The sequence below is a fragment of the Haemaphysalis longicornis genome, unplaced genomic scaffold (assembly GCF_048455015.1).
Source record: "Haemaphysalis longicornis isolate Haplotype H1 unplaced genomic scaffold, Haemaphysalis longicornis Haplotype H1 scaffold_7, whole genome shotgun sequence".
In the NCBI taxonomy this organism is placed as follows: domain Eukaryota; kingdom Metazoa; phylum Arthropoda; class Arachnida; order Ixodida; family Ixodidae; genus Haemaphysalis; species Haemaphysalis longicornis.
Genome location: NW_027526422.1, coordinates 78,425,249 through 78,713,606, shown reverse-complemented (window position 1 = coordinate 78,713,606; position 288,358 = coordinate 78,425,249). Strand labels below are relative to the sequence as shown.

At 44.4% G+C, this 288,358-nt stretch overlaps 1 non-coding gene across 1 annotated transcript; it reads right to left on the bottom strand.

The window, feature by feature from the left end:
• Nucleotides 1–216,640: 216,640 nt before the first annotated feature.
• LOC144147453 (U5 spliceosomal RNA) lies at nt 216,641–216,771 on the bottom strand. Its single transcript, XR_013317942.1, has one exon. It is a non-coding gene; the product is annotated as a U5 spliceosomal RNA (small nuclear RNA).
• Between the last annotated feature and the right edge of the window lie 71,587 nt (nt 216,772–288,358).

Below are 288,358 nucleotides of genomic sequence, written 5' to 3'. Positions count from 1 at the left end.
GATTGGCGGAGGCCGGCAAAAGCAAACGCATGTTAGGCAGGGCTTACAGTTTGCATAGTGAGCTATATGCCCGTGAAACATACTGCACATTCTTTTTATGACAAAGAACGGTGGAGTGAACGGTTGAAGTACCGAACGAACACGCAAGCGTGTGCGCCAATGCGTCCGAAACTACCGCCGGCCGATCTCGACATTTCGCCGTCGCGCAGACGAATTTTCGGGTTCGAGGCTCTTCGGGGCCAACGAACCGTCCCAGCACGCACAGCCATGACCTTGCTTGGTATCGTAATCCCTTCACAGAAGGTTGGCCCTCATATCGCCAACCAGCAAAGGTAAAAATAGAAACGAGGGGAGTAAGGAACAGCAAGCAGCGACGAGATAGCGACAGTCGTCGCAGTAGTTTTGGAATGGTGTTGGCTTGCTGCTGTTGTTAGGAGCTCGTTTCCAGTTTACAACCACTGAAAACTTCAGTTTGTTCGAGTACTTTACAATGAAATTTCTTTGCTGCGTTTTGAAATGCCCTTGTAGTACGGGCAAATCGTCGAGGGAGGGCGACATCCCCGCCGGTGAAGAGATCTCCTTTCATGTGCTGCCCAAAGACGAACCTCGGCGAAGCAAGTGGCTACGTTTTGTGAACTTTGCAAACGGAAGACAAAGGGAGCTAAAGGAAGTACGAGTGTGCTCGCTTCATTTCCGACGAAGTGATTACGGCAGGGACACTTACGTTAGCTCACTCCGGGGACATGCTGGCGCTCGTCGCCGACTTCGTCAAATCGCCGTCAAAGCGCTCTGACCTTGGGGGAAAAGATGCCGCACACACCGCGCATTGACGCTCGTATCTTTCTGGTCGGAGCAGAGAGCTCGCGCGAACGGCTTTCCATACACGACACCGGCCAACTGGCATAAGCGATACTGCTACTGAAATTGAACTATTATTAACCGTAATAAAAATACGGCGCATACGTACCAGTCTGTCTTCATCCGTCGTGACGGGGCTGACGAGGCAGCAGTGCCGACGCCTGGGCGTTTGTATGTAGTGGCTATCGCGGAATGGTCGCTTTCCGTTCCATCCGCGTATCCCACAACTCCTGCCGCTCGTGCACTTAGAAGCATTGAGCGTTCGAGTGGTGTGAGGTTTTTAAATGCAAGCCCGAGCTTCTCAGCGAGAGTTTTATTTTTTTATTTATTTTTTTATTTATTTACAGAATACTGCAGGCCCATTTAAGGGCCCCAGCAGGAGGGGCAAGAATATAACACTGCACACAACTGTAAATCAGCAAGAACAATAAAAAGATACAAAAAGATACATCATGGGTCATGGTTCGATACGATCAAGTGCTTCTACAGAGCCGGTTAATGACTGAGGTAGGCAGTTCCAGTCGTTTATGGTTCGAGGAAAGTACGAGTATTTGAAAATGTTTGTTCTGGCGAAATACGGTGTTAATGAATGAGTCTGCCGATGCCGGGTTTGTCTTGTCGTAAGCGGTTTTAGGTACAAATCACGGTTTACTGACAGCTTGTTGTTATTCAAAGGGAAAAGAAATTTGAGCCTGTGAATTTTCTGACAGTTTTGTTGTCCCGATCAGGCGATTCCATGACTAGGGCTGCGGGTGCACTAGGTTTTACTAGTATTTTTAAAATGGCCGCCGTCTCGGTTTCGGCACGATTTCCGGTTCCTGTCTGACTCCCGCGTGTGGGTGCTATATGGAGTCGACATACTAAGTATCTGTTTCATGGACCGGCTCGTATGACGCCGTTGTTCACGTCACGAAATCTGCAATTTTAGCGGGAGATTTAAAATTTTGGCCTAAATTGCCTTATTTCTCAGTGAATAAAGCATCATTTGCTTCCGGGAAAGCGCTTGCGGTACTATGAAACACCTAATCTTTCGAATAAAACAAACTTTTGTTTTCTCTTCATGGCTCCTTTAAGTAATCGCCTTTTGTTATTTTTTGTGCTAGTAACGTGAGTAGTAAACTTGCGCTAAGCGGAACACCTTATTGCACTGCTGTTGAATGTTGAGCTTGTTGCACGTTTCTTATTAGATTTCATTATTTCTATCTGTTAAATTGAAACAGACATGGCTTCAGTAAAATTCCGGTTAATCAAATACAGAATGCTGATTCTAAAGGGAGGTCAAGGAAATAGTGGAATAGTGCCAAAAAAACAAAGCCCTGCAATAAGGAGAATTGTGTAGTTTTGTTGATGTGGAGGAAATACAAGATGGGCAGACCAATGCTTTTTATGCAGCAGAAATGCAGCAGAAGAGAAAACTTTTGTTTTCTCTTCATGGCTTCTTTAAGCAATTTAGTGTTGTTGGATAGTTCTAAAAAGATCAGAGAGGTTTCGGGCTTGAAACCTTAAACTAATGGCAGTTTTCACGTTCACAATACTGTTTCTTGATTAACGTATTAAGCAAGCAACCGTCGTGCAGTAAGCGATGTGACTGCACAGTGCACGCAAAAAAAAGAACAGAGGCGGGAAGACAGAATAGACTGATTACCATAACGTTTTTGAAGTTAGATTAGATGGATTAAAACTACATGCGGCCAACGTGGGCTTTAGTCTGTTGGGTCTCCTTGGGCTAAATATTATTGGTACGATGAACCACTGCACACGACCTGAATATGTAAAATAAATGCCAACATATTTCATTCAGGCATCTCTCTTGTTTTCAGTGGACATTTGAAAACGCACCACTGTGCCACCACCCTGAGAACACTGTTGTGGCTTTTATTTGCCTGCCGTGAAAAGGCCCTGTTTATTGGTGTTCCGTGCGATTAGACTCCCTCGATGCTGCTAGAAATAGGGGTCCAAATTTGTGTAGTGCTCGCACTTTGCAATGGTAGTGCCCGTGATTTGATTACATATGACATTAAAGTACTACAGTACACAAAAGGAAATCCCAAGGTCCTGAAGACTGCATACAGCTTTAGATGTCCAGACACCGTTCCTAGAAGGACAGGACATGTTTTTTTTATTTGTTCTTTGTGCGTTACACATAAATATATTAGAACCGCTTGTGTCGGTAATGCTCATTCATTACGCATCCGTGTATAATTGTAACTGAATAGATCAGTGTCGTTTTTAATGTGCTTGTCAGCCCTGTTGGTTGAACATCAAGTATATTTCAGTGGTTTCCGTGCCGAAATTTTTTTTTCTAGGGTCATACTTGCGTCATAAATTTTGATCTCGCCAGGATGGTTCGAGTAGGCGCTGTCCTTTCGGGAGATGTCGTTTCAGGCAAGTTGCACCGATGGGTAATATGGAAGTTCTGAATTAATCATAAAACAGTATTACTTTGGAGGTGTCGGACTTCGCGCGCATACCGTAATAACGCTTTTTCCCTGAACCATGGAACTGCCGAGCGTAGCAAATCAACATGCGGTCGGTGGGAATATGAGAGTGATTGTGCAACAGGTATTACGAAAACCGCTGACCGCGCATGATTTGGCATTACAGGAAGTCAGTAGCAAGACCATCTACACCGAGATAGGTGGATGCCGAAATAATATCTTCCCAGGGCGACGCTGACGCACTCGTTTTAGGATGTTTGCGTCAGAAATTTCTTACACATTTCTAACTTGGCACGTGCGGTGCCTCTTCCGTGATTGTACCCACTTGTTCTTGGCATGCACTTGGTCGAAACTCTGGAGCTCGTTGTTGGTATTCAGCTCGCCGAAGATTTCTGCGTAGGTGAACGAAACGCTTTGCGGGAGGATTACATTCATGGTAGTACCGAAAGACGATTACCTCTAGTTATTAAAACGGTAAAACTATGGCGAATACAAATTCGCAATAAGCTTTTCAGATTTCCTATAGATATAGTCAAGGTGGGGCACCCAACCGCGCTACAAAATGCTATTTCTACTTTCAGTTCAGTACCAGCTGTTGTGATAGACCACCAAATGCAGCACTAAAGCCCAGATGACCAAGCGTTACCAAAACATTCTGGCAAGAAAGCAAGCCAAATACCGGAGAGGACAAAAACAGGAACGGAAAAAAATTCCCCGCATTTCCCCGAGGGGAAGAATGTGAAAGTGCGAATGCACGAGTTGAATTTGCGCGGTTCGGTAATGTTCGCGAAAGAGAGATCACACACACACACACAACTACAAAGAAAGAAAGATGCATTTATTCACAGACACCTATTTGTGTTGTCGTTGTACTTGATTGCTAGAGCGGATCTCAGCTTTGAAATTTCGTGTCAGTACTCCTTTAAGCAGGTGCATTAGCCCTTCTCACGCCCGATTCTTGGTCAATCCCCTACGTGGGTATGTGCCATGCACAGACACCTATTTGTGTTGTCGTTGTACTTGATTGCTAGAGCGGATCTCAGCTTTGAAATTTCGTGTCAGTACTCCTTTAAGCGGGTGCATTAGCCCTTCTCATGCCCGATTCCTGGCCAATCCCCCACGTGGGTATGTGCCATGTCAGCGGCCAGGCTGCGCGCGCCCATCTCCACGTGCGCGGACATCGCCGGTGGACGCAGGTTCAGGGTCGCTTAAGAAGTGCATTGCACTTAAAAAAATGAAGGCGAAACCGCAGCGACACCAACCACTCAAGCTATTAAGTACAACCAAAACGTCTTCCACACGCCTTTCTTTCAATCTCACAAAAAAGGACTGCGGGAACACATAAAGCCCGGACGTTTCAACTTACCATCATATACACAAGCACAGAAATCCGCCCATGACGTGGAAACTACCGGTCGGTGTTCCACCAAAGAGCGTGTATAAGTGGGAACTGGAGCAACACGGACTAAATAAAAGGAGCTGCCTCACACCGGCTTCGAGGAAGCCTGCTGGTCGTAATCGGGAGAACGGAACCTGTACACCCTGGTAGTTCATCCAAATCAAAAGCGCCAATATCTGTAAATGTCTCTGTATTTCGACGGACTATCCGAAGATACTATATATGCATACACGACGCTACGCCCGTCATCTCTTGTGTTGGGTAACCTTCAAGCATGCTCGGAACCGGCCCCTAGGGGCTTAGTTGCAATGCTTTTTGCCATCTGTTAGGGTTATTAGTTTTTACATAGCCCAGACTTCCTGTAGGGTTTCGCTTATAGCAGTGCTAATGAGGTTTGGACTCCCATTTTTCTCTCGTTTGTTTTGTCCTTTTAAAGGAGCAACCGAGAACTTTAGAGCTTTTTTGCGTTCTGTATAAAAAACAAGAGACACTGTTCATGCTCTATGACCTTGCAGGGACGCAAAGTTATTTTGTTGTTATTTCTAGGCCCCGAAACACTACCTTTGCCGCTTCTGGCGAAATAAGATTCCAGTAAAAATCCGCTCTTCTCGCGGATACACCCAAAAAGTGTAACACTTGGTATAAAAAGTTTTATTGCGGGAGCACTAGATGGGGCGTGTCGGCATAAAGATGCGCCGTCTATTTGTGTGCGGATAGCGACAGTAATCCAGAAAGTGACAAAACACACATGTCGAGGGAGGCGTCAAGTCGATCCCCGAGACGGTGAAGGCAATGGCAACAGTAGTGCCGTTGGTGACCAATGCCTCAGTCCGACGCGTACGACATGCGGCTTACTCGCGCGGGCCGACAGTGTTTTCAAGCTCTTTAGAAGGAAGCGTGATTTAAATGTTGGTCCAAATAGCTGCAAAACAAGATAGAATGAGAATCACGACGACAAAGTGCCTACATTTGTGAGCAAAAAATGTGCTAAAGGCAACTAATGCCACTGCTGAAACGTGCAGACATGACCACTAAGACTGTAAGAATGCGAAGCATTGTTCGCATTGTGCGCGAGCGGAGCACAACAAATGCCGTGTTTTAGGAAACATGTACGTACCCACCCGCGCCTTATGTGCATCGGGAAAAAGAATGGTGCTCACTTATTTATAAAGATCGACCAATGCACCTTTCAATATTTTTTCACGTCCCATCCCCTTCCTCTTTTTCTAGGGCTGCTCTAAGCTTGCGATAATGGTGTTCATGCGTCTTCTGTCAGACTCTCGGAATGAGGTTCAATTTACTGACATAATAAGTTATTTTAGCTGTGCCTCACTTAGTCATTTTGTGAACCAGATCAAATCGTTGTGCCGACGTTGTACAGTAACACTTAATAAAAGAGCCTCATTCTCAGAACACAAATTTGTGCAGGTATTACCAGAAGTATTTAAAATATTACGACCTTATTTTTAGATGTAAAGCATCTCTTGCTCTCGGCTCTGTCGTCCGTCGTCCGTCCGTCGTCCGCCCGCACCTCTCCGCACCAGCTGTGCGATAGCGTGTGCACTTCTCCTCCTCTCCCTCTCTCCACGCCAGCTGTGCGATAGTGCGCGCGCTGCTCCCTCTCTCCCCCTCTCTACGCTAGCTGTGGGATAGTGCGCGCGCTACTCATCACCGAAGCTGCGCGAGAAGCGCGCATGCGCGTCTCCTCTCTCATCTCCTCCTCTCCACTCCATCTGCTCTTTATAATAAACCCGGTCTGCGCGCCGCTCCCTCAGTTGCTGCTTCGGTTAAGACACGCTGCGAGGTCCGGAGTTCCCCCAGCTTCCGTTATTTGGATACCTAATCTCGTGAACGTTTCGGAACCTCCGAGATGCTTTGCATCAACTCAGGGTTCCCTCGCGGCAAGGTGGTGTCATTTTTCTCAAGGGCTCATATTCATTATTGTAGAAAACACACCCGGAATCGGTTTCGAAATGAACGTATTGAAGACCTTCATTTAACAATTTGCTGCGGCACTTTTTATCTCTTTCTGTAGTGAACAATTATAAAACATGAATTTATAATTGGGGAACCCAGACACCTGGTAGGGCAACGATAACTGGAGGATATTGAGGGTGGCCAGAGGCTGCCGTCTTCATCTAGCGAAAGTAGATAAATTTCAATAATTCAACTTTTTGGCGTTTTTGTGTTGAAATGATAGCTTGGTTACGCGGTGTGGTTACGTACTGTGCAATTAGTACTTCGCGTAAACAAACCGGGGAGCCACGTTTTGTCTGGGATTTAGGTATGCTTACTGGTGGTACTTTACTACCCTAGCATATTTTGGAATTGGCCGCAGGGGGTTAAATAAGCTGGTACTTTTATTTTCGCTTGTAGGGGGGTTGTTTAATGTGTCGCTACTTGGTTCTTCGAGGAAATGAACGTTTCAATTGCGGAATATTTACGTGATAAATCTTCTGCTAACTACGCAGTTTATGGGTAAGATTTGGTTTAAGGCTAAAAACACGAGTCCTCCACTCACGTGAAAGATTCTACTTGAAAAACATTCTTGGGAAGTAGCCTTTTTTGTATGACGGTCATGTTAGCTCTGAGAAAACAATTCTGCTGAAATTCAGAGAGTCGCTTACTAATACATGAAATCATATTTCGCTTACATAAAGTGTGAGTTTCTTGCTGCCAAACATGGCTATGAGTAGAAAATACGTTGGTTAATTTTGTTTCTTTAAGTTTTCCTATATTTCTTCTTGCCAATGACGTAAATTTATACGATTTTTTATGGTTTCGTTTTTCAACATTCTATTCGACCACGCATCCGTATTTCCCCTATTATAACATCTACAGTTGTTACTTCCGCCAAGTCTGCATTTTTGTGGTAATGCAGGGCGTTACACGTTCCGCCGTTTCTGCCATTTTTATTCCCATCCTGAACGTTCTTTTGCGGGATTTTTTGTTTATTTTTCGGTGTTATGGGTGGATGCATGAGACGTATATTTTCAGGAATGACAGCTGAAGTCTCAGAAACCATCAGGCAGACGGGGGTTTAAGAGCTGCGAACGAGTGGCTGCGGCCGAACGAATGTCAAACGCCTAGAACACGCGTCAGCGTTCTCTTTCTATTTTCTTCTTCCTGGTGATGATTGCAGTGTCATAACCCCCCCCCCCCCCCTTATAAGGGTACATTAGGTAAATGCCGCAGATAACAGAAGTGTTTTGCCTATGTACGGTAGTTTGTGGAGTAACGTTCATGGCATGCATGAGGCGGACGATGTAACCACTTATTGAACTCGGCTTATTGACCTCAAGGTAAATAACCATGAAGCGTTGCCGCACCCAACTCCCTTTTTAGAAAGGATAAATAGCTCGCTTCGCTCACAGTACATCTGAGCCTGCATTACTGACCTTACACAATTTTCTGCAACCAAAGCAATTGTGGTTTTCATGATATCGGCTACGGAGACTCTCGTCTATGCGCATAGTAATGAAATGACTACTAATGAGCTCTGAGTGAAGTCGTTTTCAGTGAGTACGTGTTTCGTCAAAAATATCAGAGCATTTCTGAGTAAACCCGCACAAAAATAGATGAGGCCGGAGTAAATTATAAGTACAGCAACTTACGGACATGAATCCGTAAACTCAAAGGGCAACCGACACCTTGCCTACCCCAGGTCGGCACAACAGTGGACACTATTGGAGACCAGGCTAACGTACTCGCACATTACTTCCGGCACGTGTCCAGTTCTGGACACTACCCAAAGACTTCTATGCAACACAAAAATTGTCAGAAAACAAGCGCCCACATAAAAAATAGCTAAAACTGTGCTTACAATAATGAATTTTTACTTCATGAGTTGAGGCTACTCGGAGCACATGCAAGGCTTAAGCTCCGGGAAAAGACACCATGAACTATGATACAACACATACACACGGAGTGACTGGAAACGCTTTTACAACGAAATTATCTTTTCGGGGTGCCTTCCTATTTTTGTAAGGAAGTAATAGTAGTAGCCTTTCTTAAAAGGGTAAAGGACCGAACATTACCCTCAAGTTATCGTCCCATCGCACTGACAAGCTACCCGTGCTAGCTCCTCGAGAAGATGATGCAGAGGTAACTCCTGAACTTTTTGTAGTACAGCGGTCTTTGTTAGAGCGGCCAGAGATGCTTCAGGGTGGGGCGTTCCCGCAATGATCAACTGATTGCTTTAGAATCGTACATTAAAGTGCTTATATACACCAGCAATATTGCGTGGCGGTATTTTTTATATTGAAAAGGCATATAATACTGCAGGGTGCTAGGGCACTTTTAGAGACCTTAAATCTTTTCGTATATCACGTAACATCCTGAACACTCTTTATAGTTACCTGTCTAAAGGAACATTTCGTCAAAGGAACAAACGTCCCCATGCAGGAGAATGACGTGCCTCAAGATAGCGATTTTTGCTGCACCTTTCTTACAGCCAAGATGAACCTCCTCTGAAAGCCATAGCTGCCAACTATTTCCTGCATTGTGTATGTAGATGACGTTCAAATATTTTTTAAATCTTGTAACGTGTCTGTATGTGAACTTCAAGTCATGCTTGGGATAAGCAAACTTACTTGATGGGCAGACGAAAATTGTTGAAACTTAATCATGCTAAAAGTGCGTGCGTCTTATTTAAAAGAGGCGCAGTATACAAGCGGACCCGGTAATTTAACGCAATGTCGACTGGATGCTTGTAAAAAAAGAACAGAAGTTTTTAAATGTAGTCAGACGAAAAACTCACATTCATTCCTCACATGAAACAGCTCAAGCATGACTGCTTCAAAACAAAAAAATATTCTAAAGGTCCTTTCACACTACTCCTATGGTGCGAATAAACAACTCCTCTTACGTGTGTTTACGAGCTTGGTGGGGTCTCGTTGTGACTATAAATTTGTGATTTATGGTTCGACAACGAAAACTGCGCGGAAAATGTTTGACTCGGTGCTATACGTGGGGCTTCACCTTGAGGCGGGTGCTTTTTGCAATAGCCCCGTACAAACCTGTGCATCGGTAGGTATAAATGGTACCAAGCTAAATCACCAGCGAGCATAGAATGACCTGCTTTATGCTTTTGAAATCTCATGCAGCTTCGCCATCCTTTTAGGCCAGCTTTTTACGATATATCCATATAATAACGCCTGCTAAATTGTCCAACCCTTTCTGCACACTTCTCTTACATGTGTTAGAGAGAAACCGTCGGAGCTTACTGTTTCCTATTTACATACCATCAAAACTTCTGTAACAGATTTTATAGCAACATGGCATATCCGCCCCGTAACATATGACGTATCTTCCACACATATAGACAAAAACTGAGCGCGCAGATATGCAATACCACAGAACTTCTTGCCTCTGCAGCAGAAATACCAGCGTGAAGAACTTTATTCTGACGCATCAAAAACTTTCCCCACTGTGTCCTGTGCTGAGCACGGACCCAGCTTTATGTCAGTAAAACTAGGAATGGGAATACTACTATCTTTACGGCAGAGGGTTATGGCATGCTTCGTGTTGTTAATCATATCCTTTAAAGTCAAATGCCACAATTCATTATCTGTACAGATTCACTGAGTGTTGTGTGAGCATTGCCGTCTTGAAAACCTTTAAAAACCATGCTCTCAATCTTCTCACCAACCTCATTATGTCGGTATATGCCCACAAACCTGAACTGGTCATGTGCTGACTCCCAGGCTACTCTGGGATGGCCGGTAATGAGGCTCCAGATCAATAGGCTGGTACTTCTGTACTTACAAATTGAATGACCATAACAACGTTAACCCTACCCCGACATCAAACCACACGTCAGAGAACACCTTCGTGAAACAAGGCAAGCACACTGGAATGAAGAGACAGCCAACAAACTACAAGTAATAAAGCCAGTCTTTGGAGCATAACCACTGACACACGACAGAGACACTGAGGTTACCTTAGCTAGGTTACGGATAGGCCATACCCATGTAACACTCCCACCTGCTCACGGGTACTTCAAGGCGCCTGTGTAGCAGATGTTAAGAGGACCCATCCGTGATCCACATACCATTTTAATGCGAAGCTCTCGACACAACCCGAAACAGACACTTTACGCAGCTCTACAGACAACACATCTCATGGCTCCCAGTGCTTTTTCTGCATGGTAATCCCGTGTTTTTTTGTTAACCGCGTTTCTAACCACATAACATGATCGACATTTTTATACCTAATTTCATACCCCACCTAATTACACCCGGGCCTTCTACACCAGCCATTCTGAATTTCTTTGATTGATTTTAAATTCGCTCTTGCTAACTAATTTTACTGTTAACGTCTCCATCTCTCTCATATATAACCACTCTTTTGGCGCTTTTGCCCCAGGCAAGGCCCCAGTTGGCCTTGCGCCAAAAACACAACTATCATCATCGTCATAACACAAATTTGCGATATTTGAATTCAGATAAAATGGCATGTGGCCATAGTGTAAAGCTGATAAGTACCCCAAGTTGCATAGCCGCGAAGTAGCTAAGCCTAAATTGTAGATTTAATTTGTGTCAAAAAGTAGAGATTTTTTGCACGCAACATTAAGAAATTACTGTTGCTGCAGAAGGCGCCATAAACAGGATTGAAGCTGTACGACTTGTATTCTGAGATTGCACAAAAAATTTACACGTATCACTCAGGCCAGGTACTGAATGCAAACATCACCGAGGAAAATTGTGCTTTCTAACAATTAAACTTGTGTTTTTAATGTTTTCTGATAAAAGGAAGCCACGTTTCTTAAACACAGGTACCGGTAGGAGAAGGCAAAAGTAACTAAAAACTCTAACAAGCCCAACAGCTTTCCGAAGCCTATGGAGACTCTCGGATGACCTTTTATGCGTTCCGGTGATCCTGATGCGGGCCTGAACTAGGTCTCGTAGAACGATAGCTCTAACATGCGGACGTAGAATTCTCGAAGCGGAGCTTAATTTCTACAATCCAAGAACACATGAGCGGCGGTAATTCAAACTACCCAGCGGCTCTAGGGATACTTGATTGGTTCAGTAAGCAGCAAACCTGGGTTGACGAATCATAAACGTCACGGAAGAACATTATTAGTTGGCGAAACAAAACCCTTCCTGCAGAAAAGCAAAACAGAAATCAGCACGAGTATCACGAAAAACATCGAAAAAAGTTCCGAAAGCTGGCTCCACGAAAAGGAAAAGGTTCGAGACCGAATGAAAGATGTACGGGTCGCATCTCTAATGGCGAAAATTTTCAGTATGCTGCCGGCTATCGGACTGGTATAAACGTCGCCTTTCCAGATTGGCAGCCGATATTTCTTGTTTTTTAAGCCCGATGGGTGGCCCGGGATATTACCGCGGCTATACGCCCATCCTGCACTACGTTCTTCCTCTTGAGAAATCAAATCGCTGCTCCAGAACCCACAGCCTTATTGCTGTCATAAATAAGTACAAAAAATAACAAATAAAAGAAATAACAGCCAATCACGCCTGTGGATTTTGTAACTCTTGAAAGTGACTTCGTGTCAGAGGACCCTGAAAAGGCTCTCATCCAGGCTGAGGGTTCTCAGCACGTACACCTGTGGGAGCATCTATGCTAAGAAGTTTGCTGGAACCTGTGCGATGAAACCTTTCCGTTTGATGTTGCTACACGGTGTGTACGGTTGCGCGTTGTAGAGCATCCTTCTTCGACGGAGTATACACGAGCACCACCTTTGAGAGACCGCCTGTTGTTGACATTTATTGTCCTTTTAGTGTGTTCATATATTTTTGACGCCACAAGCAGAACGCTGATTTGCAAGTTTCTAAAAAAACTTTTTTTCCCCGCTGAAACATTTACTGGTCGATTGAAAACCTTCTCCTTGCCGGCATTTTTCCTATTTGGGAGGTGATACTGAGAGAAAGAAATGAATAATGTAACGAAAAAATTTAAAAAAGAACCTAAAAATACGCCTACAAATTTTGATGTTCTACAAAGCTTTTGCCAAAGTCTGCATAGCCCAGGATATTTTTATGCTACGGAATTTAATGTAGTGCCATCTGCAGTGGTGTAATCTAGAAAGTATCTGTAGGTCATAGGCCAAAGACAATTGGTAAATCTTCCGTCAGCTTCCGGTGGCAGAAGCCGTCGTGACTGGTCTATCTACACAGACTGCATAGGCTAATGAGCCTGTATTTACACTTTCAATAGGTAAGACAATGATGGGGTTTGACGTGCAGTATATACACATGGGTAGTGAGCTGCACGATAAAAGAGGGCTCTTTATATTTTGACCACGTCGGGTGTTTTGGGCTAGATAACATTACAGTTAAACAGAATAACGTTCAAAGCTACACCAAATTCAGCTTACGTCCAGATGCAGCTACCTGTTGTCAGTGTTCGAACTCGAAACATAACTTTGGCCGAAAGCCGAACCTCGGGCCGTCACGTGCATGGCGGTGAGGTCACGCAGCATGAGTACCGCGTTCGCAGCCACAGTACACATGGCTACCAATGGTGGTTCCCGCGTTGAGAGCCAATGTGATAACAAGTCATGTTGAGGTCCCAGCCAACGGATTTTTGGTACCGACGGATTTCCGGTACTTCAGCGCCGCAGACAGCGCCGACGCCGAAATTACGCACAGCAAACCTTACAAGGCCTTACAAACTGTCGAAACGCACTTGTGCGATTTTTAGAGTGATTAATGGATAAACTAACGGGCAGAACTAAGATTAACCCACGCTATATTCATAATACATCCAGCCTTGGCTATCAAACGAAGCCAACGCCGCTCTCCGCGTGGTCTGGACATAGATGTTTACGTAGGCTTCCCACGTCACGTGTAATCTCTCATATCACGTTTCTCTCAATGAGCAGCGTACTCAAAGGGTGACGAAATGACAATTAATCATTTTGGGAAGTTTTCGTTTCTTTTGTAAAAGCAATCAATATTCAGATTTGGAACAAGTTCGGAACAATAAATATTATACTGGTTGGTTCAATAAGTTTGTGGTGAAGCCAAAAAGAGCTATACAAAGGGCCTACAAATGAAATCACCCGAATGTCCGTAAATGCATTTGACAGGCAGAAAACGTGCATGCGTGCTCCCTCCGGCAAAAAAGAAGCTCGTTTCGCTGAGATGTCTTTACGTTACGTAACGGAGGAAGAGAAAATTTTGCGTGCGTTGCAAACTTTTTACGGGCCTTTACTAGTCGTGGTAGTCATGCGCGTCAAATGGGGGTTGCTAGTCGTGTGCGCACCCACGTGATTCTTTCGCGCAGAACATGAATTCTCTTGCCCAACGCTTTTACAATAGCGTGGGCTTTGGAATATAAAGTTTATTACAAACCGTTTCCACGCGACGCCAGCTGCTGCTAACTACCAAGTTCTGAAGCAAGCGAAAGATGCCCACGCGAAAAAAAGTCTAGAGTCATTTTTTTTTCAAACGAAGCACTCTACCCTGCACATCTACAAGGACGGGAATGTTTACGGCATTCATGGTTTTCCCTTTTTGTGAAAAGAAACTTAGGCTAGCGCGTACGTGCCGCCCCAAGAAAGATTTGAGAAATAGTTATGTGCCTAAGCACGGTATACTAAAACTACTTCGGAATATTTGTTTGTTTTTATAACTCTTCTCTTACGAATTTCAGGCTTATCCTCATTAGCGGGTTATTCAAGCTGGACTCCAAAATTTGATATCCATTCCGCTCAGCGGGAATTTAGTGTTTCGCGAAAAGTGATGCAAAGGCGTAACCGGGCTCAACATTAGAATTCAAAGGGATGCGTGATGAAACAACTTGAGCATAGAATGGGTAAACGATATAACTATGCTTCCCAAGTATCCCAATGGGCTCGGTTACAGTGGAATGTTTCTCGACGAAATGGAACTTTTAATTTGGTGGTTGGAATATTAGTTAACGCGGTTATAGATAGCGATGTTATGATTACGCTGGAAATACAGGTGCGCCCAAGTTTAAAATCTGCGTGTCCTCAGCATTGAATAGTATTGAATTCCAGGAAAGGCTCACTTTATCTTCCCTGCGCACCACTGAGGATAAAAAATCTGCGTAAGGATTTTTTTGCTTCACGACAATTCTTAAGTGCAACCACTGCGACAAATATGTTTGTTAGGTATTACTGAGATTCTAGTTGGCAAAAGCAATTATATTTGATACTTTGGATATGGCGCCATTGTTACAACTAGATGATAAAAGTGGTGCTTATACCACGGGGAATATTAGACAAAAACTATCTGCAATGTCCATCCGCGTCGATAGCTTTGCGGGGCGCAAAATTGAGTGTTTGAACCCGCGCCGAAACATGGTGGCTTATGATAATATCAAGACATGGAGTGTGGTGAATGCCCTCCTCTGAGTATGCATTCCTGGAAACTACGTTCTTGAACATCTCGCTGCCAGGTCGACTGTCTGTGACAGTGCGTCGACCTTCGAACAAGCATAAAGAAAACTGACGCCCTGCCGCCACGCGTTAGATTCCCACGGGGAGCTTTTGCTATTGCGAGCCGTCAAAGGAGCACTTGGCACGGACAGTAAACTTGCGCACGTTGCCTTTTTGCGGGAGTAAGAGTGGCAGAGGAAATAACAAGCCGAAAAACCGAACTGCGATAATCTTGGCACATGGTATTTCTAGGTACACCAACACTGAGTATTGGGCTTCATATTTGCGTGACAGAAGGTCGGCACACGCACAAGAAAGCAGAGAAGGAAGAACTGTGAGGAGCATTTCTGTCAGCAAAAAAAAGAACGGAAGAAATTCATTAGATGATTATCCAGAGAGATACAGAGCAGATATACCTTCTGAATCTCGGGAATGTGCCTCGAGTGACTGTTATTCTGGACGATGCTATTTCCATGAGTCTCAACATTCGTGCACGCATGCGCGCATTAAACAAATCAAGACGCACTTGCAAGTTTTGTTCGTCATATAACTGTCCATCGGGTAAACCAAAACGACTTATGGAGAGCCTTGGCTTTGGTGATGTTACACATCAGTATTTTCGCGCGTACTCAGTTATGGGGACGTCTGGTTATACGTCATGTTCTCTTTATTATTATTCACATAGTTACCGTGAAGCTGACGCCGCGGCTAGGTCCCACACCCTCATGATATCGGCAAAGACCTTTATATATCTGGTTTAACCTTTCCAGGGCCCTGGTGGAAAAAAATTACGGGCTCATTCTTGGCGTTGCGGTGGGCGCACGTTTCTGCATTTTGGGCTTAGGAAGGAGTCACGGGAATTGGACGGGGGGCATATTGACTCCCTTGCCACACTCTTAGATAAAAAAACTAAATCAAACACGTGTCGCTGAGGAACCACGCCAGAGATTATACGCCGTAACATGACTCTTTAAAGTGGATGGCGCCCCAAGCAATTTCCTACCTACTATATGACATCAAAGCACTATTTGACACACTGTCATTGGAATAGAGACTGGAGCACAAGGTGGTAACAAAGTACGAGTGGTTTCAGGCTCGGCCCTTAGGTATTTGCCACTGGCGCCGTTTTCACGGTTGCGGCGGCCCTGGCATCTGCCGGCCGCGTAGTACCGAGCATGAGCAGTCTGGCGTGGCTGTAACGGTGAAACTCTTTGAGATGTCAGTTTCTATTAGAGCTGCGAATTAAACAATGGCAATTAAAGAGAACAAAGAAACCATAAGCGAAAAGGATAAACCGACAAGGAGAATACGATCGCTAGTTGTTCTAGGAAGAATTGCTGGAAAGAACCCACACGCTGACAATAAAACAGCAAGCGCTGAAAGCGCTTGATGGGTAAGTCGTTACTGCGTCCAATTGTTCCGGCGGGTATTTGCTATATCTAGTGCCTACGGCTGGTGTTTCTCACAGCACGGATGTCTTGTCCTACGCCACAGGACCGAGTGTTGGACCTAAAAGAAATTTTGAGGCATGTAACATTCTTCAAACTGGTCGGACCTAAGTAAAACATGGTTAGAAAGACCTGCATCCAAGGCTGCGAGTTGCAAGCCAAATGTAGGAATGCAAATATCCAAAAAATGAAGGGTCGCGTTTTCAAACGGCTTGTCCAGTGACGATTTGTTGCTGTGGAGTCCCCGTGTTTTGTATAAAATACTTCCCCACAGCTAGTATTTACGGGGTCATGTGCTTTATCTACAGGTTCACGGTTTGCGGGAAAGCTATATCGGACTGCACTTTCATTTATGGCATAAGTTGCATCTTCATGGAGACTCATAATTGGCGACCCACGTTTTAAAAAATTTTAGGTGTTCTATAAACTACTTATGCTGTGTTTATATCCGACCGGTCCCTGCTTTCTTTGCGAAGCAAACCGTTTCTGCAGTGGTATCGGACTGTTCCCAAAGTGCTTGCCTTTAAGGCTAAACTGCTAGGAGATCAACGAGAGTTTAGTAGCCGTAAGTACTGAGCTTCAAAATAAGGTCATAGCGTACATGAACGATCCACGTTTCCCAAGATCCGGTTGTCATGTCTTATCTTAAAACCCGGAGCTTTCCGAACAGGACAAAGAACAGTGGGTGGGGCCTTGATAGCATCGAGTTATATATTTCCGCCTTATGAAGGACCCGTTGCAAATGAGTCAAAATCCTCCCGCCTCTTGCAACGCAGTGTAATTCCAGCATGGAGTATTTCGCCAACGTCGCAGCCAACAGGAGGCGAGTTATAATTGCGTTCAAACACGCATAATTTTACTGTGCCCCTACTTATTCCCGTCAGACAATTCCTGATAGAACAAAAAAAAGCGATGCTGTGGAGCTGTATCGTGCATTGTGCTCGCTCAATAAATTACTGCGCTTTCCATCGAAGCCACGTAAGGGCAATGCACTAGATAAAGACACGGGCCCCATTAGCGCATTAAAAGAATAGAAAATTTATTTGTGAACCAGCTGTCATAAATTGAAGCAGCTGCACATGTATTTACATATTGGAAGGCTACCCCGTATAGCTTGTGAAAGAACCCCTTAAAACCAATTTTGCGGTGATGTCCGGGCTTGTATGGCGAATACAAATGCTGTAATCATCAAATGTATAGTTTTTGTCCGCATATATTTCCTCAGCCAGAAAAACAGTCTCTCGGCTTAAGACATTTAACAACGCTCGTTCAGTTTGGTGCACGTTTGTTTTCTGAAGACTGGAACAGCCAGTGCGTAAGCTGATTGCAGCAACTTCCGCCGAGGCAGTCGGCCGAAATGATTGAGTGTTCTTATATCGTCAAGAAGTTGAGAGCTGACCGAACAGAATCAAAGCGAGCAAGTTCAACAAAAATGTTTAAATACCGCGGAATTCAGTACGGGATAAGTTGGCCTGCTCGGCTGCTTTGATGTAAATGGCCTAAAGGATACATATTGATCAGTGTTTAGTGCGGTGAAAAAAGCTTCAGTCCGAATTAGGCCTGCTCTTCTTATTTTTCACAGAGGTTTTGAAAGATAAAGAAAATGACAAACCTGTAGCACGCAACAGGTCAGAAGGAAACTGCTTCAAAAATGTCCTTCATATGGAGCATGTGTCACACGTAGTTCCCGAACCAAGACGTATGGCCTATGTCTTCAAGAAAGTGCCATTGACTGCATAGCATTATAACAAAATGAACCTATATTAGATGTAATTTGCGAATACTGTAGCCAACTGCACGAAAGGTGGCCACTGTATTATTACACAGTGATTTGGCAGGAGCAGCCGGAACACATACGCCAAAATTTCAGCTATGTGATGCTGCGATCGTTTTGAAAGTTTTATTGCACAACGCCGACGTCCTTTATATCGCTATTTCAGATGTTTCGCTGAAGATGGCGCAATATCCTTTTGCGGCGAAAACTGGTTCAGTAATTTTCAGACGGTTCCAGTCGCAGACGTATGAATTATCCCACTAATTCAGATAAATGCTTTCATGCATGTTAATGCAGAAATCTATACCTTTACTGCTAGTATTATAGCGGACACAATAGGCTGATAGAAATAATTGAACTAAATAATTTTATTTTGTTTGTTTGTGTCCAAAGAATACATTTACCTGGTAGCATTGCAGCGAATACATTACGCGCATAAAATGAATACAATAAATGCATTACTTGGCAAAGGAAACAACTTTTGTATACTGGAAGTCTGTGGCGAAAATTCATAGGTTTCATTTGTACTGCTGTGGTTTATTGTTGCTACAATTTCATAGCAGAACCTTAATACCGATTTTTTCCTGTCCCAAAATTAGCCCACTGATAACTATGCCAGCTGTCGATACCTGCATAAAGGTTATTATCACTCAACACTGAACACTCCTAACGTTTGTAAGCCACAAAGAAGTTCATGCAGTCTTGTTAATGCTGCCGGAAACCACACTGTTCTCCTAGTTTTATTTTTCATATTGTATCCGTGCTGCGGCGAGGGTTAGCATATAAAATACCAGTAAATAAATGCTATTAACTGTTCACAAAACGTTTTGCGCAGTATATCAGAACGTGGCGGTAAGGTCAATGGCATCACATCGAACGTAACAATGGAGCAAATCTCTTTGTGGTATCTCGGCGTCAATGTGGTTGTGGTTGGACAACTATTGGGTGCTTGTACGGAATTTATATTTCCGTGTTCTTCCTCCTACACAAGACAAGCCGAGCATAAATGACTGCAGATACATCTGCGGTGAAGTATTAGATACATTACTAGCTGTAACCGTCGAAAAATGTTTATGCATCGTTTACAACAACACCTAACGTAAAATTTAAAACTGTTGTAGTGTTTGCTGGGGATATTATGGTTGTTTCTTCTGTTGGGAAATCATTACGACACCAAATCACTCCGCACTTATGTACTGAAAGGTGCTAGGCTTTGTTCAAAAGCTGTAATTGTGGTAATGTTTATCGTTTATCAAAGATCAAATAAAAACGACAAGTTACCTTCTTTGTCTTCATGTTTGCATGCAGCCGCCTTTCTGACATTGCAAACAGCCAGCACACTAACCGCAAGGGAACAGTTATCTCGACAGGGTGCTATTCGAATCGTGTCTTGCTTTTACAAGCGTTAATCAACGCTGGCGAAACAAGGAGGAATTTAAAGTGGCAGTCTAGAGGCGTGGATAATTGTGGCGCGAGCACAGAGGAGATGCAAGTACGAAGTCTCCAACTATTTTTTGCTTAGTCCCGGAAGAGGAGTGCCGTATGAGTCCCCAGTTAGCCTAAGCAGCGTCTAATTACTTGGGAAGAGGTGGCATGCAGCATTTCTGATGTGCTGGCTCGTGCGTGGCCGGCAGTCTATGTGTTCATTCAGCGAGCGCCATACGACATCCCGGAGTAATTTAGAACTCATCCCAGCTTCCTCAGTCTCGGGCCTCTCCCAAACCGTTAATTTAGCGGTTAACCCAAGACCCGATCAATTCTTTCGCGGCAGATTCTCCTTTACAAGCGGCCGGGTCAAGCAGCACTTAATTCCTAGACATTTCATGCCTCCTCTGTGAGGCTCTTTTTCTGCGGTGAAGGGTAGGAACATTTCTAATCCTTGAAAACGGAATGCAAAATACGACTGCTTGTCGAGCGTCAATATCAGATCATTATCGGTCCGCTGTATTATCGCCGACGTATACCGAAGTGCTGCGTGATTCAGAGCTTGGTTAGAAGACAGGAGCGGAAAAAGTATTCCGGCCCGTGCGTGCTTCGTAGAATATTGGCAGATCTTAAATTGGGTAATATGAGTTCAGTTCGCTTCTAACGTTTGTATTTCCTCTGTTGCTGGGTAAAAATGGTTATTATTTTTCAATTTTACAGCAGGACTCTTTGCCTCTGTGTGGAGTGGAAATCGCCTAAGTATCCCTCCCGGTAAACGTTGCCGCAAACCGTTTCAGCATTGTTTCTTAGTGATATTTTTAATTATTTTATTGTTTTGCAATGAGTCATGCCATTGCCTGGTAGGGAAAACGTTCTTTATTACAACTCGTCACTTGGGAATGTAAAAGAATACGCATTGACCGCCCCTAACCCCATCGCATATCTTTAAGGGTTTCTGTATTACGAACCCTTTACGTTTTGAGAAAATTTGTTTTTCTAATAGTTATTCTAGTTTGGCGTCAACGTGTCTTTCGAAATAGTTCATCCACCTCACCGCCATTTCCATTTTCATGCTTAAAACACATCCGTTGGCATCGCATGCTCAGAAAAGTAATGCTCCAGAAAAAAAAAAAACGAAAACACCTGGCGGAACTTCTCAGAGACAGAATACTTAGTTTGCTCCTGAATCACAGTGCATGCCAACAATAAATTTCCACCGCTTGAACGTCCCGAGGCGATGTTGCATACGGGCGCACCATTAGGCCTTGTCTTAGAACGCATACTGAGGGCCCGGCCTAACGCCTGCTGTGGTAAGGCACAGTATGATTAGGAGCTTGAGTGGTACCCGTGAGCATCTTCTGGAAAATCTTGACCGATGTAAACAATTCAGATGAGAAAATACTGGCCGGGTAATTTGCATTACTGGTAATGTAAGCGTTCTATTACCGCACGCTATTGCCTGAAGCCACTTGCAATCGCAAACACTCCACCAAACTACACGTGAGTACGGGACAAAGAATTCTGTAATGAGCTTCTCTGGATATGATCAGAAGAAAGTGAGAGGAAGCGGTTTGGCAGATTGCGTAGAAATCAAGACAGAGTGCTCCCATCCAGGACGCCAATCCTCGCTGTTGTCGTTCCGCAACTACAAGTTATCAGTCTGCCTCAATTTTACCCAACCGGCCAAACCTCTTCCACTCACTCACTAGCCAGAGTTACCATCAATACTTAACAGTGACTCTGGCTAGTCAATGAGCAGAAGCGGTTGGGCCGGTTGGGTAAAATCAACTATGACTGCACCCATGGCCGCCATGATGCAACAATAATTAGACAGCTGCCGCCCGACTGGACCTGCGTTTAACCACGATGCAAACAGACAATAGTACTTTCCGGCGTTCTCATTTCGCAAACTGACATTTGTTTTCTTATAAGTGCTTTGTTTTGCTAGGCCCTTAGTGATCAGCATCTAGAACGGCCCTGAAAGGCGCCATCAAACTATTTCTGTAAGTAAAATATTTTATTAAAATACGGGGCGCGTTACTGCGCCCTTTCATAATACCTTGAATATGAAAGTTCCTTTCTATTTTATTCGGTGTTTTGTTATTGACGGCACTGCGAGAAAGATTTCTGTGGCTTTTCTTCTTGTAAACGCATGATAGCGTTAAGGAACCCCGAAAATGTTGAAAATTCAAGCGAGAGTTTACAGAACGCTGGCTACAAAGGAAGCATTTGCGTTACTAGAAAACGTCGCTTCGGATAGAAAACGTCGCTTCGGAAGATCTTGTGCGACGCTAACCCTGTAGTTCGGTGTAGATTGCTCACAATTGAAAAGCAAGGGCCCTATACTCGACTGCACAAATTGCCGGCAATTCGCCCATGTTTTTTTGCGTAAGCACGACGTAAGCAATCAGTGACGTGCTGCACCTATAGCTATGACGACATGCAGTGTAATTTGACGAGTCACTCATAAAGATCGCTACCAAGGTATCAAATATTGTGCAAGAAAGATATAAAAACACTTGGCATGTACTATAAAAATTAAGACGGTAACTGAAGCTGACAAGAAAAACACTTTTCTGGAGGTCAAATTTGGCGTAAACACCACAAGGCGATCGAGTAACGTTGATCCAAAAGCGAGCGAAAGGCGGATGTCGAGCTAAAGAACATCCCACACTTTTTTTACCGTATCTATTTATTTATTTCTATCGCTTTAATAACATAGTTCTCTGCTTCAATGCAAGCTTTGTCGCGTTATCACCTTCCCTGCCGCTACCGCCGCCATGCCATCGTCTGCTGCTATGTCACAAGTTTATGGCGTGATCACAGAAAAAGACGGCCGCGATTATCGCTTCTATGAGACATAAGACCAGCGAAGCGCTACGCCTGATAACTGCGGAGCGCACCGATGTCGCCGATTCACTCATTCGTCAAGCTCGACTTCAATCACCGCTGTAATGAACCAAATAGTCACTTTTATTTGTTATTTTTCTCTTTAGTTCGATCATGTGACCCAACAGCTTACTAGGACGAGTATGGACAAATGCCATGGATTGGGTTCTCTTTGTCATGGAGAGGCTTGTACTGCCCTCTTATGTTGCGGTTACGCCAAACAAGTAATTTTTATTTTATTGCCAAACATAAAATAAAATACTGCACGTTATTTGTATGCTCCATGATCTCTGACTTGGAAGCAGTTGAAACTATAATTTGTTTCCGTAGGAAACATGCTTTAAACAGCGCGCATGCGAAACTGCGCCTGCTGCACATTGGCGGACATTTCGCCGTGCCGAAAGCCGGGGCAATTTTTTGCCCTATTTTGCTTGTATTTTGCGACAAAAAACAGCCGCCATTTTGAAGCTGTTACGTTGCATTGCGTCACTTTTATGCAGGCTGAAGTTGTCAATGCATGGCGTAATCGTTCCCGCCAACTGTTTAAATTACGTCATGCCTTCTCAGCCAATCACAGAGAGGGCGTGTATTACAAGCATTATTGTTGAATAGCAAAGACAGGCCTACGTTGTCATGTCTAGTGCTTTATGTCTGGTTTTTCATTGCCGGCCAAGAATTATGCGCTTTCAGTAAAGAGAAATAAGGCAAACTTTAGAACTGGTGCCCGTAAACGTCATAAAACGTCAGAATGACGACAGCACACACATCTGCTTTGTCAACCGGAAGCACGTGACCAAAAGTGAAAGCCAATCAGAAAATATTTCCGGCAATTGTTGGCAACAATGGCGAATTGCCGGCAATTTGTGCAGTCGAGAATAGGGCCCCAAGACAAATTATACGGCAGCTCATTTAGACTGCGGAAAAGACCATCTGCTCGTCAGGGTACTGATCATCATGGGCAGAGAATGAACGTGGAAACATAACGGGAAAACAAACGTGCAGGCAGCAGTGATATGGTAGCTCGTCAGCCATGCATAAGAAAATGATAAGTGTGAAACTTTAACCAGTCTACAGTTGCTGCTCGCTGCACCAAAGATGAACGCGTTTACTAAGGCATGCTTTATGGGAGTGAGCAAATCAGCAGAAACAACCTGGGATTTTCTCGAGGGCGCTGAAGGATTGTGTGGGAGTTCTAAAGACGATGGTTTTTCCTGGGCTACTTCAACGGGAAAATTATGGTCTGTCTTTGTGTCTGTCTCCCTCTATCTTAAAACAGCCGCCGAACAAGAAGGAAAAATTCCTTATCCAGGCGTTTATATAGGACTCACATATAGAAACAAGGAAATCTGGTGGCAATGTTCACACTGGTCAACACTGCTGAGGAAAAAACCGTAGCCGTATTGCAGGTACCATGAATATATAAGTGATATTTGCAGTGTTCTGTTAGTTAAAAATACATGGCTGTTTTAATTTCGGGATAGCGAGTAAGAAATAGTCCTGCAAAAATGTTTCTACCCAAAAATACAAACACAACTCGCGGCCCTTTCTCGGGGCAGTATTCTAAGCCCAACAGTAACGAAAGGCACCAGAAGCTGACGCGCGAGCACTGGAACGCAGAAAAATGGAATTGACTTGAGCAAACCTCTACTGTGCTTATCCTGTAAGGAGTGGTATCGTAGGGAAGAGGGTGACGTGTGGGCAGGAAAGAGAAAGCAGGCATTTATTTCGTAGGGGCGGCATTAGACTATCGTCATTCTACCGCATTTGCAGGAAAGTAAGCGGATACGTAGCCAGTTGTTGTTCCTAGCGTTTACCAGAAAACATCTTCGCAGAATGCCATTTCAACCCCTGGCACTGTAATGCTAAGTAGACCAAATTATGCCTTAGACTGGGAGCAATGATGGCTAAGTGTAGCGGAAAAGGAAAGGTGGAATTTTTGAAGAAATCATTGCAATGAAGGGGAAGCCTACCTGCCAAGTTACACCTGGTGTCTGGGTCCGTTTTTAGCAAGAGCTATTTATAATTTCTCTTATAAATGCACCCCTTCAAGGGACACGTACTCTGAGAAATAACTCATTAAGAGGACAATGCCTTTACAAGATTAACAGAATATACAGCTGCCCGAAAACTAACTTCTGTGAGGCTAAATAAGGAGAAGACAATAAACTGGTGCCGCTATTCCTTCTTCATTCTTCATTTTGCCAGATACCTCCGCTCTTAATATCGTGTTTCTTCTGCGTGTTACCACTAGTTTTTTGGTTTTGTTACTTCGTTAGCTACATATAGCTGACGGATCACGGCTTGTTTGCAGGGCGATGACAACGTATTGCGGGCGCATCATTTGCTACATAGGAAACAAACCGTTTACGTCCCTTAATATCACAGAGGAAGGGTCGGCTGACACGAAATTGTTCTTATGTCACTTAACCTAGATCACATGAAGTAGAACCGTGTCTCTTCTAGTATCCTCTTCACACGCGAGGTTGGCATGACTGTGCCGGTATGGGTCTACCAAGCGGAACATTTTCATTACGCTTTACCGTGCTAACGATGTTTAGAAGCGCAGTATTGTTTTAGCTGAAGTTACTGATCTTTTACATGCTGCGCCGTCCCTGGTAGACTCTTTCAAAGACTGGAGGCGCGAAGTTTCCAAAGGGCCCGTCTCCCCGCGAGGGGGACTCGAGTAAATGCGTCGCATAGGGGGTGGGTGTATTGCGTTAACGTTTAGTGTTTGGGGAGTTGGTGGTAGTTAATGCGTTGTATCAGCAGCTTCTTGACGTAGTTTGAATGAGTCAAGGATATAAGGCGCTTTCGTAGCCTTTCATTCTGTGTCGGTTTTGTGGCGCAGCGGGAAGAGCACCATGTACCTCGCGTTCCGCCCACACGTAGTGAATGCGTTGTATCAGCAGCTTCTTGACGTAGTTTGAATGAGTCAAGGATATAAGGCGTGTTCGTAGCCTTCCATTCTGTGTCGGCTTTGTGGCGCAGTGGGTAGAGCACCATGCACCATGTACCTTGCGAAACCAGGCGGCGGTAAGTATTATTTTTTTATATAGTGTAGGGGGAGGGGTGCGGATCTGTTGCTGGGAGCGAGGAGGGTAGCGTGATGCGGAGGAGGAGGAGTGGGGGAGAGGCGCACCTGGAACGGCTGTTGCGGACGCAGAGGCACGCCGACAACGCCGGGTGACATCGTGAGTTAAAGAAATGCTCTGCATTAGAAGGCCGTATAGCTTCTTTGCCCTACCCTTAAGATAGCATGTGACACCTCATCGGCAACGTGTGCAGACACAATTCAGCGCATTCCAAAGCCATCAGTGACGTGTACATTCTTGCCTGTTATCTGAGCGTCTCGACGCAGCGCTGTTTTCGTCCACCAGGGTGAAGGCAGGCTCAAACTCTTGCAGTCCATTTTTCCTTTACATAACGATGTGCTGCTTGTGTTGGCTTAACACGTCGCGGAGCCGTATCGCCTTGAAGGCCCATATAAGCGTGTCATTCTTCTTTGGCGCCCTCCGGCATGTTATACCCCCCAACACAATGAAATAACCTTGCTGGATCGTACTAGACCCTTATTTTATTCATATGAGCCAGCATGCGCTGAACGAACATAAATGAAAAACTGTGTTTTCGCGCTCTCCGTCATCCTTAAGAGATGAGAGATTTTTATTAGCTATTCCAAGCTTTCGCACGAAAATAATACTTCACGCAACAATACCATACGTAAGGACAAGTTTTTTTATCCTTAATATCGCAGCTTCACCAGACGTTCTGCAAAAATCAAACCCTAGGCTCCAAAAACGTTTTTCTGCTAGCCTTTAATGGAAGGTAGCAGGAAAAAAAATGTCAGTGTTTCTCACCTGCTTGAGATCAGCTGGGCCACTAATTCTTTCAAAAGCCCAGAGTTAGTTTAAACATCCCGCTTGCCTTCAACCTGCCGAAAAATCTGGACGGTTGCAGTTTTTTTGCTTTTCTTCTAGTTTTTTCTGCAAGTGCGTTTTGGTTTTCGAGCATAACTTATAACTACAAGTCACAAGTGAGGGCGCCCTTTAAGGAGGGTAACATTAAGAAAAGCGAGTTACTAGACCCCGCGACAGCAAGATAGAACGCCCGTTTCCGGATACGTACGGTAAGAAAAAGCGAAGTGGAGTTTGAACGCTTTGCATGCGAGCCTTCCCTGATGTTACACGCATTCACCCTGATGCTGAATTGGGTTCCCTGAGCTGCATGGTTGGCAGGAAATGGTGAGCTGAAAGTACAAATTTCTTTGTCGCTGTTTAGTCGGTAATTATGTTGTTAGAGAGATTGGTATGGCTTGGGAAGTATAGCGGCTTTACGATTCGGACCGAATGCCAAGAGCATAACCGATGTGCTGCCCGGAGCCACGGCGAGTCCCAGCAGTGAGTATCGGTTGGCAAATAGAACCACGAGAGGCCCGAGGCAACCACCCTCCTCCGGCACCGCCAAAACACGCTTTTTCAATTTTGAAGACCGGCAGTGGATGCTGCAACCTGTCGCCTATTTTTATGCAAACCATTTTCTGGTGCTTCTTGTCAGCCAACGCGACAAGATTGTAAGTGCGCTACGGAGCTTGACAAATTTATTTGCCTGGTTCTCTCCGCCTGTCGAATAAGACCGAGGTTACACAGGATGCGTCAAATGTAAAAGTCTGTTGGTAGGGGATGCTTCTTATAATCGAAAAAAAACATTGAAAGCATGTTTTCTTTACTCATCACTATTGTAATGAAGCCATCAGCACGCTAGGGTGTTGGGCTTGGAGACGGTTATAGAGAGAGCTCTGGGCTCCACAATACTCTCAAAAAGTCAGACATCATTAAAGCTACCCCCAAACGACGTGCACCGTTTTAGAAGCTCTTCGATAACCTGTTTTTTCTTAAATTCATGTCTGTCGCTTTCCCGCGTGCCCAAGAAATTTTATCACCCGCGGCAATTCCCTTGCGCCATTAGTCCATGTTCTTTTCTAAGGTATTCATAATATATATAACACTGCCGTAAAATGTATTTACAGAAGGAACATAGTCGAAATAAAAAGTGTTTTTGTTCAGTTAAAATAAATAGTGTTGGAGTACCTGGGCCTGTAGCTCTCATTTGTTTTGAGAAATTTTGAGCCAGTTTTTAATGTATATATCCAAATACCTCCCGTTGCGTCCAAACGGCGTGGACGTAAATTTATTGCGAACTTTGTATTACGGAACCTCATCAGAGAGAAGGTGTACCTTGCTAGGATCCAGCTTATCTCCGACAGCAGAGCGATGCAAAGAATAATAGCAGACGAGCGTAGCTCCGCGTTGCGGTGTCCACTCAAGTGCCCGAAATTGTAAAACTGCACCAGACTTCGATCATATCGAAAAAATCTGAAAACAAAAAAGCACCCATCGGCATTTACATTGTTACTCGGTGGCAGGACAAAGGACATGAACCATGAGATGGGCGAACGATGTATTTTCACTATTTACAAGATGTCGGCCATGAGGCAGATCCGGCGCTGGCTTCGCGCCTGCCCAGCTTCTTCTTCCTCGTTGATCGCATCCTCGTCGTCGTCTTGTAACATAACCCCGCCGTCGAGGGAGACCGTCTCGGTCGAGGCCTTTGTAGGTGAGGGAGTGCAGTGAGTACGAACGATGAATAATACACAGTGAAGACGTCGTTGCCACCACGAATGTTGATGAAGAGCTGGGTGAACACTGGCCCCGGAACAGCCATGCCCGCCGGCGTCATGAAGCAACGTCCAAAGCCCTTGAGAAGACCCGCCGGCGAACGGGGCAGGGGGTCGGCATCGTCGTCTTGTCTGGTTGCAGCTTCTCACGTCTCGCCTGACTGCAGCTCGTCATAGGCTGGGGGCATGGGCTTGGAACAGATGTCGTGATGGCTCACCGGGGCTGGGGCATGCCGACGCGGTCCAAGAGCCTGTAGAAGATTGCTTCAGGAGCCAAGACGGCGCGATTCTGGTGGCCAGGATGGAGATGATCGTTCCGCACACTCCACCAAATGTTACGTGGTGGCAGGACAAAGGACATGAATCATGACACGGGCGAACGATGTATTTTCACTATTTACAAGATGTCGGCCATGAGGCAGAACCGGCGCGGGCTGCGCGCCTGCCAAGTTTCTTCTTCCTCGTTGATCGCATCCTCGTCGTCGTCTTGTAACAATATTTTAATGTAAGATATCATGTTGCCCGTGGAAAAAAATTCGCCCAGTAACGCGTTTGTGGTTAGAGGTGAAGCCGACTTTGAAGGGAGTGGGCCGAGCGTGGTATTTGTAAGTTGACTTCTCGAAGTTGTGTGTTGCACAGTAAAGCATGACAATCCACGAAGGGAGTATAGATTGCAAAAAAGGCTGTCACTATTGCGTTGTTGAATTTACCACAAAAGAATTGATATGACAACTAAACAATAGGACGGCTCTACCATTATGCTGAGTTTCACTTGTCAAGAATAGTTAGTTCATGGTAAATTTGCACACATTACAGAGTTACTGTCCGCTGCCAATACATGTCCATCAACATCTATGGTGTAAGTTTGGTTTTTTTGCCACAACTATCCAGAAACAAATAAAAGACCATTAGCCGCTCAGACGAATAACTTTGCGGACCACAGCTTCCGTGGTCATCCTTCTTCACAATGGGGAAGGGCACTATATGGTTGGAGTATCTCTGCTCAGCCCTGTTTCTAAGCGGCACTATCAGATTTAAAGAACGAATGGATGCCAATAGCATAGGAACATAGGAACACATAGGTACGGCTCCTTACATGCCAATAGACGGAGCGAGCATTGGTTGTATCTAGACAGTTAGTTTTAGGACTGTAATAGAGGCTACTTTATTTGTGAGCTTTAAAACAGAAGGAATTTTTAACACAACATGCGTAACATTTCTATAGTATTTAGGCAAAGGGGGCTATGGGTAAGGCTTTCCTGGCCATGACGTGCCATGTTTATGTTCGATTTGTAGCTATAGATACTGTGTAAATCATAAAATGGCCCGTTATTTAATCCCAGTGAAACCATCGAAGGCAACTGTCATTGCAAAAGGGCGGCTGCAATCATGGTCTATAGTGCGCATTTTTGTGAGTCTATAAACGAAAACTGAAGCGATCCCGGCTTCTACTAGGCAGTTTTTTACGTGAGTCCGGGAGTTTCAGAAATTATAAGCAAAAATATGCACTTACGTCATAAGGCCGGCCACCGTTCTGCTTTAATTCAGGATCTACTACTATTCACGGGGAAACTCAGCATGTAGAATTTTCACAAGGAACTTACAGGAAGTGTTAACTCTGTTTTCAAAGTGCGGCAGGTAAAATTTACCTATAGGTGATAATGGGTTACAGGTATTAAGAAAATGCTAAGCAGCAAAAAATGTCCTACCAGGCGTCGGTATCCACTGAAACGAGAAGTTCGTACAGAAGATGTGCGGGTGAAATATGGTAGAGAGTTATACGAAGCGTATATGCGAAAGTCAATGCCACTGTCTATAATATGTTCTTATTACAGCACTGTAAAACATTTCACGGACGCTCGGGCATGGTGGTAAACAGAGATTTATTGTACAGCGCAGACCCCAAGCTCATACATAACTCGTTGTTTGCTACACTGACGCGCAGCAAAAAACTAAAACGCCTCACAACCCGCAGGTAACATTTGAAATCTTTTCGTGCTGTTGGCGTTTGTAATCTCCTAGTGTTGTTGCGGGAATGGCAGTCACACCTTCTCTGTGAACAGGAGCACTGCTGCGCTTTCCAAAAATATAGTGGTAGTGTGTCTAACACTTTATTTACTTCTGAGTATATTTCTTCAAGTCCTAAACTCTGCACTGTTTCGCGTAATGCACCTGCTGTTTCGAATTGGGACGGAGAAGGAAGGCGGATGATTGCCTGCAGCTTCTCATAAACGTTGCTGGTGATTCTCTATTCTCCTCGCGTCGGATATTGACACATTGCACTCGCACAAATTGGCACCTACAGGGGCAAGTGCAAGAATGAAGTCGGTTATTAATTGCCGCAGTGATACTGTATTATAATAACACATAGACCACTTCTCGGGTACGCGACAACCGTTTGGGCTAGCAATAGTACACAGATTACTCTATATCGTTATTTCACAGAGTAAAGTACAAATAAATTTGATTCACCTCCCTGCAAGGTCAAGTGGTTCATAAATAATGTAACGAAAACATAAGATTTTGATATTTATTATTTGTGTTGGGTATGAAGATGTGATGATAAAAGATGAATATCGAAGAATTTCTAGCCAGAAACGTTTAGCATAAATGGCTCCATTTTATTGCAACGGCTGTCTTCTAGCTACTTAAGAGGCACAGTTTTCTGTGTAAATTTTGATCACATCTTTTTTTTGGGGTTTCTCTACATTATATTCTTCCGAAGTTTGCAATATATTCAAATATAACTACGTGCATAATGATGCACCATGACAGTACTTTTGTAACCTAATAATTGGCACTTTGCGTACTCTATGTTTTCCGTTCTTGGTAAGTCAACTTCTATGCACTCATTGGTGCTTGAACCTGTATTTAAAGAATATTAATACTTGATGAGTGCTAGAACTGGGGACTCTAAAATAGCTGAACGAGCCTTATACTAACTGAAGGAATGATATTGTGTATTATCGTGATCCTATTACTGATTTTGATTTACAATATGAAATTTATAATATATTATTTTGTGATATTTATTAGATAATTTTTAGTTTATAGAGTTTAATTTATAATTTCTAGTGTTGTCATTAGCCCCACCTGCCACACCATATGTAAAAATGTTATGCTGGTCTCAAGACGTAGTTTCATAACCCTATAACTGCTGTCGCTATCTTTATCGTTCCAAATACAATAGCGCCAGGTGAACTCTTCTCGGCTAATTAACAATGCACCAACAACAAGACCTGTTCGCCCTGTCTCTGACGTAAAAAAACATTACATTTATAAAAATCGACTGCCGCTAGCACTACCGTGGTTATACTAACACAAAGTTGAAATGTGCGATTATATTTATAACAAATGCGTTTTTGTGGAATAATGCCATTGGTTGGTAGACGTGAGTCGAGGCTAACATGTTTATTCTACCAAAGTGCTGCTCCTTTCAGGTCCATGCGTATAGTAATGCATAGGTGAAGAATAAAGTTTTCAAGTAAATTGCAGCAGCTTCTTCAAAACAGAATATTGTGTGTCGACCGAATCCAACCGTGTATTTTTAGGAAAAGCTGCCAAAAAAAGATCAATTTATTTTCAAGTGGATCAGGAGCCTTATATATGCAAAATCCTGATATGTGCATTTAAGCTATTGTCGGACTTGGCCGTTCTTGTAATGGTGCAGGTTTAAACAAATGTTTCCTATCTAACGATAGGGCATTCCCGTGGCAATGATTTTTTTTTCGTCTCAAATATATTGGCGACAAGTACTGCATGAAGCATGCAGCTTCTGCTCACGCCCTAAGAGCCAACTAAAAAGCGAACATGTCGACACATTACGGCTTCCCGCCAATCCGAAGAAGAAAGTTTGGGACTCATGGCCTCATTATCGGGTTCTAAGAATTTACATATAGGAATCGTTCTCCAGGTTACAAGCGATACATACACGTGCATGAAACAGGGAGAACTGTTATTGTTATTGCCTGCCACAAATTCATTGCTTGTTGGTTTCCTGAAAAGCCGTCTGCAACTATCAGGTCTACCCTTGGTTAAGCTACTCCCTAAGAGTCACCGTATTGACATTCCTCTGACATTTGTCTGATTTCATTTCCTCGTTTCGGTTCCCCTTTTTCTAGAGTGGACATAAACTTTTGTGCTATAAACCGAGGTGACAAATGATTCCTGCGCCGACTGAACATCTGTTTTAGATCTATTGAAATGTGACGCACTGCGCTGTCGCCAAATATTTTCACAATGGCCTCTTTTCATACCAATGGCTCTTTATCTCGGTTTTCTAACAATCTAAGATGCTCTTAAGCAACAGCGGTATAGGGAAAACGGCACGCATTAGAAGCGCAGCTTCGAGTGGACACTTTGTAGTACCATGACAACTCCAATATTGAGCTTCTTGAACAAAATCAGATGGCGCATCGCGGTGCGAAGGATTTCAAAGCAGTCTCCACCGCTGAATTTCTAGTCGCAAGTGCCTATGCACTCCACGTTGTAGCATGGATGGATGCTCAATGCCGTCAAATGAGCGTGCACAGATGAGATACAAAAAAAGAGACGCCTTAAGAAGACGACATCAAAAATTACCCTTCCTGGTACACACCACGTGTAGCCTTGCGAAAGTGTTCTTTCTGAAGCACATATTGCGATACTGCTATTGCCTCACCGACGTCCCATCCAGACCAAATATACGTCCCGTGTAATCCGTACAATCTTCTGACATCAAAAATAATGAGCGCAGGACGCCATTTATGTAATGCTGGTTGTCCCTATACTACGATTGTTTCGCAAGTTGTCAAAGAACACCGCAAGGATTACGTACGACGTACTAAGTCACAAGAAGCCATGCTCCCGGCCCTAACGGTGTGGTTCGTTACGCTTTTTTCCTGCCATTATTACATGCTGCGTCCAGGGCCTCGGACACAGAGAAATGCCTGTGGCAGTAAACCTTCTCGGGCTATTCCCTGAGGTGTGACCTGTGGCCGTATCCAAAGGAAAGAATTGCTTTCAGGTGCTACAAAACGTGCACTCCAAGTCAATCAGAAAACAATGCCACTTGCAATATGTCATTATATCTCTAAGGGTTGTTTTGTTCGCGTATATTTTTTGGCCGTTCTGTGGACGTTTTACTTCGGGCACATATGAATGAATTAGCACGGTCAAAATATTGAGATGAGAAGTGGTCATAGTCACCAATCGCCGTGTAATTTACGAATCCAGTGAGTTTTGTGTTATTTATTTGTATAATAATACTGCTGGCTTTTATTCTGAAGGATATTGGGGAACCCGTGCTGGGGATAGAATAACGTGTATTGAGTCGTAATTTACCGAAGCGAAACGGCTGACAAAATGGTAAACACGCGCACACTGCACCCAAATCACAAGCACACTGGCACAGCAATATAATGGCTGAAATGGAATAAAATCTACATTTTTAATTCAAATTTCAAATGATTTATTTCAATATAAATGAGTATTGAGTGCAGAACGTATTGTCGCTTTTGCAGTGGAAAAGTATACCAAGAGCGAAAACAAAACCTTACAGCTCAACTAGGTGGCAGCTGTGTCAGTTGGCAAAGCCAATTAAATATGTCAATCGTACGCAGATGTATTGCCGAAAAAAGATTGACAACAAAAAGATCAGCTACAAAATAAAATATAAATATTATTGAGTGAGCGCCGAGACATTAGGGTATTCTAAAATAGTCCTGAACCACGGAAAGTGTAAGTCAAATTAGTCAATTAAGTGTCCTTTCTCAAATCAAGAAAAGCTTTAAGTTCCGACGAACAATTAAAAATGTTTCACTTAAGAAAAGAAAATCTGCAAAGTGCACAGCTATGCTATTACAGCTGTACTGAACCTTTTGATGACACCCAAGTTTAAACGGTAAACGACGCATTGATGTTGAGGCGTGGTTTTGTCGGTCGCTTAATTGATATATAAAAACATCGGGATGAGGGCAGCATTCGGTTGGAGAGGAATAGCAGACCAGAGCATATATTGATGCGATAGGTGGGGTACCACTTATCCTTGAGTAAATACAGATAATTTGCCGGAACCAATTACAATGGAAGGTATAACATCACATGTGCGTGCCGAGGCCTTACAACTTTTGGATGGATTTGGATCATGTGAAAATATAAATTCTGGTGCAGTGCTAAACAGCCTCAAAAATACGCCTCCGTCAGCAGTGGGTTCGCAAAGGATGCGACAGTCGCGTTTAATTCGCGCTCTTGAGTTAACACTCCAGTAATTAAGTATCCATATCTCACAATACTAAAACACCGCTTCAATACCGGCACAAGGTACTCGTATCTGCAAAGAGGTTCCATGTTAGAAATATTCCTGGCGCCACACTTTCGATTGTTACCTCATTATCAGTGCCACCCATATTCCAAATCGATTTTTGCAGTTTTCTCTGCAGTGTGCGAGCAGTAGCCTAAACATCCCATCCCCATCTCCTCGTCGCTCCAATCTATGAACTTTTTCCTACCAATAGTAAAAACTCATCATTGATTGTAAACTACTAAGAACAAGTCGTTACCATAATAGGCGCTTCTTATTTGAAGATTAAGCACACAGCATTAGACGTCCTGGAAGTATAAACGTTAGCAATAGTGGAAGACAGGCCCTTAACTTCAAAAATTTGAAACTCAATGCTAATATGTAGGCGTGGAGGGAAACAGAAGAAAACATTTAAACCCTCTATTCAAATGTCGCTAAGAAGCCCCACTATCAAGAAATCTGAAATGCAAATATCTTGCAGGAGATTCGGCTATAAAAAAATAAATACCGTAGACGCTGAACACCACCGGAACTTTTAACATATAATACAAACCAATTTTCTCTCGGTTTCTGTAACAAGCCTCCAGTTGAAAATCTCTGACTGAAGGCAACGTTTGCCGGGGACTATTATAGCCAGTTAGATATTGCGCATCGTCTGCTAAGTGGAAGCACGGTTTTCAAAGAACATACTTATGCCGAAAAATTGCAATCCGACAAATTGATTTTTGAATTTCAACGTTTCCGAACCACTTTGTTGTCTTTTTTCAGCATTTATTACCACTCCTGTCAGCCTTATTTAACCCTTGTGTCTTCTCTACGAAACAAAAAAAAAACGATTTCAACATATTTATTTTAAGATATTGCATTAATTATACGTTGTACAAGGACGTTTGTAGTATACGACATTTCTGCTGTTTAGGTTTCCTGACCACGGCTCCTATCTAACAGTACATTCTAGGCGGTACGCATACGTACGGGTAATATGGAAATGACCGGATGTATAATATTACCAAGCGTTGCCTGACGTGCGAAAAGGTACGTCAGCCAGACAAGCACAACGTGAATTTGCATGCACTGTGTTTCCTTTCGTGCTGGAATTACCTCTTTTGCCGCAAATGTTCACAGGTTTTATCATTTTGCTCAATATTCGCGTGTCGCTTCCTTCAATAAAATTTTCCAAATTCTGTTAGATGGGTGGCTGAAATTTCAAAATATTATCTTTCCCACTTTTCAGGTATATACAATATTTCTTTGAGAAACATTTACAGTACCAATGTAAAGGCCCCAGCCACAGAGAAGTTTGAAACATATTTTTCCCGGCGACAACTTTCTAAAACAAAGTCGTGCCTTGAAATTTACGTAACACATAAAGCATGTAGCCAGTACTATTTGTAAGAAATATGGTCTAACGCGTTTTTGAGTGTGTTACAACGTCGTCTAACTAAATAAAATAAAAAAATAAAGTCCGTTTGTTTTGAGCGCTCGAGTAACGCAATTGAGGTTATAGACAAAGCATTCAACGGGCCATTAATACAAAATGCACGTTTGGTTCATTCCAAACATTTCCTCGCTATAACACTGACACTACTACTAAAGCAAACTTCACTGAAAAAGCTATTGGGAAACAAACAGAATGGCCAAGAGCCCCGCAAGCTCATTTCCCGCAAAAGGACCAGTGGCATATTGTGGGCACCTGTGCGATCGGCTAAGGCCGACAAAAGCAAACGCAACAGGGCTTATGAGCATGCACAACGAGCTATTTGCGCTTAAATGTATGCCAATTATTTTTTGGCAATAAGAATTACAAATGGAAGGTAAGCATACAAGCACCACTGCATACTACGCGCACTATACCGGCTATAGATGCACAGCCATCCGGCGTGTTGAGTTTACACTGGCCAACTAACATAAGCGACATTGTCTACTCTGACTTTGTTTGTCGAGCAAACTCAATACTTCACGAAACGATTACTGTCAACCTTAAGAAAAATAAGCGAGGTACAAATGCGGCCAAAAACAAAGCGAATGCCACCGGTGGTAGTGGTTGGTAGTGTGCCACCGTCTATGGAAAACGGACGCTACACAAAGCAACAAGGGAAGTTTTCTTGCCCGCGGGAGCCCTATAGCCACAGTAATAACATTAGTTTCACATACCTGCCATGGATACCTCACTGTACACGTCCCCAAAAACATGATTTAGCGCTAGAAGCAAAATTTGGGATTAAATTCTGTATTTGTGAGTTCTTAAGACATCGCTTGCAGCATGGGTAATTGCTGGAGCAGTATAAAATTCCAAATCGTTCTAATAAAACAAACATTCATTTTTTCTTCATGGTCCCTTGAGGCATATATACCACGTTGAAATTCACTACGTAAAGATTCACCAATAGAAAACAATCAAATATCTTCTTGTAAAAACACAACAGAGAGGATCATTTGCAGAGGACCATCTATAGGAAAAGATATAAAGTAGATAATTTTTATCTCGTGAGCTGAAACCCCGCACCTGGCAACCGGCGATTGTGAAATCAGCGAGTAAAAAAGGTTTGATAAAGATTCAGGTATCAATATTCCACTGTGTTTTAGAGTGCAGTTTCTTGCTCTCTTCTTCCATATTGTTTTCACGATTCTGTGGCGAAAACCGGGCTAAATTGTTTCAGCGATGTCAGTACCAGTGGCGGAAAATTAAAAGTAGATTTATTTCCTTTGAGTTAGGTGGAAATAATTTTTTCTGACAAATGGAATGCCTTGAAAGCTGTCAGAAACTGTGTAGGTTTACAAATTTACTGTGAATAAACCAATTGTTGCACGGAAATCACACTCGTAGCTTTAGGCAGTGTAAGTGTCCACTATCCGCATAATCTTTCCGACATACCCACAATAAATTGAGAGCTTGGGAGCATCCCGAGAAATTGGAGACGAAAACTTATTCGCGTAACAAGAGCGTAGCCATGCGTAGTTAGGATTAAAAGCGAGCTAAAAATGCCTAATTTTTGTTGACGTACGTATCTAGATAATGAAATGGGGCGAAGAATTACCGTCCGAACTGTTGCTCACGAATAGTGTAAGTGTATGGTACAATTCAAGCGGAGGGATAAAGATAACACAGGGAGAAGATAGAGCGGCCGTATCACAAAAAGCAAGCCCTAATTGTCCGGTAATCTGGTAGGGCACTTGCTGCGAGGCACTCGTCGAGCAAATGGGAATGAGGTAGAAGAGCCGTAGGCAGACAAACAATACTGTACCGACGACACCCACTTGGCGACTCAAACAGCCGGTATAACTACGAATAGCGATGACTCAGTCTAACGCGCCCACCTTCCACCCAGTTGCCCCAGAGAAATGTGTAGAGTGGTTTCACAGAAGCATTTCATGGTTGAAGTCAAAAAGAGAAAGAAAGCAGAAACCAGTACCAAAGAATTAAACCGCTTCGTTTGCCGGTAATGTGCTAAGCGTGTTCCAGCAGCACATTGCGTGTACCGTAACAATATTTGGTTAAGCAATACCACAATTTTTAGATGAACGCCTATTTCGGTAAAGCATAAATGTCTACTTGGGGCGTTTTTTCTTGATTCCTGTGGGGCGTCGCTTTTCCAAAGCCGGGACATTCTCATGGCTTCTTCTTAAGTATTTAAAATCGCGCTGCCCCAGGACGCCACCAGACCATATAGTGTGCAGATTAGGTGCGCCATTAATAACAGTTATTTCTTTTTACAGGAAACGTGGACTAAATCGTAATTGCATTGACTATTTTAGTCAAAAGAAGAAAACAAACCGCATTCGATTTATCATTCCTTTCTTAACGAGCGATTTTGCAAGATAAATGATAAAATTTCCCAGTGACGCTATCAATAACAGAATTTCCTGTAGGATGTGTACTGTTGGTCACTTCTGGGGCCGGACAAACGCCAAGTTCTCTTATTTAAAAAGAAAAAAATGGTGCTGCCACAAAAGTGGCCAAAATACATGCCACCTCCAAGCAGTATTGTGTTTTGCATGACAAAATCATAGGTTTCATCAGCTTAATGCCCCTGTTTAATAGAATAATAACTCCAAATCTCTCGCAAGTGTACCTACGCGAGTAAAGCATAGGTGAAAAAAATTTTACCTCAACTGCGTTCTTCAGAGATTGAGGGAGGAATAGGTACGTTTATTATAAAAATACTCTTGCTTCAACATTCCCCGCTTTTCTGTGACGACACAAACCAATTTATACCTGGTATAATCTATAAACAAAATTCGTTAGTAATAGTTCAACAAGCAGCTTGTTTTTACCGCGTTAATCTTATTGAGAGGAGTATCGGGTGTCCGTCATGTTCATGTTTCTGTCTGCATCACGCGGCCGCGTCTGCGTCACGCTGGCATAATGTATACTATTTAAAATTATTACAATATTTCATTGCAATTTCCCTGCGCCATCATTATTGATCGCGTGCGCTTGACGTTATTGATCCCCAGGACACGTGAGTATCAAAATTTGTTTTATACGTATGGCAGTTCGGATAGTTTACGACTAGTTCTGCAACACAGGCAGTCCTGCCCGTTGGTAGACGCCCTTACGGGCGTTCGAGGCAAAAATAGGTAATCCCCTGATAGCCACGTTAATTTTCCTCCCGGGAACCGGCAACCCACGTTCGAAACGTCAAGGGCTCATTCCGCTGATGGATGATACATTGCAACACCCATATTGTGCCGCGCTGCCAGAGCTGAATAATCGCATTACGTTTTGTACTCGTAAGGCCGTTCTTCACCCGAGCTCCTCAGGTTAGTGAATCGCTGTTACGAGGCAACCCAAAGGCCACCGAAAATAGCTTTATTAAAACAACGCATGCGTGCGGTACGGCTGGGCGTAGAAGATAATGATTTTCGTGGTGCTTCCATGTCTTCGATAACTGTTCTGCCCAAATTAACGTGTGTTCGTTTTCAAAGTTGCAAACTACAGCCATGACCATGCAACATCTAAAAAATTCAAAAAATGAGAAGTGCATAAATCGTGTTTCTATTAAACAGCCGGCGAGTAAAGCACTGATTACCACTGAGCAATCACGTGGGTCTTTTTTCGATGTGTCTTTTATATAAGGGGTAATATCGAGAAAACCTCACTTTATTTCCCACGTTGTGGCTTTCTTCTGTCGTGTGTTTTCCAATATAGCTTTTATTTATGTACTTTTCATCATCTGCGTCCCTACGAAATGGCAGTAACTTTGCGGAGCCTCGTACTGACAATGCCCCACGACAAATTGAGCTCTTTGTGCGTGGAGTAAAGTGCAACGTGACCAACTTGCAAATGGTCGCTCGCATCGTTAGTTCAAGACGAAGCGGGGAGTAAGCTTGACGCGATGACATTCCGGAACCATACCGGTAACACTTTATGTAGAGATTATTTCTATACGCCCCATACATTCGTGACGTCAACCTGGACAATCGCATTTAAGTAATGCGTTTTCGCCCACTCTTGAACTTATTAGAGGCGAAGCATCTCATGGTCGGGGCTATGTCCCTCCCTTGTTGTTGTTGCGCCATCCACGCCCCCACTGCGCATGCTCGGCTTGCTGAACGCCCGGTGGTCTCTTACCCTTTAATGGCGCCTGGAGCGACAGTGTTGCCGGTGTCTTCCTGGGCCAGCACGACACGAGCACGCTTTACGCGCCTTCGACGTTTCATTGTCGTCGGCGGCGGCGTGCGTCAGCGTCTCGGCGGGCCGTGGTTACAAGCATCCCACAACCATCCGGGGAACCTGCACCGACCTCATCTTCTCAGCAACTTTAGGGTTCCTCCACTACAACAGACCTTGACTTACATTTCACAGACCTTAAGGCGGTTATAATCAAAGCGGAACGCCACCCACAGCTCGACGTCACCTACGGTGGACATGATGATGATAATGCCTAAATAAAGACAAACTCCTACCACGTAAAACGTCTCTCTCTCTCTCTTTCTTTAATGCCTCTCCGCTCTAACACCCCCCCACCCCTCCAATAAAATGACACCATTTTCCCGTGGGATGCTTTCCCGTAGGAGCCTGTTCCCTCCCTTGTTGCGCCATCCACACCTCCACTGCGCATGCGTGTCTCTCCTACAGTCTCCCGCTCACCCTACCCACGCGTTGCCTTACTCTGACACCACACACCAACTCTACTCACACCACTAACTTCAACTCTAATTACACGCCAACCAACCCCCCCTACTGCTTTGCATCCTCCTCAGGGTTCCCCCCACGGGAAGATGGTGAAATTTTTTTTCAACTACGCAGATTGTGTGGTGTTTTATCAAACTTGTCAACGACATACTTATCAAATGCTTCGGTTGAGGGTCGTTTTCAAGTACAACAGGGAAGCATTTTTGCGCAATGTTCTGTCCGAAATTGTGTGCATCTTTTGGGACTCGCTCCAGAGCTAGAGTAAACTTAATGCACTATAAATCTTATTCCAATATAGGTCTAACGGAAACAGAATATTTGAAACTTGTCATGCTCGATGTACAACTAAAAAAAGCGGCAGAGCATCAGACGCGCCGTCAGTTGAAGCAGACAAACACTTGCGTTTGTGCTTGTGTACTCCCCGTTCCGTCCAGTCTGATGCCCTGTCACTTTATTTCACATGTATCTTACAAAAAATGGTACTTAGATTGGCCGGTAGATGACTCTAATCATTACAACGAGTTTTATATATTGCCGCAATTAGCTCAGAGTGATGTTGCATAGGTTAGGAAATTCCTGTATCAGTCAACACATGGCGGTCAACAGAGGAAGTTTGGTTAGAGAAAACGGCTATCACTTGTTTCATAAAGACAATTTCGAAACAAATTATATTAAAGATACATTTTGTTAGATAAAAAAACATTATTTGAGAAACAAATTTTTTGAAGGAACTTATGTCTGTGTGTGTTTGTAATATAAATATAATATGCCTAACCTAAAGTGGAGTTATTTATCCCAACAGCTCTGCCGGTTTTCCCATCTTCACGGTAGTGAAAGGCAAGTATTTTTTTAGGTTGCTCTCTCTTTGCTATTCCTTTCGTGTGAAGTCCCAGCGACGTCGGTCTAACAGACTTTTCCGCTTTTCCTCTCAGAGGTACGTGAGGATTTTGTCCAATGGGGCTGCATTTGCAATTGTGTCTGGTGTACCTGTAACACAAAATCTAACACTCACAACTTTCTTCTGATGTTGTAAATAGCTTCTACAGCATGTACAGGAAAAATAAGGGCGTAACAGGGACTTCTGTACTTTATTAGCTACAGTTTGGAAGCCCTGTACGCTTCTCGTTTATTTCTTCTTCACAAAATCTGTCCACATCGAGGTAGAGGGAGCGTTACAATTGACTACAGTGCACCAGCTCTAAACCATGCACGATGTTTATGCAAATTACGCAATAATAGAATACCCAAAACTCAGGGCAAGGTTTCCAGAAATGTTTAAATTCGGCCTGTCAAACGGACGTTCTTTCCCGCATGACAAACACAAGCACCCCTTTGGATCACGGAAAATTAAAATTACCGAGTTTTAGGCCCCGTTTCGAAGGGTTCTAAATTACACGTTTTTATCCGCATTTGGCCCCTAATATATTAGTCATTGGCACGAACAAGCAAACAAAAACCAAAATTTTTTATCCAGGGTGTCTGTCGCCACCTGCACTCCGAGGGTTCATGATGCTATTGAACGGGAAATTATTATGCTGGCAATATGAGAAGAAATATATTCCCACTACGGATCTAAATTGATTTGTATTGTAAACGCCCTTTTCGTAGAAATGCTCATACAAAGTAGTGCGACGTGGACTCATGATGTTAGTCTAACACGTGTATTAAAATAGATCACTGAACTCATTACGATACAAAAATATCACCCCTTAAAAAACGTCAGTTTTACTAGCCTGAAAAAGTGTCTGCAGAGGTTTTTTAGCTCCGTGGCTGTTTAAACTTTCTGCTGTCTGTAAGGATTGTTACCAGGAAATTTTGTGGTTCATTTGGAGATGAATAAAATTCGAGGTAAAGTGACGAGGAGGCAAAGAGCCCACGAGCAAGCGTTGGGAGTGTGCGACTCAAGAGAAAATCGTGTCGCGTGGTCAGAATCGAACCCATATCCCCTACGTTATGGAACCGCCGTCTATCCGATTGCGCTATCATCGCACTCGGGGCGCACAGCCCTTCCTTTGAATGTGTAGCGCGGTCATGGGCTTTAGACTTCGAATTCAAAGTATGACGTTGGGATTTTGCAGTTTGGCAGTTTGATTTACCTCAGGTTGCGTGAAGAAAGCTTCGCTTTTTCACAATCTTTCTCTTAAGAAAGGAAAGACACAAGAAAAGGGAAGTGCAAGTTCAGGAAGATTACCTGCTGCGATGTTTGCTAAGTATTCGCATCTGAATTCTGAAGGTGGCCGAACTTTTTACAGCGGTTAGAGAAGTGATCCAATCCGATTCTTACATTTTTACTTTCACATGCAGCTCTACACGAAATGAGTGCATGGTCTTTCCCCACCCAATTATATACGTCAAGTCTCTCCAAATTATTTTACAGAAAAGCTGTAAATGGCTAGGATCCAGCAGATCGTCTCCGGTCCTAGAGCGATGTAGACAGGAATCGCTAGCGAGCGTAGCGCCACGTTGCGGAGCCCACTCAAATCCCCGGAATCGTAAAACTGCGCGCCACACCCCCGGGGCATGGACAAAAATCATAAAAAATTAAAAAGGTCCTAGGGCCTTCATAGAGCATGCGCCGTGATTACCATACCCGTGCTATAATAAATTTGTACCCACGATTCCTGTGTGTTTTGAATCGTAAGCTACACTGGCCGAGGTTGAGCAGTGAATGGCCATTCTGCGCAAGCGCGAGGGGCATTGGATTTGATTCGATTCGATTGGCTTGGCTTGGCTTGGATTGGTTTGGATTAAATTTGGATTGGATTGAATTGAAGTGGATTGTGTTGGATTGTGTTGCCTCATAGCCGCAGCAGACGCACTGGCGCCGGCGCGCGCCCAGGTGTGCGCCTCAATTGCGCAGTAGCCAAGTCTGACGCTGCGTCGGAGCCGCTTGATAGCCGTTTCACGTGGCTCGTGAAGAGCCGTGCTGAGCATGCGCGAGAAGCAGTGACTGGACAGGACTGGACTTTCAGTTAATAACCAGGAACAATGCTCAACCGCAAATTGCAAACAAACGTGTTTTGCTTCGTGCACCCCTTGGACTACGACCCAGTCAAACCTCACGTTATGGCTCGGCACCGCAGCTTTGCTGGCCGTCCCTCTTCACGGGGTGGAAGGGCTCTGAATTTTTTTTCTACAAGATTTGCTTTCATAAAGAAAAATCTGCTGTATTTAGTAGGAAGAGAATGGGCAGGCGATAATCAAAACAGTGTTTTATTATATCAATTTTACCCAAACAATTCGCAGCTTTACTGAAAGGTGATACAACAGCTTGAAAGTGGCAATCATTTGCAGCACTCGCATCGCACTTACGAAGGAACAGAAACGTTGAAGAGCATATTCTAGAAGAAAGAGAGTACTTCTGAAAGAGACAGAAGCGAACCCAAACAACACGTACCTCCTTTCCACTCGCATTAGTTAAGGCGGCTCCTTTACCTATCGGCGAAAATCCTTCATATGACAAGAGAACCTGAGTCGCAAAATTTATTATAGAGCGTCAGCGTTTCTTCAGTCTTTCAATTCATAAGCATACATGAGGCCAAAGGCATGCGGTAGCGTAATAACTAATGTGTTGAATGTAAATATTTTTTTCTGCCTCGTATTTACTAGCCGTTTATTAAAGATAAACGCAGAGCATCAGACCTTTCAATAACAAAGCTGTTGTGTCGCAAGCCTTTCTAAGATCAGTTTCCAATTTATCAATATTTTGCTGTGACAAGGCTTCTCGCGGCGGAGTAACTGCGCTCAGATGCCTGGCAACTGCAACCTGATCTTTTACCTTCTTACCTGGGAACACCTTCCAGATTCTGAGGGCTGATGTTGCTTTACCGCCACAATTCGCATTTATTCTTAAAGCTTGTGAACTATGGGCAAGCCTCATAAATCTTAGCAAAGCACTTTATACTCTATAGAAGTGCCTGCTTTACAACTTTTCATTAATACCATTGATTGATTGTAGGGTTTAACGCGCCGACGCAACGCAGGCGATGAGGCGCGCGTAGTGGAGGGCTCCGGATTAATTTTTATCACCTGGGGATCTTTACCGTGCGCCGAAATCTCGTACACACGGGCGTTTTTGCTTTTCGCCTCCATCCGAAAAGAAGAGGCCGCGGCCGGGAATTGAACCCGCGACCTCGTTCTCAGCAGCGCAACGCCTTACCAATGAGCCATCGCGGCGTGTAACTTTTCAGTAATACATCTGTAGATGTTCAGAAACTGTAATCCAAAATTTTCAGGCGTGTTCCCGTACAGATTTCACAAGCGCTTTCTTGCATGAGCCTGCCAGCATTTTTATTATTATGCTCTTGTTAAAGTAACACTGAACACAACTAGGCATGTCTGCAACTGAAACTTGCGTTGTATTTCCCAAAGTTCCCTTCGTTCTGAATGAAGTGAAAACAAAAGTGCCAATACTGCAATTTTCCGCAACTATTGCGGCTGAGAACTGAACAGAAAATTTAGACACAGTAATACAGCAGGACCATCAAACTCCCAAGCAACGTAAGAGAATTTTGCAGTGTGTTAGCTCTCATTCTACGTTCAACGTACCGAGCCTCTTGCTATTTGTGTACTCGAGTGCATGACCCGTGTGTTCTTCTTGGTCAGTTGGTCAGCGGATGAGAAAATTTTTCGGATAACGTTAAAAATATTTGCCGCGGATTTCTGATAAGGACGTGCGGAGCACAGTTACAAGCTACGTTTCAGAAAATTCGCGCACCTACTCTCAGTATTCTTTAACTCAAGTATTGTGCATTTGAGAACACGTGGATTGAAATACCCCTTCTGTATAAAAGAAGCTTTATACGCCTTGCACGCAGTGTTCTTGGCGATTTGAGATAAATGAATTTGCAAATATACAAAGATTTCGTAGAAATAATACATTTGCCACTAGCTCTTCCCTTTACTAAAACGACACGCTTGGATAGGTGCTGATATTATAATTGTCCAACGAATTTTTATCAGAATGAACTAAAGAAAAAAGCAATTTCTCCTAGTTTGAAGAATACCTCGAATACAAACGCTCCATACCAAACCCAGAATCTTGCAAAAATAGAAACCTACGCAATATCCACCTGAAGAAACGAATAAGAAATTGGAATTTTCTAAGGCCTAATGGCGATCCAGAAAAATGTCGGGTGAAAACTTATGCAGTATTACGGACATATTACAAGATTGCCTCTTATAGAAACAGAAAAGCGTTTGACTGAGCGTTTAGAAAAGTGCCGAAGGAAAATTTTTGCTGCTATTCAAACTACACTGAAGCACAAAATGCGTTGTACCGGAAGTAATCATTGAGGCGAGTTCTCCGGAAATTGACCACCAGGTGCCAAAAGAATCAAAAGGAGACAGGAATGTAGCTGAAGGCGCCATACTGGGAACCTGTTCCCCTTGTTCGAGCGTACTTTTATTGATTTCTAAGCTGAACTGCTCATCTCGGCTTTTTGCAATTACGTACCAAAGAAACATAGCCGAGAAAGCGAAAAAAGCTCAAGAGGCCAGAATAAAAAAGCCGTCGCCTAATACCTTCAGTGCATTATCCGTGAATAGAAACCTGCTTTGCTTTGATGATTTTTTGTGAAACGTTGACTGCCCCCCCTCCTCTGTGTCTTGTTGGGCTGGGTATACGGGGTAAAACAATCCCACTGACTACCAGAGTAAAGTAGCATCACCGGAAAGCCGCACATACAAAAAATATTACGTGTGCATACTGAGTGAAAGAAGCACAATAACCTTTTTTTTTGTGGCACAGAAGAGCAAATGGTAGTGTGGCCTGACACGCTTTGTTTTCGCAGTAGAATACAAGATGCGTGAATATACACCTGATACTCAATGTGACAGGTTGTTATTTGAGTAGAAAGTAAAAGGAATAAAAAATGGCCACAGAGTTGGACAATTCCATAAGAATGTTAGGCAGGATAAGTTAAAGCCTCGCGCATATCACGGCACCATTTGTCGGCTATTTCACTAACGCGTGCAGTTTAAAATCAACTAGGAAGTGTGAAATGAAGCTGCTCAGCAAAGGCAGTCACGTGCATTTGGAGTTTTGGAAAGTTGGTTGCATGTTGTCTGTAGGAGGTGTGGGTTTGTTAAAAAAGGGGCGTCCGTCCCACATGTTAACTCGGAAAGGTTACCCCAAATCCGCCGTAACTCTCTTTGATAGCACAAAGAGAAGCTGTATTTCCAGCAAAGCTTTATACGTGTCTGTTTTTCCCTGTATGGTTCGCGGAAAAACAATAGCAGAATATATTTTTACCCTCTCCATAACAAATGCTTTGTGTTGCTTTTTTGATGTGTCGGCTGGTGTTTTCCCCGTCCACACGCGAGCACGTTGAAGGGCATTCCAGAGCCACATTTTGGCCGGTGCATTTCCCGTCAACGCATGAACGCATAACTGCTCGCCCCTTAATGCGTGCACGGGCGTGTGTAGGCCTGTGTGTGTGTGTGTGTGGGGAGGGGGGGCTGTAACGAATGGTGTGCACGTGCAGCCAAGCTTCGTGCTCATCGATGACATGCGTGTAGTGCTGACTCGAGTTTTCAGCATGGATATCTGACAGCCCGACTTGACTTGCAGGCTGTGCTCTGTGGTAGATTCAATTTGGTGTGTGTGTTACACATGCCTGCGAGATGTTTACGACCAAGGAGGGAAACCGCCACGCCCATGTTTTTTTTATCCCGCTAGTTTTTTCCCGCTTCGAATTTACATTCAGCTAGTTAACTATTAAGTATGGTTTCACGCTGAATACAACCATGCGTGTTTTGATTTGTGCACTCCTTGGACTGAACCCATCTTCGCAGGCCATTGTTCTTGACATAGTGGAAGGCCACGAAGTATTCGTTCAAATATAGACATACATTTTTAATTAAGCTTTAATGCTTTTTACAATCATGATGGCGCTCACTGCTTCCATATATTTTTTTTTGTATTGTAAGCCCACTGCTAACGAAATTACGCACTTTGCTGGCCAGGCTAGATGAAGTGGTTCTTAAAGACGCACTCTAACCGGGTGTGTTCCTTTCCGACTTCATTCACGCCGACATTGTTACTGCGACTCAGTGAAATAGTACCCGCGCGTAATCGGTGTCAATCAGTGCGAATATGCTGTGTTTGGTGGCCTAAGTTCTACCCATTATGTCACCTCTACTAGCCACAGTTTCAGGAAATAAATACTTTAGGCGAACAAGTTGCGTTTCCCCTATTACTGTGACTCTGTTCTCCTGCCTATCATGGGTGATTCAGAAATGGCATCGGAAAACATTTTCTTAAGTATGCTGCTTTGCGAAAAACTGCTATCTCCTTCAAAAGCGTATGAAAGAATGCTTCAACTTGAAAACATCGTGAAAGAAAGGTTACATTTGTAGGTGTCTTACTGTTTGGCTGAAGAAGTCACATTTATTTTTCAGCTTTGCAAAGCATGGCAGGCCTGCATACATGCATACAGGCCTACATACAATACATGAGCGAACAAATGCTCCGTGTCGAACCTAACCGACCACCAAAATGTGCAACGTTGGGTTATGTGCAAAACTATTGCCACTCCTCCCTTCTCGTTGCTCCCACGGGAATAATCAGAACTGCAGACCGCGTCAAGGTTGCCACTGATGACTGCGGCAGCAATCGGGAAGCCCACGAGGTGCTAGAAGTGACCGCTTTCTCGAATAAAGCCCTAAGTGGTGCGGTAAATGACAGCTTGAATCCCTTGGGTGGCCTTCGAACGCGGAGAGTTCCTGCCGTGGTGTTTACGTTTCCGCTCATGTTTACTTGCCCCATTCCTTCTGTGACAATACTATTTGCTTTACTCTCTGCACGAGAGCATTGTTCTTTACCGAGCGATGGTGCCCGACGGTATGAGTGTATCTGACCTCCAGTATGTTTGTAAGGCTTCGTTCTCAGCCGGGGTGCTTCTCACTTCTTTCTGCATTAAGTTGTTAGGCGCTGCTGGATTGATAGATCGTGAGCAACTCTAACCAGCGTTCTTTTATGGAGTATATGTTGCTCGTGAGGGAGCTTGCTTGAGACAGTGTTGCGCAGCGGAGGAAATGAGACAAGTATGACGGCCACATGTTGGCAGGGGCCGGCGAAGATTTTTCATTCGTTTTTTACTGCTTTTTTTACGTATCAAGACTATTGTTCTTACATTGCCTAACTTTCAAAACTCCCCTTGCGAAAGCTCTGCCTGTCACCGTGTCTTTGTGGAAATCCCCCATGGTAAAGTTGTAAACTCTGTGGCAATTACTAATGAATAAAAAGTGCCTTAGGAAAATAATATGATACAGGTATAACTCTGTTTCTACGGACCTATCATGCTTTTAGATATTTATTGTAGGAACCCCCTCTGCGAATATGCTTGGACACTTGCGTATGTTTACTTGCGAAAGTCGAAGCAGTGCGACCGGCGTATCTTGTGGTTCGCGCACGCCAGAAAGTCGTCACGCCTTTACCATTGCGGAGAACTATGCGTGGGGTAGCAGATAATTCTTTATAGCCAGCGTGCGAGCACGCCCGGGGGCATCTTTCTTCCACAGACAGCTGCTGATGACTGCACCGGACAACACAGCGGCGGAGCATGAGCCACGAGCGTGACCCTGCCGAGCTTGGACCTTCTGCAAAGACCCCCGGGTCTTGTAAGGTCATCTCAGGCACCGGTCAACCGCGCACGAGCTTAGTGACGCGGGAGCCGCTGTGGGTGGCACCGCTCTTCACGCCCGGTTTCTGACGAGACACTATCGGCGACAGCAGCTCAGGGCAGCCAGCGCCGGCCGTGAACACGCCACGGCCAATACTCGAAAAGGACCACCCTGTTTTTGAAGATGGCCCCTGGCGCCGGTTTTCAGCTGTCAGGCACCAATTGTTTAGAGAGGAGAATAAACCGCTGTTTTGTTGAACCACTGCATGAGCGTACGCACCTTGCCAAAAGTAGCACGGCTGAAATGCTTCGGTATCTAAAGCTCACAGCTTGAAACGAGTATGACTTTATGCAAGACCAATTATGAAGCAAATTATATATCGCAATGCACCGGTATCTGCTAAAATTTTTAAAACAGGACATTGCATACGGTTCGTATTTTTATACAGTGTGTGCAGACTGGAAATGTTATCTACTTCAGCAGTCACTTGTAACCTCTTTTTAGTATATTGCTTGGCAAACATGTCGGGGTTTGTTTTCTTCTGCTAAGTCATCTACCAAATCTGTTTGTGTGTACAAACTCGTGTGATAGCACTTCGTACTGGAGAACGAGCTAAAAAGGACCCTGCAACACTTTTTTAACTTTTTTTGAAATCTTAAATGCTTGCAGAACGTCGTCACATAACATGCACAGTACTTAGATTAGGGAGTCGCAATGTAACTCAGCTAAAAATTACTGCTCTATGCCCATCAGATAACTTGCAACTCTTTGAAAAGAATTGTGTGTCTTAGCCGGTCTTGGCGTTCTTCGACGGCTCGAATTAGGTCACTACTTCAGTTGAAGCAATGAACGTTTTTCGATAGCAACTTAAAAATAAAGCCACAAAAAAAAGCAGAAATGGAAAGCGTATCTTGTGCGACCAACAAATCACGCAGTGCGGCTCCGTGCAGGCGATAACAACAGCTTTCGCAGTGGTTCCAGACACAAAAGAAAGAGTTCAACGTTAATCTAAAGTGTTGCAGGGTCGCTTTAAATTCACCGTCAACGTTTCCTTTTTTCAAGTCGGAAAGCACTGCAACAGAGGAAATGAATTACCAGTGGGAGAAATGTATATACTAATCGCGTAATACTTAACAACGAACAAGCAGTCATTGTGGAAACCAAAAACAGAACAACGAATACGTGCACGTTTTCTAAACTAACGGGTGTCACTGTACATTCCTCCTTGAGCCCCCGCGACCAGCCATTGGTGTGAGAAGGTGTACAACTATGCAAAGTGTCCTCCCACTGCTCAAGAGCGGAAATTCTTGCGCTATGAATGCTTTATTAGAACATAGAGCCGGGCGTGATGGCTTTCGTTCATATTTAGAAAGGCGCGGAAAGAGACGGACGAAAAACCGCGGTATATACAAAAAGGGCGCCTTGTTTGTGTATACGACCGTATTTCATCCGAGTATTCGTGCGCCTTTGCAAACATGAATGAATGCTGTAATAAATGATATCTGAAACAGTTTGACAGCATTCAAAATGTCAGCAAGAGACCATCATTCATGATGGTTATATCAGAAAGTGGCGCTTTTTTTAAACTTCTTGCTTACGACAACTTCAACTTCCAACTTGAATTCGCTGTGGGAGCTAGCTCTATTTTCGTAGCTGTTGCAGGCTGCACGCGTGAAATATATTTTGTGTTTCCCGGAAACTTTTGCAAGTGTATTTTAGAGAATTTCTGTTGATACACCATAGCATATCTGCTGATAAAAGTTACTGATACATCATTCTTGCCATGGAACCGGCCCCGTTTGGCTATATCGAAACAAATATACCTCCCTGCACATATTATCACCAAGTAAATTGAGAAATGTCGTTCCTACTTTTTTTATATTTCCGTGAATTGCAGGGACTAAATTTTCGTTTTGTAGTTGCGTGATCGAGTAGCTCTTTCTACTTCGCGTCACCTAAAAATATAGGTATTTTCCGCAGCCGTAGCACAATTCGAAGGCCACCATAGGTGCGGTCAACACACCGCCATGCTGCTGCCCACATTCTAGCGCTGCGCTATTTTTACTGCCCGTTGAAATATTGAGAAACAAAGAAGTGGATGTATGACAATTCCGTGTTAGTTCTTTGTCAAGCCTGCATCGACAATGTTGTTGCGACCAACGCTTCCACGCCCATATAAACTTGGTGACGTAATTTGTAGTTACAACCTCCCCAAGAAAAAACTTTCGGACCCTTTGTTTCTTATTCAATCGTGCACCTCATCTGGCCGAGAGATATTCGGAGAACCACAATTTTTTTAACAAAATATACTTTCGGAAACTGTTATCACAATTTCACCAAGGAATTTATTAAGCTTTACTTGCAATTACCGACGGTAATTAGCGTCTATTGTTTATCTCTCTGCGTAGCCGTTAGACGAACCCCTCATTCGTGGCTAAAAAGTTTGGCAGAGATGTTTTTTTTAACAGTAGTTTATATTTTACAAGGAAGTATGCGTGCCACAAACCAGGATCCGGCTATTCTCTGGCGACGTTACTGTAGCCCTGTATTGGTAACCACAAAAAGACCCTAGAAAAATATACCGCGCCGCGCACCGGGGTCAAGGAGAACCACAGAAGCATGACTAACACAGGGCAACTCGTGACACGATTTTCTCGCCATTCATATGCGTTGTCCCAAATAGCCCCTGTCATGGTGGTGAGACTATCAGAAAAAATATAAAAGACAAGTTTCTTCGCAACCGCACGGCTCAGCGTCTAGCACTCTGTGTCACCGAGCGGAACCCAAACTACTTCCGCTAGCAATTTCAGCCCCCAATCATCGCTCGCCCCGAGGCACCAAAGCGAAAGGAGTGACGTAGATTCGGGAACATTTGTTTCCGGAACCATTTGAGGAGCAGTGCGTGAGGCGACGCCGCCTCATTTCACGTGTTCTCCGGAAGCTTAGATAACTATCACACGCAGGTTTTTTGAGGTTGTTTCGCTTGCCGCGAAAAAAGAACTAAAGCTGTCTTGAAAGAACCCAGAGCGTATTCGGGTCACTGGAGTGGCCTGTTCCTCACTGACAGTGCGTAGCAAACTGAGTCAAACTTTCCCGTCCCTGAAACCATCGCAGAATCGATGCAACAGAGAAAATCTGCCATGTTAGCAGCGAAATAAATGTTGTCACGGGGCTCAGAATACTGCAGCCGCCTAAGGCACATAGGTCAACTTTTTCATTATTTTGGGGTTATTATTTTTTGGGTGTACGAGTAGGTCAAGTTACCCGTCATTGGTGGAAATGAATACCGGTACAGTGAACGAAACAGCATTGTAGTTACGTACGTCATTAAAAAAGTACATTGCCACTCTGACCGCGTCCACCACCCATTGGCTGCTTATCCAAGAAAGACGCTCACCCTTGCCCATCAGAATTCTTTATTTATCAAAACCGCGAAAGACGAATGATCTTCCCGCCGGCGCCGTCGTCCACTCCAGTCCCATCCGTTTTATCGAAGACATCGAAGCAATTCTGTGATGACTTTCAAGCACTGTAATATTAGTGGATGCCCACCCTACTTGTAACGCCTCTAGGGGCCTTTAAGTCATCGTTGATAATAAATAAATAAATAAATAAATAAATAAATAAATAAATAAATAAATAAATAAATAAATAAATAAATAAATAAATAAATAAATAAATAAATAAATAAATAAATAAATAAATAAATAAATAAATAAATAAATAAATAAATAAATAAATAAATAAATAAATAATAAAAAATAAAAAATGCATAAATAAATAAAATAACGACTAAATAAACAAAACACTTCAGAATGTAGGCACATATATAAAAGCGGAATAATCAGAAAAACGGCAACAACAAACACATCGGAAATTTAAAGGCTTCATGCTCCAGTTGCCTTTACAGCTTGTCGAACGAGTTCTTGAATAAAATTGAAGCAACGAACTAGAAATTTAACCAGTAAGGGTGGAGGAACGATCAATTGATGCGTTAGATTTTAAAATACGAAGCACTATTTCACGTGTAGTGCTCCTTTGTTGCAACTTAAAGATTCATAGAGATTATCTCTGAGGCCTCTAGACACCCGATCGGCTGCTCCGCAAGGAGATTAATTTGCGCCGCGCGAACAGGAAGAAGCGGCAGCACCCCCTCCTTCCCGTTCGTAATATCATTAGAAGAGAGCACTCAAAACCAGTTTTGAAGTGGTGTTCCTGGGCCGTCCTAACGGGGAAGAATAGGTCGTAGAGTGCTTATGAAGTCTGATCTTGAGCTCCTCGTCGAGTCAGATATAATGGTGTTTGCCAAGCGACCACCACCCACATAAGCGATCCCCTGGAGGGGCAATGGCGTCGTGGAACAAAGACGGGCGATTAGAAGCAACGGCAGCTTTTTGCGGGCGACTCTGTCAGACTGCAGGGAAAAAAAAACTTCGCGCATTGCAATAGTGGTACCACCAAGAGTCTCAAAAGAAGACAGAAATAAATTTAAAAATAAAAACCTATAAAACTAAACCATGAATTTTTTAACGCTCGCCTACGGAAACAGGGGTGCACGCGAAGATTGGTCTCAGTGACAACAAAAGGAACCAAGATGGAACCACAGTGACAGCGAAACAAAAACATGACCACCTCTGCCAAAGTCAAAATGTCGTGCCCCAAATGAGAACTAAGTATCATCGATCGCCCAAAACGAAATTATTTCATTTCGTTAAGTTTTACCCGAACACAAACTCTGTGTATATGTGTTTGTAGATCATTTTTGTGCGTTTATCTGTGACGTGTAAATTTTTAAATGGCTGCCTGCTTTTCCATGGAGCGAACAATGCGCGGTCTACCCGTGCTGCACTAGAAGATGAACTGCCCGAAGGGAGCGAGCGACCGCACCTGCGATTTGACCTGATGCGAGCGACGACGCTGATCGGTTCTCATTGTGGCTTAATATAGCACGTGCGCCAGCTGCGAACGGCGAGCATGAGTTGCGTCCTAGAAGGAAAATTTCTGAGAGTGTTTTACGTGTAATTCAATCTGCAAGCACACCCAATGTGTGTAATTGAATCTATCAGCACATGTGCACATGGCCCATCCAACACTTTATCCGTGGCCAATCACTTCGAGTGGGCGTATGTTGCAAACACTTTAGGGGAATCGTCGTTGTCATCATTACTACCGTCATCATCGTCGCAATTAAAGTACGTGAATAAAGATTCAGAGCATAATGAGCCGTTTTACGTGATATTTATTCTTTATGAGAAGGTGTTTGATTCTGTTAACACGACCGCATTGATTGACGGCTTAAAGAAACAAGGAATACAAGAGACCTGACTAACACTCCTAGAGGGCATATATAAATAACGCACGGGCGGGATTCCCTTCACAAACACAGTGATACATTCCCAATCCCTAAAGGGAGTGCGACAAAAAGATACCATCTCACCACAATTGTTTACAGCATGAATGGAAAGTGTATTTCGAAAGCTTGACTAAGAGAACATACGCTCACGGATAAACGGGGAATACTTGAGTCATTTGAGGTTTGCAGGCGACATGGCCTTGCTCAGTGAATCTGCAGAAAAGCTCCAAATAATGATTGATGATTGGAAAGCAAAAACACCCAGTGTGTTCCAGATTTCGGCGTACGATAAAGATCCCCAGGTAGTCAAAATTATTCCGGAGCCATCCACTACGGCGCGCCTCATCGCCTGCGTTGCGTCGGCGCGTTAAACCCAACAATCAATCAACTTGGTACCCGGCTATCCAAGGCAAACAACCCCAGAATGTACGCGCTGATGTGAACCCGAAAAATAAACTAAACACGAAACAAACAAATTAACCCGTGAGAAACCTTGACAAACCACGATTTTTTTATTGTGTACCTACGTCGACCTTTGAGGAAGTTTTCTCTGGCTCACCGCATCGAATTTAGAGGAAAAAGGTGTCATTTTCGTTGTTACGTTCTTTATCAGCTTAGTTATTTTTATACTGATGCTACAATTTGTTTTGGCGAATATTTATGCCAAGATGAACAGCGTGGTTGATTGCCTCTACCACAGTGGCTTTTTTTTTGCGTCAACCATTTATGCCCCTTGCAGCGTCTCTCTGTTGTAATAAAGCTACCATGCAACAAACGAGAATGCAACAAACAAACGTCCGCCCTCCTGGAGGTAGTTATTACTAGCAAAACATTACGCAGTAATATGGGCCAGATAATATCCTCTAAATATAAGAACAAGGCGAGATGTTGCATCAAATATGGCACACCGCAGTTTGGTTGGGGAGCATAGTAGTTTGAATGAGAAGAGCCAACGTCACTTTAAGTTTTACTTCCCTTCTGGTTTATTTGTTCGCTGATTGCACTGAAACTGTTTCCGTTTATATAAGCAACAAAATAATCCTTTGCTCACCAAAATTGCTATCCTGCAACCAGTACCAGGCTTTCAAATTTTTTCTTCTGTAAGAAATTCATTTTTATTCATAAATACGGTAAGGCTTCTGAGGCTTTTACGGGAAATGTACAAACGCTCCACACTACAAACACGGGTACAAAAACGCTTCCACTGCGCATCGGTACACACTGGACGATAAAATGAAGAGGCAATCTCTACATATTAACCGCGTCTTTCCCAAAGCAGGTAAAAACAAAAAGAAAAGCTACCGCTTCATCAATTGCGCGTACAGTAGTGGCAGAACTAGCAAATAAGGAAAATGGGTGGGTTACTATGAGTGCTAGTTGCATTTGCTGCCCAGACAAAAAATGCTGGCCTACGAGAGTGCGCGCTTGGAGTGTCGAGACCAGTTTGGGCATTTGGAAACCTGTTTACAGCTTTGAAGTAAAAAAATGCAAAAAAAGCTGACACTAACGCAAAAGTACTGACGGTACCGAAACTGTACGCCACCTTCACGACCATCACGATGGTTTAGGTCCGCGATCGCAGCCGGTTTGCTTCTACGCTGCCACAACGACCATGTTGTAAGTGCATTGTCGTGTTGTCTACTGTTACACGTAGGCGTCCCCTTCATCTCCAGTAGTACTGCCGCGTAATCGGTATGGTTATTCGGTAATCGGTATGCCTCGATATGCAATCGGTATGGCTCGACGTTCCCGGTACCGCTAAGGCAACTTGGCATGTTTCCGTTGAACGGATTCGTTGCTCTTTCCCCTCTTGGTGTTTTTATCTGTTACCATGTGGTTTGTGTTGGCTCTCTCTACTCGTTTCCCTTCTCGAACCCTAGCGCGACGAGCCTACAGGCGAGCGGCCTAATCATCAGGCGTGCGGACAACACGTGGTCGATCAATCACTGCGACTTAGCCACCGCAATTCTAAGATTGACTGTTATACTAACTCCTAGCGCATGCGAATGACGAACGCACAGCCCTATATCGTCGGCGAAGCCATAACTAGCGAGTGACGTGAGCAGTGTGAGTGTGGTAAGGAACGTCTTGCCAGGAATGCGGCGAACGCTGCAGTTTTTTTTCCAATATTTGAATCTCTCAACGTGGGCATGCTTGGCTTGGCTGAATGCTCTGGCGACGGTTGGCAGCCCCATCGTGGCACGCACACGCGAGTGCTTAGAATTTTCTTGTTTTTGTAACTGCCGGGCGGTTTCCGCGAGAAACGCGCTCGTGTACGCTCGGAATTTTTTTGGTTCTTCGACTGCGGACAGGAAAAATAATGATGGGTGCAAAGCTTCGCTGTTAAAAACTGCATTCAAGAGAATGTCTCGATGCACGGTGCAAGTACCTGCGCTACGCTCTATAATGGCGCCAGAACGAGGAGTGCTTTAGACAGCGACACACACAGGCAAAGAACCTTTCAGCAACAACAACTAAAAGAACTCTTAATGCTCTCGACTTCTGCTCCACTTCATACTTTTTTCTGCAAAATATTGCTTTGTAGACATTTCTTCTTTTCTGTCTTTTAAATTGGAATGGAGTTACCACCTCTACATCTAATTTTATGGTGGTCGGACGCTTGACAACTGTGCCTGGATAAAAGGGGAGAAAGGAACAACGAATCGCGTTTATAAAACCTTGCATAATGTGAAGAAAATGTGCCTCAGGATTCACAAAGAGAAGGCGCAGTGAAAGTCATGGCAACATGCTATACATATACAGCGGAAGGAAACAAAAATTGCGGCGTAGAGTGCCACTGAGAAACCCAGAAAGCGGGCCTTTGTACGAAAGAAAGGAGCCTAAGAAATGGGATACGCCGCCACCAGCTACAACATTTCTGTAAGGTTTCGTCACTAAATCATTGAGATTTGCGGCTTTTATTTCGGGGAAGCTTTTCGTTCTGCTCAGTGTAGGGCTCCAAGCTCTCCTTGAACATTCTTGTAACCCGTTTGTGCAAAGATGACACCAAAGTTTTAGATGCGAAGCATCTCGTGCTTGGGGCTGCGTCCCTCCCTCCCTCGTCGTTGTCCGCCGTCCGCAGCCCCACTGCGCATGCCTGGCCAGGCACTGCTGATGATAGTTGTGGCAGGATGCCCCTATGGATTGGCCAACCAAACAATCCTTCACTACATAGATTCGCGTTCAACAACCGTCGTCATCTTCCCGTAGGGGAACATTGAGTAGTATGCGAGGCATTCCTCCTTTCCTCTCCGTGACTGCGCAACGAAAGGCAACACCTGCGGCTGCGCGCGCGATAATGCGAAGCAGCTTAGGGTTAGAAACACGACGGTAGCCGCTGCATACTCCGCTGGGGGCGCCACTGTAGCTACGCGGTATAAAGGACGCCCGCGCGTGCTCCGCTCCCTCCATTCTCCTCCCGCAAAGGCGCGATCCAACTGAAAACTAATGGGAACTTGAGTCGACCCCATGGCTGCTTCGCATACTACTCAGGGTTCCCCTACAGGAAAATGGGGAAATTTTTTTTAGAAGCCATAATTATCTGTACCAATGTTGAGCTTTTTATGCGCAGATTTCGATCACAACGAAACTGAAAAAATGTTAACAAAAAGAGTAAACACATTTAAAGAAGCCGCTTGGGGCATTCCTATACCGGCAGGAACCGAAGTGCCAAATGGAAGTAGCAGGGAAAACATTTGTCTCGGGCCGACCTGTTTTATTTTCAATAATTTTTTCACTTTGTGGGCAATGAGGGCATGAAAGAGCTCACGGTACGCCAAGCATCATGTATCTATTCACGCTGTAGACCGCAAACCAAAACGTTAGTCCTGCGAAGTGCAAACCCCAAAGTTTCTTTGGTTATTCTAGAAGAGTGCGGCACACCACCACAACACACCATACTCCCATTGTGCGATTGGACTACCAAGAAATCTATCACGAGAAGGCTTCACGTTCAAGCATCGTCTTTGTTAGACGGAGGGGTGCTTGATTTTATGTTATGCACTACAGAGATGGCAAAGTTTTGTTCTTCCCAAGGATTGCTTTATAACTTCTAAGGGCAGGGCAAATCCAAGTGAAAACTTCTCCAAGCAACTCTAAATTGGACCGCCTTGAACTGCCAAGCTCAGGCTCAAGGCTTCATGCAACGCGCGTTGTAATGGCTTAGTAGCCAATAATTTTGCAGCTCAGTACGGCGAAGTACAGATTGATTCTCAGACACTGCGGCTGCTTTTATGATAACCGAAAAAATTCAAAGCGCTATTCTCTATAATATTACAACGCACGTAAAGATCCCAATGTGGTATGCGTTATACGGTCCCTTTCCACGGGGGCGCAAATTAGTGACAATGTAGCGAAGCGAGCGAAATAACATAAATTTTGTAATGTACCCTGTAATCTGTATAAATGCGGGTCATTCCCGGTACAGTGTGAGAATTAAAGCAAAATGTGTCAAATCTTAGCGCCGGAATTTGAGGAGCATCATCTGTCTCTAAGGTGAGACAAACAGGACCTCGAAAGCCGAGATTGTTGGCCAAGGGAAAAAGCCAGCACGCAACGCCCGCTAGGCCTACTTTGTAGGCCTAGCTCTTTGGAACATCAACCTAGCCTCCGCCGTGTGACCATGTGTGACGCGCTCTCACAGCCCGCACCCCATATCGCCGACATGGAATTCGACCAGCTCAGTGGGAGCACTATTCACCCTGAGAACCCGTGGATCCAGCCCCCAAAAAAACTCAAGCCAACCAACGTCGCGGTCGCCCAAACAAGCGCGGTCACCCATGAGCACCGACAACCGGCCACGCCGCCCTCCAAGACGGTTGCCCGTCATCCGCCTCCGATTCCACCAACAACTATACCATCATCTTCCGTCCGCGCGCGGGGCTCAGCCTCGATAGGCTGACCACTACACCACTAACACAAGCTTTTGCAGCTAAATGTGAACTCGACCTGCCGTCCTTCTATAAAAAGTGACCCTTTTTGTGAAACCGGCTCAGAATGGGGGCGTCGCAAGCAGTACGCCCGACCCTGACCTTGCCAGCACACTCGGAAACATACAACAGCTTCAAATCTTAACAGTGCTTTGCGAATTTGCCACGTATATGAAGCCTCCACCCGGCACCTGCCGGAATGTCATCCACGGCCTGGAGCCACCGCTACGGGCTCAAACCTCCCCTACTATCACCTAGGAAACCAGCCGGTCCTCATCCACGCACGAGTAATGGGTCACACCCGCTCGGTGCTTCTAACTTTCCAAGGTAACCATGGTGACGATGCCCATCTTCTACTTAAAGGTGGGCATCGTCACCCTCCGTTGCCGAACATTTCACCGGTGTGCGCAAGTTTGCCACGTGTGTGGTGAACTTGGCCATCGCATGGACGTGTGTCCCCAACCTGAGAACTCCAAGTGTCCAGACTGTGGCCAATCTTATCCAGCAAAGGTCCATGCGTGCCAACCAATGTGCAAACTGTGCTCACAACCGCACACCACAGCGGGAAAGGACTGCCCACGCCGCTTCCTGACAACCGTGCCGACCAACAAAAAAAGTCCTCTCGCCGACAACCAGGCAAGCTGGTCAGCTGTAGCTGTGCGCTCTCCCAAGAATTATTTGTCGCTCCAACGCGACAAGCACAATTTCCTATCACTCCCTACCTCGTCCCACTCACTCTCACTCCCCATACCACAACCACTCCGCGATCTCATCAAACAACTGCAGGAACCAAACGCTAAACTTCACAGCCGAGTGGAAGCACTGGAAGCCGAAAGCGCTGCACTACCTCATCCTTCCCGCTGGCTTTCGAGGCTCGCACTCCTTTCACGAGAGCCCAGGTACAGGAAATTGTGAATACGCAAATCACAACCCGCATCGTCCCATGTGTCGAGCAGTGTGTCGAATAACCCACGACATTCCTCACTAAAATGATCACGGAGGCGGCTAACGCCCCCTCTGTGTTCTCACGGAACGGTTCTCTGCCTTTGAGCAAACTCTCCTTCTCGAACACCCGCCCCAAGCCAGAAAACAAAAAAAGGACAAGATGGCCTATAGGCACACAGTGCAACTCCGTATAACTATATACCAGTTGAACTGTCGATCATTTAAAAGCAAGAAAGCCTCCTTTGAATTCAACACGGCCACCAACCCCGCGGACGTACTGGCACTACAAGAAACGGACACCCCATTCCCCACGCTGAGCGACTACAACACCTACACCAACCCACCACACCAACCCACAGCAATATTTGTCAGGCGTACCCTTCCGGCCCAAGTGATACCTATGGCGTCCCCTATCGACCACGTCTTTGTAGAGCTCACCCCTCACGACAAGCGGGAAAAAAGCCTCTTTATCCTGAACCTGTACAGCTTCCCGACCCAGCCTCTCACGGCCACAGAACTGCTACTTGATACAGTAGCCCGACCCACTGGAAACAATCCGTGCATACTTCTCGGGGATTTTAACACACCGCATGTTACGTGTGAATTTCCTCACGCATCAAAGAAAGAAACCGCCCTACTTCATGCTACGCAAAATTACCATTTCATCACGCAAAATGGCCTCACCAAGGCTACCCGGCTCGACAACAGCGTAACGCGGGATTCCATCCCCGATCTCCCGCGTACACAAAATGTGCCACAAATAGACTGTGAACAGAAGCCGGACACCTTGGGAAGCGGCCACATCATAACTGTCTTAAGTGTCTCCAATCATGCGTTCCGCCACCGCACCGGAGTGGCATGACTAACCGACTGGGAGGCCCTCCGGAAAGCCCCACTTCCCTCCATACAACCTACGGAAGACATTGAAGAATGGACTGAACAGCTGGCCGACCTACAACAGACTTACACCAAGAACATCATACTCACACAGGATCTCCCAGCAGCCGATACCCACCCTGACCACCTGTGGGAAGTCCGCCGCGGCTTACTGAATTGATGGCGTCGCAACAAGAACAATCGCTCACTTAAACCGCGCCGAAGAGGAACTCACATGCGCCCAACATCTCCAAAACCAAAACTGGCGGACGTTTTGCGACCAAATGAACGGATCCCTAACAATAAAGATTGCAAGAAACCTATTTCGGCACCCGTTCGACAATACGCCATCCAAAACAGCCATTACTCAGCACATCAACCGCCTCACTCACAATCACTCTCAACTCCCGGACCAGCTGCTGTCCACTTTCAAAAGAAGATTTTTGGCTCTTTGCTAACTCCATTGTCTGCTTCCCACGCTGATTACCACTGCTTCCCACGCTGATTCCCAAGGGGCTCCAAACCCCAGCCTTGACGAGCCATACACACGCGAGCACCTCTTACAAGAACTCGCAAGGTTAACAGGCAATTCGGCGCCGGGGCGTGACTAGATTACATACAATGTGCTTCGGAACCTGAACGACGAGCCCTTGGATTCCCTCCTTGACTGCTACATCCGGCACTGGAAAGACGGAACACTACCTTCACAGTGGCGACACGCTAATATCACCTTAGTGCCAAAACCAAACATACCCTCGAGGTCCGACAACCTACGGCCCATTTCTTAAAATACATGTGTGGGTAAACTATACGAACATTTGGTCGTTCGACGCCTTACAGAACTCCTAGAAGATACTGGCCTCTTTCCCCACGCCATGTTCGGCTTTTGCGCACATCTCTCTGCTCAAGACGTACACCTACAATTGAAAGAAACAATCATTGTAGACATCAACAAAACGAACCCAAGCTCCATCGTAGCCCTCTACAAACAATGGGCTTTCGACAACGTAACCCAAACAGCCATTCTACAACAACTCCGAACCACGGGATGTGGAAAGGCAACTTCAACTTTGCCCGCGCCTTTCTCACAAACCGGACGGATATCTTACACATCCGACCGTACAAGACACAGAGATTCCGCATCCCTGCCCGGGGAACTCTCCAAGGATCAGTTATCTCCTCTTTGCTATTCAAATCTCCCTCTTAGGCCGTCCGGTGAAACTTGCACAGATACTTAATATACATCAAACTCTATATTCTGATTACCTCACGCTCTGGACTAACACAGGCCCCCTAGGTTACCAGCAATACAACTTACAGCAAGCAGTTGACGTCATTTCGTATTACTCCGTAACTGCGGTCTCTCAACTGCCCCATCGAAATCTGCCCTCCTCGCTCTCCGAAACAGACTCGAGGATGAACACCGAACCCGACACCTGACCCCACATTATCCATCGGCGGCAAACTAATCCCCACTATCAAGACCCTGCACATTCTGGGGATTCACTACCACCACGACGGCTCGGGAGCTGCATATCTCTCCAGACTACAAACTAATGTGTTACAACTAACGCACCTGATCCGACGAACCTGTTCGAGAAGACACGATCTCAGAGAAGCCGACACCTGCCGCATTCTCCAAGCAATGCTAACCAGTCGGATCACATACGGAGATCCATACATCACCTTCAATAGCGAGAACAGGCCAGAATTGACATTCTAATTCGGAAATCATACAAGACAGCACTGGGCTTGTCAGTGTACCCCTCGACCGAACGGCTACTACAACTCGGTCTCCATAACACTATCACCGAATTGATGGAGGCCCACATAAACAAACAGTTGCAACGACTGCAGCTCACCCCAACGGGCCGACACCTGCTGCATATGCTCGGTCGACATGTAGAGCAGACTCCCGATTCCCCCAACGAATTCCCACTGCTCAACGCGCGAACGCCTGGTTAATCCCCAACCCGCGCCATGTGCGCCCCACGTACATTATTGGACGACGACAGAATCGGACCCGCCTGCTACTTCGACAATACGGTAGTGATTCAACTGCCCTTTACACCGACGCCCCTCCCTACCCCCGAAAACGAGCAAAAGCTGCTGCCGTAGTGCGCTCCGACGCCACCACCCTCGTTTCTTCCAGCCTGCAAACACCATCAACGAGAACGGCAGAAGAAGCCGCTATAGCCCTTGCAATCTCTCACGCTACGACTCTGTCACGGTGCGCGCGGACTCTCAAGCCGCCTGCCGTCACTACGCTCAAGGCAGAGTGTCTACCCTGGCCGTCCACATGATGTCCCAACGCCGCACACTACCCTTTAACCACATCGTGTGGACACCGAGTCACACATCCCTCCCTGGGAACGTAGTGGCTCACAGCACGGCTCGCGGTATTCTTACCTGGCCCTCCCAGACGAGGCCTGGGCCCCAACCTGGACCATGGTCCCCCCGCTCTGACCGCCCTCCCACAAACCTACCCCTACATCCTGTACAACTACAGCGCCTCCCGACGCACTTATCCCCCTCTTCACCCTTCGCTCTCCGTGGCTACGGTGTTGCACTGCTGAGCACAAAGGCACGGGATCGATTCCTGACCGCGCCGGCCGCTTTTCTGGTGGAGGCGAAAAGCAAAAATGCCCGTGTATACGAGATTTCCGCGCACGATAAAGGTCCCCAGCAGGTCAAAATTAATCCGGAGACCTCCACTACGGCGCGTCTCATCGTCTGCGTTGCGTTGGCGCGTTAAACCATACAATCAATCAATCAACTCAATCCGTTTCCGATGCCCGCCTCTGGCGAAAACTTCAAACGCACACAAACCACAACCACGTCGCCCTCCACCGGATCTCCCCCACCTACTATTCACCCAACTGCTCACTTCGCGACATTTCCAACACGACCCTGCACCTTGTATGGATGTGCCCACTGAACCCCTACCACCCTATCCCCTTCTGTAGAGCGATGTGAGGGCGCGTTGCGTAGTTGCCAGCTCGAGTATCATTAAGCCCTGATCTCTTCGGCGAAGGTCGCGGCGACCCTGCGCGGCCTACCGGAATAGGATGAGCGCCCAGCGATCCTAACTGTTTCTCTCCCATCTCCTCTCCCTTTTTCTGAATAAACGTTTTCCAACCAAAAACAAATCTTGGCAGTTGAACGCGCCTAAGCAACTCCCAGCCTACTAGGTGCGCCGCCATCGAAGGGGACAGATCAACTTTGGCTCCTGCTAATCTTTGACGAGAGCTGGCATTTTCACACAAAGAATTTTTCGTTTTTCGCCTCAATCACTAGAGCGGCCGTTGGACCTCGGATGGGACCCCTGTCTTTTAGATCATGAGCAGGATTCCATCGCAGTTGAGCCATGGCAGTAGGTAAAGCCTCAAAACTAAAAGAAACAATACAATAAACTTTTCCAGATAACATGCCAGTGAGTATTTATGTAAATGCTGTTGCTACGCACTAAAAAATTGAAACTGAAAACGGCGATTTATCGCCCCGGTTTTTTTTTGTGCTGAACTTACTGCACCCCCGCGAACATTTTTGATTCTGGAACGTCTGGCTCTTCAACTCAAACATTGCATAAGGTAGCCATGCAAACCCCTTAAATGCTTAATATTAGAGTTAAAATTTTCGCCTATTTATTGCGAAGGCGCAAAGTCAGAACGCTATTCTTACGTAACACAAGGGTTAACGGCACCTCCTGATAACCTCAGTTGCAGAGAAATAAAAAAATAGAGAAGCTCTTGCCATTACTGAAAGCTTTCCACGTTTACGCACGAGCAAAAAAATTCACTTAGTAGACTCTTCGATGATACGATAGAACAACAAAGCCAGTACTGGAGAAGATAAGAGGGCTTTGTGCCCCAACTAAAAAAACATAGAAAGATGAGATGAGCGGTACAAATTAGGCCAAAAGACGCGCAGTAGCTTATTTGCCTACACGCCGTGCCTTTCGTTACGAAAATTGTAAAGGCGCATTGTCTAGATGAGACTGGGACGCTGGGACGATGTCCCAGAAGCAGCTGAACCATGAAAGGGCGTGGCTTCGTCTAGACGTTTTGACAGGTTACTACAAGGCAATGAACTGATATCTTCGAATTCAAGTGAATGTCGACACGCCTACTGCACCTCGCTTTACTTATGACGTTGGTCAACTTAAGTAAGAACCACAGCATATACGGCGTTAGGGGGAGATCGCTATAACGAAGCCATGTCTTGTGCTAGATTGTACTAAGTTATTTGTGTCGAAACCACACCACCTGGTTAAGAATGGAAATGCGCATCTAAAGTATCGCCGGATTGTCCAGGGTGAACTTCGTAGCTTTTGGGTTCATTCTTGCTTCTCTTTTTGCGTATAGTAAATATTGCTCATTTTTATGCTGCAGGTGATACTTGCAACTCAGTCTTTAAATGTTTTCTCTTGAACAGCTTCTATTTAAAACCTAAGAAAGCACGCGGCAACAAATGCGTATAGGCTACATTTTTTTGTAGGTTTCTGCACCAGTACTCTAGCACGCTTTAGAAATTTTTAGAGCGGTAGGATTGGCGGACAGCCTCTGTGTGGAATAATTTCCGGAATCCAAAAAGGAGAAAACGCAAACGAAGAAAACTTACACTTCGCAAAGTCCTACAAATGCAAAGAATGAACAGCAAGCGCACCCTGCGACAGAGCACTCTTTATACTTTTCGACACCGACATTTTATTTTGCAATTTTTTGGTAAATATATTTTACCTCACATAACTTTTAGACTACGGCAAACAGCGAAGCTGCATTACCTCAATGAACTTTTGTTAAAACAATTGTTTATTTCTAAAGGAAAGCATGATAAAAACATTTATTTTTTTCTCTTTTAGCAAATGCTTTTATTGGTTCCTTTACATCCATCCTACCAACTAGCATATACGGCTGGTGATCTAATGAAGCACCGTGTGAGGGGTAAGAAACAGCTTTGATATGCTCGCGAGAAAATGTTTGACTAATATATTTTTATCCCCAAGTCAGAAACTGAAGGGGGGAACCTGCTGTCGCTTTACACTAAGTAATACTACGTTGTATAGCTGAACACGGCTGAACTAGAATTAACATATTAGCCGTTCTCTGAAGAATTACAATGATATTACAGCCCTTGTGATTAAAAACTACGTAATGCTGGCAACATGTTTCTAGAAATACTGATGTAAACTTCTGTTTCAAAATCCTTCATTCGAAAAGATAGGGCATGCATTAAGCGCGTGCTGTTCCGTTGACCACAATTTTGAAACGTCAAGGGTACGCTATCCTTGCGGTGTTCGAGTTAAACAATGAGAAGAAAAGTCTTCAAAAACCTGTTTAGCGCACAAATTTATCAGTGGTAAAAGAACTCTTCACAGAAAGACGCACAGTGGTAATAAATATTATTTTTATTCCGATATGCGCGCTACGCAACGTTATCACCTGTCTCAACGGGACGCAAAGAGCGATAGAGTAGTCAGTGAGTCAGCTTCATAATACTATGCAAGCGGAGTAATTGGAGGGAAGGAGAGGCATTAAGTAATGTTACAATTACTCGCGAAAATGACTTAGTGGCTAAGGCGTCACGGAGCTGATCCCAAAGACGCGGGATCGATCCTGACAACAGCGACCGTTTTGTGATGAATGAGAAAACGACTGGCCCTGGGGCGGATACATTGGTGCGCGTCAGAAGTCGTCAGGTAGCCCAAATAAATTTGCTGACCTACACTACGGCGCCATTGATGGCTCAAAAGTTTCCTAAGCTCGTGAAACAGCAAAATTTGTCTTTTTTTCAGTTTGAAATCATGATTATTTTGCGCAAGCGTTCATCATCGGCCTCCAATTCCAAAAATCTTTTTCTGTTACGCCATCGGGCAGTGTCGGAAAGTGGCACTTGTGTCCACGCTTTCTGAGCTCTTTACTTTTTGACTCGAATACTAGCAGTTCGTGTTGAAGGTTACATTCATGTTACTCTGGCGTTGCAATCATTTGAATCTACCAGATTTTACCTAGACAGTTTTTTTTCAATTTTAACAGAATACTTTTGTGTAGAGGCTATCATTTGTTTAATCAAAGATTTCCCATTTCCCCAATATGCAGCCACCCCTTTTTTGCCTTGCGTGCCGAAATTGTACGCAGTACATAATATTCGTGCGGCCCCAAAATAATCAACGTATTTCACACGTAGTATGCGCCACAAATTTCGATGGGTTTACCTATACCTAATATGAAAGCTCGTTAATGTGAAAGCGGCTATACCAAATGCCTTATTCTTCTAACTCGAGTAAAAGTAGTGAGCAGGGACGCTATAAAAACCCATGAAAAACCAAAAGGCTGTCAGCGACGTATCGTTGGTCAGGAAACAAGGCTTCTAAAATTTATATCGCATCGACGACAGCTTTGAGTTATCAATGAGCGCCCATTGCTTTGCCCTACTATACTGCAAAACAGCCCATAGACTTCAGTAAGGTGTCCAAGAAAAAATGCGTGAAAGGTTGGCCCGCAGCTACGCTCTAAATGGCGAGAACCACTTGGGTCGCAGGACTCGGTAGGAAATCAGCATGCAGCCGTTGAGACTACTTATGAAAACCTCACTGTTATTAGAACCGTATGAGGCGAAGCAAAAACGAGCTTACGATGGAAGGATTGGGTACGTAAGCAAAAAAAATATTTGTCACTCGAGCTGTTGATAGAGCTTTGTATAATGAATTGCAGGTAAGGAATTAGAAAATATTTTTGACCCTGTAAATAAAACAATACATGAACTCCACGGTGGCACTGCAAATTCAGCTGTAGGAAAACATACTTTTTAACGTCGGGAAGACTGGTCTCGAAATCATGCACAATTTTTTAATAATGCTTTTCGATGCCGATTCATTGCGATTCGTTTTTGATCTAAATTGTATGTCTCAGAATTTATGTCACGCCATCAATGTAACCTTGTATAGTAGGGGTGCACAAACTTGGATAATTACTTGGCAGGGTATTTTGCATCAGGCGGCATTGTGTGAATGAAATTGACGGGGGGATTGGGTTCTGTTTCAAGGTTGCCGTTGCAGTCTAAATCTTTCTCTTTGAATGCCTGGAGCTCCCTTTTTAGTGACCCCGTTCTCACGTTATCTTGCAATTATGGCGACGGTTCTGAAGTTAGAAAAACCGTGGCGACAAGAACGTTTCTTCGAATTTTCTTTTGACCTAATCTCTCGCGTTAAAGAGCGCAATGTCGTCAGAGGCAATGGTTGTTTACGGTTTCGGCCAACTGCTTGCGTTGTAGAGAACTGTAACTGGAACAATGGCAATGCTTGTTTTTATTGAGGACTGTTAACGACGGACGTGGTGATTTCGCACAGTAAATGTCCAAGTCGTTAAAGTCGTTTACGCCGCATTTCAAATGGGGATTGTAGGGGAATAAAACGCAATTTAATCGGCTCAGGGCGCCAGCAAAGGCGTCAATTTTTTATTCCACAGGGTCACTAGGTCGACATTAAATTTCTGAAGGGTCTCGTTTATATGATTGGGGATGAATAAATGCAAATAGGTCATGATGACCTCCGGGCCCTATTATTTCTTTTTCCAAACTGCGTTCGTGTACAACTACGGAGGAAAAAATGCTGGTACAATGTACTGCGTAAAAGAGGATAATTTGTCTAAGGCTTTTGTGAAGAAGGCCCGGCTTGAAGACTGAGAATTGGTGGTAGAAATGTGTTCATGTACACATTTTATACGCTGTGGCCGCGTTTATTACTTTCTGGCCGAAACACATATCACCGCCTGCCGTGACCTAATTTGAAGCTCTTGGTATCCTCCGCACACTGCGCATACTTTATCGCACAACGCGTCTGTTTGCCACCCCTTTTAATGGACAGGGGCTTTTGCTAACTGGTAGTGAAATACAGAGGCATATGTGATTTGAGTAGCTATTAAAACAAAAGAGTTTGAAAACGAAATTGGCTAGAATCCGTGATGGAAAGGTGGTTTGAAAGCAAAGCCTCAAACGATACCCACAGCAATTGGCTATGCGACGTCACTTGAATGCACACACCTGGCTCTACAAAGAGTGAAACCAGCGATTCTGCCAGCCGTTACCAGGAATTCACGATGGCGGCGTCCCGAACGCAGAAGCACCGTCGGCCATGGCAGAGCTAGAACCGGCGGACGCCGCCGCTTGAGCCCGGCCGTGAGCCGGGAGAAACAAAATGGAGAGGAGCGTCTTTTGAAGGGTGAGACAGTGGAACCTACCAATCCTGATGTGATAGCGTCGGGCTGCACCACCGGGCGACAGAAGCGCAGACACGGAAAAAATTCGGCATGTGAGCTCAGTCATTTCCATTTATACAAATTTGAACCAGTTAATTTGGTAAGTCTGAGGTTTGCGAGAAAGCTGAGGGAACTCTTATAATCGCTATTTTCCGAACCAGTTGCTTCTTTCGCCTTTTGTAATACCTCTTAAAACACAACAGAATTGGTAATCACCAATGGCAAGCAATGCGCAAAATGTAGCGTTTCTCTAGCGGCCTGATGTTAGTATGTGGTCTGTACATTTGGTTCTCCCGCCACGCAAACCAATACTGAACGTATGTTTGCCGTACCACCACTTCATTTCGTCGGGTGCGGGTTGCCCTATCGAACAAGTTAATCAAGCCGTGCAACGGCGCCGCGCAATGGACGCTAAGCTGCACCAAAACCGGCCCAAAACACCAGTCGCTGAAGCAGACAACAAAGCCGTACCGCCTACGGCTAAAGCCGTACCGCACTCCCGCGCGAAGAACACTGGGTAAATTCACCGCGCCCTCTCTAGTGTGATCCGTGTGTGAAACCCTCCGCCGTCCAACCACCTCACTCCCTCCGCCACCGCCGCAAAAGAACCTTTGGCTGGCAGAACTTGAAAGTTTTTTTTTTTTTTAAATATCACCACATGTCCATCACCTAAGTAAAACCCATCAGTGTACCAAGCTATAATTTCGAAATAACCTTAGAGGTTATCCGCTTATGGGTTCAGTGGCTCATACGCTGTTCATTTGAAACCTAAAAAGTAGGTTATATATCGGACGGGTCGATCTCTTTTCCCGTACCGACGAAGAGCGGTAGCGCCTTGGTGTCGATAATACAGCAGTGAACAAAGCTCGGCTTGTTGAAAATTGTTCTTTTAAGTGCGAATGCACTTTAAAAGCGACCCTGAATTCCGGTGACCGCCGTCCGCCCACATAGCAACAGCTGCGGGTGCGCGCGCTCCTCGTCTTCCTTGGCAACGGGGGGAGATGGGCGCGCGCTGCCTGGCCGCTGACATGGCACATACCCACGTGGGGGATTGGCCAGGATTCTCCTCGTCTTCCTTGGCAACAGGGGGAGATGGGCGCGCGCTGCCTGGCCGCTGACATGGCACATACCCACGTGGGGGATTGGCCAGGAATCGGGCGTGAGAAGGGCTAATGCACCCGCTTAAAGGAGTACTGACACGAAATTTCAAAGCTGAGATCCGCTCTAGCAATCAAGTACAACGACAACACAAATAGGTGTCTGTGCATGGCACATACCCACGTGGGGGATTGGCCAGGAATCGGGCGTGAGAAGGGCTAATGCACCCGCTTAAAGGAGTACTGACACAAAATTTCAAAGCTGAGATCCGCTCTAGCAATCAAGTACAACGACAACACAAATAGGTGTCTGTGAATAAATGCATCTTTCTTTCTTTGTAGTTGTGTGTGTGTGTGATCGCTCTTTCGCGAATATTACCGAACCGCGCAATTCAACTCATGCATTCGCACTTTCACATTCTTCCCCTCGGGGAAATGCGGGGAAATGTTTTGTCACGCCTGCGGCACCCCTCCAAAAACAATTGAAGATTCGCCGGAAAAAATGTAATATTAACTTTGTTAACCTACACGTTCGCCACTTGAAAATAGTAGTTCAAACGAAGGTTCCCCCTTGAAAAATACGCGTAAGAATAAGACAAGAGAAAAAACATCAACTAAGACATTTTGAGTATAATTCCAATATCCAGAGTTAGAGTTAAGAGAAAATAATAAAAATACATAAGTTGACTTGGTCAGAATCATTTGTCTGCTAATTTTCGCTGTATCAATGTAAGTATAAACAAACATACCCCTTCTCTCGCAGACTACAGACTTCGCTCTGAAAGCACACGCTTTTTCTCGCGTGTTTTCGTGCTCACTAAATGTTTGTTCAAAAATGTAGAATTTGGTTTGGCTTAGCGTTCACTTGCTTGTCTAGCTTCGTTCGTTTTGCTTGTGCTCTGACGTTCAATTTTGGCACATTAAACAGAGGCCACCTACAACGCTTATCTATTCCGAATTTTATTCCTGCCTACAATAACCACAGTTACCTTACCGAAAACTCGCAATTTCTTTTCTCCCTTTGGTCGGTGCTACACGGAATCAAATTTGGCAAGCTTGCTAAGCATACCCTTTTCTTCATTCTGACTTAACCTCGAAAAGGAAACCGGGTAGAATCTAACGCTGCCGCCGGCACTTCTCTTGCTTTATATTTGCTTAAGGGTCGACGTTCTGTAAGGACGCTCGATGTGCAAGTGAGGCCCTCTCGGCTCTGATTTTTAAGTAGGCACGCACAGCGCAGGACATTCACCAGGCTCCGTTATTTCAACTTACTTTAAGCCTCTTCAGTGGGCCAGTGTGCTTTAAGAAAAGCTCTTTCGCAAGAGAGTTCCAAACGCGTTGAACATCCCTAGATTTCTTAAATCAATACGTTGCTCTTTACTACGAAGGTGCCGTACCCCCGATCGGCTGACGGCCGTTAATTCGGTAAATTCTCAAGCAGACGTTTTGTGAATTTTAGCAGGCTGATCTGGCGCCAAGTTTCAGCAACACTCTTGTAGATAGCCATATGGATGCTGGTCGTTGCGATGTTTTGGTATCCTGCGCTGAAAAACCGAGCGAACTCAGTAAAAATATGCTGATTACCGTGATGTGGTCGGCAACGACCCCAAAATGGGCGTATTTTTCTGTTTCAAACTGGCGATTGGAACCCAGCGGCCACCCAAAATAAACATTTCTGGCCTAGAGAAGTGTGGTTCTCGGTAGGGGATGAAACAAAACACATGGGTTTGGTCTTTCAGGTTAATTCCTATCCTCAGATAAGTGAAAACAACAAAACGTTTCCTTTTGCCGCGGCGGAAGTAGGTCACGCTGCATGAAAGTTACACACACGTAGAAGGTTACCATACCGGCCGCAGTCATCAATATATATCCATCATCATTTTATACTTTGTTAAGCAAGATCAGGACCTTGACAAAAGGGTAACACTAGAAAGATTTCACTTATAACAAACAATTCCGGAGCATTCGTCGATTCCCATTTGCGGCATTTAATACTACACCTTCATTTGTTGTGTGCCCTTCTCTAAACGCCGCCCCGCGCAGCCCTACGCCTGGTCTCATCAAAGTTGATAGAGTATGCCAAAATCAAGCTCGCAGTAAGTGATTATAATAAGGTACGCATTTGGGCTGGTTGGTTCATGATTACGGGTGAAAAAACAGCGCTAAAAAGACAGGACAAGAAAGGACACAGGACCACGGCGCTGACTAACAACCAAGTGTCTTTTATTTCTTCAGTCAGCATATATACTTCACCATTATCACAAAGCAATCACAAACAAATTGATTGGAATACTCAGCCTGCGCAGAGGCTAAGAGGCGATCAATGAGACAGGAATTTTATTTCTTGTGGAAGGAGGGAAATCGAGGGGAGGCTAACACATTCCTCGCCACTGTTGTGGATGTGATAGGCTTCTGAAATGAGACGCGCGCATTCATCATGGTATTTTGACAAGAAAGTGGTATCATCAAAAATTGGGTGGCACTTGAATTTATTACAGTTCTTACAATGAATGGATAACTGACTATCAGCAGCTTGTTTTTTAACCTTATTCGAATGTTCCCGCAAGCGGTCATTCGCGCACCGCCCAGTTTGACCGATATAATAATTCCCGCAAGAAAGAGGAATTTTGTAAACAACACCTTGGCGGCATTCAACAAACTTCTGCTTATGTTTCTTAGTACATCCTCTTGTTTTCCTCCTCCCCTCTCGATTCACTTTCTGGCACAGACTACCGAGCTTATTTTGGGCAGAAAACAATAGCTTAACGCCTGTCCTGCCGACAACCTTCTTGAGATTGTGCGCCACCTTGTGCACATATGGGATACCCGCCGCGGTGGCTCAGTGTCTAAGGCGTTGCGCTGCTGAGCACGAGGTCGCGGGTTCGATTCCCGGCCGCGGCGGCCGCTTTTCTGATGGAGGCGAAAAGCAAAACCGCCCGTGTGTACGAGATTTCGGCGCACGATAAAGATCCCCAGGTGGTCAAAATTAATCCGGAGCCCTCTACTACGGCGCGCCTCATCGCCTGCGTTGCGTCGGCGCGTTAAACCCTACAATCAATCAAATCAATACACATATGGGATGACGGCTATTTTTTGCTGCGAGTTTGTCTCCGATTGTATGGCAACTGAGCGGTTTTTCTTAACGCCTGCTAAGGGGCTTTCAGCAATGTTAGTCAAAAGCGTTGCTGGAAAACCTGCAAGCTTCAGGCGCGCTACTTGCGACAGAAAACTTTCATCAACTTGGTGGTCACAAGACCTACTTAGCGCCGCCTTCATGCACGCTGTTGCAATGCCGCGTTTTACAATCTTCGAGTGGGCAGACGAAAAAGGAAGAAGGCTCTTTTGAGACCTTGGCGCATAACGCCAACAGACATGGCTATCTGAAAACGCGAGCTCCAATTCTAAGAAGCGTAGTTTGTTATCTGAAGGGTGCTCAGTCGTCAGTTCAAAACAGCTTAATTCTGCGACAAACATGTCAAAGACAGCCTTAGCAGCAGGCTGCTCGTCAGAAGGGTTAGTGCTGTAAAATATTAAAAAGTCATCCACATATCGCATCACCTTAACCGCGCTCGTCTGACTTAGCTTGCTCTCAAGCATACGTCGTATCTGGCTAATAAAATGTCACTAAGAACAGGGGCGATTGAAGATCCTATGCACACACCTTTGCGCTGTATAAAAAACTTATCATCCAGGCAGATGAAGGTGGATTGCATATAGAACTTTAAAAATTCTAAAAACCTGTCTACAGTGGTTCCACAAGCGTTCTGAAACTTAATAGCCCCGTATCTGTCAGTGCAATTGCTCACTTCGGTACATACTTCTTCCTGGGGCAGCGAATAATATAAGTCCTTAATGTCCACGGAAAATGCACTCACACCCACTGGACACTCCTCCCGGAGATAGTCAGAGACAGTACCTGGCGTCCTAATGAGGTAGGGGTCGTCGACTTCAAGAAGACACACGCATCTTTGCAGAAACCTACCAAGTTCTCGCTGCCAGGTTCCCCGCTCAGAAACAATGGCTCGGAACGGGCATAGTTCCTTGTGGGTCTTGGCACTGAAGAAGGCCGAAAGACTGGTCTCTTTGCAGGCCTTCACGGAGGATGCGCTGTTTTGAAAGTCCGGCTCTTGCACAGCTGAACAGTCCTTGCTTTTACCTTCGCAGGAACCCCTCTTTTTACTTCGTTGAAGTTACCACGGATGGCCGCATCTGCTTTTTCTTTCTTGAGACTTCAAGGCATCACGACAAATCCTCCTTCTTTATCGGAAAGGAGCAGCTTTAGCCCATCTTCTCGAAGAACGGTAACCGCTGTGCAAAGCCTAGCACTACTGCCTTTTTTAACCCGCTGAGGCAGGCAATCAACACCTTCTATGATACACCTGTCCACTTCATTCAATCTTGCTCTACCAGCAGCTGTCCTCACCAGCCTGAGCAGCTCTGTCTTATCCAGATCTCAAATTGACAGCTTGTTGCGGTCGCTTATTTGAATCCGGTATATTTATATTCGCCATGATATTTGTTCAAGAGCACGAGGTCGTGGGTTCGATTCCCGGCCGCGGCGGCCGCTTTTCTGATGGAGGCGAAAAGCAAAAACGCCCGTGTGTACGAGATTTCGGCGCACGTTAAAGATCCCCAGGTGGTCAAAATTAATCCGCAGCCCTCCACTACGGCGCGCCTCATCGCCTGCGTTGCGTCGGCGCGTTAATCCCTACAATCAATCAATCATCAATAATATTTGTTCAAATGTCATGCTCGAATATAACTGGGAGGCGTTACCTAGGCACTGCAAAACATAACAGATCCATCACGAATGCGAAGATAGGCAGTTATGCTTTGGGAGCAGCGTTTTCTCATATTTCAGTAATTACCTTTCGGTATAGTTTTCCGACGCCAGGCGTTCGAATTCCGAATGCACGGTGCTAGAAGTGACCATCACGAGAAAGATATGTGAAAGCAGAGGCTCGTAGCTTTGTATAAACTACCCGTAGCGGTGGCTCAATGGCTAAGGTGTTGCCCTGCTGAGCACAAGGACGCGGGTTCGGTTCCTGGTCGCGGCGGCCGCTTTTCTGATGTAGGCGGACAGGAGAAACACCCGTGTGTACGAGATTTTGGCCACGTTAGAGATCCCCAGGTGGTCAAAATAATTTCGTAGCCCTCCACTGCGGTGTGCCTCATCTCCTGTGAAGCGTCGGCGCGTGAAAACCCAAAGTAAATCAAGAAAAATTGTATAAACTAACAGACTAAAAAAACGTTTAACATCAACAGAAATGAGGCCAGACTGTTCCAGAAGGCTGTTTTGAAAGTTTCTTAAAACGCTTTAAATGTTTTTCTTTTCTGGTGTTCCATACAGCTGCTGAAACTTGGTAATATGTTAACCTACAGGCACCGCCTTGTAGCCCTCATAGCGATAGGTTCCAAGCTGAGTTAGAAGCTTTTCTTTTCAGTGGTAAGAGAAACGTCTGCGCACACTGAAAATGATATTGATATATCGACAAACGCACCTTCAAGTTCGCAAAATATCCCGAACCTGTTTCAACAGCAATCAAATGCTGGAGTTTGGCGACCAAGGAAGGGGAAAACCTAACCCACAGTCGAACCACCGCAAACACGAGGGGTTAATCGCATGGAGGTAAGCAAACAACTTATCATGAGGGCTACGCGATGCCACTCTGCTTGAAGCTCCTGACACGAGAGGAACCCTTCTAAGGTGCTCCTTCCTTAATTCACAACATTGAGTTGCATAACACCCAAATCTGTGGGGCTAAAGTGTTATCATTTTATGTTAATTTGTTATCACCAGACCACTAAAGTATACGGTACTGAAGTAGTGCTTGTGCTTTTAGGACTGAAAAGCAGTGCAGCGGGCAAACGGGCAGTAGAGTGGTACTATGCGGGGACAGAGTTTTAACCGAAAAAGAACCAAGAACGTTCAGGTGACTGCTTCATAAAACATACTCGTCTGCCTGTTAAACTGGGGGGCACCGTAGCGCCAACGTTCAAAATAACGTCCTTGTGCTGCCCGTTCAATTTATGGACATGATTAAAATTTGGTATTCAATTTTTTTTTTGGGGGGGGGGGGTTCGTGAAATATGCTATGGCGGAATTTTCTATTACATTTTTCACTGCAGGTTCATTTGTGTCAGGGATACAATCTGACCAGACTTTTAGGAGAGACATAGGTTTTGCTTTTGTGTGGCCAGTTCTTCGCTGGCTGAGTTTACTTTTGATGTTCTAAGGGAGTCAGAAATACAGAATATTTTGAGACCGGTCCGTGTCGAGCCTAAAACTAGGTTGAGGGTTCATATTTGCTACTGAAACTGTCAGAAAATGCGGGCTACAATTGTTGTTACCACACAACACACTGCCAACATGCCTTGAGCTTCAATACGAGAGAAGCAAGCATTAAATCTCACTCCTTATTGTCGGTGAATGTATGCACTGCAAGAAACAGAAGCGCTGGTCCGACAAAAATTACAACTTTATCAGCTATTGCACTAACCCCGACTTCTGTCTTAGCCGGAAAGTGCAGTATTGGCCCAAGATATTACCATCTCCACACCTTGAAAAACACAAAGAGAAAGCAAACATTGTAAGTCGTGTTTTTAACGCACGTTCCCCATTTAGCCGCAAAGGCTCCCACACATTCGGTTACGACCGATGTTTCTGCAAGCCTAGCCGGTTAAACCGAAGTGTAACTATACACGAACAATGACGTGATTCCAAAAAACTTAAGGGGAATACAAATAAAAATATACTTGCTGCTTAGTTCTCGTTGCAGGCAGCCTGTACACAAAAAAGGTTGGGGAATGAGTATGGTATACGGTCGATAAAACGTTGATACTCGGCCTACAATTGCTGCTATAAACATTTCGAATGCTCAATTAGCACCCCAATGCGTTGCTAAGGACATTAAAAGCAATAAGGTAGCCCGGGCGGTGCCCAAAAAAGCATGTTCTTTCGTATTCAGCGCAAATAACCTATAATTTAGGAATATTTGCTTCGTGAAACCGCCGACGAATGGCTTACATGGGTCAAGTTCAAACTGCATTCCTACGGGCATATCAATTGCCGCATTCTTTGTGGGAATTCTTTTATAACACAAGCATTATATTTTGTCTTTATCATCTGTTCTTTAAGTTTTTTTTCACTGTTGTCACGCTACCATTCCAGTGTACAATTTTCCCCCTTTATAAGCGTTTCTACGGGCGTTCTATACTGGTGTTCTTATGATACAAAGGTGAAATAATAAGTGTAGTTTAGAAAGGTCGCGTAACAAGAAGACGCAAGATAGGGGTTACGTGCTAGCTTTCTAGACATCAATGTGATCATCATCGTGATACTCATCATCATCCTATCTACGCTTACTGGAGGGCAAACGCGTCTCCCAAAGATCTCTATTAATCCAGGTACTGTGTTAACTCCGACCAATTTATCCCCGCAAGCTTCTTGATCTCATCTGCCCATCTAACCTTCTGCCACCCCCTGTCATGAGTTCCTTCTCTAGGGTTCCACTCTGTTAACCTTAATTACCAACGGTTATCTTTACTTTGCATTACAAGCCTTGCCCAAGGCCATTTCTTCTTAATCTCTACTAATATGTCCTTAAAGCGCGTTTGTTCCCTGACCCACTCCGCTCTCCTCAACTCCCTTAATTTTACACCTATGATCTTCCGTTCCATTGCACGCTGAGTCATTCTCAATTTAAGTTGAACCATTTTAGTAAACCTCCAAGTTTCTTCCCCGTAGGTGAGTACCGGTAATAATGGAGCTGTCATTCACCTTCTTCTTCGGAGATAATGTGATAGCCGCCTTCTACTCTACATGCAGTATCGTTTCCTTGTCCTCACGTTTACTGCTCAAATCCATGGCATACTGCAAATGCGGCGAACGTATTTCAGTTGTGAACGCCTCAACAGCACTTCAATTATTGTCGTTTCGAGACTTGGCAGTATCCTCTCTATGAAAACTAACTATTCTGCCTCGCCATTTCAGTTTCTACATCAGTACGCACATCGCCACGAGCACTGTACACCGTTGACCGCAAAGCCAGGCTGTACATAACCCCATATTCTTGTCGCCCAGTTCAAAGATTGAATGACAATGAAATTTGAGAATGCTTGAAACATTGGCGTTCAGCTCTTTACAAATAATGCTTCCTAGCCTTGCACAAAGAAAGTGAAAGAGATCATATTCCCTGTTTGAAAAAGGGCACAAAAACGAGTGTATTTCAGTGTTTGTCATAGATGTCCTTTAGGTTATGAGTATTTTATTATGAGCGGGGTGTTTCTCGGACGAGAAATGGCTATACGTCGTCCGTATTCTGAACTACAAGCAGCTGCGTCAACGAACGGAACCCGTGGGAGTAGCACAACAACAACCCTTCAATTGGCGGGAGCAACCATCGTCAGAGGTGGGCATGTGGTACGGGGCTTTCACAGAGTAATCAAAACCTTTTTTTTTGTTTGCCGAGCGGGAAGCACCGTGCCTTTCGTACAGAACAATAGGCGCGTTACTTTGTTCTCTATCGTGTTACCTCAATGGCCATGCGTTTCTATGATTTTAGATTTCCGTCTTTTAATAGCTTGTTGTCCTGGAATAATCCGGCGTCTAACGTTTCTCACTTTTTCGGCATCATTTTGTTGAATGGGGTTATGCCCACGAAACCTTTACAAATGCTTTACCTTTCAACTAAAAGGGTCCAAATCACGACAACAAAACTGTGTACAAAATATTGAAACCTCAGCCTCCCATAAAAATAACAGTGGAACTGGAGTTGAAGCTAAATAGATTGAATAAATGTGTGCGATATTTCTCCGTGAATACAGATTTTAAATGTCATAGTGTGGCATCTCTAGAAATCAATTACCTTTAGAACGGGATATTTGGAAGCCAAAATGCCCCTCGTTTTACCGTTCGCCGTTCCGGCTCCTGCCAGAGCCATGTTTTCCCGTTCCTGGCAAACACATAAAAAATATAAACAAAATTGAAACAGTAAAACCGAGTGATATAAAAAGGCTGTTTTACGACACATACAACTTTAATCAAAACGTCGATTTTAGGCAGAAGCAACATTCGTTTAATTTCAGGGGAGGCCAGCACACCTCGACTAGATGTGGGTACAATGCCTATTTTAGAGGCTGTAGAGGTAAATAAGAAAAAAAGTAGAAGGTGAAGACAGCATGGGTGCTCACCTGTCGCTTTCGAGCCGCGGTTTTGTCGTTTTATTCCCCGTCATTTCTTCTGCTTTTGTTTTCCTTGTAGGAATGTTTCAGTGAAATAAAGCTCTTACACTGCCCCCAAACTGTACGAAGCGGGCATAGCACCAAAGCAGGATACGCGGTCACGTCTGGATGCTAATACGCCCTCAAAACCCACTTCGCACGATGACTTCTAAACCAAAGACTGGTATGCGTCCAACGTAGCTGCCCACAACGCAACCAACTTCTGTTTGCGCCCCATATTTTTCTTTAAATTGGATCTTTACATAGTGGTGAAAAGATGACAACAAAAATTACGTCGTGTCTTCGATAGGTAATCTTGAAAGGGGTTCAGTAATACGACGATGGAGGGGCTTTGTGATATGTTTGTGGTCGCATAGAACCTCCGGAGAAAGCTACAGGGATGCAGTTGGCAATATGTAAAAAACCTAGCAAAGCTTACAGTATTTACGATAATTATAACGGCATGTCCCCCTCAGTCAAGGAATGTGGAAATGAGTTTCGAAAAATTAGGTAGGAACCAGTTGCGATAATACGCTCTATACTGGTCTGACATCATCTGTCCTAAAGCTCTATTTACTGGAATTTTAGCGTGAGGCGTCAAAGAGAAACTTTTCCCAGAGCACACAATAAACAACTCCTTCACGCGACTGTACTCAAGTGTGTCGCCAAATGTTTTTTAAAAAATTACATATTCGCAGCCCTTTGCGTCCGCAAAGACTCGGTTATGTTTTTTAGTATTACAATACCTATCTGCCACAAATTAGGCTCTTCGATCATAAATATACAGAAGTTGCAAAATTTTCACCACGCACTAAACATTTTTACACCCTTTTGGGAAAAAAAGGGTGTAGCATAAGTGGAAAAAGGGTGTTGGGAGGCCATTACACCCTTTTCTTGAATCTCAACATCCCTTTCCTAGTTCTACACCCTTTTTGTGTGAATAAAGGGGTGTTGAGCAACTTAAACTGCCTTGGTTTTTCTCAAGGTGTTGAAAGAATGTGGAAAAAGGTGTTCAGCTCTTTATTGAATGAGGCCATGCATGGATGCATAATTGCACTGTAAAGAACAAGACATCCCCTCATACCCTCCTGTACTCCTAAGAAATGGTCAAACGCAAAGAACAATAATTGCTCGTCTGCAATGACCGCTCGCTTCCATACACGGTGCACCTGATGCACCAACTTTAACTTTGGCACATGAAACATCAATTTAAACCTTTAAAATTATAAATACTAAAGTTGTTTGGCGAAGAGCGAGTTAACCGACTGCAACACGCGTGGCTTTCTGTAGGGTGTTGAAGCAGTGTGAAATAGGTGTTCAGTTGCAAAAAAAGAGCAGTGGATCTGGGGGTCAACATCGATTTTTCCGGTGTTGCTAAGTTTTGCTTTGTTTTCTAAGCTTTGCGATGTTCTATCTAAGCTAGGATAAGCGCTGAGGGGTGCGGTCATGTTTAACCAGATTTTACAAGGCTGTTCCAGTGCGTCCCCCCACACTGACAGCAGATCCAAGAAGGAAGCAATCCAGGTCGACCCGCAGCTATACTGTTTCTCCAGCTTGCACCACCCTTGAAAGCTGCGGCAATTTTTTTGGCGTTTTAGAATCCCAAAAATACTAGTACCGTTGAAATGGTATAGTGACACGTGCGCATACGGATGCGCCCCTTGTGGTCACTCTCGAACAAGCTGGAAAGCTGGCTTGACTGTTCTAATACCCTATCTGCGGTGGTGCACCCCTTACAGGAGCCGCAGTTCTTTTTCTTGGTATTTTTATGCTAACAGCACCAAAACTAGCTCAAGCCTAAATGGATTCACAAGTAATAAAGTATGCCAATTCGTATTGCTTTAAACATCGTAAGGTATAAAACATCCCCCCGCCTGTAAAAAATGTTTAGTTCACGTCGTGTAAACAGCTACGAAATGCCTCCAAATTTGGAGGTCTCTTACTGCTTTTTTTTTTAGTTGGCGGTGTTTTCTTACACCCTTTTGGTTACGCCCGTTTTCTTTACTCCCATTTTCTTAGTTTCCAACACCCTAATTTGTAGCTTTACATGTGGTGCAGGCTGGGAACCTCTTTCCCTCGCACAGTCACCTCACCCTTTTGGGACCCGTTTTTAAGGGCGTTCAGGTGGCAGGGAATATTTGTTTGCTATTTAATAAAATTCTATTACTTATGCAATATATTAACTACCTTGCGAATAAAACATTTTTGCAAATCCGCATGTTGATATGTATATGGTCACAATAAAATGCATAGTTCCCAAATTAGCGCGAAAATATGTTTTTTGCGACAAGCCCACCGACTCGATCGGGGGGCTTTCGTCTGCTGGATATAAAAGCAAGAAGGCCACATGTAATTTTAAGTAAGTATTCACTCCCTGTACTCATGCGTTCCATTGGTTTTCTTGCTCAATTGATTTCTGTTCCAAGGGTAACTTCTGCGTGTTGACTTTCTGTGTTGAATGCTGCATGCTCCGCCGATTCACATTGGCACGCGTAGCTGCACTTCCCACTCCCTTATTTTAGAGTGTTGAGCAACCTTACACCGTTTTTAGGGTGTTAACACGAACACCTTTTTTTCATCCGTACACCCTGTTTTAGCCAAAACACTAATAAAAGTGTTCGCCACGGGCCTTGATTCTTACACGTGCACTTTTTGGCCGAAACGGGTGTAAGAAAGTTTAGTTTCCAGGACATGAACGCTGTTACTTCTTCAGTCTCCACAATCAGCACCAGGAGCAAGCGTTATTTTTTCAGCTGTGGCTACATCCATTTACTGGAGTGGCGATACAGATTTAGTCAGCACGCACGTTTCAATGTGTGTGCAAGGAACTACAAATTGTGCGCACAACGTTACTACGGCGTTTTCAGCTTTTACCAAAGATTTCATTTTTCCTAATAAACTTCCTCCGTAATAAGAAACATAACGCAGCGAATCTGAGCGTCTCGCTCAGATGTTTCACATCGAATTTATATCGGCCTTTATCACGCGGTCTTTAAAAGACAACAACCTATGATGTAAGAAACTCTAAATCAAACACATTGCTTTACTGGCTTCCGATGATATTACTTTTCCAACACTTACTTCCCGCGGAGGAGAATACGAAACCGGACAAAATACTGATAGTTGTAAATTTAAATTCCTCTGGAGAAGTTGCAAGTTTGTAGTGTATGTTCTCTCCGAAATTTCGCAACCACGAAGATCAAACCAGCGTCGTCTTAATTTGAATAATCTGATGGTATGTCCCAGTTGCTCTCGAGAGCAGTATAACCACTCCTCAGATGCTTTCAGGATTAGCATTGCACGTCTTTAAAGCGCGTTTGCCCTCTTGTTGCCGCAAGTTTTCTATAGAGTATAGCCAGGCACTCCAGCCGGAGTTCCTATGAACTCTAGCAAGACGAAACGTCATGCTCGGTAGTAGGGTCCATGTAGTACTAATGATAATTTACTTGACAAGATAAGCCCTGTCAAGTGTACTATTCTGGTTGAACCATGTGCCATATGCATGCCCATCAAGTTCATTTCTCCGGAGAAAACTTCGCGAAGCAAGCGCTCGAGGTGGCATTGGGATTACTTTATGAGCTACGGAAACTGCCGTTTCCCACGAAAGAATTTTCCCTATTAAGTAAGGAGGCACGTGTACGCAAAAGTGGGAGACACCGCCCATTAAACAGCTATTGAAATCATCGTTGTCATGCGTATGCTTAGCGCTAGGTCTACGTTCTGCGAAAGAAAGCGTACTCACCACAAACTTCGCCAAGCACAATGCCATGCCGTTGTGCTTGAAACTGGGCAATAAAGGCGTGTTTAATGCTTCTCTCCTGCAGCTTTCTTCCAATCCCGTGACCCATTTCGCTAATTCACCTAACTCTCATTGCATCCTTAGGACACTGGTGGAAATGCTCACTCATTTTCAAGAAACGAGCGTTTCTGTGCTTATGACGCATAATTTAGGAAAGGCATTATGCTGCATCTGAAGATTTTAATGAGTCACCTCCTAACGGCACTGCATTACTTTAGCAGCTTTATGAGTGGGTGCCGCTCCCGATTTTCGCTGTTTTACATTCTTTGAAGGCGACAGCTTGTTTGTAAGCATATATTGTCGGAAGTCGCCTTAAGAAAAAAAATTACAAGTTTTAGCGAAAGGGTAAAAGTTTTTAAGGGAGAAAAACGCATTAAGCAATTTGTATTCAGCAATTAGAGCTTTGTAAAGATTGTTCTGATGGGCTACTGACCGTACAGATAATACGCAATAAATTTATTTGGCAGTCGACAAGTCTCAAGGAAGATGTTATTAGAAATGGCAGCGAAGAGAAAATTCAGTGAGGTGTGACGCTAAGAAGTTATGGAAGGCTAACAATTAGGTTCACTACTTTTACAAATATTTAATGACCTCCTAAAAATACCTCTCCTTCGATAAGGCTGCTTAATATTGTGTAATTTTCCGAGAAGTACTAATTATTGCTTACTACTTAAGTATGGCCTATCCAACATTTCATGTTTGTGTTATCAGCACCTCCAGAAAGGCGACGACAAAACTGCACGCTAGTGCAATGCAGCAGACCAGAAATAAGACCTAGTCTTATGCTTTTAGTGTTAGTGAAAACATCTGGTCTTTCGTAAAAAAAAAACGTAAAAGTACCTCGGTGTAAATATCAGTACGGATATTATATGGAACACTCGTTGACTGTCCTTCTAAAATGCCAACCCAAGATTGCTTCTTGAGCCGGAACTTCACCATAGCTCCTGTATCTTCAAGTTGACTAATGTAACAACCGATCGCTCTTTCCAAGCTATTACACATTTTTTCAATTAGGCAATCATATGTACTAGTTCCTTCTACTTTTTCTACATCAATACAGAATCGGGGCGCTCGTTTTATAGTTGCGAGATATTGCCGTAGAGAATCATCATCATCATCATCATTACCATCATCATCACCACACCACCACCGCCACCACCGACAACAACAACAGCAGCAGCAGCAGCAGCAGTCTGCTGAAGCCCAGTGCAGGGGGAAGGCCCGTCCTATTAACTTCCAACAGCTCCTGTCCGGCGCCTCTCGAGCCTCTTGTTAGCCATCGAATTTTTCTTTTCATCCCTCCATAGTATCATTTGCCTTCCCCTTCTTCTACACCCATCTCTTGGTACCCACTCCCCTTCTGTAGTTATACAGCGGTTGCGGTTCGTGTCACTACATGGCCAGCCCCAGTACATTTCTTTTTCTTTATTTTCACTATGATACTATCCTCTCGAGTTTGTTCTCTCATCCATGGAGCTCACTTTCTGTCCCTAAGTTATACGGCTATCATAATGTGTTTTGTGTAACGTTCAGCCAATCTAAATATGCTTTCGAGTTGATTAGTAAGGAGCCACGTTTCAGCTCCGCATTCCCTCACCGGCAGTATGCACTGGTTGTATATTTTTCTTTTTGAGGGGGGAGGCAGTTTATTTTTTATTATTTTGGAGTGCTTGCGTAGTGTTCACCAGCCCACACCTCTTCTGCGCCACATTTCTCTCTCTTATTGGGGTCAACACTAACCATCTGTCGGAGGTAGTTATTTTCTTATGCTTCTAGCGCTTCGTCTACTAAGCTGTCGAGGGCGTTTACGGTATGAATATTCCTGGTTACTTTACATTTATTCGTATTAATTTTTAGCCCCACGGCATACTTTCTGATTTTAGTTCCCAAGCAATTTTTGCTGGTGTTCTACCGTCTCACTCAGCAATACTCTGTTATCTGCAAACCTGAAATGACTCAAGTATTCTTTCTTTATCCTTGACCCTGTGTTTTCCCAGTCACGCTTTTTGGTTTAATTTATTGTAGGGTTTAACGCGCTGATGCAAAGCAAATGATGAGCTCCGGAATAAATGTGATTACCTCGTTATCTTTAACGTGCGCCGAAATCTCGCACACACGGCAGGTTTTTATTTTCGCCTCTTACAGGAAAGCTAATGCCGCGGATGGTAATCAAAACCGCGTACTCGTGCTCAGCAGCGCAACTCCTTAGCCAATCAGCCACCGCGGCGGGTAGTCACGCTTTTTGAATACCCCTCCGGACATGCTCTGGACAGTTTTGGCGATATAGTGACTCCCTGCACTTCCCTCTTTAGTATGGGGAATTTATTGCTTTGCCTTGAGTGTTATCCGGTCCGCACATCCGATTTATATGTCTAGATGTCAGATGTAGGTATCTCATATTCCCTGGTCCTTTATTGCTTTTAGCACTGCTGCAAATTGTACGGAGGCAAGCGCTTTCTCATAGTCTGTAAATGCTATGCAAAGCGATATAGTGTATTCTCTGGATTTTCTATCGCTTCTTTGACAACATGGAAGTGATCCATGGTTGAGTCCGAGTTGCTAAACCCAGCCTGCTCTCTTGGTTGTTGGGAATCTAGACTGTTTAGAATGCGGCTAACTAAAACTTTGGTTAGAAGCTTGTAAAGAACTGAGAGCTTGCTGATGGGTCTAATTCTTAAGGTTCCTTTGATGAATCGGAATAACTTTGATGTTTTTCCAGCCTATGGGCAATTTTCGTGCCTTGAAGCCCTCCGAAAACATTACAGACTGCATTGTCAGGGACTGCGCAGAGGTACTATCGCCAAAGGGAGTTGGGGAAACAACGTCGGCGGAGGCTTTGGGATTTGGGGTGAGCGGAAGCCTCAACTTTACGGCCGTCGGTGTGACGAAGAGGTGGCTAGAATGGTGGTGGAGGCAATGTATGGAAAGGTGAGTAGCCAGGGGGACCAATAATACGAACGAGAAATTAAAATAGCGATGGAAGAAAAAAGGAGGGATGGAGCGATGTGGTTTAAAACAGGTGTGGTAGAACTGGGGGGAAGCAAATCCCTTAGGTTAGTCAAGAGTAGCGCATGTAAATGGAATCAAACAGGCAAGTCGGTTGCTGACAACCGACGTCTCGATTTAAAAGGAGGGCCACTAAAAATCATCATCATCATTATTGTGTGGGCAGCCGATCTATTTTTCCGCCAACGAGCAAAGGCTGGATAAATGCTAAGGGGGCGCTATGGTGAAGAATAGAGAGCGATCGGCCGCGGGGGCCACACTTGCGCCGTGTTCAGTGGTGTGCACTGTGCCCCAAGGAGGAGCTTGTCTTTTATTAGGGATGGTTGCCGGCATTGCGGTCTGAGCGCTGTGATTAGAGGACACGCAATAACAACAACGTGGCTTCCCGTCTAGAGATCGGGACGTACTTTTGTCGGGCTGTAGCCAACTGCGCTAGCGGAAGCAAGCAAAGAAAATACAGCGGTCTTCCTGACCATCCTTGTTGGTAATCCTTAAGCGTTTACACTTTTTTTTGGATTGTAATGAATAAGACTGTTTGGTACTTTTGCAAGTGCTGAGTAGGAACACCATACACAATTCTCTGCTGCGCAGTAATAAAAAAGTTTTGTGGTTTCATTCATTCCTGTTTACAAAGCATGTTAAACTCATGAGTAGACCTGTGCCTTAGCAGTGCAATTTGATTGTTTGTGTCCAGAAGACTCGGAAATCGTTTGTTGTCGTTACGTACAAAACATTTTCACGAGCAATAATTGTCCACCAACGTACGTGAGGAAACGCCTGTTTCGTAGTACGTTGTTTGATAGGATCTCACTTTACACATGTCGTTTTGTAATATTTTGTGTTTAGCGACCACACAAGTTCTGGGATTTGAACAATTTTCTTTCAGTGCAATATTTTCAAAGCAGTTTTTCCAACATATCTGATATCCGACAGCCTACTTCTAAGCGCTTTATTCTCTGTATACAACCAAAATTCAAGACTTTTATATAAAGTGGTAGGGTGAAGCACCAACGGGCTTCTGGATAATTGAAGCGAGGTAGTTTCCCTGTCTCTCTGTTGCGACGGCATAGGAAGCGGAAACGTGGCTCTTGCTGAACAACTGGAAAAGAAACTTAGGTCAGCCGAAAGGGCGGAGGAGCAAAGAATAATAAGAGTAACCCTAAATTACTGGAAGCAAACTTTCTGGCTCTAGAAACAAACTCGAGTGGATGATATCTCAGTTAAAATAAAAGAAAAGAGCTAGACTTGGGTTAGCCATGTAGTCCGATGAAATGACAACCGATGGACCACCATTGTAACAAAGTGCATACCTACAGATGTGTCTAAAAGGGGAAAAGCAATACTTTTGGGACGGACGATTTAGGGAAATGTGAGGGTAAATAATAGAATCGAGCAGCGCAGGACAGTCGCGGATGGAGGTAAATAGGAGAGGCTTTCGTCCCGCAGTAGACCTAAGTAGGCTGCTGATGGTCATCCAGGATGGTCGGCTGAAGAATTTCATGTGCCCTTATGATGTACCGGCACATTTCTGAATGATTGCAGCGAAGTAGTTTTCCTCTCCTTTTATTTACGGGCAGTTGCTGCACTAGTGCTCTTGGCCATTTTTAGTGATTGAGCGTGACCATTGTTTTACCGGTGTGCGAACAGCACTGCTCATAAATAACAAATAATTATAATATTACACCTGCACTCCTTCAGGCGTTAAGTGAACAAAGTTTTCTTGGACTGGTGCGAAAAGGTACTTAACAACTGACATTTTGTCAGGGATACGTATGTTTGTTAGAACATTCAAAATGTCACATTTTGCAATGCGTGCCTTCAAATGGTCGCCCTAAAGAAAAAAACTCACCAAGGTCACGTTTCATATGCATGCGTAGGGATTTGTCCGGACCAGAACTCCGTCAGACACAGCCGTACGTTATTTGACTTGAGATTTCGGCATCATCCCCCACGTATATGTCTTATGTAGGTTCTGGTTGAGGTTACCATTAGGGGTGAAATGAGGTTCCCCTTCACTTTCTGTGACCAGGGGTGCCCAGGCTGGGGTCCCAGGGCGCCCATGTAGGGTTTGTGCTCATTGGCAATGGAACCTATCTTTAGAAACCAAGTTTTGTTATAAGGAATGAGCAGCGCTGAGGTTCATAAAACGTTTTAAGCGCACTTGCGGCCAACTTTGAGCCTTTTAATTGTGGTGTGTAGCGGCATACTAATGAATCGAGGCAGCGAAAAAAATTTCTCTCCTAAAAGTTTTAACTATAGTTCTATGCAAGCCTCAATTCTTTAGTTTTGCTTAGTATTCAATGCCTTTTAGCGTTCCAAGCAAGGTGGAGATTGTGATCGTAGGGCATCTGGCCAATTTTAAACCCACTTCAAGAACAGTATCCTTGGACAATTATGCCTTGAGACCAATTTGGCTGCACAAATCTGTTTTTTATTTTATTTTACTCACGCACCGGTATCTGGTCTTACTGAAGCTACATGCGGTACTCCTCAAAAGACATTAAGCGCACTCTTTGACGGGAATGATTGAACAACCAAGACGGGAATCACGCAGGTTGCACTCAAGTGATGTTGTGGTCGTTTTGTAATAAGGCAGGCTGAATTTCGGCGCAACTGCATAAAACTCTAACCAGCTAGACGTACGGGCTGGTTTTTATTTGAACAAGTAAATGGGAAACCGTTAACGGATAGCAGTACTTACTTCCTCCCGCTATTGTGCTCGGATCGATGGCGTTTATTTTGAAGCACCCACTTCTTGTGGCTACTGTTCCAAAAAAAAACGTAATTTTGAGATAACTGTCGCACCTAAAGCGGGCAGGTTAAGTGGATCCTGAATGACACCTGGTGTTCATAAAATGCTTCCGCATGCTTGTATGAAGAAGACAGTGATTATTCCCAACGCCTCGAAGTGAAAAGAACGGACAGCCTTCTGCGACAGCCTCTTGCATTGTAGGTAGTGTGTAGGGCGTTTGCACATTTTTAACGTTCCGAACAGAAAAACCTATGCACAGTGACAAACGTCAAGAATTCGATGCCCAAGGCACCGCAAATTTGAAAAATGCGCACCTCATTTTCACAAGTTCTTACGTTCGATTTCTCAGTCCAAATTTCCTAGAACGCAATCCACCTGGGGCGTATTCTTGGGCAACATTTTTTGTGTGGTATCATCCTTTTCTGCTTTTCTTGGAACAATACGTCGTGGTTGATGTGACTTAGACGACCCGTCTAGTTCCGTTACGTCAGCATGCCGGCTTCGTTTCCTGGAAAATATACCTGTCTATGCCTAAAGGCGAAAATTTCGAAGGGCTCAAACACGTCCACAGCACTAATAGTGTTGACCGAATTTCAGCAGCGGGAATAGTCAGAGGTGTATATTTTTTTTGGCGGGGGGGGGGGGGGGGGGGAGGTGAGGTTGACGTTCACTTTATAGGCGCTTTACATTTTCTTTACCTTGAGAACTCCTAGTGTCTGGACCATCTATAAACATATGTAGTTCGGGAAAACAAAATTGGCCAGAAACGCTTTCGCTGAAGTGAGAGAGCGATGAACTTGACTGTGAAGCTCCACATAAGTAAATTTGGGAGAATGCTTTTTAGCATTAGAAGTTAAAAACCCTGTTGTCATTGTATGTTTTGTTTGGTGCAATACAAGTACCCATGATTCCTCTGGTATGTGTCAATCTGGCTTCTCCCGATTACGCTGCAATCATTAGCCGCTAGTGACCATCCCATTTGGTGATGGAAATGGCTTCGCTTTTATTATAGAGTAATTTGTCAGTAGTCTCCGCACTCAACATACAAAAACTTACTTCATTCTACGTTCACCACAACATGTTCACTTTAATTCGCAAGATGCTCTTCTGCCCAATGACCTATCATTCATACAGCGACGGAACGAATTACGTGCACCTTCCACTTGTAAACCAACAAGAATGGTTGATTCACCGAGTTAATGTAGTGGTGCAGATTAAGACAAGTCAAGAACGATAATGTACTTTTGCTATGGAGATTTTGTTTACGTATTTTTTATTGTACATGTCCGAAACTCCACGTAGTATTTGAAAGGGTGTGGGCAAGTCGCAGGCAGAAGATTCTGAAGGAAGGCATGAAAGGTTTGACGTTGTTCAACATGGTAAACGAAAAATTCATGGATGTGCCTAATTTATCTACTAGTCGAAGCTAGGACTTGCCCTGAAGGTTTATAGATACAAAGCCCAGTTTGCGTTGGGGTGGAGAAAGTGTTTCACACTAAAGAAACAAAGGAAAGGCACAAATGGTGGCCCAGGGCCTCTATGTTAATAATATTCATGACTCTCGTGCATGGTATGAATGTTATGTTCAGCGCAATAATAAATCAAGGGGAGTTATGGGATATTACTGTAGTGTGACGGAACAATTAGTGGAGTATCGACAATTTTAAGGTGATGTCAAAGCTTCTAGTGAGGCCATTAGCCCAAACATGGAAAAAACTCTTACTAATCCACTGGGGTAGTTGAGTGGCTGAGACGCATGGATTAACGAGTTTTCTGGCGTACCTCTGGTGGGTAATTATTCTAGCGATTCCCCACGGGCGTCGTTGTGAACTCCTATATAGAGTGTGGTGATGTAGGCGTTTATTTGGCGGGAAGTATGAACAAAAGGTAAACAATTTTGTTGGGGCGGGAATGGGAGAAACTGTGTTTGGCAGGTTTCACGGCTTTTGTTCCAATGGACAACACAGCTGTTGTTCCCCATCAAGCACGTTAAGCCGCTTTTTTAGAGAAGTATGACAGAAATACGCTATCGCTTTATGTCAAAATCCTAAATATATATGAAATTTTGAAACAGCGTAGTACTGCATTTATAATTCACAGGAATTTGCAGGGGATCATAACCTTCAGGACGTTAACCTTTCACAGCACTATCAGTAAACTAGTGCTAAAAACCTGTTAAATGTCCGCGAATTAAAACAGGAAATATACAGCAGAGTACACCAAAGCTTGCCTTTTGGTAATATGCGAAAGCATAGGTGTGTCATGGAACTACTCTATACCTAGGCATAAAGAGAAAAATAAGCCTGATGGCGCCATCCAGCGTAACGCTAGGCCCAATTTAAGTTCGGCGCATGCCCGCATTGTCAACAAATGTAGACTGCAGGCTGGTGCATACCCATGCTGGATACCAAAGTGGTTTTAACTGCAGGACATTTTATAAAGTCGCCTTTTCGTCGTAGCTCGCTAACAGCTGATGTCAAGGGGCTGCCGGAATCAGGCTCCGCAGAGTGATAACGGACGCAAGTAGAGCCTGGTGTACCGTCGTCAGTGGGCCACGCCGAAGCTTCGAAAACCACGCGGTTTAAATAGACAAAAACGTTTGAACCTCGTGAAGCACTGGCGCTTGCCATACATCTCCTCGTTGTTTAGCGTAAATAAAACTTCAGGTACATTCCAGGCCAAATCTGCGCAGATAACCGGCTGGTCTCGCCATAATTTAGTTAGGAACGCCCGCTGAGTTGGTTTTTACGATAGTTAGCGGAAAAAGCTGCCGCGCAAGAAAAAAATGGCGCGTTCGAAATGCCGCAGAAAGGCTCCAGCTGCACGAAAAAAATAGCGCGTTCGAAATGACGCGGAAAGGCTCCAGCCACGCATTAAAAAGCTACGCGGCCGAAATGACGCAAACCAGCTCCACCATACAAAACTAAAGCAAGCACAAAAAGAACAGAACTCCCGCTAGCGCAGTTTCTTGCAGTGGGAGAGCGAGCACTGTGAAGGCGGGAAACTTGAATTGTGTACTCATCAACACAGGAGTGAGACACAGCGGTAAAGAGCGTGATGGGTGGTAGCAGTGAGCGTATAACGGCACCACAACCCATCACGGAGAATCACTGCTCTGCATTTCCGACAGCTTTCACATAGAGTGGAACACCTTTTATTTTTTCTCGCAGCATTCGCCGCCATGGGAGGCTCTCTTTACTCTCTTTGCTCGCAGTTTTGTAGCCCGATACCAACACTATGTTTGGGACACCATCTCAGTGTGTGTAAAAAAAGCGTCTACGCCAACGCTATAACTATGTAGATTAAGATCAGTCGCATTTCATACCCTATTAAGTAGCGGAATTCATATTCATCTGTTCAAAAATCAAGAATCTGGTGAGGGCTACAGACGCATACGAATACAGTTACCATACAGGCGACGAGAGCGCCGGAATTAAGGGGCGCTTGACTTTGTGAAATAGCACAAGGATGATTAAACTCTGCTTACCCCGCATAACTTCAAACACCGCGCAATCCTCTTGCTCAGATGCCTGAAAGCGACGAAGTAGAGTTTAGCTCCAAATCATTTCATGTCGAGCTGCTTGTTAGCCAATTTTAATCAGTAACGTGACCCAGGCCTACATATATCCAACAAGATAAAGATCTCGTCTGCCACAGCTTTCCCTTTAATTGAAGCATGTTTCAGGAATTCGTCACAGCGTCGGTATTCCCTAAGAACTAGTTTGGCTTGTTGGTTCCTGTTATTATCTACAGCGCTTGTGGTCTAACGTTCTTTTTCGTGCATTTCCTGTCTGCACTGTAAATAATGGTCGATTTTCTGCCCCAGAGTTCCCCAGAAACGGCGTAATACTCGGTGTTTTTTTTTTGTTTCTTGTATAGTGGACGCACGCTATTAGAATGGCTTGTCTATGATGGCTCCTCCAAAAGAGGTCTGTGAGCTTAAAATGTATTTGGGAATGTACGAAATATGGGAATGCAGTGCTCCTTTAGGATTTGATCTTCGCGCACGTGTTTCAGTTTTATGTTGAGCGCTGAATCCCCAAGATAAAGTTACGTATTTACGAATGCTATTCTCAACGTTCTAGTCGTTTATACCAGTGACATTAAACCATTTAAACCGTAGCAAATAGTTACTGCTGTTTGAAATCTCGCGGATACAAATCCTTGTGCAGAAATAAAAAATTCCTAGATACGTCAAGGCTGTGTTTTGCAAGTCACCCAAGCTCAAAAACTGACCTAGAGCAGCCATATCCTCACAATCAATGATCATGTTTGGTTCAGATAGCCGTCCTCATCTCTTTCCTGAAGGGAAGGTTAAAAGGGCATAAATAGTATCCGCGCAAATTGACGCCTGTACGACGGTCCCGATATGAATCGCTAAGTTTGCACTCGGCAAGAGCACTAATCTCCGGAAACCCGGCAGAGGCGTAGAGTGAAAGCATTGAGCAGCCGCTCACATGCCGGTTGGTGACTACTATTTGCTCACTCTATGTGCGGAGAGACGCCCCCTAAAACGGTATCAATCCAACCAAGATGCGAGTGTAAACAACGCAAAAGTACAGTGGCAAAAGTAATTACAGAGCTGGTCACAAGAAAAAAATGTAGATGTAAAAAAAATGCCCTTTGTAAAAAAATTCAGAGAAGCGTGCAGGCACGCGCGAGAATTGAAGGGCGAAGCTGTTGTAGATGAGCATTGCCGGAAACGTAGTTAACTTTCAGTATCATTGTTTATTTGCATAGTTGTGGTGCAAAAAATAGTATTCGTACGAATCAAAAAGGTCATCCTCTTCGCGGCGAGAGGGGGATGGAAAGTGATTCTCAGCGTTGTAGACTTCCACCAGCTCAACTGGCGCAGCTTACCATAAGTCGCGCAAGGCTTGAAGCAAAGCGAATTAAGCAACAGGAGTTCTTTATACGTGAGCACTGAAGGAAAAGTAACCCCGCATGTGTACAAGCTTGAAATTGTTCATTTACATGTTCCGTTGTTGCGTGAGACTGTGCTAGTAGTAGCCATAGTCATATACATTGATATTTTCGCTTGTTCAGTGTGTTTTTGCTAAACTCATTTGGCGGGCCGGGGACTCAGCGGTCCCCTTGGAGCACGTGCTCGCGAACGCTCTGCATTTTCTTGCTCCGCATGGCTATTGCCAGTTCTTTCAAAGAGGCCCATCTCCCCGCGAGGGGGACTCGAGTAAATGCGTCGCATAGGGGGTGGGTGTATTGCGTTAACGTTTAGTGTTTGGGGAGTTGGTGGTAGTGAATTTTGGTCTGCCTCTATGTCTTTCTGTTTGTCTGCCTGTTTGTGACTCGATTCAGCCACCCGGCCAAAGTAAAACGATGCCTGCGCAATAGTCTTATATTGTCAAAGCAAAATCTACCCGTCTAAGTCCGGTGTAATCTTCATACTGCTCAACATTGTTGAAGATAAACAAGACATTACGCAAATATAAGGCAACCACGACCAACTTTAAAGTTGGTCGTGAAGGCAACAAATAACAGCGGAGTGATATTTGCAGTGTTCCTTTATAACAAATCATACATGCTTGATTTTTGCGAAATTGAATACTTCATCATCTGCCGAAAAAAATTCACTCCGCCGTCGCTTGCTGTCCCCCGCGCCAGTATAGCTTCTGGCGCCATTTTAAGAAATCCACCGGCAACACTTAAGAGAAGTTCCACTGGATAGGTTATACGTTCTGCTTGGAACGCATGTGGAGTAGGGCAACGTGGTTCTATCGACGTCGAAGTAGGGCGCCTCGATTCACGCGCGTCTCCGCTGTACGGCAGCGTTGGCATCGAGACACACGGCCTGGAGCAGTGAAAGCGGTAAATTTAAAATGATTTAAGCCAACCTTTCGCGTCTTTACCTTGGGAGGAGCGAGAGGAACAACGTGAGAGGTGAGCGGGAAAGCGATGGGAGGCATTCACTTCGCAAAAGTCGATAAAGGCTATCGTCTTTTGTCGACATTTGTAACGAAAGGAGCAGATACGCGGCCAATTTTCTTGATATATTTTTGTTACAAGAATCGTGACGCACTGCTATAACACAAAGAAGGTCGTTTATTGAGAACTAGCCGGGACGTGTCAGGCGTCGTCCATGCTTTGGCGCGCACTGCTGCTCTCGGCCCGCGCAATGTACGTCACTTGAGTGACTGTTTAAGTAGGCCCCACCAGGTGGCGGGACTTGTCCGCTTACGGCTTTACGGAGCGCAGTGCTTGAGTTGGGGCCTGGCGGAGCGCGGTACATGACAGTGTTTTTACAGCACCAGACTTAGATGTTGTACAACAGCTCCGCGTTTAAAATATGGACGAGCATTTTCGTAGGGTAGCTTTTAACCTGTCGGTTCACATAGCGGACGTTATATTGCTTGAGAAGGAAGAAACCACTTGTAGCATTCTCACGTACGCTACGTTGTAGCCCCGCAGCACCATAATATATTTACACTCTTGATGAAGGGATATGAATATATCATCTCAAAGTTTTAAATTTTTATCTGATACGTCATCCGCACAACATTTTGCAGGAAGCTTTTGTTTTGTTTCTCATGCTCGATATACGATATGTCTCTGCCTGGCTCATATGGAAAATCTCTCCGTACAATGTTCTCTCTACACCGTCATAATAAACGCATACCGCTCTCGGGTACTTGAGGTGAGGGAAGATGAATGGGATTAAAATCCCGCTTACAATAAACAACGTCGGTTGTAAAGTTTATTAAAGACTCCACTTTTAGGTACAAAAGCTGCAATAAAGCTTTTTTTAATAAAAAGTTGGTTACCAATTCTCAGCCCCATAGTTCTTTATGTAACGCGAAATGCTCTATTTCTTGCAGAGCTCACCGTCAATAGGTACGCACCTGGTGCTTTGAACATTTTTTTTTGCATTGCGGTCGGCTCTAAGAACTCTCCGCTCTTTCAGGGCGATGATAATGCTCAAACACAACTGAAAAACGTAAGCGCCATCCGTCAAAAAGGGCACAGAAGGAAACAAGGAAGTTTTCTAATTACCGCAGAACTTGGCGCACTTGCTCCTTTTTGTGCCTACGCTAGTGACACGGCTTTTTGTTTAGTTTTAAAATATATGACTCTGGATCATACGCTCGGCACCCAACAGCGCTTATCATCTCCGTGTACACGGATCATCCCCGTGTACACGGATGCACGGGAGCGGTTAATAGCATATTTATGTCCCCGACCAGACACCGTAGACAGAGATTCTCACTACGAAAATATGTGCCGAAATCCAGGAGAAGGGCATAGGGGGAAAAGCCTTGGCAAATGGGTTGTTTGGCCCCTGATGCTCACATGACATAGATGCATTGCACTGATGTAACGGTAGCTTCCGTGTTTCTGGCCCACAAGCACGGAGAAAGGTTGCACACTTATCTCGGGCTCTTATCTTTGGGAGAGCTGAAAAAGCTGGAAGTTGGTCACAAGAAAGAGTGGCGATGACGTCATGTGTGAGCTATGTATAGCGGTCACAAACCAGGCGCTATCAGCAGAGTTTGCCTCTGTGGTTCGGGGCACGCTCCACAATTGTTGTAGACAATCGTTTTGTCTGCTTTACATAATAGGCATACAGTGGTAAACTGGGTAAAATAGTGCACTTTCTCCCGCAGTCTGTCTTGAAAGGTGTCAATCGACCAACTAGAAGACAAGTTATTAAAAAACTCTTTAGTGCTACTAAAAGTATTCCCCCTTCCCAGTATCAACAACGACGGTTGTACGCGATTTCTGGGGACGCGTTTTTGGGTTGGCCAATCCCCCTTAGCGACTATGTGCTGACTCGAAGGTGTGCACCCCTTTTCTAGGATTGGATTGGATTGGATTGGATTGGATTGATTAAACTTTATTTAGGCCGGCAGAACGACGTTTTTACGCGCCGCGACGCGGGCCTCGGCGTCGTCCTGGTGGCTCCTCATCCGAGACCTGAGCTCGCCGTTGCCGATTCGCGAGTCTCATGCCTTGCGAGCGCCCGCAGGACCTGCTGGACGGCCCAGTGTTGATTTTCGTAGGTGTAGCTCCTTGCGGCTTCTGCAAGCCGTGGCGGGATGGTTCTTGACCTCGCTTCCATTGGGCTCGTGACACAGTTCCATAAGATGTGTTTCTGGTCTGCAGTCTCCCTGCAGCAGAGCTGGCACATGGCAGTAGGGTATGCTTCCGGATACATTCGGTGCATCAGACCTTTTCTAGGAAAACCGCAGCAATTCTGGGTTATGCACTCGCAGGCCTAACGTTTGCGTTTGCGGTCTACGGCGGGAATCGATACCCGCTACTTGGCGTACAGGGAGTAGTTTTCAGGGGCGAAGGCCAATAGAGGCTAGGACTGTTGGCGTCTTCTGTCGTCGTCGTGATTGTTTTATGTAGTCACAGTGACAAAAACAGCGAGACAGTAACAAAAACAGCGGGTTATCCCACTTCTTGAGCTAGAACATAGCGCGTACTAAAAGAACACACCGGGACAGTCGCGTTCTAACGCCTCGCGCTATAACGGTTCGTGCTTTAAAGACACGAGATATTTACAACAAAGTTGTACACCTCTACCCCCCAATGGTTCCATGTCTGTGGGCAAAACCACCGAGGTGCCAAGAATACACGTATGCATTGGATGCTTTGACCCTCTCCAGGTTTCACTTTAGTGGCGATGGCCCAGGAATTTCTTGAGTGGGTGGCGGTTAATCGTCTTAAACCTCAAAATTGTCAGGTCTAAAGTCATAAACCTCAAAATGCGACGTTAGGCCTAATGCGTGGGGCTAGCAGCCTTAGGGTAGGGCAGAGCAACGTATTTCTCATCATACAAACAGCTGCGAGTAAAGCCTGTTTTCGTTCCCCCGGAAGATGACGTTCAGCCGCATTTAAGTCGCGCCGTCACACGCCCCCGTAAGCTGCATATCAATCTTTAGAGAGAAGAAGGGTGTGGGGAGGTCCTAACGGCGCTGTCGGCAAGCTTCGCAGTGAAGCCTTTTATGTATCATCAATTCACCCACGATCTCCACTATGGCCCGAAAAAGTGTGCTTTCCTGCAGTGTACGTTTGCGTTCGGACATCATCAGTGGAAGGATCAAAGCTTCGCTTTAACTATTGCTTCTGTAACTCTCACCAACAATGAAGAAAACGTACTGCGGCCAATTGTCGCCTCTTCTGGCGACAACACTCTTTAGGAGCAGGACTGCAACCACAAATGCGACTTCTGCACAGTTTGTTGTACGCAGACATTATCTATACACCAGTCATGTAATGTTTGCACTGTTTAGTCTATGTAGGCTTTGATATTTGTGAAAAATCCTTCGACAGACCTCCAATACATCTCAATAGGCGAACGTAATAGATGGCCACCTAAATGCGAAGCCATAAGCTAATTTGTTGCGTTTTCGGGTGCAGACACATAACCAAGCCGTCCACCATCACAATATTTTGTACGTTTAAGATATCGCGAGCTTTGTAGTATTTAGGTTGTTTCACCGCAATATTTTTTTCTGAATAATGATTTTATCCAGTTGTCCCATCTGACCTGATGTAGGAATAAAGAAGCATGCTCCAACTACTCGGGCTTAATGTAAGCAATGCAGCGTTTCATTTAGGGCCAAGTATTTTAGGCTCTAAGAACGACTTTTGTACCCTTTAAGGAAAACTTGCAAAACAGTGATTGTGCGAAGACAATGCATGTGATTGAAATAAGGGACCTTCTATTCCTGGGGTTAAAGCGCTTCGAGCTTTCGGCTTTTCTTAATATAACACGCCTAACACACTGCAGTTGAAAAATTCGGCTGTTTTATTAAGTAATTCCAAACACCCATGCCAACGCAATCATTTTCTTGATTGTGCTAGAACATGGAAAAATGTGAGACAATTTGAATGACCCGAGCGTCACTCTCCACCACACACACCTGCTGGTAAACTCACGCGTCAAAATCACCAAGATTAAGTTACCATATCAAGTGTCCTCATCTTGTACAACCTTTATTGAGCAAGTTTTTGAATAAGAAGTAAACTAAATTTAGCTCTTATTCTCGCTGTGAAATGGAATGACCTGTGAAACTGGGCGCAATCTTCTGAATGCATGAAACCAACATGTTTTTTTGCAAATTGCTAATTAGCATTTTTTTAGCCATTTATCTGAATCAAGCCGGGAAGGAGACCACCCTTGTTCGAACGGACAAACACAGAGCTGTGAGATTGCTTATGGCGCCCTAGGCATTGTACTGCTTTTGTAACACACCAGCCCACTCCTCTATATCATTGAGGACACCGTGCCGCTCGCAATGGACCGTTTGACGTCCACGTTTAAACCTTCCGCCAACACATTGCCATGTCATCAGCAAGGTCATAAAACTGCGAGTGCACGTCCCCACCTTTTTCAATGCCCACTCTGCGCACGAATTACACGGCAGCCGGCTATGTGCACGTGCTAACAAGTAAAGTACTTCTTCAAAAATGTCGCTCTGAAAGACCTTTATTATGAACAAGCAACATTCGCTCACATCGGCGGTTCATCCGGAAGGGATTCGCAGTTCTTCGACGAACTGTAACTTGCGGCGGAAATACTGGCGGGAGCGGATTTGTGTAGCAATTGCACCCAGCTCACTCTCCTCTTCCGCTAGACGCTCCTTCTATTCCCGCTCTTCTTTTTCCGAGGGAAAGGCATGAGCTCGTCCTATAGCGAAATAAATCCTGGAAAGACTTGAGCTTTATTCTAGCCGACAAAGATGTGGCTGTTTGCGGCCATCTGGCGTATTAGCCGTCTTACTGTCTGGGTAACACTCCAACCCAATGTCAAACCGCTCGAATACGAAACTCCGATGACACGTCGCATTTAACCACGAGCCTACCACGCTGGTATAGCCCACCAGCACAACGGGCGTGTCAAATTAAAATTCAATTTTATTCATTTATGTATTTACATGCCACGTTGCAAGCAGTGTGGTCAAAACGCTAGCACAGGCGGTGGCTTCACGAGCTGGCATGAACCCTACCTTTGCGCGCACGCCCCTTCTCACACCTCCAACCCATGCATTCATTAACCGGCAACACGTGATGTCAACCGGTAACAGGCAGGCGTGAGATACATGGACGAAATTGTTGCGCAGAAATCCATTGAAGCTGAAGAATGGTGGCCTCACGTTGCCGATCCGAGCTGGTAGGTTGCTCTCCATCCGGGAAGGATTTGCACTTACTCGACGAGGTGGAATTGGAGGCGGCAACGGCTGCGGCAACATGTTCGGCGGCACCGGTTTTCTGCCGTTGTATGCCCATTTCCGCTTCAGGTAATTCTCCGCAATCAATTGAAAGCCGTTATTATGCAATTGCGCCATTTGTGAAAGCGCCTTCTGTGTTGACGAGGGGAATGCCAATTGGGGAAGAGGGGTCGGCGGTGGCGAGGAGGAGCATAGATGTGAAGCCGAGTGAAGCAGCTTTACCGGAATGAAAACAGGCGGTATCAGGCATCTACTGCATCGCAGTAGAATTTCTAGACGGTGTGGGCACATTCCCGCACATTCCCGGACTTTAGCCCCTCTTGGAACTTTTCGAACCAGTGGTTTTTAAGAATAGCCGCGAAATTTAATCTTTAAACGTAATGGAATCCACATGCATAGATAACCCTTCTGTACAAGCTGGCGTTATCTGGGGCGGTATTCTCGAGTTTTGTCCCTTTTGCGTCCCTTTCAAAAGTGTCCCTACTGGCTAGCCCTAAAAGCAAACAACCGGAAGTGACGTAGCGCAAGCGCGGCCAACCTACTGCCAACGCCTACTGCTTAAGGGGAAGTACGGCAGGATGAAAAGGACGCAAAAGGGACGTTTTCAAAAGGGACAGTTACGAGAATACCGCCCCAGATCTATCTTGTACATTTACGAGTGCTTGTAACATTATGTTCCGTAGAATGAAAATCTCGCATTAATCCTCGTTGAAGAAGCGCGTTGCAAACTACCTATGAACGAGTTACGGTCTCTTTCAAGCGGTTGGTGGAGTTTGACCTGCTTACTTACACCTTCCACCAAAATACACTGATATATGACTTCAGGCAGGTAAAGTTGCTAGCTTTGTTATTTGGTGCTCAGCACTGCCCACTCATTTTCGCTATCTCTGTTAATGAATGAATAACAAAAACAGCGCTCCTTTGCAGTGGATTTGTTTTGGATCGCCTTTTTGAGAAGAAAAATCTTTTCGAGACTGAAGTTTACAAAAAGTTACATTTCTTCGCTTTGGGGAAGGTCGTGTTGTGCGAAAGCATTGCCGTCGTTCCATACAACTTGTGGGTAGGAATGCCTCAGCCTGAAATTTCTTTACCTTTTTAACAAAATAAGAGTTGTTTTGTAACGGCCTCGCGAGAAATGCGCTTGTTTCTGCGGGTGATAATTGCAAAGTAGTAGTAGCAACAACATTCTAAAAATTTCTGCCCAGCGGCCCGTTACATCGTTAGGTTACGCCTGATTAGTAGGCCATTTAACGTGAATGGCCTGGAGCAGTGTGTTAAGTTCAGCTTGGGAAAAAGTTTCAGAACATATTCATGGACAACCGTATTCCCGGAATGGTTTAAGTCGACACAGCTCTGCACCTTTATGAACTCCAACGCCACAATATCTACTCTTGTTTAAATAACACTTTTCAACCCGCTAACGCACCAATTCAGTGGGATAGCTTCGGAGTGACTACATAGACGCCTCGGACCATCCGAGTGGGTCTTCCCTTCTTCCGATTCTTCACGGGGCGACTTCGGGACTGTTTGGTCATTTATCAACAAGCAAAGTCTACCACTCAGTAGAGTGGATGTCGGAGAATAAATACACCACCTTTTCGGATTTCAAGCACGCGGTGGAACCACAAAGTTTCCCTGCACCAGTCAATGATTCACTTTTCATACACATCCGCAATCCCTACAATCAACTAAGTTCACAGCAAAAAATTAACCCTCACTGCGGCACGTCTACTTGTGGGGCAACGCTCCTCATATTTTCAATGTTTCCGGTGCAGATGCTTTGCCTCCCGGCGTGTATCATTGGGGCAACTATTTAACTGCAGATCGAAGGATATTGTCGATGGCTTCTAGAGTACCGGTAATGGTCGCAAAATCCTCACTCTATGGGTTATCTCAACTTCGGAAACTTCCCAAGGGTTTATAAAACTAGACATGTACATACGTTTTATTTAATTGTTTACTCTCAAGGCACTAAACTACAGATGGGAGTTGTGAAAACCGTTTTACAAACAATAGAACAAAATGGAGCGACATCAACAATGGTACGTGTGCATGGTCATCTGGCAGTTATTCGTGTTTATGATTGGTTTGATGGAAGCAAGAAGGTGCTTCCAGTCCGAGGTTGTTGTGTGAACGAATGAGTTAGAATAAAATTTTGTCCGGCTTCTTCGAATTTTCACGCTTAAGTGGTGATCGCTGTGGGATGAAATGTAGGATGGCGGTGAGAAAAGCGAGTTGCTTAGACAAGGCATAGAATGATAAACGTTGTGTAGGAGGCACAAGTGGACATTTTGCGGCTAAGTGATGAGCTGGGTAGATTCAAAGTTCATTTTATGTGCATTACACTTGTCATACGGGCGTAATTGGACAAAATGAACGGGCGGCATGAGTTTTAATAGACTCTAAGCTTATGATATGAGTGTTGACCTGTGGGTCCCATAAGGATGAAGAATTTTCAAGCTTAGGCCTTACTTAAGTTTTATAAAGATGTTTCAACTCCATCGGTGCAAGGGAGAAGTTACGTCGTAGATAGCCAAGAGTAAGGTGAGCGATGTGTTTAATATTGTCAATGTTAGTCTGCCAGGAAAAGCTGTCGGAAATTGTAAAACCATGATATTTTAAGAGGTAACTGTGGTGGGCGAAAAATGATTTAGTATGTCGTCAGAAGAAATACCACAGGCTGGACGTGAAGCTCTCGTAATGTTGCATTTCCAAGTTGCACCAAGAGGTGTATCCTAGGTCAAACTGCATGGTAATTTGGTCAGTGTGGTTTTTTTTCTCTAAATCACGCAGTCATCTGACAATACTTTAAGTTAGAGGAAATTTTATTATGCAAGTAATTATTGTAGATAAGGAACTGTAACGGCCGAATAACAAATCCTTGCGGGACGCCAGAAGTTAGGGGTGAGGAAGGAGAATGCATTAATTAGCCTTTACAAATTTGGAGCGATCTCTGAGAAAGCATTCCATCAATTTTATAATGTTAATATCAGCATTGAGCATACTTATTTTAAAACAGAAGTAGTTTATAGCATACAGTAAGAAATGCTTTGGCAAAGTCTATAAAATACAGTCAACAATAGTAATAGGTTCAACAGCAAAGGATAGGTGTGTTAGTAAAGCATAGAAGCCGGGTTTCACAGTAGCAGTTTTTGCGGTATGCATGCTGATGATTGCTGAAAATGCCGTTGTCTTTTAGAATGTGACGATGTGAGAATAAATGACGTGTTGCATGAGCTTACATTATAAACTGGTAAATCGTATGGGCCCGTAGTTGGTGGGGTCGTGAGTGCTACCTGATTTCGGAGAGAGGAACCACCTTTCCCACTTTCCAGTAGCCAGGGAGGCAATAAGTTTCCAAGGACCCGCTTACATAGGACCAGCTTACCAGCTTACAAGAACCCGATTACATAGGACCAGCTTATATAGTGTAACAGATGAATATACAGAAGTTTATGTAAAAACTTCGCATATTAGCTGTCCTCACCCGTAAACATGGATAAATTGAAGTTTTTATTCAGTTTTCTATACCGACGGAGTGGAATATTATAGGTTTCATGGGAAAATATTTCGTGTTTGGGTTTTCAGAAAACGAAAGGGCTGCTGTTTAAAAAACGAAGATGAGAACACAAAACTAAAAATTGCATAATACTTTTTTTGGGTACACAGGTGTTATCTTGGGTTAACTCTAGCGTCCCTGTTTTTCGTTTCCGCTGATGGTCTGCCAAAATTTGGGGCGGTTTGTTGCGAGGAGTGACGGAAGGGTTTCTTGATAAAACGTTTTGTTTGTGGATGATAGTTCGAGTACGTATTCGTCAGCTACATAAAGGTGAGCGCACCATCTTTCAGCGCTGTTTGTTTCCTTGATTGATTTGATTGTAAGGTTTAACGCGCAGACGCAGCGCACGGCGATGAGGCGCGCCGTAGTGGAGGGCCACAGATTAATTTTTACCACCTGGGTATCTTTAACACACGGGCATTTTTGCTTTTCGCCTCCATCAGAAAAGCGGCCGGAATGGAACCCGCGACCTCGTGCTCAGCAGCGCAAAGCCTTAGCCACTGAGCCACCGCGGCGGGTCGTTTGTTTCCTTGTAACATTTCAACATGTCCTTGTGTCAACATTTCCTTGTGTCAGCGCTTTATACGTTACAGAGCCGTTGCAGCATCTAAATTACGATGTAACGGCATCAATACGGATATTTCCGTAAAAAACTAAACGGTGCTACTGAGATGAAAACGGGCACATAATATAAGCAGTGAGAAGGGAACTGAATTAATATCATGCCGACCCGTTCGAATGACATGCAGAAACTGCATGTCATTTTGGTAAAATAACCTCTAATATTTCACCATCCCACTCTTGTGATGAAAAACACAACTAAAAGCCATCACAGCTTTTCACATATGCCTAGAAAATCGAAAGCTCCGCTAATATGCAAAAGAAAACTTTAAGTTATTGTTCAAAAACAGGGTAGGACAAATATTTGTAGTTGAGTATGAAGCAGGCGGGAACAAAGTAAACTCGCCTTCGGGTGATGGTCACGGACAGCGTATTACGTTAACTCTAGACCCCGTGCCCGCCATGACCGAATTAGAGTGAAGCAGGCTAACGAGCGATAATAGGAACCTGTCTTCGTTGTCAAACGACAAGTTTAAGCAACATCCTAATCAGGGCGTTTTATCGGATTTTTTTCACGATCGCATGACCTGCCTAGGCAGCATAGAGCTTCTAAGAAACATAAATTTGAGGAAGTAAAATGTTATAAAGGAACCTAATTAGGATGGACGGGTCAGCTATGAGCATAAAACTTACGTCGTTTACTGCGCTTTGCGTAGAGTAGATGCTAGTTCTTATTTCTTCTTTGGCTGCACATAAACGAATAGGCAGCAAAGTTAAAAACAGGCCCTTCTCGTGATTTTGACGTCCGGCTTTGGCACCAACAGACAATACACAACAAGAAACGCTCAGTGAAGTGTCACCCGCGTTCCTGTAAAAACGCGGGTTTAATTGTGGGGTAAAGTCACCTTACACACATTTCTTCTCAGATCTATGGCCCTCACGTAGACAGACCGGAAATTAGGAATAAAGTGTTTGTGGGTTTCTTACAGATTGCGGAGGGATGTTATTGGACTAACACACTGAAAACCGAGCCAAGCTTATGGCGTGGTGATGGTGATCCTGCTGCGGACGATGGTGATGCTGGTGACGATATAGAGGTAAAGTACGCGAGACTTTAGAAAAGGTACGGCTGACGATGATTTCATATGTGTTCTGTAGTCGTGCCGATTCGTTTAGGCGAGAATATTGTTGTAATGAACACACTGGTTTTACTATCAGACGGTGATAACAAAGCTAACTGAAGCATCAAATATCAGATACACACGTCAGCGGATGTATACCTTGATTACAGATCACTTACTACTACCACCGCATGCATTACACAACACGTATGGGCACCCTTTGTCCTTAGTTCGAATTGTTGGTTCTTCTGTACATGCCACTGACAACGACCTCTGGTAAATATGATGCCCATGCCTTCTGTGTACACTCCTGTCTCGGCGCTCTGACCACAGAGCGAGCTCAGCGTTGCACAATGCGATTCCTAGCGGCTTCGCCGTCCGTCCATTTCCGGGTTGGGGTAGACGAACTCTGAGCGGCCGGATGAGCATTCAGACAGCCGCGAGTATGGTTTTCATGAAGGCACGTAGTGGGTATCAAATAGCCCTTACTCCGCAGACCACAGCTCCTAACAGTTTTGCGGGCTTCTGATTGAGCTCATTCACGGGCAGAGCTTCAGCCATCACGTGATCATAGGAGGGTTTATTGATTTGCATGGTTACCATCCCGCGCCGTCTGGTGAAAGAAGTTTAGTTTGAAGGCGCTGCACATGACGCAGACGTGGCAACAAGCAGCAAAGTTTTATTGTGGAAGTTTCCGAAGGTTTCTGGGGCTCAGTTAGTGCCTCCGCACAAACCCACACGCAGCATGAACAATTTTCCCAAGACCGCAAGAGGGCCTGTGGTTGAAGAAATGTGTATACTATTCATTTTGTAAACTGTTGTAGTGGTTTTTCAAAAATATTTCCGTAGCTACAGGGAATTTTCTGTCAGTGTCGTTTGTGTAAAATTTTATATTAGTTATAGGTATTAAGATCCAAACAAAAAAAGTATTTATCGAAGCAGCTTGTTATAAAGGATATATTATATCTGAAACTGCAGAGGGCTTAAGAGAAACTTAGAACTGATTTACAACGCTTCCAAGACTTTTTTATACTTTGGAAAGACGTGAAACTCGGCAGTACTTCCATATTTTGTAAGCAGACAACGGCGGATAACATATTTCATTGCACAAATATCTGAAGACCTATAAAAGAAGTTTTCAGCTTCTAAATATGGCTTTTGGTGCAAACACGGACTGGGTTAGTTTCGTCTACGTGGATATTATGAACATATATTGTACTGAGATGACCTGTTCCTCGCCATCACAAGTTTCTTCTTTAAAGCGAAACGTATCCACGTGCCACTGAGAATAAAAAAAGTTACGCCCTGTGAATGTCACATGGAGTAATAGCCTATTTAACACTACTTTATCTTCTTGACTTAGTTCACTTCCTTTACTCCCATCCGCCGCCAGTGGAGGTTGGGGGTTGGTATAGTGCTTATACGTGACTAAACTACCATGCTTCAGTTTAGAAGACCCAACAGACACTAAAAAGCGGCTTTATGTTTGGCCATTCCACAGCATTCGAAGGCCTCAAACGCACTCTTAATCCCAGGAGCAGCTGTGACGCAAATTAGAGTTTAATTACTTGTAATATATCAAATATAATTTATTGACCCAGTTGTTTTTGGCTTACCTACGTGTTTATAGAATTATTATATAATTTCGCAAATTAGCATAATCCCTATAACAAGCGTACGAATACTGAAGGGGTTAAATGAAGAGTTGGTAATATTCAGACCAGCTCCCCTTTTTCGTAGAAACGCTGTTAGCATCATCAATATACTCGTCCTCAACTGACCTGAAAGTGCTTGTCGGTTTGAACCTGCCTCCTTCATTTGCTTGAATTTAGCGTGCGAAACCAAGGCGGCAGTTAATCCCTGAACGCTTCTGTGCCGCCACAGTCATTGAAAAATTTCGCAAAGAGTTTATACAGAGCGTGCAAATTTTTACCAGTTACAAGGAAGAATGGTACAGAAGAAAAAATGCTCTTCACGCAGTATTTGTGCCAAATTTGGTTCGGCTCCCTGGTACGAAGTTAAAAAAACTTCTATGGATTTCCCTCCAGCACCTTTCTAGACAAGACTAGAATTCATGCAAAATGCCTATTTTTTTTCTTGGGACCGTGTCAAGTCTATTTGACATATAAGCCCGAGCTAAGAGAAAAGAAATATTTTTGGCAATTATTTATTGTGTCTATAAGTGAATATCCTGGCATTCGTGTCTAACTGAGCTTCTTATCGCCTGAAGCTATCTTTTGGGGTTTTTCGCTTCCACTTTCTGCTCAAACTGTTCTCGCTTCAGAAGCCCAAAACTCGGCTTTTGTCGCACGCCATTTCTGAGCAGGGTGCACGTGCCGAGTCAAACAGGCCAAGACGCGGCAACTCTTCTTTGACCCGTCGCCACCCGACGTCACACCGAGTAATTAAAGTAGGCAACCAGATCCCCAAATATAGCGACACCGTAGCCAACGTCGGTGTAGGGTGAGCTTTACACCACACTTGTTAGAGTGCACTCCACAGGAGCAGTTCCGTCCTATGTTGTTCAATGGCACTGCTTCTGTGGAGGAAGAGTAAAAACATTTGCTGATATTATCTATTCATGGTAATGCAATATAAACAAGCGAAGAAGGAAATGAATTCGACAAAACCCCGCACATAGCACTGAATATTACAGACACCTAGCGGGATAAAACCATGGGCACATTTGACATGCCAATGTTTCCAGGTGAGGCCACCACCACGTGCACCAGAGCCACCTATACCGGGGGCAGCGTCGGTCGGTACGAAGCAGCGCGTACGCGCTGCTTCGTACCGGTTGACGCACGAAAAAGTAACAAGTGACCGATGTTACACAATGAGCATCTCGACACTTTTAAGTAACCTGGTCGTGCCATCAGTCATCTGTCGTGCCGTTAAACGTAAACTTTCAAGGGCGTGGACAACCTACTCTACAGGTTATCGGCTAACAGTCTGGTATGCTGTTTATTTTGTTAATCGGTAAATAGCGAATCGGTACTGAGCGTTGTTATTCCAAGCCGCTTCTAGATGTAAGGAGCTGCTTGAAATAACACCGCATGTTCCGTATGAAACAAGCACGTTTCAGATAGAATTATTTCGCCCCGTGTTTCGAATTGGAGGCACGCGTCATCAATTTTAGAGGACGCTGAGCGTTCGTTGTTTTTTTCAGACACAAATATCGAATAAAAGAAAACAAACCTTAGAGTGGTAAAGTATTAAAGTAGGTCTGGTGCTGGCTTCCAATAGCTTTTTAGGCGATGCTCTCACGGTCGAATCACCCTACGCTGCACGTGAATTTATTTACGGGGTGATATTCCTCTGAATTTTTCCTAAGAAGAATATAAAATTACTTTCCCAAAGGACAAGATGTGTCCGCTGTTTTTATTGCAAGTCAAAAGTTTGTCATGGAATACGCTGCTGAAATAAATACAAATTAGCCTATGTGTGCCTAATCGACAATATTTGATGTCGATAATGCCTAAATGGCACTTTTCAGTGTGTAATATGGACGCATAAAGTATGAATGTTTTGTGCCTTAAGTTATGCTCCCTCTTTATCACCAAGTCAGCAATGCTATTCTGGAAAAGTCATTTAAATATCACCTTGGCTCTGTCGATGCTACTCCGGGTATAATGATCGGGTCACATAGAGCCTCCCAAATATTTGTGAGGGTGCGATTTCACGAGTGCTACGGTCTGACATCTACATTATATTTTTCTACTCTGGAAGAAATATGCAAACGAAGGATACAACCAGAACTCTTTTGCTTTGGATATGTCTTACCCGTTGTGGTGCCTGGTGAGAGGGCATGATGTGAAAGATGTAATGTTGATTGCAGTTCTCTTACCGACTATTTAGTTGCTAGCAGGAAATGCCAAGGTGGGGATTCATTAAGGCCGTTTGAACCAAGTAAGAAAAAGAAAGGTGAGGGGAGCAAAACATTGATATATATTAGGGTCAAGAAGAAAGAGAGCTGGTCAATGGAAGCGCGTCACCAGAATTAGGCTTGCCGAAAATGTAGATTACCATGGTACGACCTTTGCCTTTGGCCTGATAATTTAGGTCAACGGCGATGCTGCAAATTATCCTGGCAGAGCAGACTTTATCAGATGGGGCAGGTCCTATACGGAGATGGTTGCTAACATAGAAAAAATTAGCCCAGGGGGAAAACGCAAACCCTACGATGACAACCATGTGCTCACAGCTCGGTAAAAATAATTACGGCGCAATCTGCTGCATCGATTGCTAATGAGCGCACGGTGTACTTTAATGGTAACAAATCTATTTCCGGCTTTTTTTCTTTGTGGGCCCCATTTTTTTCGCCCCTTGCCACGTTATTGGTTGCATGGTTGAGTTTATTCTGTGGCCCCGCCTTATTATCCACTCGTTGCCTCTCAGAAGCCCCTAATTGCCGCATCAAACACAAAAACACACATGTGCCTTAGCATTCTGTAGACAAAAGGTGTACAGAAGAAACGACGTATGATATATATATATATATATATATATATATATATATATATATATATATATATATATATATATATATATATATATATTTATATATATATATATATATAAATTAAAGAAAAAGAATATTGGCGAATAAAAGCTATCTGTGGGGTTGGTTCCCAGAAAACCAAATAAAAATCATCATTCTTAATACACAGTTTATAAATAGCCACGCAACAGTTAACAAGAATTAATATAGATATTGCAAGAACATTACCACAAACAAAAACTTGAAGCTTCCTCCATAAAAAAATTGAGAAGCCTCAAAGCTTTCTCGCATCAAAAATGCGCAAGATTTGCGTCAAAACCTGCGCTTAAAGTGCGTCCAATCGATCATCAAACCTTCTAAGACCCAAACCGCAAATGCGAAGGAACCCATCACATAATTTTTCGCGCAGTAAGTAAAGGCATCTACGAACGATCTACATGAATAATGATGCGCGCTTTATGAGATAAAGGAACACCATTGCACGCCTTCTCCATGGTCGAGGCTTGAATTGTCTTACCAAAAGCCTTCCTTTTTTGCGATTACAAAGCAACCCTTTGACACAATAAAAGATCGTTTACCCGGACGCGCTATATGTACAGAGATCTTTTCAGGACTTTCTTTTGACCAGCCGGTCCATAGGGAAATGCATTGGTATTTTGACAGGACGCCATCAGACCCATTGAGAAAGCTTCCGCATCATTAAAATTTGTGTTGCACAGGATGACATGACCCTTGTTAATTAATATGGGCAGTTTTCAGCTGTGCGCTTTTTTGCGTCATGGTACACACGAGGGCTCCGTCAACCGATTAAAGCTACGGGCCCGCTATTGATCACCGACAAGATGAAGCTCTTCTACTGCATGATGTCTTTAAATTCCGTGACGGGAAAGCTCATGGGTCACTTCTGTGGCACCATGCCGCTGCAACTGGGTTACAGTCTCTTTTTGGGATTACCCAGCTTCGTTTAGAGGCAGTGTTGTAATCCAGATGCGACGAAAACAGCTGTATTGCAAAAAATTAGGACACCATTTTTTCAAGATAAGCTTGTATTGCTCTGCTTTCACCGTCCGCGGTAGCATGCGGTGAAGCACCTTTAAGAAAATCCAAGTTTATCCACGTCCTTTAGGGACGATATTGATGATGATTTTTGGGCTTCTGGGTCTTCAGTCATGGCGCGGGTTCAGAAACTGGAGGGACAAATTATGATGGCATAAGGGTTAAAGGGATAGTGAAGATATTTGTAAATATTGGTGGATTACATTTCAAACACACGAGACGCCGACCAGTCAAAAAATCGTTCTTGACGTTTCTGTAAGAATGAGAGCGTCCGCAACAATTCTTTAGCCGAACACGCCGTCGTGAATGACCACAGGATTGATTGGGACAATGCAAGAATCGTCGCAAAAAAAAGTGACAGCATCACGGCTACATCTGGAATCACTAATCATTCAGACCACATCTAACACAGTCGGTCGTAACGACGGAAATCTAAACCCGATCTACGCACGCTCTTTGCAGCGATTACTCACGCCCACTTAAACGACCCACTTCTGGTGATGCATTCATTGTGAACAAGGCTTTCGTGCTGGAAGCCGAAACGTTAGGAACGATTTTTTGACTGGTCGGCGTCTCGTGTGTTTGAAATGTATTCTCCCTGCCAGACGGGATTCCGTCAGTATGTCGACTTCATTAGTGGATTACTTGCGCAAATTGTATTCTGGATTCCATAGGCCATGTTTTGACCACTCTGAGCACGTTTACGCGAATTTATTTAGTAGAAAAATCAATTCGAAAATAGTGCCCCCTTTCTGCACCCTCACCCATTTTCTGTGGCGTTTTCGTGTGACGTCAGGAGGAGATGACTTGGCAATCGGCTGCGCTACTCCACAGCTCACCAACCTTCCTAAAGTGTCAGTCGGCCCAGCCTTGAGTCTGCCGGTCGCAGACGGGTCGTCGCAATTACCTTGATCAGTTTAAACTAAGCCACAACACGTTTGTGAATGGAAGAATGTGCCTCTGTTTACTTTGTTAGTTTGTACACTGTATCGAGCTCCGAGTGCAGTCGCTCCACACAAGCGCAGCACAAGTGCACATGCGACGCTTCACTGACTGGCATTCTAGTAGGTAAATCTAAGGCCACTTCAAGGCAGACGAAGAGTCAGCCAAGTCGACATAAGTAATAAGGAAATAAAATAAACGGATACTTTTACCGTACAGCGTAAACGTAGGAAGCAGGAAGCTCTTTTTTGCGCTGGGTGAACAAGCACAGCAGTCAGCAGCACGACCACACATCTGCGAACGCTTTTCCGCCTAAGAAATGCAGTTGCTAGACGTGGGTTATTGTGGAAGTTTGGGGGACGCTTATTGCGAGAGCGCTATGCAACAAATTGTCACCTAAGGTACTTGAAATGCTAAACCTAAATAAAAGTGTAAACTGGTTATACATTATATACTTATATATCCAACTTCGGCAGCGCTGGCTCGTGGCCGAGTGGTCTGGAGCCCTACGATTGCTGTTTTGCAATGCGGAAGTTGGAATCCCGAGGGTGCATGCTTTTGTTTGGTAAGTTGATTTTTTTTGCTTGCGGCCGATGTTTTCTAAACTGGGTTAACCATTTTTGAACCGTAACGTTCACTGCTTCACGAGCGAGTTCGCAGAACGCGCGTAGACTGACACTGAAGCGCTAGCGAGTTCCTGTTGGAGTGCTGTTGCCACAAGCACCGACTGCTTGCGGGCAGTGGGCACAGGCTAGAATCAGCAGACCTTTGGCCTGGTGCGAACACGCTTTTAATGATACAGGCATGAGTGAGGCAAGCTGAGAAAATGCGGGAAAACCGCATGGCATTTAATCGTCGTCGGTGACGCGGAGGGCGTTCGTACACTGCGTAGGCCTCGGCTAGTGATTGCTACGATTCCAAGGTGCCATGTTAGGCTTATCTTAGGCATTTTACAGGCGACAAAATGGCAGAAGCGCGGTATGACGATTATTGAGATATCAAGAATACCTTTCCAACGATAACGTCGGATGTCAAGCATGTTGTTTTACAGAACCGAAACCGAAACTTGTTTGAAAGCTAGTCTTCGACTTCGTCCAATCCCGGTGCATCTCCCTAGGACGTCGCTGCTTTAGTTGGGGCGCCCGCCGCAGACCGCGAATGGTAGGTTTTCTTTTTTCGGTCTTTATAAAATAATTACCGAATTATCATCCGAATAAACGATGAAAAGCGCGTTAATTTGAGCCAGTCTACGCTGTGCAAGCAAAAACGAGAGCTTGACAAATTCACTTCAGTGTCCTTTTAGTGGAAACTGCTAGGAAGTGGGCACGAGCCGGTGCAGCCACGAGAGCGTGCGGCAGGTCCTGAGGAGCATATTGAAAATGATAATGATCAACGTCTTCTGCCGGTGAGGAAAGGGAAGTCCCAACAATTTAATGTCCTTTCACTACTCACCTGGAGGGATTATACGGTGATAAAATGTTGACTGTGCTAACTTTCCCATGCTTTTTAGGCGCAGCTCTGGCTCGCCGTTCGAAGCTGGTGCAGGCGCGCGCGCCCACGTGTCGTGCTACATAACCCCTTAAAGGGAGCCAACCGCGTCATCACTCGTATCCCACCGCAAGCAGATGCGGTCGCTCGCTCTCGTCGGGAACTTCACCTTATATCACCGTATAAGTAGGCCTCGCGTGGTTTTCTACATGGAAGACGGGGGGAGCCATTGAAGATCGTTAACTTTCCTGATATTTCAAAAACGATCTACAATAATTTGTACCAAGCCTGTGTGTTCGGGGGTAGGTCGGCGAAATGAAAGGGTTTTGCTTGGGTAGATCAATGGTTTTGCGTGTTCATTTCGGTCATCGCGATTTAATTTTAGAAGCAGTTTCATGTAGTGGTCATTGCTTTTCGAGATGTTAGTCGTTTTGTTTGACCGAGGTTAAACTTTGTGTGCCTCTCTGTTTCTATAGAAAAAAGTGTGCGTTAATTTTCTTTAATTTTATTGCTTGTTTCAAATGTTGTATAAGTTTCTTTGCGCTGTACACCGTTGAAACGTGTCAACTCTGCTACCACTGCTGGCGCTGTAAAATATTATTTACTTATATACTTCAGGTGTGTCGCTCGACAAATCCGCGTATGTTCAAAGCCGCTCTCTGGCGACCTCGTCGGTTGAGATGCCAACGTCTGGGTTCGGCGGCTTATAAGGGAGCAGATACAGTACACACCACCGGGCGTCGTTAGAATTACCAAAAAGCACAGGTGAAATTCCTCACATACAGGTATAATTGAATGGGACTAATTCCTTTTCTTTAAAGAAATAAGTTAATTGGTTCTCCATAAGGTTGCGGGATGTCATCCATAGCGCTCATTATTTCGTTAAATACGTTCGATAGGAAATATTTTAGCTCCAAGAACAAAATACCATAGGTGCTGCAAGGAATTTAGGTCTACCTTCAGCAAATGATTCAGCTGTTTTGACCACGCCTAGGCTTTGGTTTCATAGGAAGCTTTTCCAAAACACAGGAAAAGTAAACAAGTTTTTGGTTCTCTCGCTAGTGGAGAACTTTCGATGATTAGTGCCTACAGCCTAGAAATTGTGTAGTGCAATTTTCTCTATCCCGCAAATGAAACAAAATTCCGCTGTAGCCAACCGGCGCCACCACAGCTCACGGAAGTTTTGGTGTGACCAAATTCTTTATAACACTAAGTAGACAGCCGCCAAAGTTTCTTCATTAGCGTTTTGTTAAAAATTATGTAGAATTCTTTTCAAAGTGATGCACAGGGCACAAAAACAGTGCCTTCATACACGTGCGACAATATAGTCTTGTGGAGTCCTGTAACGCCAGTCAATATAAAGAAAATATTCAAGCTAATTATTTGCTCAAGCGAACAAAACGTCTCTATTTGAAAAAGGGCCATAAAAGGGGGACGACCATTTCGCTCTTGTTTGAAGGCACGCCCACTGAAACTGAGCATTCCTAAACTGCCGCATACGCTTCCTTTTTGAGTCACAGACTTAGCGAGTGAGTTGTAAATTTTCAACACATTGTATGTAGCTTGTGGACCTTACTTCCCCTTTTTATGCCGTTATACGTCTACTAAATTATAAATAGCGAACCCTGGCTTCACGGCTGAACTTGCAAAATCGGCTCCGACGTTCGTTCACCCGCTTCAGTGTCCCAGATGCATGACTAGAACCACGCATGTCATAAAGTGTCGGCAACCCTTCATTTGGCGTCTAGACTGGAGTATTTTATGACCTGTGCAAAATGGGAATACGAACGCAAATTTGTGAACGACCGGGACCCTATCAATGCCCTGTAGATGCTCGTTACATCTTTTCCCCACTGTTGTAAAACTCGAAAACTACCACACAGCATTATTGCAAAAGAACATTGCTTCTACCATTTCGGAGCCGAGCTGATATATAATTTCGCTTTATGTGATACTTCTTTATGCAAACTACTCGACCTCGTAGCGTGTATATTATTGTCCCAATATTTGACCTACAAATGTTTTGTCGCAAGTGTTTTCATTATTTCAGACTCGCGATAGGTGGTTTGGCGGATTTTGATGCGCTGTTTTCAACGGCTAGAAACTCTCTAATCCTTTGAAATGATACTTCTTATTTACTTTAAAAAGATTTTGTTTCTGTTGCCTTAATAATAACTTCTGCACTTCTCGAAATCTCAAAGTTGGTTCTAAGGGATACCGACACGTCAGGAAAAAATAGTTTGTTCGATTCTTCTGGTTCATCTATGAGATAAACATACCCCATTCAGCGAACGTAAAATCTGCTACTCCACGAAGGCTGGCAGAACACTGAAACACCAACTTTTGCTGCTTCCGGTGCGGAGTTCCTGCATGCATCACTCAAACAAATCAGTGCTGCAAAGGAAAGCATCGTAATGTTTTTGCAAGTATGTTTAACCACTCCGCTTGTCACACTAGCTTAAATCACAACGTTTCATAGTTACATGATTTTATTTTTAATAATTTATTAAATACCGCAAGCCATAAAAAATGGCCCAAGCAGGAGTGGGAACTGTTAGAACGATAATGATATGACCAATTACACAGTCGTCAGGTGTAGATAAAGAAAAAAGCAGACAGGTATAGAAAATATTTACAAGTAACATAAATCACAATTCAAAGTAATTTTTAAGAAATTTTAGTATATTTCCAGAATTAGAAATATGGTGCGGCAGTTCGTTCCAGTCGGTTATTTTGCGAAGGAAAAAAGAGTAATTTGGAATCCGTATATATTTATTTCGCAGCCAAATGATCTAAAGGCCTGGTTTTCAAGCATAAAAATAACGCTGCGCTAAATAGGTGCAGCCGGCTTAGTTGGGGAATATTGTTTGGAAATAACTATTATATATATTACGATGAAATAATTGTTCTCCATGGTTTGACTATTCCGGGACCAAGAAAGGGAATCGATTAATTACAACCAGGACAGGGTGTTCACTATTTCTGTGACAGGCCGATCGGGATGAATACTTAAAAGTTTTGCCACATCATTTCATCTACTTTAGGCATTGATTCACATAATTTTGTACCTAAGCAGTTGCACTTATGCTATTTTATGATGGGGTATACAAGGCACACTTTAGAAGTAAACAGCATCTGCCTTAGGGGCACCCGGTGCTGATATCAACGATTGGAAAGACACATTCATATGGTTGAAAAAGACTTTATGTCCAATTTAACGTTCTTTTGAGACGAATAGTAATAGTTTTCGGTAATTGTTTTAAGTTTTGTTACAGCCTTTCCACTTATTAAATAATTGTATGCATTCCCCAAGGAACAGATAAGAAGAAATGTCTCGTTTTTCATGAATAGAATTATCTCAACCAACTTCAATGCGGAGAACCCAAATTTTGTTCATTTTGTGATTTTCGCAACATGGCCCAATTTTTAGTTTACATTCTAACTATTGTTATTTCTTACATTCAAAAAGAATCAAAAGAATAATAATATAATAGTGGAATCCTAGTGCAAAATACTAATACTACAATACGAATATTAAATCAATTGCTACAGCAAAGTACCAATATTTCAAACAAAATAAATATCTTTAGTTCACCTAAAGGTGTGCACATTTGATATCCTTCATCTTCAAATAAGCATGGAGCAAGATCTGTCCTCGTAGTGCTGTTCGCCGATCACGTTTCTTCGACATGCAGGTAAAAGTTGACATTGACTGTTCAACAAAAAGTTTTTGTAAGGTTCTGTTTTGAAGGATCACGCATATTTGCAAGGTAACATATTTAATGACATTCACCTTTCGAAAAAGACACGTCCTCACTTTTAAAAAAAGTCGCGGTGCCTTCATTCTAATTACTTACTCGAATTTAAGAGATATCTATTTGCAAACGCATCCCGCCAGGTCCTCTTGTGGTCTTCAGCACTGTATTTTCACGATTACCCGAATGCCGTTTTTAATAAGGATAGGCTGCCCCAGGCTACTTAAACCCGAAAATTTCGATCTGTCAGTCTGTAAGTATATCTGTCTGCCGGTCTGTTCCTCGATTCAGCCTCCGGCCACAAGGTTAACGAATATTATTCGAGCCGTTTGTATACGGAAAACTTTTCCAAACCGTTGAATCTGGAAAAATACTTCATGCATATCACCGTTGTTGTGCAAAAAAAAAAAAACATTAGGCCTATCTGACGCAATACCTCAATGCAGAGCTTGTCCGCGCAGTGTCTTTTAATTGAACACAGATGTGCGTTTCAGATTTAAAATTGGAAGTAAAAAATACGCGTTGGAAAGTATTTCGACGCGAAAACACAAAACATGCTCGCGAAAGCTTGTACTTTGCGGCAGTGTTCGAAGTTCAACATTAAGAAAAGATGCCAGTAGATGGTTGGAGCAGGGGAAATCGTTAAAAATCAATTACTTTCACAAACCCCCTTTGTGTTTATCGTAAGATGGTAAAACGGAAGGGAATGAGAGGTGGGCAGGGAAGAGAAGAGAAGCAGCTACATGGCAGAGGCAGCAGAAGAGCATCTTCTTAAGACCACATTTGCAGGAAAGTGAGCAGGTACGCGGCCATTTTTTAGGGAGACCACTTATATTGTCTATGTGAAACCTACCTATTGCTGAGCTCTCAGTCAGCTTGTGTGTAAACATTTTTATACCTGAACACGTCAAGCAAAACTGTATTTAGAATGAAGCCAAAAGCTAGCTCATTTCCCCCAAAAGCTACCTTGAGCTTGTTTCCCCACATGAGTGGACGAAGTCTGTTTTGCTGGTGACTTTTTGACAGCTCGGAGGGCTAATTCTGCACCTGCAAAACTGGCGTCCTGCCGGTTTCCTAGTATAACAAGGAAGGAATCGCACCCAAATGCAGAGAGCATGGCGACTAAAGCAGAAGGGACAGGATCGACCTTAGTTGACGCCGCCAACCGACTCGATTCCGCACATTGCCTCCTAAAGCAAATGCACCTTCGTTAACGCGAAGCTAGTGAATCACTCCGTTAAAAAAGTAATCTCGCATAAGCAAACTAGCAACCCCTGCAAGTCGTAGTTGGTTACCCCCAATGTTCTTACGCCAGAGTAAGTGTCAACATACAAAGCGTGACCTAATTACCATTGACTGTATGGGTTCAGCTAGTGGGTAACATTTCAGGGCTGCCACGTGCCTATTATAAACCCTAAAGACGGCGCTTGTAGCCCATGTACCTTTTCAAAGCGTTCTGCACTCCCAGGCGCCAACAAGTACGGCCTAATGACTTTTTTCTGAAGGCTTGTCTTTATGACAGTAAGGAAATAGAAACCAAGAAAATGGACACGTGATTTAGTCCCTATTTTTTTTTTCAGGAAAGTGAATGCCAAAAAACCTTACTGCTTTATGGTGTTGCAAAAGCCAACAAAAATAAAAACAGTTTCGCTAAAGCATTTTTACGCCGGTACTTTCCGACGCGAGGATGAACAAGAGGAACTCATTCCCAGAGCGACCCGGTTAGTAGGTTCACTTCCAGGGACTGAAATTTTTAGATTGGCATTTCTTTTCTTTATCCCGCTGTCAGGTCCCCCTTTTCGGTTAATTATTTTATTCATTATCTGCGCCATCTTCAATAGAATATTGAAAAGCTCATACAGCCGCACAGCCAGCACTCCTTTGCATTCACTTGAGTTGATGTGGAAACATCCTGCACAGTGAATTTTTCTTCGGAATAGGCATAAAAAGAGCAACGAAATAATGATTGAGATAATTGTTGGCCTTTAAGGGAAAATGTGTTGCGCCGCAAATCTCTCCAAATATTGTGAGCGCATACGTGAGCATTTTTTTTTCGAAGTAAAATGCAACCCTGTGGTGTGAATGTGAAAAATAAAATTATTCCATACAATGTCTGAAATCTCAATTAAACATACTGCTGTATACCTCATTTCATTACAGCGCCACTGTCAACCAACGCTGTATGAAGAGGACGGAGGAGCATCATCCACTGTGATTTTTCATTGGTTTACCTATGACACAAACACCCCTAATCAGTGATGTACAGTCCTGGGCAAATGAAATGCGGAAACGATAATATGCACCGGAAGAAGAAAAACTGAAAAATACTTTTTGTGGAGGTCGAATCACGTTACGCATTTGGTATGTTTGGAAAGCCACATTTCCTAACTTTTGCTGTAACTCAGTCACGCATCGATTCAATTTTCATGGAAAGAACTCGCACTATTTGTGTGGTTTGATTTATATTTTCGTTTTCGCGTTTCATTTGTCTATTACTGCACTAACCCCACTTTTCATGCATATACTCAGCATTTATAATAAAAGCACTGGCACTCGTAAGCGATAAACCATCGAATCATCGCACTTTGTCTTTAGTAGCTCTTGACCAGCATAAGACGAGCCCATAGTACAACTACAACCGTCGGCTTTCGTCGTAGGAAGCTATAAATAGATTTTAATGAGTGTATAGCAAGGTGAGACGCACGTCATCAGCGCTAGAGCGAAAAAATGTAGGTGCGGTACTTGAAATAAATTTTCCCAGATCTACGCAAAATATGGAAGGAGAAAACATGACACGGGGCCTATAGAGGTAACTGTGCGAGAATTGGATATCGGTGTATTGAAGTTCTATTTAGTAGAGGAGGAAGCAGAAAAGCGCAGTTGTGAGTAGAAAAGGACGGTGAGAAATTATGTCGGCCACTGAACGTGTTATGTGTGCCCTAACATCTCAATGCAGTTTCTTCCTTCACCAAGGCGTTGTAGTGGCTACTTAGTAGTGCCGAAGTCCAACAGGATCAATGAACGATGGTATGCACCCCAACGGTTGCGACAAATGCCTGACAATAACTGAAACAGCTGCCATCACGAAGGAATCACGAACCGAGGTTACTGCAAATCAAGTTTACCGCATACGAAGTGCTGAACGTCCCATCATAATGAAGCTGATCTCGAAAGCGAAGTCTGCCATTTTGGACGCCGTCAAAACAGTTGAAAAAACTTCTGCCGTTATCGACATCCTTGACTACGAGTCCAGGCAACTACGAGACCCCTACCGCGACATAGAACTTTTTCTGACCGGCAGCTACGCTGAGCAAGAATTTATGGGTACAGCTGAATTCTGTGATATCATCGTGGCACAGAAATCACTCTTAAAGCAAACTGATGCAGTTCGCAAGTAGCGGACCTTATTGTGCTTGCCTCAGATACGGTGATGTCGCGTCGCAGCTTCTGGCCAGCACAGATACACGCAATTTCAACTTCTCAGATGACGCATCATGGGTCAGAATACATCTTCAAAACTCAAGCTGGTCTCTGACTACATCCGATCGTGTGTAAAGCTCTAGCAACGACACCGTGACACATGAAGCGGCGCCTAAATTTACCGTTCAACTTGAAGTCAAACTTTAAGGTATGTCTGTAGAAAAGGGTGCATACTTTGACGTTGTGGTTTACATCACTAGAAAACCGTACTGTGTACTTAATTTATCAACGAGCGGCAACAGAGCCAGAACTGGAGCCATGCTTCTAACGACTTGTCCCCAAAATTTATAGTATCAATTTCACAAGACGTTTGCCTCAGCGAAGCAGGACTTAGCTACGACGACGCTGTCTAATCTGGCAGAGAAAAAGATGGCAAGGCATTAAAATGGGATTTAGCCGAAGTACAGGCATTGGTATTAATTCCGCGCAAATATGAAAGACCAACATCAACTGGACTTCTTCGTCGCACAGCCCGTGCCCGGTGGACACCGGTGTCATATACGCGACCATGACAGAATCCGGCCGTGGATAAAGTACCGGCGCAAGAACAGTCAACGAGGCTACCGTCTTCGTGAAACGACAAGGATAGGACCATGGCGGAAAACCCGCCGCTGCTGGAAGTACTGGTGGAAAGACAAGTGCAACGTCACTCCTTTAAGCTTTCACCGTCTTGTTTTTTGCCTCTGTGGGAGGTTGTTGAAACCTTATTCCATAGAAAAAAAATGGGTAAAGTGCAGATGTCAGTAGACGGGGACAAGGAACAATGTCGGCAACCAGACGTGTTCAGTGGGCACTTGCATCTCAATACAGCTCTTTTACTTCACGACGGCGTTGTAGTAGCGAAACTGTGTACAACCATCAGTATAATGAAAGCAGCAGACCTTGGCATAGAATCCGTTAGTTAGAGTGGGCTTTCGCTGCTTTGACGTAGGGGCTGGGATGCATAGGACATGGCGAAAGGGTAATGTTTGCGTTGCTCTGAGCATAAGAGGTCACCGTAGACCGTAAACGCGAGTGCAGACTGCGTAATACCCGCTTGGACGCATCAAAATTATTTCAATACCGCTAAAATATTTCTATATTTATTGAGCATATCCGGATACACGACTTCACAAGGCTATTTTCTGCATTGCGGTATCTTTCTCGCTGTGGCGATCCGCGCTGAAACCACTGCTAGGTTCTTCTGAAATATTTTCTTCAAAGAGAAAAAATAGAACTGCAATGCAGATTTTTTAGTGATAGAGGACGCTAAGGTGTAACTAGCAAACAACAAGCTTGGCGGGTGCGTTGTACACGGACCAAATGTATTCTTGGGTAAATTGCAAGCAAAACTAAAAGAATATTGTCAGAACTAAAATGATCTGTACACTCTCTTTGGAATACCTTCAAACCTACAAATGTTTCCGCTATAATTAGGTGGTCTATCTCGTCGAACTGCTGGAGCGGTTCAATGGCCATTGATGCTGTTGTGGCATGTCATTTGGCGAAGTCGGCGCTGTTGCCCGTGCGCGCTCAGGTCGCAGAGGGTTGAGTTAGGGACGCTACGAGGACTTGTCATTCTCGAAGGCCTGGAGGATGATCTGGTTCGGCTTTCACGACTAGTACCCGTTCACGCGACGCAGGTGACTCAGAGTCGAACCACATCCTCCTCATGGCATCCAAGACTCCTATACGACGCCTATACAGAGACCGCAAGCAAACCCTCTTCTGAGAGCAGGGAGCAGCTTCGGCAAACCGCTCAGGTTTCACAAGGGACGATGTGTTCGTGAGTGGCAGGCTGGGCGCCAACGCTCAGGGTGCTTCCGCTTCGAGCCACACCTCCTTCATATACTTCCAGAGTGGCGAGGCCTAGAGCGTCCGCAACGTAGAGCTCGTCTGCGACCAATGAGCACGCGGGAACCAGCGCCGCGTCATCATTTCAAAGGACAGCGCTAACGGCAAGGGCACCGGGCCAACGCACCAATCCAGAGCTTCAAAGTCATCGGATTCACACGAGAGCGTGAACTGTTTTACGTGATGGACCTCTTTGTGTGGGATAAACACCCTTGACCTAATTAGGCTAATGTTCATTTATCTATTTTGTTTGTATTTTTCATGTGAATACAATGTCCTTGTCCGAAGCCTAGATCCTCGTCCTTCTTCGACTGGTTAGACTGACGCCTTCTCGAACTGACAACAATCTGCATCACAGCCTCTTAAACATGGCTTTTAACACTAGCCTTGCCTTCGTGCTCACTGTTACTGCAAACAAATTACCATCGCTGATAATTTCCAGGAACAGCTGGCGAAATTCTGGCAGCAGGAGAGTAGTGGCCAGGATTCAGCTAGATGAAATCATTAGGTTTATGGTCTGCGACAGGCCTCAGCGCACGAAACTACGTAGAAGAAATAGCGACGTCACATCAATATGACTAGCATCCTAGAGCACTCAGTCAATCTCTTCCAACCGTTTCGGAGGCAGTACCCAGGTTGACGGGGATACTAAATTTGCTGTTTAATTAAAATGAGGCTTAGGTTTACTCAATGCAACCGCAATTATCTGCGATAAAAGTCTTTCGTGAGGATCCCTGGCTTGCGATGTAAACTCGCCCACTTATGCTACTGTCGTCTCGTACACCCTGTCTGGGTGCACCTCCACTTCCTCTGCTTCAACTTACCGAGTTTGTTTTGCTACTGCCACAGAAACTTTTACACGAGGTTTATCATATTGTATTTTCTAGCGTATGTACCCAACACTACGCGCTACTGAAAAAGCAGCTGAACAGCGTTATATATACTTATGTGAAAGCTATCACGAAGTGCATCAGGCAAACCACGAGTCCTAGAGAACATGCAAAAGGCACCAACATTATGTGGTGCCTTGTATGTGGTCGCCAGTTTCTCATCGAAATAGAATCCGGCAGATGTATCGTACTTTTCGCCTCTATAACGCTATCACTTCCATTTTCCAGAGGTGGCGCCTAATTCCTCGTCAACACAAGCTGGCTGTTCACGACATGCTTGTTACCTGTTTTTCTTCGCTCCAAACTGAATATCTTGAGCACTCGAGGACGTAAGTAATATAGTACAGTTTGAAATGAAGAGCACTAATGAGCCGTCGCAACATTGCGCGGTATTCTACCTGCTGTTGTCAAGATAAGCTCTACAGGAATGGAACTTCAGATAAGAAGCGTTCTGTAGTTCAGATAAGAACCGTTCTGTAGTTTCTATCTTTCCGCGGTAGTCGCAACGTTTTCTTGTTTCAACTTCAGGAAACGTTCGATTTTGTTATGAATCAGGAGCCATCGGATACAAAAACTAGATATGTGTCAAAAGCCGGTAAACCAAAAATACCACACGCACCAACCCCACGACGTCACGGTGTCAGCGATCGGTAAAATGAATATGCGTCGAGCAGCACTACAAACAATAGCTCCCTTTATTTTACTTCGTTATTCCTATAGGGGCCCTTTTTTTGGCTTTTTCCGCATTTTGCGGGTTGGGGAGTTAACGAAGATTGATATGAAGCAACACCAAGTTTTATGATTTACTTCCCATATCCAGCGATCACGAATCACTACTGATGCAATGTCCGCAAGTTTCGGGGGCCTGAATTACCATCGTCGTTACCATTTGCACACTGCCATCGCTACGAGTTGAACATTGCATTAACAATTTGTCTCAAGGCGTTATCTTCATTTTTTTCCCTTTGATTCGTTTTATAATTATTCGGGACAAATATTTGAACGAGTACAAGCAAAACTACAAGAATGATTCGAGCTTTAATTCAATATAAAATACGCTATTACGAGCATCTGGTCAAAGTTTCAGTGTATTAGATGTCACTGAACCTACTCGAAGCAACACCAGCTTCTCGAAAACATGTCATTACAATTGGTTCTGAAACGAAGCTTTGCTGTTTTCTTTGCATATATGTTATACAAGACCTTGTGACGGGGTGAAAGGCCACCATAGAAAGCGCTTTTATTCAAATGGTGAACGGTAGTGTTAACAGGCATTATAAAAAAGTAACATATTATCTGGTAGTAATTTTGACCAAACTTCGGTGTCAGGTTTGTAATGCAGGGCAAACAAGTACTATTAGGCCATTTTCCCGCCTAATGTTTGTCATTAACGCTAGTATCCTTTGAATGCACAACCAGTTGGCCTGTATCCAATAATACCAAAAATATTGCCTCACTTGCCCTAAGCACAACGCGCAGAATCAGAATACTGTAGCGACATTGTCATGGCCGATAAGAACGATGTTGGCTGGCAATATTTTATGTCGTATCTTCGACGTCTGTTTAGACCTTCGCGACCCTATTCGTAACTTTCAATGCTGCCCTGAAGTGAACTTTGGCATGTACGCAGAGAACACTCGCGTCGTTTCTCAGGTTTCTCACCGGAAGAAGTCTCTAAAAAGTGAGCCCGGCCTACACGCAGCAGCTTTTGGTTCATGCAACTTCAATGAGAGTGGAATAATGGGTGTCTATAGACCTGCATAATTCGTGTTCTGCGCAATATCGTTTCGGGAATATTCTTTAGTTTTCAGTTTGTTTTTCCACGAAAGAATCAGTTTATTTGAAACTACGTGGTGACACAGTTCTTTTGCAGTGCCCGGCAGATGAAAGTCCAGAAACAGACATATATCAACGTTGGCAAGAAAATACTGGATGTATCGGGAAGCGTGTTTTATCAGAAAAAATTAGAAGCCTTGCCAGAATACAGCAGAAACAGATGTCGTACTACAGCACAAAAAAAGAAAACGGGAGGAGTATTATTTTTCAGAACCATACAAGCTGTTTGGCGAAGAATGTGCAACGTACTCCGTTCACCAGTGGCCACATGTCAGTGGGGATTCTTGTCTCTCTGGCAAATACGTGCGGTTACAACATTAGGGAATCTTCTCAGAGAGGTTTGACAAATGCGACTTTTTCGCCACCATAAGACCGTTTGATACCTGAACAAATATTTTTGCACCTGCGGGTAAACTTCTGCATAATTTTTGAAAAATTGTTGCAGATTCTTTGCGTTATAAGCTACGACTGCTATTCCGTTCACTACAAAACTGTCCTAATACATTTCCTACGTCTATTGCGCAGAGAAAGGAAAGTATGTCATGGAGTTTTCATACCCCTCACAATACCTAATATCTCAATAATTTTGCTAGAAGTTAAACGGGAGCCATTCTGAATAACCCGGTCTTCTCGAATAATAAACAGGATTTTTTATGGGTTGAGAAGAAGAAACGTGGCAGGTATGATGTAATATAGGGATTCAGTAGGGGAATAGACAACACCAATATTGAAATACTGCAGCAGACACCACCCCACCGGCGATGCACATTCACGCACATTCAAGTCTCGAGAAACCAGGCTGCTCACCTAACAGCATGATAGTTAAGCCACCGAGTTCCTGAAAAGAAAGATCTCCTTCAGCTCACCCGATCTCGTATAAGGATAGCTGCCGAAACGAATATGCCCTTCACGCGCAAAAAAGCCCAAAAGAGCCGCCACAAAATCTTTCCCGCCCTACAAACTTCGCTCGCCCATACTCTAGGCGAAACCCTCATGTATCCCCCACCGTCTCAATTCCCCTATTTACTGCTTTAGAGTAGTGTCTGGAACATTTCTTTAGTTTAATGGGGTCCTAAACACGAAGCTTACTTACTCAATCAATCTCATCCACGCTTATTTGCTTTGGAGAGCTCTTCCTCCGACGTCCAGCGCACCTTCGTAAAGAGGCCAGTGAAAGCTGACCACGCCAGTAGATTTCTTTAGGAAGAGCCAGTCTCAAAGACTCCTTCTTAGATGTCCATAATTGCATTTACTCCCTGTTTAATCAGTAGGCCAGAGCCTGCGTGGTATGCGCGTAACGTTAACATGAAGTCAACAAAACCGCCTTAACTACAAAAACTCCATTTAGTGAAACCGCAAATGTCCTTGCTTGGAATATTCAACTTGCGTAAGGGTAACCAAAAATAGAGCTATGCTTTCATTTTTGATTCACTTTGTCGCAAGTGTACTTCTCCCTTTGCGCGCCTACTCTGATAGTAGCCAGACATTATACTTTGCGCCTCAATCGCGTAAAGTACCAGAATGTGTTCGCTGGTTCATAGCATGTTCACAAATTTTCCGCGCTCTTTGGCGAAAAACATGAGAAAAACACTACCTTTAGTAGCTCCACTTCCCAATTAAGTTTTCGTCAATTTTTCTCTGAAGCCAGAAATGCGCCACGTATTTCCATCAAACACAACTGCCTTCTTGCAGTTCGTAGAAGGAAGCTCGCCAGGCTTTCCACCATACAGGCGAGTACTCTTCGACTTCTGGCAGAGAAGGTAAAATTGCGCCAAAATGTTCAACTACAGCATCTTTCCCGACAAAAAAAGCTGGGCTGAATAATGTAAAAAGCTTATCCGACAGTGATGGCATACGTTTCATTATGAAAATTGATGGCCGGGTTGTCCGGAGAAGGCCCACAGGGACGATCTCCCTGTCTCACTTTCAAGGGTGTGGCTGCTTCGAAGTTTTTGACAGGCTAGCACAGGGTGATGAACTTACCCCTAGGTCACTAAGCACACGTCGACACGCCGTTCACACCAAGCTCGACTGAAAATGTTGGTATAGCGAAAATAGAAAAAACGTTCATACGCACATAGTAGCTAAACATTGCGTTGAACCCAAACTTGGGTAGTCGTAGTACTCAGGCAATTGTTATATAGGCCTCGTATGGTTCGACAAAGAATAAAAAATTACACGTGAAAGTTTGCGAAATGTACATTATAGCTCTGTCCACTAAAATTTTGTAACTCCGATTTTAAAAATAAACATTGTGAACCTTTATAACTACTTCGTGGTGAACAATGTTCCACACTCTGTTCTCCCGCTATAACCTATGCTCTCAAGATATTTATTTGAAGCTATATTGCTTTTCCGAAAAACCGTTTTCACATTGCCGAACAAGACGCGTCCAGAATATAGGCATTGCTGACATAAACAATACCGGAATTTTTACTCCTTGTGAAAACAAAAAAGTTGTCAGGGAAGAAGCATTAGAAAACCATGTTTTCTTCAACATTTCTATCTTTTATTTCGTACTGAATACGTCGTAGTTCAAAACGAAAAGGGTATAGTGCTCGTGCGGAGGAGAAATAATAATAATAAGCTGCTGTCTGAAGCGTCTACTATATGGATCAGTCTATTCGCTTAGTCACTGTCTGTCAATCAGAAGTTTCAAGTGGTGCTTCACGTGGTTTCGGATTTTATCCCTTGTGCTTCTATCGACAACCCTATCGGCCGGCCGGCCACTTGGGCACTGACGGATCAGTAACTTTATTTGTCTGAGGGCAACGTGCTGGCGAAGATACCAGGAAAAGCGCGTTTTCAGAGTTCTCCCCGGCGATTTATCTGCTATTATGAAGACCAAAGTTACATACTTTGTCATCAGCCTTTGCTTATTATTTTTACAGCGACTGGTAAATGAATCAAAGCGATGTGACCCATATGTGATAATATTCTATGCTTTGGGGCTGGTTTTACAGCTTTTCCCGTGGCTATTAGCAGATTTCCTTTTTATGCGAAGCTTGTAGTGGCTGTCTGATGCCGTTGGCGATGGATTACGGCAAAACAGAATCCGGCAAAACCAACTTTACCCTCTCGTGGTAACAAAGCGGGGATAATGATCTTGGTCATTATGATGTTCTTCAACTGTTTGGTTGAAATCCCCTCGGGGAGATTGATCTGCGATAAACCGTTGACTGTGCTCTTGTTAAAGCTTATAAATTTAATTCGAGATTAAAACCTTGTTCTCCTCGGAGCAGATCTCGCTCGCCGTTGTCGCCGGTTATGGTAGCTGTATCTCGTCACAATAGCATCCAATCAGCGTCGTGGACGCATCACGCGACATTGCAGGTGCGGTCACTCACTCTCATCTTTCTGCATGGCTTCTAGCGGGGCGCAGGTAGGCCGCGCCTGGTGCGTTCCGAAAAATAGCGGGCAGCCATTGAAGAACGTGACGTTCCACGTAATCCCACAAGAAGTGCCTGCAACAACCCGTATTAACAATTTACGTTTGGGCAAAGTTCAGCGAAATGAAAGGGTATTGTTTTGGGAGATCGTCCGTTGCGTTTTTCATTTCCGCAACTGCGTTTTGATTTTGGCTGAAGTCACTTTTTTCGTTTTGCCGTCATTGGGCTCTTATTCGGGGCGTTTTCGCTGTCACTGGGGTCAAGCCTTGTGTGCACGCCTGTGTTTGGATGGAAGGAGTTGTATTTTTTGTCGTATCTTTTTCTCCTTTTGAGTTTGCTATGCCTATCTACGTGTCGGCAGGCCCATGGCAAACACAGTCGAGATTTAGCTTAAAGAAATTTTACTAATCACCTAAACACCTATTTTTGTAACTACCAGGCTCCAATCACTCCTGGTACAATCCGTAAAGCTTTATCACACATATCTTAGTCGGAAGCCACACAATATTTTTTGCGCCCGCCTTTACGTACAGTTCCCAATGCGTGACGGTGTCGGGGATGCCTTTCACACGGTACTCTGCAATCCGGTTGTTTAAATCCCCCGTATGACTCTATTTACCCATTTTAATTTTAATATATTTGATTGCAATGGTTTAAAAAAATTGGCGTCTTCCATGCGTTTTCTTTTTCTCCGTTTTCTAGGCTTCATTAACTCTATGGTCACAAAGCATGTCTTGTCATTTGCATGCTTAAACTCTAGAAACATGGGCTCTTCTAGCAGTTCAATCTAAAAGTCTTCGTTGCCCCGCTTCACTTATAAAAATGCAAATTGGTGCAGACAAGGTGAGGCGCACGGTTTGCGCCTCACCTTGCCTGTTTTTGTGTTATTCACCCTGCTCTACGTTTCGTGTCAGGCAGCGCACCTCTGCACTTCAAGATGTTAAAACACCCACTAGCCCACTCCCAAGCCTTGCTTTCAAGGCAGCTTACACTTTTTGGTTGGTTGGTTGTTGTTTGCGGGAAAGAAAAGGAAACGAAGTGACCGGGGATATTTTGAGCTCGGCAGGGAGCTCACCTGCATACAACAAAGTCCGGGGAAGGGAAGTAGACGGGAAGTGAAATGATAAAGTAGAGAGAGAGAGAGAGAGAAATACATTGTATAATGAGAGGATAAAGAATAAGAGATAGGGCTATTACTCCGGGCACATCAGTCAGGAACTGCAGTCGGGGATACAGCCACTGCGTGAGGCCGGTCGTCTCGAGGTAGTGGAGCAGATGGACGAAGACTTCCCGTTGGGTTGCCGCAGGCCCCTTCGGGAACAGATGGTCCTCCGTGCCGGCGCTGGGAAGGCGTCGAAGCTGGGGTTCTCGGTGGAGCTCTGCTCTCGGCGCCGCGTGGTGGGGGCAGAAGCAAAGTAGGTGCTCTAGAGTCTCCGATTCTGAACAGTCCGCACATATAGGGGAGTCCTTTTGCCCGTGTCCGCAGTGAAGCCGCATGCACAGCAGCAGGCAGCGGGCCTCCCTGCTAATGCATGCAGGCAGCGGCCGCGGCGCCAAGCAACTCGCAGCCCGATGGTTGGGGTGCATCGTCTCCACCATGAAGGCCGGGACGGTGCGGCCTCGTTGAAGGCGTTGACGTCCCGGGAAACTGGGGTGCCGTCCTGAGGCCTCCCTGGTTCGTGCGTCGGCGTCCCTGTTGCCCCGGATGCAACTTTGGCCTGACAGCCAGTGGAGCAGCAGGTCGCAGCCTCGGGAGGCAACGGTGTGCAGCTTTGCCGCAAGGGAGCGCTCCGGGTAGCCGCTGCTCTTTGTGGGCTGGTCGACCGAGTTCAGCTGTAGCACGGCAGGTCTCGAATTCCTAAGGATGACTTCCCCGGGGTGGCCCTGGGGCCCCGTCTCAAGGAAGGGGTCGGCCGCCAGGTGCAGCCCGGCCAGCGACATTCTTTCAAAATTTATCAAGAACGCATACAAAACCGCAGTTTGAATATTGAGATATTTTAATCACGAGCAATAAATACACCAGCGTTCAGAGTGCCATTCCTACCAAAGCAATACGCTTAGCAGAAACCTTTTAGGGTCTCTTTAAACACGCCTCAGTTGCACATAAGGTTCTGCATTCAAAATATCATTGAAACTCCCTGATGGTTCAAAGTTAGAAGAGTGCGCGCCTCATGACTTACGCTTAGAGGGTAGGGTAGCAGAGTATCAGGTAAATGGGAAGTAGGCACCGAAGAACAGTGTTTTGGAATATTTTGTTAAAATAAATGCTCTGAAATAGGCTTCTTTATCCCGTTTTACAACGTATTATTATATAAGACCTTATAGGCAAGGTGAAATTAAGGCAGAGGTAGGTATAAATTATAGAATATTCGGGCGCTGGTTCTGTATTGCCCTAAGCGGCGGGTTCTTGAGAATATAGGCACTTTTCTCGGCGCAATGCGGCCTTCTTGCTGTATATACACGTTCGATATTCTCAAGGGGAGGCAGTCCGTCATTCAAATCGCGCACAAATATTTCCCGGAAAAGACCGAGCCCCTGAGCTTCCCATTTTGCGCCGTTTGTTCAGGAAACGGCGGAAAAACTGCCGTAGCCCTTTGTATGCAGAATACGCGGAGTATCCTGCGAGCGCTGTGATGTCTATTTTGTCAATCAAGCGCAATACCTCGCCGCACATTTTCATTGAGTGGTTCCATCCAGATCTGCTCATTTGCAGAAACGATGCTGAGTATTTTACGTTTCTTCTTTCTGAAGTTATATCGTACCAAGATATTTCCCTTTGGGTGTTTGCCTAGGAAGGAAGCGGGCAGTCTTATACGACCGGGGACGTCGTTTCTTCGAACTATTCCGCTGCTGTTGGCTCACCCAAAAGTAAAGTTTGCAAATAATGCGAAGACGAGCAAGGGTGGATAATTAACTTCTTGCAGTGCTCTTATTCGCCACTATCTCCTGCTATACGGGGAAAACTTATGAGAGCAGAAATGTAATGGGGAGAACTAAAACGTTCTAAGAAATATTTTATTGTTTTATCACACATTTATGGGTGGCCCAGGCTGTAAAGATCGGAGGCAAAATATTCGAAACTTACAAAGCGGCCTTGCATTAACAAGTATTTTGTACGTATTCCCACCCTGTGAAACGGACCCGTCGACGGGTGCTAAAAGGCAATTGAACTACGCCAATTACAAAATTCACGAGCGCAATTACACACACCATTTTGACCATCAGTCCCACGTACGTTTATTCAGTCATTCCTAGTGTACATAATGCTTTGTCAACTGTTGCGAAGTTTCTTTTGTTTTATTGGTAACGCTCCAAACGTACATTTCCACCGTTCCGAACGCATTTGTTGATTGCTTTGGCTGCTCTATTAGGTTTTTTTTTGCAATTCAAGGGCACGGAGTATCTCACAGATAATATTCACGTTTGTTTTCTTGTTTTACTAATCTTTTCCGTTATTGGCTTTTTCGCTTTCCTTTTTCATCATTTGTGAAATTTGTGATTCCACAATTTGTGCTGTATTTGTGAGGAAGGCACTGTGCAGGAGAGAAAGTTTGGCATGGAAAACTGGCGGCTTAGACTATAAACAATATTTCCTTGGCCTGATACATCTTAAAAGTGGGATATTACCCCCCCCCCCCCCCCCGTGAACATTCCGATATCGAAGTTATGCGGTTGTTTAGGAAGTATTTTTTTGGATAAAACCCCGGGGGTGAGATATTAGAGTATTATGAAACGTAATACGATAAAGCCGCCGCAAAAGCATAATAAAAAAACAGTCCATTGCCGCTAACATGAAACCTGGAGAGGGGCGAAGGATGCTGTGTATAAGTGTATCAAAGATTTAGTTCTCTGTCTTGCCGCACGGCGCGCGCTTCTTGGGCGCTGAAGAAGCCCCGGTGGGAGGAACCATCGCGCGCTTGCTGAGGATGTGGTGCCCACTCTTGCGTTGAACCGGATTTAATCAATTCGTATTCGCCCTCTGCCCCAGTTTGGGGTAATGGCAGGAGTCAAAGCGAGCGCACTGCAAAACCCGCGCCTCACCCTGGGCTCGTCCTCAGTGATCAGTGAGGCCCCGACACCTGGTAAGTATGCCTTTCCTCGCTTAGACCGACCACCTGATCCAATCATTCCTAGTGTCGGGAATAGGTGTGTATTCCAGTGTAGCACAAACTTTAACCTGTCTACAAACTTGTGCTTATGCTTGACAAGAATCATTCACAAATCTTTAAATCGTGTTAGTTTATTGTGAATCGGTTTTATTTATTGTATACTTATTGTCTATTATACGTTATAGCGCGAGGCGTTGGAAAACGAGTGTCCTGGAGTTTTTAGTACCGTGACTATATGAAGTATCGAGGGAGAAATTTTCGGGTGTTTTAGGGAAATTGTGCTGGCGGTGCAATTTCTGTCGGCTCCCTTTTCAGTGTAACAGCTGAGTGATATTCCCCGTAGAAAGTTGTACAAAGACCTAGGTGATAACCTATTCGCTGTACCCCGGTACAGAGCATTGTACTCTGCAGGCCCTGGGCAAGATGTTCTTAGGAGGGTCAAAAGGATGACAGTTTAGGGGGGGGGGGAGAGATTCTTTCTTCTTTAAACTCCATACCGGGGCACTCACAGCGCAAGCGTGGCTTTAAGATAAGGAGTTTTAAGTTATGTGGAGTACAGACTGCAAGCAGCCGGAAACAATAGACCACGTGTTTATACACTGCTGGATGGCAGTCCACTTCTGGGACGTCCTACCACGAACAATGCACAAAGTTTTTACGTTGAACCCATACGACATTTGGTACCTGCCAGGCAAAAATCAATAGAGCGTGACGCACGATATCCTAATGCTACAAGCTATTTAGAACATTTGAAAGGCGCGCATGGCATGGATTCACTGTGGTGTGGAGGCTAGGCCAGCGTCACATTTCTTTTGTGAGAGACTGACGCTTTAAGTCGAAGGGCTTAAAGTTCTAGAGTATGTGCGTGGATGGTTGACACAAGTAGAACCCCGGACACAACTGAAATACCTTTTTAACGCGAACGCCATCCCGAAGAACCGAATGGTGGCATTGTACTAAATCGTGCTGTCTTGCGTTGTTATGTGTGTGTTTCTGTATGTCGATGTCCGGCAAGAAAAAAAGACCATGATGAAAGACGTTTCCTAGAGCCTGAGCCCTGAAGTGGCTTCGCCCCTAAAAGTATTTTCAAGCACCTCACCTTTATAACAGGTGGGTCGTAGTCTGAAATTTCTTCAAACTTACAAAACACTTATTCTGGTAATCTTGCTTCTCTTCATTATAAAAACAGTGCGAAAGAATTGAAGCACAACGCGCAACTAACTTCCTTGTTTGAACTTCTCTAAACAAAGGTGAAGGCAGTTCAAAAGCATAAAAGTTTTGTGTTCTGCTTTCTAATAAATTCTTCAAAAATTATTTGAATACTCTTTGATAAAACGGATTTCCCAAAGTCGTACAGGGACAACTAAATGTAACAAAGTATTTACGTGAACACGTTCATTACGTTATATTTCTCTCGTAAAATTCGTCTGGCCGAACACTCAGTTTTCTGGTCCCTTTCAAACAGTAGATGCATATATACTCGAAGTACAGTAATCATGATCGAAGAGATCGGTACTTCAAGACACTTATTTCCTGGTGATTTATATGAGCCCGGGCATACCATCTCAACTAATCCCAGATCTAACGCTAGCCTGAATTGTGCCACCTTCGCTGGTTGTTTTTATCTCGTGTGCAAACGGACTCTCATTTATGTTTTCATCTGCTATACCCATACTGTTATGTTCTTTCATGCAATGCACATTCATTTAAAAATGTCTGCGACATGAAGTTCTTAAAAACCACTGCAAATCCTACTGAGAGAACCAAATATGTGTTGGTTTTTATAATTAAAAAAACCTTTTCGCAGGTTTACGAGCTTTGTAAAGAGGACGGTTGCTACTTTCCAGTTTACAAGTTATTTTTTCTATGTTGGGGCAAATACTGTTCATGCAAAACACACTGCGGGCATAGGATGTATCGCAATACCATTTTCTGTGTGAAATTAGTGCGAGGCACTTGTAAGAAGTTTTGCTTAATTATCATCCCCAAGTCTCGCATACCATGGCTTGGAACTAATTCCCACGCATGGGAATAAACCAATTGGAACGCTTAAGGCCTCCGTATGGCAACTCAGGACAAGTCGTGGCAGCGACACATGCGCTGACACTTCGGCCTCGTACGCATACAATCGCCCAAGCACTCTCACACAGCCAGTTGCATACGTTGTAATAGACAGATACTAGCAATGAGGATTCCTTGCGTACGATGGGTTTTAGGCTCCATAACTGTTACCTATTGCTTCCACCTGTTCCGTCACCTCCGCTTCCTTTGACGATTTCTGCGGCCGTAAAAATACAGGGTTTTAGAGGTCTGTGAATCCCCTGTGTTGTAGCGGTTTGGTGGAGAGGTTAACTGTCAGCTCTGTGAACCTTGCTGCGGAGTGTTTGCAGTCACGCACTCACAATGGGCAGACCATTGCCCTCACTGCTCGGCACGCAACGGTTTACGCCTTTGTTCTCTACAAAAATAGAGCATGCAGAAATCCCCGCTAGAGCCAAGGGTCAGGTAGGCCATGTTCACTGGATCGATACTGTGCGACGCCCACACGCTGTAGGCTCCAAAACGACTAGCTGTTCTTTGCAGCCTTTCCGTTACCTCCACTTCCTTCGAGGCTTTCTGCAACCTTAAAAACAGTAGTTAGAGGTTCATGAATAGCCGCTGTGGTGCTGTTTGGGTGGAGGGGTTAACGTTTAGCTTTGTGAATGTTGCATCGGAGTGTTCGCAGTCACGCAATAGCAATGGGCAGACGAATGCCCTCCCGGCTCAGCACGCACGCTGGTTCCGTCGCTGTACCCTGAAAAAAAAGTAGACCATGCAAAAATCATCGCTCTAACAAAGGGACGAGCGGGCCATGTTTGATGGATCGACACTGAAAACGCCCACAGTTTTGACGCTCCAAAACTGTAAGCTATGATTTTCACCTATTCCGTCCCCTCCGCCTACTTTGAAGATCTGCGCAGCCTTTAAAAGCTGGGTTTCAGAGGTCAGTGAATGTCTATTTATTGCGGATTGGGTAAGTGGGGTGGTGGGGGGGGGGGGGGGGGTTAATGGTCATTTTTGTGAACCTTGGTGCGGAGTACTCGCTAGATTGCATCATCTTACACTCCGTGTACATAGGATGATGCACGGGGTAAACAAAAAGGTGCGTGGTGTCAACATTCGGTTCAGCCGTGGTGTTTTCTGCCCCTGGTAAAGTAAACAGCATTTGCCCGGCATCCACGTGACGTTCTATGAGTCAGTCGGGTCGGTGCATAAATATTTCTCTGAAAGAGCCCCGTAGCACTCTCAAAATAAAGGTTATGCACCTTTGGCTGACAACTGTCGCACAGGTGACTTAAACTGTTATCCGCTATTCCGCGGCAACGAAATACATAAATAAATACTTTCTTAAAGGTCGTTGTGATGAGTTATGTCGAGTGGGAAGAAGAGTGCGTTGTCGAGTGCGTGATGGCTCGGTGATGTGGGTATGTCATTGGCATGGGGGGCACGTGATGTGTAGGAATAGTATTATTTGTGTGTACCTGTAGTATGAGGTTTTTTCAATAATAAATGAATTGAAAGTCAGCGCATGTGCTGTTCATTTCATTTCTTTCGTCACTGCGATTTTGCGGGGTTCCTCACGACACACTTTTAAGCCACTTCTGCGAGAAACATTGCTAGGCACTATCGAGCAAAACGACATTTAAGAGTAAATATCGCTTTAACAGCACAGTTTTCCCTATCGCCAAGGCTGCGGATATTTCAGAATGGTAAAATATAAAGCACGTGTATTCCAGAACAACAGAGCAGTGTGATCTTATGCATTTTTTAGCCCGCGATGGGGATGCTCAAGGCAAATGCTTTCAAAAATTCTCACGTGCTTCCGGTTCACTTTTTTATGGGCATTCTACTACTGCTTTTACCAACATACTACTGAAGAATTTCATGCAGACGACTATAAATTTGTTGCCATATTTTTACTACTGCCACCTTGGCTTATCTCTGAGAGCGCCACTCCACAGTGAGCCATTGGATGATTTCAGTTGCAGTAGTGTTTGGTGCACCCCTTGCAACATTAAACGTATACTTCGCAGGGACCTGCCAACTATTTCCCACAAACCAAAGCCAGGGGACAATGAACACACTGCCGAGACGTCCACGAAAGAGAATTGACTTCATTCACATGTTAGTTCATTGCAATTAACCAACCTGTCATGCTGGTGCTCCTTAATGCGTTACCAACACCTAACCATAAGTTGCGGTGGTTGCGCGCCACAGTAACCGACCGGTTATAAAGGAGACAACGCACCTGCGCTTAGCTGCATGAAAGAAAGTAGCCCTGCAGCCTAAGGGCGCGTCCATTCCTATTTCGCAGGGGCCTCGTTTACGTGAAAAGAGCTTGTTTACGCTCGCAACAAAGCCCGCCCATGTGTGTTGAATGCTGGAAACGGCCGTCGACTTGGGAGCGCAGTTACTTCTGACAGAACGTTTTCCTGTGTTCTTTTGTGAAAGGAAGCGAAGGTTGTTATTTTATTATTAAAAAGAGGAAAACCTACCTTGGGAAAAATTACGCTCCCGCATCGCATTTGTTCTATTTGTTTTCCCATTTATTAATTAATCCCATTTGTTCGCATCGTACAACAGCGAAAACACACACGGACAGAAGAAAGGGCACTGAGCGCTGACTATGACTTGTTGTTTTTATTTAGGAAAAACTAATTTGTAGTGAAAGCACGCTTCAGTGCGTGCGCCATGAACAAATACACGAATCAACGTCATCGCCAGGTTTCATTGTCGAACCTAATGCCTCTTTCTAACTTTCTAACCTTATTCAGAGCCTGGCTCACACATTTGCTGCCTCTCTTACAAATGTGGTATGCTTCCACATGTTGCACAAGTTTTATTGTGGAACCTCATGACCCTTTCGAACAGATTAATTAAAGCCTTGTTCACGCGTTTGCTGCTTCTCCTACTAATATGGTTTGCTTCTACTTACTCATGGCTCACAGTGTATCATGTGGTGACAATACTAAATATATGTGTTTCTTGAACAAAAACAATAGTTGATAGTTAGCGCTGGTGTGTGTCCATTTGCGTTTGCGCTGTTGTACGATATGAACTTACATCAACTCGCCCAATTCGCCCATACAAGACATACGTTCCCTCACTTCATTGCTAAACAGTTGCCAACCAGTTGCGACAAATTAATCTAGATTTCGCGCAGTGTCAGCCTTCACGCTCTGGTAGGCGCTTCCTCGGAATTCTCAGGATTTTCTTCCCACTTATGTTCAAAGATGGAAGGAGTGGCGCAAGTGAAAGTGTTGTTTACAGGTACAGCACTTCAAAAACCACTACGTATGGAAACTCAGCATCAAATTTAGGCAAGGTGAGACTTTCGCATAAAATACTGGGACTGTTCTCAGGATTCAACTTCAGTGGGGTATATTTTTTAAGGAATGTTTGTTCCTTAAAAAAGGGCTCTTTCAAAATGGCACCAATGTGTATCTTTCAGCTCATTCTGCTTCAACAACACACAAAAAAGTTGTATCGCGAGGCGTTTTCTAATTCACATTTTCTCCATTATCCAAACGCCCCGTAATATTTCCCAGGAAAAAGGCACCTGTGCTAGAAAACTATACAACACCTTCCACAATATATGATATGTTTTCATAAACTGGACATGCTGTTGTGCAAATTGCATCATGACAACTTGAATACCAGAAGAAAAGTTCGTACCTCCAGTACATTCCCTATATTTTTATGTGGAAATGTGCTGGCTAAAATAGCGAACCAAAATCTCAACCGATATCACGATATACATTTTAGAGGTTCCTGGAAAAGATAAATTCGAGCTTCATCTTAGCTCTAGCAACATTATTTTGTTACGCCGTTCAAGAAGGTCCGGAAAAAATCATCACATTGGTGATAATATTCAGGCGGCCCAAACACATTCATGTGCAATATGAAGCACTTTATAAGCCACTCATAATTTAACAATTTCCTCATATGTGTGCTTTGCTAAGGTAGCGAACATTCGACAGCACCACGCACACATTTTCATCCTTTCATCCAAAAAATTTCCCCGCATTTCCCCGAGGGGAAGAATGTGAAAGTGCGAATGCAGGAGTTGAATTTGCGCGGTTCGGTAATGTTCGCGAAAGAGAGATCACACACACACACACACAACTACAAAGAAAGAAAGATGCATTTATTCACAGACACCTATTTGTGTTGTCGTTGTACTTGATTGCTAGAGCGGATCTCAGCTTTGAAATTTCGTGTCAGTACTGCTTTAAGCGGGTGCATTAGCCCTTCTCACGCCCGATTCTTGGCCAATCGCCCTAAGTGGGTATGTGCTAAAGAAATTACGAACTCTTCTTGGCCAATCGCCCTAAACGGGTATGTGGTGCGGACGGATGGACGGCGGTGGACGCGTGATTCAGATTACTTGGCGAATCGCCCTAAGTGGGTATGTGCTAAAGAAATTAGGAACTCTTCTTGGCCAATCGCCCTAAGTGGGTATGTGGTGCGGACGGACGGACGGCGGTGGACGCGTGATTCAGGGTCGCTTAAGAAGTGCATTCTCACTTAAAAGAAAAGGTTGATAGCTACCATTAACGCACACTTCATCTTAACGGAAGTTAAGTAAATTCTGTAATACACAACGCTAAACATTTAAACTTTCTGGGACCCTAATGGCACTTACCAATGCGAACACTTGCGCTTCCTAGATTATATGTATCCAACAACGTTTTTTGAAGAGCGCGGGCTGATCCACGACTCCCAAGTAAAAGCTGCAAACAAGCGACGGATGATGCACACGTTCTTGCGAACTTCAAAAAAACAAATCATTTTTGTTTTTTTGTAACTCGTTTATTCCCAAGCTAAAAAAATTGTGGCTGTGAATAAGGAGAGTTCTTAATTTTTTTTTACTTCAATACAGCACAGCCCTTGTGCTTCCGTTTCTGCATAAAAAGACCGCTGAAAAAATCTTCGTCGCCATCGAAATACTGCGTAATGGGTTTCTTATTATGTTATATTTGGTTGTTTTTTGAAACTTGTACGCATCTTAAGAATAAATGGGAGCCTTCAAATTATTGGCGTAATAAAGCAGTCAAAAAACAGGTAATTTTATAATGTAAAGGGGCCATTTATAGAGGCTGAAAAATCCACATGTCAGAGGGATAGTTGTCAGCGTGTGGGGTACCTATATTCCCGTCCCACGTGAGACCGCCTTCTATATACAGATTTGCCTTCTCTGTACTGTATTTGCTCAATGTACTAGAGGGACGCTTAACGGCGCTCCGGTGCATCTACTAAAAATGTCCACAATATCATATCGGGAAAATTTTCTTCCTTAAATGTTCGCTTCAGTGCTAGAACTATTTTAACCAATTTAACTAAGTTTTTGCTCATTAATATTTCAAAAACCATGTTACAAGGTTATTTATCCTGCTTGGGCACTTTGCATGTGTGGTTAATTTAAAATCCAAAACCTTTGTTCAGGCAATATTCTCTGGCTGTGTGTTTATACCTTTACAATGGGTACTGCCAAGGTACCTATGTTTCTCTGTGGTTTCTACCATTGTACGAGTATTGTAGTAGTGAAACCCACTTTTTCGGGAGGCGCTAACGCAAAGGAATTTCATAAAACGTAAAAGATAACACTATATGGCCAATGAAGGCCTGCATAAGCTCAAAAACAATGCAAGTAAAAAAAATTGACCAAGATTGCACTACGTCGCGCAAGGCTTGAACCATAGCAAAGCTGTAAAATTTCTTTCTTATGTAAGAAGTGAAAAACACACCACCAAGCATTGCAGCAGCTGTGAAATTGAATATTTGCATGTTCTGTCAACCAGTTTCACTGTGGTAGGTGTAGTGGTCGTATAATCCATCTATATCACCGTCTTCCCCATACATGACTGGCCGGCCCGGATCGTTGCATCCGCAGGCTTTCCCATTTCTCCCAAAGTGAAAAGCGTCAGCATGCGCTAGAACCGGCGGCAACTGGCTTCGCGAACTGGGCGTCTTTAGCGCGAGCTGTCTTGTGCGCCCCCGTTAAGGCCCGTACGCACGTGAACTGTTTTTCGTTTTTTTTTTTTTTTGCATGCGCACCGCGCAAGCCTGGACCACACCGGTGGCTCATCAGAAAGCAAGTCTTCACGCTTGCGGTAAACTGCGGGAATAAATATAACTCAATATTTCTCTACTGACGCCGCACACATTGCGGCTGGCAACAACACCTCCGCTGTTAAATAGGGACCTTGTGAAAATTCAGTCCTTACTTTCTGCACACCTTACGAACTACTTTTCTTTCAAAACAAAAATTAAATGAGGCAAAGTGAATATTCCTAAAAAAAAACATTGGCGACAAGAAATGTTTCTGTGGCATTGGCGTCCTTGATAAGTAACCCAGGAGGAAAAGAAATTAGCTCATTATGCGCAAACCCAAGATATCCGCTGATGCAACCAGGCGATAACACAGAAAACAGCCTCGAGCAACGAAACAAATGTGCTGTAAAGGAAATGCTGCAACCGGGTGTATGGCCAGAAGCACGGGGAGCGAAAACCGTGATCTCCACCCTTTGGCCATAAGAGGCCACTAAGGCTTCTATTACATCCGGATTTACGGCTTCCATATCTGCGAAACCATTGACGCGCACTAGGGAGACTGAGTGGCTCATATGTTGTGCAGGTAGCATTGACCCCATACAAATATTGCGCCTTTTGTTGGAGTTTGCTCTGGGATTAGCTCTACCAGCGTAGGCAAGGCATAGTGTGTAAGAGGCAACTGATATTGAGATGCATGTGGAGAATAGAGGCCGTAATGTGTGGCGGAGATATACGGCGGTCATTAGTTACGCCATGGAAGTACTAAAGCAACGTTTCCAGAAAAACAGCGAGGCTGCCTAGCCCCACTGTTTGTCTTAAAGACATTTACACCTGTCGGGTGAAGAAGCGAAGTTTAATTTTTGCAGTTGAGGAAGCAAATTATCAAAGGGATCAAAGTGACGTCTTTTATCTTTCTTATAAAGGATATGAAGAGTGATTTTGAAACGCGTGTTGATAGGTAAGTTGGTAGTTGATTTTTAGGGAGACTGCTAAATTGTTGTAAAAATAGAAAACCACATTAAGCTGAAACAATGCATGAAAGCAGCTATTGCTGAGTATTATTTAATTCGTAGACACACCAAGACGGCGACTCCTCGCTGTTGATGCGTGCTGGCACCATACACAAAAAAAAACACATCAGCTTAGACTACACAAAATAAAAAATTGGCCGCGTATCTGCTCCTTTCGTTGCAAATGTCGTCAAAAGACGATAGTCTTTATCGGCTATTGCGAAGTAAATGCCTCCCTTCGCTTTGCCGCTCACTTCTCATGTTGTTCCTCTTGCGTCGCGCTCCTCCCAAGGTAAAGACGCCAAAGGTTTGCTTAAATCATTTTAAATTTCCCGCGTTCCACTGCTCCAAACCGGGTGTCTCGATGCGAACGCTGCTGTACGGCGGAGACGCGCGTTAATCGAGGCGCCCTACTTCAACGTTTATAGAACCGCGTTTCCCTACTCCACGTGCGTTGCAAGCAGAACGTGGAACCTATCTAGTGGAACCTTGCGTAACTGTTGCCGGTTGATTTCTTAAAATGGCGCAAGAAGCTATAGTGGCGCGGGCGACGTAGGCGACGGCGAAGTGAATTCTTTTTCTGCAGTTGATGAAGTATTTCATTTCGCAAAAGCACGCATGTTTGATTTTTTTATAAAGGAACACTGCAAATATCACTTCTGTATTGATTTGCTGTCTCATATTTGCGTAATGTCTTGTTCTTCTTCAACAATGTTGACAAGTATGAACCTTACACCGGACATAGACGGGTAGATTTAGCTGTGACTATATAAGACTAATGGGCAGGCATTGTTTTGCTTTCGCCGGGTGGCTGAATCGAGTCACAGACAGACAGACATACAGATATACAGACCGACCAAAATTTCTGGGTTTAAGGAGCCCAAGAAAGACTATCGTCTTTAAAAGTTGTTCGCGCGCATGCCTTACTAATAAATCAAACAGAGGTAGGAAAGACCACACAGCGAGATAAGCAAAAACCAAAAAAAAAGGCTACCATTCAGAGCCAAGCCGAGAACACCATGCTCGTTTATAGTATCGAAGGTACCAGTTCTCGAAATGTAGGACGAGCTTGACTGGCTACCGCTTTATGATATTTCAAAATCAAGCCGTTGTTGTAGGCACGGGTGTAAACGCACTGGCATGACTAGAGCATTGCGGAAATGTCTAAAATACTTTTATGATATATCCCATTGCATCCTTTTTTTGTTACCATAGGCCAACTCTGTGCGTTACTTACAAGCTTCTCACGTCTTTTTTGCTTCAAAGAGATAAATATTCTGGGACAAACATTATTACGACGTATCTACCTCATCCGTGCCTTGCACAAATATGCCGAACTTATTCTAGTTGCAGGACATTCTGGTGTGAGCAAAACTAAAAAGAGGAGATATGTATACGGCGCAGGTTATTTTTGTTACAATGGAGTTAAGTAGTCACCATATTTTAAGCGGCATATCAGGCGACACGTTTTTATGGACAAATATGGGTCGCGTTTGCTGAAAGTTGCTATACCTCAGAGAAAAATGTGTAAGATCGTTGGTATTATTGTCTTTATGGCAGTGCATTCAGCGGTGTTTTGCGGCCCAGGAAGATTTTTTTGTGAGACTTTAAGGCTTCTCAGGGAGGGAGGTGTCTCGCAATCGTAATTCCTAGTTTTTACGGCCTTGCATTGCAAAGTAGGGGTTTGTGGTTCTTACCACAAAGGCGTCAGCCATAATATTCTTGGCTGACAACCGGGAAAATTGTTCACCGTCCTTGGTTTTTTTAATAGGACGCCAACATGTTCCATAATGCCAGCATTGTTTTGATTTTTTTAACGTTCGTATTCATTAGCTCAACGAACCATTTAGAAAGTCTCTTGTAAGCTGAAATATGTCAAGTTAAAAATTTTCCGCGAGTTATGTGCAATACACCACAAAAATCTATATTTGGGCTACGTTGATGACGCAAAGTAACGCGATTGATTCGTACCTTTTTAAAGTATTTATAGAACTGCAAAGGAAAAATGGTAAGCATAAATTTGCTGGTACGAAGTGCTGACACCGACCATTAGCACCAACGCTGTGAGAAAAAAAACCGGTGTAATCAAGGCAGAAAAATAAAGGCACCGCCAGCACCGCCTCTCGGTCAGTATTACGCCATCGGAATTGCCTCTGTTTATTTCACAAACTGTTTATAACCTATCTGCACTTCATTCGTAGATTTATAATAAGCAAACAACACGTTTATTTCAGTACTCTTTATTACGCTTTAAAATATGTTATTTATTTCTAGTGCGACAAAATGATCCTATCTTGTGTAGACTGCACATTTTGTCAATAAAATACAATGTTTCGTCAGCCTGGCGTTCTAATCCCTGGAAATTAAAAACGAAGGCAGCACGGGAATGGCTCACGCCAGACGTATTTGCAGTGATAGGCTGAAACACCACGAGCTCCAGGAAAGCGGTCCTTGCTGTACCTTCACTCCATGGGAGCAAGCTTCCGAAGCATCCACAAGGCATTCGTGCGTTGGAAATGAACCCCACCGGTGCGTAAAAATTGAGTTATACTAGATCTTTCAACCGCGTTTCTACTTTAACAGCGTGCCACGCAGACATATGAAGAAAGAGAATGTTTAGGCCTTTTCAGAGAAACGACGGAAGTATTAGCATTTTATATTAACCCCTTTCAAAAGAAGCCGCTTTTTATGTGCGCTTAGCTTTGCCTTTTCGCAACAGTGCACTGACTGAAAGCAAGCCTCACAAGGGAGTTCATCGAGATGCATTTAAAGGGGCCCTGAAAGGCATTTTGAGCACACTAAATGAACTAGCGCAACCGTTAAATTGGGTCGTCAACGTCCTCTGTGCCAAGTATTACTCTTTTACGCGCAGCGGAAAGCTCACACTTTTGTTGCAAAATTTGTCGTTTTTTTCTCACCCTTCCCTTCGTGTTTTTGAACGCCGCCATCTTCACATGTCTCCATCATCGATTCCCAGATGTTCGTCATGAGCTAGACATCCTGCTATTGGGCGGCTTTTTCACGCGCTTCCGGCAAAGAGATGAGTCGTCTGCTCAGCGTCGGCTCGCCGGCTGATCTGCCAGCGGAGAGCCGGAGTGCTTGGGCATTTTACGACAAACGAAACAAGTGCAAAACAAACGCTTAACCATTTGTATTGAATGTAACACGGCCATAACACGACATGGATATTCTGTTACCTGAGTACGTTCCATAAAGAAAGCGTTGAAGCCCCGTGGCACTTCTTTCGTGCAATCGCAGAGAACGCCCTGAGCCGAATGCCCGGGTTTAACGCATACATTTTATTCAACTTCAAAACAATCCAGAGATGCGTTTCGAACGAACACAACGTCACAACATGCGTTGAAAATCTGAACCACGATTGACAGAGGATGGGTTGCCTCCTGCCCGTCGTAAATTCGGCACTCACCTCGCGCGCGCTTTGCGGGGACGAACAGCAAGTCACTTAACTCTGGCGCACACGCCGATGGCTTTTAGCCACGCACACTGCACATACCCCATGCGAGGTTGAGTCGTACGACGCTCGAGAGAGATAATCCAGACCATGGGAAGCACTATTCACCCGCAGAAGCACAACGTCGCATTTCATCGCGAAACAAAGGCGTCCACAACACACACACCATCGCCTCCTGTAATGCCAAACGCATCTCGCACTTCCCAATGGGAGTGAGTGGTACGCCTGCAGTGCCCACATGTCGCGAAGTGGGGCCCCAAGCTGAACCGGGATCACGCAACCGTAACTGACTTCTGGAGTGGTTTGTGCCTTGTTGCCAAGGCAACCGATGTTTGAGATTGTCAAAAAATGGAGCTCGCTCCAGCGCCAGAAAGCTCAGAGCTGCGGCGGAGAATGTTTTGCCAACGTTGCCGCACTCCACCACGCGTCGCCCCAAGCTAAACTGGTCACATGATTGAAGCGTTTTGTGCACGGGTTCTGTATCGGTTTAATATGACTTTTTCACATGCCGCCGGCAGGAATTACCACTGCCGCAAAATAAGACCCGGCACCAGCGGGGCCACATCTGATACGGCGCTTTTTGGATAAACAGTGCGCGGTGCATCAAGGGAACGAGCGCACGACCCTCCCTGTGCGGCTGCGAGTTAGCCGCCGATAAAAAAGTCATGTGCCGCCAGCAACGTACACCGCGAAAGGGCAAGGCCATGCCGCCGCATACATGCGGCCAGATTTTTCGTTCGCTTTTCCAGCCTTGAGCGGAGTGCAGGATTCATGGTGTCAACAAAGCTTGCCCGTAGCAGACGACAGTCTGATCAGCGCAATAGCGGAAGTGCGTCACCGCTGCGGAGCGCAGCATCATGGGAGGCAAGGCTCGCGCGCCGTCAACAGCGGAGAGTAAGTCGAAAGGAGGAGGAAACGCGGAGCGACGATAATGCGCGGTTTTTTATTTACGATTTCTGAGCTAATACTCATCGCTTTAACAAAATTCTTGCGGGAGGAGATTGCAAATACATTGCTTTATTTGGGTACATGTACATCCATGCATCGGCGGAAGGTATTTCAGGACCCCTTTAATCTAGTGTACCAAGCCTGTACTGTCCCTTGATTACGAACAGGGCAGTAAACCGGCAAGGCTAGAATACGCTTATATGCAAGGGTCTCAAAAGGAAAGCAAAGGAACTTGTGTTGTATATGGCGTCAGAAAAAAACATAGGCCGCGAAGTCTAGCTAAAACATAGAGGTCAAGCCTAGCATCATAAAACTGTGTCTAACACAACGTAGGAGACCGGTTTTATTATAGTTGTGCTGTGTTATCAGAAAATCTGAAATATTCGTATGCACTCTTTATAAAAATTTGCTTCGTTAAATATAAACTGTTCTGCCCAACCTGTGAGAGGATCCGCCCTTTCTTCCACTACACTTAAAAGTCAGTATCCTCTTAACCTAAAACATAGTCATTGCCTTTGCTGAGCTTAAGTTCTCATCACTCAGATCAATTCGTTACCTCCACGGGGTACTTCACACGCACCCTAAATGGAAGCTGCTCTGATTACCAAAACGAAGTGAGCTGCAAAACGAAAAATATATGAATAATCATGGGAGAACCCAAAGTGTCAAAAAGAATTGGCGCTTCAAAAACAGAGCGTAAAACCTGCACCAAAGACGACGCAAACCCAAATGCTTGTGTTTGTCTTTTCTATTGACAAATTTTTTGTGCTGTTTTTTAACTCCTAAAATGTAGCACAGAAGCCCAACGTCAACGTGAACAAAATGCAATCGGCTTCAATATAAAGCTGTAATAAAAATACGGGAGTTTCCACCTTGAAATTGTCTGTAGTTCGTGCTTCCTGCATATACTTTACATAAGACAGTGGCGCTGCTATTTTAAAAAGATAAATAGTTGCGCTTTCGTCCTGTCTATCTTGCTATTCTAAACTCATGCGCGGCGCCTAAACATAATTCCGGAAATCCTAATATGAAAATTTTGATCCATATATTTTAAAAATTCTGTATTTATTATGTTTTTTTCTAAACTATTGCGCCTTTATAAAGCTTAAAAAATATTTCAACTTGTCAGGAGGATACGCGCACTATTCTAAAACGACTACTACCCCTACACGAGCAACTACATAAATGATATGCGCTACAAATGCACACCAGTTACATTTATTGGAGGAATACAAAATGAGCGTATAATTCTCGTAGAATGGCATCACTGAACTTCTCCAAGTTATTTCGTAGATGATTTTTTTAGCCTGCTAAAACCAAGCTCATTACTAGACATGTTCACGGAAACAACAAACGACCATAATACAACGACACCCGTGATTGTCGCTGAGTCCAAAAGAAAAAAAAATCTTCGCTGCGGATACATGTAAGCATCTAACTACTCAAGGTGGCCGTATATCCAGATGACATGAACATATTTTTTTCAGTAGCAGCATAGTCGAACTCCCATGTGTAATAAATGGATATTTAGTAATCTTAAGCTGGTTGAGCGAAAATAACTCACCGCCAAACGCATCGAAGACCACCTATATTATTTTTAGACCACTAAATGAGAAGATAGATCAAAGCACTCAAATAAAAACCGAGGCAATATTATCAGCAAAGCAAAGAGCAGACATTTTTAGGTGTATTCTTTAATGAACAATGATCTTGGCGTCATGTAAAGAACTTAGGCAAGGACATCTAAAAAAATATTGGCGTTCTCTACAGATTAAGTGATTCAATACCGCTTTGTAAAATTGAAATAGCGTTACAACTCTTGTCTATTCCAGGCAATTCGACAAAATATTAGGGTGGGGAAGAACAAATAAAGCAGATTACAAAGAGCTGATCATCTTACAAAAACAGTTCTGGGTATACTTACCAATTTTCTCGGACACCATGCCGACTTGATAACGGGCCCACTCTTTCCTCAGTTAGGGTTGGTTAAAGTTGACCAAATTTATTATATGATGCTTGGGCAGGTTGTACCAAAAAAAAAATCTTCGTGCATATATAACGACACTAGCAGCATATCCTCTTTCAGAGATCCCAAAATACATACCCCTAAATTACGAAAAACTACGACAGGCAGTATATTCTTTTTCAACACACCGACAAACTAAACAAAGTTGGAGACCGTATTGGTTTGAAATACAGTAGAAGCAAATTGAAAACACAAGTGAAAGAATACCTCCGAAATAACAATTTCTGCTTCAATGGCTACAGCTGTGGATTTTGTTTACAGTTGTCGTTTAATGCGCTGGTTTTGTAGTTGTGCCTTTCCTTAAAACGCACTCATAGTCCTACTGTAACTGTCCAATTATAATATATTTTTCTTTAGTCTTATGTGCTCTAATGTACTTTACTTTACCTTTTCCGTATAGCGTTTTACTGTATGGCGCTCTACATGTTGTATTTTTTATTACTCAAACAATACATTTTCAGCTTAAAACTATTGCTTATTCATTGTAGTGTACTAAATACGGCTGGGGTCTGTGTCAGGCGTTTCTAGCCTTTTGTACCAGCCTGACCCCTCCTACTTGTGAGGAAATAAAATCTCTAAATTTTGAAAACAAAATTCAGAACAGTTCAGAATAATCATATGTGTCCGCAGTGAACATCCTTGGCAGCTCTACAGATTGGAAGCCCCGTTCATACAAACAAGACAAGGCTACAAACGACCAAGGAAAGACGACCAGCCGGCATTGCCGCGGTCGCTACTGTTGCTTCACCACTAGTTGGTTGTCCGAGCCCGCATTTCGCGCTCGTTACATCCTAAACAAACTATGCCAAGACCTCGACAATGGAGCAACGCTGCTGTGAGCCTTCGTCTGGATTCCGAAACGTGTGTTACGCTGTGCTGGTGACAGCTCCTAATAAAGGGGAAGCTCGTCCTTGAGGTACGCCGCGCACGACTGCAATACAAACGCGTCGGCGTTTGGGTGCCCTTCATTCGTCTGTGACGTCCTCCGACATTGTGTTTTGTGGAATTGCTCTTCCCTGCAAAAAAGATAATTGGCGCCATAATGCTTTGTTCCACAATACGTTTTCGGAACTGCCCCTGCAAGAGTATATCTCTGGTCGCACAGAGCTTGCAACTTTTTGTCCAATCAGGAGACGTGTTTATATCCAACCACTGCGCGCACAAAGCTGTAGAGACGTATTCTGGTGAGGCCAGAAACGTTTTGTTACTTAGTAATTCCCTTGTTCCGCTCATAAAATATCGCGTCTAGTGTCTTTTTTATTTGAAGCCAGCCCAGTGAGCACCTTGCCGCAAGACACCCATGCGGCCTGTGGGAAGGGTTGCGCCGGTTACTGATATAGGAGGCTCTATTCATGGATGAAGCTACAAACCTCCCGTCCCATAATCAAGCAAAGTGTGTATCGAGGAGCCAGACAAAACCAACGTTGCACGGTGATCTGTTTGTTCTTCTCTATGACGCACAGAAAGAAATATTTGTCCAAATTATTTATGAATCTTAAAGGAAGCGCTCACTGAAGTCCGCTTTGTTCCTTTCTACTTGTTCCCGAATTTTTTTTAAAGCGAGAACCTTCACCGCACAATTCATCAATTCTAAGAGCTGCATCTGCAGCTATTGCAAACAGCGTAGAAACCACGATATACGAGACAAATAGTACGTATAGCAAAATTTAGTTTTGCTATGTTACAGTGTTCTGCCCAAGCCATTAAATTTCCTGATTCATAGCTTAGGACACGAACAGGCCTCCACAGCAAGGCCATATTATTAGAAGGAGCACCTCCTGCTCCAACAGCTCTCGGCACCATATAATGCTCTCCAATTCGTTTAGCTGGATTGCGTTTCCTGAAGTTTGTATGATCTGTAGTTTGACTGCCCTTGGCCACTCTTACGGTAATAATTATTGGGGCACAAATAGCGCTGAACAGCAGTGTGCGTTTTTACACGACAGAACTCTGTTAATATTAATTTTATTCAGAGAATTATTGAGGCAGCATTTTATTCTGATTAGTTGAGCAGGCTCAGTAGTCTGCAACCACCATTCGCAGTAATGTGTACTGCACAGCGTTGGTATTGGCAGCTTCAGGGTGTTCTCAATTCAGCTGACAGTAAACTACCATGGTCAGATTTCGAGTATGCTTTAAGATACAATCTTAGATCTTAACACGGCAGTTGAAAGTCGTATAACTCATCATTTTGTACGTTTTTGGATTCATATGTGCACCCGTTTCTCGTGTATATATTGTTCAACAAAACAAAAACTTCCAGCTGGTATCTTACTTCATGTGTATCGCGCCGCTGTCCAAAACAAAAACAGCTGAAACGCTTTTCAGAAATCATTCTTGCAAGCAAGATTGATCGCTCAGCGATGTCCCTGCAGGTCATATTTTTAGCTCTACTTAAGCTATGGAAATGAAAGGAATGAAAACACGAGCGAATGCTCAGCGTAAATCACAATCATATAGGGTTTTATAGCTGAGGACTAGGCCGCCGCTATAAAACCTGGCTCCGCTATAAAATCCGGCTACACGAACAATCGCTAAGCAGACAGGTTGAAGGTTTGCCGATAAATTATGCTGACAATAAAATCGCCTGAACAATTCTCACAGATTAATCCCTATTGCACGTGTGCAGCAACAAACCAAAAACTGGAAAATCGAAGCACGGGGGCACACGCAGCCAACAAATATGTGGCGTCGGCCACAGTCACGAAAAATATATTTTTGCTGGGTTGTGAAATGATAGAAAGTTCCCAAAAATGATCCCACGACAAGGGTTCTGTGGACGAGTGCACATTTTCTTGTAAGTACCTCCCACATGTGTATTGCTACAGTTACTGAAATAGCATATTTAACGACCAGAAATGGGTCGTATGGTAAGATTTCCCAAGCAACACTTACTCCTCGAAATGGTTTATTGTCCCTAGCTTTAGTGCAAATGCTTTTTGACGAATAATTCTGCTGGTGAACCCCCATTTATTCTTGATTTATTTATGGAACTTCACCACTTGCATCTGGGCACTACACCCTTTAGGTGATGTTACAGATTCGAAATTCCTAAAGCGCAGCATATTATTTTTATTCAGAGGGGTAAATTTTCAGTTTCACAGCTGCCTGGCTGCTTGGCTTATATGCAGGACAGGAAAAGTTAACTTTTTAAGCCCATAAGCGTTATTCTTGGTCTGTAACAAGTTAGCTAGAGATTGCCGCACAATTTTAGTTTTTTGATTAAGGGGTGAGTCAAGCAACGTCACTGAAAGATACGTTTTAGGAAGGTTTTACTGATGCTCACCCATAGTAGATACATGTGCATGTTGTTTAGCACCGCATTGCGGTTACAAACGCTGCAGAGGCGTGCAAAAGGTGTTACAGTAAAAGATGACTGGGTATTTAGTACGGTGATGTATGCATTTTCTCAATCTTTTTGCATCGCGGTGCCATCATAATGTGGTCACCACGTGCACTAGCAACATCAACTCAAAATTCTCGCTTCGACAGCTTTTATGAAATAAGGAGGGGCTCTTCGCCATCTTCAATGACAAGGGCTTTATCAATAAGGCAGCAAAAGACGCTTGCTTCCTTAGTCAGCCAACATCATTGCCGATTAGTCAAAAGGTGGTTAGGAGTTATCGCGCTCCTCGTAATACTTGGGACGTTAATTGAGGTTGTCGTGCGCACTTACACAGAGCCGGGAGCCATATATTTTCCGCCATACCCGCCTCTTGCTTCCAATATTTGCGGATCCAGATTGATCGCAGCTTAACGCGGCCCTGGCTTTGATGCCGTGGTAATCCTAGCATGGGCTGGCAGAGGGAAAGTGCAATATTGGATGAGGTCAATGCCATGAGCTCGACAGGCGTGACCCCCCGTGGGTGCCCTGGGCTGAGCAGTAGTTTGGCATATATGGAAGCCATAAATCAGGAAAAACAAGAAGCCCTTGCGTCGTCTTGTGGAAAGAAGATGAAGAAAACGGGTTGCTCTGGAAGTGCTTGAGGTGCTTGCAGTGCTAGTCGTGCACTGTGCTTGCTGACGCCCCTGTGAGCTTCCTTCGTTAGTTATTTACCGCACTTCCTGGTTGCGTTTCGCTTTCTAAAATGCCAATAATTTTTCATGCATTGATTATCGCCACGGCGGCCTGAACTACAATGATGCAAGTTACTAGAATTCTTTTTTTCTTTATGCCCCCCATTTCATTCTAAATTATTGTATACAGCAAACGCTTATGGAACAAAGAAATCAAAATGAAATATCTTGAGTTGCTTTACGAAATCATAATTAGCAAAAAGCCAGGAGTAATTGATGTCGTCTCTATGCAATTATTAGCTCAAACGTTAACAAAGGAGCTGTTTAAGCTTCAGCTTGGTCCAGAGGCTTTAAAAAAATGCAAATAAAAAAAACTGCGCTGCCTCTAAAGAACTCCCAACAGTGAATGGGGTATCAAAACAGTGAAGCCAGCTTTCGCCCTTGCTCGAGCGTGGGCAAAAGGGGCGTATGGATTTGAGCACCCTTTGCTACAGCTTCTTAACGGTGATAGTATTTCTTTGGCTAAAAAACTATAAACAATCGATGCAGCTTGCACTAGTGGTGAAAAACAGGAGAAACACGTGAGCTGGGGTCGACCAATCTTCATCCCTCCTGCGATCCCAGTCAGTGTGCGGCAGTGACCCGAACGGCTCTGTAAATTCCAGTAAGCACTGCCTCATCCCTTAACACTTACCCTGGCCTAGCAAGAACATCGCAAACCCTAACAATACTTAGCAAAGACTACCAGAACGTCGCAGAACCGGAACAAACTAGATCTACCCCCAGCTCTGCTGTTTCTCGAGCGTAGCACCACTTGTGCAAGCAGCGGCAATTTTTTTCAGAATGTTTCTCGTGCTTGGCGTTCTTCACCGATTTAGTATTGGTATGTACAGTTCAGCATTTCATCAATTTCTTCAAGATTCTGAGAAAATACTTTTGAAAGTAGTAATCGTACTGATATCACTTGCTAATTGACCTCAAAAACAGCTGGAACGAAGAGGGAGATAAATTTCTGAGGTCTAAAATTGAGGACTTCAGAAAATTTGAAACGTTATAGCTCCAAAAGGAGACAGTATCAACAGAAACAAAAATGCGATTCCGACAAAAGACACGCTCCAGAATTATCTACAATCAATAGAACTGGCATCAGGCTTATACGATAAAAGGGTTAAATTTCAAGGGTTCGCAGACATTATCCTAAAAATCACACCGGCCTCTGTTTTGAAAGGAACGTATTCAACAGCCTGCTTCAGAACTCTTCCTTGGCAATTTTGTTCGTTTTCTTTAATAAACAAGTAAAAAACGAAAATACTATCACGGGGAACGAGAGGTAACAAAAGGTTGGCGGGAGATTGCCGTCTTTACCTATGATTAACTCACCGGAAGAACGAAAGTTGATAGATTTCAGCGACTCAACAGGTCTACGGCGTATTTGTGGTGAAATGCTATCTTGGGTACGCACTATGGTTACGCAAGTGTGCGATGAGTGTTTTGCCTAAAGAAACCGGAGTGACGAATTTTGTGTGTTTTAATTTGTCCTTAAGGTGTGCTTGATGATGGTACTTTATTACGCTACCATTATTCAGAATCGGCCGCACAGGGGTTAAATAATCTGGTACTGTTGCTTTCCTGGTAGGGGTAATTTAAATGTGTTTCACTACTTGCTCCTTTGCGGAAATAAACATTTTTATCACGGATTATTTCCCTCATACGCTTCTTGGTCACTACCGAGCTTTTTGGTAAGGCTAATTTACAGGGAAAGAGAGCTCAGTTCTCTTGAAAGTTTTTGGTTGAGAAAGATGCTTGCCACATGGCCCGTGTTTGTAATGATGGTCATGTTTGCTATAAAGCAACAACGCTTTCCTCCCTTGCTCTTCGTTCTCAGACATAGCGCTACGTGTGTCGCAGATCTTTTCTCTGTGATAACGTGACACCTCAATTGTAAATCTTGCAACACAGTTCTCTAATTAACTTCTTCATGACGTCCATGATATCCACGGAGGACGTCTCCCTCGAATCACTGTAAGGGCAGCTGCCGTAGATGTAGGTGTACGGGTATGGCATGTGGTGGCACGGTCCGTATGTCATTTGCGTTTTATGTTCGTGAAAGAAAACTGATACGAACTGGGACTATTGTATGCCTTCCCTGATTGTTTTTTCAATCAAGGGTTTCTGTACCACATTCTTCCTTCACAAAAAACGACGACGCGTAGCGTCACCTCCCAAACTGAGTGACGGACACTTCTCTGCAAACCATTTTCCGCACGATATCATCTGGGGTGGGAGGGGAACCACTGATCCAAATACATGGCAGGTCATTCTTGTCTGCATGTTTTAACGGCCTCATTACCCACCACTGTGTGGCCAGTGACCACGATAAATTACGCTCAATAGCGCGAAAAAGTCCCGAAGTGACCAAAGCTGTATCTTGCTCCGTCTGCATGATTTGTCGCTCGCTCTAGTGGGGAAAAGACACAGGTTGATTCTGATTCAGAAAAGTGCTTTCCAAACTGTTTTTCTCTCGTTTTGTACTCCAGCAAAAAGGAAGATAGGTAAATTTTCAGTTGGTTCAAGATTTCACAATTGCATACTTCACTTTTGTTCTTCCTAGGTTCTGCGATGTTTAGAGAATTGTATGCGCACAGATGAAGATGGTGTTTGGCGCAGCTTTATATTTTTCCCTGCAGTTCATATGCATACCCTCACTAAAAAATATATGACGCTTCTTTTCTCCTGGTTAAAACGTTAGTGCGGCATCACAAATTCTGACAAAGTGTTATTACCAAAGTGCGGTCAAGTGGCAAGCGGCAAGAATAAGGTGACTGTTACACATCCCGGCGACATAAATTATAGCCCCGAATTATTTAAAATAACGGGGTGATGAAAGTGCTCTCCAACTGCGACTGCCCGCATAGTGTGTCATCCCTCGAAACTACTATCGGTGGAGCCTGAGAAATAGCTTGAAATATTGAAGATCAAAATAATGCCCGGCTCGAGAAATGGTTGACCAAATGGTTGAATACTTACGTCACAAAGGACTATAGATATCATTTGTTGTTTCGTTTGCTTGCTACAGTCCCCACAGCGCCATTTGACATTACATTGGGGGATACAATATTCAACAACCAGTACAAGTCACTCCACAAACAATTTGACTAAATACACAATATATCCTGCAAAAACATATACATCCTGAGAACACAACGTAGATATAAGAACCAGAGAAGTTATAACAATGACAAAATAGATCCTTAAACATGACTGTGGCAGTATCCAGGAGTTTTATACTCCAGTTCTATATAGCCCTGGAGAAAAAAACACATTCCTAGAACACCGCTTTTTATTTTATTTCTCTGGCCTTATTCATATGTATTGGCCGTCAAAAGACATAATGACGTCGAATAAGCATTTTGTGCTTAATCCAGACCTGTAGTAACTGTATTACAACGCAACTTTAACCAAGAAATTTTTTTCCTACCTTAAAGGTTCTCAGCCAATAGTGTGTTTGGCACACGCGATACACTCAACGTCCTAGTGCAATCACCGAAAAGCAAACGGGCCACTAAAGTGTCAACTATCTGTAACATTTGGATGTCAAGCTTCAGCCAAAGGTACAATACGGTAGAAAGATAATCAAGGGTAGAGCGAACGTCACTGTTCGACCACCCCTGTTTGGAAAGGGCAGAATAAACTTATGGGGCCAAAGATTCAGGACGCACACACACACGCCCAAAAGCACACGGGTATTCTTCCGTCCCCGCTCGTGTGCACACACGCACAATCACAAGCACACGCACGCGCGGACACGCTCGCAATCATGCACACACCCACACACATACACGCACGCACACAAGCACGCACACACGCATGCACGCACGCATGCGAACGCATGTGCGCGCACACACGCGCGTGCATGCGCGCACCCACGTGTGCACGCACGCACACACGAACGCACACGCACACGTTTTTATACGCACACATACGCACACGCACACGCCCACAGGTGCACGCACACACACATACACACGCACGCACGCACGGACGCGCACACGCACGCACACACATACGCATACGTGCGCACAAAAATACACACATGCGCACGCTCACGCACATGCACACGCGCACACGCACGCGCACGCACACGGACACGCACACGCGCACGCACCCGCTCACGCACACACGCGGACAAGCGTATACGTACACACGCACACACACACGCACACACACACACACACACACACACACACACACGTGCGCGCACACACGCACACTAAAAACATCTGCACCTGTTTCACAAAAACTAAAGCAAAAAGATGGGACAGCTGAGATAGCTAAAAAATATCATTTGACGCACGAAGGAAGGCTTTTATCTGGAATGGTAGAACCTTTTCAGACCGCCTTTGAATCAGACTTACAGAAAGGTTGGCTCTTCAGATTCACTTGAGAAGTTTCACGTTTTGTGAACCCAACAAGCCACCAAAATTTACCAACAGGTGGAGTCGCTGTGCCTGCCCTACATTTTGGCGAATAAAAGCGCTGCTTTAGACCCTACAGCCTTATTTCGGTCATGATGAAGTTCACAAAATAAAGTTAAGTAAGGCTTGTTGTTGGGCTAGTTGGTATCGGTAGTTGTACATGGTTGGAAAAGCGCTTTTTTTTGTAACACAAGGGACAAACGTAGAGCGAAAGAAAACCAGACAGAACGAGTGAGGCGCTACGTTTGTCTCTTGTGTTACAAAAAAGCGCTTTTCCAACCGTCTACAACTCACGAAATAAGGAACGAAAGAAATATGAGCCGAATACGCCTGACGATGTCGAAACTAGAGTGGGGGCCTCCGGGTCAAAGGACACTGATAGCGTTCTTCTGCAGCTTTAGAGCTGCAAGCCTGTACGCCTGCGGGAGCACTTCAGAGAGGACCTTTGCTTCAAACTTTGTGATAAAGTGTACCCTTTCGATATGGCAAGGCGTTGGGTAAGGTTTGCGCTTTGTAGAGCAGATTTCATTGTTTGTGCAGAAACAAGCGCTACACCCGGGAAATGGTCTGTTTGGACTATATTTTAGTCGTTATTAGTGCGTTCATTTACTGTTTGGTGCCCCAAGCAGAAATTTCATTTTCTGTCCTTGAAACACAGCGGTTTCCATCCACTAGAACGCTTACACGGCGACTGAATACCGTCTCTTCGCCGCAGTATTTTTCTATTGGACAGGCACGAAAAGAAATGAATAATATATGGAATCTTCACATAGAAATTAAAAAAAAACTTGCAAAGAAGCCCATAAATTTCAATGTAGGGTGCAGATTTGTTATCAAATTCTTTATAGTAGCTATTCAATATTTTCTTTTGACACAATATCGATAGTAGTGCTCTATGCAGTACCGGAATTGGAGGGGATGAGGCACGTTCACATCACGGAAGCAGGGAATTGGTTAATCGGCTGCTGAGCTTCTGTCGGCAGCTGTCCCCATCACTGCCTCTATTGCAGAGCGAGCAGGTTCTTGAACCGATATTAGGCGTTCGCACCTGATTAAACCTTAGCGGCTTTACGCGCCGAAGCTATATCCGGGGTATGCGGCGCGCTGTACTGGAAGGCTCCGGGTAATTTTGACCACGTGGAGGTAGTTAACGAACCCTTTGCACTAGGTAGCCCAACATTGAGCCTAATGACATGCCAAGCTACTCTAACCTCATTGTACGTTCAGTTTGCTAGACCTCGAAGTGTAGAGTTACGCATAACGTCGGGCTATCGCCTACACTACGGGTAGGTCACGTACGGGTGGCGTCAAAACAGCACACGACAAAACAGCGCTGTTGTTTTGAACGCCCAAACGGGCAATTGTTTCTGTTCTGAACATGAGTACTATTACTGATTAATGGTTGTTCTGTCTAGCCCCTGAGGGGAAGCGATCTTGCCGGACTGCTCCATTGCAAGATGGAGCACTCTGTTTTGATACGAAACTGACGGGCCAAACTGCTTACGCTACCTTTTCAGCCAAAGTCACTCTTACTAATAGTGACTCTGCCTATTCAGTAAGCGGAAGTGGTTTTGCTGATTGGGTAAATTCAGAGATTGCTCCCTTTCCGACGCAGAACGACGGCAGCAAGAGCAGCCATCCTGCATGAAAGTTTTCTATCTTGACCTTTAATTAAACGGCCAAACCGCTTCCGCTCACTGTCTAGCCAGAGTAACTCATCATGTTTAATAGTGAGCGTGGCTGGTCACTTGGAGAAAGTGTTTCGGCCGGTTCGCTAAGTGTGAATGCCAAATGCTGAATACAAGCTGCGCCAAAATGCAACTATATTTACTCAGCTACCCTCGCGGCGTGCTGTTTGTCACCTGCAGTTGTGACATTTCGCCGTCTTGTCACAGTGCTGTTTTGTCGCATGGTATACTAACGCTTGGCTATTTTGTCGAGAGCTGTTTTGTCACGGTGTTGTAACCCAGTTGAATTCCCACATTGGCGGCCATGTGAGAAGTGGAGTCCAGGTAGGCAATTCAGGCAGTGTATATCCCTGTTCGCCGGCAATGAAGATGTCAGGCCGGTGTGGACACGCGTTCGAAGCCACACGACGCATCGCAGCCAATGTGGGCGAGTACTGCCGCATATAATTGTTAGGAGCGAGCGGTACGGTAATAGATGGCAGCTATGGTTGCGTTCCGACCGAAGGATCAGTGCTACCACCCCACTACGCACGCTAACGCCGCCGGCAACGCTGACAGCGGAATTTCGTGCAACAGGCCTTGCAAGTTCTCGCCTAATAAATGTCCAAACCGAAATGTCCTCTCTTGTAAGGGGCATTTGTTCCTATGTCGGCACCGCATATTAACCGACGGGCAGAACAAAGAAACTACGCACTATCTTTGTCTTGTGTAGTTGCGCAGCTATTGAATGAGGTCAACACTACTAGCCCCGCGGTGTTGACATACGGCCGCTTCCCTCTTTCATGCGCGAACCTTGACAAGTCACGTGTAATCACACCTACCCCATTTCTGCCAATGCGGAGCCTATTCAAAAGATGAGATTGCGAAGTCACAATGAGAATCATTTTGGATGATTTCGACTGGTTTTCTTAAACGCATCTTTCCGCGTGTCGCAACACAACCAAAAGCGTTGCGGTTTGTTCAAAATGTCTATTGTGAATTCACAAAGTTCTATACAATAGCCTTGGAGGCACAATCGCCCAAAGGTCAACAAATGCTTTTGACCGCAAGAGGGCATGGCCGCATACTTCCTCTAGAAAATGATAAAAAACGCGGTTCGCCGAGAAGGCTAGCATTTTATGCGTTACGTAACGGAGAAAAAGAAACGTCGCCGCTGTCGCCAGGCTTTTCACGAGGGGCGGGTAGCCGCACTATTATTGGGCGGCACACGGCGGCCTGGTCATGTGCCTGCGCGCGTGCTTATTTCTCGAAGAACGTGATTTTGCTTGCTTACAACATTTGCGGTAGCATGGGCAATAGAACACACAATTTGCTAAAAACAGGTTCTGCTCGACGCCAGCTGATGATATCTTCTACCACGCTATGAAGTGAACGACCCTTATCCATTTTCGATGTAAGAACCTAGTTTATTTTATTCTCTCGAAAGGAATGGTCCTGCTCGGAATTTCTCAACAGAAACAAAAGGTTTCGGGATTTTTTGCCCCTATTCACGAAAAATAGGGCGGGCCTGTGCAACAACAATTCATAACTTGGAATTTTTTTTGTTTAGCCCGGTATTCCAATGCTACTTCAAGATAAATTGGCTGTTTTCCAAAGCAACATTTTAATGTATTGAAGCCTTCCGCTCATGACCAGCTAATGCAACCTCCATTCAAGCATCCGGTATCCATTGCGCTCAGCCGAAGCTTATTGCGGCGCCGAAAACCAATACAGAAGCAAAACTGTGACGGAAGCCATAAAAGCTTGGTGCATCAAGATAATACGCCAATAATAAATGCATTGCGGGTTTAACAGTAACAGTTGCTTCATTTTGGTTATTTAGACTTACTTGTATCCTGATAAAATCTCATTTTTAATCTATGAATTGGAGAAGGTGCAAGATGGTTCTTTTGTTCTTGCTGCATTTTTTTTCATTAAAAAGATATGGGCCGTAGGAACTAACTGTAACACAAACCTCTTTCACAATGACGCTACACTACTGCTGCCAAACTTTACATCCCTGGAACTGAAATTTAAAATCTTCCCTAGTTACATTTTGTAGGGAGGAATTGTGGGTAATGCGTAAGTTATTGTTTGCTTTGTTTATCTGCGCACCCCTGAGCATAGCATGCCTTCTTAAAAATTTTCGCTTCGTGATGGCTTTTGCCTACTACGACTGCGCTAGATGACGTCTACGCATTACTAAGATCCTTGCAGAGAACAACATTTCTTTTCGCAATGTTGGATTCGACGCAACAGCTTCAACTAGATGCCGAAAATGGGGAATACTGCAGAGTAAATACTACACAAACCGTTTCCTTCGGGATTGATGGCTTGACAGGGTGCAAAGTTGGATGTTTGAACCCTTGCTGAAGCATGAAGGATTCCTATAAGATCAATATTCGGAGTCTCGTGAATGCCCTCGCCCCACTCTGCGTTCCTGGAAACCATGTCCCAGAACGTCTCGGTGGCAGATTGGCCATCTATGACGGGGCGTCGACCTTCGCATAAGCATAAAACAAACTGATGCCGCAGCCAACACGTGTTGAGTTCCCACCGGGGGTTTGTCTATCGCGAATCGTCAAAGAAGCAATTGGCACGTATAGTAAACTTGCGTGTGCTGCTTCTCGGCGGGAGTAACCAGGGGCAGAGGAAATAGCATGCCCCAAGAACCGAATTGCGGTAATACTGGCACGCCGGATTTCAAAATACACCCGCACTAATAGTTGCGCTTCATGTCGGTATGATAGAGTGTCAAGGCACGTGGGAAGAAGCAGCAAAGAATGAAAGGCAGGAAGCGTGTTGGCGAGAAAAAAAAACAGGAGGCATTCATCGAAGGGTCAGCTAGCGTACACAGAGCATGTGTATCCTCAATCGCGTAAAGATGCCTTGAGTGACTGTTAGTCTTCTTTTATAATCTGCGTCTGTATGATATGATGGTGCGAGATTATCTCCATAAGTTTCAACACTTCGAAACATTGCAGTACGCAAGTGAAGACGCACTAGCATAATATGCCTTGCATAAGACTGTATATCGGCAAATATCAAAAGGGCCTAGGTAGCACATCAGATTTAGTTATGTTGAGGGAAGAATATTTCTACGTCCCCATAGAGACGGCAAAGTATGTTGGTAAAGTGACGGTAAAGAAGACGGTAAAGACGGTAAAACATGTTGCCTTTGCTAACGATCCCGGGGCTATCATGAAGCTGACGCAGCGTGTATGTCTGCTCCCTAAGTATATGAGAAAAAGCATGTACATTTCGGCTGTACCGTTTTAAACGCAGCTGGTGGACTAATCATCGCCTTATTTCTCGCGGAACCGGTCGGCGCACGTTCTTAAGCTTTTCTGAACAGGAATGCGTTGCTGATAGAGGGCACATTGCATTATACCGTGCTAGTAGCGCTGTTGCCCGCAGAAATAACAAGCTCAACGACATGTACTGAAGAAGTGCAGCCTCTTAAGCCAGTTGGTACATTTTCATGGAAGAGGATACCAGCGAAAAAAGACGCAAAGACAAGGAGAGGGGAGACGACACACACGCTGGTTTCTTCAATAAATGCTGAGTTGCTATTTTAGCGTATGTGTAGCCTGGTCTCCTTGTGTTTGAGTCTTTTTTCGCTGGTTTCCCCTTCCGTCAACGACATATCCTCGAGGAAGCACACGATGGGTTAGGATTCGTAAAGTGACAATTTAACGTAAATAGCACCACAGGTGATCCCGCACGTGATACATCACTGTGGAGTGTTACGTCAGGGCACGTTATAAATCGAAAGCAATGGCCCACGAGGCCGTTGGTGAGGGTTAAAAAATTTAGGTTTTGTACCCCAGATTCGTCGACTTGCCTAGGCGTGCTTTCCGAAGTGACAGCTGTCCTGACATCTGTGCGTCATTTGGTTAGGAGATGACACATTTTGGGGTAATGACTGAGCTAAAATGGAATTGGCGAGATGTGCGCGGTAAAGCTACACAATATCAAAAGAAACTGAAATCAAACAAACACACAATGAAAATAAAACGGAAAACTTCATCTGGGAGGCACCTAGAGAGTTTCTCCACCGATATCTGAACAGGGCCGCAAAATGACAAACTATTTCAGTTTTAGTGAGAGTGAGTTACATAAGGAGAGGCTCAGTGCTTGTGATAGTGTTATTGTGGGCACCGCACAGGACATTATCGAAACACTTCCCGAACTCTGCCAACACACCATAAATTTACAACAACAAAGAATTACACCTTTATGACGTTCACATGCCTAATGGTGTTTTAATGAATTGCCTATGTCGTAAATATGATTAAATTCTTCACCGGAGGCGACAACGTTGATGCTGCGGAAGGATAGTAAAGAAATGCTCAATAGCAGGCGCTGTTCGTTGTCCACAACCGCCACACATTTTAATGACAATAGTATTTCTTGGGCTACTTAAACGTATAATGTTTGGTCTGTTTGTATGTATGTCTGTCTGTCGTTGACTAGATTCAGCCACCCGGCCAAAGTCAAACAGTACCTGCACTATAGTCTTATATACCCGCAACCAAATCTAAACGTCTATGTCACCCGCCGCGGTGGCTCAGTGGCTAAGGCGTTGCGCTGCTGAGCACGAGGTCGCGGGTTCGATTCCTGGCCGCGGCGGCCGCTTTTCTGATGGAGGCGAAAAGCAAAAACGCCCGTGTGTACGAGATTTCGACGCACGTTAAAGATCCCCAGGTGGTCAAAATTAATCCGGAGCCCTACACTACGGCGCGCCTCATCGCCTGCGTTGCGTCGGCGCGTTAAATCCCACAATCAATCAATCAATAAATGTCTATGTCCGGTGTCAATGTTCATACATATCAACACTGTTCAACAACAAGACATTGCGCAACTATAAGGAAGAAAATTAACACAATAGTGATATTTGCACTGTCCCTTTATTGAAATTCTTCGGTGCTTGGTGTTTGCGATAGCAAACGAATTACTACACCGGCTGCAGAAGACCGTCGCCTGCTGTTGCAGGTGCTACTATAGCTCCTGGCAGCATTTAGCAATCAAATGAAAGGTTGCACAAGTTAGTCAGCACGTTCCGCTTGGCGTGCTCCTGGAGCAGGGCAACGTGGGTTTATAAACGTTGTAGTAGGGGTACTCCATTCACGTGCGTCTCTCGCCTTGCGGCAGCGCAGGCTTCGAGGTACCCGTCCTGAAGCAGTGGAACGCAGAAAATTTAAACTGACTTCAGCGAACTTCTAGCGGGTTATCCTGGCAGTAAGGAAACGGGAGAAGAACAGCATGAGAGGCGAGCGGGAAAGAGAAGGGAGGCATTTACTTAGCAGGGGCGCCGGCCGCCTTTCGTTTTTCGTCGACATTTGCAACGAGAGAAGCAAGATACGCGGCCATTTTTTACAATTTGCGACGTCAACGCGCTACGGATACGGTCCTTTTTATATGGAAACCTAGATTATCAATCCTGGGGCGACTTGGAGGAAAGCGGGACGTGTGCTGGTAAGCACAGAGCAACGACGCGCATATATTCTTGTGCCCTCCGCTTTAGGCTTCAAGCACGTCCGCGCTTTCAATAGCACTGAAGACACACAAAATATATAAAATATCTTCGCACTCACCGCTCGCAACGTGGTGTGAAGGGGTGCAGGCTTGCCAAAAATGGTACATTTCAGATTAGTGACTTTTCTTGATAGATAAAATAGAAAAATGGCACGGCCTGCGCTTTACTGTTCACATGGCGTGACTACCACGCCGCAACCACCAAGTGTCTCTGCACTTCGTCAATGAACACACAAGAAGTCGATACAAAATCCCACAATCATATCTGAAAGGGGAGCTAGCTTTGCAACTGGGGCCAAGTAAGGGACGGCGCTGAGGTGTGTGCGAGCGGGAGATGGCGGACCGTGGGTAGCGTTCTCACCTGAAATTATTGCGTAATAAACTTTCACCCGACTTTGTACGCCTCTTCCCCCTTTCCTAAACATCTGTCCTTACCAGCGCGATCAATCAATCAATCAATCAATCAATCAATCAATCAATCAATCAATCAATCAATCAATCAATCAATCAATCAATCAATCAAGCAAGCAAGCAAGTGTGAGTCAGTGAATCAATAAATCAATCAATCAACGCCGATGACCAGAGAAAGATTTCTGAAATATCCAAGGATGATTTGCGAAAATACAACAATATTTTTCTCGGGCACTCTTTTTCTCACAAATGTGTCAACCCCACAATGTAGAAGGCGTTAAGTACGCTGCAGTGGCCTTCGTCTCTATTGGGAAGAAACGGCATACAAAAGATCTTCCTCCGAGGATCTATACACATTTTTCCGTGCCCTTTTGATGAATAGGTAGTACATCAGCCTTTCGCGATGCTCCAATTCGTCGCACACCAATGTATTGCATCATACGCGTTTATAGCTAATATTCTGAGGTTTGGGAATAGGCATTTTTTTTCTGTAAGGTATTACCCGACCGTCGTACAAAAAACGAAAACGGCTTTTTAACTTTCCAAATTGAACTTTCCAATACGGTATATGTGTAAATTTTGAAACGCATTACCACCACCATGGAGTAAAGCGTTTCTTTAACACAAATAACGGCGCCTAAATTTCTGATATTTTGCGTCTTGCGTCTTGATATTTTTGTGATGGCGTCCATGCTTGAAAAACGTAATTAAAATAGCCCTCCTATATCAAACGCGCTGCTGGTCACTCTGGCAAAGGCTGCGTGATTTCAAATAGCCCCTCCGCGATCTGTTCTATAAAGCCTCTGTAATATTCTAACTAAGCAACAATTGACCTAACTATCACTCCTAACATCCTTCGTGAGATTGTTGCTCGCTTTTTGAGAAGCGATCCAATAAAACGTTCTATGGGCACTTCTTGCGGCTGCACGCTGAATAGGTAGAGCAAAGGCATTGGATTAAATGCAGGTATTTTTTCGAAGAACTAAGTAACCTGATGATAAAGCGATACGAGCACAGCCGTTCACATTTGTCTGGAGAGTCTGATAAGGGGGTTTCTTTCTTCCGCCTACTAACAAGTCTTGAAAAAAACTTTGCTGGATTTTGTAGCAAGTACCGAAGCTCGCAGAGACTATAAACAAACACTTTTTTTTCTGCCAGAGCGTAAATGATTGCTGGCGTCCAACATTTTTTATTGCGTGTGCAGTGTTTTTGAGCTACAAGCTTTCCATAACTGACTGTTTATTGGCAGTAAAATCAGCCGACGTCGGCCTCACTTTTCGGATACATTCTTTGCCGCCCAATTTCTGCTTACGATAGGACCACGTGCTGTTTTGATGTCAGAACTTTCTAGTCGTGGGTAACTTCTGTGGCCTTAAAGGGACTCTGCAACACTTCTGATAAACGCTTTGACTCTTTCCTTCGCGTCTGGAATGATTGTGAATACGATAGTTCTTGTCAGCAGGTAGCTGAATTGCGTGATTAGCTGTTCGCTGCAGATCCGCCTGCCATTTCTGCTTTGCTTTTCTCGTTCTTTATTAGAATGTATATGCTATGCGTTTGTTCCTGCCACTGCAAAAAAAAAAAAACAGCGTATTGCCCTACCGCTGTAATGACGTAATTCGGGCCCTCTAAGAACGGCAAGACCGGGAAGTAGATAACATTTTTTTGAGCACGTTTCAAAGTTATCTGATAGGGCTATAGAAGTAATGTTTGGCTCAGGCACTTTGTAAACTCCTATTCCAAGTGCCGCAAGAAGTATGGAAACATTGTTGCAGGTTTCCTGTAAGTTATCTCTCCCTTTCGACGCTGTAAGCGGAAGACTGCAGGGGGAGGCATTTCAAAACGATATTAGTTGGTGACGCTAAGTCAGTATGAAAAAATTGCTGTTTTCTCTCGAGGCTACAAAAGGCATTTCGGTTGGGAAACTTTTTTGAGATTGGGCGACTATCTGATCTAGGAAGCAGAAAAAAAGGGATTGGCAGTCGCCTTTTTCTCATTTTTATTGAAAGAGAGACAAATGGGCTGACTTTGTTTGGTTGCCATCGTTTTTCCTTTCTTTTATAGACAGGTTCCGAGACACTTTGTATCTCCTTCTTAGCGTATTTCCGCTCAAGAAATCTGGTTGATGGAGGATCTAATTTTATGAACCTCATGGCTCCGCAAAGCTGAAGCTCTGTAACAAATTTGCGGTTTTCTCACATCGCAGCTCACTTCTACTTTATGCAATAACTGGTTATTGCCAATCGTTTTCTGAACACGCGTGAACGCAAAAAACTATGAAATAATATGACATTTTGCATTTGTGTTTGAAACAGTGCGCTGTGTCCTTGTATTCCGCGATGCTACTTCTTCTTCACTTACTCTGCTGAGCGACTTTGAGACAAATTGAAAAGATCCTGATACTTTGACGTATATTAGACATAAAGGGTATTCGCCAAGCTTTCGGACCCCCAATGTTTCTGCTCCAGTTAACCTAATCCTTTGTTGGTTTCTTTTTGCGTCAGACTGCCCTTTGTTTACAAAAGGTGCTCCATTCAAGTTCTTAGAGTCCCTACAACTTGATTGGATTAAAAATGAGGGTGCGCTGTGTCACTGCTTGTCGCAAATAAATTCCTATTTGATTTCCTGCTTTAGTTCATTTTAACCAAAGGGTATTTTGAGTCGAAGGCATTAGTGAATTCGGTGGGTGCGAACTACAACTCTCCTTGAGAGCAGAAGGTACAAAAATGGCGGACGGACGGTCCCCGAAATGGTCTGCAGTTGAAAGAATACAATACAGGAAAAGACTAAATTGAAAATAACGTTGGATAAATGAGCGCCCTGGTGGGAATCGAACGCGATACGCCCGGAAGCAAGACTACTAGGCATCCGCAACACACACTACCACAGCTTAAAAAAACAGAACTGCTCGGCAAATGCATATGCCTAAAGGTGGAACTAGAAAATGAGTTGTAGATTTTCACACAAAAGGATGTATTACAATAATGTAAGTGCGTCACTTGAGCACACTAATAGCTGATGTAGTATTCACCGAGTAGCAAACTCCACCAACAAATAGCTCTTGGGGACAACACAGGGTATTTCCCGACATATGGTATAATAACGACAAGAAAAATGCGTAAATAAATTTGTAAGAAATTTTTCAAGTTGTGCGTGAGGGATTCTTCTAGCCTTCCCTTTAAAACGTGTGTTTAGAAGGGCGCTGATGCAGGAATGACTAATCAAAACATGCTAATTTCAGACCTAACATTTTGATTAGTAACGAAATAAGAACCCTCCAAATCTCTTCTTTGCTTGGGATGCAAAAGCCCTGATGTTCCAAGGCACAGAAATCGGTAGAAAAAAAACATTCTACAGAAAAAAAGCATGACAATAATCAAAAGGCTTCCACTCCAATGTGACAGGAAAGCTTTTGCTACTCCTACATCATAATGAGCGACCATGTATGAGAGCTTTACCTACAAGGTATAAGAGCAATAAACCTTCACCTGGAAGCCAGTTCACCTGAAAGAAAGCTCGAAAGTGTGCACTCACGGCCACGACATTATGGCTCCAGCTTCCCACAAAATGCTGCAGCAGGTGCCCCCATATCTTGTGTGTAAAATCCCTCAAGTTTATACGGCCCCTGATTTAACTTTCGGCACCATTCTTCTGTGAAACTTACGAAAAACCAAGTACTCTTACACGGGAAATAATATGCGGACTTGGGCGGTACTAGTACCTTGTATTGCGTTTCTAAAATTCCAAGGATAACAAAATAGGACCGGGGTTGGCGCGATGCGTGTCTTGAGCGGCTAATGGTAGTTGTCCGGACCAGAAACACATTACCCGCAGCAATTTTCTGCCTGTACCCACTTTGCCAATACAAATCTTCGTCCAATTAAAAGCTCTTACACTCGGCGTTATATGGGTACCATTTACGCTAAGATTAGCTGCGTACTTAATGCCTAAAAAAGGGTGATAGAAAGCATGTTCTCCGACTTCACGGTGACTGAGCGCCTTCGATAGATTCAGGACCATTGAAACAAGCTCACGGCCCTCAGCTGATTTTTGGTTGGCCCAGTGACCAGGCTGTATTCCGTGCGACGCGGATTCACGCTTGCTTGTAGGGGATCACAGAAATTTTCAATACAGTTTAACACCTCGCGTGGTTCCGTTCGTAAGCTCGCTGTCAGCGATAAATACGGCAGAACCAGAAGAAACTCAAGGAGGTTTGGTAAAATAGTCGTTTTTTTACACGTTCCATCTGGATCCCAGAACAGCTCACAATATCTTCAATCGGAAATAGAAGGGAGCATGGCACTCGCATGCAATTTTTCGCCACCAAGCTCTCTGACAAGTTGGTAGAGGGGACCTCCTTTAAAATCGTTCGCATGTCCAAGGAGTTGCACATTCAGTCAGGTGACTGCTGAAGGTGCGCACAATTGCCCTTTTTCATTCGGTTCTACTGGTGAAGTAGGTGGAGGCACTTCATCCATTTTACAATTCAATCAACTCGCACCTGGTCTTTGCTGTTCGATTCGGTAGGAAAGGCGAGCGAGAACCAAATCCAGGGCGTCGTCTGCGCTTCCGCAAAAGGAGGAGCACGCCTCGACATAACCCGGCGTTAAGAACGACTAGAAATGTTTCAATTCACAATTTCCTTGTGTACACTCTAAGTTTTTCAGGCTTAGCCAGCGTGGGTGTCGACGATTTTTTGCACGCTTGTTCTAAGGGTGAAGTGCTTTCACTCTGAAAAATCCTAAGCATGGCTGACGGGGTGCGGAAGCTTGCGAAGCATGAGCAAAGGATATTTCTTGCACTCCTGTTTAAGGCGCGGTGAAATATCACGCTAAGCACTCACGCCTGTCCTCCGTAACTTTCGGCCCTCCTAACGCTTAGTGAAAGTGAAAAAAAAATAATATTTACCTAATGCCTCACTCTCCAACTGTGTATAAGATGCCTCTCTGACCATCAGCAATCATTTAAAAGGAAAGCGGAAGGAAGACAATAGTTGCTGTGCCATACCTATGCATCTAGGTAGCTGGGAGCGCCCACCAAACCCATAAATACGGCAGAGCAAATGTTACCTTGTTTCAGCCTTATTTTTGAAGGATTTCTGACGGTCATAGAGGGGTCTTACACACAGCTGAACAATGCCGCATCACGTAAGTACAAATTCACTTTTTCACCTTCACTAAGCATTATAAAAGTCGCCAGTCACGGATCGAACAGCCTCACATTGCGATTTCGGGGTTAATTCTTGTTACACGGCCCCGAACTTCGTAGGGTTAACAGAATAAAGAGGATTAGGATTGCCTCTGAATTTCGATTGTTATCAACCTAAGCGCCATTGAAGGCTGTACAAGACAAACGTTCGTAAAGCATTTTGAATAAGTACGTTTCTGAAGAAAATTAACTTAGAAAGACTTTGTGAATAGCTGCGAAGGTTGAGATTTTGATTGAAAGTTGTGGAACAACATAGAACAAGAAATTTAAAGAAATTTGATGTTTCAGTGAAACTTTTTTTATTCAAATAACGCGCAAGAGTGCTTCCGTACAGATAAATCTGGGAAGGAAAGATAGCAAGTGTATACTAGGCTCCAGATGAACTCTTGATGTCACTTAGAAGGTGCACGTGAACGTTGTTACCAGCTTAATTCAGATGAAGTGTCGTTACATCAACAAATCGCGTGGCATTTTGAGCGCCCGTAGAATATATGTAGCCAGCAAAAAAATCCTGTACATGTACCGTTTAATTAGGTTGTCACGAATTGATTCGGTAAAAATGGGCGCAAAATTATGCACAATTGCCACGTACAAATATGGAGCAATGAGGATCACAAAGATTTTCGGGAAAGACCATATACATAGAATCCGCGAAAAATCCGCGTTCCAGAATCACTTATTTGGTCATTAGCCATTGTGTTAGAAACCGTAAGCCATATATCGTGGAACATTGCTTTTTTCAATCCGCCATCAAAAATTAGAGAAAAACGTACACAACAGAGATGTGGTTCCCCAACAACAATGACAATCAGAGGATGTGACTATCTGGTTTTTGTACCCGCTATCTCGTCCGTCGTGAGCGCAATCTTTGTTCCACCGTCGTCTTGTTGTCAATGGTTAATGGGTTGAGACCATAGTGGTGCAGGAAGACAGGCGAAAGGAGGGGTAGACGGATGTCATAGGCGTCTGTGTATGAGGTGAAAGGCTTGTTAACAGCAAAACCTAATGATTATTTGCGGTAGGAATTACTTACCCGGCGCTTCCTACTTATTTCCCTCTAAATACATTTACCGTATTTGTGATAGGCACACGACGGAGCGACAAGCAGAAGCCGTAATAGGAGAAAGCAATAACTGCTTTTCATTTTTCATCATATCTCTACTCTGAGGTTTCCTATTAAACCAACACCAGGGACATGAGGTCATTGCTTTAGGTCACAAAGAAATAGCTTAGACGTCCTGAGGTTTTTATAGGGAGGGGAGATCTGCTACGAGCGCGTTTCAGTGCATTGTTGGGCTCAGAAGCACAGAGGCTCAGTCATTGTACCAGCGCGGCCGGTGTTTTAATCTTTTCCTGGCACTGTTGCTTTTGAGTTTTTAAGATTTGATTTTTTCTCTTCATATTGTCCACTTATATATCAACATTTTAGCACATGGAATGAATTTAAACCAACATCTTTTTTGAGAATAGCATTTTGCAAGTTGTTTTAGGTTGCTTTTATTACCTTCGCTATTCAAAACCGCTACAATGACCCTACTGCTTAGCCCGTACCGCTGGTTAAAGGTGAGATATGAGCGTTCGTCTCGGCCTCTTATGTGACCTCCAGACTCCAGATGAGTCAGCGTCTTTCTTCCTTCATAGTTTCTCGCTCGCTGATCGGTAATCGTGGCCTGGTTCTTTCACGACTAGTGTCGACACCAATTGATCCCGAGGCCACACTTACTGAGAACGATGCTCTGTCGACCCGTCAACTGTCAACGCTAACTCATTTCGCCTTTCCTTGGCAGTACTGAGTGATTGATTGGAGAAGCGATGGCAAAAAATGAACGTCATCCCGCCCTGCGAAAGCGGATGTCCAACGCAGTTGTTGTAAACCACTACATATGCTGGCGGGGGAGGGTATAAAGTGTTGTCTCCGTGGGCTTGCCGCTTGTACTCGGCTTCTCTATCGGCAAATTCTGGGTCCTGAAACATGTACTCGGCGTCTTTGGTCAAAACTGCTGGGTCCTGCCTATCCCGAAAACGTAGTTTCTCGTGTAGGCAGTTAGAACGCCAAGAAATTGCCGATTACGAGCACCTGAGCGCGGGCCTCGGGGCCATCGTTCGGCAGCTAATAAAACCGAAAAAATACCTAGCGCTCGTGCGTGCGTGGTACACAATGACTGCCCAGCGTTCGCTTCGCACTTTGGCGAGGTCAAGGATAGACAATTAGAGGGACTGACTAAAACTGCGGTGACCGCCCTGAAGTTAAAAAAAGAGTTAGAAAATTTCAAGCGCTCATGCGGGCGTGCCTCGCGGTGGCCGCGCAGCCTGCTCGGCGCACGTTTTTTTAAGCCAAGCATGCCTTAGTAGGGAGATTCTCCAAAACTAGCCACAAAAAAAACCCAGCGTTTGCCGTAAGGGTGGCACCAGCTTCTCGAACAACGAACACTGCGATGTTCGCAGTAATCGTGGCAAAAAAAAACACTTCCTCGGAACAAGAAGGACACGTCAGAGCTTGCGCCCCTCGAAGGTGATGTGCAATGACTAGCACTTCCAAAAAATGAGAGAAGCTCACACATGTAGCTACAATGATGGATGAAAGTTCATAGCGACATCGAAGAAGACGCAAATCGGCGGCAATCGTGGACTTAAAACTTCGTGATGGTCGTGAAGGTTGCGTACAGCTTCGCTGCCTTCAAGTCGTACGCGTTAGTGTGAGCTTCCTTTATTTTTTATTTTATTTCTTCGGTGCTTCTAGAACATTTAACAGGGATTTTGTGGTATGTATCAGAGAGCCCGCTTGAAGAGTTTCGGTACACACCTTTAACATTTTTCTGCACAATTACTTGGTTCACAACAGCTACAAGCCTCCATTTTCAGCAATGCGAAATAGCTTTACACTCGCCTTGAAAGTTTATTTTCTGTATCAATCATGTGCAGTTCTGACATGTCTTTGTAGAAGGAACATAACTATTTTTTTTTAATTCTTATCAGGAAACTTACCTTGTACAAGTTTCTGGTATGCTTTTTTGCTCTTTACTTGCACAGGCAAAAACGTGCCGCTGGTTGCCCTTCTGCTTGACGGGTCACAAGTACCCTTTAGGTTATCGAGGAGCGAAGTCGGGCATAATTTCGGTTTTCGTAAGACGCTTTTTCACGCTTGCCGTATGAGTATGCGCACCACGCCTAATCAAAAGCTCAGAGTCCCAGTACGACAATATGCCGGCACTAATCGTTATTAATTACAAGAGGCAGCCCAAAGCAAAGGTGGTGCAGCGTTGTAAAGCGCCTTACCGTAAGTCTTCAGCCCTCCGGCTTGACTACTGACGTAAAGCAACCTGGCATTAGTCCTAATTGTGAATGCATTTCTTTTTCGTTGTTGGCTTGTTTACTTCTCATTCGGGCTGATTGTGTAAACCCTCACGCCAGTTCTTCACCGGCGCAAAACACACGCCATCTGGAAGAGGTTAGGTAAAAAATGGGCAGTCCTTGCACTGCACATGAAGTCGTACACGACACACGTATGTTTGTACGCTGCTGGGGGTCCTCCGCTTCTGATGTTTTCATTACATTACAGTGCCTGCCAGAAGTCTGACGACATTAGAAAAGTTCTTATGCTCTTATTGAAACCACAGAGAATCGTAGCGGTAAAACTTTAACGGAATGTTTTATGCCAAAAAGTTCGAAAAACCGTTTTCACCGTAATTATCTCACAAATACTTACATTCCACCAGAGGCAAAGCTGCTGCTTCGGCAAAACTTCTGCCAGATGTTTCCACCGTCGTTTGCCGTATTGCACTCTCTTTCGGAAAAAAGTACGTCGAGCAGACTTCAGGATGCCTCAACATCTGCTGCGTGAAGAACTTCGGAATGTACAGAGTGGCAACAACGGACGCTTGAGCAGCCAGTGTAAGAAGTGTGCCTTGGTAACTAATGTGCCGTGATTACAACGATTGCTTGGTTGGAGAAAAACGTTGCAAGAAGTAAACTACAAACCTTTTTGAAACCCAGAAATTAAAAATTTTTATTATGTCCAGCAGGCCACACATAAATATCACGAAATATTTGCATTTAATGGCAAGCACGTAGACTGTCAGATAAAGCACGCGCAGTGTAAAACGTAAAAATGAAAAATTTCATTAAGCGTGAAATTATACATGTGAGATGTATGGGGCTTGTTTGTGAGGCGGTATTGCGTTTGGAATACGGCACACGCGAGCCGTAGTGCGGGGAGGTATGTTTTCAAGCGGCTCTGATCAAGCTGACCCAAACACGAATACGGAGGTTGAGGTTGAGGCAAAGTTGTAAAACAGAATTTAACCCTTTCATGCATACGGGCCTCATATGAGGACACATATTTATCTTACTACAGACATCATCCAGTTACTTGCATCGAGCTATTAGCCGCATAGTGTCCTCAATTGAGGACGCGTCAGAGTTCCTAACTTGTTTCACAGATGGCGCTAGCTGTCTGTGTTTCTTAAATCGCCTGGATCTGAGGGGCAGTAGGCTTGCTTGAGGTGGTTCAATGTTCCCAAAAAACAAAAAAACATTTGCTCGACAGGTTATGGTGTTTTTCAACTACAAAAAATATGGTCGTAAAGAACAATTCCTGAATATTATGAGCTTCTTTTGTTAAAGTTTTCTTCTTGGCGGTGGGCCGTACAGAAAGAAAAGAACAGATGTCCTCAAGTGGGGACAATATGCAAGAAACGTATAGCCTTACCTGCAGCACCACCAAAAAAAATAATACTCGTAAAATGCCAAGCCAGTGCTGAAAGTGCTTGTTTTTTCCCGCGCTTTACGTGCATCGTTGAGTTAGCTTTTGCGCGGTTTATTGAATGTGAAAAAGTCTCCCGCTTCCATAAACCTTGGGCAAAACCACACATTTCGAAGATGTGTTCCAAGCGGGGACTTTCCAGGGAAGAAATTGATGCTCTTTTAGAGCTCTCCTCTGATTCTGGTGACGATTCCGAAGCGGATGATTGGGAGCCGCTCTTCACCGATATTGGCACTTCGAGCAGCTCGGGAGACGAAAGGGAAGACAGCGAGCCTGTGCGTGATAACGGCGCTTCGACAAGCTCTGGTGCAGTTAAAGCCCCCTCCAGAACATCTATGGTGAGCAAGAACAGCACACCGTGGATCGCCGACAAAGACAACGACTGGGCAGGAAAGGCTCCCGATTTCCTTGGTAAGCATAAAGTCAATGTGCACGGTGCGCTCCCCATTGACTACTTCCTGGCTCTTTTTCCTGGATCGTTACTGGAGCACATCGTTTTTCAGACCAACTTGTATGCCGTGCAAAAAGGGAAAGAGAACCTTAGGTTGACACTGCCAGAGCTAAAAGTCTTCCTTGGCATATGCCTGGTAATGACTTACATCAGATATCCTAGAATCAGAAATTACTGGTCAACGGAATTAGGACTTCGAATGGACCTTGTCGCCGATTCAATGCCTGTCAACCGTTTTGAGGAGATTCGAAGATTTCTGCATTTCAAAGACAACAGCGACACTCTGAGCTTCCAGAATGACAGCGTAGCTGGAATGAGGCCTTTCATTGATGCACTCAACGAAGCATTTTGCTCGGCAGTTGATCCCGAGGAATACCAATCCGTCGACGAGATGGTGATACCATTCAAGGGGCGCTCCTCCATAAAGCAATATCCTCCAAGTAAGCCGAAGCGCTGGGGTTTCAAGGTATGGGTGAGAGCAGGAGTGTCTGGCTACATTTACCGTTTTGAGGTATACCAGGGCGCAACAGGGGGGCGATCCAATGTTTCAAGCGAAATTGGTATGGCCGGAGAAGTTGTCATCAGGTTGTCCAAGGGACTTGAAAGGAAAAATTATAAAGTTTATGCTGATAACTTATTCACATCTATGGCCCTGGTCAGGAAACTGAGAGAGGATGGAATATTGTTTGTCGGTACATGCCGTGCAAACCGTCTGCAAGGAGCGGATAAAAAGCTCAAGCCCTTGAAGGAGCTCAAAGCGGATGGAAGGGGAAGCACATCAATTTGCACCTCAGCCGACAACATCACAGTGACAAGGTGGCTGGACAACTCGCTTGTTCACGTTGTTTCCAGCTACGCCGGCCGGCAGCCTGAAGGCACTACCAAAAGGTACAACAGAAAAGAGAGAAAAGTAATGGATGTCACCCGGCCGTACTCCGTGGAACTTTACAACAAACACATGGGAGGTGTTGACCTCGTGGATTCCTTGATTGCAAGGTACAGAAACGACGTCCGGAATAAGAGGGGCTACTTGAGGATTTTCTTCCATCTACTAAACGCCGCAGTTGTGAACGCCTGGATTGTGTGGAGGTGGGACAAAGGTGTGGAGCATCCAATGGACCAACTTGAGTTCCGAAGTCGCGTTGCCAAGGCGCTCATATTTCGTGGTGAAGCAGCACAGAGCTCGAAGCGACGAGGACGGCCATCCAACGATTCGCCGACAGCCCCCATAAAGAAGAGAGTGTTCAACCATGTGCCCCTGGAAAAGAGGCTCGATGGCGGGCGCCATTTCCCAAAGAAGAGCGAACAAAAGTACGCCAGCCGCTGTCGAAGCCTTGCCTGCCGCAGCAAGACAAGGTACCTCTGCGGTCGGTGCAACGTGCCTTTGTGTCCCGAGTGCTTCCAGTCCTTCCACAGCACCTAAGCTGAATGTGCAAGACTGATCTTCAGCATTCAATTTTGAATTGCAATTGTTTCTACCAGTGTTTTAGCATGAATGCTCAATAGAATGATTAGAGTAATATATATCTCATGTGTGCTGAAACCAAAGAAAAATATCAACTTAAAGCATGATGTCCTCAAATGGGGACACGTTGATACTTTCATACAGAGGCTCTTGATCACTTGAAATAAATTTTTTTCATAGTCTTTGTGGCCCCTGCGAATACTTTTTGGTGCAAAATAATTTTTGTATTCTCTGGATTTAATTCATGCATGAGAGGGTTAAATATGGCGGTAGTTACCCGTACTGAGGATATCTACCCATCTCTACTGATTAGAGCGCATTAAGCCTGACATTGGCACAGTACTGTTTTATAACACGTACGACACGTTCGATACGCTGCCATGTTTGATAGATTTCTTAATGGTATCACAACCAATACCTTTGGGAAATGAGCGGTAACAAGTAAGCTTTAGGCCCTTGTGCACGTCCTAGGTAGTTCCCTTTTCGCCAATTACATAGGAAACAAGTGCGCTGATCAGACCTTAGGCCAACGTTTTCGTCGTTACCTGTTACTTCAATGTGCCTAACATGGCTTGAGCACTTACTGAAGATGAAATAATGGGTAGGTAAAACCTTTAGGAGTTCCACGACGTGGGACTTGATTTTCTTTTATGCAAGTCCAATTGTTATCTCAAAAGCGTCATCAAACGCGCCTCGTTCTGTAAGGTTATCTAGCTTTCGCCATGTTAATACTAAGGCCATGGCAATGCTACGGCGTTATTCTTCATGCAGTGTGCAAAATAAATTCGTTCATTTCACTGAAAGCAGAGGTTTTAACGTGTGCGGACGTTTCTTCAAATAAATTAATGTTGGCATCCTCTACTTACTGTTACGTTACTACATGATTAGGCCACGCATTTTGAGGTTGAATTAGGCAATTGCATATAGAGAGAACGGGCGCCTTCCCCCCATATAAAGGTATAATTCACTAGAAACGGTACTCTCTTCCATTCATCGCCTTTTGCTTTTTCTGGCCAGTGCAAAGAGATCATTGTCTCTGCTAAAAAATTGCAGAGGAAAAAAGCGCTATATAGCCCACGTGCCATCTAAGTCTTTTTTTATTGTTGTTTTACACTTGCTGACACATTTTATGTTGTGTGGATCAATAGAGGCTACTTTGCTTTCGCATCTCCTGATGTAGATCTCTTCAGGGTGTCGTCTTCTGCCCTCGTGCTGTCACGGAATAAAGGATAGAAAGAAAATGCAATAGCAAGAATATGAAAGATATGAACGGTTATAGGAGAAAGGTGAAGTGACAACCAGGGGTACCGAAAGTCCAATTACGTCCAAGGCGAAAACCGTGGGTGGCTATAATCGGACCTAACCAGGACACTGTGTCAATAGAATTTATTTGGTGCGTGGTGGCCTCCCATTGCTGAAACTAGCGATCTTTAGGCTGGCCCACATTGAAACCGTTCCAAGATGCCAGACGCCACTGTTGCAAATGTGCGGTATTCCGTGTGCTAATTTCCTAAGAACGCGTCATATAAATAACTTAGGGACTACCAATGGTAGCACAATACTGGACAGATAGTGGATACAATATGGCGGTGCCGTGCTCAACCGTGCTTTGTCACGACAGCCTCAGCGGTCATTGCTTTTCAAACGTGCTTCTTGTATCACCCGTCCTAGTGTACCCATTTACACGAAATTGTTTTAGGTGGTACCTTATATGCGAATAAGCTCACATTGAGTAATATCGGCAGATGTTATTCTTGTTCGCAAAGATAATTATAAATGGTGGTGTCACAAGAAAAGTCGTTAGATGACCTGGTTATTACGTGTCTTTACAAATTTTCACCTAAAACTCACAATCCGAAATTGCCTGTGACATTATCAATCCTGCTACACAAAACCTGGTCAGAAGGAGGCTGTACACGGAATAACTGAACGCTCCAAGAATACTATCACAGGCAGGGACAACCGTTATAGTCGAAAGGAAAAAAACGTCCAATTTGTCATTACTGTCGTCCCATGCGTAAGTTTTGGCTACGACAAACGAGTCGATTTAGCCGCTCGGATGGCAACGCAACTCCTTTACAACCGTCCGTTGCTTCGCGAAGGACGGAAGCATGGAAAAATTTTCCGCGTTTGTCTATGCAGTGTCAGTGGGGCGAAACCTGAGCCACTGACCCAAATACGTCCCGGGGTCATTCGTGGCGTGTTTGGTCTTTTGTCTCGTCGCTTGTGCCGTGACCACAAAATACTGCGGAGAACATCAGAGCTACTTACGCACAGTGGGGGAAAGTAAACGGGATCTCATGACACGGCCTGTCAGATCGTAGCGGCAAGAAAGGTCGCCAATATAAGACACGCCACTCGCTTCGCTGCCTGCAGGGCAGGCGATGATACGACTTGTGAGGTTGCTACAGATAACCGTTTTGTTCTGGTTCAGCGATGCCCAGCCGAAGACTCGCTGAACCCTGTCTAAGCAAGAAAATTTGTCACCGACCTTTTTGTGATCCGCCGTTGCCCAGACAGGCGGTATTTGGGACAATGTGTATGAATGGCGAGAAAATGATGCCGCGAGCTGCCTCCTCTTGCTCATGCTCTGGAGATTCTGCTTGACCGTGAGGCAAGGCAGCTTTCGCTTTTCTTCTTGCTGCACCTAGCAAGACATGGCCATGGGAATGCCAGTATAGGACAGAATAGTTCAAATCCTAAAAACGAATTTTTCATGGCCTACAAAAGAATTATTATTGCAGAACAGGCGGATAGTAGTGTTTTATTGGAAAGTCTGTGATTATCCACAATGTTATGAACACTGGTCGCGTGAATTGAAAGGCAAACACAATTTACGTACATGCTGCTCGAAATTGTCCTGCAGCGTTCTCACTAGTCTAACAAAGCTTGGGTATATAATTCATTCATTTCCCAAAATGCATATAGATAAAGATTATAGGCAAGAAAGGATAGTTATATAATAATTCATTGATTCAGGAGCGCTACATTAAAAACAAAAAATATAAAAAAGTTTAAATTGAGAACAAACTAGGAGCCTAGTACTCTTAGCCATCCATAAACACAAATTCCTCAGCATTTCGGCGGTACTGACCCGCGAACTTCCAAGTTTGTCTTGCACAGTTTAAAAGGATGACAAAAAATTAGCAGTGGCTTAACTCGGCTATGCCAGGGTAAACGTAGCGTGAGCTAAGGTTCAGGTGGTTATTCTTAGGTTTTCTGTTGTACAGGATTAGCCGATCATCATTCTTACTGCTGCGAAAACGATTTGCGATACAATTCAATCCTATTTAAGCCAAGCCAATTCAATCCAATCCAGTCGCGGCGCGGTGGCTCAGGCGCGCCACCTTTGCGCCGTGAGACGTCACTGCTCCTCGCGCATGCGCAGCACGGCTCTCCAGGAGCCACGCGAAACTCCTCAACTTCGGCCAGTGTGCTAAAAAAATTATGAAAAGTATCTACACTTCGAAGATATCCCGAGCCAGGTTAGCCAAAGCGAACTGTTCAATCGGCGGGTCTGAGAGTAGCCAAGCCCGGGATTTTTTTGTGGTTTAGATATTTATATTCAGCAGAAATGAAGTGCGTCACTTTTCAAGGTACTTTCTAAAAGATTGAGAACTAAATACACGCTGAGTGCGATTTACGTTCTTATTTTGTACTAGACCTGCGTACTCGGCCTAAAATGGACTTAAAATGCGCTCGGAGCCCACATAACGTCACATTAGCATACATAAAACTGAATTACTGAAATCAACACCTACCAAGTAGCTCCTGAGAGTCTTTTTAACATCCAGTTGATACTGGATGCTAATTTTGCTTCACGTAACACCTGTTACACATAACACCGATGACGCGTCCATTGGTTTTGCAAACTAAAATTGTTTAAAGCTAGCTATCAATACATTTTGCGAGTAGTATAGAGCATTGAATTGGCTCTGGTGTCCTCGAAAAATGTTGTGAGGCAAGCAGATAACATTTTTTTTTCGTTAAGAGTTTCTGTATGAGCGCACGTTTGAGGTTAACATAAAAAACTGAGCTAAATAATCGGTGAAACTAAATTTCGGGGGAAGACGGCTACCCACAGAAGAAATTACCCTCACCTGATAATCATCTATTCATTAGGACCCTCCCTGATTTTCCACGTGCAAAAATTGTATGCATGGAATATCCATTGGTTCATATAAAAGGAAGCAATAGAAAGTGTGCGGAATTTTCCTTAGACATTTACACACGCGCACAATGCGTTGATGCTAGCCTAATAGTTCGAGCTTGGAAACGCAGTGGCGTAGACTTGAAATTAAAATGGGAAAGCTGTGTTATACCTGCCAGATCTAGCGGTAGCGTAGAGCCTTCAATGACCCTTCCGCCAGACCCAAGGCTTTGAACATACTGACATCTCCGCAGGTTTTTCCGTACTTTGCGCTGGGTGTTAATGTTGGCTGCTTCAGTAATAAACTTTCGTCACGCAAGGCCGCCTCGTCCATAAAGCATGAATGGCGGAGGCCCTCGACCTCGGCATGGTATAATTATCCACTATGTTGATTCAGCCGTTCTGATATCTGAGATATAATTACCGTTACAAGCTTGCGGCATCAGAAGCACTTCAAAGGGCAGTTTTTGTTTCAGTAAGAGTGGCACGAAATATTCATCAAACAGAATCTATTATTTTAGATGAGACACGTTTCTGAAAGGGTGGTGCGGGCATGTTCTGGACACATGTGCACCGCGGAACAGGGAGCCCGAATTAATGGTTGGCCCGGAAAACGAACGATTGGAAGGTAGCCTGCTGTGGACAGCAATGACAATATTCTTCGCCAGCAATTCTGGGTCTGCTTCGCACATCAGCGCACTGTTTGGTTTGGCGGCGATTTAAAAAAACCATTTCCTGGCGATTTCTGGTGTCATATAGTTTTCGTAGATTTATCAGAATGATAAGATCATAACAAAGTTTAAAGCTGTTGTTTAGGAAAGCATAAAGCAAGATGACTATAAGTAGAATCTTTGAAGGCATACCGGGAAGCAAGAAAGATATCCCCAGCCGGGCAGGCAGCATGGGTTGGGAGCATGAACTCTGCATTCAGGAGGGCCATCTATGTGTTAGAAAGCCGGTCCATATGTCAACATTTAACCCCGCACTAAGTCAAGAAGTTTTTGTAGTGGGCCCCAAAGCACAAGCTTATATTTATGCTGGAACTCTACAAGGTGTTTATTAGACAAACTACGGAATTGCCATTATATTTGCTATCAAAACCCATACTCCAAGCAGCGCTTTCTGTGGTCATCAATGAACCTCCTTTAAGCCTTATGAATCCCATCAATGAACCTACTACGCTTAGTAGAGGCAAACAGCTTCGCTATAAAAAAAGCTTGCGTAACTTTATGCAAGCCAGTTTGTCCCAAAAGTGAACATTTTACCTGACGCTGAACTGCGGCTACTCAGAAAACGAACTCGTGAAATGAATCCTGCATCAAACTTTGATCTCGAGAACACGATCTGCCGGCTGCCGTGCTTTTCAAAAAACGTTTTTATTTTATTGGGCCAGCTAGGTAAAAGGTTTAAAACTTTCTTGTGCATTGATGTTCTACTTCTAGGCAACGCCACACATAAACAAAATGGGAGCATCCCCACTTTTTGTATGATGCCGAGTGTGCGGGGTACGGGGACTCGAAATGGCATCCACGTTGCGCCCCGAGTGACATCTGATTTGCGTCCCGGCCGTCATTCGATTTGAGCCGCGAGTTGCACATAGATTATACCCTAAATGAAACTGCAACTCACGGCTCAAATCGAATTTCGCTTGATTTTCGATCGATATTGGTGTGCGCATGGATGGACGCGGACGGACATTGGGAGGTGCTAATGTACTCCGCACCGTTACAGGCGAGGGAGTAAGTAGTTTGACACTCGGGTACGAGCTCACGGTCGTAGAGGAATAGGTAGGACGACTAACACTAACTCTGTATGGTCTACCGGACACAGGCTCCGCACCGTTACAGGCGAGGGAGTAAGTAGTTTGACACTCGGGTACGAGCTCACGGTCGTAGAGGAATAGGTAGGACGACTAACACTAACGCTGTATGGTCTACCGGACACAGGCTCGAATCCTGCCGGTGGCTGTCTGATTTTTTGTGATTGTAAATGTTATGGGCACAGACGAGGAGGGACATTGTGTAGTCCTAGGGTACTCTGCACATAAAAAATTGGCCGCGTAGGTACTTGCCTCGCTGCAGATGACGTCAAACAAACATGGCTCTGTGCAATACCTTTTAAAAACCTCCAGTCCTTTCACCCACCCCCACTTTCTTCCCTGCTTTTGCGATCCTCCTATTGAAATTCGATCAGGGTGTTAGCGTTCAGCTCATGAATTCAATTGACTAGTTCGTGTCACCTCACCCTTGTGTTTTGTAATCCTATAACGTCCAGAAGTTCTAAGCTGCGGGAACCGAGTCAATGTCCAGCCACTCAACATGATGGTTAGAATGCCAGTATAGTCATACAAAAATTTCCGCATGTAAATTTAAAGAACTTGAGTTCTGCCGCAAAATCTAGTGCGTACGAAATCACCTGTCTGGCTTCTCTTTCGTACATGGGCTAACGAACAAACGTTGACCAGCGCAAAAGCTTCAGGCCAAATAGGTCTGGTATCCCTATTTTTTCCGAAGCCTTTGATAGCGACAGAAACGCTTACGCCTGTGTCACACAACAAACCAGAAGAAAACTGCATCAAGAATAACATTTTCCCGGCACTTGTATTCACATGCGATTCCGGGAACAGGGCGGCTAACTCATGTCTAAAAAAGTGAACTCGACTGCTTTAGAACAAAACACAGCCCTTGTAATTAATTTAGGATTTCCTTAGACAACTGCATATTTGGTTGTAAAATATCAACCGCAACCCCAGCCGCATGAGCAGCCGCAAGACAAGCTCAAAAATCCAACTGTTGCTTCCTGCCTTCATTTAGGATTTAAATCAGTCGCCCAACATCGACACCTTTTGCGTCTCGACTTCAAAAGATTCACTGTATATGGCACAATATCATTGCGTGGTGGTAAATGCTTCATTACTTTTATGACTTCCACCGATGCAGAACTCCAAACCCACTCAAGACGCTATCTGAATAGAAGATTTCATTTTGTGTGTGAGTGCCCAAGGAACACCTTTATCTAGTTGTATTGCAGAAGATACATTAGAATCATACGACGAATTTTAAAAAAGTGTGACTAAGGGCTAGAACAAATTCTTCTATACTGCTAAATGACCCACGGAAATTGATAGCTTCCCTTGTACTGTGGTTACTTGGTAAAATTGCCTTGGTAGCACGCTATTGCCCCATTTCGCCTATCGCAAAATTATAAGGGCTATAAGGCCCCCACCGACCGCAGGCGACGGAGTGGATTTTTGTCTGGAGTGGATGTAGTCATTTCATCTCGTAAAATCAAGCATCCATGATTTTTTTTATAAATGAACATTGCAAATATCACTTATGTATTCATTTTCGGTATTTCGGTATTATATTTCTGTAATGTCGTCTTCTTATTCAGCAATGTTCACAAAGTATGAACATTTAAGCCAGCCTTCGACGTTAAGATTTTGCTGTGAGTATATAAAACTATTGCGCACAATTTGTTTCACTTTGACGGATGGCTGAATCGAGTGACCGACAGAAAGACATACATACACACAGACAGACCAAAATGTTCCCATTCAAATAGCCCAAGAAAGACTATCGTCGTTAAAAGAGGTTCGCACAGTCTTTATCAATGTTGCTACACATCATGCTGTTCATTGAGTGCATTTCCTTACTTGCATCTTTGTGCCTTTTGATTGATTGATTGATTGATTGATTGATTGATCGATTGATCGATTGATCGATTGATTGATTGATTGATTGATTGATTGATTGATTGATTGATTGATTGATTGATTGATTGATTGATTGATTCATTCATTCATTCATTCATTGCAATGTTTAGCGTGCCGACGCTACTCACGCGATGAAGGGCGCCGTAGTGAAAACCTCCGTATTAATTTTGACCTTGTTGGGATCTCTAGAGGTTCCAAAATCTCGAACCCACGGACGTTTTCGCTTTTTCCCTCCATCAGAAAAGCGGCCGCCCCGGCCGGGAATCGGAACCCCGCCCTCGGGCTCAGCAGCACATTCTGCCTTCTGGGGCAGCAAATAAGATACCGTTTTTTTTATAGCAAATGCTTTGTGCACTGGCACCTCAGAATATCGGAAAATGTCTGTGGCCTCATTTGCAGAAGAGGATGCACCAGATTAAAGAAAATTAATGTTCCCTCTATATCAATAGGGTGAGGGTTCGCCAACTGAATACTGTACCTGCGGAGAAGTGCCCGTTAATTAATAAGCTGCGATATCTAAGAGATGCTTATGCTTTGTTTACCACGGCGCAGTAGTGAAAAAATTATCCCTTTTTATTTACGTATGTACAATTGAACATGAGGGGAAGCTAGATGTCTTTTTTGCTTCGACGTACTCGCAGAGCATACTTAGTGGTTGTGCGGACTACCATCACACTAATGACAAGTCGACACTTATCTCCATGGTTCTATTAAACTTTTATCTTGTTTCTACAAGGGTAAATGACCGCAGGCACATACAATCTGAAGTATTCGTGTCAGTCTAGACGCAAGGACGAATGCTCGGTGACTACGGCGGACATTCAAATGTGAAGTCGGCCACGGTTCTCGCCTAGTCCAGGAATAAATGTACCGAAGGAGTCCGCAATTGGCCTAAGCTTCCTCTAATTACTTTGCACGAGATAAGAAGCAGCATCTATAATTTGCTGGCTTGTACGTGGGCCAGACGTCTCTCTGCCCATAAAGTGAGCCGGCATGAAAGTACAACACCCCCGAGTTATTTATAGTTCATCGCAGCATCGCCAGTCTGACGTCTCTCCTAAGCCTATAATTTCGCGCTTAAAATAAGGCACGACTAAGTCTTTACAGGCGGACGGATAAACCACCACTTAAGTGCTAGGCAGTTCATGCCGCCAGAATGAGCCTGGTTTTTATGTGCGCGGAAAGCTGGGAACTGTCCTAATCCCTGTAAGCTTAGTGAAAACACGAGGATGCCTTCTGTGGAAATTCGGTGCATTTTTGGCGTAATGAATTCATGTACAAATTTCATTGAGTTTTACACGTTGACCGAGGCATTCCATGGCCCACGGGACAGATACTCCGCCTGCGTCACATTTTCAATGACCGCCACAAAATGACATTAAGACACATCTGCTGGTTGCGCGCGACATTCGAACAGAGGAGGCCTTGCGGTCGCATGCATTCATAGGGTCCGCCGAGGTGATCGCAGGTAAGACAGCATGCACATCGAACCCCCCACTACTAGCACAATCTGCCTGTAGCGAACGTCTCGAGCAGCAGATCAAGCCTTTTCCACCCCAAATCCTAAAAGGACAAGATGAAATATAAATATCGGCAAAGAACATACAAGCGATGCAGGACACTAAGACGAGGGTCCGGAAGGTTTCCCAAAACATCTAAAGATAGCTATTGCACTGACCCGACAACGCATTCGGAAGGAAGCAATTCACGGCAGACGCCATTCGGAGGACTACAAGGCATCTGAGAACGACACTGGAATAATTAAAGTACAGTGTTCGAGAAAGGGGCGAGTGCCTTCAAGACACCGTTTTCACGCCGAAGAGGAAAATACTGAACAACTCTTATTTGTGTACAGGACCGTGGAAGACAGGCTACGAATTTCCGCATCGAGACGTGGACTGCAAAGACACACGTTGCGTGTGCTGAAACGACGGCCCCAGTGGCAGTGTCGCCTTCTGATTGCCTCTGCGGATTGAACTAGAACCAACTGAATGTACCGACGAGACGCGGACTGGCCACTACTACTTTTTGGCCGGGGAATATGTTGAAACTTTATTGTCAACATCGTTGCACCGATGAGATTAACATCATCGGTGCCTGCCATCTCGCGGGAGTAGCCCACGCTCGAGCTGCTTCGTCATCGTCTAATCGCCATCTTCTTCTTCATCGCCTCTGCGTCCGTTGAGCAAGGTGCCTGCATCGTCTTCGTCTTCTACAAAAGTTTGAACACGGCGCGTTATTATACCGTTGACGTAGCCAGCTGTGTGACTTCATACTTTATTGCTCGGAGTACAGAGGAGGGCTGAAAAAAGTTAAAGAGCGATGAAGGACTTGCCGAGGGTATGCTTCTCGGTGGTTCTGTGTAGGCGTATTTGTGTCCCAGTGTGTTAACGAGTAGTTAATCAAGCAATGACCCTCGCTCTAGAGGGGATACCACCTTCGAAAGCCTATGCTAGCCGGAAGAAGGAATTAACAACAGAGGAATTTAACACCGAGGAATTTACGGATAGCCCGTGAGGTCCTAATGTTGCAGATGGTTTTCCAATCCTTGCGCGACAATCACCGTACTATGATAAATAAGGGTTGAAAATCAAGTTACGTAAGTGGGAAATTAGGGTGGTTTGTTTAGCATCAGCGTTTCTGCCAATTACGTTCGGATTATACAGACACCCTCCAAGAATGAAAACAAGCTCGTATTCTTGTATCCAAATTGCTGCCGAACACGTACAGTTTACCGTATAAACCGGATTATAGGTCGAGTGGGAATATAGGTCGACCCCCTACCCTGAGGTGGGAAAAGTTGACAAAAAAAATAATTCGGCACAGAAGTGCACTCACAATGTCTATATTTATTTTCGACGCCCGTCTGTCACTGCCACTCACTATGCCTGCCGAAGTCACTCGTCCGAGCTCTCAGAGTCGTCCAAAGATGACTGCTTCGCAGTCATCTTCCATGCCATCAGGCGCGTTGCTGATGAAGCACTTCCTGAACGCTCGTGTAACCATGTCGTCGGGCAGCGACTGCCAAGAGGAGGACACCCAGCTTGACACGGTCGCAACCGGCCCGTATAGGTCTTTTTGTTGTCGCCGGCTATCCACTCATTGTACAGTTCGCGGAGCCGGTCCGCGCATGGCCTCCGGAGCGATCGTGAGCGAAGTTCCCGGACGAAGTCCGCCACTTTGTTCTCCAACTCGGGGTGGACCGCTTGACGTCCACAGAACGATCAGTTTCGGGGGTTGCACGCGCACAGCTTGGCTTTTTGGCTCCGCCAGTACCGCACACTTTTCTCCGAAACGCCTAACTGGCGTTGCGCCGCCATATTCCCTTTCTTCTCGGTGACTCAATCGCCGTCAGCTTAAACGCCGCGGTGAACTGGCGTCAACTGCCGCCACTCATCTCGGAACAGAGACGTACAGAAATGTATGCACGCACGCACAATAAACGAGTAAAAGATGAAAAACTAGAGAAAAGCGAAATCAAATAAAAGCGTGATAGTGCGAGAGAGCAGTCCGACACGAATGGCAATGGCGACGGACTGCGCTTGCACATTGTTGCCAGACAACGATTTACAATCTGCCAATGACCGCTATATAAGACGAGGGGTGACTTTTGTGCGGATTTTTTTGGAAAAAAACTCGACCTATATTCCTGTTTATACGGTACGTGACTTAACAGTGGCCATACGGGCATAGCGGTCTTGTTTACTACTTCTTGGTTGTCCCTTTTATCCCTCTGGGAAAATGAGCGAATATAATGTTGGAGTGAACATCTAAGAAAAACATTTATTGGCCTACCGCTAAGGCTCAAGGGTACATGCAACGATAGCTTTCACTGTTTAGAGGAAATAAAAAGAGCTCTTGCTGCTTGGAACAGAAGAGGATTTACTACTTGAGTCAGCGCATGCCTCTTGTTGAAGAAGCGGATCCAGCGCTACATTCTATGAACACAAAGCGGAGCTGTGCATATTATCCTAAGTTCACGGCACACAGTCACTGCCATGATCATAGCTGATGGAAACATGCAAGACGCGTCTTGGTGGCTTTCCATGCTCTAAAGCGAAGCTTGCAATCCAAGGTTTACCACCTTCTTCTTGGGTATCATGAACAAATTTATCGCCCCTAACTGATATCCTAGGGGTAGCACAAGTCTCTGTTTTGTTTGAAAAGAGTATGCAAAAAACAATCACTAATCTTTCTTTCGGCAAAGCTTGTTTAAGTATTTTACGAACCATCACGCCGTCTTATCATACACTGGGAGGCTTTAGCGTCTATGCTATAAAAGTGTCTGCTCAGGTATCTTACCTGAAATCGTATCTATGTTATTTATTAACATTATGAATGTTTAGCAAGATCTGCATTTTCGTTTGTTTCTCCATGAAACGGAGACGGTAGGAAACTCTCTGCACTGTAAACCAGCCACACGTAGTAGTTAATACAGAGGCTCGATCCGAAACCATGAGCCAACGTATCATTTCTTAAATTCCGCATTTGTTCTGCCGGGTGGGCCTATGCGGGCATCCTCTATTTTTGTTGTCTTTTTATCTCGCCAGTTTTCTATCCATTTTAATCTTTGCTCATTTCATTTGTTTTGGAAAATGCCAAGGGAACGTGTATTTTGAATTAAAACAACCCGGGCACTCTTGGTTAACTAGTTATGCTTTGCCTTAAATATGCCAAATGTTCCTTGCGTGCTGAACATTGTTTACATATCTGAGCTGTGCAACCAGTTTTAGTTGTTTCTAAATGACTTTTATATACATTGTGTGACGTACATTGCAGATATCTTGTCGTTAATAAGTGCGCTTAACTGCACTCATTCGCCCAGAAAAGTTGATAATTGCCCTTGACGTTTTCTTTAATGGTTTGTAAAGCACCGAGCCCTGTGAAAAGTGTTCTCCAACGGTGTACTCGCCTCTTTCGCATCAGGCTCACCTAGCATTCCTTTCCACTGTTTTCTTTTTTTGCTCACAGCACAATCCCGGTATCGGTGGGACGCCTATTTTCCGTCGCCGATCATGGCGAAAGCCGTACATATACGTGCACCAAACCACCTGTGCCTCGAACCAGCACTACAACTCCGTTGCTCTCTTCCATCTCTGCTGGAGCACCAGCACAGGCTTCGAATACTTAATGCTTCTTGCTCTTGAGCCTCGTAGTTTTTGGTTTATCGTGGCCGATAACGTGCGGTAGCTACACGTGCGCTATAATGCGCGCCGTAGTAGAGGGCTCCGGTTTTAGATTTGACCATTGGGAGATCTTTAACCTCCTCCTAAATCCCGACAAACTTGCGTTTTCACTTTTCACCTCCAAGAGAAACGCAGTCGCCGCGGCCGGGATCCAACCCGTGGCGTTGGGCTGAGCAGCACCTCGCCTTAGCCACTGAGAGGCCGTTTGTGGCCTGAATGTCCAACGAGACGAAATATCCATCGAATCCGAAGGTCCAATCTGTAACCGCGAGACGAAAGATCCACCGAGACGGAAGGTACCATCGAGCCTGAACGTCCAATAAGACAAAAGAGCCGCCGCGTCAGTAGGTTCAATAAAGCCCGGATGTCCAGCGAGACGAAAGAACCACTGAGTCTGAAGGTCCGATCGAGCCTGAATGTCAAACGAGATGCAAGATCCACCGAGACGAAATATTCGCTGTTGGACCTTTCGTCTCGTTGAATTTTTTCTCTCGTTGGGCCTTTAGACGCTGAATCCTGAGACTACCGGGTGTTCGGACCTCCTAGTGCGTCTGCAGTATTGCACATTGTGGTGATGGCCTCTGTTAAGGCGGAAATTCTTTTTTAATCTTTTTAAACTTTTTAACTTTTTAAACTTTTTGAAATTTCTTTTTTCTTCTTTTTTATTATTTTAAATTATTTTTTGATTTCCCTCTCACGGAAAGTCAAACCAGCTTAAGAAATTATTCACACTAAAAACAGCGCAGGGATGAGGACTGAAGAAGTGACAAACTAGAGCGCTGACAAACAATTGAAGTACGCTTTATTACACGACAATAAATCAGGATACCCGGTTCCTATGCTGCGCAGCTGCGCCGAGAATGTTCTTAAAGGGGTAAACACTAACTTCGCAAGAAACCGTCCACAAGAAGAAACATGCAAGGGCCGCTTAAACCTCATATCCTACGTTCATGGGGTATCACACTTTTTGAAGAAGAACGGAGATAAGGCAGGAGTAAGGACGGTTTTTTCAACGCCCAGAAAACTGGCGTCTTTGTGCGCCAAGGTAAAATACAACGACAGCCCAAGGGCAGTATGTGAGAAGAAGCATGAAACCCAGTTTGTGAAATATGCGGACAAAGTGGTGTACGAAATCCCACTTTCACGCGGACGAGTTTACATAGGCCCGACTGGTAGATGCCTCAATGATTGCCTTAGAGAACATGCCTACACCATGCGCACAGGAAGGGTCAGCCATCTTGCAATATATTTTAAGAAATGCGATAAAGGTGATTGCCACCCAAAGTTAAAAGAAACGCGCTTTTTAAAACGCTATCGAGACGCTCGTTCACTGGAAATATTAGAGGCCTCATGGATTGGCATTCGGGGGGAACAATGCGTGAGCACGCCATTAATTGCCCTTTTGGAAAGAGTGGCGGCATATCTAGCCAGTTGAACCTTACTTGTACCAGATAGCAAGCTTGACACCAAGTCTCATTGTTTTATCGTTGATGTAAGCTTCCATGGCATACTGGAGCGATATATTATCCTTGAACTGGCGCATGCTTGCAGACACTGGTTTTTTTATGTATTTAATGTCGTGTAATAAACCGTACTGCAGTTGTTCGTCACCGCTCTAGCTTGTCACTTCTTCCATCCTCGTCCCTGCGATGTTTTAAGTGTGATTAATGTGTACCCATCTAGCCCAACGTCAAGCCTTAGTCAGCCTAAGAAAAGGAACGCTAAAGCCAACACCAGAAATAAAAGCAAAGGGCTCCTCTGGGCTTGCCAAAAGTTTCTTCCCGTATAAAAATGCAATGGTAGTAGAAAACACAACATAAAGGTAGCAAGTAAGCTTAAGTCGAGCAATTAATGTCAAGTTTTCACATGGGAGGACGGCATTCAGGCCCAAATAACGCGAAAAAGACGTTCTTAGTTTAGCATTCATGACAAATTTTTGTTGAAAAAACTTAGTCTTCCTTGTACCGTACCGACTATTCTGCCGTGTTTGATGGGCGTTGAGAAAAATGTGTCCACTAAAAGCAGCAGAATTCCATTACCGCTAACTGTCGTGACGCTTTTCAACTACCGCTGTATAAAGACACACGCAAAATTTATGACAGTGGAAACAGGGAGAATAATAATTTCGTGTTTCTGCTAGGAGGAACGAAATGATAATCCCTGTTGGAGACAAAATCTGTCAGCTCAAGTTTCCCGCGGGACTCAGATGTTCGCTGAAAAGGGGCTCAATCAGTGCGCATAAGAAAAAAGAAAAATGCAGTTAGAGAAGCCAGACTCTCTCCTCAATCATCCACGACGTTTTCTGTGCATGCTGTATTTCCAAGAGTGTCGCCGCAAAAGGAATACGCGACGGGAACACATATAAAGCAAAGGATGTCCGCCTGACTGCATTATTAACCGTCCAGGCCTTGTGTTCGGCCATTACACGTGGCTGGTTCCTCGAGGGAGCTTACTGGCAAGTCTACTTGGTCGAGTTCGTCTATGAGGTTGATGTAATACAAAAGCGGGCCCCAGGTCTTCGGCTTGGGTGAGTTAATATTTTAGGAGCAGAGATACAGGTATTTGAAAGTTTGAAGTTGTCTCAAATGTAGCGTTGATGAGTTAAAGAGATTGAAGGATTTAGTGTGCGGCGTATCTGTCCCGGTAACTCCCCTGAGAGACGAAGGCTTTAAAAGCATGCTACTGCAGCTTCCAGCGATTAGAATCCTAATCCAGAGATGGGTATCGAGCGTCTTCTCTTCTCTACGTCTGTTGCACAGAAAATGTTTTATTCTCTGACGAGATTAGTTTGTTGTGTTAAATGATTTGTAAGAGCAAAGATGTGCCATTTTTTTATCTTACACAAATGAAATGTCTCACATCTGTTTATTTCTCTTCGTTGGAGTTAGTTACATCAGTAAAAAAGTGTAACTCAGCGAAGATCAACACATAGCATCCGTCATTTTATGTCGCGAAATAAATATTTCAGAAAAAATAGTTGTCAAAGATCAATGTTGCAAGTTGCCAATTTTCAAGGTTCGTTGTTTCCAATATCCTTGTAAAGCTTTTTTAAATAGTATATTTGTAATGGGTGGCGTTTAAGAAAGGCAATGCTTATGTGTTCTTCCTAATGCCATTGGGGAGACTTCAACTAAAGTTAGAATGACTGATATATATGCGAGAATAGAGCAATATGACTCTTGTTAACGTTCGGTATCAATACTAGCTTTCAAGGAAGCCTCTTATGATTATTATTTCTAAGAATGGCTTGTAAACTTTCTTGCATGCAAGCAATTGCATATTTATTGCTTCTAAACAGCCTCTCATTCCGAAGGACGAAGATTTTACGTTTCCCATAAAAACCGACCGCATTTACACTGCATTACTTCAGCTGTCGCAGGCAAGCGCGGTGAGAACTTGAACCTTAAATCATAAAATTCTGAAATTAAAAATGCGAAGTCCATTCAAACTATACAACACCCTTTATAGAAGTTGTCCCCCAGGCGTCATTGGCCAGTGAACCCCCTTTCGGTGGTATGCAGGCTCAGAGGAGGCATTAGGTGATGCCATTTACTTTAACTGTAATCAAAAAAATAATATAAATAGCTACTTTTTCGCACCCCGTAGTGCGCTGGGACTACCTTTCTACCACCCGTTCCACCCTGATAATCGGTCATTCACCGAAAAATAAGGAGAATGCCGAAGTGCAAGGTACGCCTGCATTATACGGGTGCTTCATGTTCTTTACCAAATTTCGAAACATTTTGTACTTTTCTAATTATTGTATCTATCTTGTATCCTTGTTTTCCTTCCGTATCGAAGCACGCGGAGTAAGAGAATATTTTTGTTAAGATATAAACGCGGCCTCACCCCTATGCGGTTCAACCAGTTTACTTCACGCCATCGCCACTTTATTCTGATAGGCTTCGTTTTGATTCCCGTTGAATATTCCCAATTATTCCCATTCTGTTCTCATTCACTTACCCACCTCTGGAAGCACGAAGAGATTCCTGAATCACTGATATAAACCTCGAGTCAGAGCTTCCTAGTTCTGAAATCCGGCTTTATACAATGTACGCGCATTTCTTCTTTCGTATGCACCGAAATGAGTGCAGCTGCCATCATTTGTAAATTAACATCACGACGTTCTTCTACCTACGCGATATTCATATTCGAACATCTACTGAAAACTACCTTCTCATACCTTCAAGGAATTGAGAAGCCAGGAATGAGAATCATCCTTGCACAGCCAGAAATACGGTATCTCTTTGAATGCATCGACTTTGCTAGAAGAGTTCTGTTATACATCAGCTAGTTGAAGTTCGGGCAGCAGTTATTAGGAAACAACAATAATTAAGTGCTTTTCGTGGTAGCCTCGTCACTACTAAGCTGATTTTATTGGAATAGCAGGAGCCGGCGCTAACACCTTCGTCGCTTTACGAGAAAACATTTTCATACATATTTTCTTTGTTCTCTGTTAATAAAACATTTGTTATAAAATAATCATTGCGGAACAACATCTATAATCTAGCGCGTAACATATTTGTAATTTTAAGCCTAGTCGGTCTTCGGACGAAGCGGTGCTGCTGCATTCTTAACATTCCTAGCGTACTTTCATGCAAACAAAAATAATGGTTATCCTGCTTGTCGATGAGACATCTTTGCAAAGGCTGCACGAGAAGACAATTTTGATTTTGTCCGCAGTTTTATAAACAAATTTTTAGCTGACCTAGCAAACGTAGCTAAGCTATGCTTAAAACTGACGTCGTCGAGGTCAACCCTAAATTTATCCGATAGTGTTTCAGCCTTGACACTTCTCTGATTTTAATTCCTCGCGATATAAGCAGCATTAGCAATAGCACAGTAACCCAACTTCTTCTCTTAAATAACACGTTTTGTAGAAACACAAGTTCTGCTCCAATGAAGGTCGCTTCCGCTAGCGAAGAATCTCTCAGATTCGCAATGTGCAATCGTAGACTGCTGAAGCGAAGTAATAGCCGCATTACAGGCATTTAGCAAGTAATGAAACGGCGCCACACAGAAGTGGAGAAAAACAGAATGGTGTTTCCATGCACAGTGATGATGCAGGCACGGAGAGGAAATCAGAAATCCGAACTAAAATAAGAAAAAAACAACGGCAATATCGGGAGTGGTGTTCCAGCATGATCCCTAATGACTTGCAGGCAGCTGGACTCTTGCGCAACATCTGCCGAAGTGCACAAGGAAACGGTATTGCGGCAAAGGCTTCTGCCAAAAAAGAACCGATCTGTGCGCTAGACCTTGCATCACAAGTAATAGGATGCGAATTTTCGATTACCAGACTTGTGGTTCTTCTCTCCTGTTTTATTTCCATTTTCAAGCAAACACACAACTGCAGCTACACGTTCCCTGGCGTCTCTGCCACCTGCTTGTTCACTTTTGTCGCATGCTGCTATTTGTTTTTGCTTGTGGGATGTCGGGAGAACCCGGTGGAAGCAGCTCAATTAATTAACCTGCTGTCCCCATTACTATGCAAGTTTGACATCGACGCTGTTGTTGGGGAAGTTCGTAATGCAGCGGAGCTGAATATCCTTGGTTTTGTAGATTGTGCGTCTTGACTGGTACCGCTTTTATAAGAGATTTGCAATGACGGCTTGCCTTACTTTTGAACAAAGGAAAGTTCGTTGTGGATAGAAAGAATCGGTTCGCAAGAAGACGCACGGGCAATTTCGCGGTTATTACACGAATATCATTGCTTGTTTTTTTTATATCAGCTTACATTTTTACTGAAAAAAAAATAAACTCAGGAGATGTTTCAAATGCTCGCGATAAGAGGTTTATCGAGCCACAGTTTCTAGTTGCGGAACAGCGGGGATATGACAAAGATAAAAAGAGCGTAGACTCCAAAATACGAAGCACTGACTGGCAAGTACCAATTGTTTTAAGGAGCAACAAAATACGGAGATAAATAAGAAAGCAAACTGTGTCTCGGGGAACAGGAAGCGACAACGTCAGCAAAGTGGCAATCAAGCTGGCCCAAGGGGAGTAGCCTTGGGTTTAAGCGACTTGCAGAAAATTATCTGAGGGAGATTGGGCCATAAGCCTTATTCGCTGTTTTTCACGCTGTACGTTCCTTTTCAATGAACGTGTAAGATATTTTTCTCGGTTGTTAGGCTAAGGTTCCATCCTTGCGATTATATTGAGAAAAGGGATCACGCTTTAAGGTGGCTGGACGGTTAGTTTCGTGGTGTAAACTAAACGCAATGCCGATAAGGCCAAATATTTGCCCCTAAGACTCAAGAAACACTGAAGTATTACTAAGCTGAGTATAGCAAGAAGCCATAGAAAGTTACCGTGTGTGAATGAAGCCGAACTCTGCCGAAGAACAGCAACAAGCAGCTAGCGGAACCGACCTCTTTGGCCGCAGCCGTGGGCTGTTGCAGCGTCTGTTGACCGTGACCGTAAACCATAACCTCGATATCGAGAAAACCTAGAGGAAGCAATACACGTACGGCACGAGCCCTGCACACCATTCTTTGCCGCGTGACTTTGGACATGAAATTGACCCGGCAATTTAATACCAAGTAATATTTTGGCGTTAGCTATTGCCTCCCAAAGAGAAAATGGTGGGACGCTGCTTCGCTGATGATGCTACGAGATGGCATCGAGGCTCCTTTTGCGCCGCTCTGCCATCTTTAGCCGCTGCTGCGATGGAAGCCCCCTTTACTTCTGTACACCTTTCGTATCAATGCACTTTCTACGGACTGAGGTGATGGTACCGCTAGGACGTACGTCCTAACGAATTTCCATCCACTTGTGGGTACAGGCCTCCCCCCTCCATGACGCTCACACGCCATCCAGTGGTTTCTTGAAAACGCTCCTAGTATTGTTTTGAGCAACTTCTGCAAGAACCCCGCGATTCAATCTCGGCACCCTAGCGGTAGAATTGCGGAACCTGACGTGAACGGCCTGGGATCGAGCACCAACATTGCCAAAATGTTTGCAGGTGTGGTGATGTTTTTGTAATGTATTCTTTTGGCTGCACTCTACACAATCGTCTCAAAATTAAGGTTTATTTGTTCTGTTTTATGTTGGTGTAGAGGCTGGGCGGGACATATTAAAACATTTATTCAACATTTTGTACCAGATTGGTGCTACCCAAACACCCAGATGGGTGGTTGGGTAGAACCCATCTAGGAAGGAAATATCGCCAAAGCGTAGTTCTCATTGCCTTCCGGAACTGTACAAAGTATTCCATTACAACTTGCCTGCAGCATACTACGTTCACACGCTTTATACCATTCCGCCTTCTACAATCAAAACTCCTTCGGCTGTTTCTCAGCAACACTATTTTCTTTTGTAGCGAACATCCACCTCCTCTAACATGGTCAGCCCCATTATCTCTGGGGCTCGAATAGCTCACGGAAATAGAATAGTTCAGGTATTTCAGTTTCACTTTAGAAATTAGGTCATCTTGCGGTCTCATTTTATTGAACACGAGGGCAAGTAAAAACCGCTTAATGTGTCTAAGACTTACGCAGACCATTTTGAATAACTACGCTTCGCATCCCTTGCGCTGAAACCTCCCTTCCTTGGCGTATTCCACAGACCTGCCATGGGATCTCATCGCATTTTACCCTAATAGATGGGCTGACCTGATAAGGAATCTAGTATAGCTACATGGTTGCCCAAATGCATTTGATTAGTGGTAGTATAGTGCTTTTGGTGCGAGAACGGGGGGCAGAGCGACTCGACGTGAGTGGTCTCGCTTTCCATCGTCGGCACTGCGAGCAACAAATGGCTTAATTATCGAAAGCAAACTTCAGATGTTCTTAATTGCTGTCAAATATATGGTTGATTCTGAGTTCAGTATCCAGTGGAAGGCTGCGGGTTCTCATTTCAGTGCCACTTCTATAACACATCAGCCAGCGAAATATATGGTTGGTCGGTCAGTTTATACTGATTGCTGATGTGTGGCAGCACATTGTAGCATGCAATGGTGTGTTTTGCAGGGATTCAAAATATGTAGAGGTTTACCGGGTCCATGATATCCGTATGCAATAAAGAAGTGTGTGACCCAGTGGACACCAACCTGGGCAGCCAGCTCAGGCCACCTACAATAACGCGACGGACATATTCTATAAATATAGAATCACGATAACACTCAATAGTAAGGGAAGAAGCTCTGTATAAGAAAGACCGTAAAACAAAGACACCCTACCACTCCGAAAGTATCGAAATTCCTCGACGTACAGCATTTGTGGCGCTTCGCAGGGGGGCGTCAGGGATATATAGAACTAGCTGCGGTGGATTTGCGTTGCCTGCTATATGCGAATAATATGTTACAGTCGAGTTACCACACAGAATCGTCAGAAAGAAGGCTTCGGGAGCTGTATATTTAATGTTCCGTCCTATGGTTAAGCAACGAAAACGACAAAAGTACAGTGAATGGTGGTAATTTGAATCTCTACGGAGTGAAAATATGCACAGATTACCATAATATCGGAAGATGAGGTGAACGACAGAAACAGCATATTTACAATTGTTTTATACGTACCTTCACTTTGCCAAGAATTCAAAGATGCTAGGACGTCTTTTGGCGGATAGCTGTTCGTAAAGAAGTTTTCGGACGTGCGCAATATGTGAAGATCAAGAGTATTGCAGGAACCATCGTAGCAGCCGGTGAGCAAAGGACGGCGCGTTGTGTCTCATGTTTGAGAAGGCGTTGTTCCAAAGTTAATTTTTCGCGGGTACATTTTCTCCGAAATAACAAGGGTCCGCGGCCATAACGCAATGTATATTTATGAAGGAATGCAGTGGAAACAACACTTTTTTCAAATATGAATTAACCAGGGCTCAAAAGGGCGTTTGTAGAAAACCAAGAAGAAGAAGAAGCGAAGAAGAAGAAGTGAAGAAGCAGAAGTCACCACAGGCACGTTCCTGTTCTAGTCATCATCATGCTTTTCTAGAATAAATATGTGTTCGTCGCAACGTCGCCACGGCCTCTGCGATTCCTTCGTCTCAATGGTGCCGTGACCAGGATTAGGGGAAGACTACGTCATCGACGCTGCCAGCCTCCTCAGCGTCAACGGGCTGGCCGGAATTTAACGTTGATCGGACAAGCGTCGCTGGAAGGATCAAGGCCGTGGCGAAGCATCGCAGAATCACGAGAACAGGCGAGTCCTCAGTGCGGTATTCCGTAGAAACATGAACAGAGACATACTCGTGAAGAAGCGCAAAGCGCTGCGAGGGCAGGCTACCACCCTTGTTAATGAGGTTGATCAGAAGCTTGTGACACAGGTAGATCGGAGCGCGTTGGTAACGCTACGTAACCAAGTCACAAGAATCTCGGAGGCTCTAAAGCAAGTGGACAGCCAAATAGAGCAAGTTTTGACAGTAGAAAATGCAGAATCCGAGTTTGAAAGAGTGCTCGAATATGAAATGAAGATAGTAGAGACTTTATCCAAGATTGACTTGAAACTCGAGGTATACGAGCTGAGTTCTCGCACAGCCCATCGTGCTCAAGAAAATAATGCCAATATTGACATGCAAGGTACTAACCGCACGGAACCAAGTGACATAGTGAAGCTGCCAAGGCTCGAAATGATCAAGTTTGACGGAACGAGGAAGCTATGGCCCCGGTTTTGGAATCAATTCGAAACGACAATACACGGGAGAGAGAGCATGCCAAGGACGCAAAAATTCAATTACTTGCTGGCATCGCTAACAGGGGAAGCTGCGTCACTAGTTGAAGGATTGCAGTTCTCAGAAGAAAACTATGACCACGCCGTAGAACTGCTGCGGGAAGCCTTCGGCAAAGAGGAGAATCTGCGAGAGGTTTATATGAAGGAGCTTACAAGTCTCGAAGCTGTCAAGAGCAAGAAAGACTTAACGGGAGCCAAGCTACTTTACAACAAGGTACAGCTTAACAAACGAGGACTCGAATCATTGGGAGTAAAACTGGAAAGCTACGCGCCAATGCTACTGACATTGATCAAGGAAGCTTTGCCGTTCGATATGATGGTGGACTTTAAGATGAAGGAAGCCACAAAAGAAACAAACAACATTACGGGATCATCGCTATCTGCATCGGATGCCAGTGTTCAAACAATCCAGAGACTGTTAGATTTTCTGCGAATTCACATCAGCAGCAGAGAAGGAGAATTGGACGACCGAAGCAACAACCAAGCGGAAGACCATCGCGCACCCAGGACGAACGTCAGATCTACGTGCAGGACGTCAAGTTTCCAGAGCATCGCAAGCAAAAAGTGCGTATTCTGTGGAAAACAAGGACATTATGCAGAAGACTGCCGACGGACCATTACGCTTAACGAAAAGAAGGCTGTGCTTCAACGGGAAAACCGATGCTTCCGATGCATCAGACCAAACCATACGGCGCGAATTTGCCGAGCCAACGTTCGCTGCAAGACCTGCAAAGGAAGACACGCCACTTCAATGTGCTGTCCCAAAAAACGCGACCACGATAGGAGCGATGCAGAAACGATGTCTAAGGGCCAGGATGAGTCAAGCCAAGCTGCATCCAGCCGGTCGTGCAATATGCACACTCAACAGACGAACATCTCTTCGTGCATCTTGCTACAAACTGCTATCTCTTGGATGGAAGGGCAGAAATCTGGCAGCTACGCAAGAATAATGCTTGACACCGGGAGCCAACGATCCTTCATTCTTCAAAGCTTGTCACAAAAACTAGGATGCAAGGAGAAAAGAATTGAGAGGCTAACCGTTGGGTCGTTCGGTGGCGGCGAGAAAGAAATGGAAATGAGGGTTGTGGAGGTGAAAATTAAGAGGCATCCGTCCGAAGAAGAGATTATAATTGATGCACTGGAAATAGACATGATCTCTAAAGACACGTTGCCATCACCACCGAAGAGAGTGGTGCAGGAAGTGAAAGCTCTAGGACTGACATTGGCAGATGACCTGACGCAATATCACAAGTCAAGGGTCCCATTAACAACATCGTTGCTCGTCGGAGCGGATTATTATTGGGAGATCGTTACGGGACGAACAAAACGGCTTCAAGACAAAGTAATGGCCGCGGAAACGATTTTAGGGTGGACGTTACATGGGCCAACACAATTTCGAGCCCAACCAATGAATTCGTCAACAGTGATGGTACTAAAGGTAACCACTACGAATGAAGACATAAAATAAGACGTAAAAAGGTTTTGGGAGCTAGAATCAATAGGCATCAGCGACAACAGTGCTTGGTCACCAAGACAACAGACAACGATGGAGTACATACGTACATTAAAGACACCATGGCTTTCCAGGACGGACGTTACGAAGTCATGCTTCCTTGGAAGAAACACGTCACGTTGGACGAGACGAGAACAAGTCGGTCGCCGAAAAAAGACTTTTACAAGTAACCAAAAAACTACTTAAGGACCCCAAAAATCTTCAAGCATACGATAAGGCAATACGAGAGTATATCGAATCAGGTATAGCTGAGAAAGTGAGCTCGGAAGAAGACAAAAAAAGGAAAAACTTCGTCTACTACATGCCACATCAGGCTGTGATTAAAGAGGACAGAGCGACAACCAAAATTCGAATCGTGTTTGATGCATCTGCTAGTCGCACGGCAGGTCGGTCGTTGAATGACAACTTAGAGACTGGACCAAACCTTAACCCTGACATCGCATCCCTATTGATGAATTTCAGGCAACACAAAATAGTGATGGCTGCAGACGTGGAGAAAGCTTTTCTTCAAATAGCCATCCACGAAGACGATCGGGACGCACTTCGTTTCTTGTGGTGGAAGGAACTACCGAACAAAGACTCAGAGCTCCCGACAGTTGAGACCTGGAGGATGAAGAAAGTTACATTCGGCACGAAGCCCAGTTGTTTTCTGATAGCTGCAACGATTCATCATCATCTAGACGCAGTAAGCGAAAAGTTCCCAAACACAGTGGGTGAACTAAAAAAAGGAATTTATGTCGATGATGTGTTTCTAGGGGCTGAAGATATGTCAACAGCAGGAACCATGTACAACGAGGCCCGAAGTATATTTGCTGCAGCCGGAATGAATTTAAGGAAGTGGACATGTAGCGATCCAACCCTACGAAGTGTCTTTGACAAGGAAGGGGAAGACCTGGACCGGCGACTGAGACAAGAAGGAAAAACTAAAGTGCTGGGGATGAAGTGGAATTTCATAGAGGACCAAATTACCTTTCCTAGTACGGCCTGGCGTTCGGAGATGTATGTCGCAGAGATAACAAAGCGTCAACTTTTACAAGCCACTGCCAGATTGTACGATCCCCTAGGACTATTGACACCCTTTTCCGTGCGAGCAAAGCTGCAATTACAGAATGTTTGGAAAGAGTCATTCACCTGGGATGATCCTTTACCCGATGGATATCGAACAGCTTGTATGGAGTGGATTTCAGAGCTGGAGGTGCTGGACAGGTTTTCGTTACCAAGATGCTCACACTCCTTTGGAAAAGCGGAAGAGTTATCAACTCTGCACGTATTTTCTGATGCAAGCCCAAGAGCATACGGAGCAGCGGCATATCTTGTAACCACATACACTGATGGAAGCAAGAACACCCAGCTTCTAATGAGTAAAGGAAGAGTTGCACCGCGTAAGGACGTAACACTCGCAAGAGTAGAGCTTCTGGCAGCCACGGTCGCAGCACGGTTAGCCAAATACATTGTGGACAACTTTGTCGGAAAAATCAAAGACGTCAAGTTCTTGACAGACTCACAAATAGTGCTTTGCTGGGTCAAATCAAGCAAAATCAAGGACATCTTCGTTCAAAATCGAGTAAATGAATTCAAGAGGAAATCAAGAGCAAACCAATGGGGCTACGTAAAAAGTGAGGAAAACCCTGCCGACCTGATGACGAGAGGGATAAAAATGAAACAACTGCTTGCGTCGGAAGCCTGGTGGAAAGGTCCAGTTTGGCTAATAGGATCTTGCGAGAGACCGGCATATGAACCACAGATAAACAATATGGAAGAAAAGGAGGTCGCGAACATGGAGCATTGTATGCTTACGTCGTGCGATACTCAAGAAAAAGTTATTGACGTGAGCAGGTTCGGATCTTATACTAAGGCACTAAAGATCGCCGCATGGGTGCTACGTTATGCTGGGAAGTTACGAAAGAATAAAACATCAGGTCCTATAACAGCAGAAGAACTCAACAAAGCGGAATTATTTCTCATCAGGCAAGAGCAAAAAGAACTCATGCGTCCAGGCGAGACGGTCAGGAACGGCGCGACAGAAAGGAAAGGTGCATCCCAATTACATGGAATCGGAATTTTCACGGACACTCAAAGTGTAATCAGAGTGAAAGGACGGCTGGAGCGAAGCGACATGAGTTTCGACGAGAAACACCCAATTGTACTGCCGAAAAACAGTAAGCTTTCTGAGCTTTTGGTACGACATGTGCATCATCAGACAATGCACGGCGGCGTCTGTGTAACGTTGACCAGATTACGAACAAAGTTTTGGGTAGTTCAAGGCCGACAGTTAGTCCGAATGATCATTAGGAGATGTATTACATGCAGGAGATTCAACGCTCGACCGATGACTCAGGAAATGGCGCCATTGCCAGCTGACAGAATCACCAAATCAAGTCCTTTTGAAGTCATAGGAGTCGATTTCACTGGACCACTGTACGCTAGAGAGGAAAAAGGACGCACTGAGCAAAAGATGTACATTGTCATTTTCACGTGTGCGGTGACGCGAGCAGTACATCTTGAGCTGGTCAAGAGCACATCCTCTGAGTGCTTTATACACGCTTTTAGGAGATTCGTGACCAGAAGGGGCCTGTGCAAGACCATCTACAGCGATAATGCCAGATCATTCAAAAGGTCGGAAAAAGACATCAATAAAATACTGAGGATGGAGGACGATAAAGTGCGTCTATTCACAACGAATCTTCAGGTCAAGTGGAAGTACATAGCCGAGTTAGCACCCTGGTGGGGCGGGTTTTATGAAAGACTGATAAGAAGTTTTAAGTCAGCCATCAGAAAGACCATTGGAAGACGGCTTGTGACAGAAGAACAACTCCGGACAATCGTTGTGGAAGCTGAAGGGATACTCAACAACAGACCGCTCACATATGTATACGACGACCCAAACGAACCACTGCCTATTACTCCGGCCGACGTCATAGGCGGTAGACAAAGACTTCATCAAGACCCCACAGCCGCCGAAACATGCCTAGCAGCTTTTTGGAAGAACTCCCGGGAAAGAACAGCAGCGTGGTGGGAAAGATGGCAGCAGGAATACCTAGCAGAATTAAGAAGCGCAAGCTTGAAGTCGTCAACCAACACAACGATTAAGGAAGGGGACATAGTTTTACTAGGGGACAAGACACACCGAGTCCATTGGAAGCTGTGCGAAGTTGAGAAGATATTTCCAGGCAGAGACGGCCTAGTCAGGGCATGTTTGCTGAAGACACCTGACCGGCAGTTAATCAGAAGACCGGTACAGCTTTTGTACTCCATCGAGGGATGCTACGATTGAATCTCTCGGGCGGGAAGATGTAGAAAACCAAGAAGAAGAAGAAGCGAAGAAGAAGAAGTGAAGAAGAAGAAGTCACCACAGGCACGTTCCTGTTCTAGTCATCATCATGCTTTTCTAGAATAAATATGTGTTCGTCGCAACGTCGCCACGGCCTCTGCGATTCCTTCGTCTCAGCGTTCTATTCACAGGCGGATGGAACGCCCTTTTGCGCGTGCGTTATTTACGCGGAAGTTTTTGTAGATTGTTTTATTATAGGAATGCAGGCAGCATTTTCTCTTTGTTGCCGCAGCTGCAAGCCCGATAACGTAGTGCTCCACACTATTTTTCTGCAACGTCTGCTTACACGCTTGACATTGGATGTTAAATGGACCTTAAAAACAACGAAGCAAGCTTGCCTCATTTTAAAGAAGCAGCTTTGGAAACTCGCTCAATTTATTACCCTCAAGGTCGATGTATTCACGAGAAGAGACGATAAACATTACCACTTTTTCCAAATTTGTCGCTCCGCATCATCATTAGTGACGTGACAAGGAAATAATTTAAACAGAATTGGCAGAACTCGCAGTTAGCATCCAAGCTGTACAAAAGGATGGAAAAAAAGATACCAATAAATACTACATTATTTTCTATTGTAGGTGGCTTTATGCAATGGTTGATTGCTTGGTTGATTGATTGATTGACTTATTGTAACGTTTAACGCGCCGACGCAACGCAGGGATGAGGTGCACCGTAGTGGAGGGTTCCGGATTAATTTTGACCACCTGGGGATCGTTAACGTGCGCCGAAATGTCGTGCACACGGGCGTTTTTCCTTTTCGCCTCCATCAAAAAAGCCGCCGCCCAAGCCGGGAATCGAACCGCATCCTCGTGCTCAGCAGCCCAACGCCTTAGCCACTGAGCCGCCGCGGTGGGTAGCCTCATGCAGTGTATAGCACGACATAAGGCAGGGGTGAAAAAGTGGCTGGTAGTAAAAGTAAACGTTTATTGGAGCAAATAGAAAACGTAACATGATGGTGGTGAAGCATCACAAGTGCATGAGGACTTTCGAAGCGGCCGAATCCATGGCCCGAGAAACCAAGGCGACCTGGGGGGCTGGGTCCTAGCTGGTCAGCTAAGTTTTCCATGGCTCCTGGGCAGAAAGAGGGGTGGGTTAGTGGAGTCGGAACAGGAGTATACGAGGTGGAAGGTGGTGGAAGGGGTGTCGCAGTGTCTGCATTGACGGGGGCAGATAGTGAGTGCGATCTGGTGGATGGAGGACGCCATTGTAATGTGTCCCGGTCTGCAGGCGACGATAGATGATGGCTTAATGGTTGGTTAGGTTGGGATGGGGAGAAAGGTAGACGCGGCGGGTAAGTGTGTAGTCAGATAAAAGGGCATTCTACGTATAATCGCGAGAAATTTAGAGTTACGGGGCATTTGTGTGGTGTAGTGGGATCAATTGACCATCGGTGGAGAACGGCTGAGGGTGCGGAGCTCAGGATACGTTTTCTTCAGAATTCAGCTAACTTTGTTTACTGCTTTTAAAACAGCGCTTGAAACGAGACTACAGAAAGGGCACACAGACAGGGCCCTGCCCTGTCTCTGTGCCCTCTTTGTGATCTCGTTTTCCGTTCTGTTCTATAAATCAGTTATGTACCAACTAGCCCGCCTGCAATCCGTGTTGCTGATAATTTTAAATGTTGACTGATTGCCCCACGCCGAATGAAAAACCGCAGTATTTTGTATGACTTAAACTTCAACTTAAGTTTTAAGCCGAATTTAAACTGTAAAATATTTTTACACTTCGTAATAATTCAGCTCTGAACCAGTTTCCGAACCGGTTCGGTGCATGATTTAGTCGAAACAAAACTGAACCGGGTAAAAATGTATCTCTTTGAACCCGAACCACAAGCGAACTGGTATTTTTTCTGCTAGATACACTGGTTTATTGTCACTGCAATTACAGTTTACTCTAGTTCGTGACAAAAAAAACATTCATATTTCTTCATCTTTATGTAAAAATGATGAGAGGAGCCGTCTCACAAACAGCGTTAAAATGGTGGCTAATTTTGGTAACTAGGAAAACGTGATCTTATTCGTGTATTAACACAGTCAATTCTCAGTCCAGGGAGCTCACATATCATATGAAAGTCAGTAACATGAGCGCTGCCTCCATTGGTTGGTCATGCTTTTCTAATATATTTGGTATAAACAAGGGTTTTATTATGTACACTTCTCTTTCGAGAACAGTTTAAGAGAACAGTTTCTCAGGCACGCCGGGCCGGCGAACGGTTGAGAAATTGGCGAGTGCCAGGAGATCTCTCAGAAATAAACCGTACTCGCCTTTTCGCCGCCTATTTTGTTTTTAACCGCACATCTGTCGAAGCTGCCTAAAAATTATCCGTGTGATTAAGCCGGATTTTTTGCCGTAGCTGTAAAACTTCACGCAAGCTAGACTGCCTGTGAACGAGTTTTTAAATAACGCCATTTCCGCCACATTTTTGTCATGCTTTGCGGTACTAGGCTGCTGTCCTGAGTTTGTTTCTTCGTGATCACCGGTATTCGGTGAAGACAGCAACGAACTAAATCACGAAGGACAGCATATACTCGATGTCTTGATTAAATTAGTTTTCTGCAAAAGAAAGGATGGTATAAAATTTTCCTGGAAGCACAAAAAGCGCTAAATCTCCGCGGCATGCGCCGGCATCACATCGAGCTTAATATGGTTTCGGCAGAGGTAACCGGAGGCTGTGGACAGAGACGAGCAGAAAAAATTGACACGACATTTGATGGGCGTAAAAACTAACAAGCTTCTCTAAACACCATGTTGGTGGCTCGTAACAACAAATATTAGTTGAGTGATGCACTCTGGGGAGTAATAGGCGGTATAGATATGGCTCTGCAATAGCGTTAGTCATTGCAATATGATTTCCAAATAAGCCGCCTATCCTGCCGTTATTGTTGCTTTTGCCGCCTTATTTTGCGTTGGACCGCCAAAAAGAGTCTTTCCGAAGCATGATCCAGGATGAGAACGTGCGTACAATGTACAAGGAATAGAATTGTACTCTATTCACTCGTGAAGCAAAACAAGCCTGCTGATGCAACGTGAGCGCTAATTATCAGCGTTGGCCCATGGCAGTGCAGCTTCCACAAACCCGTCTCGAAATGTCGTTGATGCCACCCGTTCCCCCTTATGGGCGCGTGAAAATCCGTTGAGATTCGAGTCACGCTATGTGTTGCTGAAAGGCCTTTATTTTGAAGTGAAGTAAAAGGCAGAGAAAGGTTGTGGTAGTTGACAAATGACAGTGTGGCGTCCGAGGAAAGATTTTTCTGAAACAGAAGAATGAAGAGGGCCATGAAGACAAGCTACAGTAGGCCCATTAAATATCTGTTTGTCCCGATAACAGCAATAACAAATTTATCGCCAGCTTCCTAAAAATATACGATATATAAAAAAACACATTGGACCGGGGTGAATCCCTGTCCAATTTCTTGGATTTTTCTTTATTTTTATATAGTTGTTCGTACGGCCGGCTAATATTTAGGCCCAGGCAGGCGGGGCAACAATACAAAAAAAAAGACTAAGCAAACCAAGACTAGCATCGTTACAGACAACGCAGGAAATACATCAAATACACTAGGATACATCGAAGTACGTCACACAATAAAAGAAAAGACGGCAAATCACGGCATGACCCCCCTGAAGTCGTCCTAAGAAAACAAGAAGAGACGCCCTAGTTCTTGTAAAAATTTGCCGGATTCAAAAGCACCTGCGGCAGCGAATTCCACTCTCACACTGTGCGTTGGAAAAAGCTGTTCTTAAAGGGACACTGAAGTGATATGTAAACATTGCGGGATTACTTGCGCAAATTGTAGTCCGGAGTCCCCAGGCCGTGTTTCGACCACCCTGGGCGCGTTTACGCGATTTTATTTAGTAGAAAAATTAATTCGAAAATGCTGTCCTCCTCTCTTTACGCTCGCCCATTTTCTGCGGCGTTTTCGTGTGACGTCGAGAGGAGCCGAGCTCGCAATTGGCTGCGCTACTGCACGGCTCCCCGGACTTCAGACAGAGTCAGTCGGCCCAGCGTTTCGTCCGCCGGCCGCCGACGGGTCGTCGCAATTCGTTCGTTCAGTTGAAACGAAGCCAGGACACGTTTGTGAATGGAAGAATCTGCCTTTCTTTACTTGGTTAGTTTGTACACTGTATCTAGCTCCAAGTCAAGGTCGCTTCACGCAAGTGCTGCACAAGCGCACATGTGACGCTTCGCTGACTGGTAAATATAAGGCCTCTTGAAGGCGGGAGAAGAGTCAGCGAAGTCAATATAGGTACTAAGGAAGTAAAATCAACTGATATTTTTACCGTACAGCGTAAAACTAGGGTGCGGGAAGCACTTTTTTGCGCTGGGCGAACAAGCACAGCGGTCAGCAGCACGACTACGCATCTGCGAACGCTTTTCCGTCTACGGAATGCAATTGCTAGACGTGAGCTATTGTGGAAACTCGGGCGACGATTACTGCACGAGCGCAAGACAACAAATAGTCACCGAAGCTGCTTGAAATGCTAAAACTAAATAAAAGTGTAAACTGGTTGTACAATATATACCCTATATTACCAAGTGCGGAGCCCGACCCGTGGCCGAGTTGGCTGAGGCGCTGGGTATGTCAACGCAATTGTTTTGCAAGTCACGAGTTCGAATCCCCGCGGTTACATGCTTTTTTTTTTTTGTAAGTTAACTTTTTCGTTTTCCGCCGATGTTTTCTATATTGAGTTCACCTTTTTTTGGGCCGCAACGTTCATGGCTCCACGAACTAGTTCACAAAACGCGCGCAGGCTGGCACTGGTGCGCTAGCGAGTTCTCGTTGACGTGCTGTTGCCATAAGCACCGACTCTTGCAGGCAGTGGGCACAGGCCAGAATGAACAGACCCTTGGCCTGGTGCGAACACGCTTTTTACGATACAGGCATGAGGGAGGCAAGCTCCAAATATGGGGGAAAAGCGCATGACATTTGGGCGTCTACGGGTACGCGGAGGGCGTTCATGCACTGCATAGGTCTCGGCTAGTGAATGCTACGATTCCAAGCCGTCCTGGGAGGCTTATCTTTATGCATTTTTACAGCTGACAACATGGCAGAAGCGCGGTACGATGATAACTGAGTTATTGAGAATGCCCATCCAACAACGCCACCGGTTGTATTTTACAAAACCGAAACCGAAACTTGTTTGGTTGCTCACCTTGGACATTGTCCAATCACGGTTCCCGCTCCTCCTAACGTCACAGCTTTAGTTGGTGCGGCCGCCGCAAACCGCGCATGGTAGTTTTTCTTCTTTCGCGCTTTGTAAAATAATTACCGACTTGTCAACCGGATAAACGATGAAAAGTGTGCTAATTTGAGCCAGTCTACGCAGTGCAAGCAAAAACGGGAGCTTGACAAATTCACTTCAGTGTCCCTTTAAAGCAATGATGTCACCGTATTTTGTTTCGGCGATTTGCAGCCGCTGACCTAAACCACCACCAAAAAACGCAACTGCGAGATAGTAGTCGGGCCTGAAGTTCTGTTTTGTTGCATTATTATAACGCTAACGCGCAGCCAGCCCACTGATAAAAATGTTTCTATTTCCGGTTCAATACACGCCACTTCTCATCACAATACGCCAAAATGGCGCGAAATTTGAAATTTTTAAAGTATTTCTTCCTTATTTTATTAAAACAAACCTCTTTCGCGGATGTTAAAGGAGCTCAGCAACCTACCAAAGTCACGTTCCTTCAAATAGAACAACGTTGGATTTTTTCTGCATTCCCCTTCGCCACTATAAACGCACAGTTTAGAGGACAGTCAGACAGCACTTCAGCTCCGCCCTTCAGTGATGGCTACGCACCGAGCAACGCTATATTACATATTAAAGACTGCTCTTACCCAATGTGGAATGAATGTCGTGTAATTCTTCTCTAGAGACTAGTTTCCTAACGAATTCGTTCTGTTCGTGAGATTGGTTACGTACGTTATGTTTGTCTGCTTAGTTTAAATTAGGTTACGTTTACGGAAACCACAGTATTTAGATTAGCTGTCCCAGAACGCTGGAGAGAGCGAGCAGTGTGATACGCCATGGTGGACAAGTTAACCCGGCCGAACGTCAATTTACAGTAGGGCTTATAATACCGTCGAACGACACTATATGAAAAGCAATGTATGAAACAATAAGAACACAAAGACCCGTTTTTGTTAGAAGTACAAATAATTCCGAGGGTTCGGTACTGCTAGTACGATGTTGATGGTCATGTGCTTTGATGTGCAGTGAAGAGTGAATCTCGCGTTTGCGCAGAGCACCTAAGCATGTCGAGTTGTTGTGACGAAGTATACACAAAAACTTGCCTTCCTTTCGTCAGAAGCGATGCAGTGCTTTGAAGAAAAAGTTTCTTACTGCCCTCTCCTCGCTCGGTTGAAGGTACTGAAAACAACGACTCGCCTTTATCTTCCTGACGGGTCCAAAACTGTGCGTTATTCTGTCTCAGGTCTTAAAATGTAATAACCGAATTTTAGGGAAACAACAATTTTCGGCCAGAAAGAGCATCGACTTCCACGCCGAGTGTCTATGGACCCAAACTCCCGAGAAGGCTTTCGCTGACGTCCGCCGCCGGAGCCCCCCAAGCCGTCCTTGCCACTTCTCGGCTGGAACAGAACTGGCAACGCAGAAGGGCTGGAGCAGAGCTCTTAAAGGCGTCAGGCCCCTTGCCCGGGCGAGAAGAATCTGGCACCAGCCTGTCACCACCGAAACGCGTCCATGGCTCGCCGATGCCGGTAAGGGTATGTTCTGGCGCCTCAAATAACGGCATCTTGCGGCGACTTCGGGAGAATAAATCGATTTCTTATTTTGCGCTCTGCGTTCTTGTCTTCTTCGCTTTTGGATTTGAGCACTCAGTTTTTCTGAAATATGTTGCAGCTTACGTTCTCAGAGTGCGCTTTCTGAAAACCCTTGTGTAGTTCCTTTTTGCTTTTTACGCTGTCCCGCCCAGGGCTGATAAAATGAAATTTCCGAAAGCGCTTTGCTTAGCACCGGTAGAGAGTCTTTCAGTTCGCTCTTTTTTTAAGCAGTTGTTTCGTGCGATAGGATTTCGCCGCAGAGTGGCTTACCCTATCCTGGTTCGAAACGTGCGTCACTCTTTAGGATAAACGGTTTCCTTTATTGGTAGCAAGAATTTTTGAGGTCTTTCGTTTCGCGTTTACGTGCTCTAGCCCAAGTTCTTTTTTTGTGTTTTAAATTTTCATGGTACCCGGGAGAATGAAAACTTCTGAATGCCATTTTTTTCTGTATTGTGGCGCAACACTAATTTGAAGTAAATTGAAATTGCTTAACCCAGAATGTTGATGTTTCTATAGCGGCTACAGTCAAAAATTGGCGACACACCCCTGCTGATACGTAATACTGTAGTAATTACTTATATATTACTTGTTTGACACCTATCATTAGGCGTTTGTGTTATATACTTTAACGCGTGTCCTTTTGTCTGCGATACAGAATAGTTTTCACTGTAGGATGCTTCGGCTGTGTGAGCAGATCTGTTGCCTGTCACTAGTTTCTTTTTTTGCGAGTTTATTTCAGACAGCTCCCGTCAAAAGGCATGGATACCGTCAACCCGCCTTCAAATGTTGGCTTCTTGCACCACTGGTACCCGTACCGCTAGTGCCGAAAAAGATTGATTGGTTTATTGATTGATTGGATTGATTAATACATCGATTGATTGATTGGATTGATTGATTGATTATTGACTGATGAATTGATTGATCGATCGATGAGAATTTTGTAGAACAGTATGAGGCAAATGAACTGGCATTTTTATATCTATATCTAAACAAGGCGCAGTAATGATAAGAAGGGGGAGCAAAAGACCTTTAAGGATCTCAGCCTTTGCTTCCGTCTGCTTAAACATCGTAATAGAGAATGAGAAAATTTTTATTTTGTCCATTATGAAACCTATTCACTAAACTATTATGTTCGTCAAACCGCTTGTCAAAAGCTTGTTGGCTGCCTTCCTGCGTAACATTATTGGCGCAATCTTCAGAGAAAGCTCAAAGATACTGAAAATAGCCAACTGAAATACAAGGTGGCGCCTAGGTGAAGCAATCCCTATAATGTCAGGTGTTGATATATTCATGCAGCGGATAGTACACACGCGCATGCACGCAAGTATCCACACACCACACATTCACAAGCACACAAACTACTACAAATTCACATTTACACCACACCGGCACACACTCGCAAATTAAAACTTTCGGTCTTACACGTACACACACTCATTAACACGTTCACAGGCACACAGACACCTTCTTTAGAAGAAACAACTTTGTTTTGTCTGGGAACGGAATTGTCTGGCTGGAAATTGATTTCACTTCGAGTACTTCAACTAACGCAGTAAATCTGGTCGTCTGGCTGTGGGGGTGTACACGCAATCTATTCTGAGTCTCTCGTGACTCTTTTCCCTGAAATCTCTTACTGTGAAAGTTTCCAGCCTGTGAAAGTTGCTCGGAACCTGTGAAAGTTTCCTGTGAAAGTTGCTCGGAACCTAGCTTCCTGAACACTTCAGTCGAAATAAAGCTGCGTTTGCTACCTCCGTCGAAACGAATCGTGCAGTTCGACACTCCCGTCAATCCAGACACACTGGAGGTCACTGTTTGTAGGAGTAGAGTGGATTTTCGTGTTTACTCTCGATTGGAGTTTCAAGTGTCGTCAAGAGCAGGAACCACAGAATATTTTGCTAGTGCATGTAAAGGGGCTTTTGATGTAAACAGGCTTTCCTCAAAGTTGCTGAAATAAAGGGGCAACTGGTCGCGTTGTTTCAGATGCAGGCCTTGGCAGGGACGCTACAGATGACAGGTGTGCACAGGCATGCTGCTTGTTAGAATTTGTATTACGTAAATCGTGTTAAAAATTCAGATCCACTGCTCCCCAACACGCAAGTTCTTATTCCCAAATAGTTATGAGCTGTTCAAAATTCCTCTCGTGGAAGTTATTTGGTTGCAAAGGACTATCCTAATCTGAGCAAACCACTCGCTCAGCATGCTACGCTTCCAGGAAACCGCGAATCCAGAATGAACTCGAGGTTGGTAACAGCAGCGCTGCGCATATCTAACCATATTAACTTTGAGCTATGTGCCAACTCTTCGGCGTGCAAGTACCCTAGCAACCGTTGTGCCCCGAGCAAGGCGGAAGCAGCTGCCGCTTCTATTATTTGCACACAGAAGGCGTACTGCTTCCGGGGCACAGCGCGCAGCAGGCTTGCTTGACGATCACCTCCAATTGAATCGAGGTCTGCGGGAGCAAATCGCCCGCTCACCCTTCCGCATTAAGTGTGTGTCATCGTTTCGGCGGTACACAGCAACACGACACGCCCCACATCGCCCTGAAACGATGGCGTATGCCGCATTGAAACATGGTTATTCGCTGAAATGCTCCCATCGCCGATTTACCTTCCCTAAGCCCAGAGTGTGTTAGCAAATGAGCTGTCAACAGCAACTCAGCAACTCGTCGCCGCCACCAAGAACCCTTTGTAAAGAAAAACCATACCGATACTGTGGAACACCAAATAGCAGACTCGTCTGATTGACAGCGGTTCTATTTTTAAACCGGACAAGGGTACGTTTCAAACTGCTTGTCCGTTGAATTAAATACCTGTGCGTACATACCTTCACCACGTCAGGGCAGTTAGGACAGGACCGGGATAATAATTGGAGATCTATAGGAGAGGTATTACTCCTGCAGTAAGCGTAGACAGGCTGGTGATGACATGCATGCCGATACGAATGTGTCTGTGCTGGAGGAGCAGCCAGGGATTGTTTTAATGTAAACGCATGCAAATGAGCGATGTTTGGGCTCTGACATTCTTGTTTCATAATGCCCTACATAAATTTGCGAACACAGATCGTGCATTCATTGATTCCGGAGGCACCAAAATTGGGAAAAGATAGTTTATTCTCTCTAGGTAGCAGAAAACACGAAACAATAAACAGCAGATTTTATTATTTTCGTCGAGTAGAACGATACTCTTGATAGATAGTAAAGAAATGCATTGCTCAATTCCATGCAGTTAAGCAATCAGGCAGCTATCTTCTTTACTATTTAATTTTCAGTTTTCCAGTATATGTGACAATGACAGCGATGGAAATCCTAACCAGTCCGATTTTCCCCTCGCGGGGACAAAATACTTCGTCCAGATTTGAAGTTATACAATGCTACTGGTTTATTGAGAAACGTACATTTATCACCTTCCCGTAAACTTGCATACGTTCCTTTAAAGCACAGTTAGCAATGTCACCCGTTAATGGTGATTTTAAGGATTGTTAAGGTAGCTAGGCGGTCAAAATCATTTAGGAAAATCATTCCAGAATTGTTTATGGTCCGTTTCATATCCCATGTGATGCTCAGGCACGTTGGGAACTAAAGTTTGAATTTGAATTAGGGAGTGCGCAGTACCTCTGAGGCGAGCTCCGACGATCATGTGGCAAGTGGAAAGAGTGCACAGTAGCAGTCCCTTACTGTACATGCACCACGAGGTTATTCGGTCTATTTGCTCGGTGTACGTACGCATGGTTGCGCGTATATAATCACTGCATCCAATGTTCGCTCCGTATCGGAGCTCAAAGAAATCTTCTATGTAAGTAAAAGACATTTTCGAGCACACTCAACCACATGGATAAAATACTTGCGAAGCCAAATGGGAATTTCTTACTCCACATTTATGGCGTAACACATTCTATAGGTATCATTTCAAATGGACATCTGGGTTCTTTCCTTGGAAATCCATACAATGATACTATAAACCTACATATGCTCCCCACTCACTACTACGGTTGCCTTGAGCCATAACTATCCCGTCTGGCATTGACAGTTGCCTCGGTGGTGAAAATGAGTTTTACAAAAGTCATTGAGCGCATCCCCAGTGAGGGGTAACTTTGATGTGAAATTCTAGGCACACTGGAAAACACGCTGCCGCCAGAACGCAGACCCAAAAAAAGAGGATGAGATAAAGAGAGAGAGAGAGAGAGAGAGAGAGCGATAGAGAGAGAGACAAAAGGTAAAGAAAAGGCTGGAATGTTAACCAGACCACGGCCTAGTATGCTATCGATTGAGATAGTTTTGCATGAAACCCGCCCGGGATCAGTTTCGAAGGAGTCGACGATTACCGCCAGCTCCGTCTTATTACTCGGCAGGAGGTGGCAGGCAACATCTTCAGTGTCATCGTGCGTACGGAGGCATGACACCGCTGTGCGCGAAAAATTAGCGCAGCATGACCACGTAATTTGAAAATCTTTGCTGCGTTTCTAATGGGGCTTTTACACGTCAAAGACGATTTGGCGCCGTATTCGTCGTGCCGCGGATTATTTACAGGCATGTATATCCTTTAAAGACGGGTTCAAACACCTTCTAATTCCCGGACACTTTCTTCCTGCGGCATCAGAGTTTTGTAGGAATAATAATGATTCTCCCGTCACTGAAAGGTCAATTCAAAGTGCGACAAAATATGTGTTATGGTAACTCAAGGTACCGATCTTGTGCTATGATAAACCTTTCCCGTAGCTGACATTTTTAAATGCAGAGCATTTCAGTAACTCACGATGTCACCCGTGTTGACGTCCGTAGTCCGCGCCACACCCCTCCCTACTATATATAAAAAAAATACTATCCGGCGCCCGGTTTCGATCCCTCGACCCTGCGGGCGGAACGCAATGTACATGGCGCTCTACCCACTGCGCCACAAAGCTGACACAGAATGGGACGCTACGAACGCGCCTTATATCGTTGACTCATTCAAATTACTGCTGACGAGCGCTCTCCCGTCAGCAGTTGCCACAAGTGCAACAACATTAACGTAACGCTAACTACTTAACGTCGTGCGCCCCCGGAAATGCTCTGCATTTGATCGTGCCCCTCGCGAGGGGGATGTTTTTGCATGGATGCGGTGCTAGTAATCGTCATCATATGCATCGAAGAGGTCTTCGTCGTCTTCGCGGTGAGTGATGGGTGGTAAGTCTTCCTCAGCATTGTATACTTCCACCAGCTCTTCGTCATCAACTCGAGGCAGCGGTGGCGGGATCTGCAAGTCACCTCGGGAAGGATTGGCACACTCGTAGCCGTGTCTCCACAAGCACACGAGGCGTCCTGACGTTGGCTCTTTGCCCGCCGCAGAATAGTTCCCGTGGACGTGTTCAATGTGCTTTGAATGCGGAGTAAACGGAGACACTGTTCGTAAGCATTGCATATGCCCTGGACTATCCACTTGGACAGTGGGACAGCAGTGGGAACCGCACAGCACTTGACATCTATGGCTAATATTCTGATCTTGGTTTAAAAAGGAGGCCCCAGCCAAACGGCCAGGGCCATTCAAAAATCGCTCACAAGCTCATTTGCGACCCCACCCCACGGTGATCTTCAGTAAAAGGCGAAAGATCAACTCGCAAGCACGATTAGAGGAGAGGCCTGAGCGCTTGAAGTTCAATCGGTTTGTTAAAAGTTGCCCTTCACGGTGGTAGGCCAACAATCGCCGGTGATCCTACGTGTTTGTAACAGATGCAATAAATTATGGTCACGCTAGGTAAATAACTTTTTTAGTGGTTCGTTTGCGCAGTTTAAAATACACTTTTCTTTTTATATAAACCGTTGAAATTTACTGTTGATAAGTTATGAATTTATATAGGCACCGCACACTTGAGGTTCTCAGGCGGCCGCAGCACGAGCCGCGGCAGTTCAGTGGCGCCCCCTGGCTCTCACGTCGGCTTAGGGACTCGCGCCGCTGGCGTCTGCTACACTCCGCTGCTACACTCCCCTACACTCCGCGTGTGAGGGCAGCACTGCCTGCACTAGAAATCGCCCGCTTTGATGGTCTAGTGTATCAAAATGCGTATTTCTAGTAATTCAGTTAATTTTGCTGGCTTCTGACACATCTGAATAATTTCAAGCTGTATCCACCACAAGTTTGCAACACACGAAGAGAGAGACAGCTTTCTTTAGAGTATCGGTCAGAAGATCGGGTCTAACTCGTCCTTCTAGCTTATTTTGTAAATTTTACGGTCTGTAATCAGGTTGAAGGATTGAGACTCACCGCCACAGAAATTGATTTAGTTTGTATCAACAACACAGATTTATTTCACCACTTGCATATGATGTATCGTAAGATGTCCGTAAGACGTCCGCAAGATGTATCATTGTCCCGCAGCAGTTCTTGCCTGATTTTGACAACACTCGGAGCCTGCGTCACATGAGCGGACTAATCCGCTGTTCTTGCTGTGGTGAAGTGTTCATCACTGATATCTACGTGTCCCCAAAGAAGATTTCCTCTATCTGAGTTGTGCAACCACAATACCGGTTGGTTTTATTCATGTAGGGGCTCCTAAGGGACTCAAGAACAAAATATGCTTCTTAATCACTTGGCTTTCAAGCATCACCCTGTGTCATTCCTAATGTAATTCAGTAGTTTCAAAGTATGCCCCAACCGAACGGTACCAAATAAGTCCCGTTGTCATCCGTTCCATCTACTCTCACAGAAAGCTGTTTATTAGAATAGTGGTCCAAATTGGCCTCACACAGGGGATTTCGAAGTATGGTAACGCCTAAGCTTGCATTACTATCGCGGCGGCATGTAATGTTCACGCGGCCTTATCTTTTTTGTTGCCTACCAACACCCCAAATGTCCCCGTGGAAGTGGTCGCGTGGATCCCTTTGTCGAATACTACCATGATGCCAGAATTGACATTATAGAACTCCTCTATGTAGCGCAGGTGGCAACTCTGCACCGTTGTCGCTGTCGAGATTATGCTGAAACTGTAGATTGCCGCCGGCTACGGCCCCTCATGTAGCCTTCGTCAACAGGCTCGATCAGTAACAAAGAAATACCAAGAACATCACATGTCGCTCGACACGAAATGACGCCTGCTACTAGCTTCCCGAACGGCTCGATTGTCTGCATGGGGAGGTCAGGAGCTGTTCTGAATTGGCGCACTAAGGTGCTTTTGCGGTACAATGGCTCCGTATCATGTGGTGAAACACACGACTTCCGTAGAAAACGTCGTTGAGCCCGTTAATCCTCAATGGACGAGCTTCACCTAGCTCTAATATAACGCATATCCTAAACCTGAAGCTATACTACAACCCGGCTATTGTACTGTGCTACGTTGGCTAGGGTGTGCGCTACTGTATTGTATGAAACCGCGTCCCACAAACTAGACACTTTTATCAAAGAAAGGACGCGAGTACCGGGAATTCGGCGCGAGTAGGTGCGTGCCACAACAAAGCACTATTAGCATCACCGCAATAAAAAGGCATCAATGCACGGAAGCTGCATTGCGAGTGGCGAACACTTTTTGTATGATTATATATATCATTGTTTTACGTCTACTACGAAGGTAAACATGACTTCTAAATTGAGGACTTTATTACAACTATCTACACCATCGTCCAATCATTGCACAAATGATTAAAAAAGCAACGTACAAACCACGCGAGGATGACTGATTTTATGCGTATGTTGCACTGGGCGGTATTCAAATTCATATGCTAACCGTTCAGCCTATTCTTTCTGATTGATTGATTGATTGATTGATTGATTGATTGATTGATTGATTGATTGATTGATTGATTGATTGATTGATTGATTGATTGATTGATTGATTGATTGATAGCGAGGTTTAACGCACCGACGCTACGCAGGCGATGTGGCGCGCCGTAGTGGAAGGCTCCAAATTGTTGTTACTACGTGGGAGTTTTTAACGTGCGCTGAATTCTCGAACACACGGGCGTTTTTGCTATTCACTAACAGAGAAGCGGTCACCGCAGCCGGGAATAGAACCTGCCTCCTTAGGCTCAGTAGCACAACGCCTTGGCCACTCAGCCACCTTGCGGGTATCAATGCTTTTCTAGTGTGCTATAGGTATCATTTTCTTTCAAGAATCTCTGGACCAAATTATCGTTTTCTACATCATGCCCTAGAAGCAGAACCCTAAACAAAGGGAAAATTTGGCTCTTGCGCTGAATACAACGCAAACAATCACAAAGGGAGCCATATAAGCGTAACCTCGGCTTCTAATTCCTAAGTTAGGAAGGCTGAAGCTTTGCAAATGTCTATTTAGAGTATTTATTATTTCTCCAGCTGCTCTCGCGCACCTACGTACAATTAAATATATAGTTGGATTGGGTGCCCACTCATGAGATCTGTTGGAAAGGTTTCCTCCTCAAAATAAGAAGTTTAGGCTTGCTTTAGAAGCATAAAACAACAAGATATATCCTCTAACTTCTTGAGTTTCATGCCCAAGCTCGCTTAATTCCAACGTCCGCCTGTATTTGCCGGATGCTCCGTCGTCTGTATGCTCTGCCCATTGTGAGCCAGAATGCTTTTTGCTTTCCTGATGGCCGCTGGACTCACCTGTTGGCCAGTGTTTCTTCATCCAAGTGTGAGCAAACGAAGGGCTTCAGGAGCGACGCCATGACTCGAGTCTTGTCCGTCTCCGCACGTGCTCGGAAACCGCTAGCCCGTTTATGCATGCAATAAAGTGTGTGTGTGGGAGCGGGAGGGGGGTGGTTGAAAATTTTTCAGGCGCGTCGGGCTTCACGCCCTCATTGATGACATGCCCATGTCCTGCCGTGAAATTTCAAAGTGGGTGTCTCACAGCCCGATGTGAAGTTTAAACTGTCCTCCGTGGTCGATCGTTAGACGTTGGTGTGTTATTCACCCAGAGAGATGCATTCGACGTGATAGGAAAACGAACCGACCAATGTTTTCCCGCTAATATAAGAGTGCAGTCCCTCCAAATCTCATCAGCTAATCAACTATTATGTATGGTCTTACCGGAACTGCAAACAGGCGTTTCTGCTTCGTGCGCTCCTTGGGCTGCACCAAGCTTCGCAGGTCATTTTTCTGCATATAGTGATAAGGGTACTGAATTTTTGTTCAAATATAGACATACAAGATAACTTACGCATTCTTACTTTTTAGGCTTATGTGAAGTCTCAGTGTTTCCAAATATGTTTTAGCAATTGTCGTCCAACTTCTTAGAATGCACTCATTGGGCTGATCTGGCGAGCTCAAACGGGGCTGAAAACGCACTCCATTCGGTTGTGTTCTTTTTCTGGGTTATGTAAGCCCGGCCTTGTTACTGCGGGTGAATGATATCGTACGCCAACGTGTTTGCCGTGAGTGAATGCCTATAGGCGCACTCGACTGCCCTAAATTCTGCTCATTATTTAACTTTACTAGGGACAGTTTTCTGAAATTATTACGTTCGGCGAACAAATTGATGTGTTTCCAACTAAGGTGGGACTCTTTTCTCACGCCTTTTGGGGCTGCATTCAGAACTTGGCGAGGAAAACGTTCTTTTGAGGTTGTTGCCTTTTCACGAACGCGTTACCTCATTTAAAAACCCATGAAAGACCGCTTCAACATGGAATGTCGTGACTTGTAGGTGACACACTGTTGTATTGAAAATTTACGTAAATTTTCCAGCTTTGTGATGTGCAATAGCCATGCAAGCCACACTGTTTCTGGAGCTCCTATTTCAGCCCAGTACACGAGTATGTTCTCCCAGCCCCCAAGTACAGTGCGCCTACGGGTCTAACCTGCTACCAGGATGCCGCAACTTAGGTTTCTTAGCAAAACGCCTGGCACTACTGTTGTCTCATGCTCACCCTAGAATAATCAGAGCTCCACATCGCGTCAAGGTTGCCACTGAAGGCTGCGGCAGCAATCTGGAAGCCAAGAAGGTGCCACAAGCGACCGCTTTCTCGAGTAAAGCCGTTGGGGCTGCGGTCAATGACAAAGCTTGGATCCCTCGGGTGACCCTCAAACACTGAGAGTTCCTACCGCGGTGTTTCTGTTCTCTCGGTTGTGTACTGTCCCTATTCCTTGTGTGACCGTGCTGTTTGCTCTACTCTCTCAGAGGCAACATTGTTCTTGAGCGAGGCAATGGCGCCGAACCATATGTGACCTCCACTGGGTTTGTAGGTCTTTGTTGTCACGCTGGGGTCATCGCATTCGTACTTATTTTCAGTAGTAAGACACTGCTTGATTGCTAGATTCTGAATAAGGTTTAGGCCGAATACTTTTCTGAAGCTTCCGTTGCTCGTGATAGCTTTTGACTAACACAATGTTTCGCAACCTGTTGAAATAAGACTACTACGCCTACAACCACGCCCACATGCTGACAGGGAACTGTGGTAGTTCTACCCTTGTTTGTTACCGCTTTTTACGTTTCCAGACTATTGTTCTCTTATTGCCTCACTTGTACGATAGATTACCCGAAACAGACCTCTTGCAAAATATATACCTGTCCCCGTGTCTTTGCGAAAATCATTCATGGTAAAGTTGAAAACTCTGTGGCCATTAGTGGAAATATGAAAGTGTTTCAGAAAATTTCTATTGTCACGTCAATTCATTAAACGTAAGCATAAGTTTGGCACACGTCAAAGCAAGTTTGTACTGAAACAGCATCGCTCAGATATGTATCTAAGGCGAACAGCTAAAGCAACGGTATGATTTTAGATGCAGAGCATCTGATTCACTCGCCTTGTCCCTCCGGCGTCGTCGTCGTTGTCGTCGGCGTTGTCCACCCCTCCCCCATTCTCCTCGCCGCGCCAGCTGCGCTCTCCGCCGCTCACCCCCTCTCCTCTCCGATAGCGAACACTCTCTCGCGAGGGGCATTGGATTGGATTCGATTCGGTTGGCTTGGCTTGGCTTGGCTTGGCTTGGATTTGATTGGATTTAGATTGGATTGGATTAAAGTGGATTGTGTTGGATTGTGTTGCGTCATAGCCGCGGCACGTTGCGTCATAGCCGCCGCAGACGCGCTGGGGCCAGCGCATGTGCAGTACTCTGTCTTCCGCGGTTTCCTCTCCTTCGGGCGCGCTGCGCATATAACCGGTGTGCCATTCTCCGGCGAAGCAACATCCACGCTTGGCTCAAACACCTAAAGTCCACGCCGCTTTACAAGTACGCCAACGTCGTCATCAACTGGAACCGGCTTACGCAGCAACCTCAACGTTATGCGCGCTATAAAACGCGGTCCCTTCGCCGCTCCGCCTATGCGTCGCATCTACACAGGGGTTCCCGCGAGGGGAGGTGGAAGTTTTTAGATGCAGAGCATCTGATTCACTCGCCTTGTCCCTCCGGCGTCGTCGTCGTTGTCGGCGTTGTCCACCCCTCCCCATTCTCCTCGCCGCGCCAGCAGCGCTCTCTGCCGATCACCCCCTCTCCTCTCCGATAGCGAACACTCTCTCACGAGGGGCATTGGATTGGATTGGATTGGCTTGGCTTGGTTTGGCTTGGATTCAATTGGATTTGGATTGGATTGGATTAAAGTGGATTGTGTTGGATTGTGTTTCGTCATAGCCGCGGCACGTTGCGTCAGAGCAGCGGAAGACGCGCTGGGGCCGGCGCATGTGCAGTACTCTCTCTTCCGCGGTTTCCTCTCCTTCGGGCGCGCTGCGCATATAACCGGTGTGCCGTTCTCCGGCGAAGCAACATCCACGCTTGGCTCAAACACCTAGAGTCCACGCCGCTTTACACGTACGCCAACGTCGTCATCGACTGGGACCGGCTTACTCAGTCCCCTCAACGTTCTGCGCGCTATAAAACGCGGTCCCTTCGCCGCTCCGCCAATGCGTCGCATCTACACAGGGGTTCCCGCGAGGGGAGGTGGGAGTTTTTTTTTGTGTAAGATCAGTTAAGAAGGAAAAACTGGTCACAATCCACCAGTATCTGCTTTAAGATTGGAAAGGGGAAACCTTATATGCTAGTATTTTCAGCCAGTAACACGAGCCTAGAAACAGTATCTAGCGCACGAGTCATTCGGAGCCTCTATATGTGTACCTTGTTTGGCAAATGCTTGGAGGCGTGTTTTTTTTTCTGTTATGTTATCTCCCACATAATTTCGTGCTTTAAGATTCGTATTCGTGAGATATCGTCGTGAGATATTTGAGATTCATGAGATATATTTGTTCTTTGAGTCTCAATACAACAAAGTGCCCCCAAATGACAATAACGCGCAAAATGTGTCTGTTCAATAGACTTATAAAATTGACAATATTCAACTAGGCGTTGTTAACGAGCTCAAATATTAGGGTGAAACCATGACATCAAACTTCGCCTGGAACAAACACATACAAAACATTACATCACCAGCGCTGCGCAGATTTTGGCTACAAAGGCACCGACTTCAGCACTGTACAAGCAGAACGAAGACCGTTGCGTATACTACGCTGGTCCGCCCCTTGCTAGAATATGCAGACGTTGTGTGGGACCCACACACAAAGACGGATTCAGGGATGCTCGAAAGAGTCTGAAAAAAAGCGTTGCGATTTATTCGCAACGCATACAGCAGGCGAGTATCCGTGACAGAACTGCGCAGGCGTTCTGACCACCCAACACTAGAGTACCGCCGCAAAATACATCGTCCACATTATCACAAAGCATAGTCAATGGTTATTTAAAGCTTGAATATAATACCTGGAATTCAACAGGTGACGCCCCACCCGGAACAAGCACATCAAAACAATCCTAATGCCTTTCACGAGAACAAACGCCCACCGTCTTTCTTTTTTCCAGAGAACAATAGCAGAATGAAACACTGCCACGCGACGTTACTAACATAAATATTCAAAATGTTTTTTCAACGGCTATTCAAAATTGTGCATGATTGAAGTGCTAGTCTTGTCCCCCTTCCACATGAGCTGACCATTGTGTTCAACTAACGTATTTCACGTGTTAGCTTGCAGCCATGCCACTAACGCACACTGCTCGTCTTTTTTTTTTGCACATTGTTTTGCTACCTGAACAAAGCAACGTCAGATTCATTTTTTCCACTTCCTGGACAATACGCGTAGTGTACTTTGCTTGTGTTTTGCATTAGGCAAGCATTACCGGTTTCGTTGTATATTTATGTAGCCGTTTGAGTTGTAGCGAGCATCTGCTTTGCGAATCGTGGACCATGTTACTGATTGCGTGTGCTTGTGTGTCGTAACAATCTGTAAGCTTACTGCGTTATTGCTCCCTTGTGCACCTCGGGTGGTGTTACTGGTCGCGTGTAAACTCTGTGTTCGTACTCTGCACTGTAACACTCCTCCCCTGGGTGCCAAAGGGAGTATTGAATAAACAAAAAAATAAAAATGCCGTGTCGTACTATAGTACCGATATAACATGAAGCGTTAATATTGCCTTCTTTTACATTGCAAAACAGTGTAACAGCATAATAAATTCGCAGTTAGGGTAATCCATAAAAGAATGTTTCAATAATTCAAAATAAAAGTTCACTCTTTATTGGAAGAAAAGAGATACAATTGAATAAGTGTGTGGGTTGTGTACCACAGCGTGCCAGCGTACATCATTGCTTGAGCCCCCGCGAACAACCATCACTGGTGACCAAGTGTACAGCCGTGCCCGGTATTGTCCCACTCCTCAAGGGCACATACTTTTGCGCTATAGTTGTAATAAATGACATCTCGAACAATTTGGTATCACAAAAAAGTTTATCTAGGGGCAATAATTTAAGAAGCACAATATCATATTATAGAAAAATGCATTTATTTTAAATTGGCCGCTTGTGACTTGTGACAATGTGACGGAAAGAAACAATAAAAAACAAAGAAAGAAAGAAAGAATTTAAACTTCAAATCAAAATTTTCTGCAAAAGTTAACCCCTTTTTTGTACCTGATGTAAGCTTTTCCCGCCAAGTCTATTCTATGTTTGTCAGGGGCTTTTGGTGGTGTATTTTGGCTAATTTTGTTTGATACATCACAGCACAGCCCCTGATAAAGGGTACATAGACTTCATTATGCGCACAGAGGAAGCCACGATTAGCTATATACAAACAAAGAGATCTCCCTACAACTATTAGCATCAAGCATTATGAAAAACATCGTTACTACCGATTCGTATGACCACAATTTGCAGTTAATTTCTTTTTGTATTGGAGCTATAGAGTAGTTGCGGTGAACCAATTATAACAAGTTCAAACCACGCGTAAATAATTATGGACATCTGGCTTCCAACTTTCGAGGAAACCCAGATGTCCAAACGGAGATTTGTACTGCGTGTACAAGTATTGGAAAGCCGAAAAAAAATGGAGAAACTTGCACGCACGCACAAGAATTGGACGGTTAATCTTTAGGTGAGTATTAACGAATACACAGTTAAGTTTCATTGTTTATACCATAGTGCGAGTCGTCGTCGTCGTATGCGTAGAAGTCGTCGTCTTCGCGAGTGGTGGGAGCAAGCACGCTGCGCAGACGCAGCCATGCGAAATGCTCTTCTCGATACTGAGTGCATGCGCACGACGACCCGAAGAATGGCTCATATACGAACGAATTTAGAGGCGCACGTAACTGTTGCGACGATTACGGCGTGGCTGTCTTTACGAATGAACCACGACCGTATTTGAATGAACCCAGGAGCGCACGCCATGATGTGGCGTTGGTGTCTTTCCGTTGTCTAGCGGGTGTTGCGACAGTTGCGCGACGGCGCTCCTTTCGGGTAGTTTTCTGCATCACCAAACTTACGCCCAATAAGACCAGCCGGGCTGTTAAGAATACGGAGAGCACCATTCGGCGTCAGTGGCTTTTGAAGGCCTACACGAATAGCGCTGTTGCGACTAACGCTTTTAATGCTTCATACAAATCGTGAAGTTATTTCTAGTGCTACCATCCGCAAGAATAAAAATTTTGATGCCTTCTATCTTCCTCAATAGCGCACTTCATCTAGTGGGTAGATAATCCGAGAATGAAAAAAAATCCTCCCACCTGCGACGCATAGGGGGTTCCGTTGTTGTTTCCGTTAGGTTGATTCTCCCATCGCGTGAAACGTGCCGTGAACCCCCTGCCGCGGCTATGATGCAACGTGGCGCGGCTATGACGCAAGACAATCCAACACAATCCACTTTAATCCAATCAAATCCAATACAATACAGTCCAATCCAATCCAATCCAAATCCAATCCAATCCAATCCAATCTAAACCAAGCCAAGCCAAGCCAAGGCAATCCCATCCAATGCCCCTCGCGAGAGAGTGTTCGCTATCGGAGAGGAGAGGGGGTGAGCGGCGGAGAGCGCAGCTCGCGCGGCGAGGAGAATGGGGGAGGGGTGTGGACGGAAAACAACGCCGTATGGAGGGACAAGGCGAGTGAATGAGATGCAGTCGCATCTAAAATTACGATATAAAATTTACTTCTTGGAATGTTCTCCCATTTTACCAACTTCATTCGCTCATCTAATTTCTTCTTTCCGAGGATAATTTTGACCGCTCTCTATTTGTGTTTCCGTAGCAGTTCTGCAAGCCACCTACTCGTGGCTAAAAATTTCAGGTACAGACGTTTTAAATACGATGGTCTTCCTATTACGGATGGGATGCGTGTCCTGACCTGGAAACCGCTATTCTCCACTGATATTACAGTACCATGGTTTGGTAATATCGAAAAGACAAAAAAAAAAAAACGCTCATCACCGCACTCCGGGGTCAAGGAAAACCACTGAAGCATAAATAGCCGCGGGCAACCAGCGGCACCATTCTCGCGCCATTCACGCGCGATGATCCAAATAGCTCCTGTCAGAGTAGCGAGGGTTACGGAAAGAAAGAGAAAAGAAATTTTTGCCACAACCGCAGCGTTCAGCGTCTCGCGCTCGGTGTCATCGAGCGGAACCCAAACTACTTCCGCTAGCAGTGTCGTCCCCGAATCATCGTTTCGCTCCGAGGCAGCGAAGTGAAGGGAGTGACGTAGGTTCCGGAACTTTCCTTTCCGGGGCTATCTGACGGGCAACGCGGGAGGCGATCTAGCGTAATTTCCCATGTTATCCCGGAAGGTTCAGTAACGTTCACACGCAGTTTTTTGGGCTGGTTTTGCTGGCTGCGAGAGAAGGACCAAACAAGCCTTGAACGAACGCGGACAGTATTTGGGTCACTGGATTGGCGTGCGCCCCGCTGGCAATGTGTAGCAAAATTAAGCAAACTTTTCTGCATTTCAACTGTTGGAGAATCAATGCAACAGAGGAAAGCTCCCACATTACCGCGAAATAAACTTTGTCAAGGGTGTCTAGGGTACGTCATCCGCTTATGGGGCACGTCAGAAAAAATGTATCTACAGCACTGTTGAGGCCGAGCGTTGTCTGGCCACAACACTAAAAAATTTGTAGCGTCAAGCCAAGTAATGTGGCTAGGGAGATCCTGAGAATCAAACCCCGTAGAACCAGAAACCTAACCTCTAGGTGACCCCACAAGCCCGAGGGGTACGGGGTTAGCAGCCGCAGGGAGGAATTATTAGGATAACGCATTCAATTAAAAAGAAAAAAAGTTCCGTCGGCACGCAATCGGCCGCACCTACCTAAAAGAAGCTTTAATAAAAAGTTTCACAAGTAGTAGAACCAAATGGGTTAATTTCAAGCGTAACAAATGAATAAAACTAACAGCGAATTTTGCCGGCCATTGCACAGCCAATCTGCACTGTTTCTGTAGCCTTGCGCCACTAGCGCTAGGCGGGCCATTTTAATTTTATTCGCTGTAATTTATTGGCAGGGATGTCATGTCGAGTTACCCGGTAGCTTGACATAATAAGAATAAGAGCTTTAAGAATAAGAGCTTTCAGCGATGGAGGCATGATCGCAATTGAAAGGAAAACACCTTTTAGATGTACGAATACCTTTATGAATAAAAAGAACAGAACAAAAATAAACCATCCTGCATATATTACCGCTTGTTGCATGCTCCAGTTACTTTTACTGCTTGTGGCACAATTTTACGTATTAATCTTGCAAAGTGAGGCAAATACCTATTGATGCATTCGATCATCGAATGTGAAGCAATTTTTTACGTGTAGCGCCCTTTTGTTCAAACATAGAGAGTCATGCACATGGCCCGTGAACCCTCTAGCACACGCGCTAGGAGGCAGCGCATGAAGATAATTTAGCACTGGCCGTGCTAGAGTAAGTGCTACTAAGCACTTCATCCAATTCGCAGCCAGACTATAAAGAAACAGTCATAACAGATTTCGAAAATTCGCGCTGGTGCCGCACTGTGGCAGAGACTGCGTCGTAAGCTGTTTCTAAAATCTTACCTGAAGCCATAAGTGAGATCAGACGACATGGGGCTGTACAAGCGACCGCCAACCACAAGAGAGAATCTCCTGGGAAGGTAACAGCGTCGTGCAGAGATGGCAGACGATGAGAAGCGATGGCAGATTCAAAATTACGCCTTTCCTTGTGCTTGACTCTCTCAGTAATTGCAGAAATGACGTCGTGTCACACAGTTGTGGCATCGCCAAAGATCCCAAAATAAGACGTAAAGAAATACAAAAAACAATAAATAAACAATAGCGAAAAATTGCCTCCGCTGCCAGTAGTGGTGCACAAAATAAAGTGCCTTACGAGAAACCGCTAGCTTCGGCCTATTTCATAGACTGTAGTTCTTCGTTTAAAACATTTCTCTCTTTAAATGTAGTAAACATTTTGACAGGTGAAAGCCTTTCCGATTTGCGGAAGGTTCCCGCAATAACCCGAAAGTATATCAGTTTCAATGCCCAACCCTGCATTGGGGAGCACATTTCCCTAAGATTTTGACACCAGAGCTGAAGCAACGTTCAAAGCGAAGAATATTTTCCAAAATGTGCAACAATAGAAAACTGCGATCCTTATGGACATTACCGTACTGCTATGCTCCCAGAGTGACAAAAAAGTAAAAACTCCGCCACGTAGGTTAGCCATGCTTAGAGAGGCACGCCCAAGGCAATCGCGGACAAACACAAACGAGAATGGGGACGCCGTTCATTATTCTTCTCATCGTTTTGCCTCGTGGCACCATCCGCTGTCCCCAAGGCGTTTTTAACGCATCTCTTCGTTCGACGAACAACGCTTAGCAAAAAAAAGAAAATTTTTCTGTCTTGGAACCCGAAGCAGTAGGCGTGTACGGGGTGGCATATTCAATATCTGCCAGTCACTGGTCGCTGATTTCACAGAAAGCAAAGGGTCGGGCACAGGGAAACCTTTATAAACCCAGTGACCTGGTTAGATTTGGTTTTCCTTGTTTCCGCCTTGCGCATGCAGACACTAATGGCTCCCTAGCTCATCATTCAGCTAATAGCCTTCCATTTCGAAAGGGTCTTCGCATTCTTCGTATACTTAATGCTGTCGTTTGGGAACGCCCCTGAACTACTCTAGACAAGTCGGACTGGTGATCTTTTTATTGTAATAGTAGGGAGGAGAAACAACTTGCTGTCTCGCGCGTTAACTTGAGTCAGGGGCCGGCAAGTACCATACAACATCACGCAATACTGAAAGAACACAGAGGCAACGGATAAGTCCTACTTGCTGCTGCCATTTGCTAACAGTGGCGCCTGCCATCGTTTGCTCAGTAGTGTACAACGGGAAAGACTGATTGAGCTACTGCCACTTTTTGACCGAACGGTAACGTCTCCAAAGCTGATAGATGAAGGTTTCTCTCTTATTATGCGATGAAGCAGTGTGGGGGAATACCGAATCTTTGTAAGCGTATTTCTGGCCAGGTCAGTGGAGACGTGTGACCTGGTTTCGTTGTCACGTAAAGCTAGGTAAGCTTTCTCAATCGCACTAGATAGAGTGACCCATATAGAGCTTAACCAAGCGATGTGTAAGGGCTCGGGTTTTATTACAATGAAGTATGACTTGTTGTGCGAATTGTAAAGAACTGGTCTTGAGCTCAAAAACTTTCCTAACAAGCTACATGAGCTTATAAAAATGTACCGGTTGCCACGCATGAAGCTTGGCTATGTAGTGTAGCAGACACCATGCTTCCAATAATTTTCGCTGCCTTTGTACCGGAAACCTTTCACTGTTCTTTCAATTTATTTACATCCATTGCGCCGATTCAATTCTTCGTGATTGTCAGTTTGCCGTCAAAATGCAATCCGGAAGACGTTGCGTAGTTGTCACTTTTATCGTTGTACCATTTATAGTTTCCCGAGGTTGCGCTATCCCATCTTTAACAAGAATCGCTTTGTCACAACATGCTTATCAGCATTTTTGTTCTTCACTCCTCGCTGTATACAGAGAGTACTGGAGTGTTTAATTACTTAGGTGCAGTCAGACATTCAGACCACTAATAACGCGTCTGCCACTGCATGCACCTCTACCCGCTGGCGCCAACAAATGGCTGCTAGGATGGCAACTTTAGCTGAGAAAGCTTCTGTTGTTTCCACCTTTATAATATATCGCAATTTATACTTGCTTCAACATAAGGAAACACTCGATTTTCGGACGACCCTTGATCCGTTGGACACAGCCGGTATGTGTGAAACGAGGGGAAACCAAAAACACCGCAAGTGCCGATCTCGCGGTGTCATGCCGTCAGTGATTAGTTAGCTGAATCTTGTTCCATTTGCAGTCCGCCAAATAACCTAGTTTTTATTTCAAAGCTCAGTATCTACACAGGTGAATGGCACGTTTTCGGAGTTTTGCACTTTAGGGGAATCAATGCCAAGTAATATAAAATGTGATCATGCTTGTTATGTACTTGCTACATCCAGACGTCATTAAGCTCTACTAATACATTTCTGCTAAATGTCGTGCCTGTATAATCACCATTGTTCCCATTTCCTGATTATGTTAACATGTCTCAAGGCGTTATTGTAGTTTTTCCTTTCCATCGATTTATAATTAGTCGGGAGAAATACCCAAAAGAATATAGGCCTACCTTCACTGACTATTTCAGTTTTTTAATCAAATTTAAACTAGTACTGACCTCGGTCTCTAACTTCACTGTATGAAAACTGTCGTTCAACCTACTGGAAGCAGCCCGGCTTCTGTAAAACCCGTACGATGATTGCGCCGTAACCCCTACGGCGCAATTTTTTGTGAATATATAATTTATCTGCAACAGTGTTACGAGGCAAGATTCCTCGAAGAAAGCGCTTTTATTCCAAAGCTGCTCGGTAGTTTGACAAGCAGCACTAAAATAAAAGAAAATATTGAATGGTACTCACTGCGGGCAAATCACGATATCGTTTCTATTGCAGGCCCAATAACAACTTTAAACAATTTTCCTGCATAATTATTATAAAACCACCCATTTTTTGAAGTAAGAAATTGGATGTGTCCAACATAAAATAACACAAAAATTGCCTCACTTGCCTTGAAGTACAACGTTCTCCATTATTATACTTTGCTTATCATCCTGACCCATAAAGACGATACCGCACATTGGAGCTTTGGCAGCATTTTGTATGTTCACGACACTATTTGTATCTGCCGTTACTGCAATAAAGAGAACCTTTGTATGCGTACAGGGAGCATTGACGGAGTTTCTCAGCGCACTGACAACAAGATTCGCCTAAAAAATGACTGCAATAAAAAGCGCCAAGTCTGCGATCATGACGCTACAACATAATTCGAGTTATTGTATTATGCACGTCTTTACCATTCGTTTTTATTCAATACTCCACCATTTTGCGCTTTCCCTCCCCGGGTGGATCAGCTTTCATATCAAGCTGCATAGCTCCGCCTCCCTTTTGCAATAACTGCGAAATAAGTGCGAAGACCAAACCTATACAAACCTTGGCAAGAAAATATGGAAAGAACCGGAAAAGCGGTTTTACGAGACAAAGAGAGAAGCCTTTCAGAGGCCACCCGAAACAGCTGCCGAATTACTGCGGAAACAGACGAAACGTAAGAAGCAGCCTTTTGCAGAATCCATACAAGCTGGCTTTGAAAGGGATGTCGAGTGTACTCTGTACACCGGTTCGAACATGTCAGTGGGACTTCGTGTCCTACTGGTTAAGACTTACGACTTCCGCATCCGGGAATCTCCTGAGAGACCTTCTAGAGATGGGACTTTTTCGCCGCTTGAAGGTACTTGTGATCACCGCACAATTATTTTTATCCATGCGGATAAACTTCTGCTTACATTTCTTGAACAACAGTTTAAGATTCTTACCATAATAAGTCACGAATGAAATTCCGTGCACGAATCGAGTGGTTTAAAACATTTCCAACTTCCCATGAGTACAGAAAAGGAAGAATGACATGGAGTTTCTTATATACCCTGTTATTTCTATACATAAATAATTTTGCTTAAACGTGAACTTGATCCCTTCAACACAACGTTCTTTTCCTGAGTTGTCAATGGGGGTTTTTAATGAATCGAGAAGAAAAGCGGCCGGTATGGTGTGTTGTGGGGACAAGACAGGGAAACAGGCAAGACCAGTATTCCATTACGCCAGCACTGGCGAGGCTCGTCAAGATCATCTGTGCGCCCGTGGACATTAGAGTCTAGAGTAATGACACTACCCTCGGATACAGGTCAAGAAAAAAGCGGCATCGCCCAGTCAAAGGCGCCACTACCAGGCAATGGTGTCGCTCTATCATCGTGACGTCGCGGCCAACCGCTTTCCACCTGCAGGCAGCGCTCGGTGCCAAGGTTGTCTGAATGCGTTCGTGCCGAAGAGTAGTTATTCGGGGCGCCTTTAGTTTGAGCGGAGATAAAAACCTTAGCTAAAATTCTTTATTTTCCGGTTATAATGCAACACGTGAAAGAAGTTACCGTCAGTTGCAGTAGGGAGTTTCAATTATATTCCTGATGGTGAATTTCTGCTCTTCATGGTTTTTCCTATACCACTTGCTTCTGGGTTAATGCATGCACTTGCTTCTGGGTTAACTTGCAGGAGGTCCCCCCGACAGTTTTACTTTGGGACCTCCTTCTGTACTAATAACTACGTGCAATGTGTATGTATCGAAAAATGTTCAATAAATCCTTCAAATCAAATTGCCGGCCCCAATTCACGCCATGGATCCGAAGAAGACGCATCTGAATGTGCTTAATCGTTCTCGACTGACGATTGTGGTGCGTTGCCATCTACGTCAGGCCGATGGTACAAGAAAAACAAAAGCGGCTGGTTCATCTGCAACGGCGGACGGGAGATGATCCGGAGCGCGTACGTTCGCTTGCGGCATCTTCATCCAGAGCGCAGCGTTGAAGAAACGGCGTGACACTGAGAGATCTCCTTCGATTTAGCGTGAGCTTGGTGACGGACGCGAGGAAGGAGATGAAAAATAACGATGGGAATGTTGCGTCGACCTCCCAAAAGCGCCCGCGAAGCGCCGGAAAGATACGACGCACAGAAGTGTACGACGACTTCACGAAGTGCGCATTGCGGTCGTCCGTGCCTCGCCTTTTTCGCCGCAATGGGATCCCGACAGTGAAGACAATTGCTGCAGATGTCAACGATAGCGGCGATGTTACTCGTCTCAAGCCATGGACTCTGCGCCGGTTGCTGAATGACATCGGGTTCAGGTATGAGAAGAGGGGCCGAAACTCACTGCTAACCGAGCGGTACGACATTGTTGCGTGACAGCTGAAGTTCTTCTACCTTGATAAAACCTGGGTGAATGCGGGACACACGCTATCGACTGTTTGGACGGACACGACGGTTGCTTCCCACCACGACGCCGTCATGCGTGGTCTGGCGACAGGTTTGAAGCAGCCGTAAGGGAAGGGACAGCGCCTCATTGTAAAGCACATCGGCAGCGAGGACGGCTTCGTCAGTGGTTGCCTGGATATCTTTCGGTGTACGAAGGCTGGCGACTACCACGAAGAGATAGACGGCATTCGCTTTGAAAGGTGGTTCCGGCCCGTTTTGCCGCAACTGCCAAAAGGTAGTGTAATTGTCATGGCCAATGCCTCGTACCACTCGCGGCTGGAAGAAGCAGTGCCTACGAATTCTTCGCTCAAACAGGTCGTTCAGGACTGGCTGACGTCCAAAGCACTTGGTTGGGATGCGAAAATGCTTAAAAAGGGCTCCTCAACCTTGTGGCCTCCGTAAAGACACGGTACGTTAAGTATCGTATTGACGAGGAAGCTAAAAGGGCAGGATGTATTGTGCTTAGGCTCCCACCCTACCATAGTGAGCTCAATCCTATTGAGCTCATATGGGCACACATGAAACGAGGCGTCGTAGCCAGAAATGACACATTTAAGCTGGCAGATTTAGAGGTCCTGGAAGAAGCTGCTAAGATTACAGCTCAACACTGGGCAAATGCTGTTCAGCATGTGATCAACATTGAAATGAAGTTCATGGGAGACGGTGAAGCAAGCGCGCGTATTCAACGTATTATAATCCATCTGGATGAAGATGACATGGACTCCGACAGTCAACTATCTGGTATCGAATCGTTTGAAGATGTGTAACGCAGCCACCTATTCACCAGTGCCACCTTTGCCACTTTCAGTTAGTGTGGAGTGCGCCACTTAGCTTAAGTAGGTGCGTTTGCATAGCTTCAGGAACAAGCAGCTCCTTCAGTCAGCATAGAAGACCAGACATTTCTGGAGTTAACTGAGCAACCTGTGTGTGGTACGTACCTTGCTCATGGTGTATTGCTTTGATATGTAGCTATGAGAATCAGAAGATGCCATTGCAGTGTTTGGTTTGTTATTTCATTTGCCATTACTCAATGTTGTGTGCCGTGTCGAAGAGTCAACAGGGGTCTTTGAGTATAACAGTGAGAGTGGAATAAGTTATTTCAACTCTCGATGTATGATCCCATTTCTGTAGTGAACCGAGCGGTGTATTGTGTGGTGCTGGCTAAGGGTTGGTTGCCTTGATACGTAGCTATGAGAATCAGAAAAGTCTGTTGCAGTCATTGGTTTTTGATCTCTTTTGTGGCAAGTGTGGTGCAGGAATTAGGCCGATTGAGTGCATTCCTGACACAACACTGCGTGGCAGATGTGTCCAAAAAAGGAAATTGTACATCTCGAGCTAGAGAAAACCCACACTGTTCCACACTATTTTCTGGAAGCAAGGCCACGCTTGCACTGTGCGAGTTTTCGCTTTGCGAGTATGGGATGCAGAAACAAACTTGCAGATTATTTGCCTACGTAAAGGCATGTAACTGAACATTGTGTGCCCGTGGGGCTGGCTGAGCCAAGTTGTCTTTTTCTTTTTGTAGAGTGTTAATGACAAATAAATCTGCTTCACTGTCTTATTGATCGTTTCGTTTGTTCTGCATAAATCAGCAGGGCGTCTGTTGAGCTGCCTGAGCCAAATCTTACTTAGGGGACAGCAGTGAGGACAAGAAAAGTTGCTTTGGTGTTTTATTTTTAATTTGATTTTGTTTAGCTTCTATTTGACTATCTGCTGTCTTACGCAGGAATTAGGATAAACAGTATTTATCTCTTGTCTACTCCACTGGATAAAATGCAGAAGCACAACGTTAAATCCCCATTGCTCTGGGAAGGGTTAACCACGTTGGTTTCAATCGATCCTACCGTGTATGGTAACCGTTTCATGTAGTGTATACTTGGCAAGATAATAAATTTCCTCCTTGGCAAGATAATAAATTTGCGCCAAAAATCCCATTTTGGCTTTTAAGTAACAAGAAAAGTATGATATGCATTGACCAGTTTCAGTGCAGCGATGTGTACCATATGTCTGATTCCATGCATCCACTCAACCTAGATGTCATACATCAACCAGTGTAGATAACTTATTATGGTACAGATCACTAAGTAACCCTTCAAGCAAACTTTATTGCCTGTGTTATGAAGTGGGCATCAATTTATGTGCTGTCATTGGGATTTACACTTCTAATACATATGTCCCATTCCACGTGTTGAGTTCCGAACAATGCTGCGGCAAGGAACAGCTTACATTTTCACTTGGCCTCCACGATGTTGAGCACTGCTGGAGCAGCCAGTTTCTCGCTCCAGCAGCCACTTGTGATGCAAAAGGGAGAATGGGTGAAATGCTAAGAAGTTTTCTACCCCGAACGCTCCATTTCGAATTTATAGCACCTGCATGTAGATGACCAATGCACCAGTAGCTTCTTTCTTACGTGACATTACAACAAGGCGAGTAGTGCCTATATAGCTTGAATAATGCACATCTCTTATGCAAGAATTCGATTTGGTGAACAAAATGCATGCGAATGTGTAGAAAAAGCTGAAACGTGCTTTATTTGATTTCAGTGCTGTGTGTCATGTCTTCACATGCATTGTTGCAACTGGTCATACCGGTGAAATCTAGCTAATGCAATGCCACTATCGCAATGCGCAGCTCATTCACGAAGCATAAGCGGGACAATTAAACTGAACACACAGTGATAATACTCATGTGGAGTCTTTATTATCATAGACAATGCAGGTTCAAAGCAGATCCCTATTCTTATTTTATTCACACAGGTTTTTGTGTGAAACAACAACTTAAAGCACTCCAACAAAAAACAGGCGACGGGACCATAACAGTTTCAATTACCATATTTAATATAGGAATCTGAGCGTAACCGAGAAACAGAATAGAAAAGGTGGCATATTAAATCCCATCACGCAGCTAAGCTACAGCTCGTACGCATTCACTGTGAAAAAGCTCTAAAATTCAGCTTCTTGTATTTGGCGACTTGATCACAATTTGGGCAAATACGCTTGCGCCCGGCATGGACTTGGGACTCTCGGCTCGACATATATGCTCTAACCAAATGCAGTGCGTGACGTCGCACAGCTTGAGTTTCGGCCCGTGAAATACACTCCATGGCGTAAACGTCGTGCGCTATGCACAACAGTAGTATTTAAAACTGACTGGCTTAATCGACGAGAACTACACAAGGAGTTATCGCCCCCTGTCTTAGACTCTGGTGCGATAACGTGGGAAGCACAGAGAGAGGAGGGACTCAACGATAGAACGACAAGCACTTCAGGCTCAGACTAAACGCCCGCACAGGATGATGACGACCGCTTTGTATTTTACAGCGTACACAGATTACAGTAACTGCAGTGGCGGCTGGTTACCGGCAACGCCGAGCACTCACAAAGCCGAACAGAAAACACCATAGCAATTGTCGTTACCGAGCATGTTAACAACACTGCACACAACACGCAAACAAGGAATAGACTCAACGGCACTAAACATTGCCGTCAGAGAGCCCGACGACGCCGATGGTATGACGCGAACCGCGGAGGCGGAAATTTTGGTAGAAGCTTTATCTTTCCCATGGTATACATTAAACCCTTATATACCACTATCCCCTACGTTTCCCTGTTTGCCGTTTTGACGGAGCGCCTCGGTCCTTTCTTTCGCTTAGTGGATCCTAAACAGAACGCCCACTTGCTCATCTACTATCCTGAATACTTTCAATGCTTATAGACCTTCGCAGGCCGACGCTCCCCTGCGCCCGCTCGGCATTTGCTTGGTATTTATAACTGGTGGCACGAAAAATTACGATTTGCTAAACACCTGCGCCGTTAAAAAGTGTCTTACAGCACACTGCCTACATAACAGGTGGGTAGCATTCACAGCTTTGGGTAAACTCCTAAAACACTTCTGGACAGAATCATGGCCGTTTTAACCATGTAAACGACGCCAAAAAATTGGGGCAAAGTGCGGAACAAACTGATTGGTAGGATGTTCACTGAGCAAAGTGCACAAGCAGAGTCTAATTCAGCACCTTAAAACTTATTGATATTCCAATTGTCCAGGATATTATGAAAAATGAAAACATTAGTGGCATACTCTCTTAATTGAAGTGATTTTACCTATTCCCACAAGGCAGAAATACATGAGATAAAAAATTTGGTCAACACATTCTTTAAATTTTTTTTTTACTGGAAAGAAAGTCGTCTAGCATTGGGGCAATTCCAACGAATGCATACATGTATACTCAAGCATTTATATTCGCGAAGCTGTGAAGAAGTGTTGTGGGTTACCTGTACTTTCACGTGATCTTGTCCTTCATCACTTAAGATTTTAGTTCACCCATGAAAAAAAAAACATCCACCGTTGATCTCTTCAGGAATCCAACGCGAATCTTTTTACATAACTTGGACAATCTGTTCATTTGCCGGGATTTATTTTTACTCTTGCGGCAGCACTGTTACTTAACAAGATTTCATTGATGCCATTCGCCCCACAGCCCAGAATACGACATCCCTAAAGTAAGTTTTCTTTTGGCGTTTTATAAACGTATAATATATGCACTCCGAGACATGTCATGCAAAAAAGGTACGGCACAAACCTTCGCCCCTAACCTAATTCTACCTGAAAAATACCAAACCACGCATAATTACCAATATACCCACAATGCCAAATATTTAAAAGAAGAAATCGCCGCAAGTAGGTTTCGCCACAGTTCTCCAGAAATGTGCGAATCGGGCGAATGAAGAGGCCAAGCATGCGAGTAAAGTAAGAAAATATAATGTGTGCCGGAAAGACCTCGCGCATGCACGCGTTGCGCTGTGCCTGTTCAAATTCCATTTTTTTCAATCGCATACGTTGCTGGGTCCGGCCATTGGTTAAATGCTTGGATTTGGTCACGCTGACTCATCGTTCAGGAGCATTGAGGTTAAGCCCACCTGTGGCAGTTTCTTAACGTAAAATTGATTTTCAATGTTTCTGCATAAAAATTACGTTACTTTCGATGAATTAGTAAAATTCCGTCACTGGAATCTACGTTGTTATTGTAGAACAAGCAACTCTACTTCAATATAAAGAATTAACGTTGGAATTGTCGTTCGTAGTTGCTCAAGAGAGTTGCGGGGGTATAATGCTGGGTTATACGCGGCCCACTTCCGAGTGCACATCTCATACTTTTTCAGATAATATTCGCCCCTGTCACCCATCATGTATTCGTTGACGCGTAGCAATACCGTAAAGGTAAAGGCGTCCCGTTGAAAGGTTGGGTTGCTAGGAAAAGTGGCTTGTTGAAGGCTACGCGCCAAATAGTTTGTTGAAAGAGACTCAAAAAGGCGTAAATTTGCTAGTAATAGTCTTTACCAATGCTGCAACAGACGCGTTCACCCTGAACTGCCACCACTATATCTCCCCATGATATATCTTGGATGTTCCAAAAGCCAGTCGGCTGGGAAATATTAAGTAATGTGGCCACGAAGTAGACCGGCACTTCGACTGAGAGTAATTTGTTTTATGTTAATCGTCATTAAGACCCAATTTTCAATCACCTTCTTACCTCATTGTTGCTGGTCTTTTTGTGTAAATATTTTGTTCCTGTTTATACCTACTTCAAGACAGCGTAATTACGTGTATTAGTCCGCCGTGACGGCTAGACGTCTGACTTCATTGTTGGTGTTGTGCAGCGTTTATCGCCCAGTTCATTACACGCACAGTACAAATCGTCAAAATTGGGGCATAGCCACTGACGTAAACTCAAAAGTCGTTTCACTCGACTTATTGCTAGCAGCAGCGAACTAATGGGGACAACGTCGCCTTGTAATGCAGGTTATGGTAAAACTAGCGCATGTGACGCTCCACAGATTGTCCTGGTATTGTCTATACACACTGTGTTTGCTCGTGAGGTGTTTTTCTCCATCACCTTGATTGAGGTGCATCACACTGAGACAAAACGATGCTGCCGAGCAACATTTTCTCTGAAGGTGCCTTAACATAGCGAGATTTTAAAAATTCGGCATACCCAATTTACGTAGGCTGGCGCCAATGATATGTGTAAAAAACCTCGGAAAAGAAGCGAGGAAGAAGAAGAAGAGAAGAAGAAGTCACCACCTGCACGTTTTATTTTTTATAATCCCCATGCTTTGTCATGATAAACTTGTTCGTCGCACCGCCACCCCAGCCCATCCGATTTCTTCGTCTCAATACATACTGACCAGTTGATTGAACCTGTTGGGTGACTCAAAGGGGCGAATTCATTAGCCGTTTTTGAAAACATTGCCCTGTGTACCCATGGGCTTCTGTGTAACTCTCAGGGAATTTAGGCCTGAAACAGCGGGTTGTAAACTTCCATAGCACGCGCCCTTACTATAGGGGCTACATGCACACGCTACGCCAATCTTCAAGGAGAAGGGTATACACGGTCATGCGAAAAACACCCACGGCAAGCTGCAAGACGATGGAAACAGGGCAACACGAGAAAAAGTTCAAACGACAGAACGTCATTACGTTTTGCCGAAGCACTTGGTTGTGTTTCAAGCAAAGCCTTAGCAAAGGAAATATTACGACCGCTTAGTGCCTTCACCAAGCCGTGGAACATGCGTCACCATGCTTGCTGTAAATATTCTGCAAGCTAGAGCACACAGTACTACACGATTATGGGGAAAGCAGGAGCAGTATATCTGTATAAATAGAAAAACTCTAAGCTCGCCGGAAAGCCATGTATCCGTGCTTAGGTTCTCTTTTTTTTGTCCTGCACACTAGTGGGCCAATATAAGACTGCCCATGCATATTATTTAAAGCCCATAGTCCTATGACGACAGTTCTGCAAGACAAACGCGCAACGCTTGAGTTACAAAACTTATAAGGGGTAGGCGGCCTCTGCCATATTTATGTGTAAAGCCTTTTGCAATAATTTTATGCAAATTGCAGAGCCGTCGCGACCCACTTATTTCGCGCCATTTATTGCGGGCAGTTCGTGGATCTAGGAAAAGAAATTTTCTGACGTTTATGACAATATTTGTGTCCGTGGCAGTCCTATAAATGATGGCTTCTTTATTTGGGGAGCGGGAGGGGGCGGTAGTTTAAGGTTATCTGATTTTACTGGGATAAAAGTGCGTGATTAGAAATTGAACACCGCTGTTTTACCTTTTCAAGAAATGTAACATTGCTCTTTCGGTATTTCCCTGTTTGCGGCTAACTTAGCTACAACAGCACATACTTACGAAACTGAAAATGATAAATACTACAATTCTGCTAGGCACGTGATTCTTGTTTTAGGCGGAATGTTCTACTTCAGCCACCTAAATATTGCTCTAAGTTAGTCTTCCTCTGGCTTCAACTAGAAAACATGCCAGCTTATTCAAAAAAACAAAGAAATCAGGAGCAAACCGTTGTTGAGGCAAATAGCACCTCGCTGAAAATGCACAACGCTGGTTAATTCGTCCTCATTCGTGTTCCGAATTCACGACCACCAGAAATTCCATACTGTTTGACCGAAACGCATACTAAAACAGCCAACACATACCAATTTACCGAAAGACTGAATCTCGCGCAATAACACATCATATAAACTGCTCATCATCATTTTGGAGTGTGGTGAAAGAGCAAAAGAGCACTATCCCTCCAAAAAATCTAAAAAACAGAATACATTGTAATACCTCACCTATCTTTATACAGATACTCCTAGGAAAACACATCTTCTCATGTTTCCTAGGGACTGGTGTTTGTCATTTGGTACTTAATGTATTTCTGGCATTCAAAAGTTCTAGTGCTAGCATTGAGGGTAACGTTTAGATTGCGAACAGTTGCCGTGGCTCCATTTTCCAAACTGTACAGCCTCCCAAATTTTTAATAATATAGCGGGAGCGACGACCGACCTGCATGTCAGCGCCTTATCACTGTGTTCTGCTGCGAAATAGTCCAGAGTACACGCACGCGCATTGAGCTATCTGGTGTATATGTGTCGTGTGCTACGCTGCTTCCTTCAGAGTGGTACAACCCTTGCCACTGCATCTGAATGACTTTGGGCCGCACGCTGCTTAGCTACATTTGGCGGTAGCGAAATGGCCTTGCAAGATAAGAAAAACAGGGGGTGTGTTGCACTGAGAAGAAAATCGGAGCAGACGACGCTCCCACAACAGATATTTCTAGGTGCGTGCGCGTACCCTCGCGTATTTTGCCGGTGAACACCGTGATAAGGCGCTGACATGCAGATGGGTCGTCACTCCCGCTATAGAAAGTAAGTAGACCTAAAGCGTTCAGTTCAGGAACTTCGTCTTAAAGTATTTCGATGCCTTACACGCTTCAGTCATAAAATATTGTGAGCCATTGTGGATAATTGCCAATCGCTAACAACCGTCCAACCTTGGAAAGCTGGGTACCTAAGGCGCAGTTTAAAAGCCGCACATTTTGTTAAGCAAACGCGCTGCTGAAGGAGTAAGGTTTGACGGCACGGTCGTCAGGGAGTGCTGGTAAAAACAATATTAAAACCAATTTAAACCTGGCGCCGTGAGTAGTGCTTTCTTTTCGGCCCGACGAATCAGCATTGAATAATACAACTACCTATTCGAACTGACGCTGAATGTGCCTATTGTAATTTATACCACGCTCCCTTATTGAATACTTTTGCGCGATTTTCTCATTCGTGCAGCGCAGCCAAGGACGAGGCGTTTCCGTAAGGTTAGGTCATATGCCTAGTGACCGTTTGCTTTATTTGCCTAACGAGCAGTGTTTGGTTAAAAGCAAGGAATTTTAATTGCTAATTTTTGCTTTGACGCACAGTCTGAAAGATTATGCGGACTTCAGGAAAACGAATACTAAAACTTCCAAGAGGTCAGGCAAAATGCTTTCCCGTTCCACCGCGCAAAGATAATATATGCTTAGTTGACATACTCAGTTGACATAGTAGGCGTAGTTTACATAGTAGTGGACGTACTCAGTGAAGACACTGAGGAGGGATGTAAATGCTTTGTGATGCAAAACAGGATAGTCCGAAGTTTTTCAACGGTGTAAATTCCTCCGTGGGCTGATGAGACTATATGTATTTGCGCACACTCTCAGACTGAAATGCAGGGTTCCCGTTTCAGTTATTGTAGTATTGATATCACGCGTATTTCTTCTTAGACAAACAATAATAACGGCAGCGTAAATGTACTTACTTTCTTCAACAAACACAGCATGGGTGTCTGGAAAAGCTCATCACGAAAACTTTTTCAAGACTGTTTCTCTCCCGCCGCAATTCATGAAGAAAAGAACACGAGCTCATTCGGAAGCAAACGGACCGTCGAAATGGCAAAGAGATATCTACGGCACGTGAGTACAGAAGCAATAGTTTTCTTCAGCCCACTATAGCTACGTTTAGGCGCTCAGGTATTGATATTATTGATTCCTCAAAACATGGACTTTGTTTAAGATCAAAAAGATGAAATTTAAAGTGACACCCATTGCACTCTTTCTGATGTAGGGAACACGAAAGCATCAGTCTCGAATTCACGTTCGGGTAAGCTGTAGCTATACTACCAATATATACAGGAATATGGAAACAAAGGGGGAGGATAAAACACTGCAGCAGAAAGATTGCCAGGTGGTTTTTCTGGCCTCTCATCTTCGTAAAGCAGTCTTGAAGGATCAGAGTAAATAAACATCGTCACAGAGTTTCGCCATAAAATCAAGTGCCTGACTGAAGCCCGTGTCGTCAAGATGGGCCGGGATACAACTGGATTAGGCTGCACGCTTTTTAATGACTAAAAATATGACGTTGTCATCATGAGCACGCGACCAGCAAGGGAAACTCCCTCGTGTTTTCCTAAGCTGCCTACGTCTCATTTTTGGCCTTACATAAACATGTCCCCATATAGTGAGGTGTTCATTGTGAACAGTGGTCCCGTGTGGGAGACTAAATGTCTTTTATGTGAATAAACTTTATTGGTGGGTGCTTTTGTTTACTTCTGTACCCTTTTTTTATAAAATTGGGATTGGGTAGCTTCTGTTGGAAATATACTAACGATAAAATGGCACTCCTTAAAAATCCCCTGGTATGTTTCGTTTCATGTGTAGGCGAGTCCATGGCATCTGCAGCTGTCGTTGCATACAATCCCTTTCAAATCGGAGGCAATGTTTTGTGCCCAAGACATCGCGAAAGTGCAGACAAACAGAAATCAATACCAGTGTCAATGCGTCACGTGGTAAGGCGCACGACCAGCGTCGTGCATTCCGTCCCCACGTCTGCAACTCGTGAAAAGCGTCGTGAGCACACCTCGGGGAGCCGCTGTTTTCAATGAAAGCCATGTTACCTATCGCATGTTCCCAATCGTTTGACGAAATTCCGGCGTGCTTCAAAGTCAGGCTTTCTTCCCTTCAGATTCATTGGAGCACGATTGTTCGCTGTTTTATAGCCTAACAATAGAAGAATAGGTCTATAGTAACGACTTCCTTTTTGTTGTGATCTAAACCACAGACAAATGCTTCCGTAATTGGACAGCACATGACGACACGGTTTTATTAGAAAAAAAACTTAAAAAATGTCATTATTTTACAATCCATCCAGCTAAGACTGTGCAAATGGGAGAATATATGATCCCGATGAGATGTGCAGGTTTTACAAGTAGAAAAATATACTTTAGGCGAGCCCTAACCATTTATCCTTCTTGGTAAGTTATCCTTGCCGCCTGTCCTGTTCCGCACTCCTCAATAGGCACACCTTGTTACGGTGGCAAATCGCACCCTGGCCATCTAAGCGTGAGTGATGTTGCCTTGCCCTTACTCATTGTTTTAAACTTTGACCACGCTTTCCGTAGGTTGTATGGCGACGTAATTTCAATCTTGAAAGTAACTGTACAATATTGTGAAGCCGGAATAGTGTTTTTATGCCTGATTCATGCCAATTTTTCCCTCAGAAAAAATAACTGCCCGCGGTGTCCCGCTAAAGTGAGTATTTAATGCATCAGAAAGTGTTGCGTTGGAGCACCAGTTGTTAGGAAGACTAATAAGGCATAATTAGTTTTTTTCATTGCAAACATGACATGTCTAAATAGCCGCGTTGTCAATTCTATCGCCAACTATGCAAACGTTTTCCCGATAAGAAAGAACATGGATGAAGTAGTGCGGATCTGTGAGACCCATTGACGCGAAGCCCTTATGGTCTCACGGGTGTCTCCTTGTGAAATTGGCATCTACGGGCAGAAGAAGCAGTATAGACATATGCGTTTATGGTTTTAGTGTGGCGTCTACTTGCGATTGATCCTTCCATTTGAATGGTAGCGTCAAATTACCGACTCATATGTCTTTTTAAGCATTTCATAAATGACTATAGTTCGGGTGTAGTGGTATTAAAAAGGTTCTCATGGGTTTTTAGTAAAAAAATTCTCTTTGCAGAAACAAATGGAGTTGAGTAAGTTTCCTAAGATTGGGTATTTCAAATAAGATAGTACGGGTAGCTTTGCTTCATGTGAAGTTGCTGAGCAGGCTGAGATCGTTGGCGTATATTGCCCGTGTGGCAAGTCACAGCGAGTAGCAAGCGTAAAAAACGACGCAACATGCCAACCGTCTTTTGTGTATTTGTTCAATAAATACAACAGGCTTGGGCTGCTTGATTCAGAAAATTTTGCGTCTCTGACTCTCTCTTACTGGGGTAGGGGTCCTAAAGATGAAGCAACAAAGCAACACGAACTTTGTATAGCTCAATGATTATAAACCAGAAAATCCGGCAACACACTGCACTTTTGCAGCATTGTAGAGCAGAACAAATTGGTATATTGCAGCCAAGACATCATTACATAACTGTTACTAGGCATTATTTTTTTTTTGTAAATTTAGGTTCGTTTGGTGTTTGGGGGAGCAAATCAATTATACGGTTTGAAAACGTTATTGGGACCCAAAAAATGCAAAACGAACTCGCTCACAAGCCTACACCTCGTGGCAGTATTCCAGCAGTAACGAAAGGCTCCCATAGATAGAGAGAATATCAGAATATTTCCATTGTCTTTACTGTGCGATGAGCGAGACGGGAGTGGAGGAGCGTGAGAAGTGCTCGGTGGCACTATGTTTGCGCATTGGCTGTTTTGGGGTATATTTCGAGCGGGCACTGTCGTAGAGGCGGGCTTGTGAGAACGTTGCACACTCAAATTGATGAAACTAAATTTTCACCGTGGAGATAATGCCAAGCCACTGGACGGGCCTTCAGATATATGACGCAAACCTTTTAGGCGAGTAACCTTCTCACTTGATTAGAAGGCACAGTTCGTGCGCATTACGGAAAAATAAAGCGCCAACCACCAAACACCATTGACCGCGTGTAAAAGCATGTCTGATTTTTCTAGGTGCTTTCGTCACATCCTGGTGGCGCGTAAAACACTGGAAGCCGTTAAAAATTTGACATTTTAAACATTACCACAAGTAATCCCACAGCAGTATTCAAGGTGCCCTACATCAAGCAAATAACGGGAGTAGTGGCGTCTCGGAATGCGTAGCACTGCCAGTAATCCTGATGCTGATGTAACAAAAATACTGCTAGTAAGCTTGCTCATTATTGTTCCTCAGTAAGCTTTCTCCGTGTATATATATATATTAGTAACCTAACGCCTGTGGCTTTCCAGCTTTTTGGGTAGGTAGTAAAGTGTGGGTTCATTGTACAAATCACCATTTTAACTAAAGGATTTTGGTTTATCGAGGAATGTCGGAGCACAGGAATCGTACCGGGTGCTAAGAAAGCACCTTGAGAAATAGTGAGAAAAAATATGCCTCCACAACAAATTTGTGAAAATTGTCAAAACATTATTTCTCTCGGCAGGAGATCCCTAAATTTTATTGGGTATTTGAATGTGTTGCGTCTCGGTCCCCAAATGACGAAGTATGTCCAACCACACATGCTCTTAATCCGTAAACCAACAAATTCGAAAAGAACCAGCGCATCACACCGGTCCAATCAAACGCCTTATCCTAAGTGGTCGGAAAGGCCTGCCAACCCGAAGATATCCGATAATTGAACAAACGTCTTAGGTATTTCTGACCAACAAGAACTATCAACACTTTCGAAGTTCCGCTCCTCGGCTCCTGCCCTTGTTTTGCTTCGTGTTTTTTTTTTATTATCGGGCACTAAGGCTTTTGGGTCCGGGCAGTTGTGTTTTGGTAGGGAGAAAGCAGTACACACACCGATAGACCAATAGATAGCGATAAGTTCTGATGGTGTTTTAGCGACAACTGTGGGAACAATTTCAGCTGCCTGTTTGAAGGTGGCCAGCTTCGTACCAACTCTCACTGTCGACGGGCAACTATAATCCCTTATTTTTTTTTTATTATAGGGTTTAACGCGCCGACGCAACGCAGGCGATAAGGCGTGCCGTAGTGGAGGGCTCCGGATTAATTTTGACCACCTGGGGATATTTACGCGCGCCGAAATCTCGTGCACACGGGCGTTTTTGCTTTTCGCCTCTATCAGAAAAGCGGCCGCCACGGCTGGGAATCAAACCTGAGAACTCGTGCTATGCAGCGCAACGCCTTAGCAACTGAGCCACCGTGGCGGGTATGGGCTACTATAATCCCACCGGCCAAGATAACATTTTTCTCTTAGTCTTAAGGTCTAATCCTATTGTTGCCGCTGGGAAGTGCCTGTCCTACTTCTTTTGGATTGAGTCAATTCTGTGTTTATCTCTTACTTTCGTGGTACACCCCTGTTTATTTTATTTCATTGCAAATCTCGCTTAAAGACCCTAGATTTTCAATTTTATTTCCGAAAATATCGTTGATACTTGTATGAGTTCGCTGCTGTCGAATATTGGCGTGCCAGGAAGAGCTAATTCACTTGTTCCCCCCAAAACTGTTGGCGTTGAAGATTCCCAGTTATTTAGAATTTGTCGGCTTTTCCCGCAACACTAAAATAAACCACCAATAAACAAACACCGAGGATTAGGATTGTACTGACAGGTACAATTTTGTTGCGGGGTGTCGACAGAGCTTTCTGGATTGTAACATATTTATCCCACAATGTAGTGTAGCTGATAAACTGCACCGCCTAAATCCTGAGAAAAGAAGCACTTAAGCAACAGTCAAAGTGGTCCACCGGGAGACAGTGCATGGGAGTAGTGGCGTATCGCCACACATAGCAGTAATCTTAAGGCTGTGATAAAGCGATTGTAGCACAAATGAATTCCCGTTCGGCGTTCTTTTCTCCCAACTTGTTTTACTTCTTCAGTTTATTTTTATTCCCTTTCGAGATTTTAGGCAGGTCACCCAACTGTGCCTCCAAAGTCAATAGCTGCTTTTAGGAGAGAAATTGCCTCTTATCGGAACGCAGGAATACCAAGAGTGGCAGGAAAAGACACTGATCGTTGTAGGGAGAAAAAACAACGAGAACTACAGAAACAGTTTCTCTTCTATCTGTGGAGAAGAGCCCAAGATCCCTTGGCATATTAGAATTCTGTGTTTCTTCGAGCCCAAACCATTAGGTTGACCCGACAAGTCGTGCGCATGAACTACTAACCAACTAATGAAAGGAGACCTTTCTGCGGGTTCAACCACACGTTTTATTGGAGCTGTTCTTAGCGCGTGGCAGTCCGAGAATTTAGCACTCGGATGCTTGCAGAAGTCTCTTAGGGTGCTCCGACCTTCATGAACCCTCATTAGTTGGGGAACTCGGCACCCTTGTTGCAATTGTTTTAAAAAGCAGTGCTTTTTTTCATAAAAGCACCGAGGTTGATGATCTGCATACAGTGGTCTTATTTTTGTTAGGGTAAAATCAGGGCACGCGGCAATATCGTTATAGAGAGCTAAATATTGCTGGTGTTTTCTTGTATGTCGAATGAAGAGCAATTTGGTGACCTGTCTGAAGAGACCTTGGTGTTTGCCAGCCCGTCTTGGCGACGGGCTAAAGCCACCCGACTATACAAGCTAATCTCTATCTACTGTTCTCTTGATTTTTTGCCGCATAAGTCCAACCCCTGTTCGCTTCAGCTCTCAGTGTCCGGCTCATTTTTGGTTTATTTATTTTAGAGCCAATGTCGCTTTAGGAGGTCGTAAAGAAGTGTTTAATTCTTTCCATTGAAGCCTATTGCATCTTGGTTAACTTTGTGTTAGGCTTTTTTGTTGTTTAGAAATTCCGATAAAATTATATTCTCTATACAGAAATCTTCTCCAACAATTAAAATTTTTGCACAAGAAATTCAGCACTATTTCTGCAGATAACTGTTGAAATACCAAATTTTTTGGCGCGACGCAAAACCATTAATAATTGATGTTCCTAAGGGCAATGAAGCCATGATATTCAACCACGTGTATCAAAACCTCTAACCATAAATTTGCCAAAAAATGAGCAATATTGTAAAAGCTTTGTCACCTTCACTTAACACTTTTGGTTAATTTGCGTGACAGGGTATAGGATGTTTTACGAAGTATTCTATTATGCGACCTACTGAGTGGTCATCTGCAGGAGTCACGTTGCTAGCGCCTTAATGAGAGACAAATTTCGCTACAAGAAAAGTGTCAGTCAAGCGTGCGTTGTAATGGTAGCGCTGAATATAAGGACGGTATCAGTTTCCCTATGAGTATATATTCTTTTGTTGTTCCAACGCGTAATAGCGACAACGGATTCAACAGCGGAAGGTCATCAGTTTGGCCTATAGCTTTCCCTAGGCAATACGGTACCCTTTTCCCCTCATCCGAGAATCTGGACAGCTTTTAATGTCGAGTCAACGAGAGAGTTGATCACTCAGGCCGGCTGTGGAAGAAATGCGAAAGCCAGCAGTATACATTATGAGCACGTCAAGTAACTTGGCAATTAAGAAAAGAAGATTTCTGTCTTGGTCGGTTTTGCCACTGTATCCGTGATTAAACGACGTTATTCACTGCTTATTGAGTCGATTAGCTAGCTTCCCCTTAGTTTCAGCAATGACATTTTCGATAAGCTGGTTAAAAATTGCAACAGAGCAATCCAGACACTAAAAAGTGGCCAGGTTCGACGATCAAAATATGATATTTTGGTCTATGTTTGTGATAATAATTCTTTGGAAGTTCTTTTATGACAGATAGAAAGGGTGAAAGTGCCTATTGACAACGCTGCACATGACTTTTAGGTTCTAAACTAAACTAGCAGGAGTATCAGCTTTTGGTTTTGGCAACAATGTTAGTGTGGCATTGTTCACCCGCAGCCACCGACTACGGCAATATTCATAACTTGTGCTTACTGGTGCAACACGCCAGTTAAAAACTAGCTACTTTGTTCGAGTTTATGTAACCGGTGAGTTGCTTGTAGCTGAGGTTCGCGCTTATGAAATAGATGAGAAAAGTGACGTAGGAATAAAACTTTTGTGTACAAGGCAAAAGAGGCCATTGAACACAGCTTTGCAGAAAAGAAGATTAAAAGTTCAGACGATTAAATGGCCATTCGGAATAATTATCTGCTGGCATGCTAAGTAGCTTGTCGACTCAAGATCAGCAACGCTAACTAGTGTATAGCTTTCGAGCATCGCACATAGGGAAAATATTGCTGAAATGCTTGCGCTAATAGACATGCGAATCATATCTAAGTAGCGTAAAAGTACACCTTTATGTAGTTTTTATTTGGGCCTGCACGTACATTTTACAAGTTTTACATAATTATCCCCGCTTTCATTCTCGAACCTGGCCAGTTTTCGGGTAGTGGAAGCCATTCGGCCATTTTATGGAAGCGTTTCTTTTTTGAATATCAGAGCACAAAAAACTACTTGTGCAAAAACTTCATCTTAGATGTGGTAAAGAACAGAAAATACGCTAATGGAAGCCACGGAAAATATGGCCGCCATGAACCTTAACCAAACGGGCAGAATACCGTGAAGTTGAGCCCAAAAAGTAGGGACCGTCATGCATAGATGCGCTTTCCAGAAAATGCTTTGGAAGCTAGAAGGTAGCCACAAGACGCCCATTGCCACATTATATGTCTGCCGACAACGACTATTAGCATTGGCCCCCCAAGGGGCATCTTGAGTAATCTCGGGGACGGTATTGGTGACACCGCGGACCCGAGCCCCCAAACATAAGCTGGAACCAACCGTGGCGATGTTTTTAAGGTTAAGGGTAGAAACCTCAAACGGTCACCGTCGGAGCCCAGGTCAAGCTCCGCCCGATGGGCTCTCTGTCTGTTAACCAGGCAGGGAGCTCCGGGACCTCTATCGGTATCAGGGTAACCCATTTTTCCACACAATTGATATGGCGGCTCTAGTTCTTCAACGCATGTTCAGAACGCGAAAAAAAGACTCATTACCCGGCTACGCCTAACAGCTTCGCCAGCCAACTGTCGCCACTACTTCCGCTAGAACGAGCCTAGTCGTCCCAGCGCTGCTTGGCGCCAACTCAACCGTACGAGACGGTTCATTCAAATTAATATGCTTGAGCAAGCATACGTTTTTCTTTAGAATTTAGTTGTTATTATTCACCTCTCTCAATATTACATGGCTATTTTTGTTCTTTATTCGTTCATTCCCCCATTCCGGCATGTATACCCTTTGTCCTATGAATATATTGAATATTTGTGCATTTACATATCAGTAGCGCACTTTTCTTACTATCGACGCAGACTTTCGGCCAGCATTCATTGCACGTTCTAAATAAAAATGCAGCGATTTGCAATTAACTTTTTCCCTTGGATACGCATACTTAGGCTTGAAATACACAAGCGCATATTTAGCTCCCAAATCTTTTCAAGCTGAAGAAAAACGATGGGTTCAAGCCGGCGTTGGCACCTTGAAAGTTGCTCAGAAACCCGGAGGGATCTCTGCGAGGTGGAATTTGATGCGGCGGTGGCGGAGTTCTCTCGTTTTTACGCCCAGTCGCACTTATTGTAATTTTTCGCAATGACCTGATAATGGCGCTACCACCGTTGTCAGCCGATTTCGAAGTTTGTTAAAGAGGCATGGGTGGTGGTGAGGGGAATAACAGTTGTGAAAAATGACTTGGCGGTGAGGAGGACGCCGCAACGGTGCCGAGTAAAGCGGCTTCACTGCGATAAATGGGGGTGCGGGAAGGGGTGGGGTTATACATACACTGCTTTGCAGTAAAATGTTTTCCCGCAGAACTACGAGAATTTTAAATACATAGAAGAGTCATTGGCATTCTGCTTTGCAAGAATAAACGTGCTCATTCTGCACTGACCCGTGTACCATTTGCAACGAACGGGAGGCACTGTACACGCTTCCGCGCATTGCGACAATATCGAGGGGAGTCGGTGTATGCTTTGGTCTGTTGCAATCAGCCAATCGGGTGTGCCGAAGCTCTTAGGTGTATTATCCAACACCTAACTGTAGGTTGCGGGGATTACGTTTCAAGGAAGTCGATCTCTTATAAAGGACGCATGGCACCTGCGCTTGCATGCGGAAAAAAAAAACGCCAGCGTAGGAAACCATATGGGTGCGTTCCCGCCTATTTCGCAGAATTGTGCTCACGTGAAGATAGCTTGTTTACGTTTTCAGCAACACCTGCCCGTAAGTGTCGCAATGCAGGAAGCGGCCATCGACTTGGGAGCGCAATCCTTTTGGGGAAAATGTCTTTCGGCATTCTTTTCAGAAGGGAAGCTCGTTGTTTTTTTCTTTTTTCTTTTTCTAATTACCCAACAACCTCGGCCTTTGTCCAGGTACGAGGCTGTTCAATATCGAAAACCTTTCGAATGATTACTCTTCCGAAGTAATGCCATTCGTTGAGGCAATCTATTACGGCACAGTTGCGAACCAGTTCGGGCAAATTAATCTACACAGTTCGTACCGGGAGCGCTCGCGCGCAGGTGTTCGCTTTCTCTGCACTTGGGAAAACAAGACGTTTTCAATCTCTTATCAAAGTTCGAGCAGGATAGGCGCCCGCAATGGAAAACTGAGTCTCTCCCAAGGGTTCCTCTTTAATGGCACAGAACTTTTAATGGACGTTTTATATTTTTGTCCACTTTCTCAAAAGAGGTCTTTAGTTTGAGCGCAAAAACGCTGTTTGGTGTGTTATTTTCATCTGCAATTTCTGATGGCGTAAATATGAAGTCAGGGTTAACAAAGAGGGTTGCAATGCGCACCTTCCGACTCATTCGGTTTCAACAATACAAAGAAAACACGGATGTGTATCCCGACAGACTGTCTATTGTGGTCTTTCACCATTAGCAAAAAATCCCGCGATGTCTTTTAATAAAGTAGCACCTGCTCTACAAAACTGAAGCATATCATCCACGAGATATCAGACGTGCTCTTACGTTGTATGCGCTCGAGATTCCGTTATTACCCCGCGAAAATATATATTCTCCTTCGTAGCACCTAAATTTGGATTCCTCAACTGCTGTTTACACCGGCAGTACTTAACCTACATTTTTGTTGGTACGCTATGATGGCGAAATCGGCGAGACGAAATCATGACACATATCTCCACGTACTTTTCGGAGCTGTCTGCAAATGGTGCAGTCTACTTTTGCACCAGCCCTTCTGAGCTTTTTTGCTTTGTCGTCCCTAGGGGTCCAGTAAAAATTCTCACATTAATGGGAATACTTTGGCCATAGCAGATTCACGCAGCACATCGAGCATTTTACAAGCTATTGATAATTTAACAATGTTCGCATACTCCTGTGTCGCAAACTATGCCTACCTTACAGCGCTTTTAGAGGGCTGCGGTGTACTCCCGGAGCTCTTAAGTAAAATAAGATAGAAGAGCAGTGTGTATAGGATAAATTTTATTTATTTTATTTTTATTTCTACATACTACTGCCCCATGGGGCTATGGCAGGAGTGGGTAGGTGAAACATACATCACTGATTCAAACAACGACACAACGTACACTGAAACAGTTCAACAAAAACTGAGTGGGTCGATTACACTGCAATAAAATCTCCTGGACCCTGCTCGCAAACTTAACCCTAATGCATGTGTGCAACAATAAGCCAATGGGTATACAGAGTTATGCGCACTGCATGAAAAAACACCGCTGGGTTGCGAATAAATATAACGTACCCAAGTGCTTCTTCAGACGTTGTGATGTGAAAGTCTTTATTAGCTTTTGTGCTCTTCGGTGGCGTCTTTTGTCGTTATTACGGTGTGGTCAAAATAAAAAGATAATAAACTCACGAGAGGCGTTCTGCGCATGCGTGTTCATTTCGTATTGTAGTGGCCTGGAACATCTATATTATTATCCCTTCTAAAACAGCATTTTTACCGAAACGAAATGGAGGCACCGTAAAACAGGTCGTGTGATAAAGAAACGTTGGCCCATCGAAAATCTTCCTCACAATAAGATTTTGCAAGAACGCTTTTTTCTGATAATTCTTTACTGGAACACCCATCCATCCTTCTATTAGTTCTTAAACTTTCCCACTAACATCTGGCCGCTACACCTGTTATGTGACTGTGAGGGGAAAGCCTCGCATCTTCTTTTCAGGTATTCAGAGGTGAGTTGGACGTGCCACAGTGACAATAACTAGACGAGGACGCCCGAAGACGGAACAAACAATTACATATTCTTTAAAAAACACGATAAACATTAAACCACAATGGATAACACCCGAAAGCAAATCACAAGTCAAAGTTCTGCCAAATGTGCATAACCTTGCGAACTAGCAGTTGTAAAGAGCATACAAAAAATAAGTCCCCAACACATGCTCACGGCGATGACGCGTTCTCCGCAGGGCGTCGTGGGTTCTGGTGACGGCGCGACGCGACGCGTCGAGGGACTATGATCACGGCCTCGCGCATGCCAGAACGAACAGAGAATGCGCACCATTGTCCTTGTAGACAACGGTATGCTCGGAACCCGCACACTATCGGGTGCCCTGTAGTAGCGGGCAGGTGGCAATCGGCCACTGCCGGTCGATGATGGACATCAGCCAGCGGGTCGTCTAAGAGGGGAGCGGGTCATCAACAAGCGGCTCCACAGTTCAGAAGTCGCGCCTCAGCCCCAGAATGCCAAGGCAGCAGGCAAAGAGACCCGAGATCACGACTCTTCTCCACGTCGGGTCCAGAAAACCCGACGAGATTCGAGTCTTCCACCTGGACGTCGCGCACTTCCAACTTGCTCCGTCCAGTCCTCTTGGCATTTTCTTCCGTTCAAGCCTGGTCTCTGCAGCTCCTTGCTCTTGGCCACTTCCCATTGACCCACGTTATTCCCTCGTGTGGTTTGCCGCGTCTTGTTCTGCGCACTCCGCAATCCCACCAGCACGCATTTGAGCCACGAGCACTGTGAGGGCATGTTTCAGCCACGCTGTTGTTGTCGTCGTCGTCATCGTCACAATGAGCTTTGCACCTCACAGTGACGCGACAAGTTCGAATTGTGAGAAATCTGGTGTTTTATTCTTAATCAGACTGGTGAATTTTCAGCTGATCTTAACATAGCCTAGCCTGTTTAGAAGCCTTGTAAATCTCCCTCATTTAAGCACCGCAACGTAATTCACGTACTGTAAAAAGTTAGCTTCGATGGCACGGAAGATATCAGCTTTATATTTACGAGTGAGTTAGGCAAGTGCCCTGAAGGATAAGTTTTCGTAAAGTTCCACTGATGCACACCATCGTAAGATATCTGTGCATGTTCTTTATCACCGTGCCGCGGTTATAAACGCCTCGGGCGGAAAAGGGGTGCGCAAAGGGCGTATAGGGCAAAATGCTCTAGAAATGCAGTACGTTGATGCATGGATTTTCTTAATATTCTTTCATTCTGTTACCCTCATAATGTGCTGTGAACCTCCCCTGGTTAAACACACTCAAAATTGCCGCTTCGACACTGATATAAAAGATACGTGGGAGGTGTGCCATCTCCAGTCATCAGACCGTTATCAATGAGGAAGAAAAAGGATGCTTGCTTTCTTAGTCAGCCAACACCATTGCCGATTAGTCAAAAGGCGGGGAGAAGCGACCACAGCGCTCGTCGTACTTGTGACGCTAATTGAGGTCGTCGCGCGCGCTCGCACACAGCCGGGAGTCATATATTTTCGGCAACACGAGTGGCTTGCTTCCAATGTTTGCGTACCGGGATCGATCTCAGCTTACACTGCAGGCGGCCCGCGTCGCCATGCTAATCCTAGCGCTGGCTTACCGAGAGAAAGTGCTATATTGGATGAGGGCAATGTCCCGAACATGACAGACACGATTCCGTCGATGGTTCGGCCTGGTCAATGGTTTGTATCTGAATATAGAAGCCATAAATAAGGAGGAATAAGAAGCCTTTGCCTTCTCTGGGGAAAATACATGGAGACACTGGTTTTTGCTGTCATATCTCTATGTTCTGACCGTGCTAACTGTGAACCATACTTTTCCGATGTTCTTGTGAGCTTTGATACTCGTTCCTTTGCTGGATTTTGCGGTAGCGTTTCACTTTTTGTATTCATAATGAAACCGACTACGCTTTAGCCACGAATGCCAGGTGCTTTTATACCTTTTGCTATTAGGGTTGCAATCCCTAGTAACTTGTTGCTGAATATAAACGTTCATTGTTCAAGGGCAGTCTAAATTGAACATTCAGGGCTGATTTCCCGCATAACAAACAAACCTTTATTGAAGCGTCTGTACTTAGAAGCCTGTATATAAACAGGCTTCTGTATATGTAGTAGCTAACACGTTTCCGAATGATAATTGACTGTTTGATTGTAGACGTGATTCTGTTTTTTGCTCGATTATTACTCAATTATATCTGTCGCGGACTAGGAAGGGTCCTTAAATAGCGTTTCCGGGCTTATCGCAGTGTAGTTATGAAGGCAACAGTAAGGCAATTAGGACCTTACCGAAATAGCTCTGAAATTGCCTGAATAGTGAAGTAGGAAAATGCAAGAGCTCTAAAAATGCAGAGTTTTTGAAACTCGGAAATGTAAGGCCATAAAATCGACCATATCAATACAAACAAAAATACCTTTCTGGCGGCATACGTGCCATGAAACCTCACCGAAATCTTCAACCTGCTGTGACAAGGATAACTTCATGGTGCTGGAAAATCCTAGTTTTCCCTCTTACCAAACAATTACAGGCCTAAGGCTTTTATTCGTTCTTGTATTCTTCTTCCCGCTCTATTATCGATTACGGAAGTTGCTTAGCGCCATTTGACAAACTTTACCTCTTCTAACTCATTGTTTGGCCTAGATAACTACTCTAGCTAATTATTCTGCATATGCGAACGCTTCCGAGTAGCTTCAAAGTTTCTCTGCCATCAACTTTGTACAGATGGTTTGTACAATTTAAGTCGCTGTGATATAGGTGTTCAGGGCAAGGTGGTCTCTCTCAAGCATTTACCTTCTGCACAAGAGTGTTCCTAAAGTGTTTTGATGTCAGAGCATGTAAAGTCTTAGGTGACGGAGGTAAAGACAGCTCCCAAGAGAAACATCTTGTGATAGCATTATTATTTGCTCTTGTTGTCAGGACATAACCATTAAAAAAATGTTTGCGAGAGCAAGGACACCCGACCCTGTTATTTTTCAGTGATCTCCGAACTGCCTGTTGTGATGCAACTTTTTTTGCTCGTCGTTTTTATTCTCATCAGCTTTAAGATGCTTGGTTTTGCTGTAGATTTAGGATTAAACAAGCAGTTCGGGATCTAAAGATGTACGCTGCAGCAGAGAAGGCGTGTTGACTGGGCGATGTTTTTTTTTTAATTTGAAGCACCAGCTGACCCCATTGAAGACGTTCTTTGGCCCTATTCTGAGTCTGTATTTCACTACACGTGTTTCTTTGACCCTGCTGACTGGTTGATACCACAATGCTTTTATATTGGAAAATTGCTTTCGAGGACCTCCTCTAGTGGTAGATCGTGCGGAGAAGGGATTCAAAATACGGTGGCTATTCCGCTACTGGAGGACGGCAGTTCATACTGTTCGAGTTTATAACAGGAACAGGTACTCTGCTAGAAATGCTAGTGGGTCTTTAAGGCTGGCCCGCAGGCTAGGTTACTCGAAGGGGTGCAAGGAAAGTGGCATCAATTGGGTCCACATGAACTTGGCAGTGAAGCTACATTTTGGTTGAAAAATGCCGGAGTGACAATTATCTCTACTTTACTGCGAGAACACGTAGAAATCAGGGAGCTTGGGAGGGTTGAGAATCTAGCCATGTGGGTCGAGGGTGAGGTTTCGTAAGCAGATGTTGCGGTAGCGAGCGTGTTCAAACACACAAGAAAGTTGGCCGTTTGGATAGTAACAGTAACTAGGTAGTAAGCAAATAATTGCTGAGAAGGCTGACAACTCATATTTTACTAAGAAAGAATGCATTTATTATACTTATCGAAGTATTTTCATATATGAGGATGAATGTGCGATCTGAAAATTGTGAAAAAACAAAAACAAGGCAGTTGTAGGTTTAAGGGGAACTTAAACTGCCCTATAAAGCGTACAGTAGAAAAACGGCGTCTGACTTGGGCTCTAAAAAAAAGTTCCAAAGGTTCCCAGAACACACACGTTATAACTTTTCCTTGCCTTCTTTGATAAAATTTATCGCCACGATTCCGCTTTCGTGCGAGCGCAACGTTTCTTTCAGCCAACCTTCTCTCTTTTAAGGTTATCTAAATAGCTGTAAGCAAAGAGGTTCCTAAAAAACGTGGACAACGTGCACGCAAGATCAAAAACAGCAGCAAGTACGCGCCAGCAAGTACGCAAGTATATTTACTTGCAGTACATATTTCCGCCCAATTATTCAGAAACAGTCGAATATAAGGTGCGCGGACGATGGTCATATTCGTACGCAGGGATTGAGGTAATGACGAATAGCCCACAGCTGGATACACTGAAACTTTTAAGTGCAATGCACTTCTTAAGCGACCCTGAACCTGCGTCCACCGGCGATGTCCGCGCACGTGGAGATGGGCGCGCGCCGCCTGGCCGCTGACATAGCACATACCCACGTGGGGGATTGGCCAGGAATCTCCTCGTCTTCCTTGGCAACGGGGGGAGATGGGCGCGCGATGCCTGGCCGCTGACATGGCACATACCCACGTGGGGGATTGGCCGGGAATCGGGCGTGAGAAGGGCTAATGCGCCTGCTTAAAGGAGTACTGACACGAAATTTCAAAGCTGAGATCCGCTCTAGCAATCAAGTACAACGACAACACAAACAGGTGTCTGTGAATAAATGCATCTTTCTTTCTTTGTAGTTGTGGTGTGTGTGTGATCTCTCTTTCGCGAACATTACCGAACCGCGCAAATTCAACTCGTGCATTCGCACTTTCACATTCTTCCCCTCGGGGAAATACGGGGAATTTTTTTGTTTTTCCAAAACGTTCAAAGAAAAATTCATATCCTGTGTTCGCCAAAAAATTCGGAGAACATTTTCAGGGAAGGAATCTCCGCAAACCTAATGCTGCCTTAACCGTGGCAGCCTTCCAGGCAAGCGTTGCAACAAATGGCAAGTATTTTACCGATGGTGAGGACTACGGGAAGTAAGGCCGTGAAATACCATTAAATTCCTGGACTGCTTTTGTTGTGCGCCTTACGTTAAGAGGAATTACATCGGTTTTAAATGGTGCACCAGTGCGGCCTAGCATGCGAAGTCTGCATGCCCACACTCCGAGAAAAGTGCGGGAGGTTGGTTAATTGCTGGTTGATGAATCTTCTAAACGAAGTGCTACACACGCTATACGGATTTAAAGCGCGAAAATTCAGACAGCCGACGAATGAGACAAAGACAAGCGCTTGTCCTTGTCCCGTTCGTCCCTTATCTGAATTTTCGCGCTTTTAATTCGTAGAATAGATTACCATCTAACTCAAACTCACACGTTGTTAAGACACACACTAGCCCGCTACTGAATCTTTACATGGTTGCCCAGTATCCACTAAGTTGGTGTCAATGCGTGACAAACATGTTCCAATACAAAGCACGGCCCAAATTAATAACTACGTTCGAAATCACTTCATAGCTCTTCTGCGTGAGGAATAGGCAAGCCGTTGCATAAAGGGGGAAGTGCTTTCCTTACACACACAGGGAGTGTCAATTTGTGTCTTGCCGGCTGCGTACTGCTCTGGTGACAGTAGTGCCTTTGCTGAAAACTCTTTGGGGCCGTTGTTGGCTATGTGAAGCCGCCGCAAAAGTCAGGTTAATGAGAGGCTAAAAAGGAGGACCGACAGCGAAGAGAGTGGAGAGTGTGCAAAGGTCGTGTTAAGGAGTGGACTTAGAGCAAATATAGGGCGAAGGTAATCCTGCCAACAGGGTAGAAGTCAGAGGATTTTGGAGGTAGTGGTATATGGGGAAGTAAGAGTAAATTTTGTTTGTCAGAACCGCTCTGTTTCAATTTCTGAATTAGACTGCTTGCGCAGGCCTCACGCTTTCAATCAGAATGGTAGCCCGTAATTATTTTTTGTTTCGGAGTCATTATGTGTTGCAGTCATTTCAAGTCGGCTGGATTTCTTTGAAGTCAGCAGCGCTAGTTAGGCGCCGCTTCGTTTGGGGTGATCTATTTCTTGCTGCTTAGATATTATTTTCTCGATTTGCCATTGTTCAGCTCGACCCAGGCATTTTTCTGTTATTTTGCTGCAAAAAGTCTTTATAAAGGTACACAACAAAGGTTTATAGTTTTTATAGCACCCTCGAATACTGCAAGTTGAGCGGCAAAAAGTTATACATACATACATACATACATACATACATACATACATACATACATACATACATACATACATACATACATACATACATACATACATACATACATACATACATACATACATACATACATACATACATACATACATACATACATACATGTTGTGAAAAGCCCAAAAGATTCAAAGCAATTTTATTTCAACAATAGTGTGTTACAAGAGGCCGGAAATCCGAAGTTCTGACGTCTCCTTCCGTTTGCCAGGCGAAATTCTGCATTGGCTATGGCTCCAAAGCTCGGGCGTGTCCGAATATCGATCAGTTGAGAGCAGCCTCGGCTGATCTTGCTCTAGCGAGGTTTTGTGTGTCGCGTGTGTTTCCCTATTTTAGGCAACAAAGACGGAACCAACTCAGGCTACGTGACGAGGGCATTGGTCTCCCAATTTCGAATTCGTGACCGTGAGTTCTTCATGCCGAGGTTCCCTAAGTTGACCATTAACTGCTCCACCCAACCGGTGCAGTCCGGGGGTTAATCGGTCTCGGACATCTCGGTTCTTCATCCCTAGGACACACAAGAAAGTGTAGGAGGAAACAGAGGACGATGGAAAAGGCTGCGAAAATCTCCAATGTTTTAGCAGCTCACTCTAGCGATTTGATTAGCGAATCGTCATTTTTTGTCACTAAGTTGGAAATACTACGTCTCCGACAATTTCCAAACTTTCACCTGATAGAATGCGTCTAAGCTACATTTGGAATATTTCTTTCCTTATCAGGAGTTTTCAATCGCTTCAAGACCTCTCCACACCAATTCGTTTCAACTCACGCTTACTAATTTTCCGCCATGGTCTGTAGCATTTCGGCTGCCCTAAATGAGTTCTATGCCCTTCAGGTTCATTTTACCGAGTCTGAAGGGGGAACATTACGTCAGTATACAGTTGATTTGAGTAATTGTTTTTATGAACAGGTTATTCAAGAATCCACTATATGACACCGAAATTCGGAGATAGTAATTTAGCGTAGACTCCGCGAACAAAACGTTTTCCTTCTCAAGTGGTAAGACATTTACACCAAGCAAGTTCACGGTTAACAATTCTCTTTATGCCCTCATGATATGAATGTCACGTTCTTGAATATTAACAAGTGCATGGTAGAAGTAGTTTTATGAACTTTAACATTGATAAACGGGTTGCAATGTCATAGGGAAAAGTGATATAGACCGTTTATAGCCAGCAGTTATGCCCACCTTAGCGAGATGGCGCCAGCACCACACTGGCCACTACTCGCCGTTTCCAATTTCGGTTTCGCGGTAAACTTCCATTGCCTGCTCAAAGTTCGACGTTAGCAAAATGGATTAGTCACAAAGAAAAGTCACAATTTAATATTGCGGACTGCAGTCAGAGCTCATGTTGGTCGTCGCTTAATGGGACAGAACGTTTGGGTAAGTGCTGCAATGTACGGAAGCTTGAATTCTCTGGTGCGGCACCACAAAGCGTAATTCAGTCATTCGCTCTTATGCATTTGGTTTCACTCGTTAGGCCCCGTTTGTCGCGCGTATTACGAAAGGTAGATGAGACGATGTGTGCAAAACCAGAGAAAGAAACGTTATCGGTTACAATTGTATCTCCAAACATGCTCACTGAGTGCCCTCAACGAGCATCACATAACTTCGGAAGACACTCTGGAGGAGAGAGAGAGAATAAACATTTATTTAAATTAACAGGGGGGGGGGGATTGTACAGAAGCTTGAAGGGGAGTCCTCAGTCCACACCAGCATCTGAAATCTGGAGCGATACATGTCGCCGCGCAAGTCGTTCAAGCATATCATTGTAACGGTACATGTTCAGCGCAGTCCGATGCAGAGCAACAGCGGAACCTGCACAAGAATAAATACCGGGGGATTTTGGCTAATGTGAAACCTTGGGAGGGGCGAAGCATGCAGTGTATTTATCCTAAAGTGTGGACAACCAAAAACAGGTGAAACCTTATCCTCTTAGGCTTTGCTGAACAATTTGATAAGGTTTCACATAAAAACTAATGCAAAAGTTAGAACTACCTTAGGTAATGGCTCCGTAACGAAACGAATCACGGACGGCCTTACGGGTCGCACACAATTTGCTAATTTCAATAGCCAGGTATCCACAACAGTTCCTGCAACACACGGTGTTCCCAGGGTTGTGTCCTTTCTCCAACGGCATTCCTAATTTTTATCAACGACTTGCTCTCTCAAATTCTCACCAGAGTGAAACATTTTGCGAAATATTGTATAATTTATCATGAAACAAACTCTCCAGAAGATCGTCTTGCCCTAAGCAAAGCCCTAGGAATAGTATCGAATTGGTGTTTCAAGCGGAAAGTGTTACTAATGTAAAAAAGTCAGCATTGATGACTGCAACAAGAAAAAGGGAATGATCGGAGTTTTATTGCCACCCCACTTGCTAAAGAAAGTCATCATAAGTATCTTAGCCTCACCTTTACCTGTGATCTCGGATGGGATGCCCCGTTTCTAACGTACATAAACAGCGTTAAAGCGACTGTTTTTTTTTTTTTGACGATGCCTCCGGCTAACACGTTCTAAAATTAATTTTTTACCCAACAACCCGCACGTGAGATCTATTCTTGAATATGCGAACATTGCTTGTTTCCCGTACACACAAAAAAAAAACAAATTGCGCAGCCAGATGGCATTCAAAGAAAAGCCGTGCGATTGATTTTGACCAACTTTGGTCAAAAGGACTCACAAACCAAAATGGCTAAAAACGAATCTTAGAAGCATATTCAATGGAGTACCAACTCGCCCAAACTTGCACTTGAATTCATTAAAAAAGCAGGCAACCTAACGATGCAAAAACGAGCAAGACTAGCACTCTTACGATTCATGTACCAGCTACGCCATGAGCAAACCACCATCGACGCCTCCAGACACATTACTGTCATACAAATATGTCCCACGCGTAAACAGCAGCCCCAAATACTGCAAGAATGCTCATCCCGCACGGAATGTTTCAAATACTCATTTTTCCCAGCACCAATAACGGAATGGATCAGCTTAGCAGATATGACTACCAGCAGCAATTATTTAAACATATTTTCATCCCTTTCTGACGAACATTTGCGTTCGGAACCTTATTATGGCGCTAGTGAAGCAATCTTTGCCAAACTTGATTGTTTTTGGCTGTTTTATTCTTCTGACTTTTTCACACTAGAATCGTTTGAATGTAGTAAAATTAATGTGTCCGAACTTGGTTGTTATTACTTGGTTAGAACTCTTTAAAATTTGGTTGTTAGAAATTTTTGGAACTTAGTGAGCAACAATGTAACGCGTATTCTAAACGATGCATCAACTTAGGGATGTTTTCATTGCTTGATTCTCCAATGTCCTTCCTGGGAAAATAACAAGAAAGAATTGAAACTAGTTTACAATAAATAAATAGATAAATAAATAAATAAATAAATAAATAAATGAATAAATAAATAAATAAATAAATTGTAAATAAATAAATAACACTCCTGAGAAAAGTATTGCAGTTTTTATACACCTAATGTGAAAGGGGGCCCGTTTTATGTTTTCTGTGTAATTAGGCTGCCCCGAAGCTGTTTAAAATATGCGTCCGAATTCGTGTAGTATTGGCGTTTCGACATTGATAGCCCACGTTGTTTGATTGCGTATGGCACGAAAATATTTTCGTACACAAATGAAAATGCAATATTGGTGAGAAGGTTCCATACAAGTATATACGTTCAGACACCGCTCTTGAAAGTACATCAAGCTTTTTGTATTTGTGCTGTGTGTAACAAATAATTATAGTACTGCTACTCGTACCGGTTAATCCAATTCAATACAGTTGCGTATTTTAGTCGTTAAGAGTATGGAGAAGTGGCCTTTCTATTGTGCTTAAAAAACCCGTTGGTTGAATACGAAGTATTTTTATTGAAATTTTCGCAATCAGAAATTGCCAGGTTGCTAAGGCAACAGGTAAACTGCAATAGTCGCTTGACTATGCCCTAGCAACTGTCATTACAAGTTGTAAAAAAAGAAGCGGCGAATACAAGTACACATACACAATAAATAAAATATACATCCGCACTTGTAGCGTAATAGCACAAATACAAATAATACATAGTACAAAGGTATGTAACGAAACAGGCATACACGCTTTTTGGCGTATCAAAAAATTAAATATAACCTGAAATAATAATAAAATTACCGTGCAATCACTGCACCTTTGCACATGCAACGAAAGTCGCGTAAACGCAGAAAAAAATAAAACCAAAATACAAGAAAATATTACCCTTCACATATAAAATAGCTTTGTGTTGTACAGCCGGTAAAAGGCTTGTCTATAACACAGCTTTCGTACTCTCAGCCCTATCCTGCCCCGCCGGAGCGGGATTTGAATTAAACTACTGCGGAATTCTGGAGTATTAGCCCTTCGCTTTTGCCTCCGACATGTTTGGAACGAGTATGTTTCGGCAGTTTTCGGATGTAGCTGGTTGAAGTTGAAATCGCTGTTATAGACAAGCGTTTTACCGACTGTACGTTTCAACGCAGCCTCTTTGCAGCAAATTTATTTTCTCAGGGTGACGCTGGTTTTATGAGATAAGAACTCCCGAAAGTGATTTGAGTAATGAGTGTCTTTGTGATGGATGTGTGTTCAGCGATGTTCAGAAAAGTTTTACGTTAGACGTAACACAGTATTACGCAAATATAGAATTTATGGCACCCCCATGGTGATTTCCTGCAACGAAAGCACCGCAGACCGGAGCAACACAACCAGCGACAGGCGTGAATATCAGGGCGACTGCGTAAAATCTATTGCGAAATTCGCTGATGGCGCATGATTCAGTATGTCCCAGTGCGGTCGTCAGCCAAGTATGTGGAACCCTAAACATTACCTATCCGGGGCAACATTTTTGGATTCAGGAATCTCTTACAAGTTTGCTGTTCAAGGCACGTTCCTAGCTTGGCCCGTGCTGTTCCTGGTCCTTGCTTGTACGCACTGGCTGTTGTCGTGCACTTGGTCAGAACTCCGGGAATCGTCCATACTTCAGCTCCCAGGAAATCTCGACGTAGGGGGATCAAACACATTGCGGAAGGTCTACATTCACGGAAGTAGTGAAAGACAAGTATTTGGAATTTTAAAAGAGCGGTAAATATGGGGGATACAAATTCGGAATAAAATTTTTATTGTCTTATAGAGTCACAGTGGTGTAACAGCACCGCTATGGAACGTGCGGTTCCTTCGGTCAATTCAGGAACACCTGTTGCAACACATAACCGAAAGTAGCAGCGAAGCCACGACCGTGGAGCAATTGGAACTTATCCTATCTTTAAAGCAAGCCAGAAACCGAAACAGAAAAAAGCATGTAAAGAAGGGAATGAACTTTCATTGCTACGTTTCTTTTATAATAACAAATTGACGTTAGCGTAAACAAGCGTCCAGTGCTGGTTCCTCCAACTTACCTTTACACGAACGTAAACTTGTTCCCTTCGCGCATATATCTAAAACTGCATTCGTATCGTTCATGAATCTTTGCAGGAGAAGCGATTCCGGTTTTGATGATGTCTGCTAGGGAGACACTTTAAGTGGGGAAGAAGCTTTGCCTTCAAATGATACCTGAAGTCTTTTGAAAGATAACTTGTGACATAAAAAATATCGAGCATTCCTGAGTGAAGCCTAGCAAAATAACCGAAGGGCAGAGAAGAGAACGAGCGAAATTTTGGGATATTTGTATTCTGTAATGAAGGTGTGATTCAACAGCCTAAAGCTGATACATTCATGTAGCTTCAATACCGCTCAGCGACTAAGCTTGATTCGCAGCTGTTATTTGTTTCAGGGAGAAGAGATTTCGATGTTCAGCGGGATAATGAAATCCCTAGGGTTCAGGAGGCGGCTTAAGAAGGGTAATCATTAAAGCTTACTTTTATTTAGCGGGCGGACAAAGAAACTCAGCAGGCGTAGCTCAATCTAGGTGTAGAATACAAACATAACCAAGGAAAACTGGCTGTTCAAAAATTGAAATTGTCGTTGTTTTAAAACGTAGTTTTATATGAGAAAACCACGTTGTGTTAAAACAGGGAGCCACAGGGGAGAACAAAATGCTCTCTAACAGCCTCTCCTTTGTGGCGTAGCCTAGGTGGAATCCAAAGGCGGCCTTTTTGAAGGCGGTCAGCCTGACAATCCGCGCAAGCTTGAAAAAAAACTCGTTATGTTCCACTGGGACATTGACGAGATGATTGCGAGACTACCCTTTAACACCGTTTTTTCTATTGCGGGAAGGGGGGTGGTGGCATGCTTGGCAAGAAAATGAATAATGCACAAAAAGTCTGAGGAAAATCGGAAAAGTAGGATCGTGAAAACGCTCGTAAATTGTGGTGCAAGTATAGCGCTGGTTGAATGCCTCTATGGTAGGCGTGATATTATTTCGCCATTATACTTACTGTAGTGCCTAAGGGGAAGGCTTTGTAAGGCCTCAGGAAAAAGGTAATCACTCAATCCGCTGTGAGCTTCAGATGGAAGGTGTCGCAGGCGATGGACTATACAATACAGTAACCCGTTTTCAGCTTTGAAGTAGGTAAAACAATGCTGGGTGGAAGGGGGATGCGCGTCAAAGCTACATCCGGGCTTGGTGGCGCACAATATATGAGAACTCTTTAGCTACAGGCAACTCACTGTACGTCTACCTGCATGTAGCGGTTGAATCATGATGTAACACCTCCAAGCGTAAGATTTGGCCTAACATCGGGCCATGAAATATTCTGCGGTAAGGTCACGCCACCCCATGGGCGGGTTTGCAGCCCCATGACCCATCACAGCCTCTCTATCAAATGGGATGACCATTGTTTGTAGTTTTGTTGGCGTTCTGGTCAATAAGCGCCTAGGCCCAACAACCGGAGGCTGGCGTCGCTGATAACGCCGGCGTCAGAATTACGCACAACAAATCTTGGAAGTTAAGCGAATCCACTAAATGAGCTGTTATGGAGATGAGACCGAGTATTTTCGGAGAAATGGATTAGTGGAGTCAATAAAAATGCGCAGATTAAAAATGGTCGAAATGAACATAGCGTGTTCATTCTGGTATTTGACTGTAATGCCTATGTTACAGGCAATGGCTGAGGCATAAATATGGGCATGGTAATTTTATTTGTCGCATTCGCGTGAGTAGTAAAGTGCGGTGCCACCTCTTTGTTTCGCGGTGCGAATGCGGGCCCCGCATTCGCACTTCGACTTCGACTAGGTGTGTCGGACAAACCTAGTCGAAGTAACCGACAGAAGAAAAACGGTGCCAAAGGGAAGTAGACAGTAATAATTATGAAAAGACCTTCTGGGCAATGTGACACGAAATTTGTGCCCAGGTATGATAAATTTGCCTGCACCGTCGTACAGTAACACGCGCTTACCTAGAAGACAAAAAGAAACTTTGCGTCCCAAACATACCTCCAAAGTACCGAAACGCATCCTAAAAAGTGCAATAACGGCGGGCGCATCGTCGCTATAGCTCTAGAAAGAAAATACTGCAATTCTTGCCCTTACTACTACACGAGTAAAATCTCTGAAACCTTAAACGGCCTTTAATTTTACTTGCGGCGACATTCCGCGATACAAAGTGCTAAAAATACAGAGTCGTTTTACACAGGCTATAAAACTCGACACTGGCGATACACTCGGGTCTCATTTTACGTATCCTGGATTCAAATGACCCCAAATTGGGGTCGGGGCCGGCCTCGATGGGTTTGTGGCCAGCTAATATTAGTTTTGCGGCCCCGAACAACCTTAACCGCCAACGATTGTCCGCCTGTCCTAAGCTTGTCGACAGCAATCTTCTTCGAATTACCGGCTCTTACCCCGGGAGCTGTACTGGGGCATTTCCGTTGAAATTAACTGCGCTCTGCGTGCCGACGGGAAGGCGATACAATGCGTGTTAGGGGATTCAGGGTTGGCTCAGTGTCTCCGATACATTCTAGAGCATTGAAACAAACTCCCGTCCCTTGGCTGATTTACAGATGGCCCAGTGACCTGGTTTGATTTCAGGCCACACACATCGACGGTTGCTTGTAGACAATGACAGCAAATGTCGTTGTAGCTTCACACTCTGCGTGGCTCTCGCCGTAAGCTGCCCGTTAGCGATAAATATGGGAAACGCGAAATGAAATTCAAAAATTCGGTAAGGGAAACGATGTCTGTTCTCATTTTTTATCCATGACCCGGAAAGCTCGGAAACGTTTAAGCAGAAAAGTGATGATTACATCGGCGTGCCATTTTTCACAACCAAACTCTGTGACGTGTCAGGAGGGGTGACTTCCTTCCGATAAGTTCGATGTTCGAACCTCCTTGTATGTGCAATCATAGCTCTATATGATTCGTTCACTCTAGTGCAGATGGAGCACTTTTTACGTTTCCCAGTACAGACTAGTGGTTCCTGCTCGTTGCTATTTGATTTGAGGACGATGGAAGCAAGAATACACCGATTCGAGGGCGTCCTCTGCGCTTGCACATGAGGGAGGCTATATCAATATTTGCCAACATTTAGTCAGTCCGCAAGAAATAAGATTTTCTAGGTGGTAATCGTTTAGCTGTTTTGACAGGTTTATGCCTGGTGTTGATAATGAATCTTAGCTATGTGCAGGGTAATGCTCACCTACAACTGTTTCGCCATCTAAGCCATGCGCGTAACAGCGGTGTAAAGTGGGTCGAATCTCGAAGGAAGCCGGACATCAAATTTGAAAAAAAAAAAAATGAAAGAGTCGTAATAAAGTGACAGCAAAGCTACGGTTTTAAAGCGTGTAAATGGAAGATGCGAACACCGTAAGGAAATGGTAACCGAGAGTTCAGAGTTCAGTATTTCAGTTTTCCTAATCCGAAAATTTAAAAAGATATAAATGACACATTCTTTATTTGTCAAGACGTTTAGTGACCTACATTCTTTACTGCCGTGTGATATATTTTTAGTGCTTCACACCGCTGTAGAAAATTTTCACACTGTGCCTATTTATGTTTAGTTCTTTCTATAGGCGTTTGGAGGCATATATTCATTTTTTAACGGGGGAGAGGTTGTAAAAGCCTTAAGTTCGGTGTTGCAGGGGAAAATACTAAGACAATGTGGAGCGCTCTGCGAAAAAAAAAACTGGCAAATACCACGAAGAGGGAGAAAATGCCAAGCGCTCGTCAGCGCCTTCCTCCCGGCTAGCCCAGTGGTTTTAGCAAAAAAGAAACTCCAACGCTGTCCTCAAGCGCGCCCGCGCATGTAATGCTTGGCATGAGGAACATGACGAGATCGATGCATATGATGGTGCATCGTATGGTGCATCCTATGCATATGATGGTGCATCGTATACGTATGATGGTGCATCGTATCCTACTAGCACATGCTTTCAAGTTCAAGTTGAAGTTTACCGTACCAGATAGAAATACATGTGCGTGGAAGTATAAAGGGTGGGGGCACCCAGAACTAAGGAATGGGTTGCAAAAGTGGTGCGAAGCAACGACACAAAGTGTAAATGAACAAATTCAAACTTGTACAAATGCGGGGTATTGTGTCCTTCAGTGCTCAGGTATAAACAAATCATGCATCTTCGCTGTGGTTCAACCTATGCGCGATTTATTGCAAGCTAGGCCAGTTGAGCTGCTGTAACTCTACAATGCTGAGGATGACTTTGCATCCACCCCTCACCTCGAAGGAGACGACGACCTTTTCGATACATATGGCGACTATTACTAGCAGCGCATCCATACGAATGAACAATAATACTGAAACTTAGCTATTTGCCCGGGAATGCTCACCTACAACTGCTTCGCCATTCAAGTCTTGTGCGTGAGTGCAAGCTTCCCTGACTTTTGTGTGCTTTCATTTGTTTGTTTGCCAAAAGCTTCAAACTTCGTTATGTAATAATGTCATGTATGTGAGTGATTGTGATTTGTTGCACTGCCGTTAACTTGCCCTGTTACCCGTGTCGCACTCAAGTGCGCGAGTGCATAAGCGGAGCCGAATTAGGAATGTCTGTTGTGTACAGTGGTAAATCTTACATACTTGCACGTTATCTATTCAGATCTAACAAAGATATGATGCAATGAAAATTTGTAAGGGTACTCCACAGTGAGTACGTGTACTAAGTGAGCGAAAAAGCTGCATTCAAGAATTATTATCTAGGTTTGTGTAAAGGTACTGGGTTAAAAAAGGCAGTAAAAAAATTGTGCGAACCACCCCAAAGAGGTTTTTACAGTGAAGCTATAAATGCCTCAGTTTCCCTATATAGTTTGCGTGGTCAAATTGGCGTATGCCGCGAATTTGTCACAACGAAAAGCCCTTTTCTTGTGCCCTTCTTGAGGGACTCCCGATATGATGTTTCGTGGGGATTTTCATGCCAATCTTGAATGGCTCCCGTAGCCCCTTTTTAGGTGCGACTGCATCTCATTCACCCGCCTTGTCCTGTAGCGTCGGCGTTGTTGTCGTCCGCCCCTCCCCCATTCTCCTCGCCGCACGAGCTGCGCTCTCCGCCGCTCACCCCCTCTCGTCTCCGATGCCCTTCTCTTGTCCACACCCCTCCCCCTACAATATAAAAAAAATAACAGTTAGCGGCGCCCGGTTTCGATCCCACGACCCTGTGGGCGGGACGCGAGGTACATGGTGCTCTTCCCACTGCACCACAAAACCGAGACAGAATCAAATGCTACGAACGCGCCTTATATCCTTGACTCATTCAAACTACGTCAAGAAGCTACTGATAACAACGCATGATGGGGCAATGATTAACACTTGCAATAAAAGAAAAGAAGCTCCCACTTACAGCAACAATGATGGAGTAAATGTCGTTGCGACAGCGAAGTCCCAAGCATAGCACTTAGAGATATTGACCAAGATTGGCCAATAAAACATAATAATAATCATAAAACATAATAATATTACGCGTTCCCGACATGTTTCATGCGATTTAAAAATCAATCCAACGGAAACACCAAGTGAACCTCATGCGCCCACCTCTCCGCGAGGGTTCCCCTCGCGGGGAGGTGGGCATTCACGTCTAACCACGCGAACATCAACAGCTGCCCGATATACATTTACGGGTGAAGCGGTGCAGACAGTGGGGGGGGGGGGGGGGGCGGCATTCCCGCGTAGCCAAGCTTCACGCGATAACACTGCCCCATGCGACCTCGCTGCTTTCTTCCGTGGATCCAGCTTTTTGGGTTGGTATGTCACACAGGCAGTGAGATGCCTACACGCGGTAGGGAATTCGACACTCCAATATTTGTAGGCTGCAACAAACCTGTAGTCCTTCCAAGTTTCATTCGGTTGTTTTGTTCGATCGTAAGTTACAAGAACATGATTTTTGTTTTGTACAATTCTTTGACTGCCCCCAGCTCGGTGGTCACCCATTTCTATAATGTCGAAAGGCACTGAATTTTGTTCTTGCCATACCTCTCACTCTTCTACCCGTTTTAAAATACGAGGGAAACATAGAGACTAGGACGTTAAAATTCCGGGCATGCACACAATTTCTTTTTGAGAGGCGGGGGGAGGGAAGCAGAGGCGGCAACTGCAGCTGTCTTTCTTATGAAAATGAGAGGGTACCGTTACTATTCTAAACTTCAAGAATGCCCACAGTTCACCATAAGGGTGCGTCCACGTGCAAAATAAAATAAAATACCTGCATTGAGTAGATATACCTGCGAGGTACACCTCCCATTGCTTGGCACACAAGGAAAAGATCAATTGGAGCCTCGTGGAAAACAAACGCCGGAACGACACTGTCAAAGAATACCAAGCCGCAAGCAAAATTGTCAAATGGACAGTTATCCTAGCAGTTTTGAACATTATGTACGAAGAAATGTAGAGAGGATATATTTACGGGGTGACCGCGATACATGTGCATCTCTTATTTACGTTAAGTGACAAAACCGAGTGACAGTGTTAGCTGCAGACTATACTATCCAGACGTACTGTCTTGCGTGTAGACGGAGATAGGGAATGTCGTTTCTTTTATTCTGGTGTCCAAATGTATCAAACTCGCACATCAGAATACTGTAATATTAGCCCTGTCTGGAACATTGAATACAGTAAACTCTCATTCGTAGGAACAATGGTTTAGCGAATATTTCAATGCAAACTTATTTCACTAAATAAATATCGGAATAGCGAATCTTTCAGTTAAACTAACTCGATCAGTGGACCCGCGCTCATTTGTTTTTAAAAGAAGTTAACGAAGTTTTGCCCTTTGCAGCGCTGAAGTAGCCGACGTCCATCACCCCCGATACTGGAGCAACATTGCTGGCGCCATAGCTGGCGCTGAGACCACCGCTGAAAAGGGGATTTAATCATTGAGAAAAAAACGGGATTAGGTGAACGGTGGCAGTGCAACGCGGCATCGCTTGTACTTACAGCGCCACATGGGTACAGCAGCCGTGAGGGAGCGGGAAACCGGGGTAACTTCACAGATTGTGCATTTTGTTCGATGACTGGTGTGCAAGAGGGAGTGCCCAAAACATACCCACTGGACAGCACCTTTACGTGCTGCTTTAACAGCACCAGTACAACTAAATAAGTTATTATTTTTAAAATGAGATTTACTGTAATGCTCTGTTGAGCACTTCGCATAATATTGATGCACCTAATAAATTGCCTTTCACACATTTAGCCACATCTGCTGGGTGGCCTATGCGTTTCCATATTTTTAAAGGGAATATTCAGTTTAGTAAAGTTTCAGTTGAGTGAATTGCTTGCATAAGTCCCTTGGAGTTCATTCAAGTCATAGTTCACTGTGGCTACTAATCACAGGATTCATGTGGTTGTTCTCAAAAATGTGTACGAGGAGAGGTGGCAGGGGGGAGGGGGGGGGGAGTGGGGGAGGGACTTGATTTCGTGCTATGTTGCGTCGCCTCTCCAGACACGTCGATCACGCCAGTCAGAGTTTTACACAACCTGATTTTTGTGTAGATTACCTCACCTGCTCTAAGCGCGCAGTTTGTTTGGAAGTCGTCCTTCTGTTACTGTTTTGTTTCTGCAAACCGAACTGAGGCTGCAAAAGAGCCGAAAATACCGGCGAACGGATGTCAATCTAAGGCGGGCAACGATGAAACTTAGCGATTTTTTCCAGGATAGGATTACTTGACGGTGCTTCAAATATTTGTTTTCTTACCTTTGTGATGCATCCACAACGTGTCTGATGTGCCCACAGCCGAGAGATAAGTGGGGGCTGTAATACAAGAAGCCCTTAACTTCATTTTTTTTGTTCCATCATATATCCAATCGAGGGTTTTTGTGCAAAATTGCAGCAGGGAGACTGGTGCAACGCGTAAGAGCATAATGAATTCCTTTAGACATTCTGAGATATATTACAGGATATTAAATCTTCTACACGCGCGTGTTACTGCTTTTTAGGGTTCAAGATAAGAGCACCCTAACCACTGGGCCCGCGCCACAGGTGAGTTGACCTTTCCCTGGCACCGGTGCTTTGCTGTGCAGAACTCAATGCAAGGAAGAGAGTGCAGTCATAGTCTTTCATTGGTCTGGGCATCGTCTGTCAGTATCAAAATTTGGCAGCTGGGACTACTTGTAACCGTTTCCTCCTACGAGTTTAGTACATTGCACGTTTGTTTAATTTGCTTTCAATAACTTCCGCTATCAAATATTGTGATACTGGCACCAAGTGTTTGCTCGTACGTGACCCTGATTATAGGTCACACGTTGGGGTTGGTATCAGCAAGATATGTGGACCACAGGACTCCACATGAGTCAGCGTGTTTGTTTTCGTAGCTTCTGGCTCCCTATTCGGTCAGCACGGCCTCGTTCATTAACTACTGTCGACACCACTTGACCCAGAGGTCACACAGAGTGGGCGCAATGATCTGTCAATCATTGAGCTGGCCGTACTACGGCATTTCCATCTCAGAACTGATACATGGGTTGGAAAAGCGATGTAGACATTTTGGCCAACCATGCGTGCTAAGACGCTGATGGAGATGTTGCAACCACAATCAACAAAAGTCTTCGCACAATATCCCCGCATTTGGCCATGCAAATATGTTTGGCTGTTGGTGAAACGCAGCGTTGTTTTTAAAAGCGCTCGTCTAGGTCTGACACGAAGTTCAGCCTGCATAGCTGATCTGCAAGTGCCCCAACTACAAAATACAATGGACCCACCACTCGTCTGTTTCCCCGCCTGAAAGGAAGAGTTGGTGTTGTCTTCACGGCATAAACTATTCCAACCCCACATATTGCGGTATCACTGCGGTGTGCTTGATATGTTCTATTTCGGCACTATACAAAGTCGCAATAGACGTATAGGCTTTACATTGAAGTAAGCTTAGCTGCGGGGTAACTTCGCATTATTGAGTGTTTTATTACTACCAAAGCATAGCACGATGGTCAACAATGCTCAAAGTTTCTGAATGGAACCTTTATGTTCCTTTGTGGCAAAATTTAGTGTAGTCGTCAAAATCATCCCCCGTGTTTGTAGTGCCTACAAAAACTATTCAATGAGCCGCAAAGTCAAACAGGCGGAGCAATACAGTATTGGAAGCTTCGTTTTTCAATCCTCATTGACGTTAGTAATGCATTCCCTGCGGGTTTCGGTTCAACCTAAAGCGTAAAATTAAAACCGTGAAAAGGGCGCATGTTCCACTTGCACGTAGTTTATCGCTGAGAGGCATTTCTCTGACATTGCATATTTAACAAGTAGTTTGTGTTCCGGGTACAATTTTAAAAGTGGACACGGCTTAGATAGCACGGGGGCAGAAAATTGTAATTTTGTTCGCAACGTTCTCGCCTTTGCTGCGCAAAACGAGACACGAAGAAGCATAACCCATACAAAAATGCCTTATGGGCGTCTATTGAAAAATGTATGGTGAGCTATGGCCGCCTATGGGTTTCTATGATCACCCATAAAAAGGCATAAATTAGGCTATAGCCAGCTATTGAAGTTTTTATAGATCCTGCACTAAAGACTGTAAACCATACAATTCTCTTTAGACGATTATAGAACATCCTAATGTGTTTAGTCTATAGATTCACAGCTATTCAGGTAACTGTAGCCAGCTAAAGAAATATGTATGGCTTTAGTTCTATAGACCAGCCGCGGCAAAGCTCTTTTGTCTGGCTATAGACCATTTTTTAGCTTGAAGTCTACACAATCAAAACCATTCAGCTGTATTCAGCTGTCTTTTGCCAGCTATTGAAAAGAGTTCGTCCTAAAGCTATAGAGAGAAAGCCATAAAAGCTCATTCGGCTGGCTATAGGCCGTTTTTTCGCTCTAAGTCTACAGACTTCAAGCCTTTCAGCTGTCTTTTGCCAGCTATTGAAAAGAGTTCGTCCTAAAGCTATAGAGAGAAAGCCATAAAAGCTCATTTGGCTGGCTATGGGCCGTTGTTTAGCTCTAAGTCTACAAACTTGGAACCATACGGATGTCTTCTGCCAGCTATTGGAGAGAATTTGCTTTAAAGCTAAAGTGAGGCAGCCATAAAAGCTTCTGCTGCTGGGTACAGTACAATATATAACTGTAAACCTTTAGATGTGTGATAATTAAGGAACATTTTGCCGGCATTAAGAAAGCGTTTGGCGCAGAACTGACAAGCCTGCATCTATAAAGACTTCTTTAACTAACTACATAGTAACATACGGCTCCAAGTTTCCAGCCGCTAATCGAAAAGTGTTCGCCTATAAAGGTATAATTCGAGCAACCAATAAATCCTATTCTGCTGGTTTCAATATGACTTATGACGCGAAATTCATATACTCATAATTTACCTAGCTACATCTTAAACACAGATTGGATAACGATGATGAGGTTGATCGGCCGGTTATATGAACGTATTTGTTCAATAAGGTTAGGTACTTATTATACCAACAATACGGGAAAAGTACAATTAAAAGAAGCTACTGATTAACGATCAAATTCAGGTTGCAACTTTGGATACTGCGCGTCCGCAAAGCCTGCAAATGAACGTTGACCGAAAGACGTATAATTTCGTAGAATTATTCCTCTGTGGCCCTTCGCTGCCGCGGTCAAGTGAAAAAGCGGGCTTCTCTGAAAACGGCCCTCACAGCGTCGAAGCAGATTGGAAGTAACTTTTGTGGCACAGGGTACTCTCTCTCAGAAATATGGTGGAAGCTGGGAACACCCGCATTCTTTCTCCCGCGGACCCCACTTTCAGATTAGTCATTGAGAAAGGGGGAGAGCGACCCACGCCGGGCGAAGGAGGCGTGGTGAAGAAATTCTGGGAAGCGATGAAAGGGTAGAGGGGACACCCCTGCTTCCTGTTTTATTTTCTTTTGTTTGTTTGACACACTGGTTTTGGCGATGGGTACAGAAGGACACGGCCGTGCGGACCGCGCTGTGTTAGTATTCCTGCGCGCAGCAATGCTAGTGACAGACAATGTTCCCTGAGTACTGAGAACAGATACAACTTTTTTCTGATGAAGAAAACAAAACGTTGAGCGATCTTGTACTTACCAAAAAAAATTACCAGCAAACAAGTTAGAAAAAGATCGAAAGGTGGGCATGTATGTCCGCACTATTTGCTATCGCGATGGACCTGCTTATACCTGGATGTACTCAGTCAGCCACATTTCGTCTCCTTGTTCATGTGCGCGGGCATGGCACGTGTTGCCTGGTGCTGGGAATTTCGACTCGATGGCAATGTGCTCGTGTAGATGGTGTGATGCCAAGCAAATGTGTCGCTTTTTGGTGTCGTGAATTTCGGTGTTTACGGTGACAGTGTTATGATTAATTCAACATCAACTTCAAGTCATGCGAAAATGGATACCTGCGATACTGTGACAGGAATTTCATCGTACGCAAAACTCTAGGGTGAGTGATCTTACGAACTGAAGAGACTCTATAGTGCGAGAAATGCAGGACTTTTTTTGGTGTTCACGAATACTTTTCTAAACTACCCTGCACCACATGGGCACTGCAACGTAGACAGAAGCAAAGATTTGGCCGCGGTGATGTGACAAAAATCATTTGAAGAAGGGCTTGCGTTCGGGCTAGTTGGTGTTCCATAACTACTTCTTAAGCGCCAAAAACTATAGGGACATAGAAAGAGACAGGGACAGGGAATGTGTCCCTGTCTCATTCTATGTCCCTGTAGTTTTTGGCGGTTAAGAAGTAGTTATAAAAATCATTTTTTTCGCGAACTGAGAAAACTTACTAGGAACTAATTGAGTGAACTTGGAAAAACGTTTTTTTATCATTGCATTGTGTGCGACCATCTTCATTGTTTTATTGAGAGTGCATTTCCATTTTAGCCACCGAACTTGCTGCTGTGTGCATTGAGTACTGAGTGTAATGAACGACTTCTGAGTGCTTTCTTTTCTATGGACTACCCAGCACCTGTAGGTATTTGTGTCTCGGCGGAAGTTCGCGGGGAATGTGCCGCGTAGTGTGGCTGTCGAGTGAGACACTTAAGCGTGAGCCAGGGTGTTGGAATGCGTGTGCTGTATTTTTCGATCGGCGTATGTGAACAACTGTTTACTGGTGGTGAAGTAGCGTAGATAGTAGCCATTTATGTGATGAATGGAATGAATAAACCCCTTGATTTTGCTTTCCTTGAATGCCTGTGTTTAAGCCTTTTGTGAATGAAAACTGGCGAAGTGTTTGCAATCGCAACCTCGCGCTCCCCATATATCGCTGAAGTGTTCACGAAGCATATATTACAGAATGCACCTAAGTGCCACAGGACAAGTTCTAGAGATCTGCAAGGCTCTATGCCGGCATGGCAGCGTGCTAATAATTTCTCAGCGGCTGCTGCTGTCGCTGTCTTTAGATTCTTCTATAGCCATAGCGATATCCAAAGAAGACCTCAGACAGCCATAGAACCGGCTATAGAAGCAGCTAAAGACACCCATAGGGATTTCAATACGAATAGCTAAAGACAACCATACAACCGGCTATAGAAGAACCTAAAGACACCCATAGGAATGTCGACAAGAATAGCTAAAGACAGCCGTAGAACCGGTTATAGAAGAAGCTAAAGACACCCATAGGAATGGCGATACGAATCACTAAAGACAGCCATAGAAAAGTCTAAAGATTATTGGGCCAAGTAGCTAAAGACGACCATAAAAAGGATTTTCTATAGCCGACCATACAACATTTTTGTATGGGAACCGCGCTTATTGTTTCAATGCTATTAATTCAGCGCTTCTAGAACACTTCATTCAGATTTAACGCTATGTAGCAGAGAGCTCTCTTAAAGACGTTTGAGATGCATCTTTAAGGTTTTTTTTGTACAATTACTTGGTTAACAACAGCTACAAGTTTAAATTTTTATCTATCAGTACTAGCTCAAAAGCCTCTTTGAGAATATGTTTGTTGCATCAAACATTTGCAATCCAGTCATGCCTTTGTGAAAGGAAAACATCCTTCTTTGTTTGTTATTAGATAACTTTCCTGTAACGACTTAATGGTATGCTTTGTGTGTCGTTAATTTGCAGAGTGTGCGCATTCCCTCGGCAAAAACGAGCAGCTATTTCTTTTCTGCTCCACAGGCCACATCTTTCATCCAGGCGGTTTAAATGCGACGCTGAACATGAATCCAGTTTTCTCGAGACGCGCATTTTTCACGCTCGCCACAGTAATTAGCACACTCTGCCTAAACAAGTGCCTAACGAAGGAGATCAACAATATTCAGGCACTAACCCACTGAATACACAAAGCTCTACAACCAAAGCTGGGGCAATATTTTCAAAACACCTTACTGTACCAGCCCTCAGCCTCCCGATCCGAAACCCAATGTAACCCCCCTTCCCCCTGCATTTGTTAGTTGCTATGGTGAATGCATTTTTCGGTGTTGTCGACTTGTTCGCTTTCTATGAGGCCTCACAGTTCACGCTTTAACGCCGCCTTAGGTCATAAAGGCTGAGTATTGGTAGTCATTCAGCGGAAAATGATATCGTAGCGAAATGCGTATGTTTGTACACCACTTAGACCCCTACCCTTGAAAGGCAGGCTTTTGTAGTAGGTACAGTCATAGTCAGATGTCTCTGAGCCCTTGCGAAAATTTCCTCGCTGTTTTTTCTCGCAACGTAGACGCTACAATATCGAAATCCGACGGAACGTTTTATACTCTAGAGTTCGCGAAAAGTTATGCGCTGTTATAATCTCAGTAATATTGTACGTTTATCGAGGTAGTAAGCTTCTGCTTTAATTATTTCATAACAAGGTCTTAACAAGGGCAACAAGACAATCACAGATGGGTCTAATTGTACTCACCCGACCTTGCAAGTAGCCGAATTCAAGTATTTCAAGTTTTCAAGTAATTCGATCAATTCAAGTAACTTAGGTAGTTCAAGTAGGCTTCCTGATTTCGGATGCACCATCAGTGGAGATTTCTTTAGTAGTGCAGCAGACAAGCAGAAAATATTGTATCATAATATAGTTCCCCATATTACTCTAAACAGGGAGCACGGCGCCATTTTATTCGATTAGACCCGGCTAAACGATATGGAAGAAAAGCTGCGTTGGAATAAGCGAACATTTTGAACAGTACGTGACATCGTCTTGCTAACACAGTCAGGAAATACTTTTGCAATGGTTACTTCCTTTCGACCACAGAGAAAATGTATATTGTACGTATAAAAGTAATCCTGGAGATAAGATAGAGCTGCAAAAATGTAAATATATAACATCTCCAAACCACTTTATGAAGAACATTACTCCGCCAGCTGCGGATCATTGGTACAAAAGAAATCTCGCACAATTGAACCGCTCCGATGGTTTGCCAATTTTACGAACATTTAACCAATATTACCATGTTTTAAGGTATTGTCACGAGATGACAAAGAAGTGGTCAGACGAACATGCTGTCGCTATCCCAAACGCTAAACCCATACAAAAATGTTGTATGGTCGGCTATAGAAAATCCTTTTTATGGTCGTCTTTAGCTATTTGGCCCAATAATCTTTAGACTTTTCTATGGCTGTCTTTAGCGATTCGTTTCGCCGTTCCTATGGGTGTCTTTAGCTTCTTCTATAACCGGTTCTACGGCTGTCTTTAGCTATTCTTGTCGACATTCCTATGGGTGTCTTTAGGTTCTTCTATAGCCGGTTGTATGGTTGTCTTTAGCTATTCGTATTGAAATCCCTATGGGTGTCTTTAGCTGCTTCTATAGCCGGTTCTATGGCTGTCTTAGGTCTTCTTTGGATATCGCTATGGCTATAGAAGAATCTAAAGACACCCATAGGAATGTCGATAAGAATGGCTAAAGACAGGCATAGAAATGTCTAAAGATAATTGGGCCAAATAGCTAAAGACAACCATAAGAAGGTTTGTCAATAGCCGACCATACAATATTTTTGCATGAGCTGCAGCCAGAAGAGAATCACCACTACTTGAAACACAGCGACAGCAGCAGCCGCTGAGAAATTATTAGCACGCTGCCATGCCGGCATAGAGCCTTGCAGATCTCTAGAACTTGTCCTGTGGCACTTAGGTGCATTCTGTAATATATGCTCCGTGAACACGTCAGCGATATAGGGGGAGCGCGAGGTTGCGATTGCAAACACTTCGCCAGTTTTCATTCACAAAAGGCTTAAACACAGGCATTCAAGGAAAGCAAAATCAAGGGGTTTATTCATTCCATTCATCACATAAATGGCTACTATCTACGCTACTTCACCACCAGTAAACAGTTGTTCACATAAGCCGATCGAAAAACACAGCACACGCATTCCAACACCCTGGCTCACGCTTAAGTGTCTCACTCGACAGCCACACTACGCGGCACATTCCCCGCGAACGTCCGCCGAGACACAAATACCTACAGGTGCTGGGTAGTCCATAGAAAAGAAAGCACTCAGAAGTCGTTCATTACACTCAGTACTCAATGCACACAGCAGCAAGTTCGGTGGCTAAAATGGAAATGCACTCTCAATAAAACAATGAAGATGGTCGCACACAATGCAATGATAAAAAAAACGTTTTTCCAAGTTACTCAATTAGTTCCTAGTAAGTTTTCTCAGTTCGCGAAAAAATGATTTTTATAACTACTTCTTAACCGCCAAAAACTACAGGGACATAGAATGAGACAGGGACACGTTCCCTGTCCCTGTCTCATTCTATGTCCCTATAGTTTTTGGCGCTTAAGAAGTAGTTATGGAACACCAACTAGCCCGAACGCAAGCCCTTCTTCAAATGATTTTTGTCACATCACCGCGGCCAAATCTTCACTTCTGTCTACGTTGCAGTGCCCATATGGTGTAGGGTAGATTAGAAACGTATTCGTGAACACCAAAAAAAGTCCTGCATTTCTCGCACTATAGAGTCTCTTCAGTTCGTAAGATCACTCACCCTAGAGTTTTGCGTTTGATGAAATTCCTGTCACAGTATCGCAGGTATCCATTTTCGCATGACTTGAAGTTGATGTTGAATTAATCATAACACTGTCACCGTAAACACCGAAATTCACGACACCAAAAAGCGACACATTTGCTTGGCATCACACCATCTACACGAGCACATTGCCGTCGAGTCAAAATTCCCAGCACCAGGCAACACGTGCCATGCCCGCGCACATGAACAAAGAGACGAAATGTGGCTGACTGAGTACATCCAGGTATAAGCAGGTCCATCGCGATAGCAAATAGTGCGGACATACATGCCCACCTTTCGATCTTTTTCTAACTTGTTTGCTGGTAATTTTTTTTTTGGTAAATACAAGATCGCTCAACGTTTTGTTGTCTTCATCAGAAAAAAGTTGTATCTGTTCTCAGTACTCAGGGAACATTGTCTGTCACTAGCATTGCTGCGCGCAGGAATACTAACACAGCGCGGGCCGCACGGCCGTGTCCTTCCGTACCCATCGCCAAAACCAGTGTGTCAAACAAACAAAAGAAAATAAAACAGGAAGCAGGGGTGTCCCCTCTACCCTTTCATCGCTTCCCAGAATTTCTTCACCGCGCCTCCTTCGCCCGGCGTGGGTCGCTCTTCCCCTTTCTCAATGACTAATCTGAAAGTGGGGTCCGCGGGAGAAAGAATGCGGGTGTTCCCACCTTCCACCATATTTCTGAGAGAGAGTACCCTGTGCCACAAAAGTTATTTCCAATCTGCTTCGACGCTGTGAGGGCCGTTTTCAGAGAAGCCCGCTTTTTCACTTGACCGCGGCAGCGAAGGGCCACAGAGGAATAATTCTACGAAATTATACGTCTTTCGGTCAACGTTCATTTGCAAGCTTTGCGGACGCGCAGTATCCAAAGTTGCAACCTGAATTTGAGCGTTAATCAGTAGCTTCTTTTAATTGTACTTTTCCCGTATTGTTGGTATAATAAGTACCTAACCTTATTGAACAAATATGTTCATATAACCGGCCGATCAACCTCATCATCGTTATCCAATCTGTGTTTAAGATGTAGCTAGGTAAATCATGAGTATATGAATTTCGCGTCATAAGTCATATTGAAACCAGCAGAATAGGATTTATTGGTTGCTCGAATTATACCTTTATAGGCGAACACTTTTCGATTAGCGGCTGGAAACTTGGAGCCGTATGTTACTATGTAGTTAGTTAAAGAAGTCTTTATAGATGCAGGTTTGTCAGTTCTGCGCCAAACGCTTTCTTAATGCCGGCAAAATGTTCCTTAATTATCACACATCTAAAGGTTTACAGTTATATATTGTACTGTACCCAGCAGCAGAAGCTTTTATGGCTGCCTCACTTTAGCTTTAAAGCAAATTCTCTCCAATAGCTGGCAGAAGACATCCGTATGGTTCCAAGTTTGTAGACTTAGAGCTAAACAACGGTTCATAGCCAGCCAAATGAGCTTTTATGGCTTTCTCTCTATAGCTTTAGGACGAACTCTTTTCAATAGCTGGCAAAAGACAGCTGAATGGCTTGGAGTCTGTAGACCTAGAGCGAAACAACGGCCTATAGCCAGCCGAATGAGCTTTTATGGCTTTCTCTCTATAGCTTTAGGACGAACTCTTTTCAATAGCTGGCAAAAGACAGCTGAATACAGCTGAATGGTTTTGAGTCTGTAGACTTCAAGCTAAAAATGGTCTATAGCCAGACAAAAGAGCTTTGCCTCGGCTGGTCTATAGAACTAAAGCCATACATATTTCTTTAGCTGGCTACAGTTACCTGAATAGCTGTGAATCTATAGACTAAACACATTATGATGTTCTATAATCGTCTAAAGAGAATTGTATGGTTTACAGTCTTTAGTGCAGGATCTATAAAAACTTCAATAGCTGGCTATAGCCTAATTTATGCCTTTTTATGGGTGACCATAGAAACCCATAGGCGGCCATAGCTCACCATACATTTTTCAATAGACGCCCATAAGGCATTTTTGTATGGGAACGTCGGCGAAGAAGGAGCTAAGGGTGTGCGTAGCAGGCCCGCGCACCGTTATGGCTGAGTTAAAAATAGTATGTAAATACATCGCTGATCATCTACCCCGGCTCCTGTAATTTCTGTCCCGCCACCGCGTAACATCTTTGCTGGAGGGCGCGCTGTTCATCCCCATCCTGCCCCCCTGCTTCGCCCCATCTCGGCTCCTGAAGTGGTCTCCTCCCAGGCGTTCGGTGGCGTCGGCATGCCCCAGCCCAGGTGATCCATGAAAGCGAGCTTCCCCCAGCCGTAAGTCATACTATCGCAATAAAAGAAAACCACGGGGAAATGGGATTGATCGGTGGTATTTTTAATCGAAAACGCATACATTTTAACACGAAAGTGTTTTATCTCCGGATGCACGATTATTTAGCTGACTTCATATCTGTCACGGAAGTGACGCTAGTAAAACAAAGCAAGCGGCCTGCAAAGGGCGCAGCCCTGAACAAAAGATCTTCTTGCAGCGAAGCAACCTTTAGTACTAAAGAGTACATTATTCTTAAGGTTGTTCGTTTTTAGGTTTTATATTTAAAACGAAAATGTTTTATGCCGCGATTCCCTAAGCTTTCACTGACGTAATATCCGTCACGGAACTGACGCCAGTACACCTTTGCTGAAGCGACCCACCAGCAGGACGTCACTCGCCAAGCACACCCATAAGACAGCAACTTACCCGCAAATCATGCTCAGCTGCAAATTTTGCTGCACATTTCACTTGTGTTTTACTGTTTCTTATAACAGAGGAATCAACTAGATTTATTTAGTTATAATTCCTTTCTGAACTGACACGTGCGATTCATTACGTACAAATATGACACATACCTTGTTCCAACCTCAGATGCACGCAGAGGCCAGGTGGTGAAAGCCGTCAAACTGACGTGCTTGCTTTCGATAGGGTATCTGTATAAGCCCTAGTTCAAATGCCTTTTGAATGAAATAGAATAAAAGTAATATTCGTATGTTCAGATTACCCCTTAGACATTCCACATTTACCCTTCCTTATGCTAGAAGTAATACTTTCACTAATAGTGCACTTATTCTCGACCTTGTGCTAGTTGGGCACACATTGCAGCTTAGTCAACAGCGCGGAAAATTGCACAAAGAGAAGGCAAGCAGACACGGGCGCTGGCGAACAACAGGTTAAATTTATTCGAGTTGGCAATGTATTAAAGAAGGACACCATGTAACGATACTCCGGTGCGGGAAGGCAAACGGAGATATACGAAGAGAGAGATATGCGGCGTCCATGAAAGGAGATAGAAACACACAAAACGTTTCTTTTTATCCAGACAAATGCACCATCTTCCGCTCAAAAACGGCCACGGAAGGCGAACTGACGCATCGCTCCCCCTTACATGGACCCTGCCACACTTTCGATAAGCGCTTTCAATCTTTCGTTCGCGTCTGGAAAAACTGCGAAACCTAGAGTTATCACCAGCACGGAGCGGAACTGTGTGATTTGCTCGTCGCACCACATACGGCTTCCATTACTTCTTTGTTTTTGTGGCTTTTTTAACGTACTACCTACCTGAAAGCGTTCTTTGCAGCAACTGAACGAAAACCGGTCAACAGCCGCTACATAACCTTAGTGGCACAATTCGAACCGTCGAAGGGCGTCAAGACAGGGAAAGAGGGAAAAAATTTTGAGCCAGTTCACAAGTTATCTGATCGGCATATAGCAGTAATTTTTGGCTGTGGTACTTTGCGATCCCCTACTGGTTGTGTTGACTGATTGATCGATCGATCGATCGATCGATTGATTGATTGATTGATTGATTGATTGATTGATTGATTGATTGATTGATTGATTGATTGATTGATTGATTAATTAATTGATTGATTGATTGATTGATTGATTGATTGATTGATTGATTGATTGATTGATTGAGTCAGTGATTGTAGTGTTGATTGATAAATTGAGTGAGTGATTGTAGGGTTTAACGCGCCGACGTATCGCAGGCGCTGTAGTAGAGGGCTGCGGATTATATTTTGACCACCAGGGGATGTTTAACGTGCGCCGAAATCTCGTGCAAACGGGCGTGTTTGCTTTTCGCCTCCATGAGAAAAGTGGCCGCCGCCGCCGGGAATCGAACCCGCGACTTCGTGCTCAGCACACCAACGCCTTACCCACAGAGTCACAACGGCATTTACTGGTGGTCTTGGGTGACTACGCTCTGCAAGCACTTAGAATAAAAAAAACGTTTAAAAATTGTTCCATGGTTCCTCTAATGCCTTAGACGGAAACCTCGTAAATTAAGCGAGATCGGGCGTCACGATAACGATTTAAAATTCCGGTTTCTGTGAGCTTGGGTAAGCAGTTTTTGCAATTGTTGCAGTGAAAGTCAAGATTGCTTCCTGTTCCTGTGCGCATATTATATGCGTGATCACGAAGGCAGTCGTAAACGCGCCTGCCACGCTGGCCCATATTCACCCTCCCGCACAATGGTGGGAACTCGTACAATACACAGTCCACACACTTTGCATACTGTTTATAATGGTTCTTCCCGCATGTAGCACTGGGACCACTTCCAAAAATGAGAGTGGCACTCACGGTGGCAAATTTATTAAGCGCTGTAAAAACTGTCTGCACACCTAGTTGGTCTACTATCTTCATCAGGGGGTGTGAAACGCCGTACACTAACCAGATGACGTTGAAGCGGACCTGGTAATCTCTTGCGACCATTTTGTAGTCCTATTCGATACCACCCGTTCTAAAACTCCTCCCGCGGAGCTGCGCAGCAATAGAGTGGGGTTCTCTGCTGAATTTAATCTGCTGATTTGACTGTCCGAGCTCTGCGTCATTGTGTGAAGGGACGACCTAGCTACTGCGTTTTGTATGGCATCCACAGCTATCCCACGTTTCACCACCTTCGAGTGTGCCATACTGAATGGCAAGAGTCGTTTTTGTGCAGGGGGGGAATATTGCCAGCGCATGTAAATGCCGAAGGTTCACTCCAGGTATAGGAATCGCAGCTTCTTGTATGCTGGCCTCTCGCTCGTCAATGTGAACGTCGTCAGAACAGATGAAAATCCCCCCAGAAGCTCGTCTCGTTGGTTTAACGGGTCGCCACATGCCTTGAAAAGCACGAGGTAGTCGTGAACATACCGGAACGTTTGCACGAGTGCAAGGTCAGGAATGACTGATTTGCAGTGGCCTGTCAAATAGGGCAAATAAAAGGTAGCTGAGCACGGGTGCTATCGAGGAGCCTATGCACACTCCATATCGCTACAGGAACAGATTATTGTTGTGCATTACGAAAATTGGCTTTCTAAAATGCTAGCCCCTAAGGGAAGGGTTCCGTGGCAATGGCGCACTCACTTTGGAACCTGTTGCTCCCGAACACATCGATGGCCTCAGTCATCGCGAAATCTAGGAGGCTTCCGTCATAGGCATTAATGAAGCGGAGTGCGTGATTTCGCCTTCTGGGGCACTCTTCGGGCGGGAGATTACGCATTTTGCCGGATAAAAAGAAAGCTTTTGTTTGTTTTCATCTCCTTTTATTGCAGAGTACTTTTTTTTTTTAAGCTCACTTTGCCTGTATCGGTTTTCTTTCTCGCACCGGCGTATAATTACGCGGAATCCTTCTTATATTTGTTGTCAACTCTAGTAAGATATCACAACTGCTCGTCAGTGCTCGTGTCTATTTGCCTTCTCTTTGTCCAAGTTTTCTGCGCTGTTCCCTAAGGTGTTACTAATACTGATGTTTCTGTCTTTCTCTTTTTATGTTCTGCCTTAGAAGTCATCTTTTGATCTGTCGAAACATCCTAATTTTGGTCTTTAAACATGGTGTTTCAGTACAAACTCTTCGGGGTTGTTCTTGGGCCCACGAAATAGCGATATTTATTTATTTATTTATTTATTTATTTATTTATTTATTTATTTATTTATTTATTTATTTATTTATTTATTTATTTATTTATTTATTTATTTATTTATTTATTTATTTATTTATTTATTTATTTATTTATTTATTTATTTATTTATTTATCAATGGGCTTCAAACATAGATGGAACGCTGAGTAAGCGTTCTCGTTTTGAAAGACTGCAGCACTTCTATAACTGTCAGTACGGGAAGGTTATTTTCAGCGTACCATTCGGGTCTTCTCGGCCGGGTTGTTAGCGGTTGCACTTGAATTTCATTTTGGCGGTGCTTTTTTTCTTTAGTTACGGTCCTCATGTGTGCATTGATTTCACAGAGCTTATTGTTACTCATTCGTATACAATGTTGATTCAGGGGCTGTAATTTTTTCCTGCGCATATGAAACACCCTTGTACGCTCCTGGCCTTACATAGCACATTTTTAAGGAGCCTGGGCAGGCGCACTATACACTTTTCTAGGATTTTTTTTTTCATGGTTAGTTATAAATAATTTCCTCTATTTCTTTCTGAATTTATGTGTAATTGATGCTTCATGTTACCCCGCACTTGTAAACGCGTTCATGGATTTGCGTTTTGCATTTTGATATTTGCATTTTGCGTTTGGCTTTTATGTTTACTGTACAACGACTTTTCTCCACGGACCATATAACAGTCTCTATTTCTGGTTCAATCTTGGTTAAATGGCTTTATTTTTATATTTTTGTTGTTTCTGCAGTTATTTATAATTTCTTGCTCACTGGCCCTTTTTATTGACTCTTAATATGGCAACTGCTGCTGTAGTTTAGTGCTGCTTTGTTTTCTTCCTCTCAATGCGCCAGCACGAAGTCTGCGACTGTTAGTGGGAGATTAATTAAAATGGTTATTTATTGCGATGGCGACATTTCAAAAGAAGGCTCATGAGATTACCCGACCGCTGCCAACAATGTGTTTTATGTGTTCTACCAGGAGTAAAACTTTAACGTAACGAAATGTCAAAAATCCCCGTTTCCGTCATCCCTTTCCCG